Source organism: Symphalangus syndactylus, chromosome 11 (genome assembly GCF_028878055.3).
Source record: "Symphalangus syndactylus isolate Jambi chromosome 11, NHGRI_mSymSyn1-v2.1_pri, whole genome shotgun sequence".
Classification (NCBI taxonomy): Eukaryota; Metazoa; Chordata; class Mammalia; order Primates; family Hylobatidae; genus Symphalangus; species Symphalangus syndactylus.
In genome coordinates, this window is record NC_072433.2 from 67,121,975 (window position 1) to 67,410,332 (window position 288,358).

Sequence of the window (288,358 nt, forward strand, 5' to 3'; positions counted from 1 at the left end):
GTATTTAAATTTTTTCCCAAAAAAAAGAAAAAGTGTCTCTATGTAAACTTATTAGTCAATAAATCTTAAAAATAAAATGAAGTAAAATAATTTAGAAAAGAAGACTCCTTCAAATATCAACAGTTATCAGCTGGGCACAATGGCTCATGCCTGTAATCTTAAAATTTGGGAGGCTAAGGCAGGCAGATCACCTGAGGTTAGGAGTTCGAGAGCAGCTTGGCCAGCGTGAAACCTCGTCTGTACTAAAAATACAAAAATTAGCCAGGCGTGGTGGCAGGCGCCTGTAATCCCAGCTACTTGGGAGGCTGAGGCAGGAGAATCCCTTGAACCCTGGAGGCGGAGGTTGCAGTGAGCCAAGATCTCGCCATTGCACTCCAGCCTGGACTACAGAGCGAGACTCTCTCTCAAAAACAAACAAACAACAAAAAAAAACCCCAGTATCAACAGGTATCAATGTCTACTTCATGGTTCAGCTAAAAGATTAAATGAATCAATAAATATAAATCAATTAGAACAGTGTTTCAACATAGTAAGCACTTTATTACATGTAACTGTCATTATTATTGTTGTTTGAATGGAAGGGACCTTAAAAATCATCTAATTCAGCCAGGCACGGTGGCTCATGCCTGTAATCCCAGCACTTTGGGAGGCCGAGGTGGGTGGATCACGAGGTCAGGAGATCAGGACCATCTTGGCTAACACGGTGAAACCCCGTCTATACTAAAAATACCAAAAAGTAGCCGGGCAGGCTAATTAGTAGTGGCGGGCGCCTGCAGTCCCAGCTACTAGGGAGGCTGAGGCAGGAGAATGGCATGAACCCGGGAGGCGGAGCTTGCAGTGAGCTGAGATCGCACCACTGCACTCCAGCCTGGGCGACAGAGTGAGACTCGGTCTCGAAAAGAAAAAAAAAAAGATATAATTCAATTTCCTTATTTTGCAGGTGAGGAAAGTAGAGGTTTAGAGAGGTGACATCTCTTGGTTTAAGGTCTCAAAGTTATTTCCTTCTTGAAATGTTATTTCCATTAGAATTTTCTTTTTTTCTCCTTTTACCTCAATTACATCTATTAAGTGTCACAATTTGCAAGGATCTCTGTTGGCTTTCTTCATGTATATTGCCTCAGAATAATTATTAAGAATTATAGATATTTTTATAATCTCAATGTTATTTTAAAAAACTCTGAGAGCTTATCACTTGCTCACAGAACTGGTCAATGATAAAGCCGGAGTTCAAGCTCAGGTCTTTTGAAAACAATATTAGTGTCACAAATACTTTCTTCCCTTCCCTTCCCCTTCCCCTTCCCCTTCCCCTTCCTCTTCCCCTTCCTTCCTTCTTTCCTTCCTTCCTTCCTTCCTTCCTTTTTCTTCCTCTCTCTCTTTCTTTCTTTTTCTTTCTCTCTTTCTCTTTTTCTTTCTTTCTTCTTTTTTTTTCTTTTTTTGAAACAGGGTCTCACGCTATCACCCAGGCTGGAATGCAGTGGCACAGTCATGGCTCTCTGCAGCCTCAAACTCCCAGGCTCAAGCAATCTTCCTGACTCAGCCTCCTGGGTAGCTGGGACTACAGGCACATACCACCACACCTGGCTAATTAAAAAAATTTCTTTTTTTGTAGAGATCGGCTCTCACTGTATTGCCCAGGCTGGTCTTGAACCCTTGGACACAAGTAATCCTCCTGCCTCAGCCTCCGAAAGTGTTGGGATTACAGGTGTGAGCCACTGCATCAGGTCCACAAGTACTTTCTTAACCACTTGGTGTTTTATAGACTGCTTTGATGATAAAGGTCCTATAGACTTTCCTGCCTATGACCTTATAGAACTCTAGGGCAGGCATTTTCTTTGTATTCTTTATTGGAGATTATTATGGGCAGTTCTCATGTTTTTTCTAAGGATGATCATATCTGGGATCCTCAGTTCATTCTTCCAAAGAAAGAGACCTATTTCCCCATAATGCACTGGTTTATTTCAATAATATTCTTCTACTTGGTTCCCTATTATATATTCAAAAGAGGAACATTCTAATCAACCACTAAAATTCGGCATGCCATCTAATGAGATTTAGCACAATATGAAGAGGCTGAGGAAATACTCTTATTCTATTAAAATGAAACAAACTAATCTGAATCAACCATGATGCTTTTGCTTCATTACTTGATTTTCACAACAGTTCTATGAAGCACACTGAGATGTTTTCTCCTCTATACAGAGGAAATAACAGAATTTCAGAGAGTTAAAGTGACTTGCTTGAAGTCACACAAATTAAAAGTCGCAGAGTTAAGACTGGAACTTGCATCTTCCTGAGTGTCCTTTTCAAAACATCACTGTATTTCCCCCAGTAATTCATCTGGAGCTCTAGCTTACAAAAAACACCAATTGTGCAAAAAAATATATATACAAGAATATTCACTGTAGCATTGTTCATAAGAGTGAAAACTTAAGGACTACCTAAATATTCAATCATAGGAGATTATTTGAATAAATTTAAAGAAATTATGACATATCCATGTTATGAAACACTAAGCAGCTATATAAAACAACATATCTAGGTATACACACACAGTGACAAGGAAGACTATATTGTTCAATTTAAAAAGCAAGTTGTAGAAGAATATGGATAGTATAATTCCATGTTTATGTGTTAAACACAAACTGGGAGGCTATTGTTTTGGACTGAGCTCCTGCACTAGGCCCCAACAGACTAGACCAAACCAGAATGGAGTTGTAACCCATAGTCCCTGGGTTTTTTTTTTTTTAGACACAATCTCGCTCTGTCGCCCAGGCTGGAGTGCAGTGGTGCGATCTTGGCTCACTGCAACCTCTGCCTCCCAGGTTCAAGCAATTCTCCTGCCTCAGCCTCCCAAGTAGCTGGGATTACAGGTGCCCACCACAATGCCCAGCTAATTTTTTTTTGTATTTTTAGTAGAGACAGGGTTTTCACCATATTGGCCAGGCTGGTCTCGAACTCCTGAGCTCAGGTGATCCACCCGCCCCAGCCTCCCAAAATGCTGGGATTACAGGTGTGAACCACAGTGCCTAACCTTCCCTGGGTTTTTGAGTACACACGGTTAAAAAGTACCCCCTTGCAACTATTGCACATTGAGTTCTTGTTTCAAAGAACAAGGAAGAAGCTCAGCCCTGGCAAAACAAAAAAAATACTTAGATCCGGAGATACCCGAGTTGGTGATGAACTCTGGCAATCTCTCCTCATTACCATACTAAAAACTCCACCCAGAAAGGAGCTTATTCACCATTGCTTAAACGTGCGATGTATGAGGTCTGTAGAAGCATGATTGGCAACTGTATGGTGCTGCCTTTACACTGCTACATACAATGACTCAGCTAACCAGCCTCATATAAGCCCTGTTTTCCACTTTGTGTGGGGAGGGACTGCTTTGGGGAACTGTCCCCAGTGTTCTTACTTGTTACGAGCAATAAAATCCCCTTGGAAAGTCCTCATTGGTTGTCGCCATTGGACTGTCACCTGTCAAGTCATGGAACCAATCCAGTGTGGGTAACAGAGTCACTCATGTTAAATGCCACATAATCACATCGAAACTTAAAAAAAGAAAATAGATCCCAAAACAGACCACATTTCCTTGAAAATGTAAGATTTCAATCTACCTAAGTTAACATAAGGAAATCCCCTCTGCTGTAAACCTTATGGAAAAAAGTAACCTGATGTTAACGAATCAGCTTTTTTCTATTGTTTTTTACCTTGTTCCCACCTTCCGAAGCCCACTGTTCTGCCATTGCCCAGGGGGAGCTTTCCTTCTATTGTATAAAAGAGATGCTGACCTGATTTATGAATTACAAATAAAAGCCAATTAGCCCCAGCTCCGTGGCTGACGTCTGTAATCCCAGCACCGTAGGAGGCTGAGGTAAGCGGATCACCTGAGGTCGGGAGTTCAAGACCAGCCTGACCAACATGGAGAAACCCCGTCTCTACTAAAAATACAAAATTAGCCTGGCGTGGTGGCGCATGCCTGTAATCCCAGCTACTTGGGAGGTTGAGGCAGGAGAATCGCTTGAACCTGGGAGGCGGAGGTTGTGGTGAGTCGAGATCGTACCATTGCACTCCAGCCTGGGCAACAAGAACATAACTCTGTCTCAAAAAAAAAAAAAAAAAGCCAATTAGATCTATAATTAAATGCATTGTAATTTTTCTTTTGACATATACAAGGAAAAAAACTTACAAGTTAGTATGTCTGTGCATTAAAAAGTCTGGAAAAACCCACAGCAAACTTAGCAATGACAATCCTTGGGTAAGATAGTTAAGAGTGGGAGAGAAAAAGGTGTGTAACTCCAACCTACATTGTTTACATTTTTATAACATTATACATTACTTTGTACACGAATCAAATGTTTTAAGTTGAATTACTAAAAATTTTTTTTTGAGTTGGGGTCTCACTCTGTTGCCCAGGCTGGAGTGCAGTGGGGTGATCTTGGCTCACTGCAACCTCTGCCTCCCAGGTTCAAGCGATTCTCCTGCCTCAGCCTCCTGAGTAGCTGGGATTACAGGCACGCACCACCAGACATGGCTAATTTTTGTATTTTAGTAGAGGCGGGGTTTCACCACATTGGCCAGGCTGGTCTCGAACTCCTGACCTTGTGATCTGCCCGCCTCGGCCTCCCGAAGTGCTGGGATTACAGACGTGAGCCACCGTGCCTGGTGAATTACTAAAATTTTTTAGAAGTTAGGCCAGGCACAATGGCTCACACCTGTAATCCCAACATTTTGGGAGGCTGAAGTGAGAGGATCGCTTGAGCCCAAGAATTTGAGACCAGCCTGGGCAATGAGTGAGTCCCTATCTCAAAAAAAAAAAAAAAAAATTAAAAAGTCATTAGCCAGGCATGGTGGCACCTGCCTGTAGTCCCAGCTACTTGGGAGGTTGATGTGGGAGGATTGCTTGATCCTGAGAGGTTGAGGTATGATCACACCACTGCATTCCAGCCTGGGTGAGAGAGGGAGATGCTGTCTCTAAAAATAAATTTAAAAAAGTTTATTGAAAACTTGTTATGTGTGTGCTCAGCACTCTGCCAGGGGTTAGAGAACTCACAAGGAAGTTCTCTTGAGGAACTTGCTGTCTGGTTAGAGAGAAAAGCAGAACTTAGAGAATGATATAAGACAACAGCTGGAAAAAATGACCAAAAAGTGTACCAGTCAGATGCCTTGAATAAGTTATTACATTTTCTGTTGTAATAAAAAATGAAAACCTCCTTATGTAGATTACATTCTCTGCGGGAGGCTTTTTACAATGGAAATTGTCTCAGGTTCCAAATTTCCTTACACTGGGACCTAGTCCAACTTCGAGTATCACTAAAAATCATAAATTGCTCAGTATCAGTTGGGCCAATTAAGCTGGAGTAGTCTGTCCTCTATTGTGTATCATTTATAGTTCGCAAAGACAGAATTTGGCTTGTCTGATGTCACTTGACAACAATAAGAATGGGGCTACTAGAGAGTAATTGGGTGAAGCTGAGGTATGAGGCAGGAGGGACTTACCTCTGGACCAGATTGAAGACCGGCCACAGCCAGGAAGAAGTGCCTACCAGTGCCATGACAGTTTACCCTTGCCGTGGCAACACTCGGAAGTTACCATCCATTTTCTCACTATTTCTGAACAGCCTGCCCCTTAATTAGCATGTCATTAAAAGTGAGTATGGCCAGGTGCGGTAGATCACCTGAGGTCGGGAGTTCCAGACTAGCCTGGCCAACATGTTGAAACCCTGTCTCTACTAAAAATACAAAAATTAGCTGGGTGTGGTGGTGCACACCTGTAGTCCCAGCTACTCGGGAGGCTGAGGCATGAGAATTGCTTGAACCTGGGATGCAGAGGTTGCAGTGAGTTGAGATGGCACCATTGCACTCCAGCCTGGGCAACAGAGCAAGCTCTATCTCAAAAAAAAAAAAAAAGGTGCAAGTATGACTGCGAAAGTGCCCCTGGGCTGCTACTCTGGGCACACTCCTCATGGGGAGACTCTCCTCTGCAAGAGCAGTTACTGAGCTCAGCCTCAGTAAAGCTGTTTTCTTCTATTGTCTGCTTGCTCTTGAGTTCCTTCCTGAGTGAAGCCAAGAATCTGCCCTGCATCAAAGCCACCTCAGAAGCACTTGGTATCTTTTTTTTTTTTTCTGTATAATGAGGCCCCCCTGAAGTTATGTTCACATTACTTTGACTGGATTTTGGATGCTTGCAAAACTTTTTTATTTTTATTTTTTTGAGACGGGGTCTCACTGTGTTGCCCAGGCTGGAGTGCAGCGGCACGATCACGGCTCACTGTAGCCTGGACCTCTGGGGCTTAAGCAATCTTCTGCCTCAGCCTCCCAAGTAGCTGAGACTACAAGCAAGCACCACCGTGGTCAGCTAATTTTTGTATTTTTGGTAGAGACAGGGTTTCCCCATGTTGCCCAGGCTGGTCTTGAACTCCTAGACTCAAGCCATCCACCCACTTTGGCCTCCCAAAGTGCTGGGATTACAGGTGTGAACCACTGTGCCCAGCCTTGTAAAACTTTTTTTTTTGAGATGGAGTCTCGCTCTGTCACCCGGGCTGGAGTGTAGTGGCATGATCTTGGCTCACTGCAACCTCCGCCTCCCAGGTTCAAATGATCCTCCTGCCTCAGCCTCCTGAGTAGCTGGGACTACAGGCGTGTGCCACCATGCCCCACTAATTTTTTGTATTTTTAGTAGAGATGGGGTTTCACCGTGTTAGCCAGGATGGTCTCTATCTCCTAACCTTGTGATCTGCCCCCCTCGCCCTACAAAAGTGCTGGGATTATAGGCGTGAGCCACCGTGCCCGGCTGCCTTGTAAAACTTAAATCACACATTAACTGAAAAATCTCTTAGGATTTGTCATTTCCAATTTCAAAGAATTTTGTTATTAATGCATAATATACACATTCATTATAATAATAAATGAACACCAAAGGTACCCATCCCCAACTTAAGAACTAGAATATCACCAGTATGTCCCATTCTCTGTTTCTTTACTCTCTCATTCCTCTCCTTTTCTCCCTTTCCCCATGGGTGCCTGCTGCTCTGAGTTTTGTATTTATCATTCCCATGCTTTGTAAATAGTTTACCGTAAGTGGATGTATCCTTAAACAACAACTTTTTAGTTTTGCATGTATTTTAAGCCTTATATAACTGGGATCATATAGATCTTTTCTCCTACATCTTATTCGTCCCACACTCAACATACAGGTTTATGAAGTTCCTCCATGTTGATATATGTAGCTGTAATTTATTTTCACTGCTCTATTGTATTCTCTTTTACAAATAAAGCACAATTTATTCATTGAGTTTCTTGTCAAGGAATATAGGAGTTACCATCTTTTGTATTTGAAGTAATGCTGGCATTGACATAATTGTGCATCTCCTGGGTAGGAATTTCTTTTTTTTTTTTTTTTTTTTGAGATGGAGTCCCACTCTGTCACCCAGACTGGAGTGCAGTGGCACGATCTCAGCTCACTGTAGCCTCTGCCTCCTAGGTTCAAGTGATTCTTCTGCCTTAGCCTCCTGAGTAGCTGAGATTACAGGTGCCCGCCACCACACCTGGCTAATTTTTGTAGTTTTAGTAGAGACAAGGTTTCTCCGTGTTGGCCAGGCTGGTCTCAAACTCCTGACCTCAAGTGATCTGCCCACCTCCGCCTCCCAAAGTTCTGGGATTACAGGCGTGAGCCACCGTGCCTGCCCAACAATGTATAATTTCACCAGAAGTTTTTAAGGGCTCTCATTGATTCACATCTTTATCAATACTTTTTTTTTTTTTTTTTTTTTTTCTTGAGACGGAGTCTCGCTCTGTCGCCCAGGCTGGAGTGCAGTGGTGCGATCTCGGCTCACTGCAAGCTCCGCCTCCCGGGTTCACGCCATTCTCCTGCCTCAGCCTCTCCGAGTAGCTGGGACTACAGGCGCCCGCCACCACGCCCGGCTAATTTTTTTGTATTTTTAGTAGAGACGGGGTTTCACCGTGGTCTCGATCTCCTGACCTCGTGATTCGCCCGCCTCGGCCTCCCAAAGTGCTGGGATTACAAGCGTGAGCCACCGCGCCCGGCCTATCAATACTTTATATTGGCCTATTTTTAAATTTCTGCCAGGGATTTTATAAATACATTCTACAGATAGCTGAACATATATTTATATTTTTATTTTCCCTGATGTCATTTTTGGGTTCAACTTTAATCTCAGTTTGAAGGTATCTTTTCATCATGTCCTTATACACCTACACTTGTTGTCTATCATTTTAAATAAATCTACTTTTTAGATGCTGAGTAAAGTGCTGTATGATGTTTAGGTTGATTGATTAATAATATTAATGATTCGCCTGCATAGTGTCATCTGGGTAGTGCACTGGTACAATTCGTTGTATTCAGCATTCCTTGTATCCCCTTTCCCTCAGTTCTATTTATCCTCCTCCCCAAAACATCAAGTTATTTCCTGGAGGATCAAGCTCATGTGACTTCATTGCCGCATTATCTAAAAGAAACTGGCCTCCAAAGTTCGTTAACTATAATTTTAATATCAAGATAGATATTTTTGATATGAGTTTAGAATTTGGAGCCACTCATTGAATTCTGCAATTGCTGAAACTAAAATCTAAAAATTCAACTCAGCAATTTTTTTTTTTTTTTTTTTTTTTTTGAGACGGAGTCTCGCTCTGTCGCCCAGGCTGGAGTGCAGTGGTGCGATCTCGGCTCACTGCAAGCTCCGCCTCCCGGGTTCACGCCATTCTCCTGCCTCAGCCTCTCCGAGTAGCTGGGACTACAGGCGCCCGCCACCACGCCCGGCTAATTTTTTTTGTATTTTTAGTAGAGACGGGGTTTCACCGTGTTAGCCAGGATGGTCTCGATCTCCTGACCTCGTGATTCGCCCGCCTCGGCCTCCCAAAGTGCTGGGATTACAAGCGTGAGCCACCGCGCCCGGCCTTTTTTTTTTTTTTTTTTTTTGAGACAGAGTCTCACTCTGTCGCCCAGGCTGGAATGCAGTGGTGTGATCTCGGCTCACTGCAACCTCCGCCTCCCGGGTTCAAGCGATTCTCCTGCTTCAGCCTCCCAAGTAGCTGGGACAGGCGTGCAACACCACACCCCGCTAATTTTTGTGTTTTTAGTAGAGACGGGGTTTCACCATGTTGGCCAGGATGATCTCGATCTCTTGACCTCGTGATCTGCCCGCCTCGGCCTCCCAAAATGCTGGGATTACAGGTGTGAGCCACCCCAGCCGGCCAACTCAGCAATTATTTCTTTTTCTTTTCTTTTTTTTTTTTTTTTGAGACGGAGTCTCACTCTGTCGCCCAGGCTGGAGTGCAGTGGCGCGAGCTCAGCTCACTGCAAGCTCTGCCTCCTGGATTCAGGCCATTCTCCTGCCTCAGCCTCCCGAGTAGCTGGGACTAGAGGCGCCCGCCACCACACCCGGCTAATTTTTTGTATTTTTACTAGAGACGGGGTTTCACCTCGTTAGCCAGGATGGTCTGGATCTCCTGACCTCGTGATCCGCCCGCCTTGGCCTCCCAAAGTGTTGGGATTACAAGCATGAGCCACCACGCCCGGCCCAACTCAGCAATTATTTCTTAGAGACCTACTTTATCAGTGTAATGCTGAAGTCCAACTTCAGGTTCTCTCCTTATGGTAGCAACCACGTTGTTCAGGTACACATTTCACAGTGAATAAGAGAATAATTCCTACTTGGTGATTGTATGCATATTCAGTTTCACTGGAAAACAAAGGATCTGGTAAATTTTTTTGTTGGGGGGGGCTGGTGGTGGGAGTTAAGGAGTCATGGGTATTAGTAGTGGTTAAGGCTAAACATAATAATACTCAAGAAAAGATGAACTAGGTCTCTGAATTGAAATTCCATCATTCTTAATAGGTACTACTAAATTCTTATTAACACAGTATTAATAATACTAGGTATTCATGATTAACACTAAATTCTTAATAAGATTAAGAATGTAATCCTCACAACAAAGAGGTAAGTACTATTATTATCTTCATGTAGATGAGGAAAGGGAGATGCAGAGATGTTAAAAGTAACTTGCCCAAGGATCTGGGGCAATGGCTGCAATGATATAGCGAATATAGAGATAAAATACAAAGGCAAATAGACTTTTTGTTTTTGAATGATGTCAAGACTTTGAAGTTCTTTTTCTTTCCTTATTTTATTTTAATCACATTTCTATTTTCTGTAAACCCCATTCTAAAGCCCTATTCTTAGATTTCTGGCAGCTTGGACATCTACCCAGATGATTGGTATTTCAGTCTTTTTTCTTTTCAAAGTACTTACTTGTAGGTGGCAGTGTTAGTTTCAAACTCTGCTTTGCATTTTTCTGGGGAAGATTAGAAAAAGCCATCTGGTTAGTATCAACCTAAAAAATTCTTCTTTGAGTGGAACTTCCTTAAGAAGAAATTTTAAGAGAAGAGAGTGTGGTATAAAGCTAGGCAGAAGACAAATAGAAACATTTAGAAACAGAAGCATTAAATTCTGATACCTGGCCATGGAAGGTGGCTCACGCCTGTAATCCCAGCTCTTTGGGAGGCTGAGTGGGGTGGAGCACCGGAGGTCAGGATGTTGAGACCAGCCTGGCCAACAAGGTGAAACCCGGTCTCTACTGAAAATACAAAAATCAGCTGGGCATGGTGGTGCATGCCTGTAATCCCAGCCACTCAGGAGGCTGAGGCAGTAGAATCACTTCAACCTGGGAGGCAGAGGTCACAGTGAGCCGACATCGTACCATCGCACTCCAGCCTGGGCGACAAGAGCGAGACTCCCATCTCAAAAAAAAAAAAAAAAAGAAAAAAAAGAAAAAGAATTCTGATACCTATGAGAATTACCTTTCTGTACAATTAATTCACTCTTCTTCCAGCGCTTTTCTTTTCTTTTGAGACAGAGTCTCACTATGTTGCCCAGGCTGGAGTGCAGCGGCACGATCTCGGCTCACTGCAACCTCCACCTCCCGGGTTCAAGCGATTCTCCTGCTTCAGCCTCCCAAGTAGCTGAGACTACAGGCCTGCGCCACCACGCCCAGCTAGTTTTTGTATTTTTAGTAGAGACGGGGTTTCACCGTGTTGGCCAGGATGGTCTCAATCTCTTGACCTCGTGATACGTCCGCCTCCCAAAGTGCTGGGATTACAGGCGTGAGCCACCGTGCCCGGCCCAGTCCTTTTCTTCACTTTATCTTTTGAGGAAAGGATTTTTTGAATGAAACCTTGCTCCTTGATAACATTTTTCTAGCTCTTGAGGTTTAACCTTGTTCACATACAACTTGTTTCGTCTTGAATTTTGGGCTTTTTTCTATTTAGCTGTCTTTTATATTCAGGTTTTCATTACTGCCACCTCCACCTCCCACATGGTGATATTCTTGATGTAGCTATTGGCATAGACCAGAATCTGGCGAATTGGTGGTGTTCGGTACTAAATATCTGTTGATCGACTGAATGAACAAATAAACGAATGAATGAAGACCTTCTCAGGAAGAAAAGAAACAAGATAAAAGCGAGTAAATGTGAAACATATCCTAACTGATATATTTTCTGTTTATAATATTGATTTTATTCTTTTACATAACCCTAGAATTTATTAACCTTTACATAACCATAAAAAGTCTACAGATTCGTATAATTTTAGGACTCAGCTTAGGAAAATCAAATGCTAACCTAAAAGGGACTATTAGTTCAGTGAGAAGACTTATTTTGGTCAAACTAACTCATTTAATTGCAGTTATTCTTTTTTGTTACCTTCATTAATTGCAGTTATTCTATCTAGTTATTTGGAACCTACCACTAAGAAAGATTTTTTTAGATTCTCACTGCCTAGTAAATTGTTCTTCTAATTGCAGAATTTGTCTTGTATTCTGAATTCTTTAGAATACTATCTTAAATTGTATGATTCCTTACAGTTTTCAAAGTAATAAAAGTTAAGAACTGTGATATTATTCTGGGCCACATTGAATCATATGTTCAATAAATATCCCTTGATGACAAAAAAGAAGAAAAATTGAGATATCAATTTGCATTTATTTTGATTCTTATTCTTTTATTTTTATGGCTACATAGTAGGTGTTTGTATTCATGGTGTAGATGAGATATTTTGATACAGACATACAATGTGTAATAATCATGTCAGAGTAAAGGGAGCATCCACGACCTCAAGCATTTATCATTTCTCGTGTTACAAACATTCCAACATACTCTTTTTTTTTTTTTTTTGAGACGGAGTCTTGCTCTGTCGCCAGGCTGGAGTGCAGTGGCGCAATCTCGGCTCACTGCAACCTCGGCCTCCCAGATTCAAGCGATTCTCCTGCTTCAGCCTCATAAGTAGCTGGAACTACAGGCACGCGCCACCATACCTGGCTAATTTTTGTATGTTTAGTAGAGATGGGGTTTCACCATGTTGGCCAGGATGGTCTCGATCTCTTGACCTCATGATCTGCCCACCTTGGCCTCCCAATGTCCTGGGATTACAGGCGTGAGCCACTACGCCCGGTCCCAACGTACACTTTTAGTTATTTTGAAATGTACAATAAATTTTTATTGATTGCAGGCTGGGCACGGTGGCTCACGCCTGTAATCCCAGCACTTTGGGAGGCCGAGGTGGGTGGGTCACCTGAGGTCGGGAGTTCAAGACCAGCCTGACCAACATGGAGAAACCCTTTCTCCACTAAAAATACAAAATTAGCCAGGCGTGGTGGTGCATGCCTATAATCCCAGCTACTTGGGAGGCTGAGGCAGGAAAATCGCTTGAACTCAGGTGGTGGAGTTTGTGGTGAGCCAAGACCATGTCATTGCACTCCAGCCTGGGCAACAAGAGCAAAACTCCATCTAAAAAAAAAAAAAAAATTATTACTGCAATCATTCTGTTGTGCTATCAAACACTAGCTTTTATTCATTCTATCTAACTATAGTGTTGTATCCATTAACCATCCCCACTTTCCTGCCCCCACTCCCCTTTCCAGACTCTTTCCTACCCATCATTATCATTCTACCTCTATCTCCATGAATTGATTTAATTTTTAGCTTCCACAAATGAGTGAGAACATATGAAATTTTTCTTTCTGTTTCTGGCTTATTTCACTTAACATAATGTCCTACAGTTCAATCCATGTTGTTGCAAATGACAGGATCTCTTTTTTTTTTTTTTGGCTGAGTAGCACTCCATTGTGTATATGTATGACATTTTCTTTATCCATTCATCTGTTGATGAACACTTAGGTTGCTTCCAAATCTTGGCTACTGTGAATAGTGCTACAATAAACATGAGAGTGCAGGTATCTCTTCAATATTCTGATTTCCCTTCTTTGGGGTATATACCTAGGAATGGAACTGCTGGATCATATGGTAGTTCTTTTTTAGTTTTTTTGAGGAACCTCCAAACGGTTCTTCATAGTGGCTGTACTAATTTACATTCCCATCAGCAGCGTATGAGGGTTTGCTTGCCAGCATTTGTTGCTGCCTGTCTTGGATAAAAGCCATTTTAACTGGGGTGAGATGACACTTCATTGTAGTTTTGTCTTTGTCTGATGATCAGTGATGTTGAGCACCTTTTCATATACCTGTTTGCTCTTTGTATGCCTTTTTTTTTTTTTTTTCAGAAATGTCTATTGAGATCTTCTGTCCATGTTGTAATAGGATTATTAGATTTTTTTCCTGTAGAGTTGTTTGAGCTCCTTATATATTCTGGCTATTAATCTTCTGTGAGATGAATAGTTTGCAAATATTTTCTCCCATTCTGTGGGCTGTCTCTTCACTTTGTTGTTTGTTTCTTTTGCTGTGCAGAAGCTTTTTAACTTGATGTGATCGCATTTGTCCATTTTTGCTTTGGTTGCCTGTGCTTGTGGAGTATTACTCAAGAAACGTTTGCCCAGACCAATGTCCTGGAGAGTTTCCCCAATGTTTTCTTGTGGTGGTTTCATAATTTGAGGTCTTAGATTTAAGTCTTTAATCCATTTTCATTTGATATTTTGTACATGGTGAGAGATAGGGGTCTAGTTTTATACTTCTGCATATGAATGTCCAGTTTTCCCAGCACTATTTATTGAAGAGACTGTCCATTCCCCAGTGTATGTTCTTGGCACCTTTGCAGAAAATGAGTTTGCTGTAGATGTGTGGATTTATTTTGGGGTTCTCTATTCTGTTCCATTGGTCCATGTGTCTGTTTTTATGTCAGTACCATGCTGTTTGGTTACTATAGCTCTGTAACATAATTTGAAGTCAGGCAATGTGATTCCTCCAGCTTTGTTCTTTTTGCTCAGGATGGCTTTGGCTATTCTGGGTCTCTTGTGGTTCCATATAAATATGAGTATTATTTTTTCTATTTCCATAAAGAATGTCATAGGTATTTTGATAGGGATTGCATTGAATCTGTAGATTGCTTTGGGTAGTATGGACATTTGAACAATATTGATTCTTCTAATCCATGAACATGAAATATTTTTTCCATTTTTTGGTGTGTGTCCTTTTCCATTTCTTGCATCAATGTTTTCTAGCTTTAATTTTAGAGATCTTTCACTTCTTTGGTTAAATTTATTCATAGGTATTTTATTTGTAGCTATCGTAAATGGGATTACTTTCTTGATTTCTTTTTCAGATTGTTTGCTATTGGCATGTAGTAATGCTACTGATTTATGGCATGTAGAAATGCTACTGATTTTTGCATACTATATTGATTTTCTATCCTGCAACTTTACTGAATTTGCTTATTGGTTCTAATAATTTTTTTGGTGAAGTGTTTAGTTTTTTTCCAAATATAAGACCATATTATCTGCAAACAAGGATGATTTGACTTTTTCCATTCCAATGTGGATGCCCTTTATTTCTTTCTTGTCTGCGTGCTCTAGCTAGGACTTCCTGTACTATGTTGGATAACAGTGGTGAAAATGGGCATCCTTGTTGTACTCCACGTCTTAGAGGAAAGGCTTTCAGTTTTTTTTCCCCCTTTCAGAATGATACTAGGTCATATATGGCTTTTATTGTGTTGAGATATGTCCCTTCCTCATCCGTTTTTTTTTGAAGAATTTCATCATGAAAGAATGTTGAATTTTATAAAATGATTTTTCAGCACCAGTCGAAATGATAATATGGTTTTTGTCCTTCATTCTGTTCATATGATGTATCACAGTGGCTGATTTGCATATGTTGAAACATCCTTGCATCCCTGGGATAAATCCCACTTGGTCATGATAAATGATCTTTTTAATGTGTTTTGGAATTTGGTTTGCTAGCATTTTGTTGAGGATTTTTGCATCAATGTTCATCAGAGATATTGGCCTGTAGTTTGTTTGTTTGTTTTTTTAATGTGTCTTTGTCTGGTTTTGGTATCAGGGTAATACTGGCCTCGTAGAATAAGTGTGGAAGTATTCCCTCTGCTTCTGTTTTTTGGAATAGTTTTAATAGGATTGGTATTAGTTCTTCTTTGAACATTTGGTAATATTCAGCAATGAAGCCATTAGCTCCCGGGGTTTTCTTTGCTGGGAGACTTTTGTTACGGGTTCAGTCTCATTATTTGTTATTGTTTTTTTTTTAGGTTTTGGATTTCTTCATGGTTCAACCTTAGCAGGTTGTATGTGCCTAGGAATTTATCCATTTCTTCCGGGTTTTCCAACTTATTGGCATATAGTTGCTTATAGTAGTTTCTAATGATCTTTTGAATTTGTTGTTTTTTTTTTTTTTTGAGACAGAGTCTTGCTCTGTTGCCCAGGCTGGAGTGCAGTGGTGCAATCTCAGCTCACTGGAACTACCGCCTCCTGGGTTCAAGGAATTCTTGTGCCTCAGCCTCCCAAGTAGCTGGGATTACAGGCATGTACCACTATGCCCAGCTAATTTTTGTATTTTTTAGTAGAGATGGGGTTTCATCATGTTGGCCAGGCTGATCTCAAACTCCTGGCCTCAAGTGATCATCCTGCCTCAGCCTCCCAAAGTGCTGAGATTACAGATGTGAGCCATTGCACCCGGACTGAATTTTATTTATTTACTTTTTTTTAAATACATTTCTGTATTTTCCAATTTTTCTCCAAGAAGACTTCATTCTTTTTACAGTCTTAGAAAACAATAAATTCTATTTAACCTCCACCCCACCTAATCAGCCATTAATCACTCCACATAAATGAGTATTCAGATTTATACTTTATTATAGTAATTCCTGATGGCAGTAATTTCAACTTGAAATTTCCAGAGATTCTTTCCAGGTGAATGAACTACGTTCACAGTATAGTCATGTAGAATTTGCAATTGCCTTCTTTGATTGTGTTGTCTATTCTCAGGCAATATCTAAGTTGAAATTACATGCTGACATACTTAAAATGATGTAGTGCATATTAATTTATTTCCTTTTCTATCTTTAATACATCTTTTTTTACATGTAAAATGAGGAGTACAAATAGTTGCCAAACTGTATCTTAGCTCTTATACTCTATTATCATTAGCTGAGATTGTTATATAATAAATTCATTAGAGATAGCTTGTGCAGTAGTATGTTTTGAATTCCTATGAATACTTTTTTTTTTTTTTTTGAGATGGAGTCTTTGCCCTGTCACACAGGCTGGAGTGTAATGGCATGATCTTGGCTCACTGCAACCTCCAGCTCCCGGATTTAAGTGATTCTCTTGCCTCAGCCTCCAGAGTAGCTGGGATTACAGGCATGTGCCACCACGCCTGGCTAGTTTTATATAAAAATATATATATATATATATATATATATTTTTGGACGGAGTCTTGCTCTGTCACCTAGGCTGGAGTGCAGTGGTGCCATCTCGGCTCACTGCAACCTCTGCCTCCCAGGTTCAAGTGATTCTCCTGCCTCAGCCTCCTGAGTAGCTGGGACTATAGGCGCGTGCCATCATGCCTAGCTAATTTTTTGTATTTTTAGTAGAGATGGGGTTTCTCTGAGTTAGCCAGGATGGTCTCGATCTCCTGACGCTGTGATCCTCCCGCCTCGGCCTCCCAAAGTTCTGGGATTACGGGCATGAGCCACCGTGCCTAGCCTAATTTTTTGTATTTTTAGTAGAGAGGGGGTTTCTCCATGTTGGTCAGGCTGGTCTCGAACTCCTGACCTCAAGTGATCTGCCCACCTCGGCCTCCCAAAGTGTTGGATTACAGGTGTGAGCCACTGTGCCCAGCAGTTTTTTTTTTTTTTTTTTGAGACGGAGTTTCTCTAGTTTCCCTCTTGTTGCCCAGGCTGGAGTGCAATGGCACGATCTCGGCTCACTGCAACCTCCCGAGGCAGAGGTTACAGTGAGCTGAGATCGTGTCATTGCACTCCAGCCTGGACAACAATTAAAGTGATTCTCCTGCCTCAGCCTCTTGAGTAGCTAGGATGACAGGCACCCACCACTACGCTCGGCTAATTTTTGTATTTTAGAGACGAGATTTCTCCATGTTGGCCAGACTGGTGTCGACCTCTGATCTCAGGTGATCCACCCCCCTCAGCCGCCCAAAGTGCTGGGATTACAGGCATGGACCACTGAGGCTGGCCATTTTCTTTTCAAAGACTGTTTTCAATTGCTCTGAAGGGAGCCAGTATAACTTGGTAGTTAAGCAGTTAAAAATAACAGGCTTGGAAACAAACAAACCTGTTTGTATCCTAGCTGTAGCTTTAAACTATTGTCAGGCCTTGGGCAGTTTACTTTATAGCTCTTATCTTCAGCTTTGCCATTTGCAAAACAGGGGAGATAATGGAACTCCTTTTGTAAAATTGGTTGTGAGGAATAATGACATGTGTACATAAAGTGCTTTGCATCCCATTTGGTCAAGCAATGTTTATGGAGTACCAGCCATGTGGCAGGCGTTGTGCCAAGCTCCTGCTTATCTCAGGACTGTTTTCTTTCTTATCTCAAATTTTCACCTAACTTCTACTCTTCAAGGAAAGGTTCCCCTGAACCCTCTGAGTTAGTTCAGTTGGTTCAGGTTCTCCATGAAGTGAATGCCAAGAAGAGACCTGGACATATGAATATATGAATGCGTACTCATGCACAAAGGAAGTAGAGCTCCCAGATCTTGTTGTAAATTCCTTCCAGTTTTCTCAGTGGGTAAATTCTTCTACCTTCTCTCTTCTGGGCCAAGAGAGCCCTGTAGGCTGGTGATTGTCGGCATCTCTCTAAACAATCTGCCTCCCCACTCCCATCTCCTTTTGAAAAAGCAACATTTTCAGCAGACATAACAGAAGCATGTTGGGTATGTGGGAATAGGGATGTAAATTAATAAATCCAGGATGAAGGAACCTAGAATTAGCTGTAGAATGATTGCAAATCACAGAAGAGCTCGCATGCCAAATACAAAATTAAAAATCACAAAAACCACATCAAAAGTCCCCAAGTCCCTCACTACTACCCTTCTTTGCTGATTCTGCCCCAAGGTTTGGGGTTGAGTGTGGGAGGAGGCTACGCTCTGCTGGGGGACAAGGCATGGAGCGCCGCAGTCAGGCTATCTCTAGATTCAAAGCTTGTCTTTGGCATTATTTGTGGGACATTGAACAAGTTGCTTGGCTGAGATTCAGTGTTCTCACCCATAAACTGGAGATAATTATAGTAGCTCTATTAAAGGGCTGTTAATTAAACTATAAAGCGTAATTGATGTAAAGTGCTTAGCAAGGTGCCTGGCATACAGTAAGCTCCGAATAAATCTCTCTACTATCAATTCTTTCAGGGCATCTGCAATACCCTACCTACTTAAGCCATTTTCAAAATGTGATCCACAGACATTTTCAGGGATCATGATATCAAAAACTATATTAAAATACTTAGAATTGGCCGGGCACGATAGCTCATGCCTGTAATCTCAGCACTTTGGGAGGCTGAGGTGGGTGGATCTCCTGAGGTCAGGAGATCGAGACCATCCTGGCCGACATGGTGAAACCCTGTCTCTACTAAAAATACAAAAATTAGCTGGGTTTGGTGGCTCATGCCTGTAATCCCAGCTACTTGGGAGGCTGAGGCAGGAGAATCGCTTGAACCAGGCAGTCGGAGGTTGTAGTGAGCCGAGATCGACCCACTGCACTCCAACCTGGTGGCAGAGTGAGACTCCGTCCCAAAAAAGAAAAAAATAACACTAAGAGTTTATTTACTGTTTTTTTGTGTGTTGAAATTGGCTTTGATGGTTCAAAAGCAAACTATTGCAGATCACAATGTGCTATCACTCTACAACTACCAAGATTGCTATAAGAAAAAAGACAGTTATAAGCATTGATGAGGATGTGGAGAAATTGAAACACTCACAGGCTGCCGATGTTAATGTAAAATAGTGCAGCCACTTTGGCAAACAGTTTGGTAGTTCCAAAAAAATTAAACATAGTGTTACCCTATGACCTAGCAATTTAACTCCTAGGTATACACCCAAGATGGTTGAATACATGTTTAAACAGCAACTTATACATGAATGTTTGTATTAGTCTGTTCTCACACTGCTATAAACCTGAGACTCGGTAATTTATAAAGGAAAGAGGTTTAATTGCCTCACAGATCCACATGGGTGCAGGAGCCTGAGGAAACTTACACTCATGGTGGAAGGTGAAGGGAAAGCAAGATCCTTCTTCACGTGCTGGCAGGAGAGAGAAGAGTGAGTGGAGGAACTTGCCAAACACTTATAAAACCATGAGTTCTCATGAAAACTCACTCACTGTCACTAGAATAGCATGGGAAAAACTGCCCCCATGATCCAATCACCTCCCAGCAGGTTCCTCCCTCAACAACTGGGGATTATAATTCAAGATGAGATTTGTGGGGGAAGGAGGGAAGCCTAACCATATCAATGTTCATAGCGGCATTATTTATAATAGCCAAAAAGTAGAAAGAACGCTAATGTCCATCACCTGACGAATGGATAAACAAAGTGTGCTATACCCATATAATAGAATATTGGGCTGATAATACTTTTCGGTGGGAGGGCGGGGCACTGTCCTATGCATTGTTAGGATGTTTAGCAGAATCCATGGTTTCTACTCATTAGATGTCAGTAGTAATTCTCTCCTCTTACGTCGTGATAGCCAAAAATGTTGTTGCCAAATGTCCTGAGGACAAAATCACCTCCAGTTGAATACCACTGATACAAATTAATAGTCCTTATATTCTTCACTGCCATTCACTTGCAATTTTAAAAAACTTCCAGTTTTATTTAAGAATGTTCTTAATAAAGCAATGAAAATTGCAAATTGGATTGTCTTGACCCGTGCATACACATCTTTTAAAATATTCTGTATGAGAAAAAGAAGCATTTATAAAGCACTTCTGCTGCATACCAAAGAACTCTCAAACAAGTGCTTTTCTCTAAGCACTTGTGGGAATGAGTTGCAGGCTGAACTCACTGATTTTATCATGAAACGCCATTTTAATTAAAAGATCTATTCACTGACAAGCTAGTTATTCACACTTAGGTACTTGGAAAACATTTTCATGAAAATAAATAACATCTATTTGTTGACATTGATATAACTGAACTTTCAAGCAAAAATAACAATTTGGTAAAGGTTGCACCATCACTGTGATCTTGATTGCTTCCAAATACTTAAAGATTCTGGCCGGGTGTGGTGGTTCACACCCGTAATCCTACCACTCTGGGAGGCTGAGGCGGGCGGATCACCTGAGGTCAGGAGTTCAAGACCAGCCTGGCCAGCATGGTGAAACCCTATCTCTACTAAAAATACAAAAAGATTAGCCAGACATGGTGGCGTGCACCTGTAGTCCCAACTACTTGGGAGGCTGAGGCAGGAGAATTGCTTGAACCTGGGAGGTGGAGGTTGCAGTGAGCCGAGATCGTGCCACTACACTCCCCACTGTGCAACAGAACCAGACTCCATCTCAAAAAAAAAAAAAAAAATTAAAGACTCTTCTTCTGATGAGATTGGAAGTGATATTAACAAATGTGATGTGTTTGATAATGTAGGGTAAAATGTGTCAACATTTGGAAGATCTGCATAACTCAGTGAACCAATACTGCTAAATGATGAGTGTAACATGTCACGAATCATGCATGGTTTGAAAGATTTATTCAAAGTGCAACACGCGGTCGGGCGCGGTGGCTCGTGTCTGTAATCCCAGCACTTTGGGAGGCTGAGGCGGGTGGATCACCTAAGGCCAGGAGTTTGAGACCAGCCTGGCCAACATGGTGAAACCCCATCTCTACTAAAAATACAAAAATTAGCCAGGCTCAGTCGTGGGCACCTGTAATGGAGGCTGAGGCAGGAGAAATGCTTGAACCCAGGAGTTGGAGGTAGCAGTGAGCCAAGATCGTGCCACTGCACTCCAGCTTGGGTGACAGAGTGAGACTATCTGAAAAAAAAAAAAACAAAAAACACACACACACACACACACACACACACACACACACAAACCAAATCAAACCAAAACAAAAACCAAAGTGCAACATGGACCAAAATCTATTTTTCTTTTTAACAGCTTCTCTGAGGTATAATTGAGACATAATAGGTTGTACATGTTTTTACATATAAATACACAAATGAAACTACCAGAATAATAAAAATAATGAACATGGGTATCACTCCCAAAAGTTTCTTTGTATTCCTTTTATCTCTCCCTCCTGCCCTTCTTTGCCCTGCCCTGTCCCCTACACCCTCATCTTCCAGGCTGGCACTCACTTGCCTTTTCTCACTAAGGATTTGTTTGCATTTTTTGGAATTTTATATAAATAAGATCATATATATTTTAAAAAATTTTTCTTTCACTGATTGTAATTACTTTGAGATTAATCCATGTATCATTGCTTGTGTCAATAATTTATTTTTATTCTGAGCAGTATTGTACTGTATGGATATACCATGAATTGTTTATCCATTTACTTGGTTTTAATTTTATCTTTTTTTTTTGAGAAGGCGTTTTGTTCTTGTTTCTTAGGCTGGAGTGGAATGGCGTGATCTCGGCTCACTGCAACCTCTGCCTCCTGGGTTCAAGCGATTCTCCTGCCTCAGTCTCTCGAGTAGCTGTGATTACAGGCATACGTCACCCTGATCGGCTAATTTTGTATTTTTAGTAGAGACGGGGTTTCTCCATGTTGGTCAGGCTGGTCTCGAACTCCCGACCTCAGGTGATCCACCCGCCTTGGCCTCCCAAAGTGCTGGGATTACAGGCGTGAGCCACGGTGCTTGGCCTGGTTTTACTTTTTATCTTAAATTTATTTTTAGTTTTGTTTTTAGAGATAGGGTCTCACTCTGCTTGTAGTGGTAGAATCAGAGCTCACTGCAGCTTCAAACTCCTGGGCTCCAGTAATCCTCCCTCTTCAACCTCCCTGGTAGGTAGGAGCAAGTTTGTCCAAACCTCAGTCCACAGGCTGTATATGGTCCAAGACAGCTTTGAATGCAGCCCAACACAAATTCGTAAACTTTCTTAAAACATTATGATATTTTCTTTCCAATTTTGTTTTTTCTAGCTCATCAGCTATTGTATTTTATGTGTGGCCCAAGACAATTCTTCTTCCAGTGTGGCAGCCAAAAGATTGGATACTCCTGGTATAGGTAGAGATGGGGGTCTCACTGTGTTGCCAGGCTGGTCTCCAACTCCTGGCCTCAAGCAATCCTCCCACCTTGGCTTCTCAATGTGCTCAGATTACAGGTGCGACCACTCTCAGCCCATTTGCCTGTTAATGGGTATTTGTGTTACAGTTTTTTGCTTTTTTTTTTTTTGAGACAGGGTCTTGTTGTGTCACCCAGGTTGGAGTGCAGTGGTCCAGTCACAGCTCACTGCAGCCTCCACCTCCTAAGCTTATACGATTGTCCTTCTTCAGCCTCCCTAGTACCTGAGATTGCTATTTATTTATTTTTTTTTTTTTTTTTTTTTTTTTTTTTTTTTTTTTTTTTTTTTTTCTTTTTTTTTATTAATTTTTGCATACAAAAACAAGAAACATTTTCTAAAAATACATACAAACAAAAAGATGCGTATCAAACATATTAGGAAGGTTGCACATGGGAAGTCGGGGAATAGAAATGGGGGTGGGAGTTAAAATAAATGAGAGAGGGACTTTATATGGATCAGTGATAATAACTCAATCCTCTATTTGACAAAGAAGAGGGAGAAGGAAGAGGAAGAAAAAGAAAGTGGGATAAAGGATCAGAAAGGGAGGAAAATAGAAAAAATTAGAGTATGACTCCAGGGTAGACCTGTTTTGTTGTCATTGAGTTGGTTGGTTGGTTTGTCTGTTGTATTCTTCATGTTTCGCCAAGTTGGCCAGACTGGTCCTGAGCTCCTAGTCCGAAGTGATCAACCCGCCTCGCCCCTTCTTCCCAGACGATAGGTGGCCGGGCAGAGGCGCTCCTCACTTCCCAGACGATGGGTGGCCGGGCAGAGGCGCTCCTCACTTCCCAGACGATGGGTGGCCGGGCAGAGGCGCTCCTCACTTCCCAGACGATGGGCGGCCGGGCAGAGGCGCTCCTCATCTCCCAGACGATGGGTGTCCGGGCAGAGGCACTCCTCACTTCCCAGATGGGGCAGCCGGGCAGAGGCGCTCCTCACTTTCCAGATGATGGGTGGCCGGGCAGAGGCGCTCCTCACCTCCCAGACGATGGGTGGCCTGGCAGAGGCGCTCCTCACCTCCCAGACGATGGGTGGCCGGGCAGAGGCGCTCCTCACCTCCCAGACGGGGCGGCCGGGCAGAGGCGCTCCTCACTTCTTCCCGGACGGGGCGGCCGGGCAGAGGCGCTCCTCACTTCTTCCCGGACGGGGCGGCGGGGCAGAGGCGCTCCTCACTTCCCAGACGGTGGGTGGCCGGGCAGAGGCGCTCCTCACTTCCCAGACGATGGGTGGCTGTGCAGAGGCACTCCTCACTTCTTCCCGGATGGGGCGCCCGGGCAGAGGCGCTCCTCATTTCTTCCCAGACGGGGCGGCCGGGCAGAGGCGCTCCTCACTTCTTCCCGGACGGGGCGGCCGGGCAGAGGCGCTCCTCACTTCTTCCCGGTCGGGGCGGCCGGGCAGAGGCGCTCCTCACTTCTTCCCGGACGGGGCGGCCGGGCAGAGGCGCTCCTCACTTCTTCCCGGACGGGGCGGCCGGGCAGAGGCGCTCCTCACTTCTTCCCGGACGGGGCGGCCGGGCAGAGGCGCTCCTCACTTCTTCCCGGACGGGGCGGCCGGGCAGAGGTGCTCCTCACTTCATCCCGGACGGGGCGGCGGGGCAGAGGCGCTCCTCACTTCTTCCCGGACGGGGCGGCGGGGCAGAGGCGCTCCTCACTTCCCAGACGGTGGGTGGCCGGGCAGAGGCGCTCCTCACTTCCCAGACGATGGGTGGCTGTGCAGAGGCACTCCTCACTTCTTCCCGGATGGGGCGCCCGGGCAGAGGCGCTCCTCATTTCTTCCCAGACGGGGCGGCCGGGCAGAGGCGCTCCTCACTTCTTCCCGGACGGGGCGGCCGGGCAGAGGCGCTCCTCACTTCTTCCCGGTCGGGGCGGCCGGGCAGAGGCGCTCCTCACTTCTTCCCGGACGGGGCGGCCGGGCAGAGGCGCTCCTCACTTCTTCCCGGACGGGGCGCCCGGGCAGAGGCGCTCCTCACTTCTTCCCGGACGGGGCGGCCGGGCAGAGGCGCTCCTCACTTCTTCCCGGACGGGGCGGCCGGGCAGAGGCGCTCCTCACTTCTTCCCGGACGGGGCGGCCGGGCAGAGGCGCTCCTCACTTCTTCCCGGACGGGGCGGCCGGGCAGAGGCGCTGCTCACTTCCCAGACGGGGCGGCCGGGTAGGGGCACTCCTCACTTCCCAGACGGGGCGGCCGGGCAGAGGCGCTCCTCACTTCCCAGACGATGGGTGACCGGGCAGAGGCGCTCCTCACTTCTTCCCGGACGGGGCGGCCGGGCAGAGGCGCTCCTCACTTCTTCCCGGACGGGGCGCCCGGGCAGAGGCGCTCCTCATTTCTTCCCGGACGGGGCGGCCGGGCAGAGGCGCTCCTCACTTCCCAGACGGGGCGGCCGGGCAGAGGCGCTCCTCACTTCTTCCCGGACGGGGCGGCCGGGCAGAGGCGCTCCTCACTTCTTCCCGGTCGGGGCGGCCGGGCAGAGGCGCTCTTCACTTCTTCCCGGACGGGGCGGCCGGGCAGAGGCGCTCCCCACTTCTTCCCGGACGGGGCGCCCGGGCAGAGGCGCTCCTCACTTCTTCCCGGACGGGGCGGCCGGGCAGAGGCGCTCCTCACCTCTTCCCGGACGGGGCGGCCGGGCAGAGGCGCTCCTCACTTCTTCCCGGACGGGGCGGCCGGGCAGAGGCGCTGCTCACTTCCCAGATGGGGCGGCCGGGTAGGGGCAGTCCTCACTTCCCAGACGGGGCGGCCGGGCAGAGGCGCTCCTCACTTCCCAGACGGTGGGTGGCCGGGCAGAGGCGCTCCTCACTTCCCAGACGATGGGTGACCGGGCAGAGGCGCTCCTCACTTCTTCCCGGATGGGGCGGCCGGGCAGAGGCGCTCCTCACTTCTTCCCGGATGGGGCGGCCGGGCAGAGGCGCTCCTCACTTCTTCCCGGATGGGGCGCCCGGGCAGAGGCGCTCCTCATTTCTTCCCGGACGGGGCGGCCGGGCAGAGGCGCTCCTCACTTCCCAGACAGGGCGGCCGGGCAGAGGCGCTCCTCACTTCTTCCCGGACGGGGGCGGCCGGGCAGAGGCGCTCCTCACTTCTTCCCGGATGGGGCGGCCGGGCAGAGGCGCTCCTCACTTCTTCCCGGGCGGGGCGGCCGGGCAGAGGCGCTCCTCACTTCTTCCCGGACGGGGCGGCCGGGCGGAGGCGCTCCTCACTTCCCTGACGATGGGTGGCCGGGCAGAGGCGCTCCTCACTTCCCAGACGGTGGGTGGCCGGGCAGAGGCACTCCTCACTTCCCAGACGGTGGGTGGCCGGGCAGAGGGGCTCCTCACTTCCCAGACGGTGGGTGGCCGGGCAGAGGCGCTCCTCACTTCCCAGACGGTGGGTGGCCGGGCAGAGGCGCTCCTCACTTCCCAGACGGTGGGTGGCCGGGCAGAGGCGCTCCTCACTTCCCAGACGGGGCGGCCGGGCAGAGGCACTGCTCACTTCCCAGACGGGGCGGCCGGGCAGAGGCACTCCTCACTTCCCAGACGGGGCGGCCGGGCAGAGGCGCTCCTCACTTCCCAGACGGTGGGTGGCCGGGCAGAGGCGCTCCTCACTTCCCAGACGATGGGTGGCCGGGCAGAGGCGCTCCTCACTTCTTCCCGGACGGGGCGGCCGGGCAGAGGCGCTCCTCACTTCTTCCCGGACGGGGCGGCCGGGCAGAGGCGCTCCTCACTTCTTCCCGGGCGGGGCGGCCGGGCAGAGGCGCTCCTCACTTCTTCCCGGGTGGGGCGGCCGGGCAGAGGCGCTCCTCACTTCTTCCCGGATGGGGCGGCCGGGCAGAGGCGCTCCTCACTTCCCAGACGATGGGTGGCCGGGGAGAGGCGTTCCTCACTTCCCAGACGGTGGGTGGCCGGGCAGAGGCGCTCCTCGCTTCCCAGACGGGGCGGCCGGGCAGAGGCGCTCCTCACTTCCCAGACGATGGGTGGCCGGGCAGAGGCGCTCCTCACTTCCCAGACGGTGGGTGGCCGGGCAGAGGCGCTCCTCACTTCCCAGACGGTGGGTGGCCGGGCAGAGGCGCTCCTCACTTCCCAGACGGTGGGTGGCCGGGCAGAGGCGCTCCTCACTTCCCAGACGGTGGGTGGCCGGGCAGAGGCGCTCCTCACTTCCCAGACGGTGGGTGGCCGGGCAGAGGCGCTCCTCACTTCCCAGACGGTGGGTGGCCGGGCAGAGGGGCTCCTCACTTCCCAGACGGTGGGTGGCCGGGCAGAGGCGCTCCTCACTTCCCAGACGGTGGGTGGCCGGGCAGAGGCGCTCCTCACTTCCCAGACGGTGGGTGGCCGGGCAGAGGCGCTCCTCACTTCCCAGACGGTGGGTGGCCGGGCAGAGGCGCTCCTCACTTCCCAGACGGTGGGTGGCCGGGCAGAGGCGCTCCTCACTTCCCAGACGGTGGGTGGCCGGGCAGAGGCGCTCCTCACTTCCCAGACGGTGGGTGGCCGGGCAGAGGCGCTCCTCACTTCCCAGACGGGGCGGCCGGGCAGAGGCGCTCCTCACTTCCCAGACGGGGCGGCCGGGCAGAGGTGCTCCTCACCTTCCAGATGGGGCGGCAGCCGGGCAGGGGCTGCAATCCCAGCACCCTGGCAGGCCAAGGCAGGCGGCCGGGGGGTAGAGGCTGCCGCGAGGCCAGACCACGCCACCGCCCTTCAGCCCGGGCAACACCGAGCACTGGGTGAGCGAGACTCCGTCTGCAGTTCCAGTACCTCGGGAGGCTGAGGCGGGCAGAGCACTCGGCGCCAGGAGCTGGCGACCAGCGTGGCCAAGATGGCGAACGCGTGCCTGCATCCAAAGGAGAAAAGGCAGGCAGCGGTGGTGGGTGCTGGCAGTCGCAGGCAGTCCGCGGCGCGGGCAGCAGCAAGCCGAGTAGACTGTAGCCTGGGCCAGAGAGGGAAAGAAAGAAAGAAAGAAAGAAAGAAAGAAAGAAAGAAAGAAAGAAAGAAAGAAAGGAAGAAAGGAAGAAAGAAGGAAAGAAGGAAAGAAGGAAAGAAGGAAAGAAGGAAAGAAGGAAAGAAGGAAAGAAGGAAGGCTATTTATTTTTAGTAGAGACAGGGATTCGCCAAGTTGCCCAGGCTGGTCTCCAACTCCTGGCCTCAAGCAATCCTCCTGCCTTGGCCTCCCAAAGGGTTGGGATTACAGGCAATTACAAATACAGTTGCTGTGAACATTTGTGTACAAGTCCTTCTGTGGACATGTGCTTTCATTTCTTTTGAGTAAATACCTAGGATGGAATGTCTGAAGCATATGCAAATAAATATATGCTTACCCTTTTAAGAAACTTCCTAAGTTTTTTCCAAAGTGGTTGCATCATTTCATATTTCCATTAGTAGTGTATGAGTTTCAGTTGCTCTATGTTCTGACAAATTCTTGGTATGACTAGTCTCTTGGAATTTACCATCAAATAGGTAGGGTACGTTGTTGAGGTCTTAATTTGTATTTTTCTCTTAATCTGTATTTCTTCTAATGACTAATTATGTTGCATATCTTTTCATGCCTTTATTTGTCATCCATATATGGCTTCTTTGTTTATTTATTTTTTTGAGACGGAGTTTTGCTCTTGTTGCCCAGGCTGGATTGCAACGGCACAATCTCAGCTCATCGCAATCTCCGCCTCCCAGATTTAAAAAATTCTCCTGCCTCAGCCTTCCCAAGTAGGTGGGATTATAGGCATGTGCCACCAAACCTGGATAATTTTGTATTTTTAGTAGAGATGAGGTTTCTCCATGTGGGTCAGGCTGGTCTCGAACTCCTGACCTCAGGTGATCTGCCCACCTCAGCCTCCCAAAGTGCTGGGATTACAGGCATGGGCCACCACGCCCGGCTTATATGGCTTCTTTGATGAAATGTCTCTTCAAATCTTTTGCCCATTTTTTGGGGTTACTATTGAGGTATGAGAGTTCAAAAAATAGACCCTCTGGATATAATTTTTTTTTTTTTTTTGAGACAGAGTCTTGCCCTGTTGCCCAGGCTGGAGTGCAATGGCGTGATCTCGGCTCACTGCAACCTCTGCCTCCTGGGTTCAAGTGATTCTCCTGCTTCAGCCTCCCAAGTAGCTGGGACTACAGGCACTTGCCACCATGCCAGGGTAATTTTTGTATTTTTAGTAGAGTTCGGGTTTCACCATATTGGCCAGGCTGGTCTCGAACTTCTGACCTTGTGATCCGCCCACCTCGGCCTCCCAAAGTGCTGAGATTACAGGTGTGAGCCACCTTGCCTGACCTGGATGTAAATTATTTACCAGGGCCCGGCATGGTGGCTCACACTTGTAATTCCGGCACTTAGAGAGGCTGAGGCAGGTGGATTGCTTGAGTCAAGGAATTCGAGACCAGCCTGGGCAACATAGGGAAACTCCATCCTCTATAACAAATACAATAATTAACCAGGCATGGTGGTGCACACCTGTAGTCCCAGCTACTAAGGAAGCTGAGGTGGGAGGATCACTTGAGCCTAGGAGGTCGAGGTAGCAGTAAGTCGTGAGCATGCCACTATACTCCAGCTCTTTTGAGACACAGCAAGACCCTGTCTCAAAAAAAAAAAAAAAAAACCACACACACACACATTCTTATCAGAGACGTGATTTGCAAATACCTGCTTCAGTTTTTGGCTTGTCTTTCCATTCTCTTTCTGAGGCTGCAGTGAGCTATCATAATGCCATCATACTCTGGGCTCAAGTGATTCTCTGCCTCAGCCTCTCAAGTAGCTGGGACTACAGGTGCATGCCACCATGCCTGCCTCAAATATTTTTGATGCTGTTGTAAATGGAATTTTAAATTTCAATTTCAGATTGTTTATTGCTGGTGTACTACAAATGCAATTGACATTTGTGTATTGATTTTATGACCTGTAGTCTTGGTCATTTATTTGATCTGATAGTTTTTTGTAGATTTTGTGCCAGAGTTTTCAATAAATACAACAAATAAAACCAGTTTTACTTCCTTCTTTGCTAATTTGAATGCCTTTTTTTTTCCTTGCCTTATTGCACAGGCTAGAATCCCCAGTAGAATATTGAACAAAAGTTGTCAGAGCAGAAATCCTTGCCTTGTTCCTGATCTTAAGGTGAAAGCATTGTTCTTCACCATTAAGTGTGATGCTTTTTATAGACACTCTCTATCAAGTTGAGGAAGTTTCCTTGTAATCTTAGGAATGGATACTGGATTTTGTCCAATGCATTTGCTGCATGTATCGAGATTATCAAATGGTTTTTCTTTTTTAGTCTGTTAATATGGTAAATTATATTGCTTGATTTACCAATGCTAATTCAACCTTGCATTCCTAGGATAAGCCCCTGTTTGGCTATAATGTATTATCTTTTATACATATTTTTAATGTATTTATATATTTATATATCTTTTTTATGTAATCTACTCTTTTACTGCCTTGTCTCATGTAAACCTGTGTAATTTCCCATTGGGTCCACCTTAGGAAACAGTCTTTAAGGTTTTCTCCGTAAGGCAAGTACCAGTATACTCTTTTATGGTCAATACGATGCTAATTCAACCTTGCATTTCTAGGATAAGCACCTGTTTGGATATAATGTATTATCTTTTTTATATACTGTGAAATAAAAGTGACTAGAATTGTGCATATTATGTTTATGAGAGATATTGGTCCATAGTTTGCTTAATATCTAGAGTTTGGGTATTAGTGTAATGCTGGCCCCACAGAATGAGCTGGGAAGTATTCCCTCCTCTTCAATTTTCTGGAGGACTTTATCTAGATTTGGAATTATGTTTTCCTTATATATACCATGTTAACACCATGACACCAACTTGACATGATTGACATTTATAGAACACTCCATGCAACAACTGCAAAAAACACATTCATTTCAAATGCACAGTGAGTATTTACCAAGACAGACTATACTCTGGGCCACAGAACCAGTGTCAATAAGTTTAAAATTATTAATACTGTACGAAGTATCTTCTCTGATCACAATGAGATTAAATCAGAAATCAGTAACAGGCAGCTATCCGGAAAACTCCTCCACATTTGCAGATCAACACTTACAAAAAACCCATGGTCAAAAAAAGAAAGCAATAGGGAAATTACAAAGTATTTTGAAATGAAGGAAAACGAAAATACAATATATCAAAATATGTGGAACGTAGCTAAAACAGTATAGAGGGACACTTATCACACCAAATGCCTGTAGAAACAAGAGACATCTAAAATTAGTGGTCATTAGTTTCTGAGTTAAGAAACTAGAGAAAACAAGAAATTTAAAAATTAAAAAACAGCAGAATAAAGGAAACAATAAACATAAGAGCAGATATCAATAAAATAGAAAACAGAAAACCAGTAGAGAAAATCCAAGAAAGCAAAAACGGGCTTTGAGATTTGAGATCCGTAAACCGAGAAGCCCCTCGCCAGATTGATCAGAAAAAAAGATGACACACAAATTACCAATTTTAGAACCTGAGGGGTCAGATTTTATAGACATTAAGTGGACAATAAAGGAATACAGCTAACAGATTTGCATTATTAAACAATTTAGACGTTTCTACAAATTATTAAAGCTCACTCAAGAGGCGTTATCAATAAATATTGGTTGAATTAGTGAATACCAGCTATTACTATAGGCAAGGCGCTAAGTCCAGGCTTTAGAGAGAAAGAAAGTTTTTTTTTTTTTTGAGACAGAGTCTGGCTCTGTCGCCCAGGCTGGAGTGCAGTGGCACTATCTCGGCTCACTGCAACCTCCGCCTCCGGGGTTCAAGCGATTCTCCAGCCTCAGACTTCTGAGTAGCGGGGATTACAGGCGCGCGCCACCAAGCTCGGCTAATTTTTGTATTTTTAGTAAAGATGGAGTTTCACCATGTTGGCCAGGCTGGTCTCGAACTCCTGACCTCGTGATCCGCCCGCCTCGGCCTCCCAAAGTGCTAGGATTACAGGCGTGAGCCACCGCGTCCGGCCAAAGAAAGCATTTTCCTTCCAAAGAAGCTCTCAGGTTACTGGAAGGGCAAAAGAACAGATAAAGTTTAATGTTGCTCCGGGGGAGAAGATAAGGGAACACTGGTTAAGAAAGGCTTCTCTGGGGACAAGTCACTCGGCCAACACACGAAGGCCAACACGCAGAAAACATTTGTTACAGCTAGAACGGCTGCACGTGAGTTCACGCAAGGGGCCCAGAGATGGCCCTCCGGCGACTGCCTGCTCCACTCCTCTTAGTGCAGTCCTAACCCTTTCCCAACTGGCGCTGGCAGCAGTTTAGAAACTAACTCCTTCCAAATCCGGCTGTCTTGCGCCTGCGCATTCAAGCAAAGCGCTCATAGGCGGGGGGGTGGGAGGGACGCGGCCACCGGAAGTGTGACCTCTCGCTCCCCGCTGCCTATTCTTATCCGGGGTCACATCGATCTTCCGGGTGTCTTTGACAGGGTTTTCTACGCCGCTTTTTCGGCGACTTTTTGCTCTTCCGCTTTTTGCCACCGCCCCCAACCTTCTATATCCTTGCAGCCCCTACCTTTTCTTGTGTTGCTCCTCTCCTGGCAGCTCTGCGAGGGGTTAGATCTCAGCCGGAGCCGGAGCTGGGCCTAGCTGTCCCACGGGCCACCACTACCTCCTTTGGTTCGGGAGAAAGCTACGACGGAGTACGCCCAGCCGACCCCGCTCGGGCCTTGGAACTTCTGAACGGGCAGTGCGGGTAGACCCTGCTTAGCCCTTTCCGGAGGACACCTGTGAGTTTAGGGGGTTTCGGAGAGGAACGCAGCGGTGTAGGCCCAGGTCGGGGGCGGGGCACGGGAAACTTTTCCGAAACGGTAGCGTTTTGTTTTGCGTGGGAGGTTCCGGCAGTATCTCTTGGTTATTCCAAATTTATGGGCGGCATCTGGGCTGCTGTACGTTTTGAAGAATCTTAGGACCGCTTACTTTGCTTACTCTTGTTCTCTTCCTCGCGTACTGCCTCGTGCACCACTCCAGGACCAAAAGAGGAAGATAGTCTTGGGACTCCTGCATGGTGTTTCAAAGAGTGGTGAAGAACTAAGGTAAGTAGCTGGATTAATTAAAAAATTTAAAAGGCATTTATCTTTTAAGGCTTAATTAAATGGCATGAAATTGCCTCAGCTTTTCACTTTATAGGAAAATGCACAGGTTACGACTGTTGTATACGTTTCTTTTCTTGTTCAGCCTTTGTAGAAAGACTCTTCGTCTCAAGGTGAGGACACGAAAGGCTTATATGTCTCAAAACTTACGGATTCTCTAAATTACCTGTCTTATCTCTTTCAACTCTTTGTTTAAAGTAGCAGATATTTTTCATTAGGGTGAACAGAGAAGAAACAGGGAAACTGTAAAACACAAGCTAAATAACACATGTGCAGTGTATGATTTTGTGAAGAAAGATTGTAACTGATCACTAAATCTGTGTTTTTATATTACAGGTAACATAGTAACTTTTGTAAATATCTTCATATTGTATGGTTCAGTACCACCAGGCTTCTAATACGTACTGATTAACATCCATAAGGCTATATTAATTTATACTGATTAATAGCCAGTAATAGTGACGTTACTTTGTTGGTGTGAATAGCCCTAATTATGTGTGTTCTGGAAATGTCCTGTAGCAGGTTCCATGTGAAACAGGCCATTTATGAGTTGTTTAAGAAATACCCATTTGGAGCCATGTGACTAGATTATTTTTTGGAACACTTGGGTGTAATTTAATTCTTAACCAAAAGGAATATCCTGTTCAAAACCTGGAAGTGGTTTTCACAGTGGGTTGGCAGGCTTTAGGAATTGGATTTTTCGTATTGTGGAGAAAAGAAGTGGGTTTGAGATATCAAAGGTATTTGGACAAAATGGACAGTATCTTGGTTTAGCCAGTACAGTTCTGGTTTTCATACTAGGTATATTCTGCTTTCTAAGGAATCCTGATGAAGGAATTATATATAACCTTGAGTGTTCTCTAATTTGTTGGAGGAGAGGTCAAGTTGAGGACAGAAATTCCAGGTTGCAAATTCCAGGACCAAATACTTTATCACTAGAAATTACTAGGAATTAATTTTTTTTTTTTTTTTTTGCAAGACGGTGTCTTGCTCTTGTCACCCAGGCTGGAGTGCAATGGCACGATCTTGTCTCACTGCAGCCTCTGCCTCCTGGGTTCAAGCGATCTCTTGCCTCAGCCTGCCGAGTAGCTGGGATTACAGGCACGTGCCACTAGGCGCAGCTAATTTTTGTATTTTTAGTAGAGACAGGGTTTCACCATGTTGGCCAGGGTGGTCTCCAACTCCTGACCTCAGGTGATCCGTCTGCCTCGGCCTCCCAAAGTGCTGGGATGACAGGTGTGAGCTACTGTGCACGGCCGAATTAATCTACTTTTTTACTGCCTTGTCTCATGTAAACCTGTGTAATTTCCACTTGGGTCCACCTTAGGAAACTGTCTTTAAGGTTTTCTCCGTAAGGTAAGTACCATTATACTCTTTTACGGTCAAGTACAGATTGTGGAACTGATAACTTTTAAGGTAAGGAAAATTGGATATTGCCAATATCTGGATTTTATGTATCTATCATAAAATTTGTCACATAGGAGATGGTGGAAGACCATAGTTAATGTGGAGTAATGTTTTATGTAACTAATCTCTACTTACTGAAGAAACCTTTCATTCAGAGTATGAAAAAAATGATTTAAAATTTTGTGGAGGTCCGCTTATTTGTTACAGTAATAGTTTTACTGTATTTTATTTTGTGAAACTACGTTCTGTTTAAAAAATGATTATGTTGTTTATGATAATTGTTTTGATGTCATTTTTATTTTCATCAAAATCTGTGAAATGTATTAGAAAAAGGCATAGAAATTCATGGGCATTTCGTTTACTTCCTTAACTCTAGATGTCTTTCAGAATACCTATATTGGTGAACATAGAATGAATGCCTCGGAATGATTTTCCGCTACTTGAAGCCTATCTTCTTTAAGAGCCTGACTTGAGGGCCAAAATTCATACTGAGGAGAGGCTGACAGATCCTTTGTTTTGCAGGGGCTCCAGAGCTTGATATATTTCTGGGAATTTGGGATAGGCTAAACTAGATTTCTGCCCTAGACTAAACATCTGGCTGTGGACTCATTCTAAGTTTTTAAGCTGAGGATAATTTGGTCATTAACTTGGTAGAGTAGTTCTGAGCCACAAGTCATCTTTAGACTTATTCTTAGTTTGGATTTGGCTGTGTAAGCGATGGAAACAAGGTGAGGCCTGGGCTCTTAATGTCATTTTGGATCTTCAAATCTTAATATACATGGACCTTATTCAGTTATAGAGGAAAAACAGCATATTTTTTATAGGTATAAACAAAAATGTCTAGGCTTTTTGCTATGAACTGATTTAAATAAACCTGAAAGTACAAGATTTTAATTCTAGTTTTTCTGAATACGTATTTTTTCCATTCACTAGATTTGTAGTGTCTATTCCAACAAAATGAACTATCAAGCAAAATTTGTTACAGTGAATTGTATTTAATATCATTTTCTCATAAATCCTATGAAGTAGGATCCTATGTTTTATGGGAAATTAGATTAGGGAACCAGAGTAAAAAAGGCCAAGAAGGAGTGTGAGCCTGAGCAAAGGGTGAAAAGTGTTCATTGCCAGTCTTGAATCTGGCAATCCAAGATTTTTCTTTTTTCTTTTTTTTTGTTTCTGAGACAGGGTCTTGCTCTGTTGACCAGGCTGGAGTGCAGTGACACAGTCTCCTTGGCCCACTCCAACCTCCATCTCCCTGGCTCAAGCGATCCTCCCACCCCAGCCTCCAGAGTAGCTGGGACTTCAGATGCAGACCACCACACCTGGCTAATTTTTGTTGTGTTGTTTTTTTTTTTTTTTTTTTTGAGACGAAGTCTCTTTCTTTCACCCAGGCTGGAGTGCAGTGGTGCGATCTCCACTCACTGTAACCTCTGCCTGCCGGGTTCAAGCGATTCCCCTGCCTCAGCCTCCCAAGTAGCTGGGATTACAGGTGCCCAGCGCCACTCTAGCTAATTTTGTATTTTTAGTAGAGAAGGGATTTTGCCATGTTGGCCAGGCTGTTCTCGAACTCCTGACCTCGGGTGATCTGCCCACCTCGGCCTCCCAAAGTGTTGGGATTATAGGCATGAGCCATTGCGCCCGGCCTAATTTTTTTTTTTTTTTTCTTTTGAGACGGAGTTTTGCTCTTGTTGCCCAGGCTGGAGTGCAGTTGCGTGATCTTGGCTCACTGCAACCTCCGCCTCCCAGGTACAAGCGATTCTCCTGTCTCAGCCTCCCAAGTAGCTGGGATTACAGGCATGTGCTACCACGCCTGGCTGATTTTTTTGTATTTAGTAGGGATTTCACCATGTTAGTCAGGCTGGTCGTGAACTCCTGACCTTAGGTGATGCATCTGCTTCGGCCTCCCAAAGTGCTGGGATTATAGGCGTGCAGCCTAATTTTTGTATTTGTTGTAGAGATGGGGTTTTACCGTGTTGTCCAGGCTGGTCTCTAACTCCTGGGCTCAAACAGTCTGCCTGCCTCAGCCTCCCAAAGGATTACAGGCATGAGCAACTGCCCAGCCCAGGATTATTGTGTGTATTTTTACTAGGGGATTCCCTGCAATGCTACTTAGTTCAAGATATTTGTCCATTTCCTCTGAAGAAACTAGGGTGTACAGGTGAGGAAATATGATAGGATTATTTTCTTTTTTAAAAATCTCTTGTAAAAAGACATAAGGGTCTGCTAAAGAAGGTTGACAGACTCTTATTTTCTGGACGTTAACCTTGTCTCTGGTTCAAATTAGAGTCAGACATTTGGGATGAGGTCTGATGATGGTTCATAGAATTTTGTCCACAATCTGTTATGAACCCTGGACTGGTGAGCCTTGTTATCGGTGGCCAACCTAGGGAATTTTAATCTTATGGAATTGAAAAAACAAGGAACAATGTTTGTGAGAGATTTATTAATTTCTTCCCAGATTTTTCTTTTTCTCCCCTATTGTCTCTCATAGTTTTTCCAGCCCTCCTAGTCACAATCCCCAGAGGCAGCTACTTCAATTCTTCTGGCTACCTAGTTTTATTTTTCTCTGTTGTTGGAAAAAAAAAAGAAAAAAGAATAAAGCTTATATAGTTCATTCTTTTGATTTATATTTACTGAAAATGAGAATTTAGCACTTTTTGTACCCTCTGTCATCCTCCATATAAAACTTGTGATATATAAACACAAATGTACAATATAGTCATATATAAATAAATAATATATAGTAAATTTTATATAGTAACTCAGTTTTTAAAAAATCAGTATATTCAATCTTCATAAGAATCAGGTAACTGATTATATTGCCTTTTTTATATTACCTGTTGAGTGTTTTTTTCTTTGGTAATTTATTTTTATCTAGCTACATTTCTGTATTTCTAAAATTATTTCTACTCTGTTAACAGAACTTATCTCTATGGTCAAATACATCAGGTAATCTACCAGCTGATTTTTCTTTTCTTGGCTATCTTCTTGAAGCCCTGCATCCTCCTATTCTAATTTGAACTGTTAGCTTCCCATCACTGTCATCTCGGGTAATTTACTTTGTTTCTGCCCTACATCAGATCTCCCTTTTTCTAGATTCCAGGTTTTCTTTTTCTTTTTTGATAACTTACATGTCTAAGAATGTTTCTAGTTGCCCTTGCATTGATAGTACAGCTAGGTATAGAATTATAGCCTGAGAGCATTTCTGTCAGAGATTTGAAGTCATGAGTCCATGTCCTGTGCTATTGAGAAATCCAAAGCCATTTTGATTTCTTGACCTTTGTTTATAACATTTTCCCCTGTTGAATATTTTATAAACTTCCTTTTTTGTGTGATATTCTGAAACTTCAATATAATATACCTTGACATGTAACTTTTTTACTGTGCTTTGTACCCTTTAGATCCTTTCAATCTGGGGATTGGTGTCTTTCAGTCTTTGGCATTTTTTTGTTTTATTTATTAGGTAATGTCCTGTATTTTTTCTGTTCTTCCTGGACCTTCTGTTACAATGTTAGGTCACATAGTTTAATACTTTTTTGTTTTCTCTTCTGTTGTCTTGCCTCCTTCCTGCCCCTACCACCTTTTCCTTTTCGTTCTTTCTAATACATTTTCTCAAGGTTATCTTTTAACTTTCTGCTGGGTAGTTCTGCTTTCAATTTTATAATTTCCCAGAGCCTTTTTATTTTATTTTTTTGACATTTCTTGTCTTGTGTCCTAGGCTGGAGTGCAGTGGCATGAACATGGTTCACTACAGCCTTGACCTCCTGGACTCAAGCAATCCTCCAACCTCAGCCTCCTGTGTAGCTGGGACCATAGGCACACACTACTGTGCCTGGCTAATTTTTTTGATTTTTTTTTTATAGAGACAGGGTCTCACTTTGTTGCCCAGGCTAGTCTTGAACTCCTGAGCTCAAGTAGTCTTCCCACCGTGACCTCCCAGAGTGCTGGGATTCTAGGTGTGAGCCACCGCATCCGGCCCCTTTCTTTTTAAATAGCATATTCTTGTTTTATATATGCAATGTCTTTTCATTAATCTGAGGTATTTCTTTTTGAGTGTTTATTTGTTCCTGACATCGTTTCTGTTTATTCCCAGGTTTTATTTTTCTTCTGGTGATCCATGGATGCCTATTTTAAGTGAGAATATCAGGAGTCTAATTAGAAACTCTAAAAGTGTGTGGGTAGGGCCTGTCAACTAGTAGGCTTCACGTTAAGTTGATTAGTTAGCTACCTTGACATTTTCTTGATGGACTGCCAAATATTATTATGTCCTTTTGTTACTATGTTACATAGTTTCTCTCTCATTTTGTTTTTTCATAGAAGAGTTTTCTAATTGCTTGCTTTGAGAAAGTGGGCTGAGGAGTCCTATTTTTCTTTGTAGACTTTACCTGATCCTCATTTTCAGTTTATTACCTTATCCTATCCCTTGCAAGACTACAGCCTTGATATATCGGTCATTGCAAAGAATAAATATCTACTCTCCTCCCTGGATCACTGAAGGATTCTGATTGCTTTGTATAATTTTTCCCCATTCCTATGGAACATAGCCCTCTTTTATTGGAAGTCTTTTATATAAATTATGTAGACTTTGAGGGGAATCTCAGAATCTTATAAATTGTTAAGACAATATAAAATCCATTCCTTATTTGATCAGACCTGTAAGATCTAAATTCTAGGAATCAGGATGTCATGTGGTTTATACCTTTGTATAAATTAGTTTGAGAATAAATGTAATAATCTGTGGAATTTTATTAATGTCAGGTGATAACTTGATTTCTAAAAGATTTGTTGATATGAGGGTAAATGTATTAGGGTAAATTCATCAGAAAATTAGAAATGTGCATATATCTTGCTGTTTGAATTATGTTGATCTTAGATTTAGAATTTATTATTAGTTTTCTTTTGTTACCTACAGTGGCACTTAAGAGACCTAGTTAACTTTGCAAATAAAATTTGTAACATGATAACTAATTATTTTAAGTTAGTGGATAATAGTTATCAAAGTGTTTAGTATCTTTAAGCTATGATAATTTAATATTGTCTTTTTAAATTATCCTAGGTAGAAGAATACATGCTCACTTCCAGTGAACAAGAGCATGTTCCCAAACTCAATTTTGGGTCGCCCACCCTTCACTCCAAATCATCAACAACATAATAACTTCTTTACCCTGTCACCTACTGTTTATTCACACCAGCAGCTTATAGATGCACAGTTCAACTTTCAGAATGCAGAGTGAGTATGGTGATATTTTGGCCCATGTTGTTGGTAAATTTCATTTTCTATTTGACATAAACCCTTTTTGTATTAAACTTTTGAATGTGGAGAATATGTCGTCACATTTTTTTTTTTGATAGGGATGTATTTAATTTTTTTTCAGATATTGGTTTTGTTTTTAAAGAAAAAATATGTGTAAATTACTGTTCTTTTCTTTGATTTTGATAGCTTGTCTAGAGCTGTGTCATTACAGCAGCTGACATATGGAAATGTCAGTCCAATACAGACCTCAGCTTCCCCATTATTTCGAGGAAGGAAGTAAGTACTTCTTAATTATTTTAAAAGAATTTTTGCATTTCTGAGAACTCTGCAACAGTGTATCTTGAATTAATATTGTATGGACCCTATGCCCTATGTTTTGTTTTCTGGGACCTGTACGATCAGATCAGTCGTGGAATTTTAACATTTTTATGCGTTTAAAAATTTTAGGGGTTCTTTTGTTGATTTGTTCCTGCTTTATTGTATGTTTGTTTCTGCCCTACATCAGATCTCCCCTTTTCTATATCCCAGGTTTTCTTTTTCTAGAATAAAGCTGTTTCCTCAGAAAACCACTTTTTAATTGAGATTTTTTAACTAAATGAGATGGTCTTCTGTATTCATTTGCTAGGGTAGGGTTGCCATAACAACGTACCACACATTGGGTGGCTTACACAACAGAAATTTATTTTCTTACAATTCTGGAGGCTAGATCAAGGTGTTGGCAGGGTTGGTTTCTTCTGAGGCTTCTTTTCTTGCCTTGTAGATGGCTGCTTTGTCACTGTGTCTTAATATGGCCGTTTCCCTGTGTTTTCTGTGTCCTCATCTCTTCTTCTAAGGACACCAGTTATATTGGATTAAGGTTCATCATAAAGACCCCACTTTAACTTAAGTAACTTTTAGGAGGTCCTGTCTCCAAATAATACAGTCACATTCTGAGCTACTGGGGTTTAGGACTTCAACATTGGAATTTCTAGGGGGACACAATTATAACATTTTCTTTCTAGTAAACTTTATGTTTTTCTTTTGATTTATCTACATCTTACACAGGTAAGTTTCCATGATAACAAATATTGTAGTGAAAATTTCTGTGTGACATAAAACTTCCTATAGTCAAGTCAGGAGTCAATTAATTTTAATCTTTGATTAAAAGTAATTCATTTATTAAAAAATAGAACTTGAGAGGTAGTTACTAAAATAACATTCGGCAATATTTAAAAGACACCACTGTTACTTAAGAACCTATATAAACCTTTTATAACCTTTATGTCCCATTAAAAAAAACACTATCAGTGAACAAGGTGCTGTAAAAAAAAATAATAACACTAGCTAGGAATTATTGCTTATCATGTAGTAATCATTATTCTAAGCCTTTACAATTAATGGTTTGATTAAATGACGTAACACTGAGGTAGATACTATTGTCCCTTGCCTGTTGAGGAGAAAGCTGACTCACACAAAGGTTAAGTAACTAGTTACTCAGAAGTGACATAGCTGGGATTTGAAATGTTGTATGTCTCTGAGTCATATGCTTATAAGCACTACAGGTTGTTCTTCAAAATTGTCGTTGAGAAAAGTTTTATAATAATTCTAATAGTATTGACTTTATTCAGATTTTATTTTTTAGAAATTGCCTTTATAGCCAATTTGTGAATTAAGAATGAAAATAAGCTCCATTAGGCCGGGCGCGGTGGCTCACACCTATAATCCCAGCACTTTGGGAGGCCAAGGCAGGCAGATCACGAGGTCAGGAGATCGAGACCATTCTGGCTAACACAGTGAAACCCCATCTCTACTAAAAATACAAAAAATTAGCCGGGTGTGGTGGCATGTACCTGTAATCCCAGCTACTCAGGAGGCTGAGGCAGGAGAATGGCATGAACCCGGGAGGTGGAGCTTGCAGTAAGCCGAGATCCCCCCACTGCGCTCCAGCCTGGGCAACAGAGTGAGACTCCATCTCAAAAACAAAAACAAAAAACTCCATTAATTTGTAGTTAAACATTTTTTAAAAATTAAAATTGGCATTCTCATTAGAAGATACTCAGCATATATAGCTCTAAAATACTTTCATGTTTAAAAATATTAAATATACTTTTATGCATTTAGCACTGTATACTTTACCTGTGAGTAGAGGTTCCACTTATTTTGCAGATCTGTCAAGGAGAGAGGAATTGACATAATCCCAAAGGAGTGTTAAAAAACCTTCTATGGGCCGGGTGCAGTGTCTCATGCCTGTAATCCCAGCACTTTGGGAGGCCGAGGTGAGCGGGTCATTTGAGGTCAGGAGTTCAAGACCAGCCTGGCCAACATGGTGAAACCCCATCTCGACTAAAAACACAAAAATTAGCTGGGCATGGTGGCAGGCTTCTGTAGTCCCAGCTACTCAGGAGGCTGAGGCAGGAGAATAGCTGGAACCCCGGAGGCAGAGGTTGTGGTGAGCCGAGACCGTGCCACTGCACTCTAGCCTGGCAACAGAGCAAGACTCCGTCTCAGAAAAAAAAAAACCTTCTATGACCCATAGAATTTTCAGGCTTAAAAGGAATTGGGCCATTTTCTGTGGCATAAAGTATTACCTACATGAACAACTTAATGTATCAATGAAGTAAATGTCTTTTTTCCCAACAAATATTTACTCTAATGATTTTTCCCTTTTTATTTTGCAAATACTTAAACCTCCAGAAAAATTTAAAGAATGATATAGTGAATATCTGTATGCCTTTTGCCTAGATTCATGAGTTAAAAGTTTTACATTTGATTTCTTTCTCTTTTTCTTTTTGCCCACTTGCTTTTTTTCCTGAACCATATAAAAGAAAGTTGTTGACACCATTTTACCTGAAAACATGTCAGCTTATTCCTCCTACAAAACAAGGCTTTTCTTCTATATAAGCAAAATACATTGATTATTCCCTAGAAATTTAATATTAATAAAATACTGTTATCTGAGTTGCAGCTAATTTTTGAATTTCTTCATTGTCCAGTGTCTTTATAGCTTTATTGAAAAGTGTCTCTTAATCTGGTCTTTCCTGCTGATGAGTCAGAACATGGGTGTATTCAAAGAGCCCTTTTTTATAACTAGCACTCAGCTCACTTAATCGTATCTTCCTTATGTTATAGTTTGGATCTTCTTAGTAATTCTGTAAATAGAACTTTTCCTACAAAGTTTGAACTACTGAAATGAAACATTGGGGTAGTTCAAATACAGGAGCCTAACCTCAATATATACATGTAGTTTTTTCTATCTGCATTATTACTATTTTTTTTTAAGATGTTGAGAGGCATTTCTTGTGCTGAACATGAATATTTTTAAGATCCATATAAAGCTAATAAAGTGACCTTATTGAAAGAATCATAATATTGTCATTATCTCTTATGATATTTGTATATATTTAATTGCTTTTTATTTGTTATCAAAAAGTTGTATCTTTAATTACTAAGGTATATTGCTTATTTTCAGGAGATTAAGCGATGAAAAAAACCTTCCTCTTGACGGTAAACGGCAACGTTTCCATTCACCCCACCAAGAGCCAACTGTAGTTAACCAGATTGTGCCTTTATCAGGTGAACGAAGATACTCAATGCCACCATTGTTTCATACACATTATGTACCAGATATAGTCAGATGTGTTCCACCTTTTCGAGAAATTCCATTTTTAGAACCTAGAGAAATCACACTGCCTGAGGCCAAAGATAAGGTAATGATAATGTAGATTTTAGTTTTGCCTTTTGGGAATTTAGTATAAAGTATTAATCAAAAATATTTAATATCCTGGATTAAGTAGAACGTGCCTTTTTTGTTGCAATGTTTAAAGTACTATTCAGCCTAATTTTCTGTCTAAATATTACTTTGATTTTTGGTAGCTATTCTTTTATAGAAATGCAGCCATCAGGAAATCAGATCTTCCCTGATTTATGAAAATTTTATTAGAACCCAAACACTTTCTGAGTTTAGAGAACTGTCTTGTTACTTGTTTTTACTGAAAAAAAAAAAAAAGTTTTCATATAGCTATTGTAATGCAGTGTTAGAACACATTTTATTTTGGGATATTTGTGTTTAACATGAGGTTTTTTGAATGTCAAAAACAGAGAATCCAGGAGTCACTGAGAAAAACAATACATTCAAAGTGATAAAATCAAGAAAGATGTATCAAAAACATCTATAAAAATTTTCAAATAAGTGAACTGAAGCTATTTAAATAATAATTCTTGGAAAATGACATTGTCAGCATTGGGGAACAATGAGTTATTTAACATCTAATACTAGAAACATATCTCTCCCCTCCCCCATATTTAGTGAAACCTAAAAAATCACCTAGGTAATTGAGAGGGGTTTATAATGTAAATATCTGTATTCTCTTGAGTTGTCTGTGGTTTATACTTGCCGTTTTTGCATTTTCAAAGCTGCCACACTCTTGAGAAATAAGACATTTGTAGGCTAAGGAGAAGGACCCTGAAGAAAATATAGCAACTTTGTTTTACTCATCTTTGGGTTCCTATCAACCAGTATAGGTCTGAAACATAGTAAGTGTACAGAACTGTTGGGTCAGAAAAGCAACATCTGCTTCATTCCTTAGTTGTGCTGCTTTTTTATTCCTCTATTATTATTTTGTTCTTTAATTTTTTAATTTAGTTATAATTGTACCATAAAATTCACCCTTTTAAAGTGTACAGTTCAGTGGTTTTTAAATATATTCCCAAAGTTGTACAACTGTACTATCTGATTCCCAAACATTTTCCTCACCCTCAAAAGAAACTTTGTACCCAGTAACGGTCACTTCTCCTGCTCCCTGGCAACAACTAATCTATTTTCTGTCTTTATCTCATCCTTGATATTTTATATAAATGAAATCACTCAATATGTGGCCTTTCGCGTCTTGTTTTTTCATTTAGCATGTTTTCAAGGTTTATCCATGTTGTAGCATACACATCAGTACTTCATTCCTTTTTATAGCTGAATAATACTCCATTGAATGAATATACCTCACTTTGTTAATACAGTCCTCAGTTGACGAATTTCTGGGTTGTTTCCACTTTTTGTCTGTTATGAATAGTGCAGCTGTGAATATCTGTGTACAGATTTTTGCATGGACATGTGTTTTCACCTCTCTTGGAGTGAAATTGCTTGGTCATATGGTAACTCTGTGTTTAACTTTGTGAGGAACTGCCGAATGTTTTCTAAAGTGGTTGCACCATTTTACATCCTATCAACAGTGTATAGGTGTTGCACTTTCTTTACATGCTTGCTGAACTTGCAAAACTTGTTATTGTCTGTCTTTTTGATTATAGCCATTCTAGTGGGGATGAAATGGTGTCTCATCGTGATTTGGATTTGCATTTCCCTAATGCCTAATAATATTGAGCATCTTTTCTTTTGCTTATTGGACATTTGTGTATCTTCTTGGGGAAATTTCTATTCATCTAGATCCCTTGCCCATTTTTAAATTGGACTATTTGTCTTTTTACTATTGGTTTGTAAGAGTTCTTTATGCATTCTACATATTAGACCCTTATCAGATAATGATTTGTGAATTTATGCTGCCACTATGTGGCTTGTCCTTTTACTTTCTTTTTGGTATCCTTTGAAGCACAAAAACCTTTCATTTTGATGCAGTCCAATTTATCTATTTTCCTTTGGTTGGTTGTGCTTTTGATGTCATATCTAAGAAACCATTTTGAAGGTCACAGAGATGAATGCCCATTTTGAGTTAATTTTTGTATATGATGTAAAGTAGGGGGTCCAGCTTTATTCTTTTGCTGTTGGTCCAGTTGTCCCAGCAGCTTATTGAAAAAACTGTTCTTTTCTCCTCTGTAATTTTTTTTTTTAACCATATTGAAATAGGAAAAACAATCAGGCAAAATCAGTGGGAGAAAGGAAAAAACAATCAGGCAAAGGAAACTGAGAAAAGATTAACTTGGGCTTTTTTAGTTAGTTGTTTTTGTTTTTGTTTTTGTTTTCGAGATAGAGTCTAGCTCTGTCTCCCAGGCTGGAGTGCAGTGGCACGATCTCGGCTCACTGCAACCTCCACCTCCTGGGTTCAAGCGATTCTCCTGCCTCAGCCTCCTGAGTAGCTGGGATTACAGGTGTGTGTCACCACATCCAGTTAGTTTTTGTATTTTTAGTAGAGACGGAGTTTCACCATGTTGGTCAGGCTGGTCTTGAACTCCTGACCTCGTGATCCACCCACTTTCGCTTTTCAAAGTGCTGGGATTACAGGTGTGACCCACCGCGCCCGGCCTAGTTTTTGTTTTTTTAAAAAACTTTAGAGACGAGGCTCTTACTGTCATGCCCAGGCTGGAATGCATTGGTGGGATCATAGCTCATTGCAGCCTTAAACTCGTAGGTTCAAGTGATTCTGCTGTCTCAGCCTCTTGAGTAGCTAGGACGACAGGCATGGGCCACCATGTCCGTCTAATTTTTTTTTTTTTTTTGAGACGGAGTCTCACTCTGTCGCTCAGGCTGGAGTGCAGTGGCACAATCTCGGCTCACTGCAAGCTCTGCCTCCTGTGTTCACGCTATTCTCCTGCCTCAGCCTCCCGAGTAGCTGGGACTACAGGTGCCTGCCACCACGCCCAGCTAATTTTTTGTATTTTTAGTAGAGACGGGGTTTCACTGTGTTAGCCAAGATAGTTTTGATCTCCTGACCTCGTGATCCACCCTCCTCAGCCTCCCAAGGTGCTGGGGTTACAGGCGTGAGCCACCGCACCCGGCCACCTGGCTAATGTTTTTAAATTTTTTTTTTTTTTTTTTTTTTTTTTGGTAGAGCCAGGGTCTTGCTATGTTACCCAGGCTGGTCTTGAACTCCTGGCCTCAAGTGATACTCCCACATTGGCCTCCCAAAGGGCTGGGATTACAGGTGTGAGCCACTGTACCTAGCTGTTTTTACTCATTTTAAAGACTATCGTGTAATGCCATAAATATGAAAGCCTATGGTATAAATTAAATCAGACCTTTGAATGAACGTATAAGAATCTTTTTGCTAGGTGTGGTGGCTCACGCCTGTAATCCCAGCACTTTGGAAGGCCAAGGTAGGCGGATCACAAGGTCAGGAGTTCGAGAGCAGCCTGGCCAATATGGTGAAACCCCGTCTCTACTAAAAATACAAAAATTAGCTGGGCGTGGTGGCAGGTGCCTGTAGTCCCACCTACTTGAGAGGCTGAGGCAGGAGAATCACTTGAACCCAGGAGGCGGAGGTTGCAGTGAGCTGAGATCATGCCACTGCCCTCCAGCCTGGACGACAGAGCGAGACTCCATCTCAAAAAAAAAAAAAATAAAGAATCTTCTACTGGTTTTTTAAGGTATGTATGCTGGTAGCCCTGTTTTCTGTGGAATTTATTATGATAAACTATTGAAAGCTCTCTATTTTTACTTGTATTTTTATGTTGTGATAGTTAACTGTTAGAACTAACTAAATAACTACTAGTTCTGCATATGGAGTAGGCAAATTTTCAATTTCAGTAAATTTAATAACAATTCACATTAGTGTCAGCATAAACCATCTGGTAAAGTACAGTTCTGTATCAATAACATTTTAAAATTAGTCATATAGAAAGAGATACTCCTAAATATTTAGAATTAGGGATTTATCTTTTTTGTTGTTGTTGTTTTTGTTTTTTTGTTTTTTTTGAGGTGCAGAAGGCTAAAGATAGATTGTGTAATTGAACCAATTTCTTTTTTTTAGTTTTTTGAAACAGAGTTTTGCTCTTGTTGCCCAGGCGTGAGTGTAATGGCATGAACATGGCTCACTGCAACCTCCATCTCCTGGGTTCAAGCGATTCTCCTGCCTCAGCCTCCCGAGTAGCTGGGAATACAGGCATGTGCCACCATGCCCTGCCAATTTTGTGTTTTTAGTAGAGACGGGGTTTCACCATGTTGGTCAGGCTGGTCTCAAACTCCAGACCTCAGGTGAACCACCGGCCTCAGCCTCCCAACATGCTGGGATTATAGGTGTGATCCACCACGCCTGGCTGGAACCAATTTCTTTGACTGCTACTCTCTACCTGCCAAGTTGTGGGAGAAAGAAGGCAAGCAGTTAGTTTTGTGTTTATTTTTTAAGTGAACACTTTTTAAGAAAGCTAACATTTATTGATGTTTCTGCTAGGCATTCTACATATGCTATCTCATTTAGTCTTTTCAGCAACCCCATGACATGGATATTATCCTAATGTTATTGAGGCTCAGGAAGCTAAATAACTTGCTCAAGGTTACAGCTAGTAAGTGGTAAAACCAAGATTTGACCTTTGTCTCTAAAAATATGAAGAGAAGGAGCTTAAGATACTTAAAATCAAGGGTAGGCAGATGACATTCTAACTCTAATACAAGGTAATCTGTGACAGTGATAACTAATATTTATTGACTATCTGTCATTACTGGCATTGTGCTCGACAGTTTGTTTGGTTTACCTCTGTTTACTTCTGTAGAGTATAAAGTGAATGAAGGGTTCAGTGTGAGATAAAGTGGGGCAGTGGTTTGAAGCCTTGAATGCACAGTAGAATGCTGTTGAAGGTTTTAAAGTAGAGAAATAGCACAGTCAGATTTGTGTTTTTAGAAAGTCCTTGCTGTTTAGTGAGTTTGGTTTAGAATGAAGTGGGCTTGGAAGGTGCTGATCACCTTGAAGGCTGTTAAATTCACCCTGAAGATGGTTGAGCTCCTTGAAGGCTGTCCTAATAAGAGGTGCTGAAGCTTTCAGTTATGGTAGATGGTAGTGAAAAAGATGTGAGAGATAATGTATAAGGAAAATTTAGAGAATGTGTGGAATAACTGAGTGTAGAAGAGAGAGGATGAAAGAGACATGAGTGACTTCAATGATTTGATTCTGGGTTACCAGTAGAGATAAGGAACCTAGATTTGGGGTGTATAGGTTGATTGAGGAAATACTCGAGTTTTTTGAACTATGAGAGAATCTACTATAAAACATTTGTGCTCCTGAGAAACTTCATGTTCTGCATATTGCACACTAATCATATAGGGCTTATGGGAAATAGGGTTGGAACAGACTACTCAAAACCTGAACAATTTTGTAACGAGAACACTATGAAGAATAATAATAGATATCTTGGGAAATAACTTGGGTAGGCAGGCAGTTTGGCATGGCTAGATGCTGCTGCAGGGGATATTAGAAATACACAAAAGAGTTGAGATGCTGGCTTGTGTTGGGCATTGACACAGGCAGTTAAAAAGGGAGCTCTGAGTCAGTGAGGCTGCTGTTAAGGTAGAGACAAAAGGAAATACACCAGCACAGAGCTGTCTGAGGCTGAGTATGCTTTCTTGAGCAGGAATCTTGGATGCAAATACTTTTTACTTCCGTTAGATCTGAAAGGACTCCATACTGAGGGGTTTTTTCTTTCTTGTGACAGTTATAATTCTACAGTTACAGCTCCATGTACAAATCACGTACAAACCCAACTTCTATGTTATATTAATACCATTCCCCTGTTTACCAATCACATATAAGCTAATTGGTATTGTAGAATAATGTAACTGTATTGACAGTATATGTTTGGAGTTCAGAAGTGAGGTCAGGCTAGAGATATGGATCCTTAAGAGATCTGAAACAGTAGTGACAGTTGAAACTCCTAGAATAGATAAGATTTTTAATTTATTTAGCATTCAAATATTTGTGAGCTCTAGGCATGGGAGATACACTGTTTTGCTAAACATACATGGTCTCTACCATTTAGGTACAGCATAGTGAGAGGGGGAGCCATTAAAAAATAACCATACATAGGCCGGGCACAGTGGCTCACGCCTGTAATTCCAGCACTTTGGGAGGCTGAGGCGGGTGGATCATGAGGTCAGATCAAGACCATCCTGGCTAACATGGTGAAACCCCATCTCTACTAAAAATACAAAAAATTAGCTGGGCGTGGTGGTGGGTGCCTGTAGTCCCAGCTACTTGGGAGGTTGAGGCAGGAGATGGCGTGAACCCGGGAGGCGGAGCTTGCAGTGAGCCAAGATTGCGCCACTGTACTCCAGCCTGGGCAACAGAGCGAGACTCTGTCTCAAAAAAAAATAAATAACTATACATAGGCCAGGCACAGTGGCTCATGCCTGTAATCCCAGCACTTTGGGAGGCTGAGGTGGGTAGATTACCTGAGGTCAGGAGTTCGAGACCAGCCTGACCAATATGGTGAAACCACCGTCTCTACTAAAAATACAAAAAAATTAGCTGGGCATGGTGGCGTGTGCCATAGTCCCAGCAACTCGGGAGGCTGAGGCGGGAGAATTGCTTGAACTTGAGAGGCAGAGGTTGCAGTGAGCCAAGATCGCGTCACTGTACTCCAGCCGGGGTGACAGAGCGGGACTCTGAGTCAAAAATAAAAAAATAAATAAATAAAGGCAGATCACAATTTTATTTATATAAACGCTGGGCAGGAAATTACTGAGTGCTGAGAGAATGCATTTGAGGTCTCGGGGAAGGCCTCTTAGAGGAGGCAGTATTTGAGTTGAGATCTGAAAGATGAATGAATTAACTAGTTGAAGAGTGGTGGGGAGCCGGGCACGGTGGCTCATGCCTGTAATCGCAACACTGGGAGGCCAAGGTGGGTGGATCGCCTGAGGTCAGGAGTTCAAGACCAACATGGCGAAACTCCATCTCTTCTAAACATACAAAATTAGCTTCGTGGCAGGTGCCTGTAATCCCAGCTACTCCGGAGGCTGAGGCAGAGAATTGCTTGAACCCGGGAGGTGGAGGTTGCAGTGAGCCAAGACCACGCTGCTGCACTCTAGCCTGGGCGACAGAATGAGACTCTGTCTCAAAAAGTAGTGGGGATGGGGAGACTGCTTTAGAGAGAGGAAATAACATGTTTGAGGGTGTTAATGCAGAAAGGAGAATGGAGTGTACAAATAACTGAAAGGAGGTCAAGATGGCTAGTGTTTGGTGAATTGAGGGAAAGTGGTTGAAGGGTGTGGTAGGGGAGGTGGGAAGAGGGGCATATTTTGCAAGGACTGTTAGGTCATTTTGATCTTTAGCCTAAGAACAGCAGTAAACTATTCAGAGTTTTTTTTTTTTTTTTTTAATGCAGAGGACAGATGAGTTTAAAAGGTTATTTTCACTGCACTATGGAGAGTAGATTGAAGTTGAGCAAGCATGGATGTAGGGAAGTTGTACTATAGTATTTCAAGTGGAGGCATTGGTACTTGAATTAGGAAGTGCTAGTAGTTAAGATGAAGAGAAATTGATGGATTTAAGCTGTATTTTAGAGGTAGAATCCATAACATTTGATGATATATTACAGTGTCTAAGCCTCTGCAATATGGACATTTTAGGCCAGCTTTCTTTGGTGTGGAGGGGCTGTCCTGTGTACCCTACTACGTTTAGTAGCATTCCTGCCACCAATCCCCAGTTGTGACAACCCAAAATGCCTATGAACATTGCCAGTCATCCTCTGTGAGGCAAAATTGCCCTAGTTGAAAACCACTGGGTTCAATTGAGAAGAAGGTTTTGAGGATTACACTCAAGTTTCTGGCTTCTACAGCTGGTGGCGTCATTTGCTGAAACAGAATAGAATGGAAGAGGAGGAAGATTTATATGTGTGCTTAATAGGGATTGACTCATGATTCTGTGGACATGTGCCTTTGAGATGCTTTTGAAGCATCAGAGTGGATATTTAGCATTGATAGTTGAATATACTGCATATAGATCTGGAATTCAGAGGATATTCATTGGCTAGAAATGTGTATTTGGCCATCATCAGCATGCAGATGGTAATTGAAGCCCCAGGAAGAGAGTCTATGTCCAAGACTTGTTGAAATAGGTTGAGGAAAGAATAGGAAAACAAATGCAAACTAAGATTATACACAACTGTTTTGGGAAATTTGGCAGTGAAAGGGAGGAGCAAAAGGTGTGAAGTTAGGACAGGCTTTTTTTTTTTGTAAGGTGGGAGAAACTGGCCACATCTAAATGTTTGTGGGGAAGATTCATAGAGAGGAAAGAGGTGACCACTCTGGAAAGAAAAGAACAATCATGAGTAAGGTTTCCACAAGGTGGAGGGGGAATGAGTCCTGTGTATAGGTGGAGTGATTGGCCTTAGGTAAGAGAAAAATTCTTTTGAACTGGCTGATAGGAGGAGAGGGTAGGTATAGATACAGGGAAATTTGTAGATATGGTAGGGAGAAGTTAGTGGAGTTTCCAGGGTTGAATGGCATCTTCCCATTTTGTCTTGAATTACTATGCAAGATAATCTGTTGAGACTGGAGAAGATAAAGTAGGATATCAGAGGTTTGAGAATAGTGGAGAATGTTTGAGATACCATTTACTGAATGTAGGGAATCAAACTGACCAGAGAAACAGAGTGCAGAAGGTTTGAAACATTATTTTCTGGGTAGTATAGAGGGCTCACTTAAGATTGGTAGTAATGAATTCATTAATAATAATAGTGAGTCAGTCAGCTGAATCTGCCAGCTCCAGGGAAAGATTTTGTTAGAAGTTTTTTTAACTACTTTGAGGATAAACCTACAGAATTGAATTTTGAAAATGAATACCCTCTGAGTTTAAATTTTTTCATCAGTTTTTTTTTTTTGTCTTTTTCAAGTTACTGTGTTAACAACTCTTTAAAGTAGAAATCTGAGTTATTCCTGAATTTTAACTTTTGTTTTTACTCTAGGTTTTAGAAGAATATATGGTTTTCTGTACAAAAACGAGAATGTAAGCAGTTATCTAAGCCCCTGAATTCCATCTACAGTATTAAACTGTTCTTTGAAATTTCTGGTTAGTAGAAGGTATTATGTGAATTGACTTATTTGATTTTGAATTTTGAGTTGAAATGAGGTTAGGCTGAGGTTTTTCTTGGTATTGATTGTAAAATAAAAAGACGATTATTAAAGAATTGTTAAATTTCCTGTGTAATGTTAAATTTGAGAAGGGGCAAATTTTATGGAGCTTCTTGGCATCCTTGGAAGAACAGTTTGGGGATAGTTATCTTACAGATCTCTAAAGGACTCTGTCTTTTTAATTTATGTGTTTGTCAGAAAAATTCAAAAACCACTGAGATATAAATTTACGTAGAACACCTAAGAGAGAACTCAGACAAAAGAGATCAAATAAAAACTTGTTTTTTTCCTATCCTTCTTTTTTGGGCAATTCTTTGGCCAAGTTCAGGTAATAGTAGATGCCTAAAGTAATCAGACTTCAGGGGGAAAACAATCAGTAATCCAAACTGCCTTCTCAACCCACCAGTTTATAAATTAAGAATACTCCAACTTTACTCCAACTTTGTCTGTACACAAAAACACAGTAATTTAACACACAAGAAGTGGGTTGTTTTAGGCATGACATTTTTCTGGTTCTATTTTATTTCAGAATTGGTTAATTTGATGCGAAAGGGAATTGACTGTGAAGAATGAATTTAAACTTTTATTACACATCTGGCTTTATTTTACTTAGAAAATTAATACCAGCTCTTTCTATAGCTACGTGTAACAAAGATTACGGCAGTGAGAGAGCCTGAGAAATTGCCAGTTTTCATTGCAATGTTTATATGCTATAATAACCTGTTTTCTGGACCATAATTTAATTTTATTTCTTGTATTTTGAAAGCTCATTGCTGATTTGTGTTTGTTCGTAGATAGCACTTAGGCAAAAAAAATTTACATTGTAGTGTATGATTAGGTCTTGGTATTTCCAGCTAAAAAGTTTTTTTTTGTGTGTGTGTGTGTGTGAAAGAGCTTTGCTCTTGTTGCCCGGGCTGGAGTGCAATGGCACGATCTCAGCTCACCGCAACCTCCGTCTCCTGGGTTCAAGCGGTTCTGGGATTACAGGCATGCGCCACCATGCCCGGCTAATTTTGTGTTTTTAGTAGAGACGGGGTTTCTCCATGTTGGTCAGGCTGGTCTTGAACTCCCAACCTCAGGTGATCCACCCACCTTAGTCTCCCAAAGTGCTGGAATTACAAGCATGAGCCACTGTGCCAGGCTAAAAATTTTTTGGTTTTTTTTTTTCCACTTTCTTTTACTCAAGGGCCCAGCTATCAGGGACAGGTGGTGAACTGCTGAGAATACCATGTGAAGGTTATACAGTGTTAAATACCATGTGAGAGCTTTATATATTGGTACATATAAAAACATTTCTGGGGCTGGGCGCAGTGGCTCACGCCTGTAATCCCAGCACTTTGGGAGGCTGAGGCGGGCGGATCACGAGGTCAGGAGATTGAGTCCGTCCTGGCTAACACGGTGAAACCCCGTCTCTACTAAAAATACAAAAAAAAAAAAAAAATTACCCGGGCGTGGTGGTGGACGCCTATAGTCCCAGCTACTTGGGAGGCTGAGGCAGGAGAATGGCATGAACCTGGGAGGCGGAGCTTGCAGTGAACCGAATTGCGCCACTGCACTCCAGCCTGGGCAAGAGAGTGAGACTCCGTCTCAAAAAAAAAAAAAAAAAACTTTTGTGAATCCCAGCCAGTACTTCATGTGTCCTTATGGCTTGTGTTGACTTCAGACAATGTTAATTTTATTGGTATTTAATTTGACCTTGACTTTTAGAACAAGTTACAATATTTTTTAGGAAAAATGAGCATTTACATTTGGAATAAATATTTATTTTTATTTATTTATTTTATTTTTTGAGATGGAGTCTTGCTCTATTGCCCAGGCTAGAGTGCAGTGGTGTGGTCTCGACTCACTGCAACCTCTGCCTCCCAGGTTCAAGTGATTCTCCCGCCTCAGCCTCCCAAGTAGCTTGGACTACAGGCACCTGTCACCATGACTGGTTAATTTTTTTTGTATTTTTAGTAGAGATGGATTTTCATCATCTTGGTCAGGCTGGTCTGAAACTCCTGACCTCAAATGATCTGCCCGCCTTGGCCTCCCAGAGTGCTGGGATTTCAGGCGTGAGCCACTGCGCCTGGCCAGAAATATTTATTTTAATATTTTAGACTATGTATAAGTAAATTTTTTGTGTAGTGAGAAATAGACTAATTAATTTTATAGTGATAGATCTTGGTAGGTAGCCTAAGCAGTTAATTTTGTAATGATAGATCTTGGTAGATAGCCTAAGCAGATAATATTGTAGTGATTTAGACAAGTTTAAGAATAATCCACTTTATATATATGTTGTTGGAGGGATTTTTTTTTTTTTGAGATGGGTTCTTGCTAAGTTGCCCAGGCTGTTCTTGAGCTCCTGGGCTCAAGCCATGTTCCTGCCTCAGCTTCCTGAGTAGCTGATACTACTGGCATTTGCCACTGTACCTGGCTTGGAATAGTTTTTTTAAACTAAAAATTAGGAAAAATTTACCCCAGAATTAGAGAATATTTTTGGAGTGCCATTATGCATGGTCAGCTTGTTATTACATATATGATCTAAATCGTTTATGATTTTTAGCCAAGGATATTTCATATTATACATTCCTCCTTTCTGTTTGTTTTAAGAACTATAAGAACAGTGAGCCATCTCCTGGAATATTTCTCTAAATTAAAGCACCAGAAATCTTGTTTCAACATATATGTGCATTTCTCTTTTTTTCTCATCTGAACTCTCAATGTTTGTTCTAGGTTCTAAAGTAATATGATTTGATAATGTGAATCCCCAAGTTAATGGGTAGATAATGAGGAAAATTCCTTCACATAAAAACTCATTAAATCTCCATTATAGTAGTCCTTGGGAAAGAAAAAGTGTTTCCATGCATGTAAAAAATGGAGAGGAACAAGAATATGGAATTTCATATTTTCCAAGTCATTGTAAATTTTTTAACGTGACTGTTTCTACATTAACAAGGTCATTCAGTTGAAAGAACTTTATAAATATAATAACATTTCACTTGGATATTGTGAAGGAATTTTTGTTTTTTTTGGAGACAGAGTCTTGCTCTGTTGCCCAGGCTGGAGTGCAGTGGCGCGATCTCAGCTCACTGCAACCTCTGCCTCCAGGGTTCAAGCGATTCTCCTGCCTCAGCCTCCTGAGTAGCTGGGACTACAGGTGCATGCCACCACACCTGGCTAATTTTTTGTATTTTAGTAGAGACAGGGTTTCACCGTTGTTGCTCAGGCTGGTCTTGAACTCCTGAGCTCAGGCAGTCTGCCCACCTCGGCCTCCCAAAGTGCTAGGATTACAGGCGTGAGCTACCATGCCCGGCCAAAAAATTTGTTTATTTTGCTATTCAACAAATACTGAGTACCTACGGTGAATTCTAGGATTATGTTGATCTGATCTGCCTGATTCTCTAGATCAGGGGTTGGCGGAAGGGCCAGATAGTAAATATTTTAGGCACGTGGGCCATGTAAGTCCTCTGTTGCACATTCTTTTTTCTTTTTAACAATGACTGAAAGTAGAAATTATTTAGCTTGCTGCCTATACTTGGCCTAAATAGTTTGCCAACCCTTGCTCTAGGTTAGTAAAACTTAATCCACGTATCATTTAAAATTTTATGCTAGCCACTTTTACTGGAGATCTTTTTCACATTTGTTACAAACTTGGACACTTTTCTTTTTAGCTTTTTATTATGGAAAATATCAAGCCATATACTAGATAGAAAAACATATCATAAATCCTTATGTTGCCCACTTTAACAATTGCCAACATATGACCATAACAATTAACAACATATGACTAATCTTATTTCACCTTTACCTCCCTCCCTCATTAGTTTGAATCAGATTCTAATTATTTTATTTGTAAATATTTCAGTATTCTGATATTCAGTTGATCTTTTTTGTTTATCCTTCTGCCAGGGCCATACTGTCTTGATTACTGTAGCATTATATTAAGTATAGAAGTCAGGTAGGTTAAATTCTCCAATTTTTTTCTCAGCTATTAGACTTTTACCTAAGTCAAATTTAAAATTCTTCTGTCAGTTTCTAGAAAGAAGCCTTCTGGGCTTTTGATTTCTTTTTCATTTCTTGTGAAACAAATATCAAATGGGCTTTTGATTTTGATTGCATTGAATCTAAAGGTCAATTCTGGGAGAATTGACATCCTTAACAATAGTCTTTTGATCCGTGAATGTGGTATATCTCTCCTTTTATTTAGGTCTTTAGCTTCTCTCAATATTTTCTAGTTTTCAGTATACAAATCCTGCACATCTCTTGGTACATAGATTTCTAAGTATTTCATGCTTTTTGCTGCTATTGTGAAGTTTTTAAAAAGTAAATTTTTAATTGTTTGTTGATAGTATATATGCGTTAAGTAGTGAATTATCTTTTTAGAAAATTAAAACATGAGAGAAAAGGCCTGGGTTTTTTATATTATGTTAAAAATACTAGTTTTGTTTACACATTCTTCTGGTGTGCTTTATTGTCTGTAGAAATGTTACTCTACAGCCTGGGCAAAATAGTGAGAAACTGTCTCTCAAGAAAAAAAAATTAACCAGATGTGGTGCTGCACACCTTTAGTCCCAGCTACTTGCAGGGCTGAGATGGGAGGATTGCTTGACAGGAGGTCAAGACAGCAGTGAGCTGTGATTGCGCCATTGCGCTCTAGTCTGGGAACACAGTGAGACCATGTATCAAAAAAAAAAAAAATAGTTGCTCAATTTATTTTCATTTTTCTTACCAATACTTTGTATGGGAATTGATTAGAATACTTTCAGGCGTTATTTCTTCAATTTTTTTTCTGTCCTCTCCCATTCTTACCTCTTTCGAGATTCCAGTTCTTTCTTCCTGTTACTTGTCTTTGAAAAGATGGCTTTTTCTGTACACTCATTTTATTTTATTTCAGTGTTTTTGAGACAAGGTCTCCCTCTGTTGCCCAGGCTGGAGTACAGTGGTGTGATCACGGCTCACTGCAACCTCGACCTCCCAGGCTCAAGCGATCCTCCTGCTTCAGCCTCCCTAGTAGCTGAGATGACAGGCACGCACCACCATGCCCAGCTAATTTTTAAATTTTTTGTAGGAGTGAGATTTTGCCATGTTACCAAGGCTTGTCTCAGATTCCTGGGCTTAAGCGATGCACCTGCCTTGGCCTTCCAAAGTGCTGGGATTATTGGTGTGCTCAGCCACCATGCCCAGCCATGTGCTACTTTTATGTGGAGAGGGTTGAGCAGGCTAGCTTTGTGGCTGTAGGACTTCTCCTGTTTTGCTTTTTTTTTTTTTTTTTTTTGTGACAGTGTCTCATTTTGTCACCCAGGCTAGAGTGCAGTGGCATGATCTCAGCTCACTGCAACCTCTGCCTTCCGGGTTCAAGTGATTCTCTTGCCTCAGCCTCCCGAATAGCTGGGACTACAGGCACATGCCACCGTTCCCGGCTACTTTTTTCATATTTTTAGTAGAGATGGGATTTCACCATGTTGTCTAGGATGGTCTCGATCTCTTGACCTTGTGATCCGCCTGCCTTGGCCTCCCAAAGTGCTGGGATTACAGGCGTGAGCCACCACGCCCAGCCCTCTTCTGTTCTTATGTAGTATTCAGAAATATACTTCCTGAGTGCCTTTGCTTTTTTCCTTTCCTAGTTTTATCTAGAGTCGAATTTTTTACCCTCTGTACTATTGGTATTTTGGGCCAGATAATCTTTGCTGTGGTAGAGTTGTCCTCTGCATTGTAAGATGTTCAGTGACATCCTGGCCTCTACCTGCTAGATGCCAGGAACCTTTCACTTGCCCTGCCTGGTCCTGTTATAACCAAAAATGTTTCATATTCATATGTCCACTGAGAGTCAGAATCATTTTACACCTTTCCTTTTCTCCTGATGGCTCTGTACTGTCCAGTTTAGGTTTCTCTTCCTGGCAGTTTCTGCTGTTGCTTTTTCTTGGAAGGGAACCTTATTTTGTTTGGAGGTCTCTGATCTTTCTGTGGTCCCCTTTCATTTACCTATGAATTGTAGCCTATGAAGCTGCTTGCCTATTTTGGTTGTGGTACATTGATGTGGGTTGCTTAATTTGGTGAGTGAGGGGGAGAAGGTATTACCTATAAGCAATTTGGTTTCTGCATTTTCTGCTTTTAAGACTTTCAAATCCCATTCCCTTTTCTTTTATTGTGTCTGATACCGTGTGAATCTTGCTGCTGTTGGTATTTGTCCCACTCCTGAGTATTCATGATGAATACTTGGTCAGTCAATTGTGTTTTATTTTTTGGCCACATTTTGGTTTGATCTCTTTGATTTATTCTCCTAGTTGCTCTGTCTTTTGTGGGTGGGTATTCAGAGATTTAAAAAAATGTTATGCTTCTTTCATTGCCAAATTGCCCAGAATGCCTCTGCCTTCTTAAAATGAGGATTCTAAATATGTAAAAGACAACATTTTACCTGATGGGTAATACTTTTGCCTCATTATGGACTATAAGGCAGTCCTAGAGAGGGAGAGATTGAAAATACAGGAGCAGGACTGAAAAACTGGTAGAAGTGTTTGTGCCCTTAAGGTGACCAGAAGGCTTGAATACAAAATTATTGTTAGAGAGATTAGCTTTGAACAGAGGAAAAGGACGCCTTTTTTGTTTTTTTTTTTGTTTTTTTTTTACAGATATGTTCATTTTTAGGTCTGTGGTTAAGAGGCTGAGGAATATCACATTTGGTATTCTCAATTTTCTTAGTAAACTTTAACTGTATTTGCTAGAGAAAGGGAGATAAGTTTAGAGGGCTTGAAGAAGGTAGTAAACATTTTGGAATGGTATGAAAAACAGAAGCGACATCTAACCAAAGACTTGGAAGTAATTGCTAAGTGATGCTAAGGGCCAACCTAAGACTATAAACTTGAAATACTCCAATTTTAATGATTTTTAATTTTTTTTTTCAGTTTTGTCTCTTAGCAACTTAGATGTAAGAGCAGTGAAGGTGGTTTTTTTTTATATTGACCTAAGATTAGGGTTTTGTAGGACAAGTATTAGAACACGACAAGGAGATAATGTTGTTAAGGCACGATAAGAGAGTGGTTCAAGGGATGCACTGTGTAGTATAGACTGCATAGGGAAAGAAATAACACCATTTAGGTGCTGATGGCTTGGGAGAAAAGGGAGGATTCAAGGGAATCTAGATCTCTTGTGGTTCTAGAGGAGGTATGAGGAGAGTGAGAAAGTGTGAACTGGATAGGAGATTGAAGCCAAGATAGTATATTGGAATTTAAAATTTCAGAGCTAGAGCAGTTCCAGTTTACTGTAAAGACCACATTATAGGAGTGTATACTGATGAAGAATACTGGAGGAAACAAAAGTCCAGAAAGGGAGTATGTTGTGATATGTAGCCCATTTCAGATAGGGAAATCACCTATGTTGATGGCAAGAGTTGGGCTGGAGGGAAAAGTGTGAACCACATCAGTAGATAAAAGGGTGGTAGGGCCGAGTGTGATGGCTCACACCTGTAATCCCAGCACTTTGGGAGGCTGAGGCAGGCAGATCACTTGAGGTCAGGGGTTCGAGAGCAGCCTGGCCAACATGGCAAAACCCTGTCTCTACAAAAATTGAAAAATTAGCTGGGTGTGGTGGCACATGCCTGTATTCTCAGCTACTTGGGAGGCTGAGGCAGGAGAATCGCTTGAACCCAGGAGGCTGAGGTTGCAGTGAGCCGAGATCGCACCACTGCATTCCAGCCTGGGTGACAGAGTAAGACTCCATCTCAAAAAAAAAAAAAAGGGTGGTAAGTAGATGGCAACATGAAGTTAGGGTTCAGGGCATTGTTAGAAGAATGGGACAGAGGGTGGTTTGCATGAACCCAGAAGACCGGGGACTGGTGACATCTCTTATATTTGGTATTTGTGGGTGTGAATACTAGGGATTGGGCAAACTTCTTTAAAGAGCCAGATAGTAAATACTTCAGGCTTTGCCACTCACATATTGTTTGTTGCATATTTTTATTTGTTTTCATAATCCTTTAAAAATGTAAAAAAATTCTTTGCTCAGGGGTCATACAAATAAAGTGAGCAAGTGTTAAACAGTTTGCTGACCCATGGCTTATTTTTATTATGAAGTATCTGTGACTGTACTTTTCTGTGACTTGTATATTTTACTTTGTAAAATTTATATGTAGTTTTTCAGACCATTCTCTTCCTGTACTTGAGTAACAGTAGCTTTGTTTTGGGAAATATTAAGAAGATAATACATATTCCTTTTTAAAATAGTGTCAGTATAATTGATTTTTACTTCTCCATATAGCCATTACTTTTACATTGCTGAACAGAGCTTTTACTTTTTTTTGCGGTGGATTCAAGTTGAGTCACCAGATACTGGAGTTATTTGAAACATGTCAGCAGCAAATAAGTGATTTAAAGAAGAAAGAACTCTGTCGAACACAGCTGCAGAGAGAAATTCAGCTGTTATTTCCACGTATGTTTCCCTATTTTGCATGTCCTTTAGGTATATGCATTCCTATTTTAAATTTTATCTTTTTTTTTTAATAGGCACAGAACCGTGCACCTACTTTAGATTTTAAATACTCTTATTACTTTCTTCTGTTTCTTTAGAAAGCAGACTTTTTTTGGTTGGGTCCTCTTTAAATGGATTTGGTACCCGGAGCAGTGATGGTGATTTATGCCTAGTTGTTAAGGAAGAACCAGTAAGTAAGGAAACATTTATTCCAACTGTGTTTCTCATGTTAATGAGTTAAGAAATTTTACATAAAAGTCATTGAGGGAAAAAACTTGCTTTGTTGTGATTACTTCTTTGAATTTTGTTTACCATAATTGCAGGAAACCTAGGTAATTTTTTATTTTTAAGGCATGTGCACAATAAGCATAATAGGAAGCATAGCATTAATTTAATTCTAAGGTTTTAAAGGGAGATGGCTTCACTGTGTGTTTTTTTTTTTTTTTCAAGAGCTCTACCTCTGTTTTGAAATGTCATTAGTTTGGATATGTTATCAGGATGCAGCAAAGAAGAGTATGTGGCAATAATATCTTCTTGATGTATTTCCTTTCCATTTGAATTCTCAGTGATTCTATTTTTAATCTTTACTTTTTTTCTCCTTGAAAATGCTTATTAAGGGAAAATAGATTTCACTAAAATTTAAAATAAGACTATCGTGTTTATTAAATTTAAAATATTTTTCTCTATGACATTTTGCCTTTGTTTTTTTTTTTTCTTTTTCTTTTGCAATGATATTGTGTTAATTTAGTACAGGTTGAGTATTCATTATCTAAAATGCTTGGGACCAGAGTTTTTTTGATTTTAGATTTTTTTTTTTTTGGAATACTTGCATTATGGTTAACATTTGAACATCCCTGATGCAAATCTGAAATGCACCAATGAACATTTCCTTTGAGTATCATGTCAGCACTCAGAAAAGTTTCAGATTTTGGATTTCATGTTTTTGGATTAGGGATGCTCAACCTGTAGTATGTTTACCTGAATTTCCTGTGAACTGATACTCCTGTGTATAATACTGTAGTAATTGGTATTCATTAAGCTGACTTGAGGCAGCCTTTTTAAGATGCTGAGGTTTCTTCTAAACTACCAATGATTAACTAAGCTCAGTGTAATTTTAATATGCCTTATTATGTTTTACATCTTTAAAAATACAAAAAATTATTGAGTGTTAATGTATATTTTTACTATACATGTTATTCCACTAGGAAAAATGACTTCTAGTTACTGCAAATCAGAAAGAGATTTATTCCAGGAAGAATGATATTTTTCTAGGCTTCGAAATCAGATAAAGTTTAAAAAAACCTCATGTTATAAACAGTGGAGAATACAAGGGTTGTAATTAAAACTTTTTTGTGCTGCTAGATTATACTCAAGCACATCCCACTCATCCTCTAGTCTTATTCACATGTCTAAATCATGTTGTCATAGGTTTTACACAAACTGAGGCACCGTAGATATGAAACTATCCTTGAGCAGCTTACAATCTAGATAGGGCTAAAATTCTGTTTATTTTTGTTGGAGGTTCTTTTTGTACATTTATACTGAAGGGAAAAATGACATAGATGGCTATTTCAGAATTTCTTTGAAAATTGTGCTTTAAGCTTAAAATCAGGAATTTAGAAATGTAGATGTGAAAGATAGCATTAAAGGTTGACTTTTTCTGTAATTTAGAAAAATAAATTGAATATACCTTGAGTATATTGAAAAATAACTCCAAAGGAAAGTATATCTTGTATGTTTACTTTTTGTTGAGATACTTTAGGAAAATGAAACATTAAGCTTAGAAAGATAATGAAAAAACACTTTATTTTTAACTTTTCAGTGTTTTTTTCAGGTAAATCAGAAGACTGAAGCACGGCATATACTCACCTTAGTCCATAAACACTTCTGTACTAGACTTTGTAAGTCTGACATGCCTCAAGTTTGTATGTCACCTGACATAACTTTACTTAAAATGCCTCTTACATTATCTTCTGGTAAGAACTGTTTATTCTGGTCAGGATTGGTATAATGTGAATCCTTTTTTCCAAATGAATTTCTTTTAACTTTTGATTAAAAAGAAGAGTGATCATTTATTCAGCATATCTTTATTGCACTTACTGCAAAATATACCACCTGCTGCAGTGGGGGGATTCAAAGATATGTAAGTTTTAGTTCTTTTTCTCAAAAGTTTATAGGTTGTTAGGGAAATTAAAGCATGAATATAAATAGTTGTAATACAGAGTATCTGTGAAAAGCTAAAAGCCCTGTAGGACTTTATGTGTGTGAGAGAGAATTTCATCTGGCTTGCAGTGATATGCATCTTTACTTGTTTTAAAAATATGATTACTGAACATGAGGCCTAAATGTATTACTTCAACAGAAAGCTAATTGTTGACTTAAGCCATTTTATTTTACGATTTTACTTTTTGAATACACTGACTCTAAACAGATTTTAATCCACATGTTAAGCCATCTCAAATAATTTCTTTTAAATAGAATTTTATAGAAAGTTGAAGTTATACTGTGTGATATTGGAAAGACACTTGTTCATTTGTTGAACAGACATTCATTATGTGCCAGGCTTTGAGCTGGAAAATACAAGTCAAGTAACAAGTCACTGTCTTTGAATAACTTACATCTGTTCTAGGAGAGAAATAAATGAAGTGATTTATTTCAGTGGACCTTCTGCATTCTGAATTATTCTGTAAAATAAAGAATAATTCATACCTACTTGGATTTTTAATAGCTATTTGAATCAAAATATTAAAAATGGAAGGGACCTTAGAGATCATGTAATTCACATGAATTTTTTTTTTCTTTTTCTTTTTCTTTTGGTTATTTTTAATAGTTAAGGAAACTGGTGATCAATGGATTTAGTAACTTGCCTGGAGTATAGTTCGTTGGTCTCAGAACCTGTACTTATTACTCAAAACTTTTAACTCCTAATTTTATTTTTCTGAATTCCTACTCATAAGTTCTATTTTGAAGCTTGATATATTCTTTTTTTTTTTTTTGAGACAGAGTCTCGCTCTATCACCAGGCTGGAGTGCAGTAGCACTATCACAGGTCACTGCAACCTCCGTCTCCCTGGTTTAAGCGATTCTCATGCCTCAGCCTCCTGATTAACTGGGATTACAGGTGTGTGCCACCTCACCCGGCTAATTTTTGTATTTTTAGTAGAAATAGGGTTTCGCCATGTTGGCCAGGCTGGTCTTGAACTCCTGGCCTCGAGTGATAGATCCACCTTGGCCTCCCAAAGTGCTAGGATTACAGACGTGAACCACCAACCCCAGCTGATAGATATTCTGTAATTTTGATGGTAAAACATTATAACAGAAAATTTTCAGATTTTAAAAAATCCTGGTACTACTTTTTCTGTAGTTAAAAAATTAGAAAATTGCTCGTTTGGGAAAGATTTTCAGAATTTCATTTTTACACACTTCTGTACTTTCCTAATTTTCTGTGAAAAGCATGTATTACTTTCAACTCAGTAATTTTTTAGTTTGATGGAATAAAAATATGTATGTACATTTTATTATATGTTGTATATGATATATGTATATATGTAATACATATATGTATGTGTATTTGAATTTCCTGTCAACTGATACTCCTGTGTATAATAGCACAATAATTGGTGTTCACTAAACTGATCTGAATTTTTCGCTTGTAGAGATCATGTGTATAATAAACATATGTATTTTTCACTCATAGAGATCACACTTATCAAATGCATCCAAGCCTCATGTATCATGTTGCAAAACATTTCCACACATAAGACTCTGTAAATATGATTTCTACAGTTACCATGATACCTTATTGTGTCTTGTACCAAAATTAGCTATTCCCTCTGCTGCTAGCCTAGATATATTTTCACTCTTACAGTGGTGTAATGAACTTCTCTATAGATACTGTATTAGACCACATTCCTGAAAATAACCTTAATATAAAGCCCCCTAAATGGTATTACTGGAGCCTCCAACCTTAGAAGAATTTGATGATGTCCTCACTTGTATTCTTTTCCAAAGATGTTTTCTTATTTTAGCTTAGTAAATACTATTTTTTAAAAAATGTGCATTGGAACATTGTGAATTCTAGAAACATTTGCAGCTATTCACATTATCTTTTGTCTTTCAGCGGGCTACATTGAGAGACCTCAGCTGATTCGAGCAAAAGTGCCAATTGTGAAGTTCAGGGATAAAGTCAGGTAAATAATTAATGAGCTTTCTTTTTTTAGTTCCTTTAGATCATTTTTTTTTTCCCCAAAAGTTTTCTCTCTTTATTTTTTATTTTTTTATTAATATACTTTAGGTTTTAGGGTACATGTGCACAATGTACAGGTTTGTTACATATGTATCCATGTGCTTTGTTGGTTTGCTGCACCCATTAACTCGTCATTTAGCATTAGGTATATCTCCTAATGCTGTCTCTCCCCCCTCCCCACAACCCACAACAGTCCCCAGAGTGTGATGTTCCCCTTCCTGTGTCCATGAGTTCTCATTGTTCAATTCCCACCTATGAGTGAGAACATGCGGTGTTTGGTTATTTGTCCTTGCGATAGTTTACTGAGAATGGTATTTTCCAGTTTCATCCATGTCCCTACAAAGGACATGAACTCATCATTTTTTATGGCTGCATAGTATTCCATGGTGTATATGTGCCACATTTTCTTAATCCAGTCTATCGTTGTTGGACATTTGGGTTGGTTCCAAGTCTTTGCTATTGTGAATAGTGCCGCAACAAACATATGTGTGCATGTGTCTTTATAGCAGCATGATTTATAATCCTTTGGGTATATACCCAGTAATGGGATGGCTGGGTCAAATGGTATTTCTAGTTCTAGATCCCTGAGGAATTGCCACACTGACTTCCACAATGGTTGAACTAGTTTACAGTCCCACCAACAGTGTAAAAGTGTTCCTATTTCTCCACATCCTCTCCAGCACCTGTTGTTTCCTGTCTTTTTAATGATGGCCATTCTAACTGGTGTGAGATGGTATCTCATTGTGGTTTTGATTTGCATTTCTCTGATGACCAGTGATGATGAGCATTTTTTCATGTGTTTTTTGGCTGCACAAATGTCTTCTTTTGAGAAGTGTCTGTTCACGTCCTTTGCCCGCTTTTTGATGGGGTTGTTTGTTTTTTTCTTGTAAATTTGTTTGAGTTCATTGTAGATTCTGGATATTAGCCCTTTGTCAGATGAGTAGGTTGCAGAAATTTTCTCCCATTCTGTAGGTTGCCTGTTCACTCTGATGGTAGTTTCTTTTGCTGTGCAGAAGCTCTTTAGTTTAATGAGATCCCATTTGTCAATTTTGGCTTTCGTTGCCATTGCTTTTGGTGTTTTAGACATGAAGTCCTTGCCCACGCCTGTGTCCTGAATGGTATTGCCTAGGTTTTCTTCTAGGGTTTTTATGGTTTTAGGTCTAACATGTAAGTCTTTAATCCATCTTGAATTAATTTTTGTATAAGGTGTAAGGAAGGGATCCAGTTTCAGCTTTCTACATATGGCTAGCCAGTTTTCCCAGCACCATTTATTAAATAGGGAATCCTTTCCCCATTTCTTGTTTTTGTCAGGTTTGCCTTTAGATCATTTTTAGATACTCATCTGATAAAGATAATTAAGAAATGTATGTTGTAGCATTACAGTTTATTTTAATCAGTTTTTAGAAATCATTTGACTTGGTGTTTGAAATAGTTTTTTAAAATTGAGCAATACTTTATGCTTAACTATACTTAGCTATTCTGCTTGACAGTTTGAATATGTGAGATTATCTAATTTAAAGAGTACATATTTGTGTTTTAGATTTTTAAATGATCTCTTGCCTTTTGGAAGTGTAATGCATTCTGAAGAACATAATTAATGAAATTTGACATGTACTAATATCAAGGGGTTTGTTTTAAATACAATTATGATTAAACAAGTTATGTTTCATTTTTATGAAAGATACATACAATAGCTAGAGTAATAGATATGAAAGAAAAACAGCAAAATATACTTGTTCCATTTCAAAATTTACATTTATATATTCTGCCAGCTTGGGTTCTGAATTTCTTATGGGCATTGGAATTGGAATCTTTTGAATACAAAATGTAAATAGATGTTGATTATTTCATTAGTTAAACTGATTTGTTACTGTTTTCTAAAAATAGAATTGTGACAGATTTCATAAAATTTGTCCAGTTTTACAAAATTAATACTGAAATTTTGCCCACAAACACACACACACACATTGTTGATCCTTATCATTCATAGATTGTGTTTTCACGAATTTGCCTACTTGCTAAAAGTTATTTGTAACTCCCCAATGAATATTCGTATGCTTTTACAGTCATTTCATGGGCATACACAGAGTAATGAAAATTTCAGATCACCCAGTACCATGTTTCCAGCTGAGATAGAATTAGGTGACACACTGTCTTCTTGTTCAGCTTCATACTGTAAACAAATAACCTTCTCGCAGTCTAATTAATGCCATATTTTTCACATTTTTGTGCTTTTTTGCTGTTTAGAATGGCCCCCAAGCATAGTGTGGAGTTACTTTCTAGTGTCCCCAAGTGCAAGAAGGCTGTGATGGTGCCCTATGGAGAAAATATGTGTTAGGTAGGCTTCGCTCAGGCATGAGTTATAGCACTCTTGGCCATGAGTCCACTGTTAATGAATCAACCATATATATTAAATACAATGTCTTCAAACAGAAGCACAACATAAAACTTGGTTACGTATTAATAAGTTTATGAAAATGTGACCAGGCTGGCAGATACCTAACCCTGTGCTTACCCTAGGAGCAATGGTATAGTATTCACTAATTCAGTGTTTGCAGCAACTTTTATAGAACGTAGCTACTATGAATGATGAAAATTGACTGAATATATATATTTTAAACAAACTTTAATGCCTGGCTCAAGCCATTCCTTTATATATCTAAACATCAATCAGATCTATAAATACTTATTAAATTTCTGCCAAGTAAATTGTGTCAGATTTTCCTAAAGCAGATATAAAATATATAGGGAGATAAAACATAAAGTTATAATACTAGCTAATTATAAGTTTTTAATAATATATGGTTGTAGTTATAGTTACAAAAACAGTTGTATTCTTTTTCTGTTTAAGATTATCATACAAAGTTTTTTTGTTTCTAAGCTTTTTTTTTTTTTTTTTTTTAAGAGACAAGGTTTTACCATGTTGCCCAGGCTGGAGTGCAGTGGCATGATCATAGCTCACTGTAACCTCAAATGCCTGGACTCAAGTGATCCTCCCATCTCAGCCTCCTGAGTAGGTAGGACAACAGGCACACACCAACACACTTGGTTAATTTTTGTATTTTTGGTAGACACAGGGTCTCGCCATGTTGCCCAGGCTTGTCTTGAACCCCTGGCCTCAAGGAATCCTCCTACCTTAGCCTCCCAAAGTTCTGGAATTACAGGAGTGTGCCGCTGCACCTGGACAAATCCTACTTCCCAACAGAACCATATCTTATGAATATTTGGTTATATCATTAAGTATTGTTCTACAGCATCATTTTTAATGGCTTTATAGTATTTCATTGAGTGAATAAATTGTCATTAACTTAACCATTCTCCTGTATTTGAACATTTGGTGTGTTTCTGGTTTTTAGATAATATAAATAAGTATTTCATGCATAAATTCTTTCCATATTGAGGATCACTTTTTTAGTATTTCTAGAAGTAGTATTTGAAGCAGCAACTGTGGATATTTTTTAAAGCCCTGAATTCAATTTTGGAAAAATTTTTAACTGCAGACTAGTTGCCATCTATGTGTTTTTCTTTTCTGTTGAGTTACTGTGTGGATGTAGTGCAAATTGGCTTCAGTGTTAGAATTACACAAACACAAAGAATAACTCTGTTGTTACTGTAAGTTTCCCAAAGCCAAATAACGTATAATATCTGAAGTGTTAATACTACTATCTATTTTTATTAATATGCATGGATAATGGAAAGATTGTAGGATTTCCTTTGTTCCACCAAATAAGAAAGACTGAAATGGATGGTAGATTTCAAATTTTATACTTAAAAGCTATAATTAATAAAGATTTTGTTTTTATTTTAGACAATCTTTTCACAGAAAAATTTAGTATTTAGAAGTTGGGATCTCATATAGGTATGAGTAGAACTGACGACTTACATAAAGTAATCCTTAATTTTGTATGAGTTTAGCCATTTTTTGTAGATTGCATCATTATTGCCCTATTTTCTAAATTATGAACTGCATATATTTGCTTTCAAAGAAGTAATCATTATGTGTTTGGGTATTATAGATAGCTCTTCCCAGGTATCAATAGCCAAATTTGACGTGATGCTGTAATTTACTAGCCTTTTTAGAGGAAATATAATGTGTAGACAGAGCTTTTAAATTTTTTCCCCTGTATTTAATTTGGCTTTTTATTCCTGTTGTTTTAAAGTATATGATGCTATAATTCAGATTATTTGAGAATGTATAACTTAATGGGATAACTTGCTCAGAAATGTTTTTGGTCACATAGTTTTGTTTATCTGGAAACGATTGTGAAATTTAAAAATTTTCAGCTGGATATGGTGGTTCCTACCTATAATACTGGTGATTTGGGAGGCTGAGGTGGGGGAATTGCTTGAGCACAGGAGCTTGAGGCTGGAGTAAGCTATGACTGTGCTACTGCACTCCAGCCTAGGCCGCAGAGCGAGACTCCATCTCTTTAAAGAAAAAAAAAAGATTTAAAAATTTTATTTGGGGTAATTGGAGCCTTAGCAGTATGTTACTGATCTTCCCACTGGAATCTTATTTTATATTTTCAGTACTCATCAGATCACATTAAAATAACATACTGAGTATTTGTTCATTCTTATTTCTCTAGTGTGTCATTTTAAAAACACAGATCTATGGCCTTTGGGCCCGTGCTATTTTGCATCATGGGATGGATGAGCATTAATTTAGTTATTAGGAAGGAAGTTGTTTTGTTCTTCAGCTAAAGTTTATTGTTTTTGTTTTTTTTTTCTTAAATAGTTGCGTGGAGTTTGACTTGAATGTAAACAATATTGTTGGAATAAGAAACACATTCCTTCTCAGAACTTATGCATACCGTAAGTTTGTTGTTTGTTTATTAAAAATTAGCCTTTTTTTCTTTATTCATTTTTAAAGATGTTTGGCATAAATAGTGACATCTCTTTAGTTGTGTTTAAGTATAATGTATCTTATTGTATATGTTGCTACACTAAAATCATATACCCTCAGTTATAGTTGAATCAAGTGGCATTTTAATAATTCGTAATTTTTAAAAGGTAGCTAAGGTAAGTTTTAGACAGAAGACACATTTATAGTCAACAGACACAGTGTTTAATATACACAGAGACAGTGTTCTTTATTTTGGCATGGAGCTGGGAAATCATGTAAACTTTCAAAGAAACTATAATGTATCTTACCATGTTAAGTTTTAATTTTACTTTCAGTTGAAAATCGAGTTCGTCCGTTAGTGCTGGTGATTAAGAAGTGGGCAAGTCACCATCAGATAAATGATGCCAGTCGTGGTACTTTAAGCAGCTATAGTCTTGTATTGATGGTTTTGCACTATTTACAAAGTAAGTATACTGGGGTTTTACTCAATTTTTAAAAGTAAAAGACAGCTTTATTATGGTGTCTTCTCTGTTGACCCTATTTTCAAATAGTGTTGTTTTAAAAGTTCTTTCTAAGGTCCATAAAACACATTTCCTGTTTTGTTGCTTTGGACAAATGTTTTAGAAGTGTTATTCCTTGGAAAATATTACGAAGTTTCACTGGTTTTTTTATTTTTTGAAAGTTTTTCTGTAGTCACTTTTGTTTGCAAAGAACTTTACCACTGTGTTGTGGACCCATTATCTTGAAGCAGACGAATGTTCAAAAGGCCTATAAAAGTTAGCTCAAGTACTATTCATCATATTTTTAATTTTGAATTTGAGACAGGAATTAAATGATTTTCCTGTTGGTTAAAGAAGCTTTTAATCTCTGAGTTGCCTTCCTTAACTAGATTTTATCTTCATAGTGCTGTTGTATCAGATTGGCTCCCAAATTTTAATTTTGTCTGGTTAGTCATTGTTCATGAGGCCATTCTGGTAAAAGCCATACTTTTGTCGCATGCATAGTGGCAAACAGTAATAAGTGAACACTTGTAATTTGGACCATTCATAAGTGTGAGAATTTTTACGGTATTGAAAATTTCCTAGATGTATAGGACAGACTGACTGGATCTATTTGAAACCCTTACTTTCATATTTCTCAAAAATATCTTACATATATAACAATCCAAGAAATAAACATTAAGCCACTTTATACTTTCTACTTAGCTGGACACCAAGAGTTGTTAAAAGATGGATGCATCTACTGTTTTGTAGTTATTAGACCAGGAGACTGAGATGTTTAATGACTAACCAGCTGAACATATGAATATGTGGTGACATGAAGACCAAGTGAAAGACTTGGTGTGAATGTAGTAAAAGACCGTTTGCCAGGATGTCTGGGGCTTGATCTGTTCTGGGTTGGTGATATTTCTGCATTTTAGAGTCTTGGTTTCCAAAGATTACAATAATAGGAGAAAACATTTTAGCATATATAATACTCATTTCTTCATTCCATGAATATGTATAGAATACCTACCAAATAAATGCTAGGTATTCTAGGATCTGAGAATACAGCAGTGAACAAAATACAAAAACAATTATCTTCTTCATCAAGCTTACATTTTTGACTTGTAAAATGTCACATTTTCATAGCTGTTACCTACCAAAACGTGAATTATTAAACAACTCGCAGATTACTAATAAAATGTGACATTTTTACCACCATTGTGAATTGAGCTGCTGATAGAGCACTATCAACATGTGATATGCTCAATAACAAATTAATTATTACAGTGTAGTCATTAAAAAAAAGTATTGAAAAATATCCTTTTATTGCATTGTTTGGTGCTCCTTGTATTTAGATTCTGAGAGAGGTAACAGATAATATTAGCAATTTTGTCAACAGCAGCTTGGGCTTGGAAAGTTGAGATGATTTGATGCCCTTACAGCTGTGTTTCTGTACTGAGGATACTGGGAACTGGAAAATGAAGAAGGCACCCTTTCCTTGTGATATAGATCAGAAATGGTTAGGTAGGGGATTACAATTTTGTTAACCTAATTCCTGGTAGACTGGGCTTCTTTGGATAGGGATTGGAGGAAGATACCCTAATTGAGAATTTCTTTATAGTGAGTCGCTTTTACTAATAGGAGGATAAATAGAAGTGGTTGCGACAAAAACAAAGATTGTCTTGCCAATGCCTTAAAAAAGAGCAGTTCAGAGGTAAGATTGGTTGTCAGGAATTCTCTATTTTGTTTCAGAATTATTATGTTTAAAATAATACTTAAAAAGTAGTGATATTAAAGTAGTTATTTTACATTTTAAAATTCATTTTGAATAAGTTGTGTATACATATCATAGAAAATCCTGAGAATATACTAAAGTGGGCAGAAAAATATACATTTCCCATGTATTTTCACACCCAAAGATTGTTATTGTTAATATTTGTTTTATTTTTTCTGGCTTTTGTTTTTTTTGCAAAGGTTTCAAGATGTTTAGCCAAACATAAATACATAAATGTCAAGTTCAGGTCTTTTAATTCCAAAAGTTGGGGACAAATAAATAACTAAAGGGTGTGTATTCTTTTTTCCTCTACAAAAACGTGGTCTTCTTAAATAATGTTCTTACATTTTCTTTTACCTGTTCATTACATGATTCTCAGACTTTTAGATTTCAAGGAAGAGTAATGTCCAAAAAAAAAAAAAAATCAAACTGGAGTTTTTATTTTGCTGTGTTAAGTATTAGAACCAAAAAACTGCTACCAATTACTACCATTACTTCATAAAAGATGGTGTATAGAATACCAAAAAAAAATGATATAATCTCAGAATAATGGACAGACCATCACAAAACAGTCTAATTGTTGCACCCTTTCCACTTTTGGCACACACACACACACACGTTTTAATTTTTTTTAGCTTATGACAGCTTAGTAACCTTTCCTCTGTGGTGGAGAATATGGGGAGCATTTTTTCATATTTATCTTAATTGGAGTAGTCTTAGAGCTAGCTAGTTCTCAAGAAAATCTTGATTCTACCTTTAGACACATCTTCATCCCATCTTTATCTGGAGATAGGGTGCCATTATTTGACCAAAGTGTTTATGTTAATGTTCTTAATTTCGTAGTGTGTCAACCTTGTCCGTTGTTGGTAATCAAAGTTTTATGGTATACTCCTAGGGTGAAATTGGCATTCTACATTCTTGACAGAATATAATCTTATACTCTGTCCTGTTACTTATAAAATTTCACTTGAACATGTATTACAGATGTAGGGGTTAATATTCTTAAATTGGCAGTTTTTAATAATGACAAAATAATACACAATCATGCTGAGAGTGTTGATTTGGTACAACTCTTTTAGAAAGCAGTGTTGTATATTTGTGTTCCTGTCCTTTGACTCAGTTATTTCATTTCTAGTAATTTATCCTAATGTAATAATGAGTGGTGCATATATGGATGTACATGTAAGGCTATTTTTTTATGGTGTTACGTAAATAATAGAAGATTAGAAGTACTCCTAAATTTTCTAGAATAGGGGAATGGTTAAATTAATTACGATATACCCTAATATGAGATCTACATAGCCACTAACAATCATGTTTTTAATATATTTAATGATACAAGAGAATATTCATATTTTCTCATATATCATAATATCAATTTTATTTAAAAATAACTGTGTATATATTTGTATATATACAAATACTGAAAAGGTAGGTGCCAAAATTGTATCGGGTTATTTGTGGACAGTTTAGCAAAGTTCTCTGTACTTCACTATAATTGCAGATGTTTTATAATATATGAGAGTATATTTTCCTTTGGATGCTGGTCTCAAATGATTTTTTTGACTTCCCCAAGAGAGACAAAATAGTTTAAATGGACCATCATTTTATGAATCAGTCATCAGAGAGGTTTGATGATCTTCTTTAATGTTAAAGTAGTTCAGGCTAATCTTAATACATGTATTTTTATTGCTGACCAGTCTTGAACATATACTGGTTTGATGATTGATTTGCCCCTCTAAAAAAATTTGAAACATACGACATTGGCTGTTTTAGACATTACTTTATGTGTCATTAATCAGTTTTGTCCAATTTTACAAAATATATGTCAATCTTGAACATGTATTACTTTATAATATATGTTCAGGTGAACTCTAAACGTATTTTTTTTCAGTGAACTCTGTTCTCTTGTGGGTTGCAGTTTACTTTCATTAAAAATGGAATAGGATTTCTTATGTATATAAAATATAAAAAACATGTAGCACTCATCACCATTCACTATTTATATTTTAGTTGTGATTTAAAAATGAGATTTGACTAAAGCATTTAGCATACATGATCATCCATAATATGTGCCCTACTCCTTAATTCTTACTGGTTACCTTAGAAATTTTAAGTTTGATTGACTTCTTTAGAAAAATGTACGTTAATCACAGATGCCCCAATGTGGTATTGAAAGCAAATTAAAAATTTTAAATTAGGGCCAGGCGCAGTGGCTCATGCCTGTAATCCCAAGTGCTTTGGGAGGCTGAGGCGGGAGGATTGCTTGAGGCCAGGAGTTTGAGACCAGCCTGAGCAATATAGTGAGACTCCCCCATCTACAAAAATAAAAAATAAAAAAAATTAGTTGGGCATGGTGGCACATGTCATTAGTCCTAGCTACTCAGGAGGCTAAGGTGGGAGGATTGTTTGAGCCCAGGAGTTTGAGGTTGCAGTGAGCTATGATTATGCCACTGCATTTTAGCCTGGCCAGCAGAGTGACTCTCTCTTAATAAAACAAAAAAATTAAACATTGCTATTTTGCCAGTCTAATAAAATCATATTAAAATTTAGTGTAGACTTTGCCAAACATTTTATTTTTGACAGAGTGGTGCCATTTACTGAAGTGGTTTGTAATTAATGGTGCTGCATTCAGCCATTCCTAGGTCTTTCTTGAAGGACATCGGCTACCCAGAGCTAATGTGTAACTCTACACTGGCAAATTTAAGCTACTCCTCCCTGGAAGAAATGAGATGATTAAAATAGATAGTCGCTTTTCTTGGCAGTATCACATTACTGTAAGGGAAAAGGGCAAACGAGTCTGCAAGGTGTATTGAGCAATTACAGCTCTGCCACAAAAAACTAGTTTTTGTGACTTTGGTCAAGTTATTGTACCTCACTGGCCTTAATCTCACCTGTAACACAAACAGTTGGATTAAATGACCTTTATGTTTTGTTTAACTTCTTAAATGCTTTAATATCTTTTCTGCCATAAACAGAGAAAGGAAATAGGTCCTCTGTATGTAGAAAGGTTAAAAAGATTAACACAGTTCCTAGAATAAATTCCAGTAGTCAGTAATTGACTACAGATACTTGAAAGATGACTGATCAAACATGAGGGGGAATTGAGAAAAGATTTTAATTATAACTTAAGAGCTAATGAAAAAGGAGGCCGGGCACGGTGGCTCACGCCTGTAATCTCATCACTTTGGGAGGCTGAGGCCGGTGGATCACTTGAGGTCAGGAATTCGAGACCAGCCTAACCAACATGGTGAAACCCCATCTCTACTAAAAATACAAAATTAGCTGGGTGTGGTAGTGCACGGCTGTAATCCCAGCTACTTGGGAGACTGAGGCAGTAGAATCACTTGAATCCGGGAGGCAGAGGTTGCAGTAAGCCTAGATCGTGCCATTGCACTCCAGCCTGGGCAACAAGAGCGAAACACTGTCTCAAAAAAAAAAAGTAACGAAAAAGGTAAGATTATCAATTGGCTAGAAATAATAACATTAATGAATATTCATGGAATGTTTACCATATTCCTAGACATACAGAGCTTTCTGGTAGACATTTTAAAATTGTCCTTGCAGAGCCTGGCCAATGTGGCGAAACCCTGTCTCTACTAAAATACAAAAAATTAGGTGGATGTGGTGGTGCACACTTGTAATCCCAGCCAGTGGGGTGGCTGAGGCATGACAATCACTTGAATTCGGGAGGTGGAGGCTGCAGTGAGCCCAAATCGTGCCACTGCACTCCAGCCTGGGTGACAGAGCGAGACCCTGTCTCAAAAAAAAAAATAATAATAAGTAAATAAAGTTGTTCTTGGGTTTTCCAAATTAATGATTCTTAATGTGATTGAAGATCTGCTATTTAAAATTTAAATTTTTGGTACATCTATATGGAAAGTTTATGGGTATAAATTTGTGGGGTCTCTACCAGCAAGCTGTTGTGGAAACCATGGGCAAAGTAAAATTTTGTAGATTAGCTATATTCAAGGCATTACCTATTAATCATGTACTCTAATAATGAGCTTTTGTTTTGTTTTTAGTTTGCCTTTGAGAGAGAAATTTAAAAGACTGAACCCATAGTCCAAAATTCTGAAGTAAAATAGATGTTATAGTCAGATTTTTCCAGAATTTACATTGCTTTGGAGTAAGATAAACATTTTAAGAAATACTAAACTCATTGAGACTAGTATCAGGATATTGTTAATAAATAACTTCTGCAGTACACTAATTGCTTCTCTGATGACTAGTGTTTATAAATCTTTTAAGGTTGTAACATAAAGAATTTACGTAATGATAACCCTGCCTCCAAAAACTTCCAAATTATTGAGTTCTAAAAGCTTTTTTGTCCATGGAAAGATCCTCAACCAGTGGCTAGTATTTGTTTTTCTCTCCTAGCATTCTAGTTATGGTACCAGAATGAGATAAAGATTTTTTATTCTAATTCTCTATAATCTTCTCTTCATCCTTTATTATATTTTTAGTATACTAGATTATTGAATGGGAAAGGTATTCAAGTTTTTAAGTAAACTAATTTCTTGTAAGATTTTCCAATTTGACTTCTGTATTATAACCAAAATTACTAGAAAGCTATTAAAAAGTCTTATACAAATATAGAGGCATTTAGAATTAAAGTGAGTGGGGTTTGAGTTTACTTGGCAGGTCTTCTAGAATGTTGAGTATTTGAATGCCTCTTAGGGGAAAGGAATATATATATCCTTACTTCCTAAGAGTGATTCTGGTAAGTAATGATTGAGTTTTTTTTTTACTAATATTCTCAGTCATGTACTGAGAACATACAGAAATACCATGGAATTTCATTTTATGCCAGTTTTCAACATGGGGATGAAATGTGATGCATAAAGGAAATTTAAATAAAGCATCCTACTTTGTACTGTGTGGTAAAAATTTATACCCTTTTAATTATAGTTGGAGACCGTGTAAGTTGGTCATAATGGTTCATTACATTTACATTAATGTATTTCAGAAGTCATTTTTTAAAGTTTTTGCTAAATCATACATTAAAAGTGAATTAATATGCTTTGTTGTTAAGTTTATGTAGTTGTTATACATAGTGTATTCCTAATTCTTAAATCCTTCTTAATTCTTAAATTTGAAAATGTATTACTTGTATTTTACCATACTCATGACATTATATTTTACAGTTATTTCTTATATTGTGAATGTTAGGCACTTAGCCTTTTTATATTGTTCTTTTCATATTAAAACAATGTAAAATTACTGTTAATGCATTTAATGAGATTGGATTTGTTTAAAACGATTGGTGAAGGATGACACAAATATGATGGTAACATGAGGATAATTTCTTTGTATGAAATTTTATTAATAGCAGATTGGTGCCCTTAGTTTTCTAACTTTTGCTGAGCATTCTTTAAAAATGTACTAATGAGGTTGAAGATTTTTCTTTCACTTTTATTTGATTTTTTTTGTTGTTGTTATTTGCAGTATATCAGTTTCCTGAACGATTTCAATTTTGGTATTGTCAGTGGAAATTAAATAATAAAGGGACAACTATGAAAGAACTATTTTTATCTCCTAGTGTCATTGAACTGTATTTTTAAAATTACAGTTTTTGATTGCTACATCCATCTTAATAATGTCTATTCAGTATCTGTAGAGCAATCCTTGTCTTGCTTATTGTGTGTGTATGTCTGATGTTGGACAAATTATATGTGTCCCTTTATTGATAGCCTATTATTCTAAAACCATCTGAGGAACACTGATTTACATAGGGATATATGTAGTTTATTAATAAAACCTTAGTTTGTCAACTTAAATATATTTTAAATACAAACTTAGGGGTAAGAATTAATTTCATGAATATTTGAAAACTGTTGAATTTTAGCATAAACCCTTATAGTCTCATACCTGGGATGTAGCTGACGAGTTATTGCATTGTAAAATGAATCACGTGAATCACGGAAGCTTTAAACTTTTTCTTTTTATAGCCCTACCTGAACCCATCCTTCCATCCCTCCAAAAAATTTACCCAGTAAGTGTTTCTTATAAATTATTATAATACATTTTATGTCAAGTGTATGTAGAACTATTATAAGTAGTATTAATGTGACTATAAAAGTAGTAAGGCTAAGTACATGATAACATTTTCTATATATACCAAGAGAACATTAAAAATGTTTCATATGCTGTTTCAGAAAACTCTCTTAGTTCTTATTTTGTTATTGGCAGTCTGGTCAGTTGTGTTAATGGTGGAATTTGTTTTGCATGATTCTCAAGATTATCACTAATGGAGATTAAATATACTCAGTTGCCCATTTGGCGTTATTCCAGTTTTCTTCCTACTATTTTAAAATATAGCTTCACAGCATTTCTTTAGTTAATAACTCAGAAATTTTTTGGCCCAGTATATTTATACTTTGAAAAGCAGGGGGAAAGAAGTTGAACAATTGGATAATCTTTCTTTCTTTAATTTGATCTTGCTAAGTAATACACCACAACAGATAATATTAGTACACTATTCTTGTCTGCATAATACTATGAATCCTGCTGACATTAATTGGAAACATTCAAGAAATGAAGTGTGGCCACTAGAAAAAATTTAGTGTGTACTTAGTTTGAGTTTAGAGACATAGGTTATGTATGTATTCATAATCTATAAGAATCCTTGTGTTTCTTTTTCAGTTTTCGTGTATTCTTTCTCCAGAATTGTTTCTTTGTTTTATATCATTAGTGTTTTCCTCCATAGTCATGCTTTTTCCTGCGTTTATTTGGAAATAATATTTAAGCTACTTGTTTAGAATGTTTGACTACTCTTCTGAAACGACATAATTTTTACATATTGGTTTCATTTACTTATAAGAAAAGCTGTCTTCTAAACTTACTAAATGGTCATATTACAAAGAGAAATACACCAGCTTAGATGATTAATTTTCAAAAAACTTATTTATTGTGTCACACAAAATATAACAAATTTACTTGACGTGGAACATCAATTAAATATAGTTTAATATCTGATAATTGAGAAGAACCAATGTTCTTGGTTTTGAACATAAGTTATTATTGTAATGCACACATGCAAGGTGCTGGATAATAAAGGTTCATTTTAATACAGCCCTGCTGTGGTGGAGATCTCACATTCTGTGGAAGGTCATCTACTAGAAGAGACTGTATAACAAGAGCCTTTTAGAATCTGGCTATCTCATCTTCCCTTTTTAAAAAAAACTAGTTTCTGCTATTATGAAGAATTATTATAATGAGTTTCCAGTATAGCTAAGGATCAGTCTTTATGGTCTCTTAAACATTATGAAAAATGAAAGAAAGTACAGAAATAGAGATAACTTGAACTTTTTGGCCTTATTCTTTTTAATCTTTTTATTTATTCTTTTTTTTGTAGAGACGGTCTTGCTGTGATGCCCAGTTTGGTCTCAAATTCCTGGCCTCAAGCGAGCCTTCTACCTTGGCCTCCCAAAGTTCTGGGATTATAGGCATGAGCCACTACACCCAGCCTGTTGGCCTTAATTTTGAATGTTTTTCTCTCTCCATAAAGTATTGACTGTTTTGTTTGTACTGAAAGGTCATATTTCATTTTATTGACCCAACCTCATCTTGCTTTAAGACGCAGGTGTCAGTGTAGAAAGAGCTGCATGTGTTCTTTAGCAAAGGATCTAATAAACTTATCCCAAAATAATATTGTGTATTGAAAAATGCTTCTGCAGCAGTCTCACTTAAAACCCTATGCTACATGAAGCTCTTTTTACTAATATAGGAGACTGGCGAAATATCAGTGTACTGTGGTTGGGGTCAGAGGGAATGCTTTTATAATACTCAGGTTCTTACTAACGGCCCCATTTTCACTTCTGTGTTCTGTTTTTCTTATTATCTAGCTTTCTCCCATGACAGAGTCCTGACTTCTGTTCATATCCACTACCTCTGGCCCTATGCTCTCCATCTGTTTTGCTTATAAGCTTATTTCTATACCTGTAATGGGGAAATGGATTTAGCCCCAAGGCCTTAAAAAATACTAATAGCAAGACCTGCCAGATTAGGAATCTCCTAATTTGCATTTACATATGGTTACATTGCCATCACAAATATTTAATTAATTTACCTTTACTATAGGATTTTTGTTTACATGGATAGGGACTTACTACCTCTTCTCACACAAGATTTTCTGTTTTATATGAAACCTGTAAGCCATCGTTTATTTAGTTTCCATTATATATGTCAGCATACTGTACATTTTATACACAATTTTAAAAATCCTGAACAAATAAACTTGCAAGGTATTATCCCTCTTTCACTAATGAAGAAACTTTTAGAAATGTTACATGATTGATCCAAGTGATACTAACAATTCTTCCATTATACTCTTTCTTGGGGGAAGGCAAAATTACAGTAGTATTCACTAACATTTTATCTAATTTCTGTTGCTTATTACATTTTATTTGTATACATCTGATTGTTCATATACAGATATACCTTTAAGGACAGCAGTTACAGCAGAATTTCAGCTTGTATAAATAAGTTTTAGAAAAGTTAACAACAACAAAAAAACAACTTTGTTACTTTACAAAGGAAACCACAGGGTTCTTTTAAATTTTGAGCTTCTCTAATACAAAATAGGGTTTATTTTTAAAATAAGAGAAAACAATTTTGGAATGGAATAAATTTGTTCAGTATACTATGCTTTTTAGTCATTTTCATATTTTCAAAATTTATAACATTTTAAATATTTTTAAAATTGGTATATTTCAGTTCAGTTGTGATATGAAAGGGATAAAAGGCTATAGACATCATTGTCTCTAAAAACTGTATTATAGTATAGAATTACTGAGTATTACTAAATTCTTATTGACTTAAACAACATAGCTGATAGAGGGCAGAGTATTTACTATTCAGTTGAATAAATGAAGCTGAGAAAGTTAAATATATAAACAGATTGAGCTTATGAAAGAATCTTTTTTTTTATTTTTTTAATTTTATTTTATACTTTAAGTTTTAGGGTACATGTGCACAATGTGCAGGTTTGTTACATATGTATCCATGTGCCATGTTAGTGTGCTGCAGCCATTAACTCGTCATTTAGCATTAGGTATATCTCCTAATGCTATCCCTCCCCTCTCCCCCCACAAGAATCTTTATTTTAATGCAAGCATATTACTATGAGGGTTAACTTAAATTTATGCTAGGTAGATTTATCAATACAACTTGTGTTTTTTAGCTATTTGTTTCCTTCCCTGAAAGTGTCTTTGTACTCTAGGAAACATTTATGTTAATAGAGTTGCAAGAAAATTACCCTCTTCTTTTTAATAGTTATGAAATAAAGAATTCTATAGCTTTTCTGTGTAGTTAAATGTTAAAAAACACCTTAAATTATACATATATACACATACAGTAATGTGCTGCAGAATGATGTTTTGGTTAATGACAGACCACATACATGATGGTGGTCTCATAAGATGGTAATAGAGCTGAAATATTCCTGTCACTTGGTTTTTGCTGTACTATACTTTTTATCATTATTTGTGAGTATACTCTTTATGCTTATTTAAAAAACAAGCTAACTATAAAATAGCCTCATAGGTCCTTCAAGAGGTATTCCAGAAGAAGACGTTGTTATATGAAATGACAGCTCCATGCATGATATTGTCCCCAAAGATCTTCCAGTGGGACATGATGTGGAGGTGGAAGACAGTGATAGTGATGATCCTGATACTGTGTGGGCCTAGGCTGATGTGTATGTTTGTGCCTGTGTTTTTAACAAAAAAGTTTAAAAGTAAGGAAAAAAAATTTAAAATAAAAAAAATCTTACTGAATAAGGATATAAAGAAAGAAAATATTTTTGTATCGTTGCGCAATGTGTTTGTATTTTAAGCTGTATTGTTACAAAACAGCCTAAAAGTTAAAACGTTTTTAAAATAAAGTAAGCTAAGGTTAATTTATTATTGAAGAAAGGAAAATTTTAAAATAAACTTAGGGTAGCCTAAGTGTACAGTATTTATAAAGTCTACAGTAGCGCATAGTAATGTTCTAGGCCTTCACATTCACTCACTACTCACTCATTGACTCACCCAGCAACTTCTACTTCTGCAAGCCCCACTCATGGTAAGGGTATACTGTTTTTTATCTTTTATACCATGTTTTTAGTGTACCTTTTCTATTTTTAGATATGTTTAGATCCACACATACTTACCATTGTGTTACAGTTGCCTACAGTATTCAGTATAATAACATGCTGTACAGGTTTGTAGCCTGTGCAGACATACGTTTGAGGTGTTGCAGGTTTGGTTCCAGGCCACTGCAATAAAGTGAGTCACATGAATTTTTTGGTTTCCCAGTGCATATAAAAGTTACACTTAACGCTATCATGTAGTCTCTTAAGAGTGCAATAGCATTGTGTCTAAAAAATGTACATACCTTTGTTTAAAAATTCTTTATTGCTACACAATGCTAACGATCAGCTGAGCCTTCAGCACCAGTTGTGGAGAGTCTTGCTTTGATATTGACGGCTCCTGACTGATCAGAGTGGTGGTTGCTGAAGGTTGTGGTGGCTGTGGCAGTTTCTGAAAATAAGACAACAGTAAAGTTTGCCACACTGATTGACCCTTCTTCACAAAAGATTTCTCTGTAGTGTATGATGATCTTTGCTAGCATTTTATGTACAGTAGAACGTCCTTTAAAATTGAAGTCAGTCCTCTCAAATCCTGCCACTGCTTTACCAGCTAAGTTTATGTAACGTTCTAAATCCTTTATGCACTTAGAAATATTATCCCTCTTTCACTAATGAAAAAACTAAGTCTTAGAAAGGTTACGTGGTTGATCCAAGCAGTACTGGTATTTTGTTGTCATTTCAACAAGATTCATAGCATCCTCACCAGGAGTAGATTCTGTCTCAAGAAACTACTTTTCTTTGCTCATCCATAAGAAGCAGAACTTCATCTGTTAAAGTTTTGTCATGAAATTGCAGCAGTTCAGTCATATCTTCAGGTTCCACTGCTAATTCTAATTATCTTGCTGTTTCCACATCTGCAGTTACTTCCTCCACTGAAGTCTTGAACCTCTCAAAGTCATCCAAAAGGGTTGGCATTAACTTCTTTTAAACTTCTGTTCATGTTGATATTTTGACCTCCCATGAATCATGAATGTTCCTAATGGTATCTAGAATGATGACTCCTTTCCAGAAGGCTTTCAATGTACTTTGTCCAGATTCATTAGTGGAATCACTATCTGTGGCAGTTATAGCCTTGTGAAATGTATGTCTTAAATAATAATACTTGAAAATGAAAATTACTCCTTGATCCATGGGCTGTAGAATGGATGTTGTGTTAGCAGGCATGAAAACATTAATCTCTTTGTACATCTCCCTCAGAGCTCTTTGATGACTAGGTGCATTGTCAATGAGCAGTAGTAGTAGGTCTCAACAGTGGGCTTAAAATATTCAGTGTACCATGCTGTAAAGAGATGTGTTGTCATCAAGGCTTTGTTCCATTTATAGAGCACTGGCAGAGTAAATTTAGCACAATTCTTAAGGGCCCTGGGATTTTGGAATGGTACATAAGCATTGGCTTCACCTTAAAGTTACCAGCTGCATTAGCCCCTAACAGGAGTCAGCTTGTCCTTTGAAACCTTGAAGCCAGGCATTGATGTCTCTTCTGTAGCTGTGAAGGTTCTAGATAGCATCTTCGAATAGAAGCCTGTTTCATTTACACTGAAAACTCTGCTATTTAGTGTAGCTGCATTCATCTGTTGTTCAGTGTAGCCATGTTAATTTAGCGAGATAACTTCTGGATAACTTGCTATAGCTTCTTCATAAGCACTTGCTGTTCACTTTGTAATTTTATGTTATGTAAATAGCTTATTTCCTTAAACCTCATAACCAGCCTCTGCTACCTTCCAGCTTTTCTTCTGCAGCTTCCTCAACTTTCTCATCCTTCATAGAATTGAAGAGAGTTAGCGTCTTGCTCTGGTTAGGTTTTGGCTTAAAGAAATATTTTGGCTTGTTTGATCTATCCAGACCAATAAAACTTTCCATATCAGCAATAAGGCTGTTTTGCTTTTTTTATCATTGATGCATTCGCTAGAGTAGTACTTTTAATTTCCTTCAAGAACTTTTCCTTTGCATTCACAGCCTGGCTGTCATTGGTGCAAGAGACCCTACCTTTTGGCTTGTATTGGTTTTCAGCATGACTTCTTCACTAAGCTTAGTCATTTCTTGCATTTCATTTAAAGTGAGACATGTGTGGGTTTTCCTTTCACTTGGATGGCCATTGTAGGGTTATTAATTGGCCTAATTTCAGTATTGTTGCATCTCAGAGAATACGGAGGCCCAAGGAAGGGGAGAGGGACAGGGGAATTGCTTGCCAGTCAGTGGAGCAATCGGAGTACACATAACATTTTTGATTAAGTTTGCAGTCTTATGTGGATACCATTTGTGGTGCTCCAAAACAATTACAGTAGTAACATCAAATATTACTGATCACAGATCACCATAACATATAATAATAATGAAAAAGTTTGAAATACGAGAATTACCAGAGTGGAACACAGAGACCTGAAGTGAGCACATGCTGCTGGAAAAATGGCAATGCTGATAGACTTGCTAGATACACCATTGCCATAAACCTTCAATTTGTAAAAACTGCAGTATCTTCGAAGTACAGTAAAGTGAAGTGCAACAAAACGAGGCGTGCCTGTATATATACAATGGGCCCTCTGTATGTGGGTTATGCATCCATGGATTCAACCGACCACACATCAAAAATATTCAGGAAAAATAAAAATACAACAAAAATACAAATAAATATAGTATAACAACTATTTAGATGGAGTTTACATTGTATTAGGTATTTTAAGTAATCTAGAGATGATTTAAAGTATATGAGAGGGTGTACATAGGTTATATGCAAATACTTCACCATTTCATGTAAGGGACTTTAGCATCCCCTGGAGCCCTGGAACCAGTTGCCTAGGAATACCAAGGTACAGCTGTACACACACATATATAGAAACTTTCTTCATTTTAAAAATCGACCTAATATGAGGAAGGGATCGATCAATTACCTGAAACGGGCTATAAATGAATACCTTTGAAAAGATTTAGCCAGCCGTGGTGGCTCATGCCTGTAATCCCAGCACTTTGGGAGGCCGAGGAGGGTGGATCACGAGGTAATGAGATCGAGACCATCCTGGCCAACATGGTCAAACCCTGTCTCTACTAAAAATACAAGAATTAGCCAGGTGTAGAGGCACGTACCTGTAGTCCCAGCTACTCAGGAGGTTGAGGCAGGAGAATTGCTTGAACCCAGGAGGCGGAGGTTGCAGTAAGCTGAGATCGCGTCACTGCACTCCAGCCTGCGCGACAGAGTGAGACTCCGTCTCAAAAAAAAAAGATTAAAAAATTTTGGTGGAGATTTTTTTTTAATGGTTATAAAACATTGTTTTAAAGTTGGCACTACTTTAATTTTGAAAACATAGAAAAATTAATTTGGAAATAATACGTGAAAAGTTTCAGGAGGTAACCACACTATATTGTATAAATGTGCAATAATAATGATATGTGGCATATACTAAACAGTTAATAAATCCTTACAACAGCTATCTGAGTATTTTTCCTTTCCTTGTATTATAAATGATGAAGCTGAGGAAAGCTAGGTAACTTGATTAAATACCTGCAGCTAATAGAAGGGTGATGCTTCACACTCAGTCTGACTTCAAAGCTAATGCTCTTAGTCACTTCATTATAGTACCTCTACTTTATGTTATATACTTACTTTGATCTCACAACTTGTAAAATCTACTAAAATCAGATATAATTAAAGGAAATTTTATGATGAATCTTTAACATACATCACCAGATTAATGATGACCTACCTGTGTGCAATTCAGATATCTTTGCAGAAACTTCAAGATATCACTTAGTTCTTTTTCTTTTCAGGCAGAAGTATTCCCTATCAGTTCTTCTTTTCCTTGTAACCTTCTTTAACATATATTTCTAGGATCTCATAATTCATATCATTAGGAAATTATGCTTAATCTCTTTTAATAACATAAATTTCTGTTTACTTGGAGATGGAAAGTGATCATCTTTGATTTAAGCCTTTCATCATTTAAAGAACAGTTTTCAAATAGAAGGTTAGCCATTCTAACTTATTCCAGAAAGTGCTTAATTGTCCAAATTTCAGACTTTGAAGGTAACATAAGATATCATCGGACAGTCTCAGGAAAAAATGATGGAATCTGGCAAAAGGTATTTTTGCCATTATTATAGACAGTTCTATGAGCAGAAGTGGTGAGAGTTCTCAGATGTTTTCCAAGGGGTTTTCTATTTAATTTTTTTTAACTTGAAGAGAAATGAAAGATTACGTGTCTTCTAAAGGATCAGCATTTAAAAATCATTTGGAAAATGTTTTCAGGAGTTAACAGGTTATACATTTGATTATCAGAAGCCCAGAATAAGATATCAACCTAAAAAATATAATTAATCTTCCCTCTATATAGGCACACAAGCAACAGTAAAAATTTGTAACCCAAAAATGTATTTATTAAAGAGATGGATGTTACCAGTTTAATTGCTATTCTGTGTACTTACTTTGTAATTTTAAGGCTGCTTTCTTTCTCTTTGACTTTTTGGTTGCTTTTTATGTACTTTCTAAAATATTAGTTTAAGTTCTGAACCCCCTTGTCCTATCTGAAGTAGCGTGTGTTTTTCTTAAATACATAACTAAAGTGGGGAAGCTGCCTTTTAAAGAAGTTCTTTTTTTTTTTTTCTTTTTTTTTTATGAGACGGAGTCTTGCTCTGTTACCCAGACTGGGCTGGAGTGCAGTGGCATGGATTCGGCTTACTGCAACCTCCACCTCCCGAGTTCAAGCGATTGTCTTGCCTCAGCCTCCTGAGTAGCTGAGATTACAGGCGCCTGCCACCATGTCCAGCTAATTTTTGTATTTTTAGTAGAGACGGGTTTTCACAGTGTTGGCCAGGGTGGTCTCCAACTCCTGACCTCGAGGGAACCGCTCACCTTGGCCTCCCGAAGTGCTGGGATTACAGGCATGAGCCACCGCGTCAGGCCTTAAAGAAATTATTTGTTGAAATTTTAAAGCAAAGAATCTCTCTGTAATGTGAATGATCATTAAAAACTGTGGATTTCTTTTCTTTCTTTTTTTTTTTTTTTTTTTTTTTTTGAGATAAGGTCTTGCCCAAGCTGGAGTGCAGTGGTGCAATGATGAGCCCTCCTGGGCTCAGTCGCTTCTCGTGCCTCAGCCTCCTGAGTACCTGGGACGACAGCAATCATCACCATGCCCAGCTAATCTATTTTTTTTTAGAGATAGGGTCTCACTAAGTTGCCTAAGCTGGTCTCAAACTCCTGGGCTCAAGGATTTCATAATTCATATTGCTATGAAATTATACTTAAAGTATTTTATTTGATAACCTAAACTTTCTGTTTGCCTGGAGATGGAAAGTGATCATCTTTCACTCAAGATTTTGAAGAACGGTTTCCATATAGAAGATTAGCCAGTCTAACTTATTTCAGAAAGTGCTTAATTGTCCAAATATTGATCCTTCTGCCTTGGCCTCCCAAAGTGCTGGGATTACAGGCTTGAGCCACCATGCCTGGCTTCGGGGATTTCTTAAGGATAGATAGAATTACTGTTTACTGGTAGCTGCCTTTAGGTGTCCTCATCTTTTTCAGTTTTGGTTTGGATTTCTGCTTCAGTTCTCCCTCAGTAAGCATGACCTGACTCTTTGTGTGTGACCATGAAAAAGAACAGTGAAGCTAAGAGAAGACTGGCCAAATTGTTGGTCTCAGGTCATTCAGCATTTTAATGGAGTGGATCTCACAACTCTTCAGTTCTTAATGTCATAATTGCTGAACTTTTTCTTTACATTACTGAACAAAATAAAAATTTTAAAGGAGGTACAATCATTTTTAGACTTCAGATAAGAAAGTGACTTCTGTTTTAGCATATTCAGTTCATAAATTGAATGCTAATTGTGCTTGGTGCTAGGAATCAAAATTATTAAGAAGCTTTCAGAGCAGGAGCTATTAAACAGTGACGTACTTATTTGATCTACATTATACCTTTTGTTTGATTTGCCAGAAAATAATATTTAAATTTTATAATTTTAAATATTGTTGCCCTGAGTTCAGTTGTATACCTAACGAATTAAAGGGGAATAGAGGCACTGCATCTGTTCTTCCTGCTGTCTTTAGTCTTTACTAATTGAGGTTTCTTTCCTACCCCCTCCACTTTTAGACAATTAAAATTTCTACTTGAATTTTAAAATATAATTAATACTACAGCTGTTAGAAATGTAAGGGGAAGGTCCCACGTTGAGGAGTATCAACTGTATGAATTTGGTTGGAATAGAATTTTTATTCTGAGAGAAAGGTAATCACTTCATAGTAGTTAACAATTATTGATAGAATTTTAGGTAATGGAACAAGGGAGGAGATATTTTTGTTTTCTTGCTCCTTTGTTTTTATTCATATTTTGGGAGCACTAGCATTAAATGATGCACTATGCTATTTTTCTACCACCATTATTTAGAGAGTCTCCATTTTTTAACTTGGCATTATTTAGATGTCTTTAATTACATTAGTATCTATAAGCCAAGGGTTGAGGTAGTTTGGAATCTTAATCATAGTTGTCATTCTGCTGCCTTAACTAATTGCTTTTTTTTTTTTTTTTTTTTACCAAAAAAAAAAATTCAATTTCTATTCTGATGGCAGTGGAGAAATACAGAAAACCATCCTTGATGGCACTGTGCAAATTACCTTGCATTATTTTCTAATCGATGTATATAAATGACTTAATAATTTTGATAGTACATTTAATATATTTGAGAGCCAGAACTTGCTGTTAATAGAGGAAAAATGGATATGAAAATGAATGGGATAACATAAGAAAACAGAATAAGTACCCATTAGTATTCTTTCTAATAGGCATCTTTGTTCCTGGATTTCAGGCAAATAATATCCTCTTTTATAAATATTATGGTAAAAGCCTGCTGAATATTGCTTGTTGGTATGTTTCCTATCTCATTTTCCCTGCCTTCTTTGTCTTTTCAAGCTTAATTCAGGTTGAACATCTCTCTTCTTTTCCATCTAAGATACAGAAACAAAGCAAAATTTGTAAAATCTTAAAATTAGTAGAAGTACTATTTCTATACTAAAGTTACTCTTATGGCCTTTGAGAGAAGTTTGAAGTGACAGAAAAAACTCTTACTTTGTGCTATAGCTTTTATACATGAAGTATAACTGCTCCTTATAGGAATAATTAAGAATGAGATAACCTTTATGAAGAAATCTATATGGTATTGGGTAGATCTTAGTATGTATAGTAAGGTTTTATTTATGAGTTAGAAAATCTTTTGCTAAATAGCGATCTGTTGGGTTAACTGAGTGATATACTCAAGCCAAGGATTAGAATGTTAGTTTTTCAGGTACATTCTGGCCTACTGCAAATACTGGTGAAGTCTTTAGTGGAAGAAAAATTTCAGGTTTCCAACTTGCCAAATAGAGTAAATTTCTTCTTTTTCAAAGAGGAGCCTAGTTCAGGATTTATAAAGTTTCTTAGTGTGTGTTTTAAATGGCTTTACATTTTTTTCCCTTCTTTTTGACAGGAGTCTTTTAGTCCTGCTATACAGCTGCACCTTGTACATCAAGCTCCATGTAATGTTCCTCCTTACCTCTCAAAGAATGAATCAAACCTTGGGGACCTCTTACTGGGCTTTCTTAAATATTATGCTACAGAATTTGAGTAAGTAAAACTTTAAATTGTATTTGTTCACTTATATATATGTGTGTATATATATGTATGTGAATATGAATGTATATATAAGTAAATGCTACAGATTTGGTCAGGAGCTGTATTTGTCACTTCTAGTGCTGTAAAGTTGTCCAGAAATGTATAGTTTATAAAATTTCCTATGTGACAATGAATTATTGGAAGCTAAATAGATTTTATATTCTTAGCTAATAAATACATTTATAGTTCAGTAGGCCCAGTTTTAGTTGATTTCAATAGTGATAGGCCCTATGTGTTGGTCCTGTGCAGGTGCTGTGTAGTTTGGAACATCCATTTTCTATACACTTAAAAGGTATAGTAAAAAACACTGCTAAGAAAGACTAATAAAGATCTATTTAATACTTGGCATCTTCATAAATAGTTGTGTTAGTATGATATGCAAATTGAGGAATGTGTCTTTTCCTTTTTTTTCTTTTCTTTTTTGAAGATGATATGTAAACATAAAACAAAGAACGTATAATCAGGCTGGACAGAACTGAAAGTTCTTATGTGAGTTCTAAGTCCAGAGAGAGTGGAGTTAGGAGTTATTTGCAGCTCTTCTGATCAATCTGGAAAAGCTTGAGGGGGGAAGAGAGAAATTTTAGGAATTGTACAGTATTAGAGGCAGATACAGTTAACCATTGGATACCACTTTGAAGAAGTTTGCATAGGGTAATAATAGTAATAATAATAATAAATTGCTATTACTAGGTGGGAAAATGGTTCTAAACATATTTTTATTATATTATTATTTATATTTATCATTTCATTCCATTTACATAATTGTTATCTGGTGTGTGGTATATTATGCCCATTTTACCAGTGAAGCATGGAGAGAGGGAAAGTAACGTGCTCCAAGATCACATAGCTAATAAGAGTAGTATTTCAGGCCGGGCGTGGTGGCTCATGCCTGTAATCCCAATACTTTGGGAGGCCGAGGCGGGTGGATCACCTGAGTTTGCAAGTTCGAGACCAGCCTGACCAACATGGAGAAACTCCCTTCTCTACTAAAAACACAAAATTAGCCGGGCGTGGTGGCGCATGCCTATAATCCGAGCTACTCAGGAGACTGAGGCTGGAGAAACGTTTGAACCTGGGAGGTGGAGGTTACAGTAAGCTGAGATTGCACCTTTGCACTCCAGCCCAGGCAACAAGAGTGAATTCTATCTCAAAAAAAAAAAAAAAAAAATAGGATTTCAGATAGCATTGACACAGAATTCACACTTAACTGTGATACTTACAAGTATAAAAAGGTAAGAGCTTTTATTTATTTATTTATTTTTTGAGATGGAGTCTCACTGTGTTGCCCAGGCTGGAGTGCAGTGGTGTGATCTTGACTCACTGCAGCCTCTGCCTCCCTGGTTCAAGCAGTTCTCCTGCCTCAGCCTCCCGAGTAGCTGGGACTATAAGCACCCGTCACCATGCCTGGCTAATTTTTGTATTTTTAGTAGAGATGGGGTTTCACCATATAGGCCAGGCTGGTCTCGAACTCTTGACCTAGTGATCCACCCGCCTCAGCCTCCCAAAGTGCTGGGATTACAGGCGTGAGCCACCGTGCTTGGCCACGGAGCTTTCATTTATATTAAGATGAAGAAAGATTAAAGACTGTATGAGACATAGTACATAAATAGACTGTGAAGGTTTAATGGTTATTCTAGAGTTCTCTAAGATAGTGCAGTAACAATAGCTAATGTTTAGTGAGAATTTATCTAGTGTGCTGTAGTAAGCTGAGTGATTCCCATGGATTTCAGTTAATCCTCACAATAACCTCTGTCAAGCTTAGGGAATTTGTATACATGAAACTTGCCCACGGCAATCTACAGCTAGATTGTGGGAGAGTTGGGATTCACTTTCAAGCTGAACTCCAAAACATTCTTAATTGTTAGACTGTATTGACATTGTTTATTATGTTATATCAATTAGGGACTAGGAGATGTTTGTGGAGGGGGAAAAGGATTCACAGAAGAAAGATACATTTCTCCCATGTATAGTGTAGGATTAGAGCATCTGTATACAAATACCTTGAAAATCACCTGTTTTGTTGAACAGAAACAAGATAGTAATGTGTAGGTTTGTATGTTAATTTAATATTAAAGGAAACTAGTCTGCTGGGTCAGATGATGCTGATGCTTGGAAAGAGGTTTCAGAACTTCACCATATAATACATTTGTCATTTCATATGAGATATTTTCAGAAATTTGAATGTGGGGATCACAGCCGAGAATGTAGTCATGATAATAAACTAGATGCTGTATAAAAGAATTATGGCAATTGTTAAAAATGTCTGTAAGGATTTCTTCTGAACTTTGAGGTAATCATTTAAAAAGTTCTTTTTTCTTTTTCTTTTTTTTTTTTTTTTGAAACAGAGTCTCGCTGTGTTGCCCAGGCTGGAGTGCAGTGGTGCGATCTCAGCTCACTGCACCCTCTGCCTCCTGGGTTCAAGCAATTCTCCTGCCTCAGCCTCCTGAGTAGCTGGGATTCCATGCCCGGCTAATTTGTTTTTGTATTTTTAGTAGAGATGGGGTTTCACCATATTGGCCAGGTTGGTCTTGAACTCCTGACCTCAAGTGATCCACCCATCTCGGCCTCCAAAAGTGCTAGGATTACAGGTGTGAGCCACTGTGCCTAGCCAAAAGTTCTTTTTTCTGAAAGACAAAACATTAAGTGACTGTTAAGGGATGCTTGAGTATATGGTATAAATGTTGCAGAAGTTTTATATGGTCATTTAAAAATTACTAGGTTTCTGCCGAGTATGGTGGCTCATGTCTGTAATCCTAGCACTTTGAGAGGCCATGGAGGGGAGATCACTTGAGCCCAGAAGTTTGAGACCAGCCTGGGCAACATGGCAAAACCCCCTTTCTACTAAAAATACAAAAATTAGCCAGGTTTGGTGGCACATGCCTGTAAACCCAGCTACTTGGGAGGCTGAGGCACAGGAATTGCTTGAACCAGGGAGGTGGGGGTTGCAGTGAGCTGAGATTGCTCCACTGCACTCCAGCCTGGACAATAGAGTGAGACCCTGTCTCAAAAAAAAAAAAAAAATTACAATTTTTCTTACCTACTTCACTCTCACCTTGCTGCTGAAATACTTCTGTTTTATTTGTTACTTTCTGTGGGTGCATGATATGTTTGTATATTTATAGGGTATGTGAGATATTTTGATATAGGCATACAGTGCATAATAATCACATCAGGGTAGATGGGGTATCCATCACCTCAAGTGTTTATCGTTTGCATTACAAACAATCCAGTTGTCCTGTTTTAGTTATTTTTAAATGTACTATTAAATTATTATTGACTATAGTCACCCAGTTGTGTTATCAAATGTATATCTTATTCATTCTATTTTCTCGTACTCATTAACCATCCCCACTTCCCCCTCTCCCTGCCACTGCCCTTCCCAGCCTCTGGTAACCATCATTCTTGTCTCTTATCTCCATGAGTTCCATTGTTTTAATTTTTAGATCCTACAGATAACTGAGAACATGTGAAGTTTGTCTTTCTGTGTCTGGCTTATTTCACTTAATGTCCTCCAATTCCATCCATGATGTTGCAAATGACAGGATCTCATTCTTTTGTATGGCTCAATAGTACTCTGTTGTGTATAAGTACCACATATTATTTAACCATTCCTCTGTTGATGGACACTTAAGTTCCTTCTAAATTTTGGCTATTGGGAATAGTGTTACAAAAACATGGGAGTGCAGATATGTCTTCAGTATCCTGATTTTCTTTCATTTGGGTATATGCCTAGGAGTGGGATTGCTGGATCATATGGTAGTTCTACTTTTAGTTTTGGGGAAACCTCCAAACTGTTCTTCATAGTGGTTGTACTAATTTACATTCCCACCAGCAGGGTATGAGGGTTTCCTTGCCAGCATTCATTGTTGCCTGTGTTTTGGATAAAAGCCATTTTAAGTGGGGTGAGATGACACCTCATTGTAGTTTTGATTTGCCTAAGTCTGATGATTAGTGATGTTGAGCAGCTTTGCATATACCTGTTCTTTGTATGCCTTCTTTTGAGAAATGTCTGTTGAGATCTTCTGTCTGTGTTTTAATTGGATTGTTAGATTTTTTCCTATAGAGTTGTTTAAGCTCCTTATATATTCTGGCTATTAATCCCTTGTGAGATGAATAGTTTGCAAATACTTTCATTCTGTGGGCTGTCTCCTCACTTTGTTGATTGTTTCCTTTGCTGTGCAGAAGCTTTTTAACTTGATGTGATCCCATTTGTCCATTTGCTTTGGTTGCCTGTGCTTGTGGAGTATTACTCAAGAAACCTTTGCCCAGACCAATGTCCTGGAGAGTTTCCCCAATGTTTTCTTGTGGTGGTTTCATAATTTGAGGTCTTAGATTGAATTCTTCAATCGATTTTGGTTTGTTTTTTGTGTATGTCGAGAGAGAGGGTTCTAGTTTCATTCTTCTGCATATGGATATCTAGTATTCCCAGTACTATTTATTGAAGAGACTGTGCTAGTGTATGTTCTTGGCACCTTTTCTGAAAATGAGTTCACTGTAGATGTATGGATTTATTTTGGCATTCTTTATTCTGTTCCATTGGTCTGTGTGTCTGTTTTTATGCCAGTCCCATGCTGGTTTGGTTGCAGCTTTACTGAATTTGTTTTTCATTTTAAGATTGAGATAACTTTAAGATATTCAAGTGGAGATACTGAGTAGACAGTTGGATATATAAGCCTAGAGTCAGGAGACAGGCCACAGAGCTAAATATTTGGGAATTGTCACCAGGTAGATGGTATTTAAAGCTATGAAACTCTTTGGAAAAAACCAAGGGAGTGAATATATAGATGGAAAAGAGGAAAGGGCCAAGCATTCGGTACTCTAATGTTAAGAAGTTTACAGTTTACAGTTAAGAAGTTTACAGGAAATGCAGGGGATAAAGGAATATGTATTGTTAAATGACACAATAAACAGAGAGACAGACAAATGCAGAATGTAGGCATTCTGGGAAATACTTGGCCTAATCTCCAAAGTCAGTATCATTAAAAACAAACAAGGCTGGGCGTGGTGGCTCACGCCTGTAATACCAGCACTTTGGGAGGTCGAGGCAGGCAGATCATGAGGTCAGGAGTTGGAGATCAACCTGACCAACATGGTGAAACCCCATCTCTACTAAAAATAAAAAAATTAGCCACGCCTGGTGGCGGGCACCTGTAATCCCAGCTACTCACGAGGCTGAGGCAGGAGAATCGCTTGAACTCAGGAGGTGGAGGTTGCAGTGTGCCGAGATCGCGCCACTGCACTCCAGCCTGGGCACTGCACTCCAGCCTGGGCGACAGAGCGAGACTCCCTCTTAAAAAACAAACAAACAAACAAAATGTGGGGGGAACTTTATTAGATTTAAAGAGATGGAACAGCCATATACAATGCATGAAGCTTGATTATAATCCAGTTGGGGTTGGGGAACTCTAAAAGGTATTTGAGTTACTGTTAATCTTCTAATTGCTGTTGGTGTTACAAAGGAGAATGGCTTTATTCTTAGGAGATATATACTGAAGGATACAGAAATGAACTTTGATGAGGTGTACAGGTTACTAAGTGGTTCAGTTCAAAATACACACGCAAATGTGGCAAAATGTTAACACTTGTTGAATTGTTTTTAAATTTTATACTTTTAATTTTTTTGTATTTGAAATTTTTCATAATACATAGATGATATAAAAATGAGATTGGGGATGAGAAGGAACTAATATATGAGTCTAGGAAGAAAGAATCATTGAGATAGGAGGAAATCCAATGGAATGTGGTATCTTGGGAATCCAGAGGAGAAAAAAATGTTTTGAGGAGGAAGGAGTGATTATCTGTGTCATTATTTTTTGATAGATTGAGTAAGAAGCTATATGGACTCCTCTGAACCCTTGACAGGAACAGTTTCTGTGGAATAATGGGGATAAAAAGCATAGCATTATTGGTGTGGACTCAAGAGAAGACAGAGGGAGAAGAAATCAATATGGATAATGGAACTCATTCTCTAGAGCAGAAAAAAACAGGGTAAAATTAGAGTGTTAAGTGGAGTCCAGTTTTTGTTTTTATTGTTGGAGAGGAGAAATAACCCATCTTGATGAAAAATTGATGATACCAGAGAAAGGCATAGTAAATTTTTGGAAATAAACTTGAGTTAAGAATGGTTGGAATCTAGAGGACAAATAGAATAGGAGCACAGATAATTCATTAATAATGATTAAAAGTAGAATATGCGGACACAGGGTAAGTGTAGCTGAATCAGCGTGGTTGGAGCTAATAGGAATTACCTTTGGATTGTTTTAGGTTTTTAGTGCAATGAGTCAGGGACATGTGCAGGTAATGATTGTGAAGGTGGAAATTTGAGAAGACTTGATGAAAGTATGAATTGTCATATACTAGAATAAAAGGGTGGATTAACTATGGAAAGACAGTACAGTTGGGGGTAGTAACATTAAGAGCCCTCTTTAGCTAAGTGATCATTAATTTAAAGTGTGATCATTCTGTGTGGTTGCATCTCTCCACCCATGTTCAGCTGTGTGGGAAAGAATTGGAGTAGATTTAATCAGGGTTGTGTTTCAGCCAACTAAGTTCAATGCAGCAAGAGTGGGTAAGAGTTGAGAGTATGTGAAAGGGAGCGATTTTAATAACTGACCATGCATGGGATGCATTACATTCAGTCTTGAAAATGTGGGCACAGAGATGCCTATAGGACATCCAGGTGACAGTTTCCAATAGCTGGTTGTAAATGTTAGCCTGGAACTTAATAGAAAGGTCAGAGCTGGAGAAAGGATTTGGGAAAGAAACGTCAGATTATTGGAGCCTAAGGTGTGTACTCTAGCATTAGAAGATTCAAAGAGGCTGAGCCCTGATGGATACTAACATTTAAAGGTTCAGGTAGAAGATGAGAAGCCAGTCAAAACAGAACTGTAGGATTAGAGTAAAATTTTTTCCCTACCTAAGACATGTGAAATTCCTAACAGTTTTCTTTCTATTTGCTTCCCAGCCCATAACAATAAAACAAAATTATATATATTTGTTCACTTAATTTTACTAGTGTGTGTGTATGTATATATACATATATGTATGTATATATACATACACACACAGCCATATGGTATCAGACTCATAATTTTGACTTTATTAGACTTGAATTTTCCTTTATGTCGCTTAAGACAGCATTTCCAATTTAATCAGTTGCTTCGAAATACTTTCTGTGGTCGCAAAAAGAATGGGGCTGGGCGCAGTGGCTCACGCCTAGTCTCAGCACCTTGGGAGGCTGAGGCGGGCAGATCGCTTGAGGTCAAGAGTTTGAGACCAGCCTGGCCAAGTAGTGAAACCCCGTCTCTGCTAAAAATACAAAAATTAGCCAGGCGTGGTGGTGGGTGCCTGTAATCCCAGCTATTTGGGATGCTGAGGCAGGAGAATTGCTTGAACCTGGGAGGCACGGAGGTTGCAGTGAGCTGGGATTGTGCCACTGCACTCCAGTCTGTGCGATAGAGCAAGACTCTGACTAATAAATAAACAAAAAGAATGGCTAAAGAGAGTTTATTGATGAATGCCAGTCTGTTAACATTACCGAAGAGAAGAAGCAAGTACCTAACTTGCTTCTAATATAATTAGTTGTCTCAGTTTTATATTTAAAAGATGATCATGTATTATCAGCATATTTTAGATTAAATTAAGCCCCATATCTGTTCTTTTCTGAAACATCTCTCTTCTGTAGATTCTGTATCTTATTTTACACTTTAATTATTGAGTGACAATAACAGATTTTTACATGCCAAGCAAATTATGTTAGAGAATAGATTAGTATGATAAAAGGCTCAGGTTATGGGCTGTGTTTTAAAGAATGAAATATTTAGGGAAGATATTTCTAAATTACCATTTAAATTCAACTCTTGGTAAGACCATTTGAGTCCAGGAGATTGAGGCTGCAGTGAGCCATGATTGTGCCACCGTACCCCAACCTGGGCTTGTCGACAAAGCTCTGTCTCAAAAAATATATAAATAAATCTACCTTTAGAGTACAAAGAGTATAAAATTATATGTCATGTTTTAATGATTTGAAATGTTTAACAATCTAGAAATATTTAAAAGTTCTTTGAAAGTGCAGTAGATTGAATCAGTCCAAATAGTAGTGATTCAAAATATTCTTTTTCTTTTGAAGCACTTCAAATGATATAATCATTTTAATAACTGCATTATTTGGGTTTATTGTACATTGAAACTTAAATGATATCTGGTAAGGGATGATAATAAAATGAATATATGTATTAACGTATATCTCATACTGTTTCTGTGACCCAGTTTAGAATCAAGTAGTGGCATGTAGTGTAAAATCAGGATTTGTTTTAATAGAAATACAGTGGTAAAGATAGAATTTTTGATTTAAGGAAATAAAAGTTGTAATTTAACAGCAGGATATAGTATTTCAATATTTCAAATTCTTCTGAAAGATAAAAATCAGTCTATGCCCTATAAAAATAATGTTTACAATTTTAATTCTGCAGATTTAGTTGTCCTGTAATCTGTTATTAGAAAACAAATAGTCTCAAGGGAAAATTCATTTTATTAATAAATTTGACTTAACTAGTATAAAGTGAAGTGATGCAAACTGTAGTATGTAACCTTGTTTGCTTCAGGTTTGTGGCTATATAACTCCCCTCTTTACATTGTTATTGTAAAGAAACAATGTAAGAAAATTGTTGGAAACATTTGTGTGGATTTTTTGTTTGTTTGTTTGTTTTAAATAGGGTCTCACTTTGTCAGCCAGGCTGGAGTGCAGTGGCACGATCACAGCTTACTGCAGCCTCAACCTCCCCTTGCTTAGGTGATCCTTCCACCTAAGCCTCCTGAGTAGCTGGGACTATAGGCGCTGGACACCATGCCTGCTACTTTTTGGATTTTTAGTAGAGACATTTGAAACAATAGAGCAGAGTAGTCTTTCTGTTTGGAGTCTGTACTAATGGAACTGCAATACATGAGGGATCTAAAACATTTTCCTGTAACCGATACTAAGTATTTCCATTTGACAACCCACTTAATTTTTAAAAAGCACAAATCCTGATATATATATATATTTAAAGAACTTAAAACTTTCTTTATAAAATATTTACAAACTCCTCTTGATCAGAACAAAAATAAATTATACTTTCAGTGTGCTTTACAAGAATCAAAATTCACAAGATGCAAAATTTTTCATGCTTATTTAATATAGAAATTAATTAAATTTCTATAAACAAATGCCATACAGGACCCATGATTATATTCTTAGAAATTCTCTTTTCGATAAATAGAGGAGAAGTGTAGGGTAAGTGTTGGAAGGTCCCAAGTGATAGTCTTTCTCTGCTTGCTTAAATGGTAGAGAAAGCTAAATACTACTTAAAAAATGGTATCTGCTGTTCTTCAAATTTATTTTTCTCTCATATACAAGCTGGGTAGTCATATACTTTGAAATGTTCCTTGAAAAAAAGAAAATACTTGTAATAACTGTTAGATAAGCCTTTCTTAAAAAATGTAAAGTTAGTATGTACTAAAGACTGGACAGTTTACCTTCAGGCCTGCTGATGAAATTGTTTTACTTGAATAAAATTTTACTCTTAATAGCTGTATCTGATATACAGCAATAAAGTATATTTTCATAGAGTATTAATTTTGCTTTCCTAAAACAGCATCTACTTCTATTGGAAAATTTCAAAATTTTCTCCCAAATCATACACATAAAGATGTACCTGAACAAAAACTATTTAATAATACAAGAAGATATCTCTAGAAGATTACTTCTCTCTTAACAAATAACAGATTGTTACTGCGTTGTTAACTATGACCATAGTTGTTTTTTTTGTTTGTTTACTTGTACTTTCTTTTCTTTCTTTTTTTTCTTTTTTTGAGATGGAGTCTTGCCCTGTCGCCAGGCTGGAGTGCAGTGGCATGATCTCTGCTCACTGCAACCTCCGCCTCCTGGGTTCAAGCGATTCCCCTGCCTCAGCCTCCCAGGTAGCTGGGACTACAGGTGCACGTTACCGCGCCTGGCTAATTTTTGTATTTTTAGTAGAGATGGGGTTTCACCATCTTGGCCAGGCTGGTCTTGAACTCCTAACCTCGTGTTCCACCCACCTCAGCCTCCCAAAGTGCTGAGATTACAGGCGTGAGCTACTGCACCCAGCCTGTACTTTCTTATTTTTCCAGTTACTTCATTTTTTCAATAAATATGTGTTGAAAACCTGGTATGTACTATGCACCTAAGTGAAGAGTGAAAAAAAATAAATATCCAGTATCTTGGAGCTTTCATCCTACTTGAGGGAGACGCAATGAAGAATAACGTAATAAATAGTAAATGTAAGAAAAAAATTCTTAGAAGATGATAAGTGTCGTGGAAAAAAAATAGAGGTGGGAAATAGGGATTGTGGTGCTGAGGGTTGGGGCATAGGTTTCAGTGTTCCACAAGAAAATTGGGGTAGGCCTTAACTATTGATACAATAAAAATAATATAAGAGAAATTATGAAAATAGTTAACATGGTTACTGTTTTTCTTCTTATAGCTGGAATAGTCAGATGATTTCAGTTCGTGAAGCCAAAGCCATTCCGAGGCCTGATGGTATTGAATGGAGAAATAAATACATCTGTGTAGAAGGTAGTTTTCTGTTTATCATCTATGTATCATCATGGTACTATGAGAATTACTTGAGTAATTTCAGCTGTGTTTCAGTTAAAAGTAATACATTTATGTGTGAAGTGATTTGTAAGTCTTTTAGTTTAAAAATTTTAATTTTAAAAAACCATTTAAAATTTTTTAGGTGTGAGAAATAATAAACATAAACTTTAGGCGTTCACCCTTTCTAGTTGGTAAGATTCGAGCTGTCTTTATCCCTTTTACTTGTGGTTGATGGACAATTTCATGATTTACAGATGGAAGAAAATAGAATCTTTATATGTGATTCTTATACTGACATGAGTTATATTCTTTTATACTTAAAATATTAGTGCAAGTTGGACTTTTATAAATAGAAATTGATTTTGCTTTAAAAATGATCTGAAGAAATTTTCTTCTCTAAGATTAATTTACATGTAGTTGAATATATCCTTGAGACATTTTGAGTGAGTAGAAAACTGACTTCAAGGAACAAAATTATTCTCATAGATGCTAAATTGAAGACCTTTGTAAATCTGGAGGTTAAAAAATATAAATAGCTGAGAATCAGCATTTGTAGAAAACATCAGATTTCGGATGTTTTAATCTTGAATTATATACAGTATTTTAAGAGTTTGTGAATATGAAATTTAATCTCCTACTTTGGTGTGCTAATAAATTGCACTGGGTGGGCATTATTTTAGTTACTTGTGTTCAGTTGAATACTAAACCCTGTTCTAAAGTGCTATGGTGACACAATTCAGTATAATTTGGCATATGACCTTATTCTGTTAAGGAAAAGAACCCCACAATACTGTGATAGTAAACTGCTTTTTAACATAGCCTTTCTAAGCAGTAAAAAATAAGCAAAAGGAGTATTTAAAATTATGGGCCTGTGTAGATTATATGACAAATCTAAAAGTTTTGACCTTTCCATCGGATTCCCTATTCTTCCATACTTTTTCTAGGTCTTTCCCCTCAGTTAACCTTTCCTCTTACCAACAACTTCATTCTTTCTGCCTCCAGTCTTTTGCTTTCAGCTTTAAGACATACATACATCTTCTCATTCTTGAAAAATACTCTTTATTTGGTCCTTCTGGTTCTTCTGTGCATTTTTCCTCCTTTTTCCGTGCTAAAATTCTTAATTTCTAGTAATTTTTACCTACTGCTGGCATTATTTTAGACATTTCATCTCATTCCTGATGCCTTTAGTTATCCTTGTCTTCTCATTATTATCTTCAGTTTCCTTGTACTCTTCTGTTTTCTTCCTCTCTATATGAATTCTTCTCTCTTGTGGGTGAAGGGTGAGTGGGATGGTGGTGTGAACATGGAAAGTATATATATTGGAGACACACATACATAAAAACTGTTCCTTTGTTTTTTTCCTGTCTTCTGTTTGCTTTTCTCTTTTTCTCTTTTCTTTTTCTGTCAAATTTCTTATGCAAGTTACTTTTTTTTCTCTTCTTTTTTTTTTTGAAATGGAATCTCTCTCTTTCGCCAGGCTGGAGTGCAGTGGCGTGATCTCGGCTCACTGCAACCTCCACCTCCCAGGTTCAAGTGATTCCCCTGCCTCAGCCTCCTGAGTAGCTGGGACTACAGGCGTGCACCACCACACCCAGCTAATTTTTGTATTTTTAGTAGAGATGGGGTTTCACCAGGTTGGCCAGGATGGTCTCTGTCTCTTGACCTCGTGATCCACCCACCTCAGCCTCCCAAAGCACTGGGATTACAGGCGTGAGCCACTGTGTCTGGCCAGACTTCACTGTATCTTTTTCTAAACCATCCACTCGGGCCATAACTCCCTGCATTGTCTTCCATTTTCTCCAGTATTGAACTCTACCTTCAAAGCACAAATCAACTTTTAAGTTAAAATTAAGTTACCTTTCTGTGATATTTAACATTAACTGCCTCTCTTCGATATAATGCTTTCTTCTTTTTGATGACTTTTTATTATTTTCCTAAGGGTAGGTCTTTGACCCTCTGTAATTTTTCAGAAACCTTACCCACATTTATGATTTAGACTTAACACACCTATGCTGATGACTTTCATTTTTGATCACCCTCTCCCTTGAATTCTATCTACCTTATTAGGCAGTTCATAGTATATTAAGCTTTTCTATATACATAAATCTAATAAAGATATTAGGCTGACCCATCTGAAATTGCAATTTTTGTAGGTCAAAAACTATTAACATATTGACAGCATCAAACCTAAAAAAGAAACTGTAGCTCTCATTTTAATAATTTTTTCTTTACATTTGCATTTAACATTGCAGAACCTTTTGATGGAACAAATACAGCCAGAGCAGTGCACGAAAAGCAGAAATTTGATATGATCAAGGATCAATTTTTAAAGGTAAACAATGCATTAGATCAACCCTAGAAACATTAGTAGACTAGTATGCTTTAAACAGGAAAAAATACATATGTAATAGGACAGAATGGTTTCTCTTCTGTGAATCCATTAATACAGCATGATAGGGAACTTATTATTTGAATTTGTTAAACTTTTCCTTCAAAGAGATCTGGCTCTGTTTTTATTCACATTGCTTTCACTTTCATAGAAATAAGCATTTTCTCTTTTCTTTTTGATACGGAGTTTCACTCTTGTTGCCCAGGCTGGAGTGTAGTGGCACAGTCTCAGCTCACTGCATCCTTCACCTCCCAGGTTCAACGGATTCTTCTGCCTCAGCCTCCCAGCTAGCTTGGATTACACAGACGTGTGCCACCGCACCCAGCTAATTTTTTTTTTTTTTTTTTGTAGAGACAGGGTTTCACCATGTTGGTCAGGCTGGTCTCAAACTCCTGACTTCAGGTGATTCACCCCCCCTCTTCCTCCCAAAGTGCTGGTATTACAGGCATGAGCCACTGTGCCCTGCCGAAATAAGCATTTTCATGGTGAGCTTATTAAATTTCCAAAATGAGTGAATAATCCTAATGGACTCTTTTCCCTCCGTAGTACATTGGGGAATTTATTGTGGCCTTAGAAGGAAGCTGATGTCTGATCCATGCTTTTTCTAATGTATACCCCACTGTCACAGGAATTAGAGTGCTGTTTATCTTTGTTTATATTTAGGAAAGTTATGTATATGTTTGTGTCTATAGTATGAATTTATTCATCAGTGATGTTGCTAGATGTGGTCTTAATCTTCAGGGACTTCCACAACACATTGTAGAAATGCCTTGATACATGTATTGAGACATGGAGAGGAGGGAAAGCTTTGTAGAAGAAAAAGATGAGAGAACCGCAAAGATCATTTTAGAGGCATACTTTTTCATTATCTAGACATACAAGTGGACTTTATTTTAATGATAATTTAAAATGCAAGTATTGAGGCATGAGTATCACTGGAACCCAGGAGTTCGAGGCTGCAGTGGGCTATTGTCAAGTTGCTGCACTTTAAGCCTAGACAACAGAGAGAGAGACTCCACCTCTAAAAAAACAAAAATGAATAAAAATAATGGCCAGGTGCAATGGTTCACACCTGTAATCCAAACACTTTGTGAGGCCAAGGCAGGAGGATTGCTTGAGGCCAGGAGTTTAAGACCAGCCTGGGCAACGCATAGCAAGACGTAGTTCACACACACACACGCACACACACCTACCCCACCTCACCTCAACCCACCCCTGGGGTGCAGTGGTATGCACCTGTGTCTTAGCTACTGGGGAGGCTGAGTGGAGACAAAAGCCTTGAGCCCAGGAGGTTGAGAGGGTGCAGTGAGCTGTGATTGTGCCACCGCACTCCAGCCTGAGTATGAGTAATAGAGTGAGACCTTGTTTCAAATAAATAAATAAATAGATAAAATACAAGTATTCTGTTACAAGCTGTCCTTCAAATGAGACTTTCTTAATTTGGCAACCAGAATAGAAAATTTGTCTTATAGAAATTCTTTAATTTTAAAACAAATATTCAAGAGAGAATATTTTTGTCTATCAGATTAAATTGAGAACTCAAAAATAGCAACGCTACATTGGCGTTCTTGATGAGTGAGCTTTCATTTAGGATTGTTTAGTTGTAAAACCACTACTTTTAGGCAATTGAATAACTGACATGAACTAGAATACAAAGATATGCGGTCACCAAGTAGTGAGACAGATTTTTAGCTTGTGAACAAGTTTCTTTTCTTCTCCTTATCAATTGAAATCACCATTATTTTCCAGAGTCATACATAAAGTGCCTTATTGTAAATTTACTCTCTCCTTCATAAATACTATATATTTTTTTGAGACAGGTTCTTGCTGTGTTACCCAGACTCAGGCAGCCTCAATCTCCTGGGCTCAATGATCCTCCCACCTCAGCCTCCTGAGTGCTGGGACTATAGGCGTGTGCCACCATACCCAGCCAATTTTTGTATTTTTTGTACAGACAGGGTTTCACCATGTTGCCCAGGCTGGCCTTGAGCTCCTGAGCTCAAGTGATCTGCCCACCTCAGCCTCCCAGAATTCTGGAATTACAGGCATGAGATACTGTACCCAGTCTCATAAATATTATTTCTAATGGAAAAAGCTAGTAAAGATGTAAGACAGTCAATCAAATAATTGAAATAATTCTCTCTTCTCAAATCCAAAGGTTTTGTGTTAATTACCTTGCTATTTTTAGATCGAATTAATCCGTGAATAAATATTAATATAGTCAGTTGTATCTTTCAGTACCACCTATGTGCCCATTTCTTTATTAATGAATTGGAACCATAAAAATATGGAGTTTTTAAATAACATCTTCTTTTCTGATGACAGAAACAATACTTACACTGTGTTAAAAACTTGGAAAATAAAAACTCAACCAGCCTGGGCAATACAATGAGACCTCATCTCTACAAAAAAATTTAAAAATAGCCGAGCGTGATGGCACACGCCTGTAATCCCAGCTACTCAGGAGGCAGAGGTGGGAGGATCTCTTGAGCCTGGAAGGCAGAGGTTGTAGTGAGCCGAGATTGCACCACTGCACTCCAGCTTGGGCGGCAGAGTGAGACCTTATCTCAAAAAAAGAAAAAACTCGAAGGAAAAAATTATTCAAAATTTTATCACCTAGAGAGAACCAACTATTAACATTCTTTTAAACTCTCATTTTGTTCTGCATAAATTTTAGGTTTTAAGAATGATTTTTCTTTCTTTCCCAGTCATGGCACAGATTGAAAAACAAGAGAGATTTGAACAGTATACTACCTGTAAGAGTTGCTGTCCTGAAAAGATAACTGGCCTCTATTTCTTAATAAATTCTTCCAAGAAATAAAGAACAATAGTTTCATCATAATACATTATGTTTACCTCCATCATAGTTGCTTTTTTCATAGTTCTTGTTTTCATGTTTTATTTTTTAAAAGACATATAAAGATTGCATATTTTATTATGACATTTCCTAATAAAACCCTTTGATTTAAAAATGTATTTTTGAAAATGTTTACATTGATGATGAGTAATATTGCATGCGTTTTCAGGTGATCAGATAAAATATATTTTGGGAAATTAACTGAACAAATAAAAAGTTTTTGATATAACTTCAATTAATTGTACCACATGCTAATCCTGAAGAGATGTGTAGAATTTTGGAAAGGGTCTAATTCATACATGCTTAAAGTATAACCTACGTTAGATAGTTTGTTGTCAAAGTCTGTTCTAGTAAAGTGAAGATTCAAGTCAGTTGTTCAGTTACTTGAAGCAAAACGAAATCTTTCATTACAGTCAAATCACTGCAGTCATGAAATACTGAACAATTGCCTTAAGTCTTTGCTTGACTCACTGGGATAGACTGAGGCTTTGCGTGTGTCTGTATTAGCATTTCATTAGTACTTCACATGCTTTTGATGTACTCTTGAGATTGCTTTAAATTTTGTATTGAAACAACAATACATTTTGCACTGTAGTAACAGGAGCACTAACTCATAACAGTTAGTGAATTGTTTTAAAGAATCAGTTCAGTGTAGACATTTTGAAAAGATTGTTTCCTGTGCTTTATGATAGCTTAGTGCAATGTGCACTTCTGTTTTACTTGCCATTTTCCTGCTCTGTTTTCTCTGTGACATGAAGCAGCAGAAACTGAGATCAAAATTAAGATTATATCCTGTTTGTAGTATCAGATATTTTTCTGTGTACAATTATAGGATTGTAATCTAAACTGGAATTTTTAGGCAGTAAGCCACTACAAAATGTTTTAGATAAGACACAATAAAATTATTATAAATAAAAGCTTAATGTTTGTAAAAAATCTCTTTTTTAGTATTTCTTTTTTCACATGAAAGAAGTGGTGGCTGCTAAAAAAAAAAAAAAAAGCTACAGTGTTTATTAAGGTTCTTTTTGATTTATGTAAATATTTGTAAATTGGTCAGTGCCTGTAAATTTAAATATAAAAAGTAATCTTGAAAACAGTTTTAACTTTTTCAAAAGGACTATGTCCAACATTTTTTAGACCTGCTGTAGTACAGTTTGTACCTCTAACGTATTTTTTTTTTGCAGACCAAATGCTAAAACTTTTGCTTTTCTTTGACTTGTAAAAGGTGCACATTTTCATTTTCTTCTTTAAGTTCAAATTTTTGTATGATGTCAAATGCAATAAAATTTATATATGGACATTGTTGAGGTGCTTTTTTTTTTTCTGTGAAAGTCTTTGCTTTGAGATGAGACCGAGGCTGTAGTTATCATCTAGAACTGAACTAAATCTACTTATTAGCCAGCTAACCACATCAATATCATAAGATGTCTCTGGCATTATAAGGAATGAAAGTTTACACATAGTGAATTTTTTGGGTTCATGATGTGTAACACTTTTTATGCATTTGAGCTTTTCATATTTTGGGGGGGAATTTTTCCTAAAATTTACACTGTGCATCTCTTAATCAGAATGTACTGAGTACAGTTAATATTCTAGTGATGACTGGGTAATCATTATAAGCACTAGTCATAGTACTATTCAGTAATACTGTGCAACTTTCAGGGATGGGTATGTACCCTCTGCCTCTACAGTATTATGACATTTCCTAATAAAACCCCAGAATTTACCATGGTGTGGGTTCCTTCACTCTCACTGTTTTCTCAGTTTTCAGTGGCCCCACACTTACTACTGCTTCTTTTCATTTGTTTTACCACAAAAAACAGATCAAGAAGTCACCAAACTTAGACTCAATTCTATATCAGTAGACTGAGGCCTAAAATTATGCACATGTGACTGGCCAAATATGTCAGACAAGTGAACTGTTAATATATGAGAGAATTTCCTAGACTTTTAAGTTATTAATTTCAATTATTTGTGTGGTGAGTACTAAATTATTTTCTGTTTGTGTTGATCTGTCCATTTCTGTATATAGTTGTCCCTCAGTATATTGAGGGATTGGTTCCAGGTCACCCCCGTCCTCTTCAGATACCAAAATCCACAGATGCTCAAGTCCCTTATATAAAATGGTGTAGTGTTTGCATATATCCTACACACACATTCTCTTCTATAATTCAAATCATCTCTAAATTACCTGATACCTAATACAATGTAAATGCTATGTGAATAGTTGTTATACTGTATTGTTTAGGGAATAATAATGACAAGACAAAAAGTCTATACCTGTTCAGTACAGATGCAACCATTCTTCCTCCCTCTCCCTACCCCCTCCCAAATATTTTTCAACCTTGGTTGAATTCACAAATCCTACATGGATACGGAGGGCTGACTGTATTTGCATATGTTGTTAAAGTGGTGTTTAAAATGTGCAATCTGTACTACAATTCTAAATTTGGGATTGCTTTGAACTAGGATCTTTTTGTTTGTAAGAAATTTTTAATTAAATGATGGAAGGAACATAGAATGGCTACCCGTGATTTTGATTAGTGTTTAACAGATTCCCACAGCTGCGACTGAATTCCTTTTGTCCTGGATGAGCATGGTCATTTGGGATTACTGATGGTGAAGTTCTAGCTGGTGTTAAGAGAATAAATACTGCTAATCCTAAACCTGGTTTAGTGAGCTGTGGAAGCCTTGACTCTGCTGTTTTCCCTCCTTATGCCTCACTAGCTGATGTATCTGTACTGTAATTCAACGATTTTCAGTTCATTACCTCCAGACATAATGCATGCATACCAGCTAGTGTAACTGGTGAATAATCCTCAGCTTACAGTCATATTTAACAGCTCTGTGACTTGCCATAATTAAAAATAAATGTTAACTCTTCTAGCCATCAAATCATTCTCATGAAATGAATATCTTTATTGTAAAGTTACCTCCATTTGTACATAGCAGGTCTGGTTCTGTTCTCTTCAGGGAGCATCCATTATATGTACCTGCTATGTGCTAGCTACTTTGCTAGTGTGTAGGCTTGTAAGGGATGGGGATGGTGGGACAAAGAAGAGTAGTAAACTTACAAAGTCTGCTGGGGAAGGAGATACAAACATAACTTGAATATAGGATTATGTGGGAACCTGGAAGAGAGGTACTGAGTTTAACTTTGGGATTTCAGAGAAAGGTGGTGATCTTGAATGACGGGTATCCTGGTAAAAATGGGACCAACCTTTGAGGCAGAAGGAATTGTGTTAATAAAGACACAGTGGAGTGATTGACAATGCTGGGAACTCCTGACTTCTAAAGACACCTGACCAGCTGGGCGTGGGGGCTCACACCTGTAATTCCAGAACTTTGGGAGGCTGAGGTGGGCAGATCACCTGAGGTCAGGAGTTCGAGACTAGGCTAGCCAACATGGTGAAACCCCGTCTCTACTAAAAATACAAAAATTAGCTGGGCATGGTGGCGGGTGCCTGTTATCCCAGCTACTCGGAAAGCTGAGGCAGGAGAATCGCTTGAACCCAGGAGGTGGAAGTTGGCACTGGGCCGAGATCGCGCCATTGCACACTCCAGCTTGGGCGACAAGAGCAAGACTCCATCTCAAAAAAAAGAGTAGACAGGTAAAACATGGCCTGTTAGGCAACCGTTACCTTTGTGAGGATGTTGGGGTTCAGTCTTTGAGCAGTGGGAAGCCATTGAGGGGTTTTAACCACAACTTGATCCGGGGAAAGGTTTGGGGCTTTTGGGCCAGTTTCAGACAAAACTTAGCTTTTTGCTAACATGGGGGAAATAGCTCCTCCTCAAGGTTTAAGATGAGTGGAGATAGTTTCCTGGCTCAATAACAGGGACCACTGAGCAAGAAAATACACAGTATATTGCGATATAAAGAGAGCCGGGACGGAACAATGGTTCAAAACTGGGCTTTTAAGCAGGGCACACCTAGCTTTGTTTCTCACTGGGTCATTTTACTAGCAATGACTGCCGGAGCTCTTCGGAGCCTCAGTTTCCTCATCTGGGAAACCAGCACTACAGTAAAACCTTCTACAGGTACCACCGCAGAATCGAGGTAATGAAAGCGAGACCCTTAGCAGAGTGCCTGGTAGTTAAGTGCCCAGCTCAGGATATTGTTTGGGATAAAGGGTCCAAAAAGTAGCTCAGCTCAAAACCGAAAAGACTCACTCTGGAGGAAATAAGAGACGGGGCTTGGTTGCCTTTCCTCCCTTGAACCCCCTACTGCAGCCGGAGCCCGCGCCCCTTAAAGTGATCTCCGGTTGTCCGAAAGGCCCGCTAGGGATCTGGCGAAACGGGGGCGGGGGAGGGCTCAGGGAAGAGGAGAAGCTGAGCCCGGGTCCCAGAAGCTAGGTGGCGAAACTTTGACGCCTTCTATTTAAAGTCGCGGGGCTTGCCCGCCTCCGGCGCCGGGAACACGAGCCGCCCCAGCAGGGGCAGGGCTGAGGAGGGCAGGGGCCAGAGCAGTCAGAGGGAGAACACCAGGCGCGGCGCGGGCGGCTCCGGCCCCGGCCCGGGAGAGGCAATGGCGAGCTGCGATAGCAACCACGCTGGCGAGAGCTTTCTCGGCTCCGACGGGGACGAGGAGGCGACCCGGGAGCTGGAGACCGAGGAGGAGTCGGAGGGCGAGGAGGTCGAGACGGCGGCGGAGTCGGAGGAGGAGCCGGACTCCAGGTAGCGCGAGCCTCTCTCCTCGGCCCAGGGCCTGCAGGGCAGCTAGCAGCACTCTTGCTTGTTTGCTTTAAGTTTTTAAGCTCTGGGGTTCGTTTGCCTCGAGCTAGGCACTTTATCTCTGGGTGCACTGTCGTTTAAAAGAACTTGAAGGTGAAGGTGCTCGCTGTCAGCTGGAGTGACAGGCCCGCCTGCAGCAGAGTTCATTACCCCCGCCCCCAGCTCCTTGTGACTCGCTGCTCTTGTTTATTCCTGAGGATTTACTTAGGTCCTGCCTAACTGCCGAAATGTGCTGGAACGCGTACATCTGGCCCGAGGCACAGGAACAATCGCGAAATCCTGCGCTAGAGGAGAAGGGGGTGGGGTGGAGGCGGTGAAGGCGCACTGGTACCTTCCGATGAACGGCGGTCTCCCCGGGGGGCCTACACTAGGCTAGGCTGCAATAAGGTGACCTTATTTTGATACAAAGGCCCATAAATTCTTTGGGGGAAAAGAAGCGTGAGTTTCAGTAATCCCTGTTCTTCAAGTCCTGGTCCCAAATATCAGTTTCCGTGAATGCGATGAAGTAATACTATGTAAAAAAGATGCACCTCCCACCCTTCGATCTCCCACCCTCTGTCTCTTTAAGAAGGCCCTAAAATGAGAATAATAGAAATCATCTAATCTCTGTTTGGATTTGCTTCTACCTTCACTTGTTTTCCTTGAGTATGGGTTTTGGGTTTTTTCCTGACTGTGTGTCAGTGAGTGATGTCTCTTCCTCAGTCCGTTCGTAACAGTAGAAAGGCTTTGAAGATGGCAGGTGGGTGTGTAGCATCTTAGAACGCCCAGCTTACCTAATCAAAGCCAGCAGAGCAGATGTTGAAGAAGTAGCCCATAGAGGGGCATTGAGGAGGATGGATGGTCAGACAAGAAGTCCCAAATGTATGTCACGTGTTTATCAAACAACTACCAAGTGGGAAGCAAGCACAGTCCCTGGCCTCAAGGACCTTGTGGAAAAAGTTTCCCTAACTTTTTCCCCTATGGGGAAACGTTTCCCTAACATGGGGAGTGTGAGACTATATAGAGGTGGAAGGAGGACTATGGGTACTGTGCAAGGGCAGAAGAGGGAGTGTTGGGCTGGAGCTGCCTTGAAGTAGTGGGCAGGGACTACAAACAGGAAGAGCAGAGGAGAAGGCACCTGTAGGAAGTGGACCAGGGAGTAGGGGACCTGTGATCCCTTGGCAGTGTTGAGAAGGGGAAGTCTGTCCACCTCAGCTTTTATAACCTTTCCCTTACTGTTGTCTGGGATCCTCATATCCTTGCCCAACCACAATTTACAACCAAGAGAATCTGAAAACTCATTTACACTAAAATGTGAACAGCTGACAATTCACCACTTTGGGGTTGCATTGCCATTTGACAAAGATCAAGGCCTTCAGAAAAGGATGTGATTTGTCTGCAGTAAACTTCAGCCTGTTCTCACTACAGACAGTAAGGTGGATACCAGGGAAAGAGGTCAGAATAAATAGAGTGGAGGGAAACATGAGGGAATATGGAAAATGGAGGCCTGGAAAAAGCATCCAATTTATTTTTTATTGGATGACAAGGGTAACAGGAAGTCAGCAAAACTGGATTTAGGAAAAACACATATCGACAAAAAAGCATCAAACTGTAAAATATTTGAAGAGATTGATTCTGAGCCAAATATGAGTGACCAATGGCTTGTGACACAGCCCACAGGAGATCCTGAGAACATGTGGCCAAGGTGGTTGGAGGACAGCTTAATTTTACACATTTTAGGGAGACATGAGACCTCAATCAAATACATGTAAGATGTACGTTGGTTTGGTTCAGAAAGGTGGGAAAATTGAAGGGCATGAGGGCTTCTAGGTTATAGGTAGGTTTAAGTTTTTTCTGATTGGCAATTGGTTGGAAGAGTTAAGTTATTCTCTTAAGACTTGGAATCAGTGGAAAGGAATGTCTGCGTTGTGATAAGGGGATGTTGAGACCAAAGTTTTGTCATGCAGATGAAGCCAGCTTGAGAGAGAATAGATTGTGTTTCTTATCAGACTGAAAGAGTTGTTCTATCAGTAATTCCAAAAGGGAGGGGGTGTAGTGAGGCAAGTTCCCCACCTCTCTCCATCTCCCCACCTCCACCATCACGGCCTGAGTGAGTTTTTCAGGTAAGCTTTGGAATGCCCTTGCTGAAAGGAGGGGTCCATTCAGATGGCCAGGGGGCTTAGAATTTTATCTTTGGTTTACAAACCTTCATTTTTAAAAATTCAAAAGGCACAAAGTAATCTGTAAACTTTCCTTTACCCTTTCAGGTATGATATATATAGTTATCTATAGTTACCTTTCTGAATTGAGGAAAATTCTCTTTAATTATAAAATGCTTTTGTAGTGCAGGAAAGCTCATTATTTACATACACCAACATGGATATTGGATCAGAGAACTATCCTTCTGATATATCATCCAGTGATATGAATGTGACATGTAGCATCAAGAGGCCTGTGAATCCTATTAGTTGTTCCATAATGGGCAAATCCTGTCCTCTTTGAGCCCAATTTTCTCATCTGTAAAATAATAAGAATTCCTAATTCATAAGGTTGTCATAAGGATTGCATAAATTATGTGAATGTGTGTAGGAGTGCTTGGTTCTTAGTAGGTTCCCATTAAGCTTTAGTTTCTTTTATTCCATCAAATGAGTCATTATTAGGAGGAAGGCTCTACCTTCTGCCCACCATTCATCCACGAAGGGAGAGATGGTCTCAGCTTTCAGTATAAATAATGATCCTATTTCACTTTGTATTCATTCATTTACTAAACATTCGTGGAGTGCCTACTATTAATATTTGCCATAGACAATGTAAGGTGCTGGGGATACAAAAATAAGAATCCATTACTGTCCTCATGTTCACATTCTAGCTGGAGAAACAGAAAAACATAATTATGTCGTTAGCTGTTAGAAGAGATTTAAGGAAGAAAAGGTGTGTATGAAGCACCTTAAAGTCTTGGGATCCATACTACCTGGAAGGGTTGGAGAAGGCTTCATCATTGGAGCAGTGTTTTGAATCACAATAAAATGCCTCACAGTGCTTGTAGTTTGTGGATATCAAAAAAGATTTTTATGTTTCTAAAACTTCATGGGAGAACTTTTGTGAAAGGCAGATTATAAAACTCACAGGATTTTAGAGCTAGCAGAGGCTTTAGAAGTATCTGTTCCCAACCGATCTGATTTTAGATTCAGAAACTGTCAGGAGTCGTTTGTTGAAAGTCACACAATTTTTTTTTTTTTTTTTTTCTTGAGGTAGGATCTCACTCTGATTGCCCAGGTTGGAGTGCAGTGGCGTGATCATGGCTCACTGCAGCCTTGACTAACGAGGCTCAGGTGATCCTCCCATCTCAGCCTCCTGAGTAGCTGGGACTACAGGTGTGCATCACCAGGCCTGGCTAATTTTTTGTATTTTTATAAGAGACAGGGTTTTGCCATGTTGCCCAGGCTGGTCTTGAACTCCTTGGCCCAAGCAATCCATCTGCCTTTAGCCTCCCAAAATGCTGGGATTATAGGCATGAGGCGCCGTGCCCGGTCAGCCACAGAATTTTTTGGAATAGAATTAGGAGTGGACCCCAGGTGTCTGGACTCCAATTTAATGTTCATTAATTTATTCATTTGGCAGATATTTATTGAACTCCTACAATGTGACAGAGACTTCCTAGGCACAAGGAATACAGCTGTGAACGAAATGAATAATGTCTCTGCCCTGCTAAAACTCACTCCAGTTTGGAGAGACAAATAAATAAAACATATAGTATGTCAAGTGGTAATAAATTATGAGGACAAATATAGCAGGAGAAATGGGTGGGGTATATTTGGATGAGGTCGTGAAGAAAGCCTCTCTGATGAGGTGACATTTGAGCAGATACTGAAGGAATGAGTTTCTAGGCAAAGGGATGACCAGGTGCAAGGGCACTGAGGCAGGGATATGTGTCTTATTTGAGGAACGCAAGTTGGTCAGGATGCTGGAACAGAGTAAGGTAACGGGGCGAGTGGTCAGAGTCAAAGCTGAGAGATAGTTGGGTTGCAGATCACGTAGGGCTTTGTAGCCCATGGTAAGGACTATGAATTTTATTCTGAGTAAAATTGGAAGCTATGTTCTGTCTACTGTACCAGTCAGGATAAAAACAAACAAACAAACAAAAAAACAAGGAAAGCACAGTGATTGCAATATTCCTTTAAATAATAAGCACCTATACATTTGTATTTTCATTTGACTAATATTTATTAAACACCATGTGCCAAACTCATGGTTTCCTGTATGGAGAGGAGACAGAAGTAAATAGGACTGTTATTTTTGTATTTCTCTTGCTGTAGACCAGTGAAAGCCAACTCTTTCAGCCTTTCCCACAGATCACTTAGAAACTTTTAAGCATTTTTATTTTGGGTCATTCTCTGTTGATCAATTTTCGTTTCTCTATTTAAGCACAGAGGATTTTTGCCACAGCAGTACCCAAAACTTAAAAATCACCTTCAATTGCAGCTTTGCCAGTGCTTCTATAAAACAGATCTGTCTAAGCTGACAGAATTAAAATTATTAGTGACATTCACATTTAACTAGTCCTTGTAGGAATAAACCTTTTGGAAGGTGCAAGGAATTTGTAAATGGTTTTCGTTATCAGTACAGAGCACTCTGTTTGCATATATCTATTTATATGGTGTCTCCCACAGATGTGCTTACCTAGGTGTTTTGACAAGTGTGTTATTTGAGCCAGCCTTCTTCTGAGGTCAGTGGAAAGAGCTCAGAATGGGAGGGGTGACTGCTCAGGATGCCAGAGGCTGAGGGAGGATAGAAGATAACAGAGTCACTTGTAGCCAGAAACTGAAGAGCTATTTAAGTGTTGGCTGCATGGATATTATATGTCCTTGGTAAGACTTTGACTCAATGAAGAGTTAAACTCAGCAAGAGTTGGAATTATTATTATTTTTTCTTTAAAAAGGCAAACTTACTAAAAAGTGTAGGACATACTGATAAAATTTTACACAATGTCCATAGTCCCTGGATATTCTGAAAGCAGGCTTAATGAAAACCTAATTTTTTTTAGTCATTAAACCAAATTCCCCTTCCTACCAACATGACTTAAGAGAATCAAGTACAAGAGACCAGTTGTGGCTGTACATGAAAATAAGCTTTGATGTAGTCCAGCATTATCCTATAGAAATATAAGGTGAGCCACATATTTAATTTTAAACTTTCTAATAGCCACATTTTAAAAAGTAGAAAGAAACAAGTGACATGAATTTTAGTAATCGTTTAACCCAATATCCAAAGTATTACCATTTCAACATGTAATCAGTGTAAAACTTATTAGCGATATCTTACATTATTTTAATACTAAGTCTCTGAAATTTGATGTTTTTTAAATACTTACAGCACATCTCAATTCATCCTGCCTAACCACATTTCAAGTGCTTCATAGCCACATGTGGCTAGTGGCTATCACACTGGACAATGCAGGTCTGATAATACCTAGAAATCTGTTAGCTTCATTGGAATCTGGAGAACTGCTGCATTGGTAATAAATTCTATATGCCAGGCCCTGTGCTGGATACCAGGGACACAAAGAGGATTGGATGACACAGTTGTTTTCCCTCAAGGAGCTCAGTCTGGTGAGTGGAAGCGGTTAATTTCAATGTAATATCATAAGCACTACACTAAGGATATTAATAGAGGAATATCCAAAGACATTCTTCCTAAAATGAGATTTAGAAAGATTTCTGTAGAGTGACACTGCAGTTGGGCAGAAAGATATTCCAGGCACAATATGTGGTTAGGTATTCCTTTAGTTCCTGGTTCCAGCTCTTGTGCTGCTAATTGCTGCTGTGTCTAAACTTTCTTGTTGTTATCCAGAATCATCTCAGGATTTTTTAGGGTTGAGAATATTTGTTGATTGGATAAGTGAGTGGTGTGAATAAATAAATGAATAAATGAGTGCGTGACTAAAGGGCAAGCCTTCCAGACTTCTACAAGAAGCAAGTTTAGTTAGAATATTGAACTTGTTAGATCAGGTAAGATTTTTGTTGGTTGTTGACAGTTCATTTACCAGGGATTGACAATGCCCAGTGAATCTGGAAAGACAGTAGCTTGGAGGGAACAGTGATAAGTACTGAAGGATTGTTCAATTAAGGTGTCTGCAGTCATCAGTGCCCCCTTCTGTGACTTGTCAGAAAGCCACCCCTAGACTGACCCTTCAGCCAGATCACAGATGGAAAAATAAGAATAGGCTTTGCTTTTTGCTCAGAAAATTTTTCTATTAAGACAACCAAAGTGGATTCAGTTCCAAAATTCTTCATCCTAATCTGATAAAGTCCAAGATATGTGGGAAGATTAATTGATGCTACTATTCAGTCCACCAAACTAAATACTCAGAGCCCTCTCAGGGAGCTGTTAATGTGTTTTCTTCCGGTAAGTATGCCTCCTTTTAAGAAAAATTCACTTGCTAAATAGAAATTTACATTCACTGTTGTATACCATAAATATATACAATTTTGATTTAAAAAAAACTTTTAAAGAAATTTACATTCACTACAAATTTCCTCCTAATGGCTGATTTTACTAGGGCACTTAAATTGTTGGTTTATAAATAAAATTAATTTCTTCCATTTAAAGAAATGTTTTTATTGGCTGGACACGGTGGCTCATGCCTGTAATCCCAGCACTTTGGGAGGCCGAGACGGGCAGATCACCTGAGGTCAGGAGTTCGAGACCAGCCTGGCCAACATGGCGAAACCCTATCTCTACTAAAAATACAAAAATTAGCCGGGCATGGTGGCATGTGCCTGTAATCCCAGCTACTTGGGAGGCTGAAGCAGGAGAAGCTCTTGAACCCAGGAGGTGGAGGTTGCAGTGAGCTGAGATTGCGCCATTGTACTCCAGCCTGGGCAAAAAAAGCAAAACTCCATCTCCAAAAAAAAAAAAAAAATGTATTTACTGTAAGAAAAGAGGCTTTTTCATTCGAATTTACTGTGGGCCCACTGTGTGCCGGGCAATATAAACACGTAGTGAACAAAACAGGTAAAGTTATTAATCTTCAAAGTTTAGCCTCTGGGAAGGGCAGGTATTAAATAAAAAATCTCATAAGTAATTAGCTAAAGCAAATGCATTGGTACAATGAATCAGAGCTAGGAAGCTGAGGTAGGGGCCTGCTAGGACCCTCAAGTCCTAGTCTCTGAAGCCTCCTTGCTCATTCCCCTGGGAGTTTTCTGTCAGCCTCTGGGTCCCTCTTGTTAGTCCTTCTCTATCTGCCTAAAGCAAAAGGTTTCACTGTCCTCTAAAGAGAGTCTGGCAAGACAGCCTGGCTGCTGATGACTCTTATCCTAGAAGGAACTTCAGACATCATCTCCCTTACCCTCGTGCTTCTGATGAGTGAACAGAGGCCCAGATAAGAGGAGGGAAACCATCGCTTAGTCAAGGAACATCTAATCTCTTCCAAGCACTATCACTTGTTATTTTGAGTTGTTTTTACAGTAGCTCTCTGATATAGGCATTGTTTTCATTCCCATGTTGAGTAATTTACCTAATTTCAGACAGCTGGTAAGTAGCACTGCTAGGATTCTAACTCCAGTCTACTGGCAGGGCCCGTGCTGGAACCATCATCGTTTTCAGGGCTCACCTCAAGATTATGTCATATATATATTATACACACCTGTTTTTATTAGCCAGCTTATTTATTTTATATTTGAGTACAATTTTGCTATTTTTAAATAATCATTTCAATTTACTTCAAACTTTTTTAAAGGCAGAAGCATCAAAGACCCGAAAAATCTGCATAGTAGCTAATCTTGACTAGCATCTTAGCAATATTAAGTTTCCTGATGTGTAATAAGGAGAGTAGATCTTATGTTTAAAAATAGACATTAGGCAATCCAGTGTGATTGCGTTTTCATAAGGCCAAAGATAGTAGCAGCGAAATAACTTCCTTAGATGCTGCATGAGATCATGTAACAAACTTGCAACAGTTATTTACCATAATATGTATAAAATTCAGATCCTCTGTTTAAAAGACAATTTATATTAGTTTTGGGGTCATGAACTTTGAAGTTTTTCTATTTATTTATTTTTTCCCAAGAGGGCATGAGAAGAGATTGAGACAACTGACTTCGGCTCTTCTTAGAATTTTTGGAGCTCCAGGAAGAGCTTCAATAAATCCCCTAGTCATCCATCACCATTTTGGGCATAAATCAGGTTACATTTCATTAAAAAAACAAAAAACAAAAACAAAAAAAACACCTGATAGAACTGAGAAGACCAAGATTATCATCCTGGCTGTGCCACTTACTAGTTGTGTGACATGGGGCAGGATACTTCACCTCTCTGTGTCTTTACCACAGCTTTCCCACTTTCTCCCTGACTGGCCCCTGTCTACCTCTCTCAGCTCATCTCAAGCCACTGTGCCATTTTCACAACATTCCAGCCAGCAGGCTGATGAGCCTGTTCCTCATCCAGGTCTTTGCTCTTGCTGTCTGCTGTCTCTGGAATGCTTCTTTAAATCCACTATTAAGGTTTTGGTGGAAATGACACTTTCTAAAAGAGGCTTTCCTCAACTGCCCTGTCACATGGGCTTAGTTCACTCCCTTCGTGTCTTTCATGGTCACATCATTATTTCACATTGCTCTTCATAGCACCTATTGTTATCTGAAATTTTATTTATTATTGCCACCACCAGAATGTAAACTCCATGAGGGAAGGGGCCTTGCTTCTCTGTTGCATTGCCAACAGCTGGAAGGAACACAGTGCCTGTTACACAGTAGGTGCCTAATAAATGGTGGTTGTGGCTGGAGGTGGCTCAAGCCTGTAATCCCAGTGCTTTGGGAAGCCGAGGCGGGTAGATCACTTGAAATCAGGAGTTTGAGACCAGCCTCAAGAACATGGTGAAACCCCATGTCTACTAAACATACAAAAATTAGCTGGGTGTAGTGGCATGTACCTGTAATCCCAGCTACTCGGGAGGCTGGGGCAGGAGAATCACTTGAACCCAGGAGGAAGAGGTTGCAGTGAGCTGAGATGGCACCACTTCACTCCAGCCTGGTTGAGAGAGTGAGACTCTGTCTCAAACAACAACAACAAAAAAAAAAAAAAAAGAAGAAAGAAAGAAAGGAAAAAGAAATGGATGTTGAATGAATGAGTAGTTGGGTTTCACCATAACATTTTATCCCTAGGATCTCAGCTCCTTCTGTCTGATGAACACCATTCATATTACCACCCTCCTAACAAATCATCTGTTCTTTATTATCCTTGTGCCAAGATAATAAAGGGCATGGAGAATGAAAACTGAGCAGCGGTCGTTGAATCTGGCAAAATGCAAGTCCATAGGGAGAGATGAATAACTAACAGAAATGCAGACACCTTTGAGAGGGTTAATAGTTTTTTTTTTTTCTTTTTTCAAATATATACAATATTTGTCACCCATACTTTTTTTTTAAAATTATTATTATTATACTTTAAGTTTTAGGGTACATGTGCACAATGTGCAGGTTTGTTACATATGTATCCATGTGCCATGTTGTTTTGCTGCACCCATTAACTCGTCATTTAGCATTAGGTATATCTCCTAATGCTTTCCCTCCCCCCTCCCCCCACCCCACAGCAGTCCCTGGTGTGTGATGTTCCCCTTCCTGTGTCCATGAGTTCTCATTGTTCAATTCCCACCTATGAGTGAGAACATGCGGTGAGAGGGTTAATAGTTTAAGCCTATCAGCATCTGCTTTAAATTGAATTCATTTTTGAATAGATCCTTTCAAATACAGGATCTAGGTTACTTTTCTGAGAGAAGAGGACACTAGAAAGTGGCAAGAGGGAAGTGGGTGCCTAGAAGAGGAGAGGGCACCCAGAGCCGACTGGGTGCGATAGTTGTGCCTCAGTCTATCCTGCTAATAGGAGTGAACCGAGGGTATCACCCAGGAAACTGCAGAAAACTGGCTACAAACTCGTGGCCTCAGTCACTGATAACTGCAGGAGGGGGTGACATTCTTATTTCCCTGACTCCTCAGAGAATCCGATACAGAAGGGGAAGAGGAGCATGGACAGAGTTAACCATGTTGACTTATAAACTAGAACTGCCTGAAAACCAAATGTGGAGTTAAAGCATCTGATAGAGTTAGGACCCCTAGTGCATTTACATACTCGACTCCTTGAAAGAAAATTCTAGTGGAGTCCCTGGGCACCATCCTAGGTGGTCAGGGAGATGCAGGGTAATACAGCCTTTGTGGCTGGAGGGCCAAGCCCAAGAGAGGAATGCTGGCATCTGAAGATCAGGCCTTATTTATCTGAATGACTGACTGGAATCAGTGGTCTACTTTACCTTAGAGGGAAATGGCAAGAAATGGCAACCACTCTTGTATTTTTCTTTCTCTTTCTGTTCCAGTTCATACTTGCTGCTCAACCTGCTACAGTTTTCACTTGTCAATCTCATAAGTTTCCTTTGACTGAGTTTGCATAGTTTAACCCTTTAGAGTCATGAATTCAGAAACCCAGGCTTTAGTGACAACACTGCCACCGAACAGGTTTCAGTTTGCTAGGAAAGCCTTATGTAAGTTATTTTCTGTAGGTGAGGGGTGCTGCTTTGGGTTCCAGAATCTTCGCCAGTTAGGGTTTTGATTTGCAATAGAAGTAAACTGTGATCAATTTAAGCAGAAAATTGGTTGGTAGCTCATAAATCACGGGAAGGTTGGAGAACTAGTCATTAAACAGGAACAGCCCCTCAAACCATGCCTTAAAACTGGTCTGATGAATTATTTCAACTCAATTTTAAAAAGACAACCCAATTTAAAAATAGGCAAAGGATCTGAATAGAAGTTCTCTAAAGAAAATATACAAATGTCCAGTGAGCACATGAAAAGATGGTCAACATCATTATCCATCAGATAAATGTCAAATAAAACCACAACAAAACCTAAGTGTCTATTAATGGATGGGTGGATAAGGAAAATGGGATATATAGACACAATGGAATATTATTCGGCTATAAAAAACAGTGAAATTCTATCATTTGCAGTGATGTGGATGGATCTGGAGATCATTATGTTAAGGGAAATAAGCCAAGCACAGATAGACAAATATCACATGTTCTCAGTCATTGGGAGCTAAGAAAGTAGATCTCATGAAGATAGAGAGTAGATTGGTGGTTATTACAGGCCAGGAAGGGTAGCAGGGAGGCAGGGATGAAAAGAAATTGATTAATGGGTATAAATATACACTTAGGGCTGGGCGCAGTGGCTCACACCTGTAATCCCAGCACTTTGGGAGGCTGAGGCAAGCACATCACTTGAGGCCAGGAGTTCAAGACCAACCTGGCCAACATAGTGAAACCCCATCTCTACTAAAAATACAAAAAAAAAAAAATTAGCCTGGTGTGGTAGTGCATGCCTGTAGTCCAGCTACTTAGACAGGAGAATCACTTGAAACCAGCAGGTAGAGGTTGCAGTGAGTCGGGATTGCGCCACTGCACTCCAGAGCAAGACTCTGTCTCAAACAAACAAACAAACAAATAAACACTTAGAACAAATAATACCTGGTGTTTGATAGATCAGTAGGGTGATTGTAGTTAACATTAATTGACTGTACATTTCAAAATATCTAGAAGAAAATAAATGTTCCTGGGGTAAAGAAAAAATAAATGTTTAAGGTAATGGATATCCTAATTACCCTGATTTAATTATATAAATGTCTCAAATGATCACATGTACTGAGAAAATATGTACAGCTATTACATATATCTCAAAATAAATTAAAATCTCACACACACACACAAAACCACAATAAGATACCACTTCACACTTTCTAAGATGGCAAAGACAGATGTTGGGAGAGGATGTGGAAGTATCAGAATCCTCATATAACACTGGTAGGAATGTAAAATTGTACAACCACTTTAGAAAACAGTCTGGCAGTTTCTCAAACAGTTAAACATAGAGTTACCATATGACTCAGCAATTCCACTCCTAGGTATGTACTCAAGAGAAATGAACACATTTGTCCACATAAAAATCTGTACATTAGTATTCATAGCAGCATTATTCATAATAGCCAATAAATGGAAACAACCCAAATGTCCATTAACTAATGAAGAGATAAAGAGGCCAGGCGTGGTGGCTCACACCTGTAATCCCAGCACTTTGGGAGGCCGAGGCGGGTGGATCATGAGGTCAGGAGATGGAGACCATTCTGGCTAACATGGCGAAACTCCATCTCTACTAAAAATACAAAAAATTAGCTGGGCGTGGTGGCTGGCGCCTGTAGGCAGGAGAATGGCATGAACCCGGGAGGCAAAACTTGCAGTGAGCTGAGATCTTGCCACTGCACTCCAGCCTGGGTGACAGAGCAAGACTCCATCTCAAAAAAGAGAGATAAAGAAAATGTGGGCTGGGTGCAGAGGCTCACACTTGTAATCCCAACCAATACCTTGGGAGGCCAAGGCAGGAGGATCATTTCCACCCTGAGCAACATGGTGAGACCCTGTTTTTACAAAAAAATTAAAAAATTAGCTGAGCATGGTATAGCTCTAGCTATTCTGGAGTCTGAGATGGGAGGGTTGCTTAAGCCCAGAAGTTTGAGGCTATGGCAAGCTATGATCTGCCACTGCACTCTAGCCTGGGCAGCAGAGCAAGACCCTGTCTCAAAAAAAAGGGTTATATTCATACAATGGAATATTATTTGGCCATAAAAAGGAATGAAGTACTGATACATGAATGGACCCTGAAAACTTTATACTAAGTGAAATAAGTCAGATACAAAGGAAAACATATTATATGGTTTCATTTATATGAAATGTCCAGAATAGGCAAGTCTGTAGAGACCCAAAGTAGATTTGTGTTTGCCTAGAGCTGGAAGGGAGGTGTAGAAGGGATTAGGGGTGATGCTTTAGGGGCGTGGGGTGTCTTTTTGGGGTGATGAAAATGTGCTAAAATTATCTGTGGTGATGATTGCACAACTCTGTAAATATACTAAAAGCCATTGAATGGTACACTTTAAAACGGTGAATTTTATAGTATGTGAATCATACTACAATAAAGCAGTTTTTAAAAAATCATCTGGTGAGGAAACTGTTGCTGTGGCTGGGGCACTAGATGTCACAATTTGTGCTATTGCCACATCCACACCAGCAGTTCCACATTGCAGCAACTGGGACCCCTGCTACTGCCAGAGAGAACAAGGAGCTACACATCTATTTCTTTCCTCAGTAGCTCTCAAGTCAGTCTAAAAACGGATGTGAAGGTCTTCACTAGGAGAGTATCTAGTGCTGTCAGCTCTGTTTCCCCAGGCGCCCCAAGGTGGGCAATTCACCAACTGGGAAGGGAGATCATTTGCTCAACTGTCTTTTTGGATGTCAGATGTCTGCTGGATCAGCAGGGGGCCCCGGGCTAGGCTTTTTTCTTCAGATTTTATTACCTGACCCTCAGATCATTTAACACAGGATGCAGTATATTTTGCTATTTCTGTGGATATACAACACTTTGTTTAAGCAATAGAATAAACTAGTTAATATTTCCCAAGGAAATTTAATTGAAAATACAACATAGGTCAGTGAACAGTTAAAACCATATGAGGTTGAAGTTTTCCCCCATTAAATATCAGCTGAATCTGAGTATTCAGTTTATTCCAGCATGGACGTTCCGTTTTACAATAAGAACAAAGAAGTCTTTCACTGTGGTCTCAATATGACCTGTCTTACACACCTTGGTATTTCTGCTTTGGGGTTTCAAAACTCCTTTGAAATCCTATCACTGTTTGCTTTTATCAGGAAGTTTATTCCTTCTAAAGCCTTTTGGTCTGTATGCCTAGGGTCATCCTCCTTTGGAGAATTGTCATCATCTCACAGGTGGGCTATAATAGAGTGTATGTATGACCCTGGTTCGGGGAGAAATCAGACTCCGGTAGTGTCACATTTTCTTCTCTGGTAAGTTGGAAATGGAGGCAGAAATTCTCTTTAGTTAGCTTGGAGGTTTGGAGGATGTTGGAGATCTAGTCAACTTTATTTTGATCTTTTCTTGAAAACGATTAATTTTTCTATCAGTCAAAAAATATTCTAGGGCCGGGAATGGTGGCACATGCCTGTAATCCCAACACTGAAAGGCTGAGGCAGAAGGATCGATTGAACCCAGGAGTTTGAGGCTAGCCTTGTCAACATAGGGAGACCCCATCTCTACAAAAAATTTAAAAATTAGCTGGGCATCATGGTGCGCGCCTGTAGTCCCAGCTACTTGGGAGGCTGAGGTGGGAGGATCATTTGAACCCAGAGGTCAAGGCTGCCATGAGCTGTGATTGCACCACTGCACTTCAGCTTGGGCAGCAAAGTGAGACCATGTTAAAAAAAAAATTCTAAATGTACCTCTGTGAAACTGTCCAAACTGTCCAAGACATGGTAAAGAAGAATATTAGCTAAAATTGCTGAGCATAATTTGGTTTCTAAGATCGTGTCCAGGAAAAAGAAAAAGGTATTTAATGCAAAATAAAAACTCTCTGTCAAGGCAGGAATCCCAGAGTGTAGAAGGGTGGGAGGTGACAATCCGTAGGGAAAGGATATGACCCCCACTGTGGGTCTGAATGCTGTATCACACTCAAGTGTGTTTCTGAAACCTTAAAACAGTTCACCCAAAGTAGAGCGACCAGAATCCTATGAGCAGACCCTGTGTGCACGGGTCTGAAAGCCATTCAAACTGGTCCTATCACCCAGGAGAGGCTCCATCCTTCATCAAAGCAAGTCATGCCAACAAGCAGAAGTTTTCCTACCCCTTTATTTTCGTTCTCTTGGATATAGAGATGAGAAGAGGGAAAAGCAATAAAATATCTTTTCTGAAAGCCAGGAGTCCCTGCCTTTGTTCTTGGTTGATCTCTTAATCTCTTTGGGAAATAATTTTCTGTTACTGAGGGTGCCATTTGGGGATAGCCATGTTGAGAGACAGGGAGAGAAAGAGAGAGAGAGAGAGAGAGGGAGAGAGAGAGAGAAAATACTTGCAGAGACAAGGAGAGACCAGAGCCAAATTGACACATCAGAGATAGAGTAGCTCCCTTGACTCCTGATGGTTTTCCTGTTTCCCCTTCACTAGGAGGCCTAAATATACCTCTGGCCCCTGGAACCTATGAGAAGTCTCTATTTGTTTAAAATAAAGACCCTCTATTTAACCTAGCCTGAAAGAGTTTGTTCCTTACCACCACAAGTGCCTTAATCCCTTCTTAACATTTCTAAATTTTTCTCCTGGCTTGGCGCAGTGGCTCATGCCTGTAATCCCAGCATTTTGGGAGGCCGAGGTGGGCAGATCATGAAGTCAGGAGTTTGAGACCAGCCTGGCCAATATGGTGAAACCCTGTCTCTACTAAAAATACAAGAATTAGCCAGGTGTGGTGGCGCATGCCTGTAGTCCCAGCTACTCAGGAGGCTGAGGCAGGAGAATCGCTTGAACCTGGGAAGCGGAGGCTGCAGTGAGGCGAGATCGTGCCACTGCACTCCAGCCTGGGTGATAGAGCGAGACTCGGTCTCAAATAAATAAATAAATAAAATAAAATAAAATAAAATAAAATAATTTTCTCTTGCAGGGCTTGGCAACATATGTGCTCTAACCCAGAGCTAGCCAAAAGAACCCCCTAAAACTGGAGTTATGCCCTACATGTCCAGAAATACTATAGATAGACAGACAGACAGACAGATAGATATAGTATTTTTTTTTTTTTTACAATCAGGAATGTTTTGGACATCAACAACCCCAACACTGAAACCCAAAGCTACCATTAGTCCTTAATCACCACAACATGCCTGCAGAAAATTTTTAAAAACCCGCTTCAGAATTGAAAGAATTTTTATTTCCCACCCACACATCTTCCCACTGCAAATATTTTAAACTTGATTGAACAGAGTTACAAACCTGAAGAAAGGTCTATATTGACCTAACACCAACTTAAGCATAGATCATCCAGGAGCTGGTAGAGAAAAGGTCTTGATCAATTTCAGTTTGATCTCACAAATCAGAGTCTAGGACTTTCTTTCAATCTCTCCTGGAGTTCTCTTGGAGAACTGAATACTAGCAGTTCTCTGGAATGCACTGTTGATAGCCACTTGACCTCTTTGAGCCTCAGACTCTGAAAGAAGCAGGTACTACTACCTGCTTCACAGGTACATGTGGGGGTAAATGAGAATGGAGATGCACAAGGACATCGTATGTTCCTGGCACAGGGTGGGACATGGGCGAGTGTCAGTTTTCTCTTCTCTCCCTTCCCCATCATCTACTAGTACCCTGAACTATTGCAGGATCTGGCCAGCAGCGCATAATGCAGCAGGGCTCTTTCTTTGTTCCCAGGCAGATCGGCAGGTCAGGAAATAATAGACACACACAAGATAGTGAAAGCTGGGTCCAGGGGAGTCACTGCCTTCTGGTCCTGTGATGCCGCCAATGCGCTGGATATACCAGCATTTATTATTAAGTTTAGTGAGGGCAGGGGTAGCTTAGTGAGGGATTTAGGGTCATTTGATTATGAGGTGAGATGGTCACATGGGGATGAAGTAATTCTTTAACATAACATCTGTATGCAGAAGTACAGTACATAGAGATAAGAATTTACAATAAAGTGTGTACATCAGTAATTTCTAACAGAGCCTTAAAACAGAAACACAGTCTTTCCATAACCTATGATTAGCAATATATTAATCAGCAGTAACAGTTGCAGCAAAAGCTGGTTACAAACAATCCATAGAAACAGGACTTGAATCTAGACAACCGGTTAGACCAGAAATTCTCAGAAGGGAGTATGCCTTAACCCTAAAGAGGCCTAGAAGAGCCATGGCAAGATGAGGGCGTTTATAGCCCTATCTTATCCACATGGACAGGCACCCCCGCCATGTGTCCGTTTATAGGCTCTCCACAAGGGTCTCATTCCATTCCCAGAGCTATGAACATCTGCTTTTCTGGGATAGGAATCTTGGTGATGTGAAACCTCCCTGACTGCACGTCCATTCATGGGCTCTCTGCAGGGGGAAGCACATCACGCGCTGTTGGCTCATTCTGGCAGTCCAACCCGGCATTGTCTTTACACAATCCTGCATGCAATTTTGTATTTACAATAATCAGGAGCATTTCATCTTTTATTCCGTAGCAGTAGTTTCAGGGGGTCTCCCTACACCAAACATGAGTTGTTTCCTAGGTTTGTGTTGCCATTTCTAGCATTGCTATTCCTCAGCCAGCACTCCTTACCCCGCACCCTTAGTTGAGCTGCACTCCTAGATGTACAAGTAACTCTTCTTAGTCTTTTTGCTTTGTTTTAATTTTAAATCAAAACTAGGTGTGAACTCCAGTGTGGACTGCACCTATCCTCACTAGTGTCTTTTCTCTAATTTTCTTGGTGTGGCTTGTCAAAAAATGTTAAAGCTTTCTAGTTAGTATTTGAATACATTTCAGGGTCCTAAATGACGAGTGTTAAAGCCCCACAGCAAGAATTGTCGGCTTTCAACAGAACAGAGCCAGAATGATGCACCTGCAGCCACTGAGACATACAACTGGAACAGCCCACTCGGCATAACTTTATGAATGGTTCTGGCACTAGAAAGGATTTCATTTTACATTTCTGTTTGTTTAGGGACTGTGTGTAGCTTGCCTTTGGAACACATAATACACACTCAAAGATGCTAAGTTAATGAATAATAAATGATGATGAATCAATGAATTCAATGAATAATGAATGATACAGGGAAGAATAATTAGAAGACATATTAATTTTGCTTAGTTACACTTTCCAGAGGTAATCATTATTAAAGAGGTACCTTTTGCCTTAATTATAGGCTTATTAATAAATTAAAGTGAGTTTACGTATCTTCAGAGTTTCGACTTCACAAGGTTAATTCAACACTGAAAAGGAAGAGAAGAAAAATATTTTCATTTGTCATTTGCCAAGTATGATACGAGATGTTTTACGTATCATTTCAACATAACTACCTTATAAAGTAGATATTAGCCACCTGTTGAACTGATGATCACCTTCAAGCCCCAGAAAGGAAGGGGAAGTAATTTGCCTGAGCTCACACAGTGCCTTAGTCTGTTCATACTGCTATACCAAAATACGTAAGACTGGGTAATTTAGAAATAACAGAACTTTATTTCTCAGAGTTCTGGAGGCTGGGAAGTCCAAGATCAAGGCACTGCAGATTCAGTATCTGGTGAGGGCTCGAGCCTCCTTGCTGAGTCCTCACACAGTGGATGGGCAAAAGGCCCTAGGGTGCTCCCTTCAACCTCTTTCATAAGATTGCCAATCCCATTTGTGAAGGCTCCATCCTTGTGACTTAATCATCTCCTAATGACCCCAGCTATTAATACTATCACATTAGTGATTATGTTTCAATATATGAATTTTATGAGACACATTCAGACCATAGCACATAGCTAGTAAGTAATGAAGCCAGGATTTAAACCTAGGCTGCTTTGAAGTCAAAAATGCTATTTCTACGATTACCTCTTGCTGTTTCTATCCCATGGACTTAGCATTGTGGCATATATTAAGATAATGACACATAGTTTCTGTCTCAAGAAACTTATTGTTAAGTAGAAGACACATGGCAAATACTAATCATAATAATAGAAAGTAACATTTGGCCAGGCATGGTGGCTCACGCCTGTAATCCCAGCACTTTGGGAGGCTGAGGCAGGCAGATCATGAGGTCAGGAGATCAAGATCATCCTGGCTAACACAGTGAAACCCCATCTCTACTAAAAATACAAAAATAAAACAAGCCAGGCGTGGTGGCGGGCGCCTGTAGTCCCAGTTACTCGGGAGGCTGAGGCGGGACAATGGCGTGAACCCAGGAGGCGGAGCTTGCAGTGAGCCGAGATTGTGCCACTGCACTCCAGCCTGGGCGACAGAGCGAGACTCCGTCTCAAAGAGAAAGTAACATTTAAAAAAATGGAGCTGGGTGTGGTGGCTCACTCCTGTAATCCCAGCCCTTTGGGAGGTTGAGGCGAGTAGATCACTTGAGGCCAGGAGTTCGACATTAGCCTGGCCAACATGGTGAAACCCTGTCTCTACTAAAAATACAAAAAGTTAGCCAGGCATGGTGGCTCACACCTGTAATCGCAGCTCCTCAAGAGGCTGAGGCACAAGAATCGGTTGAACCTGGGAGGCGGAGGTTGCAGTGAGCTGAGATCACGCCACCATACTCCACTCTGTCACTCTGGGTGACAGAGCAAGACCCTGTCTCAATTTTTTTAAATTTAATTTAATTTTTTAAAAATGGTAGTTACCAGAGAAGTACTCTACTGGATTCCAGAAAATCTCAAGTATTTTATTTCATAGAAGAAAGTGAGATAAGAGCCGGCTCAGTGACACTTTGGTTTTCTACAAACAGGTATCAAGACAGGGCTCACATGGTACTCAGTGTTGCTAAGAGTATGGGTAAGAATGTGTGGCTCTCATACATACGACTGATAGGAATGCAAATTAATCAGCCTCTCTGGAGGGAAAATTGTCAATATGTGTAAAAAGCCTGAAAAAATTATTTTGCTTTTGAGTCTCAAATTCTACTGCCACATTATTCTAAGAAAAAAAATGTGCTGAAAGATGTATCTGTGTAAGGATGTTTGTCAGTTATTATAGAGAAAACTTGGAAACACTCTAAATGTTCAACAATGGGGTACTGGGTAAAGAAAGTGATATATGATGGAATGCTATGTTAACTATTAAATCGGAAGTTGTGGAGCTGCAGTGATCAAAGTGTGGTTTTCTTTCAGGGCATCCACAAGATCCAAACTATTTTTATAGTAGTTCTAAGACATTATTTGCATTTTCCGCTTTCATTCTCTCATGACTGTATAGAGGATGAAAAGCTCATTGATTTTTTTTTTTTTTCAGATTCCACATTGCAACTAATAATCTTTTAAAAAACTACTACTTTTTAAGTTTTGGTGTGATGTAAAGAACATATCAGCTGGGTGTGGTGACTCACACCTGTAACTACAGCACTTTTTGGCCAAGGTGGGCCGATTACTTGAGGTCAGGAGTTTGAGACCAGCCTGGTCAACATGGTGAAATCCCGTCTCTACAAAAATACAAAAAAAAAATTAGCTTGGCCTGGTGGCATGCGCCTGTAATCCCGGCTATTTGGGAGGCTGAGGCAGGAGAATTGCTTGAACCCGGGAGGCAGAGGCTGCAGTGAGCCAAGATTATGCCACTGCACTCCAGCCTGGGTGACAGAGTGAGACTCCATCTCAAAAAAAAAAAGAAAGAAAGAAAAAGAAAATATCCAGAATTATCTAAAAATTACTCCTCCCTTTTCCAACTACATATCTCTGTGAGGCTAGATTTTCTTTATATATTCCTACTAACAGAACATATTCACATTTTGAATGCAGAAGCAGATGTGAGAATTCAGCTGTCTTCTGCTAGGCCAAACATTTAAAAAATTTGCAAAAATATAAAATAATGCCATTCTTCTCACTAAATGTTTTTGTTTGTGTGTTTTGGAAAATAACTTTTTATAAAATATGTTATTGATGTTGACATGTAGGTTATTATTATAATTTTTAGATGAATTAATAAAAATTTTAAAAGTTCTGTTTTAATTGCTACTACCCTAAATATTGATAAATATAACCCACATGAACAAAAGCTTTTTGAGGTCCTCAATAATTTTTAAGAGTATAAAGTAGTTTTGAGACCAAAAGTTTTGAGAATAGTTGTTGTGGAAAAGTATATTTAATAGCATGAAAAATGTTCAGAATGTATTTTTTAATTTAAAAAAAGCACATTACAAAACATATCATTTGTGTAAAAGAGGCACATCTCCGGATAGACCGAGAATGAAGAATGCCGATATATTAAAAGTGGTCATCTGAGTGCTGGGATTACTGGTTGTTTTAATTTTCTTTTTTTGTGTGCTTCTGTTTTCCTATATATCCTACAGTGAAATTTATATTTGGTAATTAGAAAAAGTTTTTATTTTTACAGATAGGATCTAAAAATCTTGAGCTTTCCCCTGAGTTCAACTGAGGAATGGGGGAAAATGTATTAACAAGAGTGGCCTGTATTATGGTTTTTAAAACATTTTACTGGATCAAATGCACATCATTTTTAATGGGTTTTTCTGTCTTTCTCTTTTGTGGGTGATTAATAAAAGAATATTATGGGAAATTCATCTTAATTTTTAGAACTCCTGAAGAGATGTAAGCGCTATAAAGTCTTATAACAATGATTTTGGGGATGCAAAGTTTTCCAATAATCTCACTTATTCCAATACAGTCCTCTATAAAAACAAAGTTATTGAATCTCCAATTCTGAGGTTTTACAAGTCAGAAATCAAAAGGCTACTGGCAAGTTATTTCCTAATGTATCAATAAGGATTTTACTTAATCTCTTTGTTTTTCCCCCTGTGGAATTTTAGAGACTTCTTTTTATAAGTTCTATTTTACTGTCGATTATGTTTTAGGTAAGAGGTTTCTTGTGTTTTTCTGATGGTGCTGTTTGAGACTGATGATGGGTCCATCAGGTAGGTCGTCTGGGTGCTTTTCATTGACAACTCTGCTGATAGGCAGGCTGCTGCTGATCTGCTTTCAACTTCAGGGGAACCAGGCACCCCTGCCACCAACCGTACCTGGCAGAATTTGTCTAAAGTGGAATAGCCACTAAAGGTGGTACAGAGAGAAAAAGAATGTAAACTACATAGACAATTGCTTGGAAAGTTGAAGAGGAGAGAGGCAAAGTTTAATCGTCAACATAGGTTTTGTTAGCAGACTTTGTAAATTATGTTCTTGAGAAATGAATCTTTCAGGTCGCAAAGGCTACACTGGAGAAAGAAATTAACCACTTTCAAAAAAAGATAAAGATTCCCATACACCCTTTATAGATCGTTGGTTTGAGAATAAAGAAAAAAATGGGGGCTGGGAAATTTTCTAAACATTTTATGTATGCACAAAAGAACATACTTTCTAATACTGTACTTGAAGAAAATACAGAGTTAATGGCGCTAATGAGTTATCATCCAGAGCTGATCCAGCAGAAAATATTTGAGGATTTGTTAGTAACCAAAATATAATGATTAATTTTTCTTGATGAATTATTGGCAGCATTGATTGTGGGCCTAGATCGAAATTCAGTGGAGGAGCACCTGGAAATTAAAGAGAACATGTATGGTTATTGTTCAATCACAATTTTCAGTCTGATCCCCTTCCATCTTCACTCCCTCTTTGCGTATGGTACAGCAGTATCTCAAGGATGCTTCTCTCTGTAGCTGGAAAGTGCTATCACTGGGCCTCCAGAGGACTCTCTCAGGTTTATCCAAACAGGCCCAGGAGAACCAACACACTGCCACCCAATTCTCTCTGCTGGCACCAGGCAAAGGGATCCTGTCTCCTGAAACTCCAGGGCTGGGATGTACTTCACCTATTCCTGTTCATCCCAGCAGCATCTGCTGGAGTGAGGCATTGGTGTTTTATTTATTTATTTGTTGTTTGTTTATTTATTTTTGAGTTGGAGTCTTGCCCTGTTGCCCAGGCTAGAGTGTGGTGCATGATCTTGGCTCACTGCAACCTCAGTCTCCCTGATTCAAGCAATTCTTCTACCTCAGCCTCCCAAGTACCTGGGATTATAGGTGTGCACCACCATGCCTGGGTAATTTTTGTATTTTTGTAGAGATGGGGCGTCACCATGTTGGCCAGGCTGGTCTCGAACTCCTGCCCTTAAATGATCCACCCTCCTTAGCCTCCCAAAGTTCTGGGATTACAGGCATGAGCCACCGCACCCGGCCTATTTTTTTTCTTCTTAAAAAATGACAGAGAAAAAGAGTGTTGTCAAACACTATACTAGGTATATGGACAAACCCCGCTTCCATCTAATAGATGAGCTGGGCTTTACTTTTAAATGTATTACTATTATTATTTTCAAGGCTACAATGTAAGGGCTCTTTCTCTGTTGCAAATTTAATACAAAAAATTGCTGGAAGGCCATGAAGGAAATCCGATCAGATTTCTCCTACTTTTTGGACCAATTTGCCCTCATACTTCATGTTTTTATGGAGTTATAATTGTGTTAGGAAAAAAAAGTCAGTGTAACAGTTGGGGAGAAGTCTATTGTGGCTCACTGGTTTATTTTAAAAAAGATCCCAACCTGACATATTCTATTCAGATGAAGTGCTCTGTCTCTTAGTAACCACCACTCAACATTCATGGGAATTTGACAGCAGTGGCTGGCTTCTGCTCTGTGCTAATACTCAGTAGCTGTTGAAGAATTCCAGCACTAAACAGTTAAGCCTATTTAACTCCTTTGCTGGGAATCCCAGGAACCTGAACATTCTCATCCTCCATGGTTTTTCACTTGTATCCTTAGCCAGGGTTGGTGTTGCCTATGGTTGAGTGTCTTTTCTCACTCTTGAGTCTGCCTACACCATGGTTCTCAACTATTACATATCTGAAGACATTTTTTATTGTCACAACCTGGGATAGGGTACTAATGGCATCTGGTGGATAGGGGCCAGGGAGGCCACTAAACATTCTCAGCACACAGGATAGTCCCCACCCCGCTGCACCAACCCCCCCTACCTGCCATCACAAAGAATTATCTTAGCTCCTAATGTCAATAGTGTCACTGTGGAGGAATGCCCACCTCCCAAGACCACAAATAATTGAGTTTCGTATGTTTTGGTCTGAAGCAGTCACTAAGTTATGTAACAATGCTGTCACGCCATAGCTTATTTATTTTGGTTCTCTGGACCTGGCATCTCTTTGTCCTTAGTTTTTTATAATAGTGGAGAATTTAGTGGTTGAGTTATATACTTTTCGCTGGCAGATTTGGATGTGTGCTTGCGTTTATGTAATTGAATAACAGCCCCAGCTCATGGCCAAGACCTGAATAGATAGATACTCCCTAAATATCTATAAATTGATTGTGCATGCTAAAGCCCAAATGCCTCTTTTTTTAACTCTGGAGAGAGAAATGATTTCTGCAATTCCGGAGTTCTCAATGGGTCATGTTAACACCTTTACCTACTACTACGTAGATACTTCCTACTTGGAATAAATGGAGTTTATGCATGTGGCCCACATGTAGTATTTTGGTTTGGGAGGAGTCGGGGTAGGAAAGAAGATACTCACTACTTCGAAATCTCCTGCCTTCACATGGATCGCATCTTCATCTTGTCCTGGTTGTAAGAACAGGCACATGTCTTAGTCACTCAATGACTCAAGTTACCTTGGCTGTTAATAACAAGTCTATGTGTATCCCACCGTTAGCTAATTATCAGGACTGTCCAAAGCCCTAGGAAAGACTGAATGATGGTCGTTTTCCAGTCTGCTTGGAGGTTGGAATAGCATGTGGAAGCATCTGCATAATACTAACATATATATCACTGGGTTTTACAACTTTCAGGAAGGTTACAGACTTGAAAAGGTGCCCCAAAGAATAGCCAGACACACCATATGGTTTCACACCCCTCTTCTTTTGCACATGTTGTTCCTTTTACCTGAATTGCTTCTAACCACCTGCATCCTGGTTTCCCTGGAAAACTCATTTTTATCTTGCAAAACCTCACATCAGTCTGTCATACTCTGTGATTGTATTCCAGACCCCTCCTCTCACACATGTATTCAAACAGCATGCCCCACTCTATCCCAAAGTTTAAAGATGTCTTTCTCTGTACCACATCTGATGTCTTTTTTCTTTTCTTTTCTTTTTTTTTTTTTTTTAAGATAGGGTCTCGCTTTGTCTCCCAGGCTGGAGTGCAGTGCCGTGACCATGGCTCACTGCAGCCTTGAACTCCTGGGCTCAAGCCATCCTTCTGCCTCAGCCTCCTGAGTAGCTGGGACTGTAGGCATGTGCCACCATGCCTTGCTGGTTTTTAGAATTTTTTGTAGAGATGGGATCTCACTATGTTGCTTGGGCTGGTCTTAAACTCCTAGGCTCAAGCGATCCTCCTGCCTTGGCCTCCCAAAGTGCTGGGATTACAGGCATGAGTGGCCATGCACAGCCTCACATGGGACACCTTTTGCACATTCTATTGAAGCATATGTCACACTATATGATAACAGTCTGTTTTCAGGTATATCTCTATGCTAGTCTCTAATTTCCTGGAAGGTAGGAATTGTGTTATTCTTCTTTATATTCCCATTGCTTTGCATATTGTGGGTACTTCTTAGAACTTAAAAACAGAATTCCTATTATTTATTTTGCAAGGCTCATTTAAAAAATTTGTGAAATGTTACTAATTAACTGGGTTATCTCCGGTAATGGGACAGAGATAGAGGTGATGGTAATTAAGGGAGACTATGTAGATTAATTTTTTATAACAAGAATGTTTTTATTTACTTTTGTAATTAAAATGAATTATGTATGTGTGTATGGAAGTTTTGTTTGCTGCTGTATGCTCATTGCCTAGAACAGTATAGTCCATGGTTGGTGTTAAATATTTGTTGACTAAATCAAATAATGAATCTAACAGCCAAAGGCAATAATATGTGTGCAGGTATTTAGAGAGTCATTAAGTGATATGCAACTATAATATAGCTTATTATTATTATAATTATTATTATTATTATTTTTTGATACAGAGTCTCGCTCTGTTGTCCAGGCTGGAGAGCAGTGGTGCGATCTCAGCTCACTGCAAGCTCCGCCTCCTGGGTTCACGCCATTTTCCTGCCTCAGCCTCCGGAGTAGCTGGGGCTACAGGTGCTCGCCACCATGCCTGGCTGATTTTTTGTATTTTTAGTAGAGACGGGGTTTCACTGTGTTAGCCAGGATGATCTCGATATCCTGACCTCATGATCCACCTACCTTGGCCTCCCAAAGTGCTGGGATTACAGGCGTGAGCCACCGTGCCCAGCCAACTATAGCTTATTATTACTGTTTCTGGAAACTAGACGCCTGGTGAGTGTCAGAGCAGGGGTTAGAATCCAGGTTTCCTTACTCCTGTTAGCAGATGGTAACAGAAGCAGCTGTAGAGCTGGCAGGGCCTGAAGCTAAAGTAACTTGAGGCATTTCCTTTAAGAATACCAACTTTTATCTTTTTTGCATAATCTGGTTCGAATTGTCAACCCTATTTTTCCAACTCAGACATTTTTGCAGTAGATATAATACGACTTATCACTCACTGGTAATATACCTCTAAAACTGTTCTGTGTTGCTTACAGAGCATTGTGTCAACCACTATAGTTCTGGAGTTCTTAAAGCTTGTGCAAATAACGATGTGCACATGCTGTGTGCTTCTGAGGGAGATCTGTATGGGATCGTGGCGTCGCTGAGTTCTAACTGGTGGATTTCTCTTGGTCTGATTAGGTCCGTAGGTCAGTTTGTGGTGGATACTCACAAGCACGTAGATTATCTATTATATCTGTTCTTACTGTCAAGCGGTGTCCTTTAGTTCCTACCAGCTAATAGATGGTGTGTGTGCCCATTTATTTGTATTAGGATTTGACTAGTAGAATTACTCTCTTTTCTTTGACAAAGTTCTGAAACAATTGACAGATAAAAGAATGGTAGCTAGAGATGAAAATATCAACTTCATCATTTATAGAGCTGATATCAGAGAATGTGGCTTAGATACAGGACAACAATGTGATTTCTACTGCTGAATCTCAGAAATAGACAGATTTATATATCCAGTCACAGGCTGTGGAGAACCACAGCCTCTCTTCATATACTTCATAGCACAAGCAATATTTTATGTTGGTGCAAAAGTGATTGCGGCTTTTGCCACAGTAGAATGGGGAAGAGTGATAAAGAGAAGCTAGGCCAGCAGTGTTGTACTAATAGATGTCCTTCTACTTGAGAAGAAACATCTGAAATGAGAAGTTAGTGTCTCAACTAACAAGTAAATTACTATCATGCATTTTAAGAAATTTTAACGAGCTGAAAGATATGAATCTTTACATCACGTAGTTTACTCCTACACTCTTGTATAGATGACACAGGAAAATGTTCACAAACAACACCTCAAATTAAGCTGGGAGAACACTGATTGTGTCCAGTGATGCTGTTGTACAGGTGAGGGCTTAGGTAAGCACTCAGTTTGTTTTACTGTGGAGCTACTTTCAGTAGCAACATCCATATACATCCTAGATTTCAGAAGATTAAAATAAGGCAACGTTAGTTTATATTTATATCACAAATCTATAGTGCAGACCAAATTGATTAATTTGAAGTGAACTTTTAAGACCTTTTAAAAATTTGCACCAAATGGTAATCTTGCTGTAAAAGACCACACCTAACATAGTGCCTACCTAGTACATAATTTGAGCTCAATACATGCTTGAGTGAATAAATCTTGACTTGAAACAGATGATGCCCCAGGCAAGCAAACCACTCCTGTTAGCAGGCTGCTCTCTAATAATCATACTCACTCTTTTGAGTTGTATTTTTACTAAGGATCAGTTGTGATTTTTCCAGGACCTTTTTATACTAGTTATACTTGTTATTGCTCTAACATGATTTAATTAAATATTGCTTAAGCTGATGAAATATGAGTACAAAAGTAAAAGAGCTGTTGTTCCTCTGAAAACAAAGGTGAATGTTTTAGAAAGACTTTATAAGGAGAGCCACCAAAAGAAACACTAAAGGACATTGATTCCTGCTTACAGAAAGTTTATAGTCTTATAGAGGAGCTAAGATATACATACAAATAACTTGAATGTAGGATGAATGGGAGAATATTACATTAAGATTCCAGAAGTTCAGAGGTAGAAATTTACTTTTGGCTTGCAGCATTAGTGATGGATACATGGAGCAGCTGATATATGAGCTGGTCTCTAAAATAAATAAGAGATAAAATATACAAAGATGATTCATTCTAAGTGAAGAGAAAGATATCAGCAAAGGCATGAAGGGTGAAGCCTATGTTTGGCTGGATTATAGAGTTAATGAATGGGAAGATAACCAGGTTTCAAATAGTAGAGGGCCCTAACTTCCAGGCTTCTAAAATACCTGGTCATTGTGATAACAGGATCCTTATTCTTTCCATCCACAATGATGTTGAATGGTCTTTAGTCTATCTACAAAATGAACACTTTCTATTATGGCATAATTATGCTATGTAACAATTTATTCATTCATGGTTTCATGAAATTTTTTCTTAACTCCCTAATGGCATAAAAGTTCTTTTAACCTAAGCTATTTTATATTATAGTTTGCTGAACTTTTATTCAGCAATACATATTTTTTTCAGCTAAAGACATTAATATTAAATTAATTCTTGGTGAAATATTAATTGTAGAGTTAATGATTGCTTTTAAGAATTCCATTTTTTAAAAGACTCACATAAAATGCTAACAGTTTGTATTAAAAGATCACAAGCTTTATTGGTGTTTTATGGCTTAAAATATATCTTTCAAAGCTTGTAATATAAGCAGGATCATATATGACTTCCCCATTTTAATAACAATTGATATTTAATGCATCTTAAAAGACTTCATGAGAAAGATATCCAACCCATTACATTTTTTTGTTTTGTACACTTCCTGTTAGTGCACTGTGATTGCTTGAGAGAATAAAGCATCGTGCAAATCTAAGGTATTTTTCATAATGATATTCCTATAAAGAACTTTGATGTTACTTTAACTGCTGATCAGAGGAAGGAACTGCAAGTTCCTAGAATACAAATCTTGAGCTCAGTAGAAACAAAGTATAGTAATATAATCATGCTGCATAATGACATTTTGGTTAATGACAGACTGCATCTACAACAGTGGTCCCGTAAGATTATAATGCCATATTTTACTTAGTTTTTCTATGTTTAGCTATACAAATACTCACCATTGCATTACAGCTGCTTACAGTATTCAGTACAGTAACATGCTGTGTAGGTTTGTAGCCTAGGAGCAATAGGCTGTACCATATAGTCTTTCTGTAATAGACTCTACCATCTAGGTTTGTGTAAGTACACTCTGTGATGTTCACACAATGATGAAACTGCCTAATGATGCATTTCTCAGAATGTATCCCTGTTGTTAAGTGACACATGTTATACAGACTTAACCTTCAGATAAAAATAGAGAACCCATTCACTTCTTCAGAAGTGTAGGGGTTTTTTTAAGGAAAGAATGAGAGAATCAATTCAAAACAAAGATATTGATGAAGAAATGTGGGAAACTGTTATTTTGGTAGCTCCTCTGTGATGGCTACCCATTTCCCTCTTTAAAAGTTCAATTTGTACGTGTGTGTTACCTCCCTCATATTTTTTCACTTATAAAATGAGAAATATTATAAAACCACAAGGCTCTTTCCACTCATGATTCTAATAACTGAATTTTCAATAAGTTACTGGTTTCTGAGCTAAGATGAAATAAGTGTGCCTAGGAAGGTTGATCACAGCCTAAACAGGAAACAGGAATTTTTGGCATGGTCATCATATTCCAGAACCTGATCCTTCATTTTGAAAAATCAGATGTTATATTTTTTAGCACATTTAATGAAATTCATTTTTTGAGAACTGGTTTATACTAATACAACTCACAAAAAGCACATTTAGAAAAATATGTCCATTTAACAGTTGGAGATAAGAAGATCACCAGCAAATGTATTAAAGCACCATTCATAAATTATCTCATTTCCTTCCTACCATGCAAAGGGACATGAACACACAATGAAAATATAAATTAGAGTTTATCAGGGAAAATTCAGAAATGGAGAAGTAGTAGAGCACACACAATCCTATAAGCTCTCATCTCACAAAGAGTAATGCTTGCTCAGGGCATAGCTGGACTACTATGGGAAGGGAAGGGCTTCTGTAGAAGAATGATGCTTATGTAATGCTTAACTTATTTATAGGGATGGCAGATATGGAAATAAAAGACAAAATTGAACTTTGTCAGAGAACTGAAAGCAATGAAAAGAATGGAAATTCGAAAACTGAAAAATACAATAATAAGAAATGACACATTTGATTATGTTTAGTAAGCAGTTTAGACACAGTTGAATACAGAATTAGGAATGCTGGTTGATAAATTGGAAGAAACATCCAAATGAAGCACACACAGGATACAGTGAAATGTTTCAATTTGTGAAAAACTGGCATCTCAGATGACAAGAGAGGCAATGAGGCAGAAGCAATATTTGAACAGAGTATGGCTGAGGATTTCTCGAAAATGCTGAAGGACATTAATCTACAGATTCCAGAAACCATGCAAACTCCAAGCAGGATAAGATGTCTAAGAATATGATAGTAACTTCTGAAAACTGAAGACAACCACCAAATCCCAAAAACAGCTGTAGGGAGGTAGTGGGGGAAAAAAGTCCAAATCATCTTCAAAAAAGCGACAGTTACACTGACAGCCAACTTATCAATACAAACAATGGAAGACAGAAGACAATGGAATGATATTTTTTAAGTGCTAAGATAAAAATAACTGCCAATCTAGATTTTTTTTTTTTTTTGAGAAGGAGTTTTGTTCTTGTTGCCCAGGCTGGAGTGCAGTGGCGCAATCTCAGCTCACTGCAACCCCTCCCTCCCAGGTTCAGGCAATTCTTCTGCCTCAGCCTCCCAAATAGCTGGGATTACAGGCATGCACCACCACGCCCAGCTAATTTTGTATTTTTACTAGAGACAGTGTTTCTCCATGTTGGTAAGGCTGGTCTTGAACTCCTGACCTCAAGTGATCTGCTGGCCTCAGCCTCCCAAAGTGCTGGGATTACAGGCGTGAGCCACCATGCCTGGCCCAATCTAGAATTTTATATCCTGAAAAAATAGTCTCCAAGAATGAAAATGTAAAAAGACTTTTAATGAAAAAAGTAGGAAGAGCTTGTCCCCAGAAGATTCACACCAAAGGAAATACTAAAGGGAGGAGGAAAATGGTTCCAGATGGAATCTTAGAGATACAGGAAGGAATGAAGCACAATAAAAAGTTTCTGTATCTAAGTAAATCTAAATAGATATTGACAATAAAAATAATTATATCTCACGTGGCTTAACATTTAGGTTGAAAATACATAAGGACATGTAAGTTGAAATTAAAGGATTCATGGTCTTTGTGTTGTCTGGGAATAGGTAAAAATATCAATTTATATTAGACATTAATGAGTCAAAGATGTATGTTGTAATTTCCAGGGTAATCACTAAAATAATAGTCAAATAGAATGTAGCTAACAAGCTAATAGAAAAGGAAATGGAATAATAAAAAAATTCAATCCAAATTAAGGCAAGGCTGAGTGTGGTGGCTCACTTTGTGAAGCTAAGGTGAGAGAATTGCTTGAGTCTGAGAGTTTGAGACCAGCCTAGGCAACATATTGAGAACCCCCATCTCTGTTTTTAAAAAATAAAAAAACAAAATAAGGCAAGATAGGAGAGAAAAAGGAATATAGAATAGGTAGGACAAATAGAAAATAAATAATAAGATGGCAAATTTAACTCTAAACATATTGGCAATTATATTACATTTAAATGGACTAAATGCTCCATTTAAAAGTCAGAGAGCTCTATTTAAATGATCAGAATGGATTTTTTAAAAACTATATGCTGCTTATAAGCGACATATCTAAAATATAAAGATATAGGAAGGTTCCAAGTAAAAATGCAAAAAGATATATCATGCAAATGATATATATGGATGGATAATGCAAACATTAACCAAAAGATAGCTGGCATAATGCTATTAATATCAAAGCAAAGCTTTAATAGTATCAAACTAGACTCTAGAAAAAAATCTTTATTTACAGATAAAAGGGACATTTCATTATTATTAAAAGTTAAAATTTCCAGAAAGATATAACTATTCTAAATGTATTATTACCTATTAACATAGATTCAAAATGTTTAAATCAAATATTTACAGAACCATAAGGAGAGACAAACCCACAATTGTGTTAGAAAATGTTAAGACATTTCTCAGTGTTAGAACAGGCAGACAAAAAATATTACTAAGGCTAAAAAAGATCTGAATAACACAATAAATAAGCCTGACTTGGTTAACATATATAGAACACTGTTGAAAAACTGCAGAACATATGTTCTTTTCATGAACCCATAAACATTTTTCTTAAAATGGCCATATAGCCATAAAGAAAGTTTCAACAAATTTTGAAGTATAACTTCATACAAAATAAATTCTCTGATCACAATGCAATTAAACTAGAAAGTAAACAAAAAGATAACTAGGAAATCCTCATGTATTTTGAAATTGCAAAATACATTTTCAAATAATCTATGGGCCAGATAAGAAATCACAAAGGAAATTTTAAAACATTTTGAGATTAATAACTTTTAAAATGCTATATATCAACCTTTAGGTTATACATCTAAATTTGTGCTTAAAGAGAAGCACATGTCTTGACTTCACATGTTAGAAAAAGGGAAAGTTTGAAAATTAATGACATAAGAACCTATCTCAGCCATGTGCAGTGGCTCATGCATGTAATCCCAGCACTTTGGGAGACTGAGGTGGGCAGATCACTTGGGGTCAGGAGCTCGAGACCAGCCTGGCCAACATGGTGAAACACCATCTCTACTAAAAATACAAAAAATTGGCTGGTATGGCGGCACCTACCTGTAATCCCAGCTACTTTGGGAGGCTGAGGTGAGAGAATTGCTTGACCCAGGAGGCGAAGGTTGCAGTGAGCCAAGATTGTGCCACTGCACTCCAGCCTGGGTGACAGAGTGAGACTGTGTCTCAAAAAAAACAAAACAAAACAAAAAAAACTATCTGAAAAAGGTAGTATAAATATTAAATAAAAAATTGAGATGACACAACCAATATCAAGAATGACAAAAAAATGAGTAAAATTTTAGGTCTTACATACATTTAAAAGATCCTAAATGGATATTATGAACAGCTTTAATTCAATGATTTCTAAACATTTAGATGAAATAGATAAATTCTTAGAAAAGTACAAAATAAAAACTAAAAACAAAAAGAAATTCTGAAGTCATATAACTATTAAATATTAAATTGCTAACTAAAAACCTTACCACAAAAAGGACTCCAGGTCCAGACTGCTTCACTAACAAATTCTACCAAACACTTAAGGGAGAAATAATGTAATATTTTACACACTCTTCCACAGGAGAATAAAGGAGGGAACAATTCCCAGTTTGTTCTATGAGGCATTATAATCTTGCTGCAAAAACCTGACAAACACATTATAGAAAAGGAAATTACATAGGCTGGGTGCAGTGGCTCACGCCTGTAATCCTAACACTTTGGGAGGCCGAGGTGGGTGCATCATGAGGTCAGGAGTTTGAGACCAGCCTGGCCAACATGGTGAAACCTCGTCTCTACTAAAAACACAAAAATTAGCCGGGCACAGTGGCAGGCACCTGTAATCCCAGCTACTCAGGAGGCTGAGGCAGGAGAATCGCTTGAACCCTGGAGGCAGAGATTGCAGTGAACCAAGATCACACCACTGCACTCCAGCCTGGGCGACAGAGCGAGACTCCATCTCAAAGAAAAAAAAAAAAGAAAGAAAAAGAAAAGAAAAGGAGATTACAGGCTGGCCATGGTGGCTCACACCTGTAATCCTAACACTTTGGGAGGCCAAGGCAGGAGGATGGCTTAAGGCCAAGAGTTCAAGAACAACCTGGGTGACATGTCAAGGCTCCTGTCCTACAAAAATTAAAATATTAACCAAGTGTGATGGGGCACACCTCTAGTTGCAGGTACTTGGGATGCTGAGGAGAGACGATTGCTTGAGCCCAGGAGTTTGAAGTATCAGTGAGCTATGATCTTGCCACTGCACTCCAGCCTGGGTGACAGAGCGAGACCCTGTCTCAAAAACAAAACAATAAAAAAAAAAAAAAAAAGAAAAGAAAAGGAGATTACAGGGTAATATCACTCATTAACATGGGAGAAAAATTTCTAAACATAGTATTAGCAAACAAGAAAATCTTGCATTATATAAAAGTATAATATATCACAGCCATGTTGAGTTCAGTTCAGGAGTTCAAGATTGGTTTGTTATTTGGATATCAATCACTGTAATTTATCACATTAACAGGCTAGTAAAGAAAATATGATCATTTCCATAGTTTTATAAAAAATTTTTAATCGGCCGGGTGTGGTGCCCCAGGCCTGTAATCCCAGCACTTTGGGAGGCCGAGGTGGGTGGATCACCTGAGGTCAGGAGTTTGAGACCAGCCTGACCAACATGGTGAAACCCCATTCCTGCTAAAAAAAATACGAAATTAGCCAGGCGTGGTGGTGCCCACCTGTAATCCCAGCTACTTGGGAGGCTGAGGCAGGAGAATTGCTTGAACTTGGGAGGTGGAGGTTGCAGTGAGCCAAGATCACACCATTGCACTCCAGCCTGGGCAAGAAGAGTGAAACTCCATCCCCCACCCAAAAAATTGTTTAATAAAACTTAACATTCATCATTTTAAAAAACTGCCTTAGCAAATAGGAATAGAAGGAAACTTCCTTCATCAGATGAGGGTTATCCTCCAAATGAAAGGGGAGCCTGTGACATCTCTGGTATCAGTCTGTTTGCTTGATCTAACTCAGATCAGCTGAACCTTCTCCTTGCCCAACGCTGAAAGTGTGGAGGAAGTGAGCTTCCCAAGTCATTATTTGTCTCACTACACTCCTATAGATAAATCTATGTGGGATGTTAACTGATAATCAGAAGGTTGCTTTGTGAGAATGCAGTCAGAGGGGAATGAATGAGATGATTTTCATAGCCAATATCTTTTAACTATGAAAAGCTGATATGTACATAGATGGGAACACTGAATAGTATGGTGACCAATTTCTCTTCTGTTAATACATTGTTTCTTTAGACTGAGTGTAATACTGCCATGGTTTTACACATGCTAATACTGTATAGTCATTCTCTAGTTCCCGTTTGCTCTGTCATTCAACTTTGGGTCTCTCAGTGAGCCAGACTGTTTATTCATGCTACATTTTTTTATATCCTATGACCTTTTCTTGGAATGACCTCCCCATCCTTACACCATCTCCTATCTTCATTCACTTAGCGGACTCCTATTTCTTCTTCTACAAACCAACTCAAGTATTTTTCCTCTGAAGTTTTCTCTTTATGTTCTAATTGTATCTTGCCTATCTTCTGTAATAGTACTTATCACACTGTATTAAAATGTTCTTAACATTCAACTCAGCAATTCCATTGCTGGGCATAGACCCAAAGGAAAATAAATCATTCTACCAAAAATGCATGTACACTCACGTTCATTGCAGCACTTCACAATAGCAAAGACATGGAATCAACCTAGGTGCCCATCAACGGTGGATTGAATAAAGAAAATATGGTACATATACACCATGGAATACTATGCAGCCATAAATAAGAATGAAATCACGTCCTTTGCAGCAACATGAATGCAGCTGGAGGCCACCGTCCTAAGCAAATGAACGCAGAAACAGAAAACTAAATATCACATGTTCTCGCTTATAAGTGGGAGCTAAATTTTGGGTACACATGGACATAAAGATGGGCACAATAGACACTGGGGACTACAAAAGGGTGAGGGAGGGAGGGGTAAGAGCTAAAAAACACACTGGGTACTATGTTCACTATTTGGGTGATGGGATTAATAGAAGCCCCAAACTCAGCATCAAACAGTATACCCATGTAACAAACCTGCACATTCCCCCTGAATCTAAAATAAAAATGGAGGCAAGGTGCGGTGGCTCATGCCTGTAGTCCCAGCACTTTGGAAGGCTGAAGTGGGCAGATCACTTGAGGCCAGAAGTTCGAGGCCAGCCTTGCCAACATGGTGAAATCTCGTCTCTACTAAAAATACAAAAATTAGCCGGGCGTTATGACACGCACCTGTAATCCCAGCTACTTCCGAGGCTGAGGCAGGGGAATCACTTAAACCCAGGAGGCAGAGGTTGCAGTGAGCCAAGACTGCACCCCTGCACTCCAGCCTTGGCAACAGAGCAAGACTCTGTCTCATAAAATAAAATAATAAATTTTAAAAACTGGAAATTAAAAAAGAATGTTTTGTTGTCTCTCCATATTAGATTTTGAATTCCTTAGAAGAAGGTTCTAAGTGCTTTATATTTGTACTCCTAGTATTTGAACTCAGTGAAAGTTTATTAAGTTTATTAAGTAAAGAAATACATGAATGAATGAAAATGAGTAAGCAACGATTGAGTGAGTGAATCAGTAGGGCTCTCCTGTCTTGTGACCACCATGTGTGTTCTCTCCTCAGCACTCATGAACTCATTCTAGCTGGTAATGAAAGCTTCTCTGGTTGGGCACATAGAATTTACAATCAGTAGTTGACTCTAAATGGAACTTATAATTGAATTTTATAATGCTTCTACATTCATGGGCATTCAAAATGCTGACTTCCCAGATGCATGTCATAACCTTAATTTTTAATTTCATCCTATTTCTAAGTGACATGGAAGAGAGAAGATGTAGGATGAGTTGAAAGTTTTGTGGAATAGCTTTAATTAGGTATGTAGAAGAGCCTGAAAAAACAGTTTAAAATAAGATTCCGTTCAGGACCAAGATACAGTATTAATTCCTAATTAAGTTCAGCAGTTTAATACCCAAGCAAATGAGTGAGGGCAGAGTTGTGTGGAAATGGAGAGACTACTTTTTCCCGACCCTTCACTCATGGCATGTATAGAAAATGATATAATTTATAGCACACTAGGGTGAATGGATCTGGCTGCTTGCTATTGCAGGCTAGTGGCCCAAGGGGTCTGGCTGCCTCAGGCTCCCCGTGGCTGTGCTGAGAACTAAGGAGACTAGGATCTCAGGACAGCCATAACCCCTTTGCAGTAGACTGCTGGGGAAACTCTGAAGCTTAATAAGGGAAGTTGAGTGCACCTGCAAGGACTTATGGTCCTGGTCCCCACCCAACCTAACAAACCAGGAAGGGTTTACAGTAAGAAAGAAAGATATGTGCTATTTAAGTGTCAGAGCTAGGATTGTTTAGGCCAGTGATTTTTTTTTTCTTTTTCGAGATGGAGTTTCACTGTTGTCACCCAGGCTGGAGTGCAATGGTGTGATCTCGGCTCACTGCAACCTCTGTCTTCTGGGTTCAAGCAATTCACCTGCCTCAGCCTCCCGAGTAGCTGGGATTACAGGTGCCCGCCAGTACGCCCAGCTAATTTTTGTATTTTTCGTAGAGATGGGGTTTTACAATGTTAGCTAGGCTGGTCTCAAACTCCTGACCTCAGGTGATCCACCCGCCTCGGCCTCCCAAAGTGCTGGGATCACAGGCGTGAGCCACTGTGCCTGGTCAGGCCAGTGATTCTGAATACATATTGTAGTCGCTTGGCAGCTTTTAAAATCTAAAAACATAGCAATGTGAAGACCAGACCCTTGTACAATTAAATCAGAATTTCTGTGGAGAAGGGTATGGGGCAGTATTAGTATTTTTAAAAAAGTTTCCACAGGTGATTTTTATAACGTTTCAGAGTTAAGAACCTCTGATATATGCAGAGACTGATGATAAAAACAGTTTACTAAGGGACATAAATCTAACTGTAGATTTTTTTCAATTGCCTTAATTTAACACTTATGTTTAGTGTTTTTAACAGAGGGTTTTTTGTTTTTATTGTTGTAGACAGATATAAGCCAGTCAGTAGTTGGGCTTCATCTTGCATATTCCTAGGAGAAAATATGTTTATGAAGTGATGGCAAATGTGGCTGCTGCATTGGTCAGGAATGATAACCACAGAGGAATTTAAACCCAGCCTTGAGCAGTAGGTAGAATTTACAATTGCAGAACTGGGGTATGGTCGGGGCTCTGCATTCTAAATGGAGGAACAGCATAAGTACAAGTGAGGAAGAGGTAGAAGACAATTTCAGAGAAGAGCGCTACAGAGTCTAACATGGGGGCCCAATAGCAAATGAAGGGGCGGCCAAAGCCAGCCGTCTCGGAAGGGATGTGAGACCAGTCCACGGACACAGCCTTTCCACACTTCTGTATCCTGTAGCAGCTGAAAATGATCATGCCCAGGCCCCTTTCATCATCTGTCATCAGGAAGGCCTGACTACAGATGACGTTTATTGAGTGAGCACTAACTACATGCCAGGAATGTTCCCTAAGCATTTCACGTGAGTTAACTAATTTAATCTTCACAACAAGCTCACGAGATAGGTTCTATTATTATCCCTGTTTTATAGATGAGGAAAGTGAAGCACAGTAGGTTGACATTTTTTGTGACCTCTCTCTATTCAATATCCTGTTTTCTCTTTATCATGACTCAGAGTTCCCAAGATCTATTTGCCGAACAGCGAATTGTTGTTAAAACAGGAATTTACCTGTAGGGGTAGGGTGCAGGTAGATACTTGGAAAGAATATCAGATAGGGATCAGAGAGCTAAGGATTTTGAACATCTTTTTTTTTTTTTTTTTTTTTTTCTGTGGATATGAAGAATTTGCTGAGATTTTAAAGCAGGGGGTGGCATACTGAGCTGTTTAGTAAAGCCAGTCTGGGAGGATGGGGCACAGTGGGCTGACAGTGGGGGAAAATGAGGTACCTGTGATACCAGCTGACCAGTTAGGAAGTTAATGGCAGTGACTAGGAGGGAAGCGGTGAAAAGCTGGGTGAGGTGGCGATCGTGGTAATGGAGAGAGCACAGATACAAGAGTTATTATGAAGATCCCAGTGACTAGAGTGGGCTTGAGTGACTGCTGAGTCCCGAGGAGATCAGGAAGGCAATCCTGATGAGAGAAGGTGGTAAATTTAACTTTAGCTTTTTTGAGTTTGTGGAATAGTGAGTCATTCCAGCCTGGGATGTGTCATTGTATTGGGTATCCTGACTTTGGTTTTTAAACTTTATTTGATATACATCCCTCTTTTTGACATGGATGGCAATATTGATGTCTGTATTTTAATTTCACATTAATCCTTTACCTGGTAAAAATATGTCTATTAATTAATTAATATTGTTTTATTATGATAATATATAATTAATATTGTTATTTGCTGTAGGTTATCAGACCAGGATGAAGAGGGAAAGATCAAGCAGGAGTGTATCATATCTGACCCCTCCTTTTCCATGGTGACAGTCCAAAGGGAAGATAGTGGGATAACCTGGGAAACCAATTCAAGTAGATCTTCTACTCCTTGGGCTTCAGAAGAAAGTCAGACTTCTGGTGTGTGTAGTCGGGAAGGGTCAACTGTGAATTCTCCTCCTGGAAATGTTTCCTTTATTGTGGATGAAGTGAAAAAGGTTCGGAAAAGGACTCCTAAGTCAAAGCATGGTTCACCATCATTACGACGGAAAGGCAACAAAAAAAGAAAGTCTTTTGAATCCCAAGGTATTCCAACAAACAAAAAAGGCAGTCCTTTAACTTCAGCAAGCCAAGTACTAACCACGGAGAAAGAGAAGTCATATACTGGCATTTATGATAAAGCAAGAAAAAAGAAGACCACTTCAAATACACCTCCGATTACTGGGGCAATATACAAAGAACACAAGCCATTAGTGTTAAGACCAGTCTACATAGGAACAGTACAATATAAAATTAAGATGTTTAATTTGGTTAAAGAAGAATTAATTCCTCTACAATTTTATGGAACATTGCCAAAGGGTTATGTAATTAAAGAAATACATTATAGGAAAGGGAAAGATGCATCCATTAGTCTAGAGCCAGATTTGGACAATAGTGGTTCTAATACAGTGTCCAAAACAAGCAAATTAGTAGCCCAAAGCATAGAGGATAAAGTAAAAGAGGTTGTTCCACCCTGGAGAGGTGCACTCTCCAAAGGATCAGAGTCCCTAACCTTAATGTTCACTCACGAAGATCAAAAGAAAATTTATGCTGATTCTCCCCTAAATGCCACGTCTGCATTGGAGCACACAGTTCCCTCTTATTCAAGTAGTGACAGAGCAGAACAAGGAATACAGCTCAGGTATTCACAGTCAGTGCCACAACAGCCAGAAGATGAAGCAAAACCACATGAAGTGGAACCTCCATCTGCGACACCTGACACACCTGCAACTATGTTCCTGAGAACAACAAAGGAAGAATGTGAGCTTTCTTCACCAGGAACTGCAGCTTCAGAGAATGACTCTTCAGTCTCACCATCATTTGCTAATGAGGTAAAGAAGGAAGATGTGTATTCTGCTCACCATTCCATTTCTCTGGAGGCAGCGTCACCAGGTCTGGCAGCATCTACCCAGGATGGTTTGAACCCAGACCAAGAACAGCCGGACCTGACTTCAATAGAAAGGGCAGAACCAGTCTCTGCAAAACTGACCCCTACCCATCCCAGTGTCAAAGGAGAGGAGGAAAACATGCTTGAGGCATCCATTTCTCTTTCTGAACCTCTAATGTTAGAAGAACCAGAGAAAGAAGAAATAGAAACTTCCCTACCCATAGCTATTACCCCTGAACCTGAAGATTCTAATTTAGTAGAAGAAGGGATCATAGAACTTGATTACCCAGAAGGCCCATTAGTTTCCGAGAAGCCCTTCCCACCACATGTGTCCCCTGAATTGGAGCACAAAGAAGAAGAGCTTATTCTACCATTATTGACAACATCAACTCCTGAACATGTTGCTTTGTCTGAGGAAGAAAGAGAGGAAATTGCATCTGTTTCTACTGATTCTGCTTTCGTATCAGAGTATTCAGTACCACAGGATTTGAACCATGAACTACAGGAGCAAGAAGGTGAGCCAGTTTCCCCATCCAATGTAGAAGCTATAGCTGAACATGCAGTTTTGTCAGAAGAAGAGAATGAGGAATTTGAGGCTTATTCACCAGCTGCAGCCCCTGCATCTGAGCTCTCTCTCTCACCATCCACAACTGAGAAGACTTCGGAGAGCCAGTCTCCACTGTTTTCAACAGTTACACCAGAACACATGGTCCTATCAGGAGACGAGGCCTCAGAAAGTGGGTGTTACACACCAGACTCCACATCTGCTTCTGAATATTCAGTTCCATCAGAGGCAACAAAAGAGTCACTGAAGAAAACAACTGACCGTAAGTCCCCGTTAATATCAAAAGGTGTTTCTGAGCACATGATTCCATCAGAAGGGAAGGAAGACACTGGATCGTTTACTCCAGCTGTGGCCCCTGCTTCTGAGCCCTCTCTCTCACCATCCACAACCGAGAAGACTTCTGAATGCCAGTCCTCACTGCCTTCTACTGCCACATCAGAACACGTGGTCCCATCAGAAGGAGAGGACCTAGGAAGTGAACGTTTCACACCGGATTCAAAGTTGATCTCCAAATATGCAGCCCCACTAAATACAACACAGGAATCTCAAAAGAAAATAATTGGTGAGGCATCCCAATTCAAACCAAAAGGTATTTCTGAGCACACAGTTCTGTCAGTAGAAGGCAAGGAGGACATTGGACCATCTTCCCCAGATTTGGTTGTTGCATCTGAACACTCTTTCCCACCACACACAACCGAGATGACTTCTGAATGCCAGGCCCCACCACTTTCAGCCACCCCATCTGAATATGTGGTTCTATCAGACGAAGAGGCAGTCGAGTTGGAGCGGTACACACCCTCTTCTACATCTGCTTCTGAATTTTCAGTACCACCATATGCAACACCGGAGGCACAGGAGGAAGAAATTGTCCACAGATCTCTAAATCTAAAAGGTGCATCCTCACCCATGAATTTATCGGAAGAAGATCAAGAAGACATTGGACCTTTTTCTCCAGATTCTGCATTTGTGTCAGAATTCTCATTTCCACCGTATGCAACCCAGGAAGCAGAGAAAAGAGAATTTGAGTGCGATTCTCCAATATGTTTAACATCACCATCTGAGCAGACTATTTTGTCAGATGAAGACACAGAAGAAGTGGAACTATTCTCTCCAGACTCTGCATCACAAGTTTCAATCCCTCCATTTAGAATCTCAGAAACAGAGAAAAATGAACTTGAGCCTGATTCACTATTAACTGCAGTGTCTGCTTCAGGTTATTCCTGCTTTTCAGAAGCAGATGAGGAAGACATTGGATCTACAGCTGCTACACCTGTATCTGAGCAGTTCAGTTCATCACAGAAGCAAAAAGCTGAAACTTTCCCTTTGATGTCTCCACTTGAAGACTTAAGTCTGCCGCCTTCAACAGATAAATCAGAGAAAGCAGAAATTAAGCCAGAGATTCCAACAACCTCAACATCTGTATCTGAATATCTCATTTTGGCACAGAAGCAGAAAACTCAAGCATATTTAGAGCCTGAGTCTGAAGACTTGATCCCTCCACATTTAACGAGTGAAGTGGAGAAGGGAGAAAGGGAGGCAAGTTCATCAGTAGCTGCAATACCTGCTTCTTTACCTGCACAATCATCTATAGTAAAGGAAGAAACCAAACCTGCATCTCCACATTCAGTTTTACCTGATTCAGTCCCTGCAATCAAGAAAGAACAGGAACCCACAGCAGCACTCACTCTAAAAGCTGCAGATGAACAGATGGCTTTGTCAAAAGTCAGAAAGGAAGAAATTGTGCCTGATTCTCAAGAAGCTACAGCACATGTATCACAGGATCAAAAAATGGAGCCTCAGCCTCCAAATGTTCCAGGGTCTGAAATGAAATATTCAGTTTTGCCTGATGTGGTAGATGAGCCAAAGAAGGGTGTCAAGCCCAAGTTAGTTCTAAATGTGACTTCTGAACTAGAACAGAGAAAGTTGTCCAAGAATGAGCCTGAAGTAATAAAACCATATTCACCTCTAAAGGAAACATCTTTATCTGGACCTGAGGTTTTATCAGCAGTGCAAATGGAGATGAAACATGATTCCAAAATAACAACTACACCTACAGTGCTTCATTCAGCTTCCTCAGGAGTGGAAAAGCAAGTTGAACATGGTCCACCTGCACTAGCATTTTCAGCTTTGTCAGAAGAAATTAAAAAAGAAATTGAACCCAGTTCCTCAACAACTACAGCATCTGTAACTAAGCTTGATTCAAACTTAACCAAAGTAGTAAAAGAAGAAATCTCAACAGATTCATCTCTTGTCACTCCTGTAGATCGTCCAGTCTTAACAAAAGTAGGAAAGGGTGAATCAGGAAGTGGTTTACCACCACTGGTAACATCTGCAGATGAACATTCAGTTCTTGCAGAAGAAGACAAGGTGGCAATTAAAGGTGCTTCTCCCATTGAAACTTCATCAAAACGTTTAGCTTGGTCAGAAGCAGAGAAGGAAATTAAATTTGATTCACCTCCAAGTGTCTCCTCTATAGCAGAGCATTCTGTTTTGCCAGAATTAGAAGCCAAAGAAGCTAAAGCTGGGTTGCCAGTAATCAAAACGTCATCTTTTCAGCATTCAGACGAATCTGAGGAAGCAAGGGTAGAAGACAAACAAGGTTTTTCATTTTCTACAGTCTGTGACTCTGAACGTTTGGTTTCATCACAGAAGAAGAGCTTGGTGTCTACCTCAGAGGTGTTAGGGCCTGAACATGAGCTTTCACTCAGCCTATGGGGTGAGATAAAGAAGGAAGAAACTGAACTTCCTTCATCACAAAATGTGTCACCTGCATCCAAACATATAATTCCAAAAGGCAAAGATGAGGAAATAGCAAGTTCATCTCCTGAGTTGGAAAATTTAGCATCAGGTTTAGCCCCAACATTACTGCTCCTCAGTGATTATAAGAACAAACAGGCAGTGGAAGTATCTTCTACAGCTCCGGGAGACTTCCCATCAGAAAAACAAGACGTTGCTTTGGCAGAGCTGTCTTTGGAACCTGAGAAGAAAGACAAGCCACACCAACTGTCGGAATTACCAAACGCTGGGTCAGAATTTTCTAGTGATTTAGGTAGACAAAGTGGATCCATAGGTACAAAACAAGCAAAGTCTCCCATAACTGAAACAGAGGATTCTGTTTTAGAAAAAGGCCCAGCTGAGCTTAGGAGCAGAGAAGGAAAAGAAGAAAATAGAGAGCTTTATGCATCTTCTACAATGCCTGCAATTTCAGAGCTTTCATCATTGCTTAGGGAGGAATCTCAGAATGAAGGAATTAAACCTTTCTCTCCCAAGATCGTCAGCCTAGAGTCAAAAGAACCACCTGCCTCTGTAGCTGAAGGAGGCAACCCAGAAGAATTTCAGCCATTTACTTTTTCTTTAAAAGGATTATCAGAGGAGGTTAGCCATCCAGCCGACTTTAAAAAGGGAGGAAATCAAGAAATAGGCCCGTTACCACTAACTGGAAATTTGAAGGGAGATGTTTTAGATAAGCTAAGTGAAGAAACAGGCCACCCAGATTCATCCCAGGTACTCCAGAGTATAACAGAACCATCAAAGATTGCTCCTTCTGACCTCCTTGTGGAACAAAAAAAGACAGAAAAAGCACTTCATTCAGATCAAACTGTTAAATTACCTGATGTAAGCACCTCTTTTGAAGATAAACAAGATCTGGGTATTAAGCAGTTTTCATTTATGAGAGAGAATTTGCCTTTGGAACAATCAAAATCATTTATGACAACCAAGCCTGCGGATGTCAAAGAAACAAAAATGGAAGAATTCTTTATTTCTCCAAAGGGTGAAAACTGGATGTTGGGAAAGCCAGAAAATGTGGCTAGTCAACACGAAGAGAGAATAGCAGGATCTGTGCAGCTGGATTCCTCTGGCAGCAATGAGCTGAGACCAGGGCAGCTCAAGGCTGCTGTGTCCAGTAAGGACCATACATATGAAGTGAGAAAGCAGGTCCTGCTGCATTCTGCTGAAGAATCTCATTTGTCATCACAAGAAGCAGTATCTGCTCTTGATACTTCCAGTGGTAATGTAGAGACCTTATCAAGTAAAAGCTACTCTTCTGAAGAAGTAAAGCTGGCTGAAGAACCAAAGTCTTTAGTCCTAGCTGGAAATGTAGAGAGAAACATAGCAGAGGGGAAGGAGATTCATGCTTTGATGGAGAGTGAAAGTTTGCTATCGGAGAAAGCAAACACAGAGTTTTCCTGGCCTTCCAAAGAAGATAGCCAGGAAAAAATTAAACTACCTCCTGAAAGATTCTTCCAGAAACCAGTGTCTGGCCTATCAGTGGAACAGGTGAAGTCAGAAACAATCTCCTCTTCTGTCAAAACAGCCCATTTCCCGGCAGAAGGTGTGGAACCTGCATTGGGCAATGAGAAAGAAGCACACAGGAGCACACCTCCTTTTCCCGAAGAGAAGCCATTGGAAGAGTCAAAAATGGTTCAGTCAAAGGTTATTGATGATGCTGATGAGGGAAAGAAACCAGCACCTGAAGTAAAAATACCCACACAAAGAAAACCCATCTCCTCAATCCATGCAAAAGAGCCTCAATCCCCAGAGTCACCTGAGGTGACACAAAAGCCACCTACACAGCCAAAGGTGGCTAAGCCAGACCTTCCTGAGGAAAAGAGAAAGAGAGGAATTTCATCTTTCAAATCGTGGATGTCCAGCTTGTTTTTTGGATCAAGCACTCCAGATAACAAAGTTGCTGAACAAGAAGACTTAGAAACACAGCCAAGTCCATCTGTAGAAAAAGCAGTGACTGTGATAGAGCCTAAAGGTACAATTCCCACCAATTTTAATGCAGCTGAGAAACCAGCTGATCATTCATTATCAGAGGTAAAACTTAAAACTGCTGACGAACCCAGAGGTACTTTAGTAAAATCTGGTGAAGGTCAAAATGTTAAAGAAAAATCCATTATTTTATCAAATGTAGAAGATTTGCAACAGCCGAAATCCATTTCTGAGGTGTCTAGGGAAGATTATGGGAAAAAAGAAATCTCAGGTGATTCAGAGGAAATGAACATAAACTCAGTAGTTACTTCTGCTGATGATGAGAATCTTGAAATTCAACCTTCTTCACTAATCGGTGAGAAATTGGTTATGGAAGAAGCCAAAACTATTGTTCCTCTTCATGTTACTGATAGTAAAAGAGTCCAGAAGCCAGCAATCGCTCCTCCATCTAAATGGAATATTTCTATTTTTAAGGGAGAGCCAAGAAGTGATCAAAAACAAAAATCACTCCTTTCATTTGATGTAGTAGATAAGGTGCCACAACAGCCAAAATCAGCTTCCTCCAACTTTGCAAGTAAAAATATCACAAAGGAATCAGAGAAACCAGAGTCAATTATTTTGCCAGTAGAAGAATCAAAAGGCAGTTTAATTGATCTCAGTGAAGACAGGCTCAAGAAAGAAATGCAAAATCCTACTTCCTTGAAAATTTCTGAAGAGGAAACAAAACTCAGGTCTGTTAGTCCAACTGAGAAGAAAGATAATTTGGAAAATAGATCATACACCTTGGCAGAAAAGAAGGTGCTGGCAGAAAAACAAAACTCTGTGGCCCCATTAGAGCTTAGAGATAGTAATGAAATAGGGAAAACACATATTACGCATGGATCTAGATCTACTGAACTGGAAGAATCAAAAGCTGATGCTATGCCACAGCACTTCTATCAAAATGAAGACTACAATGAAAGACCCCAAATCATTGTTGGTTCTGAAAAGGAGAAAGGTGAAGAAAAAGAAAATCAGGTGTATGTGCTTTCAGAAGGAAAGAAGCAGCAGGAACATCAGCCTTATTCTGTGAATGTAGCCGAGTCTATGATTAAAGAATCAGATATCTCTTTAGGTCATTGTTTGGGTGAAACTCAATCATTTTCATTAGTTAAAGCTATGTCAGTTACTGAAAAATCAGAAGCCATGCTCTCAGAGGCTCACCCAGAAATCAGAGAAGCAAAGGCAGTAGGAACCCAACCACATCCTTTAGAAGAAAGTAAAGTTTTGGTGGAGAAAACCAAGACTTTCCTGCCGGTGGCTCTTTCTTGTCGTGATGAAATAGAGAACCACTCTTTATCTCAGGAAGGAAATCTAGTATTAGAAAAGTCAAGCAGAGATATGCCAGATCACAGTGAAGAAAAAGAACAGTTCAGAGAGTCAGAGCTATCGAAAGGTGGTTCAGTAGATATCACAAAAGAAAGTATGAAAGAAGGATTTCCATCTAAAGAATCTGAAAGGATTTTAGCTCGTCCTTTTGATGAAACTAAGAGCTCAGCAACACCGCCATATTTGCTGTCATCTGTAAAACCACAAACTCTTGCTTCAGGAGCTTCTCCAGAAATTAATGCAGTGAAGGAACAAGAAATGCCACAATCAGAATTGACTCCAGAAAGGCATACAGTTCATACTATTCAGACATCTAAAGATGACACATCCGATGTGCCTAAACAATCTGTTCTTGTTTCAAAGCACCACTTGGAGGCTGTGGAAGATACCCGTGTAAAGGAACCACTATCTTCAGCAAAAAGCAACTATGCTCAATTTATATCTAATACATCAGCAAGCAATGCTGATAAAATGGTTTCTAATAAAGAAATGCCCAAGGAACCTGAAGACACATATGCAAAAGATGAAGACTTTACAGTGACTAGTAAGCCAGCTGGACTTGCAGAAGATCAGAAGACTGCCTTTAGTATCATTTCTGAAGGCTGTGAGATATTGAATATTCATGCTCCTGCCTTTATTTCTTCAATCGATCAGGAAGAAAGTGAACAAATGCAAGATAAGTTAGAATATTTGGAAGAGAAAGCCTCATTTAAAACCATGCCACTCCCTGATGATAGTGAAACAGTTGCTTGTCATAAAACATTAAAGAGCAGGTTAGAAGATGAAAAAGTTACACCACTGAAAGAAAATAAACAAAAGGAAACTCATAAGACAAAAGAAGAGATGTCCACAGATTCAGAAACTGGTGATTTATCGTTTACTCAGCCCACAATTCCCAGTGAAGAGGATTATTTTGAAAAATATACTTTGATTGATTATAACATCTCCCCAGACCCTGAAAAACAGAAAGCTCCACAGAAATTAAATGTTGAAGAGAAACTCTCAAAGGAAATTACAGAAGAATCTATCTCTTTCCCAGTAAGTTCAGTGGAAAGTGCACTAGAACATGAATATGACTTGGTGAAATTAGATGAAAGTTTTTATGGACCAGAAAAGGGCCAAGACATATTATCTCATCCAGAGACCCAAAGCCAAAACTCAGCTGACAGGAATGTTTCAAAGGACACAAAGAGAGATGTGGACTCAAAGTCACCGGGGATGCCTTTATTTGAAGCAGAGGAAGGAGTTCTATCACGAACCCAGATATTTCCTACCACTATTAAAGTCATTAATCCAGAACTTCTAGAGGAGCCACCTGCACTTGCATTTTTATATAAGGATCTGTATGAAGAAGCAGTTGGAGAGAAAAAGAAGGAAGAGGAGACAGCTTCTGAAGGTGACAGTGTGAATTCTGAGGCATCATTTCCCAGCAGAAATTCTGACACTGATGATGGAACAGGAATATATTTTGAGAAGTACATACTCAAAGATGACATTCTCCATGACACATCTCTAACTCAAAAGGACCAGGGCCAAGGTCTGGAAGAAAAACGAGTTGGTAAGGATGATTCATACCAACCGATAGCTGCAGAAGGGGAAATTTGGGGAAAGTTTGGAACTATTTGCAGGGAGAAGAGTCTGGAAGAACAGAAAGGTGTTTCTGGGGAAGGAGAATCAGTAGACCATGTGGAGACCACTGGTAACGTAGTGATGCAGAAGAAAGCTCCCATCACAGAGGACGTCAGAGTGGCTACCCAGAAAATAAGTTATGCGGTTCCATTTGAAGACACCCATCATGTTCTGGAGCGTGCAGATGAAGCAGGCAGTCAGGGTAATGAAGTCGGAAATGCAAGTCCAGAGGTCAATCTGAATGTCCCAGTACAAGTGTCCTTCCCGGAGGAAGAATTTGCATCTGGTGCAACTCATGTTCAAGAAACACCACTAGAAGAACCTAAAATCCTGGTCCCACCTGAGCCAAGTGAAGAGAGGCTCCGTAATAGCCCTGTTCAGGATGAGTATGAATTTGCAGAATCCCTGCGTAATGAAATGGTTCCTCAAGACATTTTATCAGAAGAACTGTCTTCAGAATCCACACCTGAAGATGTCTTATCACAAGGAAAGGAATCCTTTGAGCACATCAGTGAAAATGAATTTGTGAGTGAGGCAGAACAAAGTACATCTGCTGAACAAAAAGAGTTGGGCAGCGAGAGGAAAGAAGAAAACCAATTATCATCTGAGTTAGTAACTGAAAAGGCACAAAAAGAGCTGAAAAAGTCCCAGATTGACACATACTGTTACACCTGCAAATGTCCAATTTCTGCCACTGACAAGGTGTTTGGCACCCACAAAGACCATGAAGTTTCAACGCTTGACACAGCTATAAGTGCTGTAAAGGTAAATAGATGTTGAACACACAAAATTAATAATATATATATATATATATATATATACACACATTTAATTTGCTTTTACATTTTCTCAGTTTTAAAGATGATTAATATTTGATCATTGATCTTTAAGCAGAATGGTCTGAAAGCAAACTAAGAATATTTCTCCAAGAATTTAGTTAAGGTAGGCTTGACAGACATTCATTGAGTACAGCCCACCCTCCTTATCCTTGAGTTCTGCATGCTTAGAATCAACCAACCGCAGATCAGACATATCCAGGAAAAACACACACACATACACACACACACACACACACACACACACAAAACAGTAAGAGGGGGCTGGGTGTGGTGGCTCACACCTATAATCTCAGCACTTTGAGAGACCGAGGTGGGAGGATTTCTTGAGCCCAGAAGTTTGAGACCAGCCTGGGCAACATGGGGAGACCTTGTCTCTACTAAAAATACAAAAATTAGCTGGGCATGGTGGCGCACACCTGTAGTTTAAGTTACTTGGGGGGCTGAGGTGGGAGGATCAGTTGAGCCTGGGAGGTCAAGGCTACAGTTTGCTGAGATCCCACCACTGCACTCCACTCTAGGTGACAGAGTGAGACCCTGTCTCAAAAATAAAACAAAATAATAAATAAATAAAAGCAGCAATAAAAATAATACAAATGAAAACAATATAGTACAACTATTTACATAGCATTTATACTGTATCAGGCATTATAAGTAATCTAGAGATGATTTAAAGTATAGGAGAGGATGTACGCCAGTTATATGAAAGTACTATACCATTTTATATCAGAGCCTCGAGCCTCTTCGTATTTTGGTATCTGCTGACATCCTGAAACCAGTCCTCTGCAGATATTGAAGACAACTGTATACACTGTGTGCCACACATTTTTCTAGGCCTAGGGGCCAGCAAGAGAGACAACACAGGGTCACTGCCCTTGAGGAGCTTGGTATTTTATGGCAATAGCCCTTAACATTACCAAAAATGCCAAATAATTTGAAATTTAAAAAATTACCTTTGAGCAAAAAATTGCAAAAAGCACAGTTTCCTTCCTATTATCTACAATATCATCCTTTAAAGAGTCACATTTACAATGCATTGAGACATTTCATTGCAAGTTATATATAAATAATACATTAAGACAGTTTAAAATTTTTCTTTGTATTCCCTTTTAATTGATAAAATTCATGTTAGAAGCAGAAATTTTTTTGCATTCTTTCTGGCTATGTCTGTAGGACCCCAGTGTTCCAGATAAGTTAGTCCCAACACGTATCTTCCTGTAAGTGACTATAAATACTCCACTTCCCTGAGATACTATTGGAATGTAGTCTTTGAGACTCTCCTCTACTTTTCCATAGCCCTCCTACTGGTCTCACCATTCTTACCTCTTTAATCCATTCTCCATAGGGCAGCTGGAATTATCTTAAAATTACTAAATAACAATAACAATTGAGGATTTACTCTGTGCCATGCACTATTTTTTGTTTTTGTTTTTGTTTTTTAGAGACAGGCTCTCGCTGTGTCACCCAGGCTGGAGTGCAGTGCTGTAATCACAGCTCACTGCAGCCTTGACCTCCCAGGCTCAAGTGATCCCTCCACCTCAACCTCCCAAGCCCCAAGTAGCTGGGAATATAGTCATGCACTGCCACACTGGGTTAATTTAAAAATTGTTTTTATGCAGACAGGGTCTCCCTATGCTGCCCAGGCTGGTCTAGAACTCCTGGGCTCAAGCGATCCTCCCTCCTTGGCCTCCCAAAGTGCTGGGATTACAGGTGTGAGTCACAATGCCCAGTCTTAAGTTCTTTATATACAGGATATCTTTTAGTCTTTCTAACAGCCCTGTCACTGTCATTAGTTTGCAGATAATAAAATCGTCTCAGAGAGTTTAAATGATTTACCCAAAGTCATGGAAGGCAAAACTGGGGCTGGTACCCAGATCTTTCTGATGCCAGAGCTCATGTTCTTGACTATATATGCATACTGCTTGGCTCAGTACCTTGCTAATGGTAGTGATTTTCAATATGACCATTCAATTAGGTCCTTGTTAAATAATTATCAGACTCATTTTGATGCAATAGGATAACATATTAGAATCTTGGCATTTTTTAACTCCCAAATTAATCCTTCTCAACTTCTCTGATATTGCTTCTAGTTCTCCAGGGTATAATTTTGTTGAAACTTTACTTGTTAAAGTTTGGAGTTAGGGAGTAGGGCACTTCTTTTGTGAAATCTCAGACATCAGATGCATGAGCTACAGTGGAAGTGGGCCCCATTCTGTGGTGACACTTTGTTTTAACTCACAGCTACTGAGCACTGCCAGCAGAAAGAAAACTGAATTTTTTTGGTCTTCTTAATATGTTTTGTTTATCTCTATGAGTTTTAGATATTAAAAAATAATCATCTAAGTATTATCAATTTAAAACAAATTTTATAAGTAGAGAGATATGATGTCTCCTGCCTTAAAATCATTTTTAAAGTTTCTTTTAATTCTTGATCTTCTCTAAACAGTATGAAAAGGAGAAGGTGGGAACCCAGTTGACTAAAGCCAAGCAGCTAGCTTCAGTTCATTAAGTCAGCCATGAAGATTAGTAAGAGTTGGTTGGTTGGCAATTCCTCCTCCTACTCCTCCTTTCTCCTCCTCCTCCCTCCTCCTCCCTCCTCCTTCCTCTTTCTCCTCCTCCTCCTTTTCTTTTTCTTCTTCCTCTTCTTCTTCTTCCTCCTCCTCCTCCTCCTCCCCCTCCCCTTCTTCCTCCTCCTCTTCCTTTCCCTCCTCCTCCTCCTCTTCTTCTTCCTCCTTTTTTCTTCTTTGACAGGGTCTCACTCTGTTGCCCAGTCTAGAGTGCAGTGGCATGATCATCATAGCTCACTGAAGCCTCCTGGGCTCAAGCAATCCTTTCACCTCAGCCTCCTGAGTAGCTGGGACTAGAGACACATGCCATCACACCCAGCTACTTTTTAAATTTTTAGTGGAGACAAGATGTCACTATGTTGCCCAGTCTGGTCTCGAAGTGCTGGCTACCAGTGATCTTCCCACCTAGGCCTCCCAAAGTGCTGGGATTCCAGGCAGTAGCCACTGCAGCTGGCCAGTTGGCAACTTTTTAAAAATAAAAATCAATTTAAAAAATTGTAGCTTGAGAATTTTCTAGCATCTTAAGGGCAGGCATTTGTGCCTGTTCTAGGAGCCAATGGCTGCAGTTACAGATCACCCAAGTCCTTGTGTCTCCTCCCCAGTCCATCCCCATCACGTGCTTATCTTTTGTCTGTTCTTCATTTACTCACTCCCTTCCTGCATTCTCAGTGTTTATTTATCTCCCATTGTGTGTCAGGAACTGTGCTAATCATTGAGAGTGAAAAAAAAAAGGAAGATGGACTTGTAGATTGCCAAAATCAATACAATATTGTGAAAGCCCAATGTTCTGAGAAACTAATCTTTTGGGAGTGAAATGGTGGGGTAGGAAGGGGAATGTTAGCAAAGGTGTCTCTAAAAGGTGACACTTGAGTGAGCTCTAAATGAGATAGAGCTCTTCTAGCAGTCAAGGGCAGGGACAACATTCTAGAGCCAAGGAATACCATATGAAGGCACACAGATGAGAAAGAGTGCAAGGACAAAGTCAGCTTGTGTGATTGGAGCCTGGGGGCTGTAGAGAAAAGGTAAGGGCCATAGAGGGAAGTAGAGACCAGATCCTGAAGAGGCCTCCATCAATGTTGTATCTCCATCAGTCTGTGGTAGTGAATCAGACAGCTGAAGCTCTGCTATTTTTTCTGCTTTGTTATTTTTTAAGTTTAGCAAGATTGGCTGTTGCTAGGTTTATAATTACGGCTAAAGTGGGTACCATGCTCCCCTATCACCCCATACGTTTTCTAGTTGGCTATTACTGCTTGAGTATTTTAACCCTTTGAGGGTCATTAGAACTTTTAGGTCCCTTTAGTAGACAGTTTCTCTCAGTTGGTATGCTAAATTTCGGGCCTTGTGGCACTCTGATCACCTTCTCAGGCCATTGGTGTAAATGTGAAGAAATTACTCAGGTATATTGGACCAGTTTAGCAAAAAGACTCCTCTCTCAGAACATAAAAAAACCAAGGCCTTACTAGAGAGAATGCATTCAAATCCATAGTTCACTAAAACAGGTATGTTTTGAGCTCATCAATTTATCAAGAAAGTCAATTTTTCACTTAAGAAGATATACTGTCTTGGTGTAGTTGTTTTGAGGTTTTCACTCAAAACCTCCTAATTGTTTATCATACAGAATTATCTATAGTCAGATGAGGCAGTAAAGAAAATTTAAGGATTGATCTGTTAGTGGATATAGTATAGTAAATCTCTACCAAACATACTAAATTGATAAGGAATTTGGAGCTCACTGGTTGAAGTTCTCTTCCTAAATGTCATATACTAAGGATATCTTAATTCTTTTCTTCAGGTTCAATTAGCAGAATTTCTAGAAAATTTACAAGAAAAGTCCTTGAGGATTGAAGCCTTTGTTAGTGAGATAGAATCCTTTTTTAATACCATTGAGGTAAGTTAACACACCCATTTTACCTTAACCTGGCTTGTTCACAGCATCAGAAGTAAATGATTCTGAGGTGAAGGGATCTGACTTGGGGATTTTATGCGCATGTGTTGTTTGCCATTGTTGGTTCGGTTCCATTCAAAGCCAGAATGGTTAAAGTCTTCTCTCTGTGCACAATGAGTGAGACTCCTTTCTGCCTATGGATAAAAGATTTGCCCTTAACCACAGACATGCATTTATTAGACACTTACTATAACAGGGCAAATGCTTTACATGCTTTACCTGACTGAATCCTCACAATTATATGAGATAGGTGTTATTATTGTTCCAACTTTATAGATAAGAAACCAAGTCTTAGAGCACATTCCTCGTTTTCATGCCTCTCACTGGGTTAACTCTGCAGAAATGCTCTGAGTCACTGTCCAGTGTCCCATGCCCAGGGCCAGTGAGTGCCTCTCATAGCACGACTATCTCTGATGAGTTCATGCTTTCCTAGCTGCTGGCTCCTTTCCCTTCTGCAGGGAAGAGAGGGACTAGCAATGCTCCATCCTTATACAGAGATGGCCCAGGCACCCTCACCAGTCAGTCAGGACTGGCAGAGGGCCTGAGGCCACTGCAGAGGCTGCTGCACAGTTTCCCTACTACTGGGGCCACTCCACATGCTGGTTTGCTTGTAAGAGGTCTGCTTAATTCATGTTGTAGATCAACTAGTACATGCTAGTTATTTCAGGTGTCCCCTTCCCCAGGTGTCCTTTTTAGAGAGTAAATTATGAGATCATCTTATTACTAGCCCTACTAGTGAGGATAGCCAGGCATCTGGATGTGTCTGGACAGGCAACAAAGTTTCTCCCACTGTGGGATAACCTGCCATCTCACTGGAGGACATTTGGGGAGGTAGCCCCCATTCCATATCTGGGCTTTCTGCCTTGCACTGTGATTTTAGTGGAGTGATGCCTTTCCACCATCTGAAGGCCAGGGATCCTCACTCAACGTGATGCCATTTTCAAGTTTCATCATGTGTGGGTGCAGGTGGGCAAGACTTCCATACGAATATATATATATTTTGTATTATGGTAGCTAAAACTTTCTTGATGATACTGTTACAGTAAATTCTATTGCTTTATTGCAAAACTAATTGTGGGAAAGGGATTGGTAGGTTAGAAATTTGAACTGTGCATGTGATGTCTGATTCTCTGATCAGGATGCCAGAGGTCAATTCTTTAAAAGGCTGGTGTTTCCAAAAAAAAAAAAAAAAGCATGCATTTCTTGTTTCATTCAGAAGTGGGCTTTTTTGCTTGTTTGTTTTCAGGAAAACTGTAGTAAAAATGAGAAAAGGCTAGAAGAACAGAATGAGGAAATGATGAAGAAGGTTTTAGCACAGTACGATGAGAAAGCCCAGAGCTTTGAGGAAGTGAAGAAGAAGAAGATGGAGTTCCTGCATGAGCAGATGGTCCACTTTCTGCAGAGCATGGACACTGCCAAGGACACCCTGGAGACCATCGTGAGAGAAGCAGAGGAGCTTGACGAGGCCGTCTTCCTGACCGTGAGTGCCAAGTAAAATGGGCTCAAACACCTTGCACCCACTCTGGCACATCTACTTTTAAAGCTTCATTTTTCACTATTCCTTCAGATTATTTATATCTCTGTGTGGGATTTATATAACTCTGGCATTTAAACATTATTTGGGCATGCCTGATGCCTACAGAAAAGGCCCAGCAAACCCTGAAAGCCTCAATGCCCAGATCCAGCTGAAAGATCCATGGAGACAGCCCGCAGCATCATCATTCCATTGTGTCCCACTGGATTGATTGGTCACTGTCTAAGAGGGAGGGAAAGAAGCCTTGTTCCTGCCATGCTTTCCCTGTAAGGGCCAGCAGGCATCCTCAGGCTGGCTCCCGGGGCTGTCCTCTTCACTCCCTAAGCTGAAGTGACCACTCATATGGGCTGTTCCCCCTCTGAGCCTGGCCAAGGGGCTGAGAATAACATTTGGGTGTGCAAAAGGATGACATAATGGGGTACCCCTCTCAGGTAATAAATATGTTGGTGTTTTTACAAGGGGTTTCTTGGGGACAGGATTCTTCAAGTAGGTAACTTGTAGACATGGAAATTCCCTTGGGTGCTCCTCAAATTGTACCAGCAGAGACACCTCTGTGCTCCCTGCAATTCCCTAGAATACTCAGTGAGATGCTGGGTCTCCATGAAGCCAAGATTAAGCAGAAATAGTGGAGATGTTTTCCCTGAAGGCAGTTCTAAGCCTAACTGTCATACAGCGGGAAGCACCGCTCTTAGGATGACTGGGAACCTCCCTTTCAAAGTTCCCCATCCTCCTACCCTTTAGAAAACTTTGGAGATACAGCAAGGCAAAATGGAAAAATGTTAGCCTTTTGATTTGCCTCTGGGGACAGCTCTTGCCAGGGCAAATTTGGGTGAAGTGGACGTGGCCATTCTCAAAGAGAACTAAACTCATTACACTGTTTTGTGTGTAATTAAGGCAAAGCTTCTTATTCATAAACTGGGCACTGCTTGCGCAGCATAACGTTAATTAAGTGCTTTTTGTTCCCTGAGAACCTTATCTTTGTTCTATAAGAATAATTTACTTCTCTCTAGAAGAGCAAACTGTAAAAAAAATAAAATAAAATAGAAAAAGATGGCATTTTTCCTACTTATAAAAGTAATATTACTCATTTTTTAAAATTGGAAAATATAGAAAAGCACACAGAAAATATCACTCAGATAAATATTGATTACATTTTTGATATCTATCCCTCATTGAAAACATTTAAGTCATTTTTCCTGCTTTAGAGAATTCTATTCTGGAAGCTAAGCCGTTGGTTGATGAATAGAGAGAAGCAGAGCATAAGCAACTCATTGCCAGTCCCGCTGATCACAGAGACAGAGCCAACTGCAAATGAAACCACCCTCCATCCCTGTCCTGACACTGCCCATCCCACCCACTCCCCCTCCCCCGCACCCCGCCTTCTGAGCACTTATGTCCTTGCTGCCCAGGCTGAGAGAAAAACAACCTCAGGGAAGCTGAGGGGTTATGATTTTCAAACGTGGGTAATCTTAATGCTCCTCGTTGTTTTTTCTTTCTGTTATTAATTAGCTTCTCTCTCTCTCTCTCCCTTTTTCTCTCTTCTTCTCCTCCTCCTCCTTCTTCTCTCTTTCTCCCTAAGTCGTTTGAGGAAATCAATGAAAGGTATATAAAACATGATACAATGATACAGCATGACTGGATGCTTGCTTTTTAATATTTTGGTGCTTTATGGAAAATGAGCTGCCAATTAAAAAATACATTTAGTGGGCTACAGTATTTTCACTTTTAGACACAGTGCTTTTAAAAGCTAAATGACAGCTTTGAAAGAAAACTGCATGTGCTTTAGTTCAATAACAATTATCATAATGTAGATTTTTAACTGCTTCCTCAAGATGTATTCTGCATTTTCAGCCTAATCTAGGCCATCTTTCCTGTCACTGCATATAGAACATTTTGTAGATACTTAGATGCATTGGTTAAATATGAGTATTTGAAAGAATCATTCATATCTGCCTTGAGTAATTTTATGATTTATGTAATTTTAATGGACTGTTCTATCATTTTCTCTTCAAAAGATAGTCATGCATTTATCTTCTCTTTCTGCTCAGCTAACCTAAATGAATCTCCCTCTTTTGATTTTGTTTTGTTTTGTTGGTGTTTTTAACACTTCATCTAAGAGAATTCTTCATTCTTTCCAAAAGCAAAACACTCAACAAGAAAACATGTTGTCTATAAAAACATGTAACATCAGATTTATGTTTATCTTTCAGAGCATCTCATATTATAATTCTCCAACAGATCTGACACATTCTTCCTTTTGCACCATAGCAAGACCTGAGGTCTTTCCTTCTGGTTTGAGCCTAATGTTTTCTCCTTTTAGTGTAATTTTAAATGTAAATTTCTAAATTGTAAATACCGTCTTCAGTTTACTTCCGTCCCAATTCAAATTGTGATACAGCATAGAGTAAAATCAGAAATTTGTATCTATAATGTATTATAATATAAAAAAGGATTTAGATTAGAAATATGATTTTTTTAGGTAATTGAAATCACACAGATGAATCCTATTTACCTAAAACAAATTCTATTCAACAGAATATTACCAGTTAGTTTTTGAAAATAATTTGACTTATTGACATGAATCAATAAGTGTTTTATAACAGTAGCTCTGTTATGAATAGATTTCCCCAAGGAGCTTTTAAAAATGCTGATGCCTGAATCTTCTGAGATTCTGATTTAACTGCTCTGGGGTGTAGCTGAGCATTTTTAAGGCTTCCTAGATGATTCTAATGCATGGCCAGGGTTGAAAGTTCTGGTTTATACAATCTATCCTTTGTCCCAGTAATTCCCCAGACTGGCTGTGCCTAAGTCACCTGTGCAGTTTGTTTAACCAAAGATCCTTGGGTCCCACCCCAGATCCACTACATCAAAATTTCCAGAGTGAGACCAGGCATCTGCTTGTTACCAGTTCTCATAGACGAGTCTAAGACACACCACAGTCAGGTCTGGAAACTGATACCCAGGGCTTATTCCGAGTTTCCTATCTATCTATCTATCTATCTATCTATCTATCTATCTATCTATCTATTTTTGAGCCAAAGTCTCACTCTGTCACCCAGGCTGGAGTGCAGTGGCACGATCTTGGCTCACTGCAACCTCCACCTCCTGGGTTTAAGCAATTCTTCTGCCTCAGCCTCCCAAGTAGCTGGAACCACAGGTGCACTCCACCGTGCCCTGCTAATTTTTTGTATTTTTAGTACAGATGGGGTTTTGTCATGTTGCCCAGGCTGATCTTGAACTCTTCAGGCCAAGTGATCTGCCCACCTCCAGTTTCTTTTATTTAAAAAAAAATATTTTTTCTAAATATTATTGACATTTCTTTTTATCCAAAAAGTACATGGATTTACAGTGCCATTCCATCTATACTGGATAGTGTAGATGCATATTTGCTTATTTATATTTTGTCCATTCATGGAAGTTACTGCTCAGTAAGAAAACTGGGTGAGTGAAAAGTTGAAAAATGCAATAGAATGTTTTTACCTTTCTAACTATCAGAATATTGCAAATATAAATTGACATCCACTTAATACTAAATACTCTTTCTTCGGTTTTGTGCTTAAATGTGTTCATCTGTGTGTCATTTTAATTAGTTTCTATTTCATTGTCCAGTTGACAGTGAATTAATTTTTTGCTAAAGCTGCCTGTCACTTAAAGGAGAGTACACTTGGGCTAACCATTATTTTCCTGTAAAGAAAAAAGACAACAAAATTCTGGGATTTGGTGAAGAAAGATGAACAATTAAAGAAAGCACTGTCAAACATGTGCATGCACACGTGCACACACTTGATGAAGCTGGGCGCCATCACTGAAAAGCTTTCCATGTCCTCAAGAAAACTTCTGTCTCAAAGTCCCAATGTTATTGATGTTCCTTTCTGTAAGAAGTGCTAATTATCTGCAGTTGGCCCTTGAACAACATGAGTTTGGACTGTGCAGGTCCACTTATATGTCGATCTTTTTCAATAAATATATTGGAAAATTTTTTTGAGATTTGTGACAATTTGAAAAAAACTCAAAGATGAACTGCATAGCCCAGAAATGTTGAAAAATTAAGAAAATGTTAGGTATGTCACAAGTACATAAAATATATGTAAATATTAGTCTATTTTATGATTTACTATCATAAAATATACACAAATCTATTATAAAAATTAAAAACATCAACATTTATGCACACAAACACCATATGCAGTTGGGAGAAATGTAAACAAAGATACAGTATTAAATCATAACTGCATAAAATTAACTGTAGTAATACTGTACTACTCAAATAATTTCTACAACTATACTACTACCGTACTACTTTAATAATTTTGTAACCACCTCCTGTTGCTGTTGTGATGAGCTCAAGTGTTGTGAATCTCTGCTTAAAACACTGTGTCACGCTAATCATCTCCCCGTGAGCAGTTAGTCTCTCCAGTAAATTGCATATTGCAGTAAAAAGTGATCTCCTAAGGTTCTTGCCTATTTTTTTTTTTTACCATATTCAGTGTGATACCATAAACCTTGAATAATGCCATGATATCCATAGGAAGTGGTACTAGTGATCCTGGATGTGCTCCCCAGAAACAGAGAAAAGTCATGACATTACAAGAAGAAGTTGAATTGTTTGATCTTTTCATTAGATTGAGGTCTGTAGCCACCGTTGTCTTCCATTTCAGGTGATGCATCTTGTGAAGAGATGATGTAAACTTAAGGTATTAATAAATACAGTACAGTACTGTAAGTGTATTTTCTCTTCCTTAATGATTTTCTGAAGAATTTCTCTTTTCTCTAGCTTATTTGATTTTAAGAATACAATATATAATACGTATACAAAATATGTGTTAATCAACTCTTGAGGTTATTAGTAAGGCTTCCAGTCAACAGCAGGCTATTAGTAGCTAAGTTTTTGGGGAGTCAAACAGTACACATGGATTTTCAATTGTGCAGAGAGTGCCCTAAACCCCGCCTTGCTCAAGAGTCAGCTGTGGTTTATTTTACCTTGCCACTTTTTCTCCCTCCCTTCATGTTATATCTCTAAAGGCAATGCTTGTATATTAAATGATTTTTCTCAACACTAAACATGCTTAAATTAAGGAATGCTGTCAAGCATATTTAGACTCAACATTTGCATATCTTGAAAAACACATTTGCTTAGAAAATGCTGTCTGTTGAGGGGATTCATTTTTTTTCTCCGTTTTGCTCTTTTGTGTTATGATAATGAAAACGAGTTGCAGCCATTGTAAGACCTGCTTCTAAAAGGATGTCTGCTTGCCTTTTCATATGCTGATGTTAAACTGGAATAGGTCAGTGCATAAGGGAAAACTCTAACATTTTGCTCGTGGTACCTACAATCAGAGCTTTTGTGCTACAAAATGTCCTACATTAATACACATCAGTGATGTGTATTTTTAGAGGGCTTAGTGCATGTATGGGGCAGCATTTTTGTTCATTCTGAGCCTATCATTTCTACCCTCTCCATCCCCACAGTCTTAATTTAGGCTCATGCTATCTTCCCTCACTAGACCCTATGGGGTTCTCCCACCTGACCTCAGACCTCTCTCCTCTGCTTACCCTGATCCTTCCTTAGACAATTGCCAAGATAGTCGTCTAAATTTCCCTTTTATAACAATTTTGTGGCTCTCCTTGCCTTAAAAGACAAAATGGAACTCTCAGTGGGTATGAAAGGCTCTTCATAGTCAAGCCACAAACCACTTTTCTATTTCATCTCTAACTGTCTGTGCTTCCCAACTCCCACGGTGCCCTCTGGCCCTCGAATGTGCTGTACTTGGCCACATCTCCATGCCTGGGTTCATGCCCTTCTTCTATCTGCAATGCCCTTACTTGTCCTCTCTTCTGCCTAGGAAACTCCCACTCATTAAGACCCAGCCCAAGTGTTACCTCCTCTTTGAAGCCCCTCTGGAACCACCTCCCCTAAATCAAATGATAGTTAATTTTATTGTTTCTGACAGTAGTAAGTGTAGAAGTCACTCTTTAAATATTCAGTTTTATTTTATAATATTTTTCCTTCATACTGACCATAAATCCATCATCACTGAGATCCTGATATCCTCACCCCCACAAAACTATTGGCCTCTTATGTATTCAAAATATGTTTATTAAATGCCCACCATGTGCCAAGTAATGCATTAGAATACAGTAGTAAACAAAAGAAAGTCCTTTCCTGCATATAAACGGTATTCTGGTGAAGCAGACAGACAAAAACCGAAGAGGCTGTGATAAGTCTGGGGAAGTAAAACAAAGCCTAGTGAAGAATGGAGGGGGCAGGCAAGGCTGTATTAGTAGGGTACTCTCTGAGGAGCTGACATTTGAACAGAGATCTAAATTAAGTCAAGGAAGGAGCTGAGCAAGTGTCTGGGAGAACAAAGTTCCAACAGCAAGTGCAGTGGGTCTGCTGGGAAAACCAAGACATCCATGGAAATGAGGCCGATGCAGTTCCTTGCAGCCGACTGAGTTGCTGGAAGAGAATTCCAGTCCTGTGTGAGACAGGTGCACAGAGGAGAGCTGCTAATCTACTTGGAGGCCTCTCATGCTAAAAATAAATTCTTTTGCAAACTCTGTTTCCTCTTTCCCCTTCAGAGTTAACCTTTTTGTCATTGTTTAAATCCACATTTCATCTGGATACAAATACTTAGACTTAGCATCAGTTGGCATTCCAACTAATGAGGGTGTTGAGTCCATAAAGCTGTTGATTTAGAAATTGTGGCTTGTTTAGTCTTTTACAAATGGTAAGCTTTATCCTCTTATTGCTCCTTCCACAGTACCTAGCACAATGCCTGGGACATAGTAAGTAAACATGTTTTGAATGACAAAATGATTAGAAGCTTAATATCGAGGTTTGAGAACAAGGACATCTACAGTGTGTAAGTTTCTAGATGTGCTCTTAGCATTTTTATCCTTTGAAGCCTCAGTGGGTATGAAAGGCTTTGGATATAAATCCTTCCCCTTTAGGAAATAAAGAAAATAATGACTAAAATGAAGTAATTTTTAGGACCAACTTTATAGGTAAAACACTTAAGACTGTATTGCTTGATAGAATCTTTCTAACTAGAGGATATAGGAATGAAATTTCCAATATTACCAGTTGCCTAAGGATAGATTTTAGACAAATATTTCAAGACTTTAAAGCTTTAAATCCTTTTTTGGATAGAGTGAGAGGCCCTGCCTTATGCAAACCACCACTACCAACACCAGCTTCATTTTGAACAATTGTTTTTCACTTTCATTCTGTATGTTAATAATTGTTTAACTTATGTAGAGCTCTATTCCCCTGATAGGTTGCTTTCTGCAATGGAGAGCACTGCTTCTTTAGAGAAAATGCCTGCTGCGTTTTCCCTTTTTGAACATTATGATGACAGCTCGGCAAGAAGCGACCAGATGTTAAAACAAGTGGCTGGTAAGCATTTTAATATATTAATTACCTAGATGAAATATGGCAGTTTTTGCTTGTTTGTTTTGTATGTAATGATATATACAAAAGATTTTGAGTGTAAAGACATGTAACTGGAAAAAGAAAAGTATTAGTTGTAAGATGTTACAGCTAGACTCTGAAATTGAGCATAGGACGAGCATCCCATTTCTGTGCATTTCCATCTGAAGCTTTATGATTTGCTTGGAGATTGAGGAGGTGGAAGGAGCCATGGAACCAAAGGGTCTCCTCTTTTTTTTTTTTTAATTTAAAAATAAGATTTCTCTCCCTCTCTTCTCATTTGCCTCATACCAGCAGCCAGGTATAAAAGAAAAAAGAAGTCAAATGTTTTCCTACGTGTCAAACAGATTCTCTTTATGAGTGGTTTTCCCCTCTTCAATTCAGTTCTTTTCCCCTTTTTTCAAACTAAACAGATGAGCTTAGAGAGCTATCAGCTCAGCACCATGGTCTGTAGCCAGGAGCCTCCCACTCAGCTGTCAGAAGCATCCTGCCAGCTCTTCACAATATTTTTTAATGTGCTATTTTAACAAACAGGACAATGAAACTTATTTAGATTTTTCAAAGCTGCCATATTTCAGTGAAGTTACCAAGTTTTTCTTACTGTACAACATGCTCAGATGTCCTCCTTAAAAGATGCTATAGTCTTCCAAAATCACCTCAAAGATTACAGCTATTCAGGAGGCTGAGGCGGGAGGATCACTTGAGCCTAAGGGTTCGAATCCAGCCTGGGCAACATAGTAAGACCCCCATCTCCGAAAAAAAACAAACAAACCCAAAAACCAAAAACAAAAAAGATGGCTGTTGTGTTTAAATTGATGGTTAACTTTCATTCCTGTACAAAGAGTTTTAATTTAGTAATTACTAAAAAGGCTACTTACTATATGTCTAAAAAGACAAAAATGACACAACACACAAAAACTAAAACTCCACCAGCCGTTTATAAAATTAAAAACTCAATCATTGATCTTAATGGATTTTCTCTAGAAATGTCTCAAAGTGTTTTCTTGTAATGTCTTTAAGAGGGATTAGACTAGGGCAGTGATTGCAAACTAAGAAAGTTTGATTAACAGAGCTGGTCTTTTGCTTTTAAGGGATTCATTATATGCCATTGTTCATTTAGGAGGATATGCTTTTCAATACTTAATGGGCAAGGAGAGGACATTTAATATATTTTAGAGGTCACAGAGTTAAAAATGTCACAAAGCGTTAACAATTAACTCAGCAAGTGCACATGGCAGTCCCTGTGGCTGGAAGCCTTTTATGGAGAGACTGATCTCGGAGCCATAAATGTTACTTTGTGCATCTGTTTCACAAAACTGGAGCCCTGGGTGTTGACTTGCTGCTAAATAGTTTTTGTGCATTTTGTGACACCTCTCAGAAGTCCTCACCTCTTACCTGAAAAGTTGATCTGATGACCCCCTACCTAAACTAAGCAGATATAATGAGAAAAGGATGTGAGTTTTCCAATGAGAAGTAGCAGCCCATATGATTTATTCCATGCTTACACGATGGCTGGCATTGTGGAGACCGTTAAGCATATCAAATCATCTAATCTCACCACAACCCAAGGAGGTAGGTTTTGTTATTCCCATTTGACAGGTGAAGAAAGGTGAGGAAAGAGAGGAACAGAAAAATGTTCTATTTTCAAGACAACACAGCCGGTTGGAGTGTGTTTGGCAGGGGAGTTTGGCTTCAGAGTCTGCCCCACAGTGAAAAGGCAGAGTGCTGCTGAGAAAGATGAGAGAAACAGATCATGGATAAACAAACACGAATCTAGGCTTCCTTGATGCTGGCACCTGGGGATTTTTTTTAATTGTGGTAAAATACACATAACTTAAAATTTACCATCTTGCCCACTTTTAGTTGTATGGTTTAGTGGCATTAAGGGCATTCACATTGTGGTACAACCATCACTGCCATCCTCTCCAGAACTCTTCATCTTGCACAATGGAAGCTCTATATCCATTAAACACTGACTCTCCACATTCTCCCCTTCTCCTGGCTCTGGCAGCCACCATTTTACTTTCTGTTTCTGTGAATTTGATTACTCTAAGTACCTCATCTAAGTGGAATCATACTGTATTTCTCTTTTTGTAACTGGTTTGTTTAACTTAGAGTAATATCCTCAAGGCTTACCATGTTGTAACATGTGAAACTTTTCCTCCTCTTATCTATTCATCCATTGGTGGATACTTGGGTTGCTTCCACTTTTTGGCTATTGTGAATAATGCTGTTCTCCTGAGGACGTTCCAAAGGCCAGGTTGAGTGGAAATCTGTATCTGGCCACAGATTCTGAAGTCCAGTTTGGTTAACGCTTAACTCCCCGTGTGGTGGCTCTTTTTGGGTACATTTCATCAGGCAGAGGGGTGATTCTTCTACCCAATTCCTTAGCCTATTATAATGAAGCCTTAAACTTTCATTTTGGTATTTTTTGGTATCATACCTTTTTCCCCCCCACACAGAGTCTCACTCTGTCACCCAGGCTGAAGTGCAGTGGCACCATCTCGGCTCACTGCAACCTCTGCCTCCCATTCTTATGCCTCAGCCTCCCCAGTAGCTGGGATCACAGGCATGCATCACCATGCCCAGCTAATTGTATTTTTAGTAGACATGGGGTTTTGCTATGTTGGCCAGGTTGGTGTCCTACTCCTGACCTCAAGTGATCTGCCCTCCTTGGCCTCCCAAAGTGCTGGGATTACAGGCATGAGCCACCGCGCCCGGCGGGCATCACACTTATTCAAGTTTATTACTCTAAAAGTGTAAACAGAGTTGCTAAACTTCGGGTCTCTGATGTTGTTCTACCACATAAGAACTGTAAATCCAGCCATTATTATTAGATTATATCTATGGAATATTCTTATTCCCTTTTCATTTTAGAATTCTTTGAAAAGTAAAAGTGTTTCCTGTTTCTGAAAAAAAGATGTTTTACCTTTAATGCTTTTGGGGGAAGGAGCACATTAAAACAAAATTTCTAACCTACATACTTTGCTTCTTCCTTGAAATTAAGTGATTTTCTTGGATCAATTAATCAGTTTTTAAGTTTGTTAATTTACCCGAGAAAGAGAGAGAAATGTGAAAGATGTTTTCCTTTTTAAAAAGCAGATACAGCTCCATGTATAATACATAGCATAAAAGGGGGAGCATTTTCATTGTTCATGCCTCAAGTAATTCTCAAATACTGCTTCAAAGATGATCGACAATCCTTGAAACATTCTGCTTGGTCGTTTCATAGACCTGGGTAACATGAAAATTTACTGAACTACATTTATCTGGACAGACTCATTTAGAATGTGACATCCATTTCCTGCTGGGAAGACAAGCAATAAATTCCAAGACAGTAGCAGGGTCTCTGACACGTGATCAGCTCCCTGGTGAGGTATTTCTCACCATCAGCCTCTGCCTTAGCATGCAGTTCGCTCCTCAGGTCTTACCTCTGTCTGTGGCCTCTGTGGCTTTCCAGATGATGGGTCCCTCGTTCAGCCCTCATCTTCAGGAGCTTCCTGCCTTGCCCCTCTGTTTCCTGTGCTCCTGCCAAGGCCCCTTTGCTTTCTGAATGTTAGCACTGGTTACCTGTCAGCCACTTTGCTAAGCACTTGATAGATATTATTTGCTTCCTAATGCTATTATTATTGTTTTCTCATTTTAAAGATGGGGAAACTGAGGCTAAGATAACGGAGGGGGCAGATCTGGTGTTTAACCTTGGGCCAGCCGCTCTGCACTGAAGTCCATGAACTTGGCCCTTCTCCTCTTCTGCTTCTCGTTTTTCACAACTGTGTATTTCTTCAGTTCTTTATCACTATTGCATCTTCTCAGTTTGTCTCTTTTTGTTACATTCTTTAGACCCATTTATGTTTTTCTCATTTTTACCTTCTTGCTGAACTGATCTTTATTTTTCTTTTCCTTTGGTGTCCACTTTTAATAAAGTAATCTCATAAAATTTGGCCCATATTGTTAATATTTCAGTAAACTTATCTCTCAGGAAATTGTTGACTGGAAGAAAATAACTACAAAAAATAAATGTAAAAACATGCTATTGGGTCGGGTGCAGTGGCTCATGCCTGTAATCCCAGCACTTTGGGAGGCCGAGGCGAGCAGATCACCTGAGGTCAGGAGTTCGAGACCAGCCTGGCCAACACGGTGAAACCCCGTCTCTACTAAAAATACAAAAAAATGAGCTGGGCGTGGTGGCGGGCGCCTGTAATCCCAGCTACTAGGGAGGCTCAGGCAGGAGAATTGCTTGAGCCCAGGAGGTGGAGGTTGCAGTGAGCCGAGATCGCACCACTACAGCCTGGGTGACAGAGCAAAACTCCACCTCAAAAATAAAGCATGCTATCTTTCCAACTATGGGAATAACCTTTTCCTCTAATTTGTAAAATATGTTCAAAGATTTTATGTCATAAGTTTTGGGGGAGAATTGCATAGAAGCTCGATTTATGGCGTTGCATATACCATTAATGTTTGTATGCATAATCATGAACTTTACAAGTTTCTAGGAGAACATTCAAGGATTTTGTTGTCATTAAAATTCAGAACAACAGAGTTCTACTAGATGTCTAAAATGTATGCTGAATCAGTAGGCTACTTTTTCTCTAGTTTTTATATATTTTAATTTTTAAAAAGTTAATAATTAAAAAAAATTGATAGGGATAGCCATGTTGGAAAGACAAAATGGGATAGTCGTTTCAGAAAGTATATTTTGATATTTTATTTTTACAAGTATTTTTCAGGTTTGAAGATATACCAACTATATCTTAAAATGGTTTCATTTGCCTCTATTGTGAATATAGAATCTATATTGATACAGAATGATACCACCTTGGTTATCTAGTAAAGCGTGTGTTTTGTTTTGAAGGATAAGCAAGTCAGTTGTTGCGTCCTCTAACGTACGTAGGTTTACTGCTCCAACTATAAGACTACAGAAGAGTTTCTCAAGTGATCCCATTTTGGAATACATTTTTGTTTATTTCTGTGTGTGTTATATATGTGCACATGTACAAATGCATAGAAAACACTGTGGAGGGATACACATTCAACTGCAGCAGTGACTGCATCTAAAGAATATGGCTGGGCGTGGTGGCTCACGCCTATAATCCCAGCACTTTAGGAGGCTGAGGCAGGTGGAATCCTTGAGGCCAGGAGTTCAAGAACAGCCTGACCAATATGGTGAAACCCCACCTCTACTAAAAATACAAAAATTAGCTGGGCGTGGTGGTGCATGCCTGTAATCCCAGCTACTCAGGAGGCTGAGGCAGGAGAATTGCTTGAACCCGGGAGGCAGAGGTTGCAGTGAGCCAAGATTGCGCCACTGCACTCCAGCCTGGGTGATAGAGCAAGACTCTGTCTCAAAAAATAAAAAAAAAAAAAAATTGGCCAGGTTCGGTGGCTCATGCCTGTAATCCCAACACTTTGGGAGGCCGAGGTGGGTGGATCACCTGAGGTCAGAAGTTCGAGACCATCCTGGCCAAGATGGTGAAACCCCGTCTCTACTAAAAATACAAAAATTAGCCAGGTGTGGTGGCAGGTGCCTATAATCCCAGCAACTTGGGAGGCTGAGACAGGAGAACCGCTTGAATCTGGGACACAAAGGTTGCAATGAGCCAAGATCGTGCCACTGCACTCCAGCCTGGGTGACAGAGTGAGACTCAGTCTCAAAAACAAATAAATGGAATTAAATTAAAATTAAAATTAAAAAAATAAAAAAGAATATAATTAAGGTTTGGGGTTTGGGGCAACAAGAGAACCCTTCTACTTTTATACCATGTATTTCTGTATTGTTTGAATTTTTTTCAACAAGCATAAGTAACTTTTGCCCAAAAAATTAATAAAAACAGCATTAGTTACAATAAATCTTGTTTATATTCCAGTTCCACAGCCTCCTAGATTAGAACCTCAGGAACCAAATTCTGCCACCAGCACAACGATTGCAGTTTATTGGAGCATGAACAAGGAAGATGTCATTGATTCATTTCAGGTTTACTGCATGGAGGAGCCACAAGATGATCAAGAAGTAAATGGTAGGATCGCTAACACAAATACAAATGCATATGCATATTCATGCATCTTCATGTGAAGTATTTAAATATACACCTGTATTATGACTCTTCCCACAAAGCATTTATAGCCATTTACAAAACAACAACAAAACCCCAACAACCATATAATGAAATAATAACTACAGAAGCAGAATTTGGGAATCAAGATCAGGGAAAACAAAATAGCATAACTATTATAATAGTCAACACGAATATTGTAATTGAGGTTCACATTTGGCTTTGAGCTCTCAGAATAACAGGAGCAATGAAGTGATTCTCATTTTCAGAAAGGAGGTAACATCCCAGAGTTTCAAGGAAAATAAAGTTTTAAACAGTACGAAAGCCTGAAAGACACATGTCACATGTTCCACTTTTAGGGAAGAAGCCATAGAGAGGACAGTGTGCTCCACAGTGGTCTGAATGCACATGAAGCATGGGATGTCATGGGTGGCAGTTTCTCAGGTCTGTCTTTGCTAAAAGCCACCAAAAAGCCACAAGGTTCATTCAGTGTTCACAGTTCCCAAGGCATGGGCCTAGGTATGGTGTAGTCTTCCTGTGTCCCAAATTAATGTGTGGATAGAAATGGAAGTGCTTAGTAGGGTGAATGGATGGTATGTCTTACAGCTGAGCCTCTGTAAGTATCTCTCAGCTCAGAAGGACTTCTTATAAGCCCTGGAAGCCAGGCAGTTTGAGGTTGTGCTTCCTGGTGAATCAGAGCTGGGAGTGCTGCCATTCTGTGTTGCTTGTTGAAGACAGACCCACATACTAGGAAAACAGATGAGCATGTGGCAGGCTTGGCGTCCTAACTCAGGCGCCCATTTTGTAATCAGGAATGAATGGTAATATATTATACTATTACTAATATTTAAGTCTTTTGAAATGTCATGTGATAATTAATTTAGAAAAAAGTTTAAAAAAGCAATTATAGGCATGGTGTAAAGTTGGCTAAATCTGTCTGTAATGTAATGACTCCTGTTTTATTGACCTATTTCCATATGCCTGTCACAGCACAACCAAGTAAATGTTACTATGCCTATTTGCAAGTGAGAAAACTAATGTGAGGTTAAGTAGTTTGCTCAAGGCCTTGCAGCTTGTACGTGACCAGGGGCAGGAGTCAAACACGCATCTGTCAGGCTCCAAAGTTTATTCTTTTGTTTGTTTGTCTCTGTGTGTGTTTTGTTACACCATACTTCATCTCCATCTATTTCTAGCTGTTTTCTAAACACCATGGTTCTCTGAGACCCCTCTTATCAAATAGTTATTGCTTGGAGTACTTTTTTTTTTTTTACTGGGTTTCACCCCCACCCCAAACACTTCCCTATCCTGTGTCTCATTGTTTCTGTGCCCTGAACTGTGTTAATAACAGTTAGCTAATCTGATAATCTAGTCTGTGACACCATGCCATGTTTAGTAGGGTCTCTGGTCACAAATGTTATGTGCACTGTTAGAGAGAGTGGCAGGGTAATAGGATGTATTAGTTCATTCTCACACTGCTATAAAGACATACCTGAGACTGGGTAATTTATGAAGAAGAGGTTTAACTGGCTCACAGTTCCACAAGGTGTACAGGAAGACTGGCAGGGGAGGCCTTAGGAGACAGAATCATGGCAGAAGGTGAAGGGGAAGCAAGCACGTCTTCCCATGACTGGCAGGGAAGAGAGAGAGAGTAAAGCAGGAAGTGCTACACATTTTCAAACAACCAGATCTCTTGAGAACTCATTTATGAGAACAGCAAGGGAGAAGTCCACCCCCATGATTCAATCACCTCCCACCAGGCTCTTCCTCCAACACTGGGAATTACAATTCAACATGAGATCTGGGTGGGGACACAGAACCGAACCATATCATAGGACCTTGCCTAAAAGAATGATTCCAGTGAAAACTGCAGACACAGATTCTGGGATATGGGAGAAATATTCTTCAGTGTACAAGTCCTTATGAGGTTCTTTAAACTGAACTTTCTGTCCAGAAAGTACAGCTCATTGGAAAGGAGAGAGGCAATTGAGAAACCTGCTAAGTTGAAGAGCTCCCGATTTTCTTTTAAAGAAACAGTCTGGGTTCTTAAATGGAAAAGTTTTGAAGCTGTGACATTCAAGAGTAACAAGGGGGGGATAATTGAAATTACCGTAGGCAAAATTTACAAAGAAAATCATATGTTTTAAAGGAGATAAAATTTCAGTGAGAATAATCAAATTGGCCCAAATTGGTAGGTTTGTTCAGAATGGTATTGGATAATGTTTACTATTAAAATATTCAAAGTAAAATATTTTTTAAAATTTTAGAAGGAAAATGTCTTAATTGGACAAAGTTACTTCTTAGAGTAGCTTATGACCTATCAAGGTTATTTAAGTATTTCTATAAATGTGGAAATCTCTAGTGGAAAGAATTCTGGAATCCATGAGAAGGAACCAGGATTTAAAACCTGGAAGGTCATACTGAATACCAAAATAGTTTACTAATCTGTAAAGATGTTTAAAAACCATGAAGTTGTACTTTTTTTATGACATACTCTTCTGAAATATTGGCACTGGTTCTTAAGATTTTCTTGAGAATGTGTTACTGAGATTTAAGCTAACATATACTTTATGTAATTTTAATATTCGCTACTGAAATAAGTTACTTTAATTGTGGTATATGAAGCTCAGAATCTTACTAATATGCTATTATTTTCTGATAAGTGTTAACAAGTATTACTATGTCATCCTAAGTATCTCTTTTCAGAATGCTATTGCTTTCATATATATTCTAAGGAGCTGGTTTTCACATAATGGTATCTGTAAGGTTATCAGTTTGCGTTTTCCACTGAAAGAAAATCATAGATGACTTTCTCCAGTAACTATAACTTTTAATTAACTTTGGAAGACATCTTAGATTTTAATTATGTCTTATGCTAGAGTTGGTAGAAGAATACAGACTGACAGTGAAAGAAAGCTACTGCATTTTTGAAGATCTGGAACCTGACCGATGCTATCAAGTGTGGGTGATGGCTGTGAACTTCACTGGATGTAGCCTGCCCAGTGAAAGGGCAATCTTTAGGACAGGTAAGGAGATGGATGCTAAGGGTGCGTTAGAAGACAACGCTCAATTCTTCACAGACTCTTGAGATCAGCCAGTAAGTGTTTATTAAGCACCTATTGTGTGTTGAGTGTTGTGCAAAGTGCTGGTTATACAACGATGACTAAGACTGGGGTCCTGTTCTCAAGAAGCTCATGCTCAGGTGGTGAGATGGAAAAACAGAGGATCATAGAAAATGTGTGGTAAGGGCCATATCCAGATATACACAGGTTATTATGAGAACACTCCAGAGGGGCACCCAAGTTGGCCTGGGGCAGGGGCAGGATCGGAACTGCTTCCTAGAACTGATGCCTGCAGAAAATGCTTTAAAGGATCAATAGGAAGTAATGCGTTAAAGGAGGATATTCCACTGGAAAAAGACATGAGCAGAGGCATCGAGGCAAGAAACAGTATGGAGTGTGCAGGACACTGTAAGAAGTTTGGTATTATTTCTTAGACTTAAACAAAGGAAAGACAAGATGAGAAAGGCTAACATAGAGAGGCCGTGTTTGCAAGGTAAGAAGCTTGGGCTGTGTGTGGGTGCTGGGAACCCCCAAAAGGTTTTAAGCAGTGGTATTTAACTGGAAATGCATTCTCACGATGAAATCTTTTCACAGGGTATGAAGCCTAAACCAAGGCTGCACTGCCTTTAAGATAATGGTAACCTGCCTCAGGGGAAGAAATAGTTTACTCCTACCCTCTATCCTTTCCTCTTGCCTTTTAAAACAAGCCTTTATTGAGCACCTGCTGAGGACAAGATCATCGCTAACTTGTGTGTACTGGGACAGGGGAAAGAATCTTTATTTTGATTTGCTCGTATATGTATAAAGAAAGTCTAGTGGGATTTATAGGAAGCTACTATTAGGGGCTGTTTGGGGATGGGTGAGAACAGGGCAATGTGGAAGGCAGAGAAGGGAGAGAGAGACATCACCATCTATATTTGATCCCTTTTGGGTTTTTAACACAGAATGCATTTTCTGATAAAAAATTAAAAACAGAATCATGCCAAAGCCATGGAAGATCACATGCTTCTCAGGTCCCAGGAAAGCAAGCTGGCGTTGCTCCATGACTGTCCTGACTCTCTTTCTGCAGCACCCTCCACCCCTGTGATCCGCGCTGAGGACTGTACTGTGTGTTGGAACACAGCCACTATCCGATGGCGGCCCACCACCCCAGAGGCCACGGAGACCTACACTCTGGAGTACTGCAGACAGCACTCTCCTGAGGGAGAGGGCCTCAGGTAAGGGGCCCTCTCCATGGGAGGGACTGCCCAGAGCCCAGGAACCAAGCTCTGGGCCCTAAACTACCCTCTAGCTTCTGCTCACCAGGGGAGAAATGCAGCCTAAAATCCTGCTGAGCTAATGAAGCCGCTGACTTGATTTGCAGCTCTATCACGGTTCATCAATGAACTCCAAGTTTGTAATAAAACACATGCTACAATGCAGAATAACTCCCTTGTAAGAAAAATATATGTGAATTTTAATGATAGAACATTCTTTGAGGTATATTTAACTTCGGTCATTAGACAGGATTTATGCATATTTTATGAGTTTTTTACTAACTATATCAGAATCCGTACCACCTAACTCAGGAAACTAATAGTGAGCTTGTGTATAATGTAAATCCGAATGCCTCCATGATAGATTGGTAACATAAAGGAGCTAATTACATATATATTATCATAGAGACATACCTGCCTCTCCAAAAGCATGAAATATGTAAAGAGATTCTTCTGGGAAAAAAGAAACGTGACGCTCTCTCACTAAGATGCTGAAGCTGACATTCATCAATAAGCGGCTGTGCATCCACTAGGCATTTGGTAAATGTTAACTTATCTACTGAGGTGGTGTTTTCTTAGCCTCCCACCTCCTTGCTGTGGAGCAGCTTCGTGTACCATGATGAATATTCAGATCATTCTTTTTTTTTATTTTTTATTTTTATTTTTTTGAAGTGAACATAAACTCAAGATTTTATTGTCTTCATAATAAAAGATGACACTTAGAACTGGATCACTTGGCCCTTTCTCTTCTTATCTCCTCCCAGTTCAAAATGCTTGCATCTTTATGGAACTCAGGAATAATGGTATAAAACTAGACAGCTTTTTTTTAAATTACACTTTAAGTTCTGGGATATGTGTGCAGAACAGGCAGGTTTGTTACATAGGTATACACGTGCCATGGTGGTTTGCTGCACCCATCAACCTGTCATCTATATTATGTATTTCTCCTAATTCTATCCCTCCCCTACCCCCCCACCCCCCAAAAGGCCCTGGTGTGTGATGGTCCCCTCCCTGTGTCCATGTGTTCTCATTGTTCAACTCCCACTTATGAGTGAGAACATGAGGTGTTTGGTTTTTTAATTCCTGTGTAAGTTTGCGGATGATGAGGGCTTCCAGCTTCATCCATGTCCCTGCAAAGGACATGAACTCAATCCTTTTTTATGGCTGCATAGTATTTCATGGTGTATAAGTGCCACATTTTCTTTATCCAGTCTATCGTTTGGGTTGGTTCCAAATCTCTGCTATTGTGAATAGTGCTGTAGTAAACATACGTGTGCATGTGTCTTTATAGTAGAATGATTTATAATCCTTTGGGTATATACCCAGTAATAGGATTGCTGGATCAAATGGTATTTCTGGTTCTAGATCCTTGAGGAATCGCCACACTGTCTTCCACAATGGTTGAACTAATTTACACTCCCACCAACAGTGTAAAAGTGTTCCTGTTTCTCCACATCCTCTCCAGCATCTGTTGTTTCCTGACTTTTTAATGATTGCCATTCTAACTGGTGTGAGATGGTATCTCATTGTGGTTTTGATTTGCGTTTCTCTAATGACCAGTGATGATGAGCTTTTTTTCATATGTTTGTCGGCAGCATAAATGTCTTCTTTTGAGAAGTGTCTGTTCATATCCTTTGCCCACTTTTTGATGGGGTTGTTTTTTTCTTGTAAATTTGTTTAAGTTCCTTGTAGATTCTGGATATTAGCCCTTTGTCAGATGGATAGATTGCAAAAATTTTCTCCCATTCTGTAGGTTGCCTGTTCACTCTGGTGATAGTTTCTTTTGCTGCGCAGAAGCTCTTTAGTTTAATTAGATCCCATTGGTGGATTTTGGCTTTCATTGCCATTGCTTTTAGTGTTTTAGTCATGAAGTATTTGCCCATGCCTGTGTCCTGAATGGTATTGCCTAGGTTTTCTTCTAGGGTTTTTATGGTTTTAGGTCTTACGTTTAAGTCTTTAATCCATCTTGAGTTAATTTTTGTATAAGGTGTAAGGAAGGGGTCCAGTTTCAATTTTCTACATATGGCTAGCCAGTTTTTCCAACACCATTTATTCAATAGGGAATCCTTTCCCCATTGCTTGTTCTTGTCAGGTTTGTCAAAGATCAGATGGTTGTAGATGTGTGGCGTTATTTCTGAGGCCTCTGTTCTGTTTCATTGGTCTATATATCTGTTTTGGTACCAGTACCATGCTGTTTTGTTTACTGTAGCCTTGTAGTATAGTTTGAAGTCAGGTAGCATGATACCTCCAGCTTTGTTCTTTTTCCTTAGGATTGTCTTGGCTATGTGGGCTCCTTTTTGGTTCCATATGAAATTTAAAGTAGTTTTTTCTAATTCTGTGAAGAAAGTCAGTGGTAGCTTGGTGGGAATAGCGTTGAATCTATAAATTCCTTTGGGCAGTATGGCCATTTTCACAATATTGATTCTTCCTGTCCATGAGCATGGAATGTTTTTCCATTTGTTTGTGTTCTTCCTTATTTCTTTGAGCAGTGGTTTGTAGTTCTCCTTGAAGAGGTCCTTCACATCCCTTATAAGTTGTATTCCTAGGTATTTAATTCTCTTTGTAGCAATTGGGAATGGGCATTCACTCATGGTTTGGCTCTCTGTTTGTCTATTATTGTTGTATAGGAATGCTTGTGATTTTTGCACATTGATTTTGTATCCTGAGAGTTTGCTGAAGTTGCTTATCAGCTTAAGGAGATTTTAGGCTGAGATGATGGGGTTTTCTAAATATACAATCATGTCATCTGCAAACATAGACAATTTAACTTCCTCTCCTCCTATTTGAATACCTTTTTTTCTTTCTCTTGCCTGATTGCCCTGGCCAGAATTTCCAATACTATGTTGAATAGGAGTGGTGAGAGAGGGCCTCCTTGTCTTGTGCAGGCTTTGAAAGGGAATGTTTCCAGTTTGTTTTATTTATTTATTTATTTTGAGACGGGGTGTCGCTCTGTCACCCAAGCTGGAGTGCAGTGGCGTGATCTCGGCTCGCTGCAACCTCTGCCTCCCAGGTTCAAGTGATTCTCCTGCCTCAGCCTCCTGAGTAGCTAGGATTACAGGTGCATGCCACCAAGCCCGGCTAATTTTTTTGTGTATTTTTAGTAGAGACGGGTTTCACCATGTTAGCCAGGATGGTCTCAATTTCCTGACCTCGTGATCCGACCTCCTTGGTCTCCCAAATGCTGGGATTATAGGCGTGAGCCACCACGCCTGGAGCTTCCAGCTTTTGCTCATTCAGTACGATATTGGCTGTGGGTTTGTCATAAATAGCTCTTATTATTTTGAGATACATTCAATGAATACCAAGATTTTTGAGAGTTTTTAGCAGGAAGCAGTGTTGAATTTTATTGAAGGCCTTTTCTGCATCTATTGAGATAATCACATGGTTATTGTCATTGGTTCTGTTTATGTGATGGATTATGTTTATTGATTTGCATATGTTGAACCAGCCTTGCATCCCAGGAATGAAGCTGACTTGATTGTGGTGGATAAGCTTTTTGATGTGCTGCTGGATTTGGTTTGCCAGTATTTTATTGAGGATTTTCACATCGATGTTCATCAGGGATATTGGCCTGAAATTTTCTTTTTTTACTGCGTCTCTGCCAGGTTTTGGTATCAGGATGATGCAAGCCTCATAAAATGAGTTAGGGAGGAGTCCCTCTTTTTCTGTTGTTTGGAATAGTTTCAGAAGGAATGGTACCAGCTCCTCTTTGTACCTCTGGTAGAATTCGGCTGTGAATCTGTCTGGTCCTGGGCTTTTTTTGGTTGGTAGGATATTAATTACTGTCTCAATTTCAGAACTTGTTATTGGTCTATTCAGGGATTCGACTTCTTCTTAGTCTTGAGAGGGTGTATGTGTCCAGGAATTTATCCATTTCTTCTAGATTTTCAAGTTTATTTGCATAGAGGTGTTTATAGTATTCTCTGATGGTAGTTTGTATTTCTGTGGGATCAGAGGTGATATCCCCTTTATCATTTTTTGTTGTGTCTATTTGATTCTTGTCTTTCTTCTTTATTAGTCTGGCTAGTGGTCTATTTTGTTAATCTCTTCAAAAAACCAGCTCCTGGATTCACTGATTTTTTTGAAGGGTTTTTTTTAATGTCTCTATCTCCTTCAGTTCTGCTCTGATCTTAGTTATTTCTTGTCTTCTGCTATCTTTTGAATTTGTTTGCTCTTGCTTCTCTTGTTCTGTTGTGATATCAGGGTGTCAATTTTAGATCTTTCCCACTTTCTCTTGTGGGCATTTAGTGCTGTAAATTTCCCTCTAACCACTGCTTTAGCTGTGTCCCAGAGATTCTGGTACGTTGTGTCTTTGTTCTCATTGGTTTCAAAGAAGTTATTTATTTCTGACTTAATTTCATTATTTACCCAGTAGTCATTCAGGAGCAGGTTGTTCAGTTTCCATGTAGTTGTGTGGTTTTGAGTGAATTTCTTAATCCTGAGTTCCAATTTGATTGCACTGTGGTCTGAGAGACTATTTGTTATGATTTCCATTCTTTTATATTTGCTGAGGAGTGTTTTACTTCCAATTATGTGGTCAATTTTAGAATAAGTGCAATGTGGTGCTGAGAAGAATGTATATTCTGTTGATTTGGGGTGGAGAGTTCTGTAGATGTCTATTAGGTCCGCTTGGTCCAGAGCTGAGTTCAAGTCCTGAATATCCTTGTTAATTTTCTGTCTCATTGATCTGTTTAATACTGACAGTGGGGTATTAAAGTCTCCCACTATTATTGTGTGTGAGTCTAAGTCTCTTTGTAGGTCTCTAAGAACTTGCTTTATGAATCTGGGTGCTCCTGTATTGGGTGCATATATATTTAGGATAGTTAGCTCTTCTTGTTGTGTTGATGCCTTTGCCATTATGTAATGCCCTTCTTTGTCTTTTTTGATCTTTGTTGGTTTAAAGTCTGTTTTATCAGAGACTAGGATTGCAACTCCTGCTTTTTTTTTTTCTTTCCATTTGCTTCTTAAGTATTCCTCCATCCCTTTATTTTGAGCCTATGTGTGTCTTTGCATGTGAGATGGTCTCCTGAATACAGCACACCAATGGGTCTTGACTCTTTATCCAGTGTGCCAGTCTGTGTCTTTTAATTGGGGCATTTAGCCTGTTTACATTTAAGGTTAATATTGTTATGTGTGAATTTGATTCTGTCATTATGATGCTAGCTGGTTCTTTTGCCCTTTAGTTGATGTAGTTTCTTCATAGTGTTGATGGTCTTTACAATTTGGTATGTTTTTGCAGTGGCTGGTACTGGTTTTTCCTTTCCATATTTAGTGCTTCCTTCAGGAGCTCTTGTAAGGTAGGCCTGGTGGTGACAAACAGCATTTGCTTGTCTAGAAAGGATTTTATTTCTCCTTTGCTTATGAAGCTTAGTTTGGCTGGATATTAAATTCTGGGCTGAAAATTCTTTTCTTTAAGAATGTTGAATATTGGCCGCCACTCTCTTCTGGCTTGTAGGGTTTCTGCAAAGAGACCTGTTGTTAGTCTGAGGGGCTTCCCTTTGTGGGCAACCCAACCTTTCTCTCTGGCTGTCCTTAACATTGTTTCCTTCATTTCAACCTTGGTCAATCAGATGATTATGTGTCTTAGGGTTGCTCTTCTCAAGGAGTATCTTTGTGGTGTTCTCTGTGTTTCCTGAATTTGAGTGTTGGCTTGTCTTGCTAGGTTGGGGAAGTTCTCCTGGATAATATACTGAAGAGTGTTTTCCAACTTGGTTCCATTCTCCCCATCATTTGCAGCTACACCAATCAGATGCAGATTTGGTCTTTTCACATAGTCCCATATTTCTTGGAGGCTTTGTTTGTTCCTTTTCATTTTTTTCCCTTTAATCTTGTCCTCATGCTTTATTTGATTAAGTTGATCTTCAGTCTCTGATATCCTTTCTTCCGCTTGATTAATTCGGCTATTGATAACTTGTGTATGCTTCACGAAGTTCTCGTGCTGTGTTTTTCAGGTCCATTAGGTCATTTATGTTCCTCTCTAAACTGGTTATTCTAGTTAGAAATTCCTCTAACCTTTTTTCAAGGTTCTTAGCTTCCTTGCATTGGGTTAAAACATGCTCTTTTAGCTTAGAGGAGTTTGTTATAACCCACCTTCTGAAGCCGACTTCTGTCAATTAGTCAAACTCATTTTCTATCCAGTTTTGTTCCCTTGCTGGTAAGGACTTATGATCCTTTAAAGGAGAAGAGGTATTCTGGTTTTTGGAATTTTCAGCATTTTTGCCCTGGTTTTTCCCTCATCTTCGTGGATTTATCTACCTTTGGTCTTCGATGTTGGTGACCTTCAGATGGAGTTTCTGTGTGGACGTCCTTTTTGTTGATGTTAATGCTATTCTTTTCTATATGTTAGTTTTCCTTCTAACAGTCAGGCGTGTCTGATGCAGGTCTACTGCAGTTTGCTGGAGGTCCACTCCAGACCCTGTTTGCCTGGGTATCACCAGCAGAGGCTGCAGAACAGCAAAGATTGCTGCCTGTTCCTTCTTCTGGAAGCTTCGTCTCGTAGGGGCACCTGCCAGATGCCAGCTGGAGCTCTCTTGTATGACGTGTCTGTAGACCCCTGCTAGGAAGTGTCTCCCAAGTCAGGAGGCATGGGGGTCAGGGACCCACTTGAGAAGGCAGTCTGTCCCTTAGCAGAGCTCAAGTGCTGTGCTGGGAGATCTGCTGCTCTCTTCAGAGCTGGCAGGCTGGAACGTTTAAGTCTGCTGAAGCTGTGCCCACAACTGCCCCTTCCCCCAAGTGCTCTGTTCCAGGGAGATGGGAGTTTTATCTATAAGCCCCTGACTGGGGCTGCTACCTTTCTTTCAGAGATGGCCTGCTAAGAGAGAGGAATCTAGAGAGGCAGTCTGGCTAGAGTGGCTTTGCTGAGCTGCGGTGGGTTCCACCCAGTTTGAACTTCCTGGCGGCTTTGTTTACATGGTGAGGGGAAAACTGCCTACTCAAGCCTCAGTAATGGCAGACGCCCCTCCCCCACCAAGCTCAAGCATTCCAGATCGACTTCAAACTGCTGTGTTGCCAGCGAGAATTTCAAGTCAGTGGATCTTAGCTTGCTGGGCTCCTTGGGGGTGGGATCCACTGAGCTAGACAACTTGGCTCCCTGGCTTCAGCCTCCTTTCCAGGGGAGTGAATGGTTCTGTCTCACTGGTGTTCCAGGAGCCACTGGGGTATGAAAAAAAACTCCTGCAGCTAGCTCAGTGCCTGCCCAAATGGCCTCCTGGTTTTGTGCTCAAAACCCAGGGCCCTGGTGGCATAGGCACCTGAGAGAATCTCCTGGTCTACAGGTTGTGAAGACCATGGGAAAAGCGTAGTATCTGGGCTGGAATGCACTGTTCTTCATGGCTTCCCTTGGCTAAGGCAGGGAGTTCCTCGACCCCTTGTGCTTCCCAGGTAAGGCAATGCCCCACCCTGCTTCTGCTTGCCCTCCATGGGCTGCACCCACTGTCTAACCAGTCCCACTGAGATGAGCTGGGTACCTCAGTTGGAAATGCAGAAATCACCCACCTTCTACACTGATCTCGCTGGGAGCTGGAGACCGGAGCTGTTCCTATTTGGCCATCTTGCCAGCCACCTCTAGACAGCTTTAAATAAAATGTATTATTTAAGCTCTTGTTTATCTTCATGATCAACAACTATTTATTTAGTTATGATGTGAAATTGTATATGACTGAGCAATGATGATAGTTTCAAGTTGAAGACAGGCTTTACAAAATATGATCAAAGGATGAATTATTATCGGGTGGGGGACGTTTTGGTGGGATGTAGGCATTTAAGCAGAAGTGTAAACATAATAAATGTTCAAGAAACAACATCTCTTTTAATGTGCCAACTGCTGGAAGGCAGGCTTCAGTATTAGCAAATAGCTTAGAGGTGAACTCTGGCCAAAACAGAGGGAGAGAGAAAAAAAAAAAAACAACCAAACCAGACTTTTATTGAGCATTTACTACGTGCCAATCACTAGCCCAAGTACTTTAGGTATGTTGCCTCGTTTAATCCTCACAAAAACTCTAAGATAAAACAGACACTTTGAGAGGCTACTCAGCTCGTATTAGCAGTCAGGATTTAAACCTCATTTTGTAAGATTTCAAAGTCTAAGCTGTTAACCCTTGCTTTACGTCACTTAGGGGAGTCCTGGACCTTAACTGTGAAAACTCATTGATGCTAGATGAGAAGAACCCTGTATCAGAAGTGCTGGAGTCCCAGAGTAATCTCTCCCACCATTTTCTACCATCAGTAAGGAAAACCCAGCTCTTTCAGAGGCAAGATCAGCCTGCTAATGAAGGCTCTGAAATGACTCATTCCCTTTATGGCATCTGTCCCCAGTTGGCATTTGCATAAATCACATCAGCACAGTTGGATACTTAAATCAGCAGAAATCTGGAAACCCTGAGACCTAGTAGCCATCTCACTAGGGAACAGTGATGTCATCTCATAAATGTGGCTACAAGGAGAAGGGATGAGGAGATGGCGTTCCATTGAAGGCCTTCAGCTGGCTGGGAACTTGCCTGCTCTCAGTGAATCTTCTCAGCCATCCTATGAGGCAGGTAGTGATCTCCACTAAATCAGACTCAGAAAGGTTAAATAATCTGGCCAAAGTATGAAATGATGGAGTGAGGGTATGGAGTCAGGATTCAAACCCAGGCCTGTCTTCTTCTTTCCACTGATTTTAAAACTGCTGCCCTGAATAGACTGAGGCAGCCCTCAATAGCCTGATGACTGGGTGGTACCGTGCATCCTTAGTTTTCTCTGTCCCATGAAAAACATAGATATAAAGAGAGAATGCACTACCATTCAAATCCCCTCCAGTTAATGTTTTTCCCTTCCCTGATTATCCTGGGGCCTTTGCAACTAAAAAAAAGAAAAAAGAAAAGAAAAGACTCCTTCTGATAACAACAATGCATTCCAAAAAATCCTTTGCAAAAGCCAAAGAAACCACTGACATTTCCATTTGTAGGAAAAAAAAGACCATCCACCAATTTCATGAAGACCAACATCGAGCTTATTAAAACATAAGGCTTGTCATTAGCTTATTCTATTTGAGATCTTGCCAGTCGATTCATTTTCATTTTTCTTGTTGCAGGTAAGCATATTAGGGGCTGGCTAAGCAAAAATTTATAGTAGTTATAGAACAATACAAGGGGTTCTTTGCTGTTGAGTGGTTATAGTCCAGCAAATTTAGAAAAAAAGGGAAATTCCACATGTGAAGCCCTGTTGATAGTTTAATGCTGTGTTGGAGATGGAGTTGCTTTCCATTTAGGTGCTAAGAGGCCCCTCAGTGCCAGGAGGTGCAACGATATGTTCAGTCCATAGCCCAGGTTTGACTCTCCAACCTCTGGATCCCTGCCGAGTCTGACAATAGGTAATTTTTTGAGGGAGGAAAAAATTTATTGGCCACAAATTGCTACCCTGTTCATTTGCTAAGTCTACTGCTGACACACCACATCAGAGCCATCCCCCATCAATACAGGCCTCAATATCTTATTCCCTAGGTTGGCATCAACAGACTGAAATAATTCATCTTTAATCTCAGAGTCCCAGGACTGCAAAACTCATTTTTATCTCTTTGGTTCTTTAATGTAAGAGTTCAAGACAGAAGGAAAATTCTGCTCTTTGGGAGTGGCCATGTGTTGTGGTTCTTTTGACCATCTGGTTTTCACAGCCAACTTTAAAACATTCTTTACACGGTCCGATGCTTCAAAATTCTGTAAAAGATTAACTATTTAACTACGATCTATGTAGTTCAAGCTCTAAGATGTCAGCTGTGGAGAACATGTCTTACAGTAGAATTGATACATAAAGAAGCTCAAAACTTGGTCATCTCTAGTCAATAAATGTAAACAATTCCTCCTTTTTGTCCATTATATTAGAACCCCATTCTTCACTTTGATTCTCTGCACAGCAATGGATAAAGTTACTTTGTCTCTGAGAAAGAACAGCAAGCCAAGATTTGTTTGATCTCACTCCTTTGTTGGCTCCATGAAGGGATCATTGTGTGAAGTTGTCATCTCAGTGCCCATGACAGTGCCTGGCATATTATAGCTACTCAATAAATATGTGTTACTGGAATGAGTAAATATCAATTAGCATCAAAGACATAATAACACTGACTAGTAAGAAAAGTTAGTCTAGCTTTGAGGATAATCTCTGATTTAAAACGGGGGAAAAAATAAATTGTGCCAGCAAAGTAAAGAAGAATGGATGAATTAATTGTAGTGCTTGGATATTTAACCAGGAGATAGGACTAGTCTAATCTGTGGACTGGAAACCTTCCCACGGGTAACTCATAGGGAAGGACTTTACAAGCTTATTTATCCATTGGTTATATAACGTTTACATAGGTTCTGGATTTCATGCAAAAACTCTATAGTACTAAACTAGATCCAGAAATTGATCCAGAGGTCCCTGAGGGAAATTAAGGGGATCAAAGATTACTTCCATTTGTTGTGGCTTAGTGTAACTGAGCCTGGACCGTAAATGGGGTATGAATGGGGAACTTATCTGTGTAGATACTCAATAAAGGTTTGTTTCACGAATGAGTGAATGAATGAATGAATGAATGGGATTAGCCAATCTCTTTTTGTCCTTGCCCACTTCAAGTCATCTAACTGGCTGGATCTCCAGCAAACAAGACAGGGAGCAAGAGCTAAATGAGTTCACATTGCTTTTCCACCCCCAATCTGCGATAAAACAAGCAGGCTTCAAAGCTCTGGTGTGGTGTAGGAAGACAAGTTGAAAGGAAATGAAAAACAAAAAGGCAAAAAAAGATGAGTAATATTAAATCACACGCACACATGGAGAGAGGGCATTGGTTGTCCTCTAGATTGGAGAATCTAATTTTGGTTGCCAGAATAGAAACACATCCATCTTCAGACCTGCAGTCCTTCCCCAGGTATAATGGCCTCTGGCGATTCCAATTTAAGACCAAAGGTGCTAGTTGAACTTTTATGGTGGGCGTTTGAATGGAATGAGCTTACTGTGCCCCCAAGTTACATGACGCAGTGTCTGAAATAGCTGAGCAACTGCCTCCATTCCATAATCCTCACAGAAAACATTTGCATATTTTTGCGTGTGGGCACCGAGGCTCGGTCCCAGCAGTCGGCCCCTGTTGGGTTTGGGGTAGGCGGGAGTGACAATCCCCGGCTTGTGCGCGGGGGCTGAGGGAGCTCCTACTCGCCTTCTTCCTGTTTTTCTTTGAATGCTCTCCTCAGGTTGGGTGGGCTCAAAAGACTTGCAAAAATTTTCCACCGCTCTGCTGTTTCCTCAGCTGTTCTGTCTCTCCTGTGTGGAGAGAAGTCAGAAGAAGTGTGGGTGGAGGAGGGAAAACTGAGAGAAATATAGTACAGGGATTAGCCGTGTGGGCTGCAGCGAGAGAAGCCGTGTATTGAACGACAAATCTGTGAGAGTCAATACGCCAGAAAGTAGCTGGGAGTGAGTCTCCTGCGCCCTGGCCCTGGCTGAGGCTATGGGCTGGGGAGACCCTCCCGGGGCCATCCTCCAGGGCAAGCATTTCCAGGGAGTTGGGCTCAGGGTGCTGGGCCTGTGAACTCATATTCCTCCTTCTTGCAGCTTGTGGGGCCCCACCTGGTGGAGCAGGAACAGAATTGCCTGTCATAGGTGGGTGTTTTCAGCTGGGGACACCCACTGCTCTGTCTGTAGAATAAGGACAAATAAGGGTAAGTTTCCTAATGAACTTAGTGCAGAGTGAGGAATCCCAGCATTTTTCTTTTCTTTAAATCTTTATTCCTAAGCCTTCAGATGGATAGGTGATGACTGACCAGTGGTCAACAGCAAGAGATTGGAGCTTCCTTGCACCCTGTGGCTAAAGGAGGCAGTCATTCCTGCTCATTGCTTCTTCACAGGGGGACAGGAGGGTCACTGACACGATTGGGCCAAAAATTCTCTTGAGTAATTAAGAGCTAGTCACCAATCTGTATGTGAAATTGTTTTCCTGACCCAGTTGTCATATTCCTCTGTAGGGAGCCTTTGGGAGAGGGAGTTATGCGAAGATGATTTTCCATCGCGCCCCCCAGTGTCTTGGCATTCGGCTTTTCCTAAATGAAATCTTTCTTCCCAAATGACCCTTATTTGACTTTGATCATGTACAACACCTCCTAGTTGTACAGTAAAACCTCAGTCAATGGAAACCCAATCAGTTCCTTCACTTCTAACTTAGGCCTGTCAATTTCCAAAAGTATTCTGGTTGTCCACAATGAAAGACCCAGACATAGTAGAACCAGTAAAACAATCCTGTGAGAACAAGTGCCAAATAATGCAGGACTGAGGAGACTGAAAGTGAAGAACTGAAACTCAATGGAACATAAAATTTAAATCTGAACTTACTGGCAGCTAAAGAGAAAACAGGAGAGAGGGGGAGACAGCAAGAGGAAAAAAAGAGATTACATAACTCATCTCTTTTTTTAAAAGGAAGCACATTTCACTAAGAGAGACAATTATATTTCTTGACATTCAGCTCTAAGATGAATTTTTCATGTAGATCTTTATATAAGGGCTATTGAACAAGATAATAGCAATTGTCTTTAAGAGCAGTTTTACAAAAGCTGCAAAGGCATTCTCTATATAACCATTATTTTAAACAGGGTCTGAAAGCATAATGTGAAGTCACCATTCTGGGCAGGCAGTTTTATGAGGATCTCAAGGAATTGTTTGCCTGTGTGACTGTGGAGGGATAAAGGAGGGCCTAGAGAATCCAGAGGAATGAATGTTACTAAGCTCCTGGGATTCTCTGCCTGGAATATGAATGATACCATTCAGCCTTTGGAGGGTAACTATAGAGAAAACAAAAATCTAGAACCTTTCTGCTGGGACCTTTGGCTTGTGCTGATTTTGCAAGAATGTCTAATTATAGGAAAGCCTAAGCCCCATGGTTATCAGCATTCAGCCGCCATGTTACTTTTCTACACTGTTGTGAACTAAGAGTGATGTTAGTTCACACCTGTAATCTCAGCACTTGGGGAGTCTGAGGTGGGAGGATTGCTTGAGGCCAAGGAGTTCAAGACCAGCCTGGGCATTCAGCCCGCATGTTATTTTCCACACTATTATGAACCAACAGTGAGACGCTTACCATCGAGTCTCATGATATCATCATTTATCAAAAGAAAAATCGTTCTGTTCAAAAATTTTTATTTACCAACTTTTTTAAAAAGGAAAATCTTCTCAATCCCGATTTAACCAAGTGTTTCACCTTAAACAAAAAGTTCCGTATTTACAGTTAGTTAAGATTTTATAAGTAGCTTCAAACAGACATGGCTATTCAGTTAGTTTTTTATATTTAATGTTGCTCATGTTCTCAAGTAGTTTTTTTTTCCTTCCCACCCCTTCTTACCCCGCATTATCTTATGATTATTTTTCCCAACCGAAATGATCATAAAAATCAACCAGGATGCTTACTAAACACTTAGATTCGAAGGCCCCTCTTAAGATTCTGATTCAGAAGATCTAATATGCCCGGGCAGGCTTGGGGAACACTGCCTTACTAGCTGGTCCTTTAGGGCCCAGCCATGTACTCTGTTCACAGGTCACACTACGTGGTGTCGACTGGACTGCCTGAATGTTGGTGCTGCCAATGTGAATGTCAGTAAGAGCCAACTGTGTTTTTAAAAAAACAATACCTACTTAGCCATCTGTGGTACACTGCAGTGACGACACTAACTGTAGGCTGCTCCTAGGAATCACGGCACTGGATTCCTCCATATTGTTTGTACGCAGGCCGCCCCGCTCCCCTGGGGAGAAAGCGTGCTTAGATCCAGGGGTTGGACATGGTGGTGCAGAGAACAACCACACCGTGTAATTGCCAACCCCTCAAGTTCCCTCAAGCACATACGTACTCCTTTCCTTTTTTTCCATCCCGTACAAATTGCTGAATTATCAAATTCCTGGAGAAGCTACTTTACAGTGTTCAAATTAATGTCCCCTTTGAGATTGTGCAAGCACATCAACCGACTCCTGAACTTCTGAGCTGGTAATATAGCTCTTAAAAGTAAAATATTTAATTAAATTTGTATAGAGAATATGTATTTATGGTACAAATTAAAAAGATACAAAAGAAAATACAGTGGAAATTAAGTCTCCTTTCTACCTATCCTTTACCTACCCAATTCTCCTCCCCAGAAGCAATTACTGTTACCTGATTCATATTGATCCTTCCAGATAGTCTGTGCACATACAAACATCTATAGTTTTTTAACAAATGGTAGCATACTATATATGTTTCACCACTTTGCTTTTCTTGCTTAAAAATATTCCTTGGTGAGCATCCCATATCAATACATATGAAACTACTTCAATTAAAAAAAACCATTTTAGGCCAGGTGTGATGGCTCATATCTGTAATCCCAGCACTTTGGGAGGCCAAGGTGAGTGGATCGCCTGAGGTCAGGAGTTCCAGACCAGCCTGGCCAATGTGGTGAAACCCCATCTCTACTAAAAAAAATACAAAAATTAGCTGGGCATGGTGGCAGGCAGCTATAATCCCAGCTACTTGGGAGGCTGAGGCAGAAGAATTGCTTGAACTCAGGAGGCGGAGGTTTCAGTGAGCCAAGATTGTGCCATTGCACTCCAACCTGGGAGACAAGAGTGACACTGCATCTTAAAAAAATAATTAATAAAAATAAAAATGATTTTTTTTAAGTTTCATTGTATTGTTTTAAGAATATGATTTAGGCAGGGCACAGTGGCTCACACCTGTAATTCCAGCACTTTGGGAGGCCGAGGCAGGTGGATCACGAGGTCAGGAGTTCAAGACCAGCATGGTCAAGATGGTGAAACCCCGTCTCTACTAAAAATACAAAAATTAGCAGGGTGCAGTGGCAGGCGCCTGTAATCCCAGCTACTCAGGAGGCTGAGGCAGGAGAATTGCTTGAACCCAGGTGGGGCAGAGGTTGCAATGAGCCGAGATCATGCCACTGTACTCCAGCCTGGGCAACAGAGTAAGACTCCATCTAAAAAGAAAAAAGAAAAGAAAAAAAGAATATAATTTAACTTATTTACCAATTGAGAGGCATTGAAGTTGTTTCTATTCTCTTGCCATCACAAACAATGCTGCAGTAAACAACCCTGTGCATATGTCATTTCACAGATGTGCAAATATATTTGTAAATTAAATTATTAGAAGTGGAATAACTGGTTAAAAAGTGTGCACATTGTGAATTTTGATAGATATTACTGAACTGTCTCTATAGAGGTTGTAGTTGTTTATTTGACTCCGACTAGTGGTGTATAAGAGTTCTTAGTTCTTCATACCCTTGCCTAAACATGGGATGATAAAACTTTTGATCTTCTGACAATTTGTAGAAAATGAAATCTTATTTTAGTTTAACTTTGCATTTCATTTATTATGTTGAACATCTTTTCGTATGGTTCAGAGCCACGTACAGTACTTCCTTTTCTATAAACTGTTCATTTCCTAGCAATTTTTTTTCTCTTGGATTGTGGTATTTTTTCTTTTTGATTTGTAGACGCTCTGTTTTTTTAAGGAAGTTAGCTTTCCTATTAAGATATAAGTTGCAAATCTTTAAAATTTTTTTACTGTGCATATTTTTTATAATTGAGTTGAATTTATCAATCTCTTTTGAAAATAGCTTTTAACTTGGGTAGCATATTTTAAAATGCCCCCCTGCCCCCTGCCCCTTCTCTTTCTGTGTGTGTGTGTGTGTGTGTGTGTGTGTGTATGTTTATTCACTCATGTTTTTTGTAGTAGCCAATACAGTAATTTCATTTTTTAAACTAGGTATTTTATCATCTGGAATTTATCTCAGTAGATTGTGTGAAGTAGGAAATCCTACTTTTGTTTTGTTTTTTTAATATGGCTATCTAGCTGTCCCATCAGGAAAACCCATCATTTTCCCTTCTGATCTGAAATACTTCCATTATTATACACTCAAGAGACTGTATGTTTGGGTCTATTCCTGACCTTTATAATCTGTCTATTGATCCATCTGTTTATGCCCCAGGACCATACTGGTTTTATTATTGTAGCTTTATAATTTAGAATTCCTGGTAGATTAGGTTGCTGCTTCCTGACTTTTTTTTTCTATTTGCTAGTTTGTATTTGATATGATCTTTAGAATCAGGATGCGTAGCCTCCTCCATCAGCCTGCTCCTGACAACTTGTTATTTTTAGAGATCATGTTAAATTTATAGATTAACTTAGGGAGAATTGAAATTTTTATGATGTTGCATTTTCCTATCCAAGAACTGATGTGCCTTTCCTTTCACTCAAGTCTTTTTTTTGTGTTTCCCTCAGTAGCATCTTAAAAAATGTTCTTTATATAGATCTTATATCTTTATATATTTTTATGTCTGTCACTATTCTAAATAAGATTTTTTATTTTATCTCCTATCTAGTTGTTATTTGTATATAAAGGCTTTTGATTTCTTGTATCAGTTTTATATCTAGCCATCTTACTGAATTCTCTTATTATGTAAGAGTTTTTCAGCTGATTTTCTTGGGTTCTGTAGATAAATGGTCCCATCATCTGCAAATGGTAGTAATTTTACCTCCTACCTCCCAGTGTTTTTAACCTCATGTTTCTCTCTGACTTAATGGGAATGCTTTTAATATCCCCCTTAACCATTATGTCCCCAATTATTTTTTACTTCGTAAAAATCCTTTTCAATTCCTACCAAAAATGATTCTCACCCCATTGTCCGTCTTAGTCATGGCAAACTTTCCAGTTGCTCCTTGCCAAAACTCAAGAATAAAAGGGCCCAAGCTAGAGAGGCCGTCCTCACAGGCATCAGCTGCTGGGGGCTTCCACTCATTTGCCTCTGAAACAACAGAGAAAGAGACCGTCTCTCATTCTCAGGGCAGCCCAAGGCCTTCTGAGGAGACAGCGAGTCTCCTCTAAGTCATTTCGCTCTGCTTTGTAGCAGTGGAGCTACCAAGGGTGAGATGAGCAGGTTGAGAGGCCTCTGAAGCCTGCTGGGCACAATGCTCTGTGATAAGTTTCAGCTCCACTAGAGCTTATCGTCCACCAGCAATCAACTTCACGGCTGCTGCTCAGAGGCTCTAGGTGCTACGCTGCTCACTGCCCTCGCATCTCTGGGACCTCCACACATAAAGCCATCTCTTTCCATTGCACTATGGCACTTGTAGGGAGGATCCCACACTTAGGGGCCAAAATGAGACCATTTGAGTCAAATTTCTAATTGTCTTTCAAATTTTATTATTGGCTGTAGACTTCCAATCATAGTCACATCAGTCATGTTATTTACTGGTATAAAATCCCTAAGCACCAACTAAGCACCAACAAACTATCATGGCTTCATTTGCTGTCTGATCACTCACCTTAGTTTGGGTATTCTGTGAACTTGAATTCTACTGCAAACTATGCAATGCTTGTTATAAGTCATGTGGACTTAGTTACAATTATGACAAATTTTTGTTTCTAAAATTTAAAAAAAAAATCATAATCTCTGGAAGAGTGCTACTCTTTAGATCTCAAATTCCAGAATTTTTGAAGTTTTCGTTAGGCTAAAAAGCAGGGACAGCTGACATGAAGACTTTGGTGACATCTGAGTGGAGTCGGAATAAGTAGACGAGGAAACGAACTGTTTGTTCTAACCTTTTTTGCTCTGTTCTTGGCGCTTGAGCATAAGATGGCAACTTGTAAACAATAAAACACCACCATATTTCATATTACTTTTGTCTGCGTGCCTGCTGCTTTTATTTCACAGATTCAGTGAGGACATTGTGCACATTTGTCAAATCTGCCTGACCTGTTTCAGGCACTGAAAGCAGGACGGATCCCATATTTTGACTTCAGTACCATGTAAATCTTTATTCTTTAAATGAGCAATGAGACAGAGCATGCAGTTGACTATACATGTGGAATTTTCTCCTTGACAGACTTCATCATCTTAAGGGCAAACACTTACCTAAAAAACAGTGTCCTTGCTATTTAACAACTGTGTTGTTATAAAATGAATCCAGTGTGTTCTCTTTGTCTCTAAAGCTAAAATTTCCCCACGAATCCTTGTCACTTTCCCCCTTCCCACCCCCGCCTCCTCAACAAGCCCTCAGAATAACAGGCAGAGACAGGGCCTGGGCACATGATAAGTGATCAATACATGTTTATTTAGGGAGTGAATGAAGTCTGAAATTCAGTTCAGGCTGACTATGCTTAGTGAGACAATAATTTTGTTACTAATTATAATTAATGTTCATTTAAAACATTTCTTAAGTCATCAATCCCAATAAGATAAGCAATACATCTACCCCAGAATAATATTCTAGATATTAGTCAGAAATTACATTCTCAATCATAGGACATGGTTTCTCATTAATTCACTGAAGCCTAATTAGTTGTCCGTGGACATGGGGCTCAATGTCATTGATCCAGTCTGAGTGTATCTAAGGACAGTCCTCTCCTGAGGGCCTGGTCAGGTGATCAGTTCTAAAATAACAACCAATATGATTCAAGGAGTTTGCACTGACCTTTTCCAGACACAGGCACTAAATAGCAGTTACACAAGCAGGTCCAGGGTGCTCCCCTTGCCCCTGCCTTCTGAGGAGCACACATGAGTTTTGTCCTTTTAGACATGGGGTCGGGGTGGGGTGGTTATTCTGTACAAATGTTTTGCTTTTAAGAAGTTTGAAATTTGTTTGTTTTCTGGGTCAAGAACACTTTTTCCTTTTTCTGGTTCTCCGTGTTATTCTCTAAGACAGGTATTAGGAAATGAAATAAGTCATCAAAAGTAGAAATAACCTGGAAAAATATTCATCTATGGATGAACAGTGACCACTCTTTGATTCTGATGCTTTTGTGGTATATTCATTAATAACAACAACAAAAAAAAACAAAGACAAACAAAAAACCCTACCCTTCTGAGAATGAACATGAAGGCTATTGTACTATTATATTCATTGACAATTATATCTCCTGGGAGCTCTGGCTCTCCAGCACCCAGGTTAGGAACTTTCATTAGCAAGGAATCTAACTTGTAACTCTAAGGACTCTCCAAATGGAAGTTTAAAGAAAGAGCCCTGCTTGCTTTTTTTTTTTTTTCTTAATTCATGCTCTAGGCTATGATATAAAACAGATTAAAGAGAATAGGAAAGAAGCACAAAACTATTCTAGCTTGTTGGCAGATTCAGAGAGCTCCATCTTCAAATCCATCAAATCCATTTGTATTAAGTGGTGGGGCTGTTACAATGTACTTGCCAAGCCCACTGCCAATTAGACACCATTATCGGCATTTTTCTTTTAATTTAAATAGGCAATTTAGGAATAGCAACTTTGAGGATTTTTTTTTTTTTTTTTTTTTTGCAATTAGAATTCTCTTTTCTTGCCAAGATCGAGTTTGCTTTAAAAGATTTCATCTTCTTTAAAGATCTTTGGTTTCTTTTAACTTTGGTGGCTTTAGCGTGATGATCATGTACAAAATCATCATAGATTGGTTTAATATCATCTTAATCCAAAAGTGCCCTCTGGCCAAAAATTGATAAAGAAAAATGATGTATTCTCGGAGATTCACTAACCACAAGAGTAGTCTGTTTTCTGAAATTTTTTAAGTGTCTAGTTCTGTTCCAAAGAGCATTCTGGAAGGCACATAATAGAAATTATTTGATAAAGTAATCTTAGTGGACAATGGCCATTTTGTAGGACCTGGCTTGCTAATCCAGTGTCATAAAAGCGGAAGAAAATAAGTTATTTGTTGCTAATAAAAGATGTTCATTCACTACCAAATTGAAATAGGAATCATTTAGCACGTGGCATTATATTTAAAATTATTATTTTCCTCTTGTATTTAGATCTTTCTCTGGAATCAAAGGCCTCCAGCTGAAAGTTAACCTCCAACCCAATGATAACTACTTTTTCTATGTGAGGGCCATCAATGCATTTGGGACAAGTGAACAGAGTGAAGCTGCTCTCATCTCCACCAGAGGTACTTTCTCCTTTGCACACAGTGAGCTATTTCCAAGCTATTTCTTCCCTTCCACCCCTCAGAGGAGATGTCCTAGAGGGCAACTTTATAAACTCCCAACCTACTGTCAGTGGTAGGTTTTAGTCCTGAGGACCCAAGGTTGGTCAAAGGTCAAGATATTTCTTTCATTTTTCTGCTTTACAGGTTCTCAGCCTTGGCTACCTATTAGCAATCAGCCAGGGTGCTTAAAAAATACCGTTGCCCTGCCTCCACTCCTGAAGATCCTGATTTAATTGATCTGGAGATGGACTCAAACATTTATGTTTTTAGAAATCTTTCTAGATGATTTTTTTTTTTTTTTTGAGACAGAGTCTCACTCTGTTGCCTAGGCTAGAGTGAAGTGGCATGATCTTGGCTCACTGCAACTTCTGCCTCCTAGGTTCAAGTGATTCTCATGCCTCAGCCTCTCGAGTAGCTGGAATTACAGGCACGTCCACCATGCCTGACTAATTTTTGTATTGTTTTAGTAGAGATGGGTTTTTGCCATGTTGGCCAGGCTGGTCTCAAATTCCTGACCTCAGGTGATCTGCCCGCCTCGGCCTCCCAAAGTGCTGGGATTACAGGTGTGAGCCACCAAGCCTGGCCTCTCCAGATGATTTTTATCGGACTCACAATGTGTTATAATTTGTGGATATAGTGTGTGTATGTGTGGTAGGTTGGGGATATTCTTTGAACTCTGTGGACAAGTTACCAGCCTTGTTCTGTTTATTCTTGATGCCTGGCACATAATTTGTGATAGTTAATGTTTGTTGAACGAATGACCAAAAGAGTAATTCAAGGAAGTGATAAAACTATTCAATGACATTTTTGGGAAAATACCTAGATGATGCCAATAAAAAATGTTTGTCTCTGCAATTTTTGTGAAAGGAAGTGAGGAGTGGAAAGAGGACCATTTTATTATCTTATCCTAGACCCAGAGCTGGCACAAGGTTGAGTGGGTGCAACAAGTGATCGGCTTACCCAGCAGCATCTTGTGCTTTTGCCTCATTTGTGAGATAGTCAGGGCCAGCCTGATGTTTATGAAGAGAAGATGCGAGGGCTGTCTTCCCAGCAGTGTTGTCCCCGCAGTCCCAATATGGTGCCTGTCCTTCCATTGTTATAGTCTCTACTTTAGGTTATACCAGTGCATCCCCCATTTTTTTTTTCTCGAGATGGAGTCTTGCTCTGTTGCCCAGGCTGGAGTGCAATGGTGCGATCTCGGCTTACTGCAATCTCTGCCTCTTGGGTTCAAGCTATTCTCCTGCCTCAGCCTCCTGAGTAGGTGGGATTACAGGTGCGCACCACCATGCCTGGCTAATTTTTTTGTATTTTTAGTAGAGACAGGGTTTCACCATGTTGGCCAGGCTGGTCTCGAACTCCTGACCTTGTGATCTGCCCACCTTGGCCTCCCAAAGTGCTGGGATTACAGGCGTGAGCCACCTCACCCGGCCTGTGTCCCCAAATTTTAGTGTGCACATAGATTTCCTGAGGATCTTGTTAAAATACAGATTCGAAGTCAGGAGAGCTGTGGTGGGGTCTGAGAGTCTGAATTTGTAACTAGCTTCCAGGTGATGTAGATGCTGCTGGTGCAAGGAGCACACTGCACAGCTGGTGAGCGCTAATAGAGGGTACACCGTGAGGACGTGCCTATGGCACCACGTAGAGGTAACCAGCCACTGGCATCCACGAAGGCCTTATCATGAGTGAAATTTTCAGCTGTGGATCTGAAGACACTGCGTGGAGGATTTTGACGTCAGAGGAAAGAGACTCTAGGGTCTGAAATGTGGGGCTTAGCCTAGGGACAGCACTGGTCCTCGTGGCAATGTTTTAATCCTATTTTCTCACCTGCAATAGGAACCAGATTTCTCTTGTTGAGAGAAACAGCTCATCCTGCTCTACACATTTCCTCAAGTGGGACAGTGATCAGCTTTGCTGAGAGGAGACGGCTGACGGAGTAAGTAGAAAGCACAAGTGGGCTGATGGCCCAGCAGTAGGGTCTTAGGGTGTGTCGCCTCAGGGTGGCCTCCCCTGAGCATATTCATGGTGCAGTGAACATATCGGAATGTGGTCTCAAATATCAATGTGTGCACATCCACACTGTTCGGCTGTGGTTCCCTACCGAGCGATAGTTCATCACTTGGAGCAAGTGTCAACATTTTTATTGGAAATATAAGCACAGATGCTTTGGTTAAAACATCGGCTATTTTAAGGTATGATCTCTGGTTCAGTGGGGGAAAAAAAGGGTCCAGTAATTCTTTTATTATTTTTCTATAGCAAACCAGATATTTTATCAACCCTCTTGAAAGGGCATAGAAGAGACTGGGCACAGTGGCTCACTCCTGTAATCCCAGCACTTTGGGAGGCCAAGGCAGGCAGATCATTTGAGTTCAGGAGATTGAGACCAGCCTGGCCAACATGGTGAAACTCCATCTCTACTAAAAATACAAAAATTAGCCAGGTGTGGTGGTGCACGCCTGTAATCTCAGCTACTCGGGAGGCTGAGGCAGGAGAATCACTTGAACCTCGGAGGTGGAGGTTGCAGTGAGCTGAGATTGTGCCATTGCACTCCAGCCTGGGAGCGAGACTCTGTCTCAAAAAAAAAAAAAAAAAAAAAAAAAAGGCATAGAAGAGAAGGACATTTTATTGAGTTCCTAGTTTCTGGCCACAGAATCTTGCTTCCATAGTAGCTCCCGCAAAAGGAAGCATCAAAGAAAAGAAGAGGCAAAGGCGGAGGACAGGGTGGAGGAAACTGCCCTGCGATTTGCCTGCAAGCTCTGGGGGTTATTTTGCAGATCAAAATGGCAAAATGGGAGAAGGTCTGTGAAACTCTTGAAAACTGTAACACACGTGAAACACAGGCTGCTGATGGTGCTGATGTGCCCTGGTGTCGGTGGCTGGCAGGTGCTCCCAAGAAGGCACTGAGCCAGCCAGCAGTGACTTGCACCGTTTCCCTGTCACATTGCTACTTGCCCGTCTGTGGCCAAGCTCAGGTGTTACCTGCTCCTAGTTCTGGCCAAGGCTTCTCTGGACCCTGGCACCCTTTGATCTTATCTGTGTAAAAGAACAGATAACTTGTGGGGTCATTTTTCAGCCACTTACTCATCATCATCTTCGAGCAGCAGCCCTGTCTTGTGCATCTTTGAATCCCTCAAATCTAGCATGGGGCCTGGAACATTGCAGGTGCTAAAAATATACAAATGAGTGATTCAGGGAAAAAATAGATTGAAGAAATAGATTGAGCTTTTCTGTCTTTTGGATTCCTCAAAAAATCAAAAAGAAAATAAATAGACTGGAGGAGGGTAAGAGTTCACAGATAATAACCGATGATAACTGTAATGTGTTTTATAGAATTTTATTTATTATTAACCTGAAAATTAGCTCATAAATATCAGGCAGCTGGGCCTTGCTCCAGAGTGAGGGCTTGTCAGTAGCCACCTCTCTGAAATGAGGTTGAGTAGAGACGTGAAAAGTGAAATACATTCCCTTGCATTAATCATTTTCTCATCTGTTAAAGGGGAGAGGGAGAGAGTGCTGACTGAATATTAACACTGCGTAAATTAAAAATGCTTCCTTGCTGTCTCAGCCATTTCCAAGCAAAACTGAGCAATTCTTGCAAACAAGGTCACCCATCAGCAGTTGAAAGTGCTTTTGGTTCATTTCACTGAGGTGCTTATAAAAATAGCTAAGGTGAGACAAAAAAAAACCTTCAACCAACCTCTTACGGGCACCTACTACAATTCAAAGAGGCCAGAATCTTGCAGACTGTTGACCGCTAATCATACTCAGTTAATTTCACACTTGGCTCTGGCCAGCACTAGCTGCCTTGTCATTTAAGAGCTGCATCTCATTTGGTGGCTGTGTCCAGTAAGGTCAGGAGGCATAGAACTCATGGTTAAGGTTTTGGAGATTTCTTTTTTTGCAAGTTTTGGAAGAAAACTATGCAAATTGTTTCCTACCTGCTTCCCTTGTATTTATGAAGAGAAGTCGCCTTAAAGGCAGAGACTGCAGCATTTCTTTTTGTCTTACCATTATTCTAGTTATTTCCTGATTCCCATGTCTTTTAAGAGATGCAGCGTACAACATGCATGTTGTATGTATGTGACTGGCAATAGGTCAAATGCCTGTTGAGAGTTTGGAGAGTTCTGTGATAATCTGGTTAAGGTTAGGGATACAATGAAGAGAGTATCTTTAGTTACATTCCAGCAGTTTCCAAGGGCAGAATCCTGCCTAAACTGTGTGGGTTTGTGAATGTTTATGCTCATGAGATACTGGCCGATGATTCCTGCGCTCAGCATACTCTGATTGACTTCGCCCGCAGAATCCCGTCAGTGCTGGGTGAGGAGCTGCCTTCCTGTGGCCAGCATTACTGGGAAACCACAGTCACAGACTGCCCAGCATATCGACTTGGCATCTGCTCCAGCTCGGCCGTGCGGGCAGGTGCCCTGGGACAAGGGGAGACCTCATGGTACATGCACTGCTCTGAGCCACAGAGGTAAGCGAGCCCTTCCCCTCCCCTCTTCATCAAAATGTTATGCTTGGGTGTCCAGGCAGGGCTTTCTGAGGGACCTGATAAATAGCACCCACATCCATGCTCAACTTCTAAGCCAACTAAGAAAGAAAACAAGAGTCAAGTATATGGAGATGAAACTCTGACTCTGATTACTGAGGAAGCTGATTTTAGAGTGTGTGAATCGTACCTGAAGAGGGTTTCTTATATTAAACCCTATTATGAGGCAGACTTACCCAACCAGAGCCTGGGCCAGGTCAGCTTCCTTGCTCTGCAGAGCAGAGTTGGTGCCTGGAGAAGCAGAGAAGGATGTGCGTCTCCCTGGTAGCTAGTGAGTAAGAGATAGGGAAGAGGGAGGGGCAGCTGGGCTTTGGAGGGGCAGCTGGGCTTTGCATCACAGTTTTTCCTTCTGAACTCACCACAGGGTGGAGAGAGACCACAAGGGTAAAGCTAAGAGGAGTCCCTCCACAGAGAAGGAATCCACAGGAGTGAGGAAGAAGTGGATCTCCAACACCTCCCTCCACATTGGTCCATATCGGGGGTTGGCAAACTATAGCCCATAGGCCACATATAACCCGCTGCCTGTCTGTGTAAATAAATTTGCAGAAACACAGTCATGCTCATTTGTTGATGTATTTACACTACAATGGCGGAGCTGACAGATGTCTGCCAAATCCTAGGATATTTACATCTGTCCCTTTACAGAAAAAGTTTGCCAATCTCTGTTCTGTATTACCTGTATTGTTTGGTTGGTTGATGTGAAAAAGCCATTAGCCTGTGTTAGTCTCAGAGCGATCAGGCAGGCATATTATGATCTGAATATGCTCACAGTATGGTTTAATAGAAAGAACACTGGACTAGGAGCCAGGAGTCCAATTTTAGGTCTGGCTCCATCCTCAATTAGCCTCCTGTTGGCTGTTTGCCATAAGTGGGTTAACCCTTTGAGCATACCTTATATCATCTAGCTCTGCAGGGGACAGTAATGCCTGGCTTGCTACCCCTTGGGGTTGTGAGGATCACATGAAATCAGGTACAGGGAAGAGCTTAGGAACGGTAAAGTATCATACAAATGTGAGGCATTATTCAAATGTAATGCTTTAAAAAGAAGCCTTCAATTCTTGCAAGTTCCCAGAAAAGGCCCACAGATTGGGATTTTGCATATCTCTGGCTGCACATTTCTCCCTGCATCCTACTTGACAGTTTGATTCTCTGAGATGGTTCATAAGGACACCATCTCCAAGCACTACTTAAAGTCACATTTCATCAAGTCAGAACAATTATGATTAATTGATATTCAGTGCTGTGCAATGCATAAGGACCCAGCCCCTACCCAGAGTTTGAAATCACTCAAACTCAGTTTACAGTTAGTAGATTCAGAGCTGAAACTACATATTAATTTCATGAAAATGTCCGTACACACTCAAATCCTTAAAAAACCCACACCAAGGGCTAACCTCCAATAACAAATTCCTAGGCTCTAGAAAACAAAATTGTATATTTTGTTGACAAGTTCAACCTACAGCCTTGGCCTTTGGCTCTTTCAGGCTTGGAGTGGTTGCTATAGATTCTGGGGGAAAGAGTGTGTCCCTTTGTGTGGTCTCAGCACAGAGAGGCAGGGTCCCGGGGCCCTCATGTCATCCTTCGAGGGCTTCACATGGGGCACCCTGGCCTCTGGGACTCTGAGAGTTCTCCTGTGGCAGCCCCTCCTGTCTTCTACTTTTTCTGGTTTAATGATTTTAAATCAACCTATATCACTCTTGATTGTACTCACAGAATCTAGGTTTTCAGATGTCACAATTGGGAAGGAGGCGTGAAGATCATCTCAGGAGAGTCTGCTGGTTTCCTTCCTGTCCATTCCTAAACTTGCCAAGCTAGCTCAAGGCTTCTGCACCTCTTCTGCAGTTTCAGCAGCAGCCACCCAGCCTGCACCCTCAGTTCTAGTCTCTACCCACTCGCAACTGGGAAACATTTCTAAAACATCATTTTCATCATGTCCCTGCCTTTTCTGCTCAGAAATCTACAAACATCTACAGTGGTGTCAGAACTTGGGTGGGACCACCTGCAGGACACAGTGAAGAGGGGCAGCCAGGAAGAATGTGGCCAGGCTGGGGCAAGAAGCCCTCAGGGGAGTTACCACCAGTGTCCAAAGGGGTCTGGGGTGAGTGTGGGCCAGAGGTGGGACTCAAGGGAGTAAGGGTCCTCAGTCCACCAGAAGGAGGGGAGGCAGTTCCAGGATCATGCAGGTGTTTACAGCCAGGCTTCTGGATGATTCTTTTTTGAACAGAGACCAGCCAGGTCTCTGTTCAAAGCCAGCCAGGCAGAGAGTCAGGCCCCACGCAGGCAGGCTTGGCTTCAGGCCAGAGGTGAGGTTAGTGGGATGTGTGCTCAGCCAGAAATGGAGACAGAAGCAGGGCTGGTCAGGTTCTGCATCCTGCAGAACTGGTGGAGACAAGGATTCAGGGTATACCTTTCCTCACTTGGCCTCCCAGGTAGGGATTGGCTCAAGGAATGACCAACGCTGGGCCTGCAGGGACCGGGGGACTTCCAAACAGGGGAGGAGAAATTACTCATTTAGGCATTCAGAACCCTCCAGACCAGCGTTATGCAATGGGACCTTCTGCAATAATAGAAAAATGGTGCCACACATGGCTATTAAACACTTGAAGTGTGGCTGGTAGGACTGAAAAACTGAATTTTAAATTTTGTTTAATTTTAATGGAAGTGGCCACACATGTCTAGTGGCTACTATATTAGACAGGGCAAGTCTAGAGCCTGGCCCCTGACTTACTCATCCATGTAACATCCTAAAAGTCACCCCCGTGTCCTGTCCAAACCCAACAGGGCAATGGTGATGTTCTCTGCCACATACAGACTTCTTCAGCCACCTCACGATCACTGCTGCTGCCCTTACTGTGTGGACTTTTCTCCTTCTTTTTCACCTATTCAAGTCCTGCCTGTCCTTTCTGGCTGAGTGTAAGCCCAAAGCCTTCTGTAAGAGCCCAGCTCACACTGCCAGTCCCCATCATTGCTACTTGAAACGTTTCGTCTGTCTTGCAGGTTCCAGAACGTCATAGTATTCTGGCATCTCTCTCATTAGCAAGGCATTGAAAAGGTCCTTTATCAACTCAAAAGTCTCACTTACCTCCCCACCACTGTGAACCTCTGCCCTTCCACGTGAGCTTCTTTCTGCAATGAAGTTGCCAACTTGCCATCCCCTAAATACTTGCACTTGAGCTTCTGGGCCTTAAGACAGATGTTGCAAGTCTTGAAGATCCTCAGCCCTCCCTGCCAGACCCATCACTTACCCAGATTCTTAGGTCCAAACTGCCCCAGTGTTGCTGTGCTCCCACCCCTCCAGCCTACACATCCACACACCTTTCCCTCATCTCTCTTCTTCCATCTCTCATTCCATTCCTTTCCCTACTTTCAGGGCCCCATTCTCAGTTTCTAAGACTACTAGGAGAAAACCCCAAACCTGTGTTACTTTTTTTACATAGAGCAATTTAGCTTTTCTGGTCAGCAGTTTCTCCTTTCCAGCCTGGCCTTGAACCTTTCCCTTCACAACCAAAACAGCTTCATTAAATGTGTCTAGTAAACACTTGAAGATCTACACCCTGAGAGGCATTCCCAGCTGTGGTCCGAGTTTCAAATGTGGGCAGTTTTTCCTTCTGCCCCATACAGTATGGGATCCCAGAGGGCAAGGACAGCACTTCATGTCCTTCACATGCCCCAGAGCACCTAGTAAAGTGCTGGATACACGGATATGCACAAGGAATAGTTGTTGAGTTGAATTTGTCTGAATTAAAGAGAGGAATCAAAGGCAACCCCGCTGGTGGCAAGGCTGCAGAAAACCTTGAGAAAATGAAAAGGAAAGTTGGTTTGGGAAACGGGGAGTGGAAACAAAGGATGAAGTTGGCAAAAATAATGAAATATTCCTTAAACTTCAGAAAGGCCTTTATGTAAGTTACCTATAAAATTTTAAAACTGTAAAATTAATACATTGTATGGAAGGCAAGCTTGCAGTACTTTTAAAAATACATGGCAGCCTCAAAGGAGTTTTATTCAAAAGAATGACACGCCATGAATGCGGTAGTTAAAACATGTGGGCAGCTGGGAGAGAATTAGAATGTGCAGAAAAATCACAAAGGAGGCATATGTTGGCTATTCTGGGACTGCCTCCTAATGTAGAAGGAGCAAAATTATTAAACATGCTCATCTGTTGGGATAAGCTCTGCATTTTAGCATCTAGAAGAAATCTAGTGAAAGTATTTGGGACAGCATTATTGCAACTCCTTATTGTGAAGTGGAGTTAATAACTGAAGAATTGGTTATTCCCAAGTGACTTTCCTTATCAAATTCTTTGAGATTTCCAGAGTTTTATGTTTCCCATTCTCTTTCATTTCAGATACACATTTTTCTACAGTGGTATTGTGAGTGATGTTCACGTGACTGAGCGTCCAGCCAGAGTGGGCATCCTGCTGGACTACAACAACCAGAGACTTATCTTCATCAACGCGGAGAGCGGGCAGTTGCTCTTCATCGTCAGGCACAGGTTTAATGAGAGTGTCCACCCTGCCTTTGCCCTGGAGAAACCTGGAAAATGTACTTTGCACCTGGGGATAGAGCCCCCGGATTCTGTAAGGCACAAGTGATCTTTGGCTTTCAGAATTTGCAAGAGCAGTGATTTAAATTTTGGGGGGGTCTGCTGTTCATTCCTCTGGGTGCTATACATTATTCAAAAAGTCTCCCACACATTTGCACTAATGATGGCTGCACGCGTAGCAATCAGCACGTGTGCAAAATCAGCAAGAGAACCTTGACTTTACAGAGCAGTGTGTGAGTAAACAGAATGAAAACAACAACCTCCACTCTTCAGTTTATGTAAGTTTGAGTTCTTTCCTAAATTAAAAGGTCTACACTTGAGTTGGGAATCAAAAGAGAGAAATGGACTTCCATCTGTTTTACTGGTAAAGGAGGTCCTCTGATGGACAGGTCAGAGTGAAGGAACGTTGTGCTGGTAAGACATCTCCTCTGACGAAGAGCCGTGGACGCTTTCCACAAAATGTCACCTCGCTGCGCTAAAGGATGATGAATCCTAATCATTAAAGAAAGTGTTTCAGCTGATTTAAATTTATAATGAACTCTTTTGTAATAATGTATACTGTAGAACATGAGTCTTTCCTCCCTAAAATTTTAAGTGTAGAAAAGTGCTATATGTTAGAAATTTCCATTTTGTTAAATAAATGCTTAGAGTCTATAAAACCAGTCGTGTTATGTGAACTTACTCCATGTGACTTACTGGTCTGGCATCTCTGGAGCAGGACAAACTGCAGAGTAAAACTCATTACACTTCAGTGCGGTGCACTACTATTGATTTTCCTGTGAGAATTTTACACACACACACACACACACACACACTTTAAAATCTAATCACTCACAGACCATAGTTATAGTCAATTAACAGAAGCTGGGAATCTATTTTTACTAAAATTAAGTGGTCATTTTAAGATATTATATTGAATCCCTCAAAATCTTTCTAAAATATGTGTGCAAAGTGGATAAATCTAGAATGTATGTCGAGATGATTGTGCTTGTCTTCTATAATGTAAATGTGTTGATGTGTTGATCATACTTGTAGTTTTTAAAAAACACTTCAAAACTTGAATTCAGATGTTTTCTTTTTTTTCTTTTTTCTTTCTTTCTTTCTTTTTCTTTTCTTTTTTTTTTTTTTTTTTTTTTTTGAGATGGAGCCTCACTCTGTTGCCCAGGCTGGAGTACAGTGGCATGATTTCGCCTCACTGCAACCTCCGCCTCCCAGGTTCAAGCGATTCGCGTGCCTCAGCCTCCTGAGTAGCTGGGACTATAGGCATGCGCCACTACAACTGGCTAATTTTTATATTTTCTTTTTCAGTAGAGAACGGGGTTTTGCCAGGTTGGCCAGGATGGTCTTGAACTCCTAACCTCAGTTGATCTGCCCGCCTCGGCCTCCCAAAGTGCTGGGATTACAGGCGTGAGCCACTGTGCCCCGCCCAGATGTTTTCTTGAATTGAGAAATAATATCCTCCTTTCTAAATATATTCTAACATCTCTTGTTCAATAGCTAGAAAATCCTAACTGGATCTGTAACTGCCTTATTAGAGCCCTTGGAGGCCATTACCGCCTTGAGTGCAGTTCCAGCAGTTGCTGGCAAGATGGAGTCTTGGTGAAACTGGAGAAGTAAGTTGCTGCTTTGTGGAGAATGTTAGCTTCACTTTTTCATCCTTGAAAATGTTATCCTCAGGTTCTGACTGCTCAGCCACCCATGGTCATTATTACTGGTTGTTGTTGTTGTTGTTGTTTTGGTGTGAATGTGTAACCACATGAATTTTAGAATGTGTCTCAGTTTGGCTTCCTCCAAAAGTAGACCAACTTCAAGACTCAGTGCCTGTTGTTTACCTAGGAGGTGATTCCAGGAAGAACATTTGAGGAAGCGGGTAAAGTCACTAAAGGACATGTGTTACGAGTGGGTTACTACCACTGTGGGCAGCTGGGCTCTCCCATGCTGGAGGACCCTCTGGAAACCACACAGAACATGCCAGAAGCTGGCACTCAACTCCTGTCCAACCCCTATTGTTGAAGGTGGCCTGGAGTCATTCCCATCCCCCACCTTTCCAAGCTGCATTTCCTGGTCCTGAGAAAGCCCTCATCAAGAGTAAATGAGAAACACAGACACCTGAGAAGGTATGGCGAAAACTGTCTAATACAACTGCGCATGCACCCTCGCTAGCCGGGGGTGAAGGGGACCAAGTGCCAGCAGCATCTGCCATCAGGTTGGAAGCAGCTCTGGTATAAAGGAGAAAACCACCATAATGGGAAGAACTAGGTTTGAATCTTGATTGATCCCCGAATAGATAATCGCTTCGGGCAATTCAGATCCTATAGTTACGCCTTTTCTCAGGATAATTATAAACACCAGGTTAAATGAGCATGTGGAATGGCACAGCATTTTGTAGTTTATATGACATGACAAAGGACGCCAGAAATCCTCTAAGTCCAGCGCTCCACTCTCCGGTGAGTGACCCTCCTGCCTCTGACTGTGTGGCAAGGGGACGGTGGAAGGGAGGGCTCTGGGGTCAGGAGATCCATGTGTTAGCAGCCTCTGTCTGCCGAGTGACAGGAGATTTCTTGGTTGGTCCTTGGGCATTATTCTAGTACAGACAAGTAGAACTAAACTAATACAATTTCCACATTGTATTAGAGAATTGTCAAGCAATGTTTTTCTTCCTTGGCCCTTCTCTGATTTTCGTTTCCCTCCTTTTTTTCCTTCCTCTTCATATAACACAGAGCCTCAGAGGGAGGGAAGGAAGTCAGCAAATTTTGGTCAAAATTTCTCCCCCGGAAATCTGCCAATGATGTTTATTAATTTAATAACAGGTACAGCACATGAATTCTCTCTTTTAGTCGTCATCAAAACTTTGCAGAATAAAATTTGTTGCCATTTTATAGCTGAGGAAACTAGTCTCAGAGCAGTTAAATAACTTGTTCATAGTCACAGCTGGCAGGTGACAGAGTGCGGATTTAGATACAGCTCAAATTCTGACCTAAGACTAGAATGATTATATTTTGCTTCATTCCTTACATAGATCATTTCCCCACATATATGTGGTGTGTGAGAATTATGTGTGTGCACACACTTGCATGCATATAAACACTTTCTCTTCCCCCCCGGAACTGACTTCCTTCCTAAGCTTCTGTTTTGTTGTTGGTGCTGTCATAACTCTTGGAAGACATGGGGTTACTTTGATTTTTATTTCAATAGCAATGTGACCTTAATTCATGTATGCCCAGCACTATTTTCACATGGTTGCTTGGGAGTTCAAAAGAGTCTATAATATTCTCTTTGTGGAGAAAATACTTTATCATACATGAAACACAATTCTGCTTCTAGAAGATATGAGGTCAAAATGAAGGAGTTTGTGGGGCGGGGGAATGAGGCTTAACACTGGGGTCATTCTCTGTTTGCATACACACCTGGCAACATTAGATGGACATATTCTTTGTTAAAGTCGGAAATATTTTTCTATTGGAGCAAACCAGAACATGTTCCTGTTGTTTTTCTGGAGGTGTTTCCTCAAAGTCCAACAGAATTAAAGTATTGTACTTCATCACACACACTTACGAAGATGCTGTGCTTAAAGTCCAAACACAACACTCTCCCATCAGAAGCATCCTTAAGGCCTCTGAGGGCTGTATCTGAAGTCCCTTCTCATCCTCACTGTGCTCATTACCCATTAATCGTTCCCAAGTGTTGAGTTGCCGAAAGAACCCACACAGTTTACACGGGACTCAAAACAGTTTACATTGGTGGAACAGCTTTATTACAGGCAGAGGAAACAGTACAGCCACACAGAGGAAGGATAGGCATGGAAAGGGGTCCTGAGATCTCAGGCGCAGTCCCCTCTGGCCTCCCACTACTTGGTTGCACAGTGTGCACATTGCCTCCAGGCCTCTAACTACCAGCAGTGTATGTGTGTTGCAGCTTGATGCCAGGAAGCTCAGCTTCTGTCTGTGGTGGTGATGGTCTGTCATAGAAGGTGAGCGGGTCACAGACACTTTCTAGCTATGTGATAGGCGTAACCTTTGAAACTCATCTTCCTCACTCCTGCAGGCTCCACCAAAACCAGGTGCAACATCAATCCAATGATTTTTATTAAACAGTGCTAACAGGCAGATACATCCTGCTCTGAAACAACTGATGGATCCATAATATAGAATGTCACTTATTGCCAATTAATAGGTTCCATGGGCTGGGCACGGTGGCTCACACCTATAATCCTTGCACTTTGGGAGGCTGAGGCGGGCTGATTGCTTGAGCCCAGGAGTTTGAGACCCGCCTGGGCAATAGGGTGAACCCTGTCTCTACTAAAAATACAAAAAAATTAGCCAGGTATAGTAGCACTCCCTGTAGTGCCATGTTCGTGCCACTGCAATCCAGCCTGGGTATCAGAATGAGACCCTGTTTCAAAAAAAAAAAAAAAAAAAAGGATGCCGTGTCATTGTCCAAGTCTCAGTAGCTCTCTAGACATGCAAATTGCCAATTAACGTCAGGTGAAATTAACTCACACTAAGCACTTCTTGGCTTGAATTCCTGAGCCCACCTGCTAAGGGGTATTTCAAGAATACTATTAGGAAGAGCTGAGTGCCTCTGCTGCCAATAGCCATCCTTTTTAGGTCCCTGATTTGGTGACTTCTAGGGCTAGGGTGTGAGTCTAGGCACATCCCTGAGCTGAGTGAAGTTGGAGTTGATTTCCACCCCTCACAGTGCTCATGAGGGAACATACATCCTGGGCTGTTTTTAGAGCAGGAGATCAATGCGTCTCATTTTCCTCTACTACCCTCGAAGTGTGCCTCTCTTTCATGTGCCCCTGTTTTGGTCCTAAGTGAACTCTCTTTCTATGCTGAACTTGTTTTTACTATTAATATCAGTAATTTCAGATCCCCAAGTAATATATGAGCTTTATAATAGTTTGAGAATAGTTAAGAGAATGAGGACTATTTGACTTGGAACAAAAACATCTTAGGGAAGGATATAAGAGGTCTTCGAAGATTTGAAGAGCCGTTACACGGAAAGAATTAAGCTCAGTTTGATTTTTCTACTAAGAGCAGTGGGTAGACGTCCCACCAATGGGTAGAAGTTGAGGAATTCAGTTGAAGAGAAGGAAGAACACCCATCAGTGACAGCTGGCTAAGGGGCATGTTGCTTAATGGCTTATGAGCACTCAGGCAGAACGATCAACTGTCTGGAATATCAGAGTGGATTCCTGCTTTAGGTTCTAGACTGATGGTATTTAAACTGTGTTTTTGGAGTACTGGGATTCCATGGAGGTGCCTGAAGGTCAATGTGGGATCCAACAGGAAGGCCAAGTGAGCATAAATTCAAACCCCTATCTCATTTCATCACGGTAGCTCAATTTTTATCTATATTACACATTAGATTCCATATTATAATTTATTTGATAAAATGCCTTCTGTGGTTAAATAATGTTTGAAAACTAGAAAACCTCTAAGATTCAAGTCTGAATATGTGACCCAGGGTGACCCCAAAGCCTACAAGTCCTCCATTCTTTCAGAGTCTGCTTTCTTTTACTATTTAAATACTGATGTGATATTGACTGCAGGACATTCTGTTTCCTATCCCAAACTTCCAAGAATTCCTGTAGGCAATTACATTTTCCTGGTTAACACCTCTGACCTCCTGCTTCCAAATGCTCCTCCTCACCCCTAGCAATCTCATCATTACTTCTTAATGTTCCCCTAGGCCCATTTGGTCTGCATCATCCCAAAATATGGACATGGTGCTCCTTTGATTCCTTAAGGAAGTGCTAACACAAGGCTGCCATCGTTAGTGGTTAACATGGCTTTTGTTGAAGACTTGGGGTGACTGAGGGCAAGTTTTCATACATAGAACTTCATACATAAACATGAAGCTGGATGGAAAACATCCACCATTGTGAGGAGCCCCTTCTGAACTTCTCTTCACCCCATTTTCCTGCATATTGAACAGACTACTCCATTTTATATTATTCTGTAAGTTTTAGCCTCTGCTCAAGCTTTGTTTTTCAGAGCAGGCAATGAAATTAGAAAACACCAGACATAAAAACACCTCTCTTACCAGTATAGACATCTTTTATAATTTTATGACAGCAAAATTTTGCACTCCTTATCTGTGTCTCTGCTATCCTTCCCAAATGTTAGGCTTCTCTCTGCAGAACTAAAAGGCCCATTAAAGCAATTCTCCCAACCAAAGCACATTCCTCTCCCCAAGATGAATTTGGTCATTGCCTCTGAGGATGGTTTTAGAATCCCCTCAGCATCTCCCCTTTTGTGGTTTTCTGTAGAACTAGCCAATGATTGAAAATTCTTTTTCAACCTAACTGAACTTCATTCTGGGTTGCCCCAATACCATGAAGAACTTTACTCTTTGAAGGATTTCAAGGAGAAATGATACCTGTCTAGAGTCAACATGCTACTTTAAGATTTTATAACTTAGGGGGAAGTGGTTAAAATAATTAAGAAAAAGAAAAAGTGGTGAAGGAGAAGCACCAATCATTCAGCACATCTGTAGTTGTGTTCACTAAGGGTTGGGCACCATTTAGGCCTTAAGGAAATGGCAGTCATTAAATCAAACAAAATCCCTGCTCTCAAGGAGCCTGCATTCTAGTGGAGGAAGACAGACAATAAATACAGGTATTGTATGTCAGTTGGGAATAAGAACTAGGAAGAAAAATACATCAGAGAAGAGAATAAAGAATAATAGGAAGTACCAGCTGGGCACAGTGGCTGACACCTGTAATTCCAGCACTTTGGGAGGCTGAGGTGGGAAGGTCAGTTGAGGCCAGGAGTTTGAGAACTGTGTGGGCAACATAGTGAGACCCTGTCTCTATAATAAAATAAAATAAAGTAAAATAAAAAATTTTAAAAAAGTAATAGCAGGTAGGGGATGCTGTATATTTTAGGTATGATAGGAAAGTATCTCTGATAAGATGATATTTGGCTAAGGAGCTAAATGAAGTGAGGGAGCAAGCCCTGTGGATGTGTGTGAGGGAGGAGCATCCCATGCAGGAGGAATAGAAAGCAAGGAGGTCTTGAGGAAGCAGGAGGCGGGTGCCTTAGAGGAAGAGTGAGGATCCCAGTGGGGCTGCAGTGGAACAAGGGGGAGAGAATGGTAGTGGATACAGTCCGAGAGTAGCTGGGGACTGGTTCACAATGGCCTTGAAGGCCAAGTAAAACCTTTCTGTTATATTCTGAGTGGGTTGGAAAGAAGTTATAGTCATGAGGAGCAGAGGCAATGGCAGTCAAAGAATTGGCTTTTCCAGTGTTTGGGTATCATGTTTTTCAATATCAAATGGGGGGTTTTATAAGGAACTCCTGGCCTGGCCTTTTGCCATTTTCAGCTTCTGCAGAGAAGTGCCAAAAGGGCTGTATGGGTGGGAGAGAAGAACGGGAATTCTTTGTCTCATTCTCAGCTCTGTCCAGGATCCCTGTGGCCCTGCTCACTTCCTGCTTTCAAGGGGAGCAGCTGCTGCTGATTGGTTGCTATTAGGACCAGCCTAGAGCCAAACTGGGGGGGAAAAAACCCTGCTATTTTACCTGGGCTGACTTTGGGCTGAATTGAGTCTGTTTGTCCACTATGAAACGTTGGCAACCACCAAGAGTGGAGAAAAATACAAGCACATTTGAATGTTTCATATCTTTTTAACTGTGTGATTTTATAGTTACAGAGAAGATGAGATAATGACATAATCTAGGGAGACTTTCTGGCCAAACAGGCCTCATATGTGTGTATCTATGTATGCATGTGAGTGTGTGTGTATATTTCATATGTGTGAACATGTTTGTGTGTATCTATATGTATATGTGTGTGCACTCATGTGGGGAGGTAGAGGGGTGGGAAGAGGTAAATTATAATGACAATTTAGGGATGGTTTTCCCGTTAAAGAGTCCAAAACAGGACTTGGGAGAGCTTTTAAAGGTTGTCAGATCCATGGTACTCAGTCACATTAATCAAGCTCACAAAAGACTAATTAATAATTCAGAATGCCAATTGCTTAATTTATAGTGAGAGATCAAATTGCCAAGGGGGCTGGGGAATGTGTATCTGCTAGTCAGGGGATCCTCTCGCTAGGACCCTGAGCTCCAGGACCTGCAGGCACCCACATCTGGGGCTGGGCTGCACAGACTGCTTGAGGCTGGCTGGCTACCTGTCAAACTCCACATTCTCAAGAGAACAGATGTATCTTCACAAGGGAAGCCTGTGACAGTCAAAAGGTTGTTTGGTGATCAAGGCAAGGCACGTGGATGGTGTGAATGGCCAATATTATTGAACTGCACGGCCAGCCATGTGGCCCAGATAGTTGGTTTTGCTGGTCGGAGTACTTTCTTCCTGCATCAGCACTGGGCTTCCCTGAGAAATCCTGATACTTTGCTGGGGTCTATCTTTTCAGTCTGACTTCTTACATTCACAATTCCCTAAAAAAAAAGATGTCTGAGGACTATTTCCCAGACTATAGTTTTCTTTTTTATTTAGTGAATACTTGATTAGATTTCTGGGCCCTCCCCCTCCTGCTTTTGATCTGAAAACTATTGTGCCTGTTATGGTAACCCTTGCGGATGATAGAACTTCATTTATTATGTGACGATCCTGCTAACTTAATACTCAAAACCATTCTTGCAAATGCACGTGTCACATTTCACCATCTCCCGTGGGTTGACTACAGGTGGGAGGAGGAGGACATTTTCATTCAAGGATTTGGTGTGATTGATGAGAGAGAGCAGTTCAGAACCAGAACCACTTGAAGATCTGGGCTGAGACACGGCTCTGCTCGTTCACATCTATGTGTCTTTAGACATACTGTTTAGCGTCTCTTAAAGTCATCATTGTAAAAGAGGAATAATACTTGCTATGGTTTGAATGTGTTCTCTAAAGGTTGTATTAAAAACTTAATCCCCAGTACCACAGTGTTGAAAGGTAAGACCTTTAAGAAGTGATTATGTCATGAGGGCTCTGGCCTCATGAATGGAGTAATGTCATTATCTTGGGAGCGAGTTTGTCATTGTGAGAACAAGTTTAGTATGAAAGTGAGTTTGGCCCCCTTTTGCTCTCTTTTGTGACCTCTTTTGCCTTTCTGCCTTCTGACATGGGATGATGCAGCAAGAAGGCCCTCCCCAGATGTGTGAGCCCTCAATTTTGGGCTTCCCAGCCTCCAGAACCAAGAGCTGAATGCCAATAATTTTAATTAATAATTAATAGTAAATTTCTTTAAATTATAAACAATTATATAACTGTAATTCTTTATAATTATATAATTATATAAATAAATATGTAATTTTATATATAAAAATTATATAATTTCTTTGTTATAATTCAGTTATAAATTACCCAGTTCCAGATATTCTGTTATAGCAGCACAAAATCGACTAAGATAGGTGGTTCATTCAGACAACAAATATTAATCAATTACTAAGATGCCAGGCACTGCAGTTGGTACTAGGCATACAGCAGTAACCAAATTTAACAAACATTCATGCCCTCAGGTAGCTTATGTTCTAGTGAGAGGAGCATACAATGAAGGAGATAAATACATAAAGTGTTTAATATCAGAAAGCGACATATGCTGTAAAGAAAAATAAAGCAGAAAAGGGCTGTTATGACAAGTAAATGAAAAAATTAATGTATGTAAATTCTTGGCAGAGTGCCTGGCATAAAACAACAGCAAACATTTTGGCTGTTCTTACTAATTCAACTACAATTATAGAGCTTGGCGTACCCCTCGGAATGGCACAATGTCCTCTCACACACCTCAGCATGTAGTTAGGCTACCCATGACCACTATATTCCCAGTGAAAGTCGAATATTTTTCTATTTTTGCTCAGGGCAAAAATTCAGGGAAAGTATTCAGAACAACACATAAATTATCCTTAATTTCACCACTCGGAGATAACTAGTATTAACATTTGATGTATATTTTCCCAGGCTCTTCTTTTTTCTTTAGACACACATCACACGTTTTTAAAAATGCAAATAAACTCCCTGCTATCTAATCTGCTTTGATCACTTAATGCTGTTATGAATATCTCTTGTCAACAAGCATAGATTCACATCATTATTCTCATGCCCAGGTATAGTCCACTGAAAAGGTCAACCTTAAACCTTCCAACTGCTCCCTCACTGATTGATACATATCCAATTGACATCCCAAGTTTTCATTTCTATGAAAATGCTTTGGTTTTAAAGGCACCAACTTCACTATTTGGCCCCGAGTTTATCTTGATTTTTATCATGGGAAAGTGTATGTTGTTTCCATATTTACTATGAACTTTAATCAGTTTTTGTAAACCCAGCAGGGAAGATTGAGTAGAACTCTTTCATAGGGCAAGCTTGGTGCCCACTTTCATTTACAGTCAATTCAATGTCATCATATTCAACTTACATATATTTTTAACATTCACCATGTTAGGACACCACACTGGCTCCTGCTGGAAGCCAAGATGAGTAAAACATAATTCTTGTCTCCAAGGAGGCCGTGACAGATACACAGACATCTGTGATACGGTATATAGGTCAGAAGAATCATGACGTTTCAAAGTAGAGAGAGAACATATTGGTTTGGTGTTCTCATGAAAGGTTGTGCAGAGTTCAGGGCATTTGGGACATGCTTTTATTGTAGTAGGTGGTGGTGAGGATTAGGGAAGTCAGGACAGAGGCAAGAGTATGAGACAAATGGGAAACAGGATGAGTTTGGGGAACCATCCAATCGGACACAGGAAACAAGTAAGGAAGCAGTGAGCAGCAAACCTGGAAGGTACCTTGAGCCCAGTCGATAATAGCTGTTGAGATAACAGGCAGGAGTGTTTTTACTTAGCACAGTACACGATGGGGAGTTATTAAAGATCTTTGACCTGTGAATAAAGTGGATGAAGTAGGAGTGATTATAGATGTGAGTTGCCAACTAGCAGGAGAGTTATGTGGTTATGAAATTCTGAAGTGGAATATTGGCTAAGGGAAGGGAAAGCAGGGAATAGACCCCAGAAGACTAGGGTATAGAATCTAGAGGCTAGAAGGGGAGATGAAAAGCAAAAGTCCCAGAGTACACAGACTTTTGAACCTGGGTTCCTGGGAGCATGACTGTGCTACTAGCAAAAGAGGCAACAAAGAACACACAGCGGGCTTGTGGGGAGAGACATCATATCAGCTCGGACTAGTTGAGTTTGGGGTCATCCAAGTGGAGCTGTCCATCAAGTCTCAAGCTCATGGACAAACTCAAGGTCAGGGGTCCGTATTTGGGCATTTTCTGCATTCCAAGACTCCCTTACCAGCATTGTGAACTTGCGGAAAAGTTATTTAACCTTTTTATACCTCAGTTTCTTCATCTGTAAAATTGGAACAATAGAAGGCCTACTCATCCCACTGTTAGAGCTGTTGTGAAGAATAAATTATTTAATACCTCCCAGGCACATAGAGCAATGCCTGGCACGTAATATGTACTTAAATGTTTGCTTTATGTGATCAGCATGTTGATTAAGCAGGACTCTTTAGATACAGTCTTAAAAGACATTTTATTTTTGTCTCCTTTGTCCTTTAAAGGTTATTCTGGGGAGAAGTTTTAAATAAAAATGTAGGCAGAGAAACTCAGGAGGACTCAGGTGGCATGCCTTTTTCAGAAGAAACGTCTGGACAAAATCCAGATGGCTGAGTAGAAGTTGACCAGATTGAGGGAAGTGTGTTGTAAGGGCAGGAGGAAGGAGAGGAGAGTGTTTCTGATATACAGTAAAGGTGACGGGGTGAGAGCCTGATGTCTTGGAGGAACTAAAGATGGATCTTTATGGCTGCGGAGGTGCTTGTGGGAGGTGACTCTGGGTGGTGGCTGTGGGAGGGCTGTGGGGTGATTGTGGAGATATCTGTGGGGGTGACTGTGGAGGGTGTGGCTATGGGGCTGGTAGTGGAGAGGAATGTCTGTGGGGGGTGGGTATTGTGTGTGCCTGTAATTGTGGAATTGTGGAGGTTCCTGTGGTGTGAGAGTTCTTCTCTGAATATGGCAGGTCTTAACACAGGGCCTCATACAAAGTGGGCAGGAAATAAATACTGTTGAAAGTGAAGTCTACAAACTATATAGGTTTTTCATTCTTCTTTAACACAATTTCCCTTCTCACAATTTAAAACCATCATGCATCAACTTCCTGCTTTTATTCATTGGAAAATTTCAGGTCCATCTTCAAGTGGTTCTTGACTCGGAAATCAGAGGGAAAGAGCTTTTTTGGGTTCTTCATGTAGAAGCTCTCATGGAGTTTGTTTGCTGCTAACCACGGTTTCCCAGATAGTAACAATTGAAGGCAAGTAAGGGATTGAAGCCTAGGGCTAAGAATTATCCTTTAGATAGGGTGAATAAACTTGACTCTGTTCAGAGCACAAGATATCTCAAAGGTCGTTATCTTTAGAAAAAATGTTGATCGATGTATCTTTCAGGCAATCAACTGTGTTGAAATATAATTTATACTGCTTTTTACTTTCTCTTCTTTCAGTGAATTAAATTATAACCAAGCTTATTTCTTGATTTACATTTCTCCTTAATTATTCTGAGCTAAGCTCTACCCTGCAGAGCTCCAGAAAATGGATAAAATATGCATTTGAGTGTCGAACAGCAGCGGCAGACACCTACACACCAAACCCTGGCTGTGTGGGATGCTGCCATTTTCCCCAAGTCATTTCAGGTCAGAAACACCTCTGCTCCCAAAGAATACTGCTTAGGGACCCACACACACAAGGTCTCTATGCATCTCTTATGATATGAGAATCAGGGAGAAGCTCATTGTTCTGCACCCTCTCGAGAATAAGACCAGGGCTATTTTTCTGCCCCTATAGGCATAGAAAGGATTCTCCAATTATTCAGCCCAGTAGGACCTCTACAGGGCTTGAAGTTCAAAATCAGAGAAGAATTTTGCTTTATTGCAATCCATTTAGCAGAACCTTCTTTTTAAAATAACATTAATACACATCATTGTGGAACATTTGGAAACTAGAAAATTATGAGGCCTAAAATAAAAAAGTACCCTCAATTCCACAGAGTTAGTCTCAGTTGGCATGTTCTTTGGCTTTTGGCCTTTTGCCTCCTCTCTTCCCATAATGCAGATGTAATGCCTAGAAATGTCACAGGCATCTTACAACCTTGAAGACATAATTCACAGGCTGAGCATGAAGGAGCATGAAGGTGGAGCCTGGGTTCTCAAAGACATTGTTGAAGCACCATTCTGGTTCTCTACTGCTACCTCTAAACTTTCTGTTGCTTGAGTTAAATAAACCTCTATTATTTGAAGCCATTAAAATAGCTTTCTATTGAAGTATAACACACTTTTGGAAAAGTGCATCACAAGTTTACAGCACGATGGAGTTTTTCATCGCTAATACACGTGTAGGCAGTTCCCAAACTAAGAAAAAGAACATTATCATCCCTGAGAAGTGACTTCTTGTCACTCCCATTTCTGAAAGTAACCAGTATCTGAAAGTGACCATAGATTAGTTTTGCCTGTTTTTGAACATATATGAACCAAATCACATAGTTTTCCCTTTCTGTCTGGTTTCTTCTGATTAACATTCTATTTGTGAGATTTATTCATGCTACTGTGTATAACACTATTTTTTCCTTCTGCTTGTTGTGTGATAGTATAATTTATAAATACACCACAATATATTTATTTATTCTGCTGTTCATAGACATTTGAGCTGTTTCCAGCTTGGAGCTATTTACAAGTAGTACTGCTACGAGCACTCTTGTACATATCTTTTAGTGAATACATGTACACTTTCTGTGGGGTAAGTAACCAGGAATAGAATTCCTAGGTCATGACATGGGTATGTCCAATTTTAGTAGATACTACAGGTATCCAAATAGTTTCCAAAGTTGTGTCAATTTACACTCCAACCAGCAGTGTATGAGAGTTTCAGTTGCTTCATAGCATTGCTACTACTTCATACAAATTGCCTATTTCATGTTAACTATTCTAATGATATGTAGTAGTATCACATTGTAGTTTAATTTGTGTTTTCTTGATGGTTATGCAAGTTGAACATCTTTGCATATGTATATCAGCCATTTGGATATCTTTTTTAAAATTTCCTATTCAGATATTTTGGCCATTTTTCTATTACGTTATCTGGGGTTTTTTTGTAGGGTTTCTGTATATATTTTGAATATGAGTCTTTTGTTGGACATATGTTTTGCAATTATCTTCTCCCCTTTCTGTAGCTTAATTTTTCACTCTCTTAATAATTTTTGTGATAAACAGAAGTTTTTAAGTAAAATTCAATTTATCCTTTTTTCCCTTTATGGTTAGAAACTTTTGTGTTCAATATAAGAAAGTTTGCCTACCCTAAGGTCATGAAGATAGTTTCATGTGTTTCCTTTTAAATATTTTATTTTAGTTCTCACATTTAGGTTTTATATATTGAATGTATATATACATAAATAATTGATATACATAAAAGCTATATAATTGATTTTTGTGGGTGGTGTGAGGTAGAGGTCAAAATGCATTTTTTTTCCTCATGGAAAAAAATTGATCTGATCCTATTTATAAAAAGACACCTCTTCTCCAATACATCTTAATGTCACCTTTGTCACAAATGCTTCAGCTATTCAAATAGTTTTTTGTTATTACTAGCAGCCAATCATATTTGCTCTATGGTACATATATGTGTATGAGCGTGTATACACATATGTTCTCCTTGATTACTTCAATATTGTTAAAGAATATAGTTTTTAATATGTGATTAATGTTTCCTTGTATTGATGTACCATCATTTATCTAACAAATATTCTGATGCTGAATATTTAAGTTGTTTCCAACTTTTGGTTATTATGAGTTGAAAATGAATGACCTTGTCCATAAATATTTGCACAGGCAGGCCAGGCGCGGTGGCTCACGCTTGTAATCCCAGCACTTTGGGAGGCCGAGGCAGGCAGATCACGAGGTCAGGAGATCAAGACCACGGTGAAACCCCGTCTCTACTAAAAATACAAAAAATTAGCCGGGCGTGGTGGTGGGCGCCTGTAGTCCCAGCTACTCGGAGAGGCTGAGGCAGGAGAAAGGCGTGAACTCAGGAGGCGGAGCTTGCAGTGAGCCGAGATCGCGCCACTGTACTCCAGCCTGGGTGACAGAGCAAGACTCTGTCTCAAAAAAAAAAAATTTGCACAGGCATCTCATCTTCCTCAGAAATAGAATTATGGGTTAAAATGTACAAAATGTTAAAGGCTTTTGGTAGATACTGCCAAATCAGCATAGAGTTAAACACTACCTGAAAAAATGGGGAGAATGTGCACTTGAAGTGCCTAATTCTGCAGCTGAGAAGCCAATAATACCACTTTAAAATATAAATATATTTATTTGACTTTTTTCAAACAACTTTACTGAATTTTTCTACTATTTACCTTTCTAATGACAACCGAAGTCATCAGATTGGAAATTACTTGACCTAAAAGTGAGATTGGCTGTCCAGGGATCCCAAAAACAATTTCAATATAAATGCCTGCCTATTTATTTCTTGTAGTTGAAGCTGAGAATGTGAGCACTGGAGGCAGGCTGTTTTCACATGCCACACATTATTTCTGCTTTCTCTTTTAGTTCATAGATTAGTTTTTTTTTCCCTTTCTTTTGCTATTGTCATTTTCTTAAAGTGACTGTCATACAATTGTTCTTTTTCTTCATTCCCTAAACACTGAGTACAAGCCTGAGTCTTAGCGAATGATTCTCTCTCTCTTAAGGGTACAAGGTTTACATTGAGTCAAAGAGGTTATATACGAACTTTTGGATTTTGGAATTATAATGAGATCATCTCTTAGCAACTACGCTTGAAGCTAATGCCATGTGTTCGTTTGCAATTGTATGTTAAATTGGCTTTGGTCAATCAATGCTAGGTTAAAAAATAGAGGCCATGTAGAACTTCTTGCTCCATTATGATAAATGCTGTGACTCTCAAGGATTCTGCTGTGGACAATGGGATATAGAATTCAATCAATTTGGCACAATGCCGATTGCTTTCTAGACTGAGGAAAGAATTGACAGTTGGATGAAGAAAGATTTTGTGGAGGAAGTGCTAATAGTGTTGACTTTCAGGAAGAAGTCCTATGCTGTTGTAGGCAATCCTGGGTTGGTTACTATGGAAAGTGCAGAGGAGATCACTGGATCAGAGGACTTAGGCAAAAAGCACAAGTGGCCATCCCTGAGGAAGCCAGCAGTTAAAATGTCCCAAATCAAGGAGGACTCTTGCAGCCTATTCTGAGCTCCATCTCAGTTGGTGTACAGAACCTCACAAACCAAGATAGGTATGGAGGGGGACAGGGAGAGGTCCCCTGGCTCTCAATCTTGCTCAGCATTCTGAGTCTGAGCTTTCTTTTGTTGTTTCTTCCTTTCTTTCTCTTTCTTTTCCTCCCCTCCCCTCTCCTCCCCTCCTCTCCCCTCCCCTCCGCTCTCCTCACCTCTCCTCTCCTCTCTCCCTATACAAAGTTCTTCCTGTCTGAGCCCCCTCAGTCAGTTGCCTGGAGTTCTTGACACTGAGGCTCATCAGCCAGGGCCTGTTGGAAGTAAGCAGCACAGACACAGACCTGCACTCTTCTATCATCTCCTCTGGTAAGACATCTCATAGACGACGCTCAGCACCTGGACATGGCATTGGTGGGTGGGATAATGATTACTTGTCTAGACTGTGGCCTGACTAGATGGGGTTATATCTAGTCACTTGCCCAGGGAGGGACCAAGACATAGTCAGGTCCAGCATCTTCTCATGACACGAGACACCCCCACCCTGTAGTTCCAGTCCCACTGCTTTTGATTTCAGTGATGCTGACAAGAGCTAATTGGTTCTATTTAAAGTATGTTGGGGAAAAAGTCCCTGTTTCTTTAGTTAGGATAGTGTAGGTTATACTTCAACAACAAAGCCCTGGACAGCTCAATAGCTCACAGACCAAAGGCTGTTTTCTTACTTTTGCCGTACGTCCATTGCGGGTTGGCTGTGGCTCTGTCTCATGTCATCCTCACTCTAGAACCCAGGCTGATAGAGCAGGCTCCAACCAGAACATCACTATCTCTTGCAAGGTGATGGCAGAAGGCAAGGGGTGGGGGGTGGGCAGTGGAGAGCTCAGTGAACCACTTATTGGCTCTTAAAACTTCTGTTTGAAGTGATACAAGGTTCTTCTGCTCAGATTCCATTGGTCAAAGTAAGTCATGTGGCCAAATCTGCTGTCAGTGGAGTGGGGAAAGATAATCCTCCCCCAGAGAGCAGCATGGAATGTTTGTGAAAAATAATACAGTAGACCACACGTAGTCACCAGAGGTTTAGAGATCATCTCTATGCTGAAGACCCTTAGGCTGGAGGTTCTTAGACTTTTTGTGCATCAGAATTATCAGAATTCCGTAGGTCTGGGATGTGTGCTGAGAACTTGCATTTCTAACAAGTTCCCAAGTGATGCTGAGATGCAGATGCAGCTGGTCAGGAGGCCACACTTTGAGTGGTTTCAGAACCACTGCCTTAGGCTGTTAGGGAGCCCCTGGAGCAAGCACCTCATCCATGCCCTAGGGCGTATCAGCTCCTGTGTGGAGAGGCCTTGCTCACATGCTTCTCTTATTGCTGAGCACTATTTTAACAGAGGGCGACCAGATATTTATTTTCAAAGATGCTGAGAAAAGAACTCTCTGGCATTTTATTTCCAAGCGTCAAATGTCCTGAAGGAGGTCCGGAACAAAGCGATGGGGGCATCACAATCAAGAAAGTTTATGGCGGGAGCCAAGGCTCGGGGTGGGGGAAGCAATTCTGAAACCTGGTGGCTCCATCATGATATAAATGGATTGTAAGTGTCTTTTAATTTTTCTCACACCAAAATGTTATTCAAGAAAAATGAAAATGATCTTTTGGCTCAGGGATAGACAGGCAGACCAATGGAGTGGAATCAACTGCCCAGAAATTGACCCGATATGAAAACTTGAAATATGATAGAAAGTAGCATTGATGGCAGTAGGAAAGGATCGCCTATTCAATAAATAATACTGGGACATTTATCTATCTGGAAAAAAATTAGATTCTACAAAGTTCTCATTTATACTTAATCCAAGCAAGAACACTTATTTTCCTTTATAACCACAATACAGCCACCAAAATTATGAAATGAATATGAATATATTATTATCATCTAATAATGCTGAGTCCCATTCAAGCTTCATTAATTGTCCCAATAATGTCATTTATAGCAAAAGAATACAGTTCTGAATCATACATTGCATTTAGTTATGTCTCTTTAGTCCTTCTCAATCTGGAACAATTCCCAAGTTTCTTCTTGTTTTTGATAATCTTTTATTTATTTATTTATTATTTTATTTTATTTTTTTGAGATGGAGTCTCACTGTTGCCCAGGCTGGAGTGCAGTGGCGTAATCTCGACTCACTGCAACCTCTGCCTCCCAGGTTCAAGCGATTCTCCTGCCTCAGCCTCCCGAGTAGCTGGGATTACAGATGCCTGCCACCACACCTGGCTAATTTTTATATTTTTAGTAGAGACGGGGTTTTGCCATGTTGAACAGGCTGGTCTCAAACTCCTGACCTCAGGTGATCTGCCGGCCTCAGCCTTCCAAAGTGCTTGGATTACAGGCATGAGACCCCGTGCCCGGCCAATAATCTTTTTTTTAAAATCCTACCTTGGTCCAATAGAATTGACTTTGATAACCTTGACCCTTTAAAGCAAGTTGTTTTGTAGATTCATTTTGTATTTGGATTTCCCTTATGTCTTCATACGATTCCATTCAAGTTATTTCCTTTTTGATGGGAATATTGCAAAAGCAATGCTGTATTCTTTCTCCCTGATGTATTCTATAAAGTGGCACACAATTTTGATTTTGTTTCATTATTGATGTTAACTTTGATCACTCAGTTAAGATGAGATATGATTTTAAACTCACCTATCTGACAAACATCGAAAAGTCTGATAATGTCAAATATTTGCAAGGATATGGAGCAAGAGAAGCTGTTTTACACTGCTGAGAGGAATATAATATGATATAACTTTAGAGAGTAATTTGGCGGTCCCTAGTAATTTAAAAACGTGCATACTCTATAACCAGCAATTCCACTCCTGGATACATTGTTAGAAAAACAAATGCACATGTACCAGGAGACATGTATAAGAATATTCACAGAAAACAACCTAAGTGTCCATCAATAAGACAACAATGCATAAATTATGGGATAGTGGTACAGTGGAATATTATAGAGTACCAAAAAACGAAGAAAGAGAGCAACAACAGGCTGAAAATCGGTCAGTGTGGCTGTCCTTTGAAAAATAAATATCTTGGGCAAAAAAGGCTATAGAAGAATACATAATGAATGATTCCATTTACCTAATACTAAACAATGTTTTGTAAAGCTATCAAGAAAAACAAGGGAATAGTAAATACAAATTCAGGATAATGATAAGCTCTGGGAAAGGAGAGGAATACATACTTCCAGAAGGAGTATGTATTAGTCCATTTTCATACTGCTATGAAGAAATACCTGAGACTGGGTAATTTATAAAGAAAAAGAGGTTTAATGGACTCACAGTTCCACATGGCTGGGGAGGCCTCACAATTATGGCAAGAGGCAAAGGAGGAGCAAAGGCACTTCTTACATGGTGGCAGGCAAGAGAGCATGTGCAGGGGAACTGCCAGTTATAAAACCATCAGATCTCATGAGACTTACTCACTATCATGAGAACAGCACAGGAAAACCCATCCCCATGATTCAATTACCTCCCATCGGGTCTCTCCCATGACATGCGGGGATTATGGGAGCTAATTCAAGATGAGGTGAGATTTGAATGAGGACACAGCCAAACCATATCAGAATATTTGGGGGTTTCAACTATTATTCTGGTTTTTATTTTTATTTTTTTGAGACAGGGTCTCCACTCTGTCATCCAGGCTGGAATGCAGTGGTACAATTACAGCTCACTGCAGCCTGGAACTCCTGGGCTCAAGTGATCTTCCTGCCTCAGCCTCCTGAATAGCTGGGACTACAGGTGCACATTACCACAGCTGGCTAAGTTTTAATTTTTTTTTTTTTTTGAGATGGAGTCTCTCTCTCTGTCACCCAGGCTAGAGTGCAGTGGTGAAATCTCAGCTCACTGCAACCTCTGCCTCCCAGGTTCAAGTGGTTCTCCTGCCTCAGCCTCCTGAGTAGCGGAGACCATAGGCCCAGCTAATTTTTCGTATTTTTTTTTTTCAGTAGAGATGGGATTTCACCATATTAGCCAGGATGGCCTCAATCTCCTGACCTCGTGATCCACCCACCTCGGCCTCCCAAAGTGCTGGGATTACAGGCGTGAGCCACCATGCCCGGCCTAATTTTTAAATGTTTTTGTAGAGACAGGGTCTTGCCATGTTGCCCAGGCTTGTCTTGAGCTTCTGGCTTCAAGCCATCCTCCCACCTTAGCATCTCAAAGTGTTAGAATTACAAGTGTGAGTCACCATGCCTGGCCTTATTTCATTCTTTATAAGGGAAGAGGGGAGAATGGGTTCAGGAAAGAGTTTATGAGGGCTTCAGCTGTTGTCTTATTCTTTATACCTTATACATAGATTGTAAATCTCCTTTTGTTTGCATTAACTATTTTATAATTTTTTTAAAAATATGTAACATTTCACACCCTCAGTTTTCTGTTTTTGCCATGGGCTGATGGAAGTTTCTTCTCGTCTTGGGCTAGCATTTGAAAACCATGCCCTAGCTCACATTGTTGGTGCAGAATCACATCCCCCACCCACCAACGCTGGCACTCATTTTAGTCATTCTCAGACTGACTATTTCTCCTAGTTTGCCCATGATAGTCTTTGCACATACCTGTAAATATGGTTTGGCTGTGTCCCCACCCAAATGTCATCTTGAATTGTAGCTCCCATAACTCTCACATGTTGTGGGAGGGACCCAGCAAGAGATAACTGAATCACCGGGGAGGTTTCTCCCATACTGTTCTCATAGTAGTGAATGTGTCTCACAAGATGTGATGGTTTTATAAGCTGTTTCTCCTTCCACTTGGCTCTCATTCTCTCTGCCGCCATGGAAGACGTGCCTTTTGCCCTCTGCCATGATTGTGAGGCCTCCTCAGCTGCATGGAACTGTGAGTCCGTTAAACCTCTTTCCTGTATAAATTACCCAGTCTCAGGTATGTCTTTATTAGCAGTGTGAAAACAGACTAATACCCCTGTTACCCAGTCTAATTATGAATAATGCTTTCAAAAGTGTTGTGGTTTGGAAGGTAAATTATATCATCAAGTCCTACCTACATGTATATAACATCTTTATCCTCAAGAGGTCAGATGGTCAAAGAACCCACAGACCTCATCCATTTTATAGGTGATGGGAAAGCATCCCTGAAAGAACATGTGATTGAAGTTAGTCCAGCCACTGGCCAGTCTCAAAGCTGGGGCCGGATCTTGAGTTTCCCCATTTCCTCCAAGTGCACTGTTCTTGTGCTGCTTCTGCCTTAACTAAGTCTTAGAGTAGACCTGGAAGATGCTGACCCCACACATAGGAGTGATTTCATTAACATCATTGATTCTCATGTCTAAAACAAGATTTAGGGAGATGGCCTTTTGAGAGTACACAACAGATTGCTGGGAGGTTGGCTGCAATTCAACATGACAAGTGCAGCTTATTTTTTGATTTGTAGTATCTCTGGGTTATAACTCATAAAATAAGTCTTTGGCATATGAACCTTATGCAAAAGTTATCTGCCACAATGAGCTAAAAATCCACAAAACCACAATAAATGCCTCTTGTGTGAGGACCTTTGTCCGTCTCATTCAATATTCTGTCTTTAGCAGCAGTCACCGTCATGGGGGCATCATTTTCCTTCCTGGCATGCGTGAAGATGGTGGCTGAAGACAGAAGGTGCAACATTCTCAAGTTCTCCTTAATAACAAAGAATGCACTAATTCAGATCCCTGAAGGACTTACAGTTTTAGCCTGGATATAAAGAATTCTCTTGGTTTATTATCAACTATGTAGTATATAGTAATTCATTTGTCCAGAGGACCACCTATTAGAAGCTTCAAAAGGTTCCCACTGTTTTTTTGCATTTTGTTATTGAGGTATAATTAACATATAGTAAACTGCACATACTTACAATATACAGTTTGATGAGTTTTGACATACCTGTAAAACTATCACCACAATTAAGATAGTAAACATATCCATCACCCTAAAAGTTTCCTTGTGCCTCTTTATAATGAATCCTCACTACCTACACAACCCTGTCCACACTGATCTGCCCTCTATCAGTACAGATTAGTTTGCATTATCTAGAATTTAATATAAACAGAATCATACAATATACACTCTTTTTTTTTTTTTTTTTGGCCTAGTTTCTTTCATTCCATGGAGATGCCATCCCTGGCATTGTGTGTACCAATAGTTCATTCCTGTTCATTGCTGAGTAGTGTTCCATTGTGTGGCTATACCACAATTTGTTTATTCACTTGTTGATGAGCATGTAGGTTACTTTTAGTTTTGGGCTATTACAAATAGGCTGCTGTGAACATTCACGTACAAATCTACGCATAGACAGATGATTTCATTTCTCCTGGTTAAATACCTAAGAGTAGAATGTCTGGATCATGTGATAGATGTGTGATTAAAGTTTTAAAGGAACTGACAAATTTTCCAAAGTGGTTAAACTAGTTAAGATTCCCACTAGCGGTGCATGAGAGCTCCAGTTTTTCCATATTCTTGCCAACATTTCACTTGGTCAGTAGTCTTTGTATTTTAGAAATTCTAGTGGATGTATAGACGTATAGTTTAAATTTGCTTTTCCCTGATGATTAATGATGTTGATAATCTTTTCGTGTGCCATTTGCTTTTTTTTTTTTTGGTGAAGTGTTTATTTTTAAACTGGATTATTTGGCTGTTATTAAGTTGTAAGAGTTTCTTTTAAATATTCTAGATAAAAGTCCTCTGTCCAAGATATGTTTTTCACATATTACTTTCCCAATCTGTTGCTTGTCTTTTTCGTTTTCATAACAGTATCCTTTTTTTTTTTTTTTTGAGACAGGGTCTCACTCTGTTGTCCAGGCTGGAGTGCAGTGGTGTGATCTCAGCTCACTGCAGCCTCCACCTACCAGGTTCAAGTGATCCTCCTGTGTCAGCCTCCCAAGTAGCTGGGACTACAGGCATGTACCACCACACTCAGCTAATTTTTGTAGAGACAGGGTTTTATCATGTTGCTCAGGCTGGTCTGAGCTTGGTCCTGGGCTCGAGCAATCCACCCGCCTCAGCCCCCCAAAGTGCTGAGATTACAAGCATGAGCCACCGTGCCCAGCCATAACAGGATCTTTTAAAGAGCAAAAGGTTTTTATTCTGTTGAAATCCAGTTTATTGATTTTTTTCTTTAATAGTTCCTACTTATATCCCATTTAATAATCCAAAGTTACTAAGACATTCTCCTGTATTTTCTTCTAGAAATGGTATAATTTTAGTTCTTATGTTTGAGTCTATGATCCATTCTGAGTTAATTTTTGTATATGGTGTGAGATAAATGTTGAGATTCTTTTTTTAACATATAACTACCCAGTTGTTCCAGCATCATTCATTGAAAAGATTATCCTTTTCCACTGAAAATGCCTTGGCATCTTTGTTGAAAGTCAATTGGCCATATATGTATGGATTCTCCATTCTGTTCCATTAATCTCTATGTCTATCTTTGTGCCAGTACCACATGATTTAAATTACGTTTAAACTTTATATATATAGTTTATTTTACTTAATTACTTTATAATGTTTGAAATCGGTTCCTCTAATTATTTTTTATATGAAGCCTACCAAACTTTTTCTTTTTTTTTGAGAGATGGGATCTCACTCTGTCCCCCAGGATGGAATGCAGTGGCATGACATAGCTCACTCCAGCCTTGACCTTCTGGGCTCGAGCAATCCTCCCACCTCAGCCCCCTGAGTAACTGAGACTACAGGCACAAGCCACCATGGCTGGTTCATTTATTTTATTTGTAGAGACGGGGTCTCATTATGTTGGCCAGGCTAGTCTCAAGCTCCTGGCTTCAAGTGGTCCTCCTGCCTCAGCCTCCCAAAGTGCTGAGATTACAGGCATGAGCCACTATCCTGGCCTCCAATTTTTTAGAATTTTGCAAACTTTAATCGAAACCCTATCTAGCCTTTGTCTCTACAGACTGAGAAGTCTTGATTTTTTCTTACGTTTTCCCTATCTAGAGTCTTGATAATTATTTTAGTGGTTCTTTATTCCATTGCTTCTCTTCCGGATGTGTTTTCTTTGGGTGTGTAATGTGTGTGTGTGCATGCATGTGTGTGTATGGATGTAAGGCACAGTGCTTGGCACATGAGTGAGCACAGAAAGAGTAGCTTTTCTTCCTCTTACTGTTGTCATTGTCATTGACGCAAATGCAGTTTGCTTTCCAACATCTTTCCAAAGTATAAAAAGCCATTCACTCTAGTTTTGGTCCCTGCAATTATCCCACGTTAACTTCTTCAATAAATTTAACAATGATTCCTAGGTTCCATATTAGCTATTCTAGTGGATGCATTGAGGTATCTCATTGTGGTTTTAATCTGCAGTTCCCTGATGATTAATGATGTGGATTATAATGATGTTGTACACTTCTTAGGACATAATAGAAAACTCAGATATTATTATTATAATTTAAATTCTTTCTCCCTAATTATATAACTGAACACTTTTCACACTGATTTTTTTTTCAAGGATCTTGCCCATTCACCTGTCTTTGAGAGAGCATTCTGTGGTTTGCCCTGATCAAATTAGCGTTTAATTACCTGAAAAGACACCCGAAAACTGGAGATTTCCTTGTTTTCAGAACCAGTGATTTCCCTGGTTATACTCCCTTTTAGATCTTTAAATAAGAGTTGTCCTACAGTGATCCCAAGACCCTGCTGGGGCCTATTCTCCATTGAGAGATACATTTACTTGTCTCTATCCTTTGTTTGCTTTCTTAAATTTGTGTACTATTCATGACAAAACTTTCCAATTCCTAACCACAACCCCTAAAAATACAATCTTTAAGTGTGTGTGTGTGTGTGTGTGTGTGTGTGTGTGTGTGACTAGGTCAATGGGTTGGGAAAGTTCAAATCATGAACTCACTTAGCAACATGCAACATTAGGCTTATATTCCTGCCTCCCTTGCTTGATGAAACCAGTCAAATTTCAGTTCAAGTTTCAGCAAAATCCCACTTTAAGTGATGATATGACTTTAACTGGAGGAAACTATCTTATAGCATTTTGGAGGAAAAGGAAGGGAGGCTGACAGGCAAAGTTGTTAAATGTTAAATCAAAAGCTGAAAAGTCGTGGAATGCAAAATAATTCAAACTCCAAGTGAGAGAGTTCAGGAGGGACTTCTCAGAATGAAGGGAAAAAAAATGTCAAACCAGCAGTAATTGAAGGAAAAGTCAAATGGAGGGTGGAAGTCTCCCTTCTCAGAAGCAAAGGGCTACTCTGTCTTTATTGCCTCCCCCAGTCTCCCGCCTTTTTAAACTGGGGACGAGGAAGGTGATAAAGCCTAGAGAAGATAGATAGAGGGAGGGCAGGGCAATCTGCTGGCTGAGCAAGAGCTGCAGGGGCAGGGGCCGAGAGGCCCCACCTTGGGCTAAAAGGGTCTGAGAACTGGGCAAAAAGCTGCCAAAAGCAGGAATATGAATTAAGGAGGGTGACCTTACAGACATAGAAAAAATGACCTCTCTCTAAAATCTAGAGAGAAACGATGAGGATATTAGCTAGTTAGGAAAAAAACGTCATTGCAGATTGGGGTATGAAAAGACCTTAGAGATTGCAGAACCCACCCTGTGTTTTATGGATGGCCAACAGCTGAGAAAAATGAGCCATGGGTCCAGACTAGTCTACCAAAGTATAATATGTTTGTATTTGAACTAAAAAAAGATAATGCCCCCAGTCTTCAAAGACATTGTATAGTCCTAGAAGATACGCTTTTTAAAAATCTCGTGGTTTTATGTAACAGTTAGCACCATCAGATCTCTGTTTGAGAAGCACCAGTTTCATTATCTTGCCCTAGGCCACAGCTTGTTTCATGAAATTGGTTTTTTTTTGTTTGTTTTGTTTTGTTTTGTTGAGATGGAGCCTCGCTCTGTCGCCCAGGCTGGAGTGCAGTGGTGCGATCTCAGCTCACTGCAACCTCTGCCTCCTGAGTTCAAGCACTTCTCCTGCCTCAGCCTTCTGAGTAGCTGGGATTACAGGCGTGCATCACCACGCCCAGCTAATATTTTGTATTTTTGGTGGAGACAGGGTTTCCCCATGTTGGCCAGGCCGGTCTCGAACTCCTGACCTCAAATGATCCACCTGTCTCAGCCTGCCAAAGTGCTGGGATTACAGGCGAGAGCCACCGGGCCCAGCCAGAGATTGTTTTAAATGTTGTTTTAAAGTCTTTTGAAAGAAATAATGGCCCTGAGTGGTGGTTCACACCTGTAATTCTAGCACTTTGGGAGGCCAAGGTGGGAAGATTGCTTGAGACCAGAAGTTCAAGGCTGCAGTGAGCTGTGATCACACCATTGCACTCCAGCCTGGGCTAGAGGGAAAGGAAAGGGAAGGGGAGGGGAGGGGAGGGGAAGGGAAGGGAAGGGGAGGGGAAGGGAAGAAGGAAAGAAGGGAAGAAGGAAGGAGGAAAGAAAGAAACAAAGAAAGGAAAGAAAGAAGGTAGAGAGAGAGAGAGAGAAAGAAGGAAGGAAGAGAGAGAGAAGGAAGGAAGGAAGGAAGGAAGGAAGGAAGGAAGGAAGGAAGGAAAGAGAGAAAGAGAAGGAAGGAAGGAAAGGAAGAAAGAAAGGGAGGGAAGGAAGAGAAGAAAGAAAGAAAAGAGAGAAAGATCATCGTGTCTGGTGCTTAATCAAAAGTTCCATACATTTTAATTTTTAAAAAAATAGATATGCTAGTTGAACAGTGTTGTGACATGCAAATTCAATGCTATATACCAGAGGCAGAATGGATCAGGGCCAAGGAAGACAAGGGCCTTCACCCCTGCCGCCCTCATCTCTAGCCTGGGCCTAGCTTGGACTGCTATGAGAGCCTTCGGCTGGACTTCCTGCCTCCTGTCTTGCCCTCTTCCAATCCATCTTCTGCACTATGCCTCAGAGTGACCTCTCTAAAATACAACCTAATCATATCATTCTCTTGCTGAAACTCTTGGTATCAACTCACTGACCACAGCATAGATTTGAAACTCCTTAGCATCCCTGTCCTCTTCTCTGTCCTTCTCTCTAGTAGTTCCCCTCCTAACACAGATATTCAAGCTCTAACGACTGCTTCTTACCTTAACTCATCAGGCCAGCTTCATCTCTGTGTCTTTGCTCGCAGCTCTCTTCTGCCTAGAATGTCCTCCTCCCCTTCCTTCTCTACTTAGAGAACATCACCTCAATGCTCGAGGTTCAAAGCAGGCTGGGCCCAGTGGCTCCCAGCAATTTGGGTGGCCAAAATGAGAGCATCACTTGAGGTCAGGAGTTCAAGACCAACCTGGTCAGCATAGGGAGACCCTATCTCTATATTTAATAAAAAAAAGATTTTCTTCATACTCCCAGTTAAAACCGATCATCCCTATGATGATGTCTCACTCCTTCTTGCACACTTATCATAACACCTATAATATTTTATTGCACTTATTTATATACAAATTTATGTTAGAGAAATCAGTGGTTTTCAAACTTTAATGCGTATAGTTTGCATTAAGACTTATCCAGTGTATAAGACTCATCCAAGAAATTTCTTTAAAATGCAGAATTCCTTGGCTTCACCCTCAAAGATTCTGCTTCAGTAGGCTGGCATCAGAGGGTTTCACAGACACTTCTGAGCCTAAGGAAAGCTTATGCTAAAGAAGGTCTGTCTTTACCTGAGTGAGGCACCATTTTGCCAAGGACAGAGGGCACTGCTGGTTTGTTCCACCCGCTTCTCCCCAATCATTGACTCACAGGAGTATGAGCTTGAGAGGTCCCAACACCCCCTTCTTCCCCTCCTACTCTCTCGGGGGTAAAATATGCAAAACTCATTTATATTCCCACAAGTAGGTGAGAATAACATTCTGGGCCATCACCATTCAATAATGGAAGCTTTGTGCAAAGTAGTGACAGGTGAGAGGAATGATTTCATTTTTCACTTTGACAATTGGGTGAAGCAGATTCCTGGCAGTTCTGCAAAGGTTTTATGCCCACATAGTTACCCAGGGGATCTGCTTAGCAACGAAGAGATGCTGCAAGGAGAAGAAAAAAGCAGCGGCGTCTTGTAACTGAGATGCTGGAGTACAGAGAGGAGAGAGGGGACAGCCCTGCCTAGGGGCTACTGCTTGTTCTCTGGTCTCCAAAGAGATTGGTCCTGAAAGTCCCAGCCTCTCTCCCATACCCAGAGCCCGTGCAGAGCTCGCCGTGCTGGGAGCATCGTTCCCCAAGGGGCCTGGCTATGCTTTACTAGATTGCTTCTTTGTACAACTGTTTTTTTCTAAGTATAAAATTCAACCAATTTGTTGGAAGTTTTGAGGGAGTTCAATAAATAGCATCTTCTTCTATGCCTGGGTTTTGTACTGAGAAATAGACCAAAAAGGAGGCATTTGGCAAAGTAAATATGACCAGTTCCCTAATAAAGCTGATGTTGCAGAATGAGGTTTGTGTCTGCAGGCAAGGGGGCTTTTTAATATTGAACTCCAGAATGGAATTTAACCCCCCAAACAACAGCCCCTCCAATCCTCCCCGTCTCCCACAGGGCAGGGCCCTACCCTCTAATCCTACCACGAGCTAGGACAATCCAGAAAACTTGCTCTCGGCTGGTAGGTTGACTCCCTAGAGGAAGGGGAGTGGCGGGATTTGGGCAATCCTAGCGTCTCTCCTACACCACCAAGCTAGTAACTCCTTCAGCCTCCCAGGGCAGAGTGAGTCAGGGGCCTAGAAAAACCTCAGTGTTACCTTCCCAAGGCAGGAAACATCAGACTTGAATCCAGGCATTTCCCCCAACCCAATCATGTTTACTGCTAAAAGATTTGGGAAATACAAAAAAAGTAAAAGAATAAAATAAAAATTGTAAGATATACTATATTTTTTCTATTCTAAGGCACATATCTCTTACTTTATCATGTTTCTTAAATCAGGATAGGTTTTACAATTGATTCATGTTTAATATTCTATTATTATTTCTTCTTAAAAGACTTTTGTTAAGCATCCAGTACCTCTTTGAGTTGTTAGTATCTTAGAAATAAAGAAATATGGTAAATTTAATTTTTTCTTAAAAGATAGCTATTATACTAGTGCATCTTCCCGTGCCAATAAGTAGTGAAGACTTGATGTATAATAACTACAAAATGTCTCATCATCTGAATGTACTAGAATACACTCAACTCATCTCTACTCCTTGGCATTTAAGTTATTGTTTTGCTTGGTTTTAGTATTGTAGATAAATTTCCTTGTGTCTAAATCATTGCTCCAAATATGATTTCTTCCCCTTAATAACAGGTCCTCCACTTCAGCATATTAGACTTTTTAAATCTCTTGGCTTCCTATGTCCATATTGTCCCTCAAAGAAGTCATCCAGCTTAACTTCTCATCGATATTGCCTGAGAATCCTCTTAGGCAATCGTGCTGAGAATTGTCTCTCAGCACAGTCGGCAGCTCTGAATATGATAGGGCTCTGTTATAAGGTGGCTAGTCTTTTTACAAATTCAAAGATTGTCCATCTTAATATTTATCCTGTCACTCCTTGTCAACCCTCCCTCCTTCAAGTTCAGTCCAGAGCATCCTGGAAGAAAATGAATAAGCACAGAGGACGGGGTCAAGCACACGCATGCTCACTGTTGTCGCCAAGCTTTGCCACCAGATCCAACACAGTACCATACAGTGTGCTGCTAGGCTAGGCTGGCTGACGTGGAGAGTGGTTTTGCCTAGAGAAACAATCCTACAGCCAAAGCAGACAAAGAAGCGCCCACAGACAGCCTTCCCTCTGTCTACACCCATGGCTTCCCCATGGCAAGGAGGCACCACGGAGCGAGCACTGCCCAGGCAGTGGCAGGCACAGCATTTGTCTGGATGCCTGGAGCATGCTGGTTTTGTTCCTCCCTGCACCCCCTTCTCTCTCTGTCTACCCCACTGTTCAGGATTGGAAGGACCTGCTTCCTCTGGAGGCCAAGGAGCATCACTGATGTGGGTGCTGGGCTGTGTCTTGGTCTCCAACCAGCCCTCCAGAGGCGGCAAGGGGAGGTGCAGTCCTGGGTTGGATGGTGCCATGCAGCACATCTTAAGCAGCAGCTATCCTGGAACAGGCAGCACTAAGTGCTGGAGGAAAGACAAGATCTCAATTCTGTTGAGAGCTGCTTATGGCAGTGGTTCCACGGAACCCATTCCCATTCTGACCCATCTGCTCAGTCCTTGGATACAGGCAGGGGACTCTGCTGGGAAGGAGCACCATGGGCTCGCTCCTCAGAACCATGGGCAGAAGTGGATTAGACCGTGGCAAATGCAAACCTGGGTGTTTAGTAGAGAAAAAAATCTTTTCGACTCTTGGCTCTCCAGAGAATAATGTACCAAAACAAAATGGATCCTGAGGGCATCTCTTAGCAGGATGACTTCTACCCAGGTTAAGTAGAAAATTCCAGGAGCTTAATATGCCCAAATGACAACTTATTGTTTACCTGCTTCTCCACTGGGGTAGAGATCCTTTTGGGGTCTTCAGCTCAAGTGATTTAGAGTAGAATTTGGTTGGACTATTCTGGGTTAGATGGCTCACAGATGGGCTAAGCTCCTTCAAGCTATGGCAGTTTATGTTTAAACAGTGTCTAGAATTAAGGGGGCTTATAGGATTTCCCAACCAGGTAATGCACTAGGGTGGGGTTCACTGGTAAAAGAGCCCAAGGAGAATTCCCAAGGGTCACTGTCAGGACAGTGGATTTAGACAGGAGAGGAGGGCAGTTTGAATGGCCAGTCTCTAAGGTCTCAGGGTCTAAGGAAGAGACTTTCTTGAAATAGGGCAGGAGAGCAGAGTGTTTGATTTGCAATCATGGGGCAGATCCCCTCAGAGAGACGACAGCCTTCCCTGGGGCTTTCCTTCAAAGGGACTCAAAGGAGATTTGGAGGGAACTCTCCAAGGGTCAACATCTTATCAGTCCAGTAGGGCTCTGAGAGTTGACCCAGGCATTTTATTCAACCCTGGCAGAGCAGAGAAGATTGGGAAGTTGAGTCAGACATAATCCCATGCCCCATAGATCCTCACAGGAGAGGCAGAAAGGGGGCCCATGCGCTTATTTTTCCTGAGGTTCCATCTGTACAATGAGACTTCCTGCCAGGGGGCAGGGTGGGAGAATAACCTGAGGGTCTCTCCAGCCAGCTGGGGAGAGGAACTTGGTTAAGTCCCCTGAACTGGGTTGGTCTCTGTGTTAGGAGAATGGGAGGAGCCTGCAGAGGCAGCTGGAGGGAAAGTGGCCTTCTGTGTTGGGGCTTCCCCACTATCGACACTGCAGAGGCTGTACCTTCTGCCTACCATTCGAAAGAGACATCATGGAACGTAAAAAAAAAAAACAAAAAAAAACAAAAAACAAAAACAAAAAACTCAAAGGTAATAAGGAAGATTTAAATCCTATAATCAAAGAAAACTAAGAGGTTAAGATGGGCTGAAAGCCAAACATTTTAAACAAGAAAAGACATTTAAAAATAAGCTTTAACATAAGCCAGTTTGTTTAATATTTCAATATAAAAAAGGAAGAAAAAAACTAAAAATAAGTTTGCTTTTTAAAATGAGAGAAATAAAAGGCCTCAAGTTCAAAAAGTAAAATTTAAGAAATTTTTAATCTATGAAGTTGGAAGAAGAGTTAAAATCCCAATGAAAGAACATTGAGTTTTTTTTTTTTTTTAAGACAACATACAACTAGATGAGATTTAAAATAAGATAAATGGCTGGACTCCAATAGAGATTAAAAACCTAAAAATGAAGCTATACATGATTAAAATAAAAACCAAGAGCCATTGAGGCGAAAGTTAAAAACGTGTTAGTAAGTGAAGCTAACAATATCGTAAGAATTGTAAACACTATGAAATAAAAGGAAAAAAAAGTCCAAGATAAAGTGAAAGTGAAGAGTTTTAAAATTTGGAGACAGGGTAAGAGACCAACAGGCGGAGGACAAAGCAGCAGACGACGCCTTCCAGGGCGTGCAGGTCCCAGGCACTCCTGCTTCTCCTGGGGAGTTGCCTCCAGGGCAATGGGGGGTCATTCATTTTGTGGGGTGAAGAGTCAAGAGGCAGGAAATCAAGAGCTCCTCTTCCCCTCCTTGTCCTAGACATCATCCCCAGAGGCTCACGGCTTGGTCTGACTGTCATGGTAATTCTCCTTGCTCCTCCATTCATGAAGGTGCAGAAGGAAAAGAATATTTCAGAGCTGCTGCAGCCATGAGTCAGGGGAAACTGTCTTAGATCCTGCTTAGATCCTGCCCCGCCTCCCCACAGGAAAAAGGAGAAGACATGGAAATGAGTGGAGAGAAAATGAAACATGGATTGAGGGTACACTGTCTAGAACTGTGAACCGTTCACTTCAAACGCCTTCTTTTCGTGTCTTCTGCATCAGAACCTGAATACCAGTGGCAGGAAGTTCATCTTCTGCAAAGTTGCTAAAACTATCCCATATGTAATTATATATTCTTACTGTATTGGCTCAAAATTGTGCAGAATAAAGTGTAACCTAAAGAGAAACCAAAAATAGTTACTTGATTTCCTTTGCCAAATTGCCTTGAAAAATGTAAATGCGTGAAAATTTAAAATTAGGTAATCAGCTAACAAGTATTTGTTGAGTATCCTGTGTTGGGAGCCTGGCAAACTTCCCTGGAAGCAATGAAGACAGACTTCCTGGCCTCAGCTGGGCACAGAGGGCCACGAGCTGAGTGCAGGCTGGTGTTCATTACTGTGACCTACTTTTCATCAGCCTGATAGCCAAACAATATAGTTTGTGGATGCTTGTTCCTCTAGGATCTCTCTTTGGCCCACTACTAAGGCTTCCAGGTTTGTTTGTTTGTTTCTTTTGTTTTTCTTTGAGAAGATATCATTACCGCAAGGAAGTAGGGATTCCACAGAAGTGCTGTGCTTTATATCTACTCGTTAACTTGCATCCTTCTGCCTCAGACCATGCTGCAGGTCTGATTACACAGCCTCAGTGGCAGCAGGTAGGATCCTCTTGTAAGAGCTTGGATGACATTTTAAAATTAATCTCTGACTTTCATGTTTCTGTTTTTTATTGTGTGTCTTAGTTCATTCAGGCTGCTATAATGAAATACCTGAGACTGGATAATTTACAAACCACAGAAATTTATTGCTCACAGTTCTGGAGGCTGGGAAGTTCAAGATCCAAGTGCTAACAGATTCAGTGTCTGGTGAGGGCTCACTCTCTGCTTCATAGATGGTGCCTTCCTGCTGAGTACTCACATGGTGGAGGGGGCAAACAAGCTCCCTCAGTTCCACACAAATTTGGGAAGAACACCCACTTCCTGCACGGTGGACACATTTCATTACCTGCACTCAGAAACCGTGTGCTGAGCCCTTTCCTGAGTTTCTTCTTGGAGCCCTTTCCTCCCTAAGTTTTGGACACAGAGCCATGGAGTCAGCTCCAGGGCTAACACATGACACGGACACCATGCTGTCCTCCAAGAGGAATGTACCCTCTCCCCATTCTTTTCAACAAAAATGATCCTCATTCAGGCCATCTCCTAGCAGGGCCTCTGTCAGTCAACCAGAATGATCCCCAGTGCTGGATCCTATCTGGGAGTTTTCCTCCAAACATAAAATTGACCCTGTGACTAAGAGTGAAGCATTTGTCCATCGTGAGCCTTCGTTTCTTCATCTAGAAAACGTGACTTGCCCTTTTAATGTCAGCAATGAGTATCCAATGAGATGATGACCAAGCACTTTTGAAAGGTGTAAAGTCATAGATGATGCTGAGTTGGGGAAAACCAGGAATTGATTGCTTTGAGTTCTTTCAGCCCAGAGTGGTAAATTCGTGGGAGAGTTGATTTCCATTTCCCGAATTACATCTCCCTGGCCTTGTTTACACTTTCTTTAACAAAAGATTAAACCTTACATGAATTACTTACATATCTTAGTGGTATCTTGCCAAGAGACTTAAAAATGTCACAGATACTGGGGGTGGGGTATGGCGAAGGATTGCCTAGGTGGGAAGGCACTCAGGGAAAAAGAGAAAGAAAATCAGAGGCTACGTGCTGTAAAATAAATCAAAACATGTAGGCCCAGCAGTCCCTATACAGAATAGACTGGATAAATGAAGCTAATTAGTTCACTAGCTTGTGAAGCAAAGCTACAGCAAGGATTGACTGTGGAGTTGGCAGTTATTCCCCCTTGCCCTTGCCCTTGCCTGCAGCCACAGCAGACATTACTAATGGATTATAGCACTCTTCTCTCTGGGCTGACACTTGACCTCCCATTCCTTCTCAACAAAATGCTTAATGGTTTGGATTGGAGTTGGCCTCTTAGATGAAGCTAATTTTTTTAAGCTAGTAGGCTTGAAGACTGTAGTTAGATCAGGAGAGCCCACATAACAAGAGTACATGGAAGCTACATTCATTAAGGAAAAAAAAAAAAAAAGCTTTGTGGCCATATGCTGGATGAAACTGCTTCATCAGGGGTTTGGGCAATTGGTAGGTTTGTGGAAGGACCATGGACCAAGTGAAGACCAGTAGAGGAGGGAGAGGGTCAGAGCCTGCTGCTGTAGGATCCCTGAGCCTACTGCTCATCTCCCCTGAAGCCTCCCCTAGTGTGTGTGTTCAGGTGCACAAGAGAGTGTGCACACACACATGCGTGCACAATTAATCCCCTAAACTGTGACACCTATTTAGAGATTTGGTTGCTTACATTTAAATTTAAATTAATTAAAATGAAATAAATCCAAAAACATAGTTCTTCAGCTGCACTAGCTGCATTTCGATTGCTCAGTAACCACCCATGGCTACAGTATTGGGCCACAGAGATAGAGAGCATTTCCATCAGCACAGAGAGGTCTCTTGGCAATCTAAAGCAAATCCCATGGTATATCTTACTTATAACTTTGCTTAATAGCCCAGCATCACAGGCCCATCCTCTCCTGGTGGGAGTTAGTCACACAGGCTTATTAATAGAAACTCACCTCTTGAATCCCTCCCTCATCTGCGCAGACAGAGGGATCAGGCATGGGGAAAGAAGGAGAAAACACCATTTCAAGAATTGAAATTATTTTTCTCCAACACGAAAGTTACAGGAAGAACAGATGGCACTTTTTGAAAAATGAAAATCTGGGATCAAAGAGAAGGAAAGAGCCAAGAATGAGTCTCAGGGCTGCTGTTGATTTTTCCTGACCGCCCCAGCCAACTCAACGTGATCATTGTTGTTTCTGTTAAACACACAAATGTCCTGAGTTTGAAGATTGCAGAGAGAACTCTTACTTTCATATTCAGTTGAAAAGAAGGTACTATGGTTTGCCCAAACTTTTTATGATTCTATGATTTCCTATTCTGCCTGCCTGTCGGCTGTTTTGTGTATGAGGCAGAACAGATAGCTTTGACCTTGGAGCTGCTCCACAGGAGTTTCTGCAAATGGTTCTTAATAATAAGGTGTTTGCTCATTTGTTCCTAGGTTCTTTTATTTCAAAATAAAAGTGCAGCCAAATTGATCCACGGGGAGTAACAGATTAGGCAGAGAATAGCATCTCTTTAAATTTCTTACTCTAACGTACTGATCCCATCTTCCCGTGAAATTGCCCCACCAGGATGCTGGCAATCACAGACATGGGCAGGCTAGAGGGAGGCGAAGCAGGACCCTTAGTTCCAGGCAGGCACCAGCTGAGGGCCAGAAAAGTCAGCTGAGGCTGAAAGGACGGCCTGAGAGGCCAGGATCCAGAGTCCAGGGGGTCAGAGAGAGGGCAGGCCCAAGCTGTTCCAGCCGCTGGGCAGGCACCTCAGAGGCAGTCACAGGCCATTTCCCCACCAGCCTGGTCCCGGTGGCCTCGAGGCTACAGGAGTCATCTGGGAACGGGTCCTGCCCCTGATTGAGGCAGAGATAAAATCTGGGTCTATCAGACCTGAGGGACTTTCAGGATCATCTTCCTAGGTCCCCACAAAGTGCCTGAAGATAGGAAACACTTGATGTGCTTGTTAAGCACAGAGCTCCGGGGCCTGAGCTTGGTTGCGGGGGTATTTAACAAGCTCCTCAGTGACTCTGACCCGAGGAAAGTCTAGGAAATACTCCTCTACCCAGTGGTTCTCAAGCTGCACCCCACAGAGCCCTGAGGTCTCTCAAGGATTCTTCAACACCACAGGTGTTGCATAAAAGTGGGAAGGAAGGATGAGTGTGTGAAACTCAAGGCCCTCACCCCTACTGCAACCTGATAATGGTGAATCATGGTAGCAAATGCTCACTAAACCCTTCTGTACTAGGCACTATACATGCATTATCTCATTAATCCTTACTGTAACCCTATGAAGTAGGTTTTTGTTTTTTTGTTTGTTTGTTTGTTTGTTTTTTTGAGACGGAGTCTTGCTCTGTTGCCCAGGCTGGAGTGCAGTGGCTCCATCTGGGCTCACTGCAAGCTCCGCCTCCTGGGTTCACGCCATTCTCCTGCCTCAGCCTCCTGAGTGGCTGGGACTACAGGCGCCTGCCACCATGCCCGGCTAATTTTTTTTGTGTTTTTAGTAGAGACAAGGTTTCACCGTATTAGCTAGGAAGGTCTCGATCTCCTGACCTCGTGATCCGCCCGCCTTGGCCTCCCAAAATGTGGGGATTACAGGCTTGAGCCACCGTGCCCGGCCCGAAGTAGGTTTTATTACAATCTCTATTTTATGAATGAGAAAGCTAAGGCTCAGAGGATAAGTAGCTTGTCCAAGGTCACACACCTCATAAGTGGCAGAGCTGGAATTCGAATTCTGAAACTCCTTCCCATTATGTCATACTAACCTTGAAGAAGCTCCACTTATATTTGTTTTATCTGTTATTGGGGGCCCTGTCTACAGAACGTATTCTATTGCTAATACAAATTTGAAAATATTAACTGAAAAACACACACACACCATTTATAAATTTAGGAGAGGAGGCCAGGCATGGTGGCTTACACCTGTAAACCCAGCACTTTGGGAGGCCGGGGTGGGCAGATTGCTTGAGCCCAGGAGTTCAAAAGCAGCCTGGGAAATATAGTGAGACCCCCCCTCTTAAAAAATTAAAAAAAAAAAAAAAGGAAAGCAGACTTTATTTTTTATAAGGTGTTATAGTCCGCAAGGTAGCCATCCCACAGACTGGGAAGCACAGCCTCCAGCCAAGACCAGAGTGACGGGCACTTGGAAGGAAGAGAAGTTGAGGTAGGAGCTTTATGCCAACCTGGTTGGCTAAACACACATATTCAACAGGTTGCAGGAAGTGCTATGTATACTCATGAAGGTAGTCCTGACACAGGCATATTGAAAAAATATGTATATAACATATGACCCATGTTCACCTTGGGATGGAGACTGAACATTGAAATGTATTACAGCTAGGCCCTATATGTCAAAAGGTCTTTTTAGGACATGATGGCACTCAAGTGCACAGCCTCTGTAAGCCAGCCGGGACCAGTCCATGTTTGGTGGTCTTCCTATCAGGAGAAAGTCACAGAAATCAGTCTCTTATTCAATCACAGATACGATACGGCTGGTAGAACAGGGGATCAGTTAGTCAGTGTCTGCGAGCTGGATGGGCTGTAATTGTTTTAATCTTGCTTATCTTGAGTCCAGTTCTTGTTCAGCAGCTACGGGGGGGTGGAGGGGAGGGACCCCGTGGCAGTTAGAACATATTCTTTTTTTTTTTTTTCTGCGACAGCATCTTGCCCTGTCACCCAGACTGGAGGGCAATGGCACAATCATGGCTCACTGAAGCCTTGACCTCCCTGGCTCAATTGATCCTCCTACCTCAGCCTCCTGAGTAGCTGGGACTACAGGCGTGTGCCACCATGCATGGCTAATTTTTTTATTTTTTGTAGAGATGGGATTTTGCCATGTTGCCCAGGCTGGTCTCGAACTCCTGACCTCAAGTGATCCCTCCACCTTGACCTCCCAAATTACTGGGAATACAGGCATGAGCCACCCACTGGGCCCACAGTTTATTCTTTAAGGCGTGTGTGACTTAACCCTTGCCTGGCATAGCCTTAGATCCTGTGTACAATTTGGTATCTTATTGTCACAAAGAGTCTGTTCTGTCAAACTTATGGTCTCTATTTTAACCTGATCGCTGGTCAGTTGTGTTAAAACCATAAAAGAGAGGGGGAATATTGAGGCATGTCTGACCCCCTGCCTCGTCATGGCCAGGAATTCAGTTTTAAGGCTTTTCTAGAGCCCCCTTGGCCACAAGGGGGTTCGTTCAGTCAGTGAGACACTTAGGATTTTCTTTTTAGTTTACAAAACATACCTAGTCTGATCCCTACCTTTTATACAAGAAGAATCAAAGGCCTGGAGAGGTGAAATAATATGTGGTCACAAAGCTGGTAGCTTCCCCAAGAGAGGCTAACTTTGAACCGGCTTCTGTCCCGAGCCAGAGTGTGCCCAAGGTCAACATGGCCTGCGACATTTCCACCTGCAGTCTGGAGGGCCTCCACCCAGATCCCTAAGGCCAGTGGACACCATCTGCTGAGAAAGAGTTATGGCCCCAGCTGAGGGCTGGATCCAGTACTAGGGGCACTTAGCCAAAGGAGAAAACAAATGTCACAGTTTATTGTGAGCAAATTTATCATCTTGTTACGTGGGACCATGACTTCTTTGTCAGCCTGCCTCACATCCCTGCAACTGCAACTGAATCTGATCCTCTTTCACTCCTGTTCTAATGAATGTCCCTGTGGCTTAGGGCCTCCAGAAAGGGTGAAATATTTTTTTTCTCAAGGTGGCTGTATTTCATGTGCTGGTGACATTTCTTTCTTCCCTGAGACTGGTTCATCAATCATTTGGAGATGTTTTGTAACCAAAGGGCAAAAGTATTTCTCAGAGGAGCAGCCTCCACTCCAGCTCCCTAAGCCAAGGCCAGGTGATCAGGGAAGGGTGTGGGGAGCAGCCAGCCCCTGTCTTCCCAAACCAGCCATCTGGGAAGTGAGCATGCTCGCCTTTTGCTCCCCCTGGGGAATGGACGCACCGCAAGATGCCTGTGAGTCCTGCTCCTGGAACATTTGGGTTTTTGCCAGGCTACTGTCCCTCTGAGGGGGAGAAGGAAAGTTTTATAAGTTTCACATGCACTCTTTGCTTGGGGAATCCAGTTGAGCCTCCAAGTTGATGTATTTGATTAAGTATCCAAGACCTAGTGTTTTAGTTAGTTCCCCCTGTCCCCCACCCCAGGGCTACTGTCAAAGCTATCCTTTCATGTTGAGAAATCAATTTTCCTCACTTTGCTGAAATGAGTTCACATAGTGCTCATTTTGGAGAGGACTTCACTCTGCAGGAGGCTTCTTGAATGATGCACCTCTTGACACTGCGCTCTCGGAGGGGCTTAGATTCGATGGGGTTGTCTTGGCTCCTTTTTACGGGGCTCCTGGTGCTCTCAGGTTTCTTTTTTTTTCTTTTTTTTTTTTCCCGAGACGGAGTCTCCCTCTGTTGCCCAGGCTGGAGGGCAGTGGCGCGATCTCGGCTCACTGCAAGCTCTGCCTCCCGGGTTCATGCCATTCTCCTGCCTCAGCCTCCTGAGTAGCTGGGACTACAGGCGCCCACCGCCACGCCTGGCTAATTTTTTTTTTTTTTTTTTGTATTTTTAGTAGAGACGGGGTTTCACCGTGTTGGCCAGGATGGTCTCGATCTCCTAACCTCGTGATCTGCCTGCCTCGGCCTTCCAAAGTGCTGTGATTACAGGCGTGAGCCACCGCGCCCAGCCCTCAGGTTTCTAAAGAAGGCAGTTCTACCAGATAGCCTTTAAGCATCTCTTGTCATTGCATGGCAGATGGATCGCAGAGAACTTCTGCCTGCATTTCTAGCAGTTGTAACATCTCTGATATATCTCAGCAGAAAGTCCCACACTAAGCAGATCTGACCAAGGAAATCTGACATTTGCAGCAAGAGCAGTACTGTAATGCCGCACGTCTGTAGAAAAGTCTGGGAAGCTGGATGAGCAGTTGAAATGAGGGCAGGAGAAGCCGGGACATTGGGAAGGGAGCAGTGCAGCATCAAGGGAGGCAGCACTGAAGGGAGGGTGGGTAAGAGCCTCAGGCTTCCCACCGGCCCAGGTTTGAATCCTGGTGCTTCTGCTTTCCAGCTGTGTCTCCGTGAGCAAGTCTCGGTGACTTCATCTGAAAATAAAAACTACATCATGGAACTGTTAGAATTAAATTAGTTAATAGAAAACACAGTGTTAAATGAATAACACCGAGCCTGGCACATAGTATGTGCTCAATAAATACTAGTTGTTATTATTTACCTCTCCTTGGGAAACCACAGTGGAACCCCTGGCATTGTGTGGGGACCTGACCAGTGAGGTCTGGATTCTCCCTGTGATTTCCCCACCACTTGGGCCACCATGTTTCCAGCGACCTTGGCGAGTGGAGTGGACTGCTTAACCTGCCATGAGACACGGGGTTCAGCTTCCTAAAAGCAAGGAGGCTGGAAGGCAGGTGATTTGCTCAGGGGCGAAGTGCTCCTCAGTCTCCTGCCCTATTCATTCGCCATTTCAGAAGGGATTTTTCTGTTAATTAAAGAGAAGGGAGACCAATTACATTCACCTCTGCTGCAAGGAGAGGAGACCCATCAGTGTCTTTGCAAGCCCAGCCTCATTCCAGCACCTTCCTCCCCAACCTTGTTAGACAGAAGACTGGGTCTCTTTTTCAGTCTCTTCAAAAGGAGGATGAAGGACTCTCAGATAAATACACAAATGGCAGGGATAATTAAATCTGGCAGTGTTTGAGGTAAAGCCCTGGCCTCTTTCTGTCCTTCTACCCCCACAGGCGCTCATTCCTGGCCTGTGCAGTCCTTGAGCAGAAAGAAATAACAAACACTCTAGGCTCTGCAGCGAGGTGCAGCCAACCATGTTTATGATCTGCAGGGAAAGTTCCCCACTAGAGCCTCAAGGGCTGTCCTATGGGCTGGTACCGCTGCCTAATAAAAGACAATTTTCATAATCAGTGTTCAGTGAAAACGTGCCATTTTCATTTATAGAAACAGTGAAGCCACCTGCTTCATAAAGGCACCCTCCTCCTCTTCTTCCTCACCCCGGGGCTGAATCTTCCAGCTCCCTCCCTCAACCAGCTGTGTGTTGTCAAAGCTCCAACCTCCTCCCTGAGAAACAGAAATCTCTCTGACCATCCACCCCAGGTGCATTGCTTTTTATACTCTAGAGTCTAGGATTAGGGGCTCACCCACAAAAATAGCTTCCATGGAATGGTCAGCCTAGCAGGAGCTGGGGGTTCTCCATCAAGTGAGGGTAAATCCACAATGAGTCTCCTTCTGAGCCCTGACTCCCTGATGCACTCCCCGCCGATTCCCACACAGCCCCGGCTGAATCAAGCACTGACAACTGAGAGGGTGGGAGAGGAGAGAAGAAAAGGCTGCTGCAGAGACAGGAGCACAGGAACCCAGAGTTGACAGAGAGCCTGGGAGCAAAGGAAAGGAAGGAAGCAAAACAAAAAGACGGATGCAGCAGAACCTCCATTAGCCAGCCAGCTTGGGGAATGGGGCATTATGGTTAATGGAAGTTTCTAGTTAACTGTGAATGGAGCCAAAATCTTTTTTGTCTTAACCCCTTAATTTAGAAAAGCTTTCCACAAAATGTGACTTCACTTTCTTATCTCTGTTACAGATTGGGACTATGAGATCTTACGGCATCTCAAAGGGCAGAAGTCTGGACAGGAAGACCAATTGCATAGTGGAGGGAAGTATCCTAACCTGGATTAAATATATGCTGAATTCTTCTGTTTATCCTAAAAGCTAAATCCCTGACATAAACTTGCTTTTTCATGTTTTTATGATTTAGCTTTATTTTAGGGATTTAGCTTCATTTTAACCATGGGTTACTGAGCATTTTTGTTAAAGTTTAACGGCATTGTGTACTCCTATTCACTCTTCAAAATCTCAATTCAATATCACCTCCTCCATGAAGCCTTCCTGATTACTTTTTCCTTTCTTCCCTCAGGCCCTCCCAGTTATTTCCCTCTCTAAGGAGCATGCTATGTTTAAATAATTTGTTAACATGGGCTACAGGGGGCAGGTGGTTAAGGGAGGGCTTTCTCTGTGAGTCTGCTTATTAAGAAGCTGAGCTCCTAGTCCTTGCCTTGTGATAATAATCAAGCCCAATTACTTGAGAGCTCTCAGAAGGCAGAAAACAAGTGCTGCTTCACTGTTATATGCACAGGCCACGGCCACAAACAAGGAAGGGAAGGAGGGAGAAAAAAATCGGAGGACAAATTCTGTAAACAGGTCAGAGGAGAGGGAGAGACATTATTTACAGGCTTGGTGATTTCAACTTAATTCTGAGAAGACTTAATCCATGTCTATTTCCCTCTGATCTGTAAAACAAAATGCCTTCTACAATGGTTCTGAGTTGTTTCATAACTCAGGAAGATGATATTTCTCTTTGCTATAAGACAATACATTTCCTAAATGTACTGTAGTGGGTAAGGGTAGGGTGGGAGTTTAAAAAAGAAAATCAGTCAGCAGCTATGAAGAGCCAAATGGACACAGTGTCAGGTCTGTGGAAGCTGAACCTAAGGATAGATCTGAGACCAACGAGTTAAATGGTCAACTCCACTCAAAATTGGCCGAGTCTCTATTCTGTGGGCCCTAATGGAAAGTCACCAAAACAGTTCTTGTGGGGCCAGGACCTATTGCTGAGAGTGGCAAGCCAGGAGTAAAGCAAAAACAGGGCAGGACTGGCCTCATGTCCAGTTGCACAGCCCTGGTTGTGCCATGTCTCTGGGCTGGGAGACAGCTGCCTGGCCACTGGCCCTTGGGCCGTTGAAAACATAGGGCCACGGAAGGAGCAGGCAGGGCTCATATCTGGGGGATTAGCTCCATCTGCCCTGAGTGCAGTGGAAACCTTGCATCCTTCCTCTTCCCTGGGCCTCATCCTGGTGCCTGCCCCCAGCAGTCCCTGGCAGCCTCATGTCCGCCTGGCCATGATGTCAGGTCTAATTTAAGCCAGGGACCTGGTGATCCTTTCCACAGCCCACTGGGAAGGCCTATGTGTTGCTGAAAAACAAACAAACCAACAACTCTCTGCCACCATGGGTTCTACAGACCTGGGGATACATGGCAAAGATCTGTTGTGGAGGTTGTAACTCTTTGTCCTTTAGGATTCCCAAGGTAGACCACGTGTGTGCCAGCCCAGCAGGCAAACTGCCCCGTATGTGTTTGTCCATCAACTTATGTGCAGAGCTTTACTCGCATGCATAACACAGGAAGCCCACGGGACACTTTCCCAGCATGCCCTGCTTCCTCTGCACTCCCGAAAGGAAGACCTGTTCTTGCTTCTTCCGTACTCTCAGGATCTGGCACAGAACCCAACAAAGGGTAGGTTCAAAACAGATGTTTCCCAGATGAATATAATAATTCTATTTTCAGGACTCAGTGATGATGGGATGAAAGTCTGGCTCATGGTCCCTCTGCTTCTTTGAAGGGATGGGCTCACCGCATCTCCTTAGGGACCCCATGAGCGCACCTGCTACTCAGCCGCCCCTTCCGTATGCCAGCAAGTCAGAGCATGCAGGGTTCTGCCCCAGGTAGGCTTGGACTAATGTACTTCACTCTTCCCTCCCTCCTTCCAGCCAAGGTGACCAATTGTCTCGGGTTGCCAAGTCTGAGGTGGTTTCCCAGGACACAGGACATTCAATGCTAAAACCAGAGATGCCTCAGGCAAATGTACACAAGTTGGTCATTCCATGCCCCTTTTCCTTTCTAGAAATATTTAATGAACTATGGCGTAGGCCTGGCCCTGAACGAGACGCTGGGGATCCAGCAGCAGCAAGGTGCAGCTTCTGCCCTCAGCAACCTCACTGTCTAATGGACGCCGCACAGTGGGCAGGAAGCGACACCAAAGAGCATCAGGATTAGGAAGTCTGTTCGGATTAGCATGGAATCAGGTCAGGGAGACAAACATTTCCTTAATATTTGGAAATATTTCCTTAACATTTGAGTGGGAGTTTACAACAGTATTCACATTCTGGGAGTACCACCGTGTTCCTGAGGACTCAAGAGATTCACGCGGGCTAACAGTGTTCTGTGTGGAATGGGGTTGTTATACTCAGGCAAGTACAGACCCAGGCTGTCGGGATGTGTTGACTGTTTACTTGGGGAAGGAGAGCTAATTACGGAGTCAAACTCCCCTTGCTGGGGAGTGAAGAAATGTCAACTGCATTTCCACCCTCTCTCATCAGCTTTGTCCCTCCCTTCTCTACTCTTTGTCTCCTCCCACATCCAAAACATAAACACAAGTAAGGATCTTGGCCCAGTCACAAGATCATTTCAGTTCCTTTCTTCGTGCACCTCTGCCTTGATTTCCAACACATCTATAACACAGAGCCTGTTGAAGCCAGGGCTGGGAGTCACCATTGCCTCCTGGCCTAGGATGTCAGAGTCCGAGTCCCACACCTTCACATGGACAGCTCTGGGGAGCAAGCGTAGAGCATTGAAGTCCCGCCTTCATGGCCATTTCTCAGATAACTGGGGGAAGGACCTTCAATAGTAGGTGGGAGTCTGCTCACAACCTGCTTCTTGGTTGATCACATGCTACTCTTGAAATGGGGATAATGTCTGGCCTCTCTGATTTTTCTGGCTTTAGAGACTCCCTGCCCTGGGAATCATTGGCCACAGCAGTTTCTGAGACTGGGAGCTAAAAGGTGCATCTGAGTTTGAGTCTTGTCATGTTCCTTCAGGTTTGTGTTGGACCGAACTGCTTACCATGTGTACGCATACTGCCCACACATGTGGTTGGCACCCTGGATGGTTCGATTCCACGTCAGCTTGGCTGTTGGTGGGAAGTGGATGAGTGGTCCATGGTGAGTTCACTCATTTCAAAATGAAAACCTGTGTTTACTAATGGATCGAGGCCTCTCGAGTTTTTCTAATTGACTGAGTCCATTATTTCTCTCTAGCACTCAATTCCGGGGGTAACTAGAAGTGATGACTTATAATCAAATTTAGGATTTTTATCTTTCATTTATGATTATTATATTCAAATTTAGAATTTTTGTCCTATTCGTTGAAGTTTCACTTTGTCTTGTGTCTGTCTTCTACACAGGACTTAACAACATATTTGTTTCTGACTGGTTCACTAGAGAAGCCTTGGTATGAGTCAAGGGTGGGATGTCTTCCTCAGGCTGTCATGGAAAGATTCCCATGAATCTTCTTCAGGAGGGCAGGTGGTCATGTTTCTGGCCCACCAGCTCTGATGATTGCACTATCTAGGGCCCATTAAGCTGCCTTAGAAGAGCTTGGCACTGCAGGAGGTAGGGCCGAGTATCCTGTTTCTTGAGGGCCAGAAAGCCCTTTCAGAGCCTATTCTTCTCATCTGCACACTTTCAGCAGACTCTCTGGAGCAGCCCAGCTTCCCAGAACTGAGATCACCAAACCAAGAAGAGGAGGCACCTTGGACCTGGGTAAAGGCTCTTTTCCAAGCTACTGCACAAAGAGGCCCAGGAGAAATCGAAAGATAATGGACTGTTTTTGCTATTGCATATGTTCCACCTTCAGTATGGACTATTGCCCTCCTTGCAGGTACTTCCCTTTAACTTTTCTTTTTGGCTAAGATCCTTTGCAATGTATTGTAGAACTTCTGCCTGCCAGATGTTTTCCCCTAGAGTCTACATCAATGTCAGTAGTCTATTCTTATGGATTCAATAATTCGTTACAATTCTGAACTGGATTTGTAGGATCACTCTATTATTATAAAGGAGAGAAAACCCTATACAAAAAGGGGCAATGCACATAGCATTTTTTCTTTTTTTGAAACATGTTCTTTTATGATTGGAAGGACAATAAAAGAAAAGATTATGCTGAAATCATTAGGAAATAGGTTTAGTCACTGAGGCTAAAATATAAAAGTATGGAATGAAAGCCCTCTACAGCCCTGGTGGAGTCCTAAATAAAAACTAAAGGCCTTTCAATAAAAATAGCTTAAATTTGCACTGTGATGACATGTATAATGATGATATTGATGACGAAGACTAAGAAGAGGAAAATGTCAACTATAATGATGTGGTTTGGGTGCCTGACCAAGGGCCATGCATGCATTGATTAGGTTACCGAAATCTTTATACCGCAATGTTCAACAGTTTTAGAACAATTGGCATTTTAGCTTGACTGGTATCAATTTATTCAGGCTGGGTCAAGAAGGATTCTGGAGTCACATGCAGGATCATCAGCAAACTATGCAATGATCAATTTTAGTGGTGTCAGATACAGCCAAGAAAGGAGGTGGAGAGCAAGTATGTCATGCACTTACCATCCATGCAGCTGAAACTATGGTTCGTTTGTGTCTCTTCTCATTCTGCAAGGGGTTGAGTCATCTCAGCTGTTGTATTTTGTATAGGGTTATTCATAAAAGCACTGTAGCGGATTGGCTACCCTCTATTGCCTTCCTATCATACGCCAGGCACTCTGCTGCATTCTTTGACTACATTATCATTAAACTTCAGAAGGGCTAGGACAGTGGCCTTTCTTGGAGTAACCTTGTGCCCCATCGCCCACCCTTCTTTCTGCTTCCTGTGGGTGCATAGTCAGTTTCTGTGAGAGGGCTGATGTCATGATGATTTCAAGTGGTGAAATCAGAGAGTAGGTGTTGTCTTTGGGCCATTTCATGATTTGGCCCAAAGACAACACCTACTCCCTGAATAATAACCATGAAAACTTAAGACAGTCACTCAAGTGAGTCACATTTTCCCTGTGGATATGACTTGCGGATGTCGAGATGGAACCTCACCAGGGCTTCCTTCTGAAATGAAAGCAGCAGACAGACCACAGAACATCCTTCCTAGAAAAAGAAAAGCTGTCTGTAGACCAGCAACAGCTCTGATCACATGACTGCAAGCGAGGTTTCCAAAGAAATCAAAATGATAGCTTAAAGAATGAGCATGGACAATTTCTTTGTAGAAAGATTCAGATTCACAATGTGACCAATTAAAAGTAATCCTAGCTTACATTTTTTTTCTCAAAAAATTCACGAATACTGTTTTATTTGATTCTCATATTAACCTGTGGATATGGGCTGTGAATATGAGCCATGAAGACATTATTCTCCAATCTATAATTGAGAGAAAGGAAGGAGGGCATCAGTGACTTGCATCTCAGGGTGCATGACAGTGAGTGATTGAGACAGACTCGGGTCTTTTGGAAACTCCTAGTACAGTGCTCTCTCCACCTCATCCTGCCTTTACAAACTGGAGGCAGGTTAAGTAGCAATTCATTTATTTTTCTTTCAGAAAGAAATGAGGAAAGAAATAAAAGAATGAGGATCAAAAGTTGTACAAATAGATGAGGCTGGTGCGGTGGCTCATACCTCTAATCCCAGCATTTTGGGAGGCTGAGGCAGGTGGATCACCTGAGATCAGGAGTTCGAGACCAGCCTGGCCAACATGGCCAAACCCTATCTCTATTAAAAATACAAAAAAATTAGCTGGGTGTAATGGCAGGCACCTGTAATCCCAGCTACTCGGTAGGCTGAGGCAGGGAGAATTACTTGAACCCAAGAAGGTTGCAGTGAGCTGAGATGGTCCCACTGCACTCCAGCCTGGGCAACAGAGCAAGATTCTGTCTCAGAAAAAAAAATTGTGTAAATAAATGTAAAAAATTCAAGTATTTTCATTCTATTTTATAATACAGTCAAGGTGTTTTTGTTTTTTTAAAGGTAGAAAAACAGAGGCAGAGGTAAGTAGAGACAAAGGAACAGAAAAAGACATGCTCTAGTGCCATACAGGCCCAAGGCTCACAGGGAGTATTAGCCCCATAGTGTGGCTTTTTTAGGATACAAAGGTATGGTCATGTTTTTGCAACTCTACGCAGAAATATGGGCAGTACTTCTGTGACCTGGTGACACTGAGGATAAAATTTGAGCCAGGAGCCAGAGGTCCCGTAGTACTGGCCTGAAACCAGGGAGATCAATTCTTGTGATGCTATAATATTTTAACTTCTAGAATGAGCCTATTGCCCTGGCTTCAGTTCTTTCTTTACAATAAGGTGCAATAATGACTATGAGAGCATAGAACACGAAGAGTAAGGGAAAGCCTGCAGGAGGAAACCAGTCACAGCCCTCTAATGGGTGCTCAGCCTCCCTGGCCATCAGAATCACCCGGGAAGCTTTAAACATGCAACTCCCAAGCCCACCCCAAACAATGGAGTCAGAATCCTGGGAGTGGGACCCAGGCATCAGTACTTAACACTCCTGGGGTGTGTCTAGTATGAAGTCAAGGTTAAGTACCTTGCTTTAAGAGATTTGTCCAAAAAGGCTGACTGAGGAAAGGAAGAAGCACTGAAATGGGAAAATTCAGACGTGAGATTGAGGGTGGCCAAACAAAACCTTCCCCTGGAAAACAGATTGAGGACAAAAGATGCAGGAACTCAAGAGGACAGAATGCTGGGCATGCAGTGGTTGAAGATGGTCTCTCTTTGACTGACTTTCCATGGGTGAAGATAAAGGAGAGAATTGAGGGACTTCCCTGGAAAGTTTAGTGTAAGAACATCTTCTGCCTTTTTGTATTTAATTAATCTTTCTTCTAAATAAAACATTTCGAGGGCTGGGAAAAGGTGCTAAATCTGCCAATTTATTTGGGTTTTGCCTTGCTCTGCCATACACAGCAGCGGTATGGCAGGAATACTCACCTGAGGGAGCACACTCTTTAGGTAGAACTCCTAATCTTCTCTTTCTCGTTTTCTTTCCTTTCTTTTTTTCTTTCTTTCTTTCTTTCTTTCTTTCTTTCTTTCTTTCTTTCTTTCTTTCTTTCTTTCTTTCTTTCTTTCTTTCTTCTTTTTTTTCTTTTTTTGAGACGGGAGTCTCACTCTGTCGCCCAGGCTGGAGTGCAGGGGCATGATCTCAACTCACTGCAAGCTCCGCCTCCCAGGTTCACGCCATTCTCCTGCCTCAGCCTCCCGAGTAGCTAATTTTTTTTTTTTTTTTTTTGTATTTTTAGTAGAGATGGGGTTTCACTGTGTTAGCCAGGATGGTCTCGATCTCCTGACCTCGTGATCCGCCCGCCTCGGCCACCCAAGATGCTGGGATTACAGGCATGACTCTTTCTCTTAAAGAAGGAAAATGCTGTGGCTGTGAATAGGACACACAAGGAAACCCACATCAGTCACCACAAAGGTGACTGGACACAAGACCAGAGGAAGTTGGTAGGAAGAGGATGAATGAGGGGTTGCCCTCTGAGACAACCTGGGATAAGAATGATTAAAAAAAAAATCACTTTCCTCATTCTGAGACTGCATTGGGTTGAGGAATTGCTCCTTTCGTGACTGATCTAAAAGAAGCAATGAGATTTCATTTGAGATGAGGTCTTGATGTCAATATCACCTCACTTGCCGGTTGATACCCAAGCCCAGGAATCCTCAGCATCATTGCCCTCCCCTCACTCCTTAGAGCAGAAGCTCCCTGCAGTGGGATACTTCTTATTCAGGTTTGCATCCCTTAGGGCAAACAGTTCAGCACCTACTGAAGTGAAAACTAACCTGTAGTACTATAGAAACTAAGTGAACGTGGTGGAATGAGTGATTAGAATGCAACTAGTGTTGCTGGTGACTTTATGAGCAGAATTCCCTGCCTCTCTCAGAAAAGCAGCTCCCACCTCCTGTTGCTGCGATGTCAGCGGCAACACCCTCTGCAAGGACATGTTCAAGAAAGGCATTTTCAAACCCCTCCCAAGCTCGTTCAAAATGGCGCCACGGTCGGGTACTGTGGCTCTCACGCCTGTAATCCGGCACTTCGAGAGGCGGAGGGTGGTGGATCACTTGAGGCCAGGAGTTTGAGACCAGCTTAGGCAATATGGTGAAACCCCGTCTCTACAAAAATTACAAAAATTAGCTGAGCATGGTGGCGCAGACCTGTAATCCAGCTACTTGGAAGGCTGAGGCAGAAGAATTGCTTGAACCCGGGAGATGGAGGTTGCAATGAACTGAGATGGCGCCACTACACTCCAGCCTGGGCGACAGAGTGAGGCCCTGTCTCCAAAACAAAACAGAAAACCCAAAATGGCACCAGAAGGCAAAATCTACTAGAAGAGCTCTCTGTCTCTCTTTTTCTTTTTTTACGAGGAGTGGGATTTCTCAGTGGGCATGAGTAAGCAGGGGGCAGTGCAATGGGAGCACTTACGATAGCAGGGCCCACCACTTGTCCAGGGGCTGCAACTGGGGACTGATTTAACCCCACAGCCATCGGGATGAGGTGTTTCTCAGCCACGTCTTCAAATTCATCTGCATTAAACCTGGTAAAGCCCCACTTCTTGGAGATGTGGATTGCCTGGCAGTCAGGGGACTTGAAGTTGACCCCCATGTGGGCCTCGATCACATGCTCCTTGTTCTGCAGTGTGGTGCCGATGGACATGGCAATGTGGCTGAGGTGAACCCTGGCCACTGTGCCCTGGGGCTCTCCAAAGACCCAACATGCCTGTCTGGAGCCGAAGGTGGGGACAGCATGGGGTCAGAGATAGGAACATCTATTGGAAAGATCTGTCTCCAGGGTCCCTCGGGGTAACTCATACCAGTAGCAGGCTGCTACACCTCTGAGGGGCTGCTGTGTGCAGAAGCTGCACGTAGAAAGAAGGGTGGGCTTAATTAGCAGCAGAGACGAGAGGAGTTCTTGAGGCGGCATTTAAAATGATAACCCTTGGAGACACGGGGCAGAAGGGCTGAGAGCAGAAGGGGGTCATGTGGTCTGATCTCACCCAGACCCAGGGCCTGGGAGGCAGTTGAGGGATTAGAGTACCGGGTGTCACTGCTTCCCAGAAAACACAGCTTGAGACCCAGGGAGAAGAACTTTTGGTGCCAAAGTCCTTTCTGGAAGGTCTGTACTGCTCTGAAACTGGGGATCCATGCGGGCCTGAGGACCGGACTTTTCTATTGGTGAGAAAGCTTCTGTTACCTCTGCAGCAATAAGTCCTGAGTAAGCTTCTGGAGCCTTGGAAAACCCGGTGCCTACTGAGCAATGCATCGGCATGCACCCTTAGGAACCTTATTTGGAAGCTGACGTCTCCTTTGCTCAAAGTCTGGCTTCTTTCCCCCTAGCATATAAAAAGCTTCCAGTCTGCATCTCCCCTCCTCTCATGTTCTTGATTAATCACATTCTGAGGTACAGCTTGGAGCCTGGCCTGAGCCATCAGTGAGCACAGGCAGATATATTGGTCAGGACAATTACAGAGATGGGTCAGAGCATCAGAGGCTTTGGCCACAAGTGCTGGCGATTAGGTTAGAATCCTTTGGACAAATGGATTAGTGCTGACTGGATGGGCTCACTCAGACAAAGGGAAATAAAAGACAACTTTAATCAAGACTAAGCTGCATCTCCCAGCCAGGCAGCCATCGTCAGTGCCTAAGAATGTCTGTTCTGGGACGCCAGGGTCCAATTTGCCTCATTAGCCAGGATGCTGCACCTGCATTGGACAGGAATATGGTCCAAATTTGGAGGCCTAAGAGGAGAAAATCTAGGCCAACCACTGTTGCTTCCAGAAGATTCCAGTCTTATGAAGTGAAACATCTGTCTCATTTGGGGTCAGATAACCACTGGACCCCAAGTTTACGAACATAGGTACTTTGCAGTAAGCCAAGGGGCTGCCAAGAAATATGGCTGGTCTCAGAGTTGAACTGTATTTGGGTTGACTGTGGCCTTTTAAATTCTCTAGCATCACCAGAGCCTGGCTGATGGGACCTTGCCTTTAATCAACAACAAGTAAAGAAACCTTCCAGGTGTGGGCTGGGGCTGCAGGGTACTGACCTTCCCCGCTGTGTTCTCCTCCCCCTTGAGATGTCTGGGGACGGGGGCTCGGTCTGAGGTTTCCAGTGGGTTTCTTTGATGGAAGCACTGGGATCTTTGAAAATCAATCAGTAATATTCCTTCTGACTGGGGAAATCAGGGAGAGCAAACTGATCCCTATCTTTAAGGAAAGGTGGGATTTAGGCCAACAGTTCTCACCTCGGATTGCAGCTTAGAATTGCATGGGGCAGAGCAATTAAAAAACTAACGCGTGGGACCTATCCAGATATTTCTCATGTAATTGTCCGGGGTGAGGCTCAGACATCCAATATTGTTTCTAAATCTCTTTTGCTGACATTAATTGGGCAGGGTTGAGACGCTCAGATTTCAGGTCCTCAACCGAAAAGAGAGTTTGTGTGTGCACTGTGTCCTGTCTCTCTAATTAGATGATAAACTCCTGGAGAGCAAGGATGGGGCCCCGTGTTTGGCATCTTCTCCCACAGGGTTTAATGGAGTGCTGTACACCTTGGGTTCTCAATAAGCATTTAAATACAAATGCTTGGATGCATAAGCAAACAGCATTATTCTCTCAGAAATCTCATCCACTTGAGGCAGTGACGACTATTTTAAATACGTTGCAATGCAGAGGCCCCTTTAAGGATGTCTGGGCCAGCTGGCCCTGCCACAATTACACTCAGCACCATTGTAACTGCTGAAGAAATGTCTAGACAGAAAAACCTTCCAGGCAATGAAAGGTAGAAGGTGTTTAGGGTGTATATATATATATACACATATATATTTAATTTTTGTTTTTGACGAGTCTCAGGTAAAGAAAACAGAGAAGCCTCATCACAGGCAGATTATTTCCTTCTGTGTCTTGCTGGGGAGGATTATCTCATTATCTGATTTTCCTTAGGGAAGTAAGACAAGACAATAGTGTCCCTTGTCTAAAAACTTCTGGAAGGATCCTCTGCAATTATCTAGATATACCATTATGATTCAAGTACCTGTGGGTCTGAGCACTTCATTGATAAAGAAGGTTTATGAAGGAAATTAACAGAATCACCAGAAAATAGAGAGGTAAGTAAGAAGAACAAGTCAAGAAAGGGTGGAACTGGAGTTTAGAATGAAACCTTCCAATACAAGCCATCTTTGCTAAATAACACTATCGTCCATAGACTTTATTTTTAAAAAAGATGAGCATTTTGAATTTTAAAGGAAGCAAAAAAACAGGGAGGAATTATGAATCAAGAATTTGATTGAGACTGGATGAAGCATCACAATTAAGTGCTTAAAATACCATAAAAATAAATTTCTTGCCTTCCTTTTCCTTCTGCTTTTTTCCTTTCTCTTCTTTCCTCCCTGCCTTACTTTTCATAATACTAATTGAGCTGAGAAGCAAAACTTACCATCACATTTACTCAAAATGGTCATGATCTAATGGGGGAGACAGGAGGTGGCATCAGGAGCTCTGGCCCAGGGTAGAATGTGAGATGCTCCCAAAGGGAAGGGAGCTTTGCAAAGCGGACAAGATGTTTTAGAAAGAGGAGAAGCAGCATTCACAGATGAGTCCAGAACAGATTCTCAGAATCTGAAAGGCCATCTAAGGCCAACTTATCCAGGGTTCCTTATGGGATTCTAAACTGTCAGTGGTTTTATGACCTTTCTTAAGTATCTGTAGTCATTCAATTGCCAGACAGGTCAGCATCCCAAAAACAAATGATAGACAAAGTCTGTATCTGTCGATATCCATCAGGACTTCTTTGGTTATAAGAGACAGGAAATTGCAACCTGGTTGAAGCAAAAAAGGTAATTGAGTGCCTCATAGCACTGAAATGTCCAGAAAATAGTCCTGGCTTCAGTCGAGCTGAACGTAGGGGCTCAAATGACATCTACTCTGAATCTCTCAGCTTTGCTTCCCTCAGGTGTTGCTTCCTTGTTAGGCAGGCTTTCCCCTCGTGAAGGCAAGACAGCCACCACCTGCCCAAAGCTCCTGTCTGCTCAGCAACCCAGGCAGAAGAGGGCAGCTCTTTCCTGCTAGCCTTGGGCAACTCTCAGGCCAGCTGGAGTCAGGGCTGGTGCCTAGACTAATCACAGTGGCCAGGGCTGGAGGACACGGACGGACCAGGCCTGCTACAGAAACGCCCCTGGAGCCAGGCAGCAGGCACAGCTCCACCCAAATCACTGAGAGTAGGGATGGGGCTGCTCCCGAAAACAAAACCTGGGGACTGACACCAGAAGGGGCAATGGGTTCTGGCCAGTCAAAAACAACCCAAGTCCCCTTCAGTACAAAACACATACATCTATAAATCAGAAGAAAAACTCATAGGAAAAATAAAGCAAAAAGGCAAAAATTCCCCCCCAAATCCCACTGCATATATATAATGAACATATTTGCATTCAAAAATTTCTTCCTGTTCCTAAGCTAAAATGCCTCTCTATAGTTTTTATCTAGTGACCCTAACTCCACCTTCCTTAGCTACATAGCAAAGGTTAACTCCTTTTAGAAAGCAGAAGACACCCTCCAAATGTTTGAAGACAGCTGTCATGTCCCTGCCAAGTCTTCTTTTCAGCCCAGTATTCTACCTGTGCCTCAGTTGTTCTGGTTTCCTGACCCACTGGGTCATGGCCGTGATCCTGCCTGAGGCTGGCTGCAGTTGGTCCATTCCTTCTTGACATGAGCTGCCTGGATCAGACCTCAATCCCTGACAGCGCGGATGGGCAACAGGGGGGCTGCCATTTCCCTTGCTTCGCATACCACCTTTTATTCACAAAGCCTCTGATGACATTCACTCTCTTGGCAGCCCTGGCCCTCTGCTGGTTCATATAGAGCCCGGAGTCCACCCAAACTCCCAAAACCCTAAGTCCTCCCCAGAACACCTAGCCTCCCCCATTCCACACCACTGAATTCACAATTTGAACCTCAATGCAGGATATCATATGCGTGTTGACTAAGCTTTCTGGTTGTTCCATTTTGGTTTGCTTTGGTTCCAGCCCGAGAGATGGTGTACAGCCCCCTACTGCCACGCATGTGTCAGCTCTCTGACTCAATGGGAGTCAGAAGCACGTTGACCCAGGTGTGAGTCACAGGTAGGAGGGTGACAGAACCGAGCCAAGGCTATAGCACCCACGTATGGTGCTCACCTTGGTTCAGCACACACTTAGAGTGTTCACCTTGGGTTGGCACCAGTGTGAGCATCTGTGGATGACCAGCTCTGGTGCTCGCAAACTGTTCTGCCATCTATGCTGTACTTCCCTATCTGGTCACTAGAGGAAAGGAGATGACCTTTAGCCTGGGGTGAAAGTGGCTGGAATTTCAATAGAGATGGGGAGTGGGGCTGGGGGCAATTTCTAGGTGTCAGAGCTCCACATATAAAACATGAGAGAGGGAAAGGCAGCCACCCTTGAGAGAGAAGCCCCTGAAGAGAGGGAACAGGTAGGGAATAAGCAGACAGCAAGAATCCTGAGGGCCTGCATGTCAGTGAGGAGCCTGCCATTCAAGATGTTTGGAGCAGAGGCCTGATGGACTCAGAACTGCCCTATAGGAATACCCCGGGCTGCTGGGCAGGGAGGAGTGAGGCCATGGTAACAGACTAGAATCTAGATAAAGGAAGTTAAAGCCCCTAATCAGGACATAATGGTGGTGAGGATAGGATGGGGGAACAGAAAAGACATTCCGGAAATCAACTCAAAAGGACTTCGCAACTGTGTGTGTTTTGGGGCTGAACTGGGAGGTATAGAGAAAGAGTGATTAAAGATAACCCTAGGGTTTTAAACGAGAGGAAACTGGAAAGTGTTAATACCTTGATCAAAATTAGACTAATCAGAAAGAGTAATGGATTTGGAAAAAGAGAAATTGTGACGGAAAAATTAGACTTTAGGTAAGTTGGTAGTATTGGTGGGATTCTGATGATAAGTGGCAGGTGGTTAGAAAAATGAGGGCAGGGATTTGTGGAGAAGTTGGAATTGGAGGTGACAATTTGGTTTGTTATACAGAAATAAGAATTGAAGCTTCAGAGTTGCTGTGTTCAATACGGAAGAATGTGAATGCTGGTGAGGGCTGTGGACAGGTAAGTTGCGAGTGATAAAGTATTCCGCAATGGAAATTTCTATTATTAGCATCAGGATCCCATGCATGAGATAGGAGGAGAATAAAAAACCAGTGAAGGAGAAAGAGAATGTAGGTAGAGATCTGAGATACTACAGATCATCATAACCATAATTTGTCAAGATTTTTTTGCAAGTGATAAGAAAAAATTCAAATTGGTTTAATAAAAAAAGAGATATATTGCCTCATATAACTGGTAAGTCCAGGGTAGTCCACATTCAGATGCATTCGGTGGCTCAAAGACATTGAGACTTATTTTTACTCCTATGCTGTATTCTACTTTCCTCTGTTGGCTCAGGACTCTTCTCTTTATGGTGACAAACTAGCAGTCAGGAACTCCATTCTATCTTCTGCAGCAGGAGGAACAAACAGTTCCAATGCTTGCCATTACATGCTCACCTCTGATCCAATCTCTGGGGCCAAGAGGTGGCTATGCTCAGATGTGAAGCCACATTCAACTCTGACTTGCTGGTCTTGGAGAGAGCAGCACCTCAACCTGGACACTGAAAATGGGATGCTGAGGGTGGGAGAGGGTTGGTTCCCTAGAGGAACACTGGGGTGCTGCTCCCAGAAGAAGGTAAAATGGACACAACCAAGACGGTGACTATCCACTACAGAAACCAAGGGAAGAACTTCAGGGAGGGTTGTAGTTAATAGTGACAAATGATGCGGAGGGGATGAAGAAGAGAATTGAATGGGCACAGACTTCAGACATGGTGGCTGAGTCATTTGTTTCTTTCAAAGATTGTAAACATGTGAGGAAAACAGATTTTAGTGGGTGAAGGGATGGGTGGGAGTAGAAACACTACAAAGGCAGGCAGGCATCTGCTATTTCAAAGAAGTCCATCCATGAAAGGAAGCAGACAGACTAGCTTTTCCCCAATTCTGTCCCACAATTACTGAGTGAGACGCGTGCTAGAATTGGAACCCCAAGATTAATAATTCCCAGTCTACATTCTGAAGAAGCTCAACACTTAGAAAGGAAGAGATAATTGTAAATGAATAAATTATGGGGAGAAGAAATACGTCATGATTCCAAGGTTTCAGAGCGGGAAGTTACAACAATGAGAAGCTGATATTAAGCCAGAGCTATCACAGAAGACAGAATGATGAAATCAGTCCGAGGGTAAAAGGAAAGGCTTTTCAGGGGAGGTGGTACCTGAGCTGGGTTTTGTAGAATGAATGGGAGCTCATTTTAGGAAGCAAGACGGGGAAAGGAGTGCCAGGCAAAAGCAAACATTCCTTAAGAGGTTCACAGATGCGTACTGCTAGAGCGAAAAGTCCAGAGGATGGGAAGAGTAGGCGGGGAGGCCTGTGTGATATGCTGAGGGGTGTGGGGCAGGGGCAGTGAAGGGTTTTTAGGTTAGTGCAAGGCAATGTCCGATTAGCGTGCTAGAAGAACCTCTCTGGACTCAGTCTGGAGGGGAGCCTGGGGGAGACCGAGGGGCCAGTTCAGAGGATGTGTTGATAGTCGTGTAAAGGAGTGACCAAGTCCAGCACAAAGAAGGCGGGGACAGGGAAGAGGGGAAAGAGTGGGAGGAGCACAGGAGAGGGGAGAGCCCGTAAGACAGTGAGAGGGAGGCAAGCTTTGAAGACAGGTGATGGGGCTGAGGGCAGGAGGAAATGCACCCCTGGAGAGGGCGACGCCAAAGGTGCAGGTAGGGAACAGGTAATGGGAGGAGGCAGAGAAGCTGGGCTCAGGCATGGGTGGAGGCGGAGAGAGGCCAAGCAGTCAGAGAGGAGGAAAGATGGAGAATATGGATAAGAACCCAGGGCAAGAGTGAGGGAGGCAGGAGAACAGTTGAAGAGCTTTCCTTCTCTCCATTAAGAAAGGAGTGAGGGCCCGGCATGGTGGCTCATCCCTGTAATCCCAGCACTTTGGGAGGCCGAGGTTGGTGGATCACCTGAGGTCAGGAGTTGAAGACCAGCCTGGCCAACTTGGCGAAACCCCAGTCTCTACTAAAAATACAAAATTTAGTTGGACATGGTAGCGGGGGCCTGTAATCCCTACTACTTAGGAGGCTGAAGCAGGAGAATCACTTGAACCCAGGAGACGGAGGCTGCAGTGAGCCAAGATTGTGCCACTGCTCTCCAGCCTGGGTGAAGAGTGAGACTCTGTCTCAAAAAAAAAAAAAAAAAAGAAAAAGAAAGCAGTGAGATCACCTGTCACTATATGTGGGCTGCAAGTTTCCCTTTGGGGAAAATGGGGATAGTAACAGAAGCAATGGATCACTGAATCACGTCAAGTCCACCCCAGCTGTCCCCTCCTTTCCATTCTTCTGCCATTTGCCTCTCCCAGGTCTTCATTAACTATACCAGTGGTTCTCAGGGTGGGTGTGGGGTGCTTGAACCAACCTTGATCATCCTAGAAGCTCCTTAAAACTCTCACCCACCCTAGCATCTGATTCAGGAGGTCTAGAGTGAGCCATGGGCATGTGTGTTTCCAGAAAATTTCATATAGGAGAGATTCTGAAATGTATCACACAACTTAGAATTACTGAGGTTCATAGGACTGAGTCCCGGAATTTGCCATGTTGTGGGAGAAGATGGGGTGGAATCATTTGCAGAAGCTAGGTGGGTGTAAGTGACTCAGGAAAGGAGGACAAGGAGGAGGTGGCTGTGCCAGCAGATACGAGAAGGAGCGGGGGCTCCTATTCTCACATTCAGCAGATACGCCTCTCCCAAGCATCACTAGGCCAATCCCCACCCTTCCCAGGCTGCCCTTTTTATAACTTTATTTCCCCTTCAATATTTCCCCTGATGTTCACTTTAGCCTGTGGGCCACCAGCATCAACATGCAGGGTCACAAAATGTGATTTGCCAGTGAGCACACAACAGACTCAGAACTATCAAAGCTAAGCTGAGGATAATGATGCTTTTCTGAAATATCATGGCCATTCTTCTGAAGGCAAGGAATAAAACTGGGGAGAAAACCCACCCCCACACCGAAACTTGACACTGAAAAGGCACTGGGTACCTTCAAAAGTTGCAGCAGTTTGTGTGCAGCACTGCCCTCTGCTGGTCAGAATTAGACCTGCAGCTGTAAGGCAACAGCATCTGACTTCTGGATTTTAAGGTAAAGAGGACAGGTTAGTTGGGCTTCCGAGTCATTGTAGGTCAAGTCACACACTATCATTAAGTCCACATGTGTGACTCTTCAGGTACAAACTGAGCCTAAAACTTTAGACTTGGAGGTTTCCAGTTAACAATATTCAAATAAAGACGCAACTGCCTAGGAAAAACACGAAGTCCCTGAATAATTTCTTTGTAAAATATTTGGGTGTGCATGTAATGGCTACAGTCACCTGGAGATAAGTTGCAGAGGTAGAAATCTTTCCTGGAGTCAGTGAATGAATTTTTTAAAAGTCTGATAATTCTATGCTTTTAATAATAATGGCCAACATTTATTGAACATATATGGTTATTGGCATCTTCTGTGCATTACATCAATTAACCTTCATAACACCCCAATAAGACAAGAACCATTATCATCTGTACTTATAGATGAGGTAACAGGTATAAAACAGTCCAAGGCCACAAAATCTTGGCAGAGAAAGAGATTACACCCAGAACTTACTATACAGCCTCCTTGTTAAGGTCATACCAGCTGCTTTATTACATAGACACCAAAATATGTAATTGCTCTAACATCATAGATGTTTTATTTTGTGCTTCTAAAATGGTCCCAAGTAGGTGTTTCTTGTGACTGGGTGCCTCTCCTCCTCCAGGTGCTGCAATTCTGGGACTCAGATTCCTTCAGGCTTGTGGCTCCTCCACCATGATCTGGGTCTGGTTATTTTCATACACATCTAGCCACCCAGAAGAAGAGAAAAGAGCAAGGAGAAGGCACTCCTGCTTCTTAAAAAACAACTGTGGCTCACAGGCCAATGGAAAGAACTATTCTTCTGGCCACACTTAGATGCAAAGGAGGCTGGGAAATGCTGTCTCTGGCTGGTCAGCCTCTTTCCAGCACCAGTGCCACATCATGAAAGGGGAGGCAGGGATTTTGGGGGTCAAGGGCCACCTCTGCCCTCTCTAGTAAGTACGATGGATGGTTCACTGATTGAAGCCACACCTTTGGCCACTACCCCAGGTGAACACCACAGCGAGGTCCTGAGACTGGGTTCTTTTAGCAATAAATCCTTGGAAGTTTCCTTTCCTCTCGACAAAGCACTTTTACACCTTTACCTTTAAATTATCCTATTTAATAATTTAATTATTCCATTTCATCTTCACAACTCCTGTGAGGTGGGTTAATTGCCTTTATTTCACAGCTAAGGAAAATGAGGCTAAGCCGTCAGGTGGCTTGCCCAAATTCCTACAGCTGGGATTCAACCAGTTTATTCTTGTTGCCAGATCCTGGAAATAGTGGCAGCTGCTAAGCTTAGGTGGAGTTTGACCAAAAAGCTTTATGGTAGAGAGAGAGAAGTGGGCAGAGCTGTGAGCAGAAACAGGCGCTCACAGATTCGTGGCCTGAAACGACACTGCTCATTAAACCTTGTGACTTTTGGTCCATTCTCTGCCAGAAATTCTAAAGTCGGAAAAAGTTGAGAGAGAAGGGAGGAGTGACAACTGCAGGCTGCTGGAGAAACAGCAAGGTTCTCAGAATTTTTCTTCTACCTTGATCAACCGTCACAGAAGGTATAGAACCATGACTTACATTTCACAATTTAATGATTTACATTGCAGATTTCATTTACCTTGGACGATCCTATCATGTTCTTGATCATTGTAGATTTTTCCTTCTGGAAACTTGTGAGGGGACTTCACTTCCCTCCCACATGACCCCTCACCACTTTTAGTCTTATCAGAGTCTCTGATAACAGTCTAGTAATGAGGGACTATCATTATTTTTGTTCTCACCAATCTTTCATTCTGGGCTAGTTTAAACATTTCAAGTTTTATTTTATATTTTTATTGTGCAATGTTTAAAATACACAAAAAATAAATTTAAAGTGTTAGCATTTTCCTAATATCTTTATGTTTATTTCTAAATTAATTCAATTATGTTTAGAGAATATACTTTCTTTGCTTTCAATTATTTTACGTTTGCTAAGGTTTATTTACAGCACAGAATGTGGTCTATCTTGTGTACTTGAAAAGAATGTGCATTTGTTGGGTGAAGCGTTCTGTATAAAAATCATTTGGGGCCAGGTGCAGTGGCTCAGGCCTGTAATCCCGGCACTTTGGGAGGCCGAGGGGTGCAGATCACCCGAGGTCAGGATTCAAGACCAGCCTGGCTAACATGGTGAAACCCCGTCTCTACTAAAAATACAAAAGATTAGCCAGGCGTGATGGCAGGTGCCTGTAATCCCAGCTACTCGGGAGGCTGAGGCAGGAGAATCGCTTGAACCTGGGAGGCAGAGGTTGCAGTGAGCTGAGATCACGCCATTGCACTCCAGCTTGGGCAACAAGAGCAAAACTCCATCTCAAAAACAAAAAAATTATTTGGGTAAAGTTGCTTGATAGTGTTGTTCGTGTCTTCTATAACCTTGCTGATTTTATGTCTACTTTTTCTATTGATTACCAAGTGTTACATCTCCAACTATGATTATGGATTTGTCTGTTTCTCCTTTCAGTTCTTCTAGTTTTTGCTTCATATATTTTGAAATATTGTTGATAGGTGAATATGCGTTTAAGATTATGTCTTCTTGGCAAATTGAACCCTTTATTATTATGAAATGTCCCTCTTTGTCTCTGAAATCTGCTTTGATAATAACATAGCCACTCCAGTATGGTACATTTTTCTCCATCTTTTTACTTTTAACCTATCTGAATAAATATAGAATATATTTAAAGATGTATCTTGTATCCTGTTTTCACCTCTAATTTTTGTTCTTCTGTTTTCTATTTCATACCTTATTTTGGATTATTTGAACATTTAATATTATTTAATGTTTGTTTGAATAATTAGCATTCCATCTCAATTTACCTGCTGGCTTCCTGGCTATATCTTTGTTTTTAAAAATTTTGTAGGTGCTCTAGGGGTTACAGTATGCATACCTAAAGTTCCACATTCTACTTACAGGTAGTATTTTACCACTTCAACTAAAGTATAGACTCTTCCAATCATATTCTTTTACATTTACATACATTGAAATCTCCACTATATAATTTAATGATTTTTGCTTTCAATAGTCATACACAATTTAAGTAACTGAAGAGGAGGGAAATAGTATTTATTGACACAGATATTTACTATACTTCTGTTGCTTTTTCTTCATTTCCTAAGTTCCAGGTTTTCCTCTGATATCGTCTATCTTCAGCCTGGAGAACATCCTTTAGCATTTTTTTTTTTTTTAGAGCATATCTGCTAGCAATCGATTCCTTTGGTTTTCCTTCATGATAACAGACCCCATGGAGATTGTTAATTTCTAATTTAATTAGGGCACAGAGTATATTAAGTATAATTTCAATCCTATTAAATGTATTGAGACTTGTTTTATGGCCAGTGCAGTTGTCTATCCTTGTGAATATTTATGTCCATTTGAAAAAAGGCATTATTCTGCTGGTTTGGGGTGTCATGTTCTACAAATGTTATTTAGACCAACTGTGGTTCATATCTTCTATATCGCTACTGATTTCTATTTGCATCAGTTACTAAGACAGAAGTATTAACATTTTATATTTCTTCTTTCAGTTTTGTTTTTGCTTTACATAAAGTTTTTGAAGTTCTGTTTTTGGATATATACTCATGTAGTCTTATGCCTTCTTGATGTATTATTATGTATTACTATGAAATGTTTCTTTCATCTTTGACAATAATCATTGTCTTGAAATCCATTTCATTTGACATAAATATAGCCATTTCCATTTTCCTATTACTATTTATCTAGTATATCTTTTTCTATTCCAGCCTTTCACTTTTCTGAGTTTTTGTATTTAAAGTGGGAAAGTAGATTTTTTTTGCAGATAACACTTGTTGGGTTTCACTGTTTTATCTAGTTCGACAATCTCTGCCTTTTAATTTGAGTGTTTGACCATTTATATTTAATACAACTATTAATACAGTTGAGTTCAAATACGCTATTTGTTTTCTATCTGTCTCAATTGATCTTTGTTCCTTCTTTTCATCTTTTCCTACCCTCTTTTGGATTTTTTTGAGTATTTTTAATATTCTATCTCCTGTTGGCTTATTGGCTATAGCTCATTTTTAAAACTATTTTCATAGGGTCATTCTACAGTTTACAGTATGAATCTTAAACTTATCACAACGTATTTTCAAATAATATTATACCACTTGACAGCAGCATATTTCTATTTCTCCCTTCCAGTCTTTTGTATTATCATTGTCATACAGTTTATTTCTGCATATGTTGTAAGCCCCATATACACTGTTATTAACAATCAAATGTCTTTTAAAATAAGTTTAAAAATTAGAAATAAGTATTTTATATTTAATCACATATTTATCATTTCTGGTTTTCTTTATTCCTTTATGCAGATCTAAATTTCTATCTGATATTATTTCTTTCAGCTTGAAAAATATCCTCTTTTATTTCTTTTAGTGCAAGTCTGCTGGCAATGAATACACTCAGCTTTTGTTTGCCTGAAAATGTTTTTAAATTTCGTCTTTATTTTTGAGGGATTTTTTTGGGATATAAATTCTCGACTAATAGTTTTTTTTCTTTCAGCACTTTAAAGATGTCATTCAATTTTCTTTTGGCTTTCATTGTTTCTAATGAGAAGTCAGTCAAATTTTCATCTTTGTTCATATATATATATATAGATATGTTTTTATGGTGTGCATGTGTGTGTTTTCTGGCTGTCTTTGAGGTTTCATCTTTGTTACTGATTTCCAGCCATTTGATTATAATGCATTTTAGTGTGTTTGTCTTTATCTCACTTCAGTTTTGCTGAACTTCTTGGACCTGTGGGTGTACCTTTTCATCAAATTTGGAAAAATTTTGGTCATTATTTCTTCAAATATTATTTCTTAATTCCCCCAGCCCACCCTTACCTTTCCTGAGACTCCATTTGCATAGATTATCCCACAAGTCACTGAGGCTGTGTTTATTTTTTAAGGCTTTTTTTTTTTCTCTGTGCTTTAGTCTGGATAGTTTCAATTGTTATGACTAAAGTTCACTATTCTTGTTTTCTGTAACGTCTAGTCCTCCTTAAGCCAACCAGTAAATTTTTCATTTCAGACAACCCACTACTTGGCCCAGTATCATTTTCCCTTAATGATTTTAAACTTTATTTTTATTGGACACTAAATATTCATAGGTGTTTGTATTTAATTTGCTTTTCATTCTGTTTCATTAATCTATTTGTGTATTTATGCTCTAGAACCACATTAATTTTTATTATTATAGATTAATATATGTCAATATCTAGGAGGGTTAGTTCTCCTTTAATACTTCTGCTTTTCAGTCTATTCTTGTTTATTTTTCAAATGAAGTTTAAAGTCAGTGTGTAATTAAATGAAAATTCTGTTGATGTTTTAAAAATTGTACATATATATTAGCTTAGGGATAATTAGCATTTTTCTTATGTCAGAGCTAACTATGCAAAAACAGGATTAGTCTTTACAATTTTTTCAAGTTTTTTGCATCCCTAAGTGGCATTTTAAAGTTTTCTTCATATAGATCTTAAATATTTCTTTGTTTATTACTAAATATTTTGTATTTTTGCTGTTGCAACTATTATAAATGAGGTCTCCTTATTATACGTTCTCAGTGGTTATTGCTTTTATATAGGAAGACTATTGATTTCTCTATGTTAATCTAGTCTCAACCACTTAATGTGTTTCATCATTGTTTCCCACTCCTTGCTTACTGTACTTTTCAGGTGTATATAATATACCAAAATGGTGCTTTCTGGAATTTGCATATTCTTTTTCATAATGTCCTAATATTGCTTTTGTATGTTTTATTTTTCCTCTCTTTTTGAATATCTTAAACATACCCATTTAAAAACCTTTTCATATTGTTCCATTACTGTAATTTGTAGGGTGTAAATTTTCCCAACTATTTCATCTGTTGACTGTATTTTAAGATAATTCCTTTCTTCATGGAATTAGAGATATTTTACCATGAGCTCATCTTCAGGAGAAATAGTTTCCTGCTCTGTCCCATGAGGCTGTACTGTGCAGGCATATGTGTCATTTGGTTCATTATTTGCCTTTGCTGCGTTCATTCTTAGATAATTTTTATGTTTACTTTTTGACTGTAACTTCCTTTAGCTATGGTTTGGAGGAATTCTGACTAACACCCACACAGGGTGCAATTTTGGAAGTTTGATTTTTGGAGGTCTACTCTTTCACCACCCACAATGTTGGACAGATGGTCAACTTCCTGATGCATCCTTAGACCAGTGGGCAGAGTTCTTCTAGTCCTTATTTCTGGAAGGAAGATTACTTTCTGGTTTTTAGCTTTATTCAAAGAGGTCAGTTCAGCTTCTTATCACCTGTAGGCCTGAGGCCTAATCCTCTGTTCCTGTGGGTTTTAAAACCTATGCTAGCACCGGTTTCTGATATCCCTATGGACCATTTGCTTTTAACACCTGCTCAATTTTATGAGTTTGCGTTTCTACTTCTTTTTTGGACCTAGGAGTTTTTCTTACTTAGTTTAGAATTTGGCTATGAAATGGTAATGATAACAACGACAAAAGTAACATTTTTTTGTTGTTATAGTTTACCCAGCTTTTATATGGGTTTGCAGCATAATGGGAACTTCCCACATCAGTTCAACATGTGCCATTGACCAGGATTTCCTGATGGCCCCTTAAGTGATTCTGACACATGCTCTTTCCTGACATAGACAGGAATACTTAACTTCAGACTATCTTGGACCTCAGCAAGTAAAATATTCCAGTTGTTTCTATACATTCAGTCACTTAGCAACTTTTTCCATGCCCTCCTTTCTACTCTTTTAAATACAAACATTTGCTGAGCATCTATTTTTTGCAAGGAACTGAGCTCGTTATCTGGCATAGAAAACTTAATGAAGTGAGATCCCTTCCTTGTAAGAAAGACATCACTTTCTATGGCACAGAGCCAGGGGCTAACTTTTGTGCCCTATAGTAAGTACTTGAAATAGAGTTAGGAGCAATGCATTTACAGGGAAATGTTGCTTAAAGGTTGTTTGTTTTTGTGTTTTGATTTTTTGTTTTGTTTTTGAGACAGGGTCTCACTCTGTTACCCAAACTGCAGTACAGTGATGTGATCTCGGCTCACAGCAACCTCTGCCTCTGAGGCTCCATGTGATCCTCCCACCTCAACCTGGGACTACAGGCGTGCACCACCACCCCTGGCTAATTTCTGTATTTTTAGTAGAGACAGGGTTTCACCATGTTGTCCAGGCTAGTCTTGACCTCATGGCCTCAAGTGATCAACCCACCTCAGCCTCCCAAAGTGCTGAGATTATGAGTGTGAGCCTCTGCACCTGGCCTGTTGCTTGAAGATTTTGTGTGTGAATGTGAAACAGACATGACCATGTGTTTGTCTTCTTTTGCATATCCTGGGAATAATGAGTAAGAGTGGGAAAGCAGCCCACAGGGAGTAGGAGAGAGAACATTGCATGGAGAATTAGGGCCCTTGGCTACTAGTTCTTGTTGCTAACCAGTCCAGGAACTCTCAACCCCAGCTGCCCTTCAGACCCCACCCACCTGAGGTCCTGACTCAGCTGTGCTGAAGTGGGTTCCAAATATCTACATATTTAGATTTGGATGTTTCTGTATGTGATTTCAATGTACAGTTAGGACTGAAAACCACTCACCTAATTAGATGACTTTGGGTAAATCATTTTAATCCTTATTCCTTCTGTGCCTTAGTGTCCTCAAGTATCAAATGAAGCAGGTAATTTCCAGATCCGGAAATCCACTCTAACACCTAATAGTTGCCCAAGAGGGGACTACTTTTGTGACATTTGTTATTATTGTTTTTGTTATTAATACTATTACATAATCTCACTGATTTTTAGAAGCTTAGTCTTTTTACTGACAGAAAAGTATCAGTAAACTCAAATGGCAAGCAGACCAGTTTTTCTATCATCCAATGTTATAATTTGGTTTCCAGAAATTATTAGGTAATGGTAATTGATGTAACAGCTTTGCCCATTAGATCACCTGCCTTTACACACTGTACTATAAAATAATGGGCTGAGTTTTATGACTTGTAGAATCCACCGTATTGATTTACAGTCACAGCTCAGGGCTGTGTGTGGGTAGGCACAAAAGTGTGAACACTAATTGTTAGTGAACCCATTTGGAGGACTACAGAGAGGCGCTCAGAGGCCAGGGTTCCAAATGTTTCTCATTAATTATCTTCAAAACAGACTCTCAGCTTAAGAGCCCCAATTAGGGAGCAACACATGGTTTAGAAAGCCCTGGTGGTAAATTTCCTGATGTACTGGATTTCATTTTGGGAATTAGTGTAGTGCAATGGAAAAAATGGAAACTCTGGAGCCAGCCAGACGGGGTTCAAATTCTGGCCTTGCCACTTACCAGCTTTATGACCCTGAGCAAGTTACTCCGCCACTTTGCACCTCAGTTTCCTCATCTGATATATGGAGATGATGATAATGGTACCTACCTCACAAAGCTATTGTGGATGAAATCAGTTAATTCATGCAGAGCACTTAGAACAGTGCCTGGAACATGCAAACATTCAAGAAGTCTCAGATGCAACTTTTGTACCAAGACAAAGATCTAATCCATAGGAACAAATAATAAAATGGAGGCAAATGTCAGGTTGGTTGTGATGATATTTGGGGGATGGGTTGGCCTTGACTAAAGTCCTTACCTGGTACAGGCTAATCCTTCTACATGGAAAGCCAGCGTTGCCTGGGCACAAGCCCACTCCTGAGTGGCCAGACTGATGAGGACAGAGGATCCTGCAGATGAAATATTGTTGGATCAGGCACCTGATGGCTCATTCCCTCCATCTTTCTTTTTGGTCTCTCCCTTCTTTTTTGTCCTCCTCTCTCCCCCTCTTCTTTCTTCATGCTAAGCCAGATCTTTGCCACATCAGCCTCACCAATAGGGCCCTCAGGGATTGCAGTCCCATAAGCAAGTCTAACTTGAGTCCTTGGCCCCGTTGCTGGCGCTTCATTTTAGCTTCTCCCATTCCAGTGGCCCTTGTGGTCCATTCTTCTCCTTCTTCCCAAGAGATGGTGGGGACCTGCCTGCAGATGAGCCTCCTGGGTCCCAAACGGAAGAGAGTCTTGCTGAGTGGGAAGGGGTGCGTGGCTGCTCCGGCTTGCTCTTTCCCTGGCAAAGCCTTTTCTCATACACACATTTTGCTCAGGGCAGTTTTTGGAACACAGACATGCCAAGCCGACCTCACCTCTTGTTAACTGGGACTGAGGAATCAAGTCCGTTTTGGTCTTAATTAAAAGAACATGAGGATCAGGGTCAACTGTGCAGAAGAATCAGGAGCAAAGTAAAGAGATTAAAGCCATGCTTTGTTCTCATTGGAAAGTTCGACGTTTTGAGAATATTCGGTTGTTATTGAGTCCTCCTCAGTATCTCTCAGGAGAACAAAATTGGCCCATAGAAGGCAAACTGACTGATCCAACCCCTTTCACAAATTCTTCTTAGCAACTTGTTTTCACGAAATTGAGAAGCAGTATGATGTTGTATAAAGGGCAGGGACTCTCATTCTTCACTTTAATAATTTTTGTGGACCTCTGAAAATGCGAGCTTCGCTACTCTCCCTTAGCCCTACTTTGGTATCCACATTTCAACCAGATTAGTTTCCTGGGGCTGCTGCAACAAAGTATGACGACTGGGTGACTTAGAACAACAGAAATGTAAGATCTCACAGTTCTGGAGACTGGATGTCCAGGACCAAGGTGTCGGGAGGACCGTGCTGCCTCTGAAGGTGCTAGGGAAGGATCTGTTCCAGGGCTCTCTCTGGGATCCAGGTAGTTCCTTGGCCCGTGGCAGCTAACTCCAATCTCCACGTGGTGTGCCCCTCATATGCATGTCTGTGGCCAAATTTCTCCGTAAGGACACCAGTCATATTGGATTAGGGGCCCACTCTACTCTAGTGTGACTCCATCTTAGCTAACAACATCTGCAACCCTCTTTCCAAATAAGGTCATATGCTGAGATACTGAAAATTGGGACTTCAACATATGAATTTTGGGAGGATACAATTCAACCCTTAACAGCTAGAGCTATGCCCCACAGACCGGATTCCACAAAACCATTGCAATCTGCTTTGCACCGCCCACTCCACAGCTTGACAGTCAAGTGCTCAGAGGCTGCATGTTTGATTGAAGCACGTTGATGCTGGTTCTCCATGTCCTGGAAACGAGGCTGGAGACAGGGGCAGGGGCTAAATCATACAGAGCCCTGAAGGCCATGAGCGTTGTGTACTTTATCCTAAGAGCAGTGGGCTGTCTTTGATGTTTACAAACAGAAGGCTGATCAGACTCTAGAAAGAGCCTTCCAACTTTAGTGTTGAGAATGGAATAAAGTTGGGGCAAGGCAATTCTTCAAGCAAGTGACAGAGCTGGCCTGAACCTCAATGGTGGCAATGGGAATGCGGGAAGATGACTTGGAGAAATAGCTATGATGTATCAGGGTGCCTAGAGAAAAGCAACCTAAAGTATGTGTTATTTTAGCAAAGCCACTGCCATTTGGGGGCTGTTGGCAAAGGGAACTTGTCATTTGGGTTTCTGGATATGGATACATTAATGTTGGCACAGATTCCCTTGTTTTCAAGGAAGTTACCAGGATAAACCCTCTAGTCATGCCAAAGTAAAGCAAATTGATTTGGGGAAGACGTCATACCTGAGTGTGGCAGCTGCAGAGTGTGATGTTAAATGTTGAAGAACTGGTGAAAAGTTTTCCTGAAGTGAGTACTTAGACTGAATTATTCGTATCCCCCATGTATTAGGTGCCTGTTTGCTGCAGCAACAAACTACCACAAACTTAGCAGCTTAAATCAACACAAATGTATTATTTCCCAGCACTGTAGGTCAGAAGTCTGACTTGGTTCTTGCAAGACCACAGTCAAGGTGTCAGCAGGGTTGCAGTCCTTTCTGGAGCTGTAAGACTCTTTCCTCTGCTTCTAAGGCCACCCACATTCCTTGGCTCATGGCTCCTCTCCGTCTTCAATGCCAGCAGCACATTATGTCTCTGGCTCTGCTTCCACTGTCTTTTTCTAACTCTGTCTTCTGCTTTCTACTTTTTTTTTTTTTTTTTTTAAACGGAATCTCGCTCTGTCACCCAGGCTGGAGTGCAGTGGTGTGATCTCGGCTCACCACACCCTCCACCTCCCAGGTTCAAGCAATTCTCCTGCCTCAGCCTCCCGAGTAGCTGGAATTACAGGCGTGCACCACCACACCCAGCTAATTTTTGTATTTTTAGTAGAGACGGGGTTTCACCATGTTGGTCAGGCTGGTCTCAAACTCCTGACCTCAGGTGATCCGCCTGCTTTGGCCTCCCAAAGTGCTGGGATTACAGGTGTGAGCTATGGCGCTTGACCCCTCTTCTACTTTTAATGACCTTTGTGGTCAGATTGGGCCCACCTGGATAGTCCAGGGTACTCTTCCCATCTCAAGGTCAGCTGAGTAGCAAGCTTAATTTCACCTGAAAACTTAAATCCTGTTTGCCACATAGCCTAATGTATCCACAGGCTCTGGGGATTAGGATGTGTATATCTTTGGAGACCATTATTCTGCCTCCACAGCCCACATGATGTTGATATTAGTATAATGTGGGAAGTGCAAGGTCACATAGTGTCATCGTCTTATCTGGGCCCCGGTGAATCAGAGAGAGGTTTGCTCTTGAAAGACCTGGGGATTTTCAGGGCCAGTTTTGCTGGGGCAGCATGAGCAGGCCTTACGTCAGGAGACAGGGGCAATGCTTCCTGCTCTCTGGTGTAAAGGGGATGGAGGTATAGACCCAGGGTTGGTGTGGTCGGTGTGGTCTATTCGAAGGATTCTTGCTGAGGTGGGACAGCTTGAGAGGAGCTAGACGTGGCCCTGAAGCTGGGGTTTTAGGGCCTGCGAGCTCCAGGAAGAACATAGTGAGCCACTTCTGTTATGCCCCAAATATTCAGGAAGCATTGCCATGTGCTCTGGGCTGGGGAATTAAGTTTCCAGAATCAACGATGGGGTGGGGCTGGGGGTCATGTCCCCACTTGCAGTGAATCTGTATAGGAAAAGCACATCCTGGGGAAAGGAGTTACAAGGGAGTGCATGATGAAATCCCTCAGAGATGCCCAGACATGGTGGAGGGAGACCTGGGCGGCTGACAGCTATTCTGCTAGTCCCAGGCAGATGGGGGGTTGAACATTAAAAGAGATGAAACTTTATGTTAGGCTACGAGAGCAGACATCCAGGTTTCAGTGTGGGGAGATGCCCCAGGACTTAAAGATGAAGGGGCTGTGGGAAATGATGGCGGAGGAGGGGTCTGGGTCTAGGTCTTCAGGGGAAATGGAATCTCCCTACCTTTCCTGCTCGAGAGGGTGCTCAGCTGTAGGAAGGGGGCACTCTTATTCTTTTGGGGCTTTATTGTCAAAAGAGAGGAGTGGTCTTCCTGCATGACCTCAGGAAAAGTGCCTTTTTAATGAAGGACTTCTGTCCTTAGGGTCTTCTCACCTTCCCTCTGTTCCATTTTCTCACCTCCTTGGCCTTTTCCTCCCACTTGCTATCTTTGTCTTGGAAAGGTTTGGGTAAGACTATTCATTTCATAGGATATTTTCTGCTTAATCTTTTTTTAAAGAAATGGTAAAGTCTTCGTTTCAGACACCTAGCCCATGCTTATCCATAGAATTACATGTTCCTATAAGAGGGGCTTGATCCAACATGCATTCGCTGGAAGAGACCCACTGGCTTTCTCATAACAACAGAAGAGAGACACTAATGGGCTCCATGACAGCTTCTCACTTCCGTCATTCCAACTGGTTCTGGGAGTAGGGAGAGCTTGTACCAGCTGCTTGATGCAGGCTCCAAAGGGCATTTTGTTTTAGCAGTGCCCTTTTCCTTAGGAATTGTCACGTTCTGCCTCTCCCTCTCATTCATTCACTCAGCTACGTGCCGAGTCTCCACCCGGGAGAAACTGACTAGAGGCAAGCGCTGCTCTCAGGAAACGGAGTTACACTGTGAGGCAGTTTGTGAGTAGATCCCAGGCTTAGCAAGACCCACTGGAAATTCTCTCAGGGTTCAGAGAGGATAGAAGAGATGAGGGCTTGAGTAGATGAGAAAAGAAGACTCTTTGAAGTCAGCCCTTGAAAGATTGGTTCAGCAGAGAGCAGGGGCTAGGACACTGCAGACGAAGCAGGGAGACAGCATAAGGGATATCATAAATATACATGGGATATGGTATATGAGGGTGTGCGTGCATGCATGCATAATAGTTATATGTGTAAATAGTGCAAAATCCAGAAAGTTAAAAAGATATGTAGTCTGGCTCCTTGTTCCTCCTCACCCAGTTCCCCTCCCTAGAGGCAGAGTTCATGTTTAAAAATATTTAACAAAGACAGAGTATCCCACCGCATCCCCGACTCATGGCTGGATGGCTGAACCGTTTTCTAAGAGTGGAAGTGTCAAACATGCATGTTTTCATTGTTTTATCCTCAGTGCATTCTGTGGCCACTCTCCACAACCAAATCCTCACAAAAAATACTTCATGCACCATTTTGGGGACAAAGTTCCTGCCCCAAGATGCAGAAAAATTGAGAGGCCTATATAATGTTAGCCACCCCTGCCTCCTCCCAGGAATCCACAGAAATCTCCAGAGGACTCTGGGCTCCTGCAGGTCATGAGTTGTTGGTCTGAGCCAAGAGTATGGAGATCTAAGAGATCTAAGGGACCGGGAGGCCCCAGGGGCATGTGGGCTGCACATTAAATGGAAAAGGTTGACCCATTTGGAGACCAGGGCAGCTTATAGCCAAGGAAGGGCTGCCTCTGCCCCCAAGCGGATGTGTAAAGGGGGTGCCCAGGGACACACAGGAGCAGCCCTCATGGTGGGCACTAACAGAATCAGGGTTCGCAGGTGCAGGAAGACAACTGAGAACACACAGACGGACTCTGGCTCTTCCCAGATGAGTTTCTTGACCAGAAGAGAACTCCCGCATAGAAAGGTTATGTGGGAAACACTCTGGTTTTTCTTCCCCTGCTGTGAAATCAATTAAAAACAGGATGGATATAAAATGGTTTTATAACCTCCTCCACCTCTGGCTTCCTTTCTTCTTGGGGATGAGCCAGTCAGAGTGGGGAGAGACAGGAGTCTCACGGTCTGAAAATTCTGCAGCAGTTTAAATGATAGTGACCTATTGCTTCAGCTCTCCTCAGGGGACCTGGGGCTGGAGGAGAAAATGTCTCCTTGGAAAGTGGCCAAAGGAAGGAGAGCCCCATAGAGGGAGTGAGGGTAGGGCCCAACCCTTCCAAGTTCTGGGTCAGTCTTAGGTTCAGAACACATCTAACCTGGGGAAATAAGACAGCCGGTTTTAGAAGAGAGTTTATTTCCCACAGAACAATTCAAATGGCTTGTTAGCCTCACACACACTTGCTTTATATGACCCAACATGAATAATTTTCATTCCTGTTTTGATTTACAAAAAATGATAGTACATAACTTTTATTGAGTACTACTCTGTGCCAGGAACATACTCAGATACCTTTCTTAGGTTAACTGTAATTCTTATAACACTACTGAAAGTTAAGTAGTATTTTCTCCTGTTAAAAATAAGGAAAATGAGGCTCAATGAGGCTAAGTAAACTTCTCAAGATCAGAGAGCTAGTAAGCAGCAAAACCAGCATCCAGACCCAAGTTTGTTAAAATAATAATAGTTCTGACTTATTGGACTCTTCCTGTTCTGTGGGCTAGATATTTGACATACGTTATCTGAAATCCTTATCACAACCCTGTGAGGGATGTTGCTATAGCTCCATTTGACAGATGAAAAAGTCATAGTTAAGGAAATAGTGCAAAGCCCTAGAACTGACTTGGTGAAGTCTGGCCTTGAACCTGGATCTCTCTGGATTCTCTGATGCCTGTATTTATTCCAAGTGTGCCACGCAACTTCGGGGACCCAGAAAGGTGCTCTTGCCCCCGATGTTTCCAGTGGGTGCTCTGGGACCAGCGAGGGGCCCCCACTGGTTGTCTGTGGTGATCTGAGGTTGAACTGAGCTGTGCACAGAGCATGAGAGCGGCTTCTGCGAATACACATTGTTCTCCGCAGCATGTAATGTTTTCTAGGGCCTTGGCCAACTTGGCTGAGGCATTTTAGACATCTTGAGGGACTGAGTTCCGAGCATCTTAAACGGATCGACAGATTTTTATCAGGAAGTACTGCTTCTTACCACAGAGCTGCCCACATTTTTCCCAGTGAAGAGTATTAGCTGGAACTAGGGTTCCAGCTATTTTTACACCCGATGTAAAATCATGTGAATGAGCTTCCATGGCTTACACATCCCTCCTTACTCGTCAGACAGTTCTGATTTGCTTTAGGCAACCCCATCTTCTCTTTATTCCTGTGTCATTTTCCAAGGCACAGCCACCCACAAAACATCTTGGGGAGTCTTGATGTCCCAATCCACATCTTCGCTTCACTTACTTGCCTGCACTCTGAAATCTGTAGTCCACAAGCAACAGCCACAGCAAGACATTCCAAGATTGGGCTAGCATTGAGAAATGCCCAAAACATGTTTACATCTTGCATGTCTTTTAGGGCTCTTGTTAACCCAAGGAGAAAGAGCAGTATGAACACAGGTTTTAGAGAATAAATCTAAGACCCTGTTAGTGCCCGAAGCAGGATTAGAAAGTAGATTTTCACCGGATTCCATTGTCCCCAATTCTCTTGCTCCAGACCCTATTCTAAGGCGTACAGTTAGGGAAATAGCCACAGAGGCTCAGGCACATTGCCCTGATTTGAAATGTTTCCCTCAAGGGGTCCTTTCAGTTGTTCTGAAAACTCAGCCTGAAAATTGTAAATACCCCATAAAGGCAAAGCTTTTACATGGAAAGATCCATTGCAGAAGAAGCATATTCCCTAAAGTCAAGGTTGTTGCACAATTTGAGCTGTCTCACAAGCACCAGCAACTAGTCATTCACTTATTCGAGAAATACATACTGAGTGGCTTCCAGGGGCCAAGTACTGCCGAGTACTGTGGACTCAGCCTAGCCCTCCTGGAGTGCAGAGTGTGTCGGAGGAGTCGGTTGAACAAGAATTTTTAGTGAAGTGTGCGCTCTGGGAGTAGACAGCAGGGGGTCCTGGGCAACCCCAAGGTCTGGGTTGGCTTCTCTGAGGAAGTGACATTTAAACTAAGACCTGGAAGACAGTAGAAGCTAGCCAGGCAAGGATGACATGGAGTCCTCCAGTGTGGCAGTCATGAGTATGAGCCTCGCAGACCTCCAAGATGGAGGAACTTCACTGACCAGGAGCCCGGCTGCTCCACTCTGAAATCCATCGCCATGCCTGTGTGGAGGCCATGCTTCCCACAGGCTACACCAAGCCAATGGCTGAGGTTGGCGGGAGTGCCAGGGCAGCCTGTTCCTTGGAAGCCAGGCCTATTCTGATGGCCACCTTTGCTCAAGAACACCCCAATAACCCTGCTGAGCTTCTTTACATTGCTAGGTGGTCTACAGTGTTTCTCTCCATCCTTCCTCCTCTCTCTCCTTCATGTGGAGTCAGGCTTGCACCATGTTCCTTATCCAACCTCTCTCCTCTCCGGCCTGCCATGGGCATGTGTGACATCACTCAGGGAGGATGAGAAGGGGGAGGTGAGCTGAGCCAAGAGGCCAGGAAAGAAAAAAGGGAACGGGCCCTGCGTAGAGCCGGGCAAGTTCTATTGTCCCAGCAGGAGGAGGAAAAGTCAGACAGGAGGAGTCAAAAGTTGATTCCAGGGGTGGTTTGAGATTAGAATCCTGTCCCTTCTTTTTAAAATTCCAGAATGGCTCTGGCTAAAAGCTTCCTGTTTCAGGACAAAGTCCCAAAGGAATTTTTTTGTAAGGCCATCTTGTAGATCACCTATAAGAGCTTTGCCCTTCCCTAACATTTGTATCCTTACGGGTATCAGAAGAATATGGCTCTCCAGAGTGTCACCTTGGCAGGGCCAATCCCAGTCCTGACTGGGGAGAAGCCCAGGTGCCAGGTGTATTGTTACTGCGGCAATGGACGCTGCAGTCTGCCGGCACCTGATGCCGCTCACCAGGTCCATCCTTCTAATCAGCAGCCCAGGCTCAGATTCTTCCCAGCTGCGCAGGGAGAATGTCCTGCTTGGGCTGCCATGAGTCACTTGGCAGATCTAGTTCTCATTGCACATTAATACATTGGGGATTTTGTTTTATTTTTTAAAAAATAAAAGAATAACATTAACATCATGGAAGGTCATCAAAGAGAAAAAGAGTTACAAAAAGGCAGCATGCAGCCTGCGCGTGTGAGGTGGAAGGTGGAGCGGGGGTGGGTTTTGGCCTTTAGGTGGGCATGGCTGCCCCAGCCAGGGCT

General features: G+C 40.7%; 2 protein-coding genes and 1 pseudogene across 26 annotated transcripts; 2 read left to right on the forward strand and 1 right to left on the reverse strand.

The window, feature by feature from the left end:
- Positions 1-30,278: 30,278 nt before the first annotated feature.
- Positions 30,279-106,682, forward strand: TENT2 (terminal nucleotidyltransferase 2). Of its 24 annotated transcripts, none has more exons than XM_063612177.1 (16): positions 30,279-32,175; positions 32,417-32,481; positions 39,002-39,175; positions 39,386-39,475; positions 42,648-42,885; positions 60,251-60,395; positions 60,503-60,594; positions 62,227-62,305; positions 64,524-64,593; positions 69,388-69,464; positions 69,831-69,959; positions 77,706-77,749; positions 89,339-89,475; positions 100,026-100,117; positions 102,391-102,470; positions 105,236-106,682. In XM_063612177.1, exons 3-16 carry the CDS (start codon positions 39,039-39,041, stop codon positions 105,308-105,310), a joined length of 1,485 nt encoding a protein of 494 aa, XP_063468247.1. In that variant the 5' UTR covers positions 30,279-32,175; positions 32,417-32,481; positions 39,002-39,038; the 3' UTR covers positions 105,311-106,682. The 24 variants fall into 24 exon arrangements, with proteins under 24 accessions (XP_063468247.1, XP_063468248.1, XP_055089229.1 ...); XM_063612178.1 differs by having other exon boundaries at positions 62,239-62,305; XM_055233254.2 differs by having other exon boundaries at positions 60,251-60,365; positions 62,227-62,380.
- A 3,024-nt stretch (positions 106,683-109,706) lies between these two features.
- Positions 109,707-212,698, forward strand: CMYA5 (cardiomyopathy associated 5). 2 transcript variants are annotated; one of them, XM_055233253.2, is made up of 13 exons: positions 109,707-110,058; positions 148,892-159,104; positions 163,535-163,630; positions 164,934-165,167; positions 166,801-166,823; positions 172,499-172,617; positions 178,515-178,664; positions 181,577-181,723; positions 182,829-182,976; positions 202,778-202,911; positions 204,784-204,883; positions 207,248-207,421; positions 211,842-212,698. In XM_055233253.2, the coding sequence occupies exons 1-13, from the start codon at positions 109,910-109,912 to the stop codon at positions 212,086-212,088; spliced, it is 11,934 nt and encodes a 3,977-aa protein (XP_055089228.1). In that variant the 5' UTR covers positions 109,707-109,909; the 3' UTR covers positions 212,089-212,698. The 2 variants fall into 2 exon arrangements, 1 of the variants encoding a protein (XP_055089228.1); XR_008649367.2 differs by lacking the exons at positions 166,801-166,823; positions 181,577-181,723; positions 182,829-182,976; ... (2 more) ...; positions 207,248-207,421; positions 211,842-212,698 and having other exon boundaries at positions 178,515-178,643.
- A 49,906-nt stretch (positions 212,699-262,604) lies between these two features.
- Positions 262,605-262,721, reverse strand: LOC129457908 (uncharacterized; annotated as a pseudogene).
- Between the last annotated feature and the right edge of the window lie 25,637 nt (positions 262,722-288,358).

Coding starts and splice junctions, on each gene's coding strand:
- TENT2 (XM_055233254.2), top strand. CDS start 39,039: ATGTTCCCAAACTCAATTTTGGGTCGCCCACCCTTCACTCCAAATCAT. Junction 62,381..64,523: donor GCCTCTTACATTATCTTCTG/GTAAGAACTGTT, acceptor TTTGTCTTTCAG/CGGGCTACATTGAGAGACCT. Junction 64,594..69,387: donor AAGTTCAGGGATAAAGTCAG/GTAAATAATTAA, acceptor TTTCTTAAATAG/TTGCGTGGAGTTTGACTTGA.
- CMYA5 (XM_055233253.2), top strand. CDS start 109,910: ATGGCGAGCTGCGATAGCAACCACGCTGGCGAGAGCTTTCTCGGCTCC. Junction 202,912..204,783: donor TGCTCTCATCTCCACCAGAG/GTACTTTCTCCT, acceptor CACCTGCAATAG/GAACCAGATTTCTCTTGTTG. Junction 207,422..211,841: donor CACTGCTCTGAGCCACAGAG/GTAAGCGAGCCC, acceptor CTTTCATTTCAG/ATACACATTTTTCTACAGTG.